Source organism: Ochotona princeps, chromosome 9, assembly GCF_030435755.1.
Source record: "Ochotona princeps isolate mOchPri1 chromosome 9, mOchPri1.hap1, whole genome shotgun sequence".
In the NCBI taxonomy this organism is placed as follows: Eukaryota; Metazoa; Chordata; class Mammalia; order Lagomorpha; family Ochotonidae; genus Ochotona; species Ochotona princeps.
This window is the reverse complement of record NC_080840.1, coordinates 32,383,044-32,626,836: the sequence shown is the minus strand read 5'-3', so window position 1 is coordinate 32,626,836 and position 243,793 is coordinate 32,383,044. Positions and strand designations below refer to the sequence as shown.

Sequence of the window (243,793 nt, the reverse complement as noted above, 5' to 3'; positions counted from 1 at the left end):
ATGTGCACACACACACGTCCATCTCGCCCAGGGTAAATTGTAGAAAATGAGCGGTGAAGGGAGCATGTGTGTGGCTTAGTCACTGAGACACCCGTGTCTCTCAGTGCAATGCCTGTGTCCTTTCTCGGCCTCCTGACTAGCTGGTGCTAACGTACATCCTACCAAGCAGCAGTGATAGCTCACCAAATTGGGTTTCTGTCACTCCCCTGGGAGACCTGCACTTTTTTCCCCCAAGTTCTGGGCTACAACCCCTCCCAGTCCCATCTGTGGCAGGCATTTAGGGAATAAACCAGTGGATAAGAGCTCTTTATTTTTCTGTCTCTCTGCCTCTCAAACAAGAGTTGTTCTTTGAACAGAGAGGGAAGGATGAGGAGTCAGCCATAAGAAGACAAAGGAATAATTGTTGAAAATGGAGGACACAGTCAGTGTGAAAGCTCTGGGCTGGAAGGTAAGCTTGTCTTAGTTGCAATTCACAATGAAGCCTCGGAATTTTATCCACAGGAGAGTGGGAGGACACTGCCGAGGGGAGCACAGGCCAGCTCCCCTGGAGCCTTGTACTGCAAAGCCATTCAGACAGTAAACAGGGGAGTGACATCACTTAAGGTTCAGTTACTCAGGCTGTGTGAGATAGAACTGTAAAGGGTTGAGTGGGACCAGAGAAGACAGATCATCCATAGTTACTGCAGACAAACCTCTGTACTAGTGGAGATGCTGCGTAGGACCCCCCCCCCCCCCCCAGACCTGAGTCTACTCACGCAACGTACAGAAAGCAAATCACAGATATGGGAGTGGTGGGGGAAAAAGGTGCTCATGACAAAGCAAAGAAGTAGGAAGCTATTACTTAGTTCCCAGGCTCCTGTAAGTTAGGGGTAAAGGTTCTTAAACAGTGAAATTGGGGATGAGCGGTTGTTATTCAGATTTGTGGTTGCTCAGTGGGGCTCCTGAGTCATCTTCCTTGGGTTGGTGATGTCATGCTCTTTGGGGATTTTATCATGGCCAGGTGAACTGTAGTTGGTCTGGGACCATTAGATGTAAGTAGTTGTTACCACCTGAAATCATACAACCTCTTTCCCCATAGAAAATGAGGGTTGCAGGAAATGAAAGAAGAAAGGAATTTATCTTCTATTCACTGTTGTTTAAAGGGGAGAGGGATAAGTAAATTGAGGTTGCAATGCAGGCTCTCAAATTTTAATTTATCTAGCAGGCAGCACCGCAGTTCAGAATAACAACAGTTAACAGAAGCTTTAACTCACCCTCAAACAAATTAGAGGAAGGGAAACGCTCACATTTTCAACTTGGTTCAGCCCAGGTGTTCCTTTGTCCGGAGAAGGGCAAGCAAGCTCGAGGGACGTGGGGGGCGGTGCGGCCAATCAGCGGGCGGGCGGCAGGGTTGGGAGGAGCCTGATGGGACAGCGACCCTGGAGGTCAGGCTCGCCCTGGGTTCCCCGTAGCCGCGGGCCGCAAGTCAGAGGGTCAGGTAAGTGTTCGCGAGTGTAGCTGTCACCCGGGAATCAAGTCTGTAGCTTCCCTCTGGGGACAGAAATGAAGCTACAGGCAGAGAAGCCCCCGTCGGATCGGAGTGGGAGGGAGCCTGCTGATCGGGCTGGCCGGCCGCCGCCGCGGGTAGTGCAGGTGAGACGACCCCACGCGAGATTGTGGGTGTCTGCCAGCTGTATCCTCCGTAGAGACTAGAGGGTGTTAGCTTTGGAGCCCGCAGGGATCCGAGCCTGTCCCTAGCCCGGCCGCCTCGCCTCTCCGGTGGCGCTGTACATAGAAACCGTTGCTAGGGCCGCAGGATGCCATTTGCTTGGACCTCGGTCCTGTGGATACCACAAAGATGCGCCTTTGGGCCTTTCCTCGGGTTTTCGCATCATTGAAGCCCATAGCGGTTGGCTCTTCAGGTGTTGCTAACAAGCTACTTTACGGGGAATGGCCGGTGAAGAGAAGAAATCCGACCGAAGCAGAAACTTTTGGCAACCAGGTGTGAAACAGTTTTAAGGAGAACAAAAAGTGTGTAATTCATGTGCATGTATGTGTTTCTTGGAACTTGAAAATTAACATTAGGTAGTCTTTATAAATATCCTACAAGGAAAAAAAAGGAGTATGGAGGTTTTCAAAAAGGACTCTCAGAAGGGTTAAGACACTATCTAGAATGAAATCCTTTGGTTAGATGAAAGACAGTTCTTTCATGTTTTTTTTTTTTACTGAATCTTATTTAAATTATGAAACATCGAGGATTGCAAGAGCCCTTCCATTCAGGCAATCTATTTTAATTCTGTGAGATGCTGAAGTCCTTTTCATCAATGACCTCCCTGTCCTAAACAGTTCTCCTGATGCAACCTATTCTACTCTGGGCAGCGTCATCTTCTAGGTTTTTCTTACTTTCCTTTGATTTCCACCCCCTTAAGTTACCCTTGTAATGGGAACCCTACACGTTGGAGGGCAGGCTGTTAATAATCTCTCCCTGTGTAACTATGACTTTCAAATAAATAAGTGCATCTTAAATATATTTCTAAAATAGATGCATTATTATTATTTTTAAAGTAATCACTCAGTGGGTCCTGATGCAATAGTTTCTTACAAATATGACACTGTGGGACTGGTGCAGTGGTATAGCAAGCTAATCCCCACTTGCAGCACCAGCATCCGATATGCACAGTGGTTCATGTCCCAGCTGCTCCACTTCTGATCCAGCTCTCTGCTAATGGTCTGGGAAAGCGGCACAGGATAGCATGGGTCCTTTGGCCACTGCAGCCACGTGGGAGACCCAGAGGAAGTTGCAGGATCCTGGCTTTGGATCAGCTTAGTGCCAGCCTCTTCAGCCATTTCAAGGGTGAACCAGTGAAGGGAAGATCTCTTTCCTTCTATCTCAGAATCTGCCTGTCAAATAAAATCTTTAAATACTCCAAATATTGACATTGATCCATAAGAATTATATTTTACTTTGCAGTCATGCGCATTTACATACACATAGTTCCCAATTAATAGACCCTAAATAAATGTTTTGAAGTAAAAGATTTACTTAATGTTCTATGCCAGGTAGTCAACTTTGGAATTGTCATAAAGTATGGCTGATTGTAATTCAGTAAACTAGTTTCTTAGAGTGCTATCTGTAGTCTGAAAAGCACCGGTATGGGAGTGAAGTAGGAGGGCTCAGTAGTTACCCTACTGAGCTCCATATATTCTGTTCATTCATCAACTTGCGCATCTGTAAAGCAGTAGCAACATTTTTGTTGACAGTGATTTTCAAGTTTTCTTTTTCAGAAATGCTGATATTACTCCTTTTTATTTAAAACCTTTGTATTACCAGAAAAGCTTGGTGGGTTTTTTCCTCAGCTTAATGTAGAAATAAGCTGGGAACCTGTTGCAGACGGAGAAGTTTATTTGTGAAGGGACCAGGTGAGCGGGGAAAGAGGAGGAAGGGGAAAGTATTTCCCAAGAGAGAGTTAGGAGGTGGGGTGCCTCTCAGAAGGAGAGAGGGAGAGACACCGAAGGCTTGAGGAAGGGTCTTGGGATTTTAAGCCTTCCTTGACCTCTCCTTGTTGGGTGGGAACCTACAGATAAAAGGTTCCCCATTGGTGGTCTCACTTGAAGGTGTGGCCAAGACTTCAGCAGGTCTAAATGGTCTCAGGAACCACCCCCCCTTGGAATCTCACATCCTACTTCTGTGGGGGTAAAGGATGAAGATCTCTTCTAGCAGCTTCCTGCTGAAATGGGGCATCATTGAAATAAAGGGGCCCTTAGAGATGAGGGATCCACGGAGCAGTGATCTGGGTCATCCAAGTTGCTGTGGCAGAAGTTGGTCGTCATACAAGGTTGCATGTTTGGGGCCATCTGGTGTCTGAAGACCCCTCATCAGGAAACAACACAAGACCATTGAGAGTACGGATCCAACTACAGCAGACTTACAAATACCATCCCCACTAAGCACTTACACAAGACACTAAGGCAGCTTCTCGGGCCAGCCAATGCTGTCCTCAGGTGTGAGTGATATTTTTGACTGTAGCCCTGTGATATGGAATTCCTGGAGCCAATATTTTGGTTGCTAAACTGATCTGGTAGGTGCCTTTCTGAAAAGCAGTTTCAAATCCTCCAGCAGTTCACAGGTTGGTTCTGGAGAATATGGTTAATTGGGAGTGTTGACATCAGGCTGTAGAGTCAATATCTACCTCAGAGGGGAAAACAACCTTGGACATTAGGGGGTGAGACTAAGCCCATCATGGCCTTTACCAATATATCTCAACCCACTGAAAGGGAATGTGTCTCAGGAATAACAAGAAAGGAACGGTGGAAGTAGAGATTTCCCAAGTGCAAACCAATGGTTGGATCAAATATTGTCCAAGAAGCTGGCCAGAGATACCTTGAGCAGTTACTTTTTGAGAGGATCTGGGCGTCACAGAAGGCCGAATTTTTAAGAATACAACCAAGAGGGGTCCTGGAGTCACTTGAGAATTCTGAGATCCCATCTAAGCAGCAAAGCAGAGACAATGAACAGACCAGAGAGAGAGACAGAAATTGCTCCCTGCTGGCCTTGTCTAGCCTAGGCCCAAAGTTTATGTCAAAACTGGGGGCAAGTCCAGTCTGACCCCATGCTTGGTCATTGCAGGAGTGGCCCTGCTGTCAGCCCAGGCAGGATCCACAAGCATGGGGACTACCATGATTACCTCTGCCTCGCCCCACCCGCTCCGACCATTGTCTTCATCCTACATGGAGGTTCCAAACCCCTTGATAACCCTCTCTTCAGTATGATCTTTTTCCCTGAAAATTGAAAATAGCCCCCGAAGCTAAAGAGAATGATTGCTACTGCTTGGATTTTTGCTTTGACCTGATCAAAATAAAAGGCCCACATATGTTCGTGTGACTTTAATGCAATTCAAAATTAATGAGACATCTCCAAGATGGAATCATGGGAGTGTGCCCTGTAGCAGGCTTGAGGGTTCTCTATTCCAAGGAAAGGCAAGTTGCTCCCCAAAATGAACTAGGAAGTGGAAAAGTCTTAATTCCTCCCCCAGCTGATTTGGAAAGCACCCCCTCCCAACATCAGGCAGATAAGAATCACAGTGTGAGTAAGGACCAGCCAGAGTCCTAGACTGCTCCAAGACTCCCTGTGGCTATGGTTTGGGCTTCTGAGGGCTCCTACTGTTGTGGCTGTATGGGAGGTGAACTAGTGGTTGGAAGATCTTTGTGTCTGAGGAGTGACTGGAACATCAGTCCTGATGATTGATTAGACCCCCACCGTTATGGACTTGGCACCATTTTAAATATCTGCTTCCCCTAGGTTCATGCCCGTTAGGTTTGAATTTTCTTACCTGCCTATCTGCTGCAAGCTTGCAACCCTGTTCTTTACCAATCTGCTGTAACCTCATGGCACCATACCTGATGGCCCTATCCACCAATCCCCTGTGCACCTCCTCCAGTACCTGCCTACTCCCACATATCCCAATCCCCTGTGTGTGCTGCCCCTTCGCTCGCTCTCTCCCTCAGTCTCTGTCTCTCTCATGTCTTGGGTTAATGGTGAAAATTCCAAACACTATGTCCTTCAAAGGTGTCTTGCCTCTTTATTCATCTGTTATGGATAAAGTAGGATCTCACAATCTGGAAGGAAGACAGATATTTTATACGCTGAGTGCTGTGGAAGAGATGTACAGAGTGCTGTTAGAACACAGATCTGGAGGTCGGTGTTGTGGTGTAGGGGGTAAAGCTGCATCCTATGACTCATATGGGTTCTGTTTCTTGTCCTGGCTACTCCACACCTCATCCAGCTTCTTACTGATGGCCTGGGAAAAGCAGCAATAAATGGCCTAAGTCGTTGGGCCCCTGCCACTTCCAGGGGAGACCTGGATGAAGCTCCTGGTTTCTAAATGGCACAGGCCTGGCTATTGTGGCTATCTGGGAAGTAAATCTGCAAATGGAAAATCTCTGTCTCTCCCTTTCTCTCTTTGTGCCCCTTCCCCATGTGATTTTCAAATGAATAAGTTTTGTTGTTGTTTTAAGAATACAGTACTAGCAGCTGTTCATTGATGGGGGTGAGTGGAAACGAATGGAAGATGGTGAATAAAAAACTGTCATGGAAAGAATCAGAGAGGATGTTGTTTATACTTGTGCTGAGCCCCAAAGATGTTTAGCAAGCAGCAAAAGCAGAAAAACGTCATTCCCAACCAATTTTGAAAGATATTTTAAATCGCTTGAACATCCACACCTGCCATGCCATTGAAGTCCAGCTTTGTTTAGTTTTGATGGAGCTAATCCAGGTGTGACCTATAGTAATTTAACACTGCATGTTAATTGATCAGAGGGAATAGGGTTCTTCTGCCTCCTAGAGAAGGGCCTAGAAAGTTGCTACCATCCAAACTGGGCATTCTGTACGCATGTTTGGTTCATAACTACCTTCCTCTGCTGTGTTTCAGCCATGACTACCAAAGAGTGTCCACCCTTGTGGGGCTTTGGAACGACAAAAACATATAAAATTCCCATTGAGCATCTGGATTTCAAGTACATTGAGAAATGTTCAGATGTGAAACACCTGGAGAAAATCCTGTGTGTGCTCAGGTAAGTCTCAAAGGCACTTCATGTTTCAAATGCCAAGTTCAAATGTGTTGCCCTTCTCAAAGTCGGAGTGGCAGAGGTGTGTATGAGAAACGTGGGAGACATTTCTCAACCCTGAGATTGCTTGTTCATTTTGATTCCATGTGAGTTTGGAGGGTTCTGGTTAAGTGGTTCTCAAGAGAGCATTTTGTTTGCTTGCTTGTTTCCTTTGGTTTTGCTTCTTCCAGATTTTTCTAGTAGAAGGGACGGGAGCTGTGGAGGCGGCGATCAGGAGGTAAAGCTGACCGGCCAGCCTCATGCTGTAAGCTTGGTGGACAGAGAGGGCAGGTGACTGATGGCCTGAGGGTAAGGTGGGGAGTTAGGGCCCTCTGGTAGAGACTCATGGCAGCCACATCCAACCTTAACGTCCATCAAATGTGGTTGTTTAAAATGCACACTTGAGAACCCAGCATGGTAGCCTAGAGGCTAAAGTCCTTACCTTGCATATGCCAGGATCCCATATGAATGCTGGTCTGTATCCCAGCTGCTCCACTTCCCACCCAGCTCTCTGTTTGTGGCTTGGGAAAGCAGTGGAGGATGTCTCAAGTCCTTGGGATCCTGCACATGGGAGACCCAGAAGTTCTTAGCTCCTGGCTTCGGATCGGCTCAGTTCCAGCTGTTGTGGCCACTTGGGGAGTGAACCAGTGGATGAAAGATCTTTCAGTCTCTCCTCTCTGTAAATCTGCTTTTCCAATAAAAATAAATAAATCTCTTTAAAAAGTGCACACTTAAGGGCTTCACTTTTAGAGATGCTGCTGCAGAAAATTTGGGGAAGCGTGAGAGTGTGAGAAATGTGGGAGACATTTCTCAAACCTGAGATTGCTTGTTCATTTTGATTCCATGTGAGCTTGGAGGGTTCTGGTTAAGTGGTTCTCAAGAGAGCATTTAGTTTGCTTGCTTGGGAGTGTGAGAGAGAGAGAGCAAGCATGAGATTTTTCCCCCCTGGACTCCTAGTGGAATGCTTGTTTTTATTCTTTAAATTTTTTATGAATTTTATTTTTTATAATGATTATATGGTTGATTAGGTTGGGAAGGATTAAGGCTTAGGGAAAATTGGGTGAATTCATTGCTTCCAAATTTGCTAATTTTGTTGTTTCTGGGGGAAGGAGAGAGACAAAGAGGAAACCACTCATGACTTTCCACACCTCCCAGTACTCAGGGATGATGAACCGCCACCTCATATCAACCAAGCATCTCAGTGTGTACATATTCCAAGGGTTCTGTCCAAGTTGTTTGGATAAGTCTGAAATGCTGCTGATTTCACCAATCTGTCACCCTCCCAATGTCCATTGGCTCCCTCACTGAGGTTTTTTGCTGTCATCATTTGACTGGGGTAGTTGTCCAGTTAGTTCTGTTCTCCTTCTTCTGCTATGGCACCAAAGGAGCTGCCATATTTTTTTTACAACAGGGCCTGTGTCTACCACTCTGCCTTTTTCATTAAGTTGCCGGAGTCCAGCTCCAGCCGAGAGTTCGGAGCTCGGGAAGGGTGCGTGGCGTCGGCGATAAAGAAAGACACAGACACTGACACTTGGTGCGTTCTTGCTATATGCCTTTTTTCTCCAAAAAAAGCTGTCCTTTTTATTTACTTAGACACATCACTAGCCTCTGCACAAACGTTTGATTTTTTTATCTTTAACTTTAGAACTAAGACAGCATACACAGATGTTCAATTAATTTTTACTTCATGGTCAACCAGGTGCTCTTAAAGATAATTCTGTAAGTTACTATAATCAGTTTTTTTAAAGTAAACCATTATTCATTCTTCAGAAGTAGCCATTAGGTGACAGCCAGAACTCCAAGGCCGAGGCACAGATGGTTACCTACTAATCAGTAAAACATTCCTACCTACTACATTTTATTTTCACAACTTATCTATCACATAATGGGAAAGTACATCAAAAGAAAAGAACATAAGGATCTAAGGCAAAAAGTTTCAAACATTAAATCCCCCTACAACTGCAAACCCTACAACCCCATAAACAATTAAACAATAATCAAAAGCACTTTTCTTTAATAGAAGCATCCTTAATTCCTCTAGCTAAAAATTATAAAAGCGGCTAAGACAGCTACATTTTCTATGCTCCAAAAAATTGCAAAAACAGGCTAGCCTATAAAATAACAATAACTATACTTATTGCCATAGCAATTTCAGCTCTCACTCCCATCACTTGCATTCCCGTGGGTCCACTGGGTGCTACCTGACTGGCCAGGCCCTGGAAAGGAGGCAGATCCGCCTCACCTGTGACCTCCTGTCTTCCTGCTGCCTCCTTGCCTTGAACCAGTCATTATTTTAGAGCAGGGCACTCGTGCAGTGCTCCCAACATCTCCCCCTTTTTGTTTTAATAAGCAAGAGACCGTGCCTGTCTTAGGTGTTCCGAGTTAGGGCTCTCCTTACCCGTCATGGGCTAATCGCGTAGCTGTGAACGCGGCGCCTGTCTTAGGTTGGTAAAGCCTTATCGGATACTTACCCGTCTTTGACTACCAGTCTAGCATGCTTAACCATACCTGGGGGGAGGCCCCTGCTCCCAGGGCCATCAGGTCCTGTCGCATAATGGCATTATCTTGCCGAATGTCTCAGGCACATAAACCAGACATGCAGGAAGATCACGAGGCACAATAACCCTCCAAGGGACAGAAACCCAAGTCCATGTGTGCCCCAGCGGACCACAGATTGTAAACCCGGGTGACATAGATGGTTACAATCTTTCCCAAGCAATCAGTGTATAAATTATCAAACAGAACATTTCAAGTCCCATACAAATAAACCAAAAAGCTTCTCCATAAATTAGCTGCAAATTGGAAACTGAGAGTTCCTCAGATAACATGTCCACCTGTTCTTAGATCAAGTTCACTCATCAGTTCATAATTAGCAAGTCAGTCCAAACATGTTGGTTAAACTGCTCCTGTGTCTGAAGAACCACAGAGGGCTGCCTAGTCATAGTTGCCAATACAGCAGTCACTAGGGCCACAATGGCCATGGCGTCAGTAGCGGCAGCTGTAGCTATTGCTGTCACAATGGCAGCGGTAACCCCGAAGTCGTGCTCTGGTCATAGGAGGACTGACAGGTCTTCTTTAACCGCCGTTGGTCTGGGAAATAGGTGGGCACGCACATCACCACAGCCAGCGGGTACTCGATTGTATTCCAATTTTCTGAAAAAGAGCAATCTGTTCCACAAGTTAAGTGAATCCCTACCTAACCAACATTGTTAACAAGAAAGATAAAACTCCATGGTGCTTTTGTTACCATGATCAAAAACCAAGTGGGACATTCTGAAGGCTTTTAAACTGAAAATAAACTATGGCAGCTGGGTAAGATCAGCAATTGGGCTATCCTATCCCTGGGGGAAGAGGCCATTGGTTATTGGCTCTCCTTAAGTCTTCTCCCAAGTGTTCCCACTGTGGCACATTAAGGAGGCCCTCTTCTAAGGTGGTGAGAGAGATTTTCACCGGGCCTTGCCACACAGGAGAGCTGTTTTCTTCACACCTTCGTGCCATCCACACCCACTGCACAGACCCCGGCATCTCCCCTTTTTATATTATTGAGTAGAAGGATGCGCAGTTCTCTGCGAGTGGCTCGAATCATGGAGCTCAAACGTCGGAAGATGACTGTTTTTGTAGCAACATGAGTTTGCCATGGTTGTTCAGATGGTTTACAAGTATAGATACAAAATGGATTATGATTAAGATCTTACCAAGATGACAAGGGAATATCCCAGTCATGTACATCTGCTTTTTCAAATAATATTTCTGTAACAAAAACTTCAAAAATCAAATAAAAGTATAGCATTTCCTAACCGATAAACACAAACAATATGATAACAACTAAAAAAAAATTTTTTTATAAAAACTCTAGCTGCAAAAAAAAAAAAAAAACCAGCATAAAACTAAGATCTACTGTATATCTATATTTCATGTAATATCAAGGAACATTGAAGCCAAACAGCAAACACACACACACACACACACACACACACATTTTTTTACATACTATAGAGGACTATAAGTAAAATTTCAAACAATTTTGACAAAAGACGTACAGAAAGACAGACATAGGTGGCCACCACACTCACTCAATTTTAAAAATCTAACGGGCCATAACGATGTCTTGTATGGACCCTGACTCAAGAAGTCATGTTATATCCAACCCTCTTGAGTCCCAGATGAGTACTCAAAACAAGCAAATTTGGATGATGAGATACCTGTTTATTGGCAGAGGTCAGTGTAGATCCTGTAAGCCAGGAAGCCAGGACTGGCAGTGGGGCCGTGTTAATCATCACGGTGGCCACCCCAGACTACCGAGCCAGGCTCTAAAACACAGGATGGCTACTATCCTCTGACTGAGGCCTCCAAAATGTTGCAAAGTGCATGAGAGATCATGTCAGACAAATTTAGGATTTACTAAGGCGCCTTTATAAACCAAGCTTGGTGATAGCAGTACCCATTCAAAATTAATAAGTGAAGAGTCAACAATGATAATTTAGTCTGAATAGAAACCCTGAGAGAAAAAAAAAATTGGTCATTATTGAAGACATTGATATTAGTTATCCCAACAATATAAATTAGCAAAAGAGACATGCAGTTAATAGCCTGGACATATTTACAAAACTGTAAACATTTATCCTTTCTTGGCTTTTTGGCCTGCATTCTATTATTATTAAGCACTACTTGTCCTGGAACATAGGAAAACACACAAATTTGAATTAGACGTCTGTAAAAAAAAATTAGTAGTATTTTGATATGACAAAATTTTGCCCCCTTTGCATCTAACAGTATCTTTAATATAATCCAAAAGCCTATTCAGTCTTTATATCTAGTAAAACAAACTTTTGAATTCTTGGATGCATATCAAGGATATTAAGACTTATATCTAGTTGAAATAGAATCTCTATATAAAATAATATAGATTAGATTCAATTATTGGCATTAAGTGATCACTTAAATAACTATAAAATAAGTACATAACTTCTATCAATCTTAAGCCGTGTGAACACAAAGGTCACTTTAATATAGAATCTTATATTCTGAGACACTTCAGCAAAGTCACGTCTGGAGTTCACTGGAGCTAACCAGAAAAATTTAATCATTAATTAAATAAAAACAATTAAGAGGAGATGTTATAATATTTGGTTTTAAAATTTTGTTGTTATAACAGAGGATCAGATTTTAATTCCATGAATCAATGATGAATGTTTTAGGAAATGTTGGAAATAGTATTTTAAATACTATATATCTAAATTAAAGACTAGCAGATAAATGTACATGGATGCATCCCATACCTGGAAAAATTTTTAACAGTGAATTAAATGTTACTTTTATACCAGTTTATATTTGGTGTAAATGTTACACTTTTAAAGCAATGCCTTAAACAATAGCTTAAGAGTCATATTCTTAAGATTCAAAAATTCAAGATAAAAATTCAATAGAGTTATGAGATGTTAATTTTGTACAAACATTATTTATAAAGGACAAGACGCTAGATATTTTTCTGTGGGCCCAGTTAGTTTATCTCCTATCCTGCCGCTTTGTGCTAAAAACGGTTGGGTGTGTGAGGCTTGACAGAGGGGAAAAAAGTAAAAGGTCCTGGAGAAACGGCACTTGTGGGATGAGTATCCTAACAAAGAGCAGCAGGAGGGGGTCGGGAGCGAGTGTACCTGCTGGGGAGAAGAGAATTTAACCCTGAAGTTGCTGGGCAGGAGGAGGAACTTCTGTAGAGGATGCTTGCTGCTGCGAAATGACAGAGGGGTAGAAATGTAAAATGGACAAAATTGTCTAGTTAGTCGATCGGGAATCCGAGTCAGCAAGTCCAAGCCCTGTGAAAACAATGAAAGCATTCTCTCCTCAAAAAGTTAAGAGCAAATCAGCTCCTTTCCATTGGCCAGTAAGGACGTTTTCAAAATCTATGATTAGAGAAGCCATTCTGTCAGATGACCATCTGTAAAGAGTAAAGAAGTTGGTTAAGGAAACAAAAAAAAAAGGTTAAAAACAAAGGGGTTAAGGAACAAATCTTTTGAAATATAACTGTATGACTTAACAAAATGTAAATATGACTTAAAAGTAAGCTGTTTAGAGCTATAAAGAATAATTATTTTATTTACATCTTTGAAAAAAGGCTTCTTATTCTTATAACATCTCTTTATAATTAAAGTGGAGACTAAAGCACAATAAGGAGTAATAACCTTTTCATACATGGAGAGGAGATGTAGCCACTCTAAACGCCCTTGTTGCCACAAGCATCCAGTTGGAATATGAACAGTAGGTAGTATAATTAATTGCCAAGGAAAATGCAAACTTTAAATTATCATTTTCACAATTAATATCAGGTTTTAAGTCTGTTACTCTTCTATAGGCACAGCTTGGGTAAGATATTGCTGTCTTTTAAACCTCTGGTTGTTCAAGGCCCGAGACTGGCCCCGCCAGGAGTTTCCTGACCACAGGCATTGGCCATCATGATCAATTTTAGATTTACATTTACATACTTTTGTCCAATGTATACCTCTGTGACATTTAGGACTTATCTTAAGGCATTGATCCTTAGCAGTATTGGTGCCACATTTTTGAGCTAAAGGAGATGCTGTTCGGCATTGTTTTGGAAGGTGGCTGGGTTTCCCACAATTAAAACTTTTAGCATTCATTTGCTTCTGAATAACAGTGGTTTGAAACCCTGCAAGGTGAGCAGGATGTTTGAAACTCCCTATGTTACCACAAGCCTTTAGATAACTCATAACTTGTTCACCAAATTTTTGGGTATTACGTTTTCTACAGTCTTTCCACATATGTCCCAATTTGCCACAATTATGACATTTAAGTCTGTTTTGCTTTAACCCATTGCTTAATGCAGCACTCAACATCTGGGTTTTGTACCTTTCAGAGACAATATCCATACATGACCCCATTACTTGGGGGGCCCAGGACAGGGGCTGCTTCCCGTTTCCCTGCTTCTGACCCTGTACAGACTGATGACTCAATTTAGATCGACTGCGAGGCAATAGAACTGTCCCATTCTTGTGGAATTTAGACTGACAAGCCCTCTGCCAATGAAACCCCTTCTCACACCGCGGACAGACAGTGCTAGGAATATTTAAATTGGGTTTAGCAATGTCCATATAAGTTTTTTCCTGTTTGAAATTTTGGGATGAGTTTCTGGCAGGACAGCTGTGACTGAAATGCCCTACTCCACCACAAGAATAGCAATTGGTTCTTTTCTTATTTCTTTGATTACCTCTTATGTTCTTTAAAATCTGAGTGGCAGTTTGGCCCTGAAGAGCTGCAGCAATAGTTAACCCTTGCATGTAAGTTGGAGTTACCTCGGCACAAGCTCTAACATAGTCAGACAAGTCTCCTGTCCTTCTTATTGGTTGAAGTAAAGTTTGGCAAGTTGGAGTAGCATTTTCAAAAGCTAGCTGTCTAACTATAAGATCTGTAGCTGTACTGCTCATTACTGTCCGGCTCACTGCTTCTGTGAGTCGAGCTACAAAATCTTCAAAAGGCTCCTCAGCTTTCTGTTTAACATTTACAAAACCTGAAGACTTTTGATCTGGAGATGGCAGGCGTTTCCATGCTCCTAATGCCAGGGAGGAGATAAGCTGTACTGTCTCCTTAGGCAGAGTAAGTTGTTCTGAAACGCCAAGATGAGTGCCCTGTCCTAGAAGCATGTCTAAGGTAAGAAACTTGCCATGCCTCACAGATCCCTGAGACTTTACTTCTGCCTTAGCTAGTTCCTCATATTCCATTTTCCACAAAAGGAAGCTTCCTCCTGTGAGGCAAGTCTTAGCAACCTGAAACCAATCATATGGAGTCATCCACTTTGCTGCTAGTCCCTCCACCATAGTCATAGTGTACGGGGAGTTTGGCCCATAGTCAGAGACAGCATGCTTTAGCTCTTTAATAAGCTTATAAGGCAACGGTTCCCATTCAGGTTCATCCCATTCATAGACAACAGGAAAACAGAAAAAATCACCTTCCTTATGTGCTTGCTGCATTGCCCCTCTAAAGCCAATCTTTGCTGGATCTGGTCTAGCTAGAAAGGACTCACAAGGCTTAGCAGAATACCTTGAAGGCTTATCATTAACAGCAGGAGTCCTTTTATCATGTAATTCAGCCATTTGTCCCTTTTCACAGTCTCTAACTACTAATTTAAATATTTCTGGCTTTAAAAAATCTTCTTCTTCATCTGTTAAACTTTCATGATCATTGTTACAAAATTTTACGTTATTTTCAGGATGAACACTTTCCACTGAGCCATAACTAAAGCTTAAGCCTCCCTTCTCGGGATCAATAAGGGGAGTATGTTCTCTCTGCTGAGCTGAAGGAGCAGGATAAGGCTCAGGTCCCACATCTAGTGCCTGCCGTAAAACATTCCAGATGGCATATGCAGAGGATGGCATGCCCACTCTTCCATTATTCCGATACCACCTTTTCATATCATTCCCTACCTGATCCCATGTGTGTAAGTCTAAAGTGCCCTGCTCAATAAACCACGGGCTAACTTTTTGTACAAATTGTAAAAATTCTAATACTTGTTTCTTGCTAACTTTAATGTACTTCCTCTGTAAGGTATGTTTAATAATATCAGCATATAGACTTCTTTCACTAGAATCACTCTGGCCCATTTTTACAGCACAGAGGGTACACGACTTCTCAATATAAGTTCTGACTATTCACCCCTCCTAGCCTGACCTTCTGTCAGGGGGCCTGCAGCACCCTGGGTGAAGTCCTATCCACGCCGTAAAGAGAAAGAAAAGACCTACCTTCATCGAGCCCTCACGTTGGGCGCCACTTGCCGGAGTCCAGCTCCAGCCGAGAGTTCGGAGCTCGGGAAGGGTGCGTGGCGTCGGCGATAAAGAAAGACACAGACACTGACACTTGGTGCGTTCTTGCTATATGCCTTTTTTCTCCAAAAAAAGCTGTCCTTTTTATTTACTTAGACACATCACTAGCCTCTGCACAAACGTTTGATTTTTTTATCTTTAACTTTAGAACTAAGACAGCATACACAGATGTTCAATTAATTTTTACTTCATGGTCAACCAGGTGCTCTTAAAGATAATTCTGTAAGTTACTATAATCAGTTTTTTTAAAGTAAACCATTATTCATTCTTCAGAAGTAGCCATTAGGTGACAGCCAGAACTCCAAGGCCGAGGCACAGATGGTTACCTACTAATCAGTAAAACATTCCTACCTACTACATTTTATTTTCACAACTTATCTATCACATAATGGGAAAGTACATCAAAAGAAAAGAACATAAGGATCTAAGGCAAAAAGTTTCAAACATTAAATCCCCCTACAACTGCAAACCCTACAACCCCATAAACAATTAAACAATAATCAAAAGCACTTTTCTTTAATAGAAGCATCCTTAATTCCTCTAGCTAAAAATTATAAAAGCGGCTAAGACAGCTACATTTTCTATGCTCCAAAAAATTGCAAAAACAGGCTAGCCTATAAAATAACAATAACTATACTTATTGCCATAGCAATTTCAGCTCTCACTCCCATCACTTGCATTCCCGTGGGTCCACTGGGTGCTACCTGACTGGCCAGGCCCTGGAAAGGAGGCAGATCCGCCTCACCTGTGACCTCCTGTCTTCCTGCTGCCTCCTTGCCTTGAACCAGTCATTATTTTAGAGCAGGGCACTCCTGCAGTGCTCCCAACATTAAGTAGAATATATTCTTGCAGGTGAGTCCAAGGACCCAGACCAGGCATCCCAAGCATTGCCAGATTTCCTACCCCTGGGTCTCACAAACCCAACACCCACCTACTAATGAGTGAGAGATTTTTTTTTTTAAGATTTATTTATTTTTATTGGAAAGGTAGATATACAGAGAGGAGGAGAGTCTCCCACGTGGGTGCAGGGTCCCAAAGCTTTGGGCTGTCCTGAGCAAGAGATTTTTTTTTAAGATTTATTTATTTTTATTACAAAGTCAGATATACAGAGAGGAAGATCTTCCATCCGATGATTCACTCCCCAAGTGACTGCAACTGCCGGTCCTGCACCGATCCAAAGCCGGGAACCAGGAACCTCTTCCAGGTCTCCCATGCGGGTGCAGGGTCCCAAGTGTTTTTTGGGTCATCCTCGACTGCTTTCCCAGGCCACAAGCAGGGAGCTGGATGGGAAGTGGAGCACCAGGATTAGAACCGGCGTCTATATGGGATCCCGGGGCACGTTCAAGGTGAGGACTTTAGCCACTAGGCCACACCACTGGGCCCCTGAGCAAGAGGTTTTTAAAACATATTTTATTTGAGAACATTAGAGGGGAAACATAGAGTTCTACATCTGTTGGTTCACTCCCCAGATGGCCTTAACAATCCGGGCAGGGCAATGCCAGAGCCAAGAGCTTCTTTTAGTGTTTCCACATACAAACACTTGGGCCGTCTTCCGCTGCTTTTCCTGGGCTCTTGGTGGGATGCTGGATCGGAGCAGGGTTGCCCCTACTGGAGCAGCACAGGCCCCAGGAACCAGTTGTGAAGGAGTCAGTTGGCTGGTGGAAATGTAGGTGGTCAGGGAGCTTGCCTTGTGGGCTAACAACCTGGAGCAGCTGCTGGAAGTTTCCAGAGCTGTTTGTATTTGGAGACGCAGATTCTGCTGCAAGAAGGCACCCACGGTACGCAGACTCCTCCTCCTTCGCGGGGCCTGCATAGGATGCTGGTGCTCTGCCATCCTGCCTTTGTTTCCCCTCTCGTCCCCTTGTCACCGTCTTCTCCCCTTGTCTTTGCTCATCATCCTGGACTCTCATCCTCCCTTCTGGTCCCCAGCTGGGATTCATAGAATAACCTCATTGTTTCTGAAATTTAAAAAAAATCGCATTAGTTTTTTTTTTCTTGCTTTTTTTCTCAGCACAATATTGTTTCTATTTCATTAAGAAAGGACAAGAGTTCAAAAGAAACAATTATAATGCAGGCTATAAGACAGTCTTTGAGTATCCTGAATAAATTACATCACGTTTACTTTTTAAAAATATTTAATTTGGAAATAGGATTTTGTTTACCAGACATGTGAGAATTGAGAGACCTACAAGAGAAGGAGAAAGGATGAGTTTTCTTAGAAATGAAAGTCTCTAAGGAAGAGATTCTGTTCCTTGAGTGGTTAAATTTAATAGTCTTGTTTTTAAAAGATTGGTTTTATTTACTTGAAAGGCAGAGTGATAGGGAAGGAAACAGAAGGGAAAGAGGGCCCTTGTATCCGCTGGTTCACTCTCCACAGGGCTGCAGCACAGGGCACACACACAACTGGGCCATCTGCTGCTGCTTTCCCAGGTGCATTAGCAAGGAGCTGGATGGGAAGTAGAGCAGGCAGGGCTCAAACTGGTGCTCTTCTATGGGATGCTTAATCCACTGTGCCACAGTACCATGCCCGTTAGGGGTGTTGTGTGTTCTCATTTCTCTGCTATTTTCTTCCTTTCTGTTTGAAACGAAACAAAACAAAACAAAAATCCCTGAACTGTGAACAGAAATTTCTCCTTGCAAAGGAATTCCAAATTCTCTTGCTGCCTGTTTCTAATACACAATTTTACGTTTACAGTTTTGAAATGAGCTCATGCACAAAATGAATATTCACCTGTGAGGTGACAGAACGTTGTCTTCCACTTTTCCAAGTGTGTGTGGACTGATGGACTCATGACTCCTTATGAAGGACTATACTATTGTCATATGGGGAAAATCAGTCAGGAGGTGGGAATTTGGGGGTGGGGAATCCCAGACCTTATGGAATTGTACCATAAAAATCAAAATAAAAAAAAAAGGAACAAAGTAGATGATGGTTTCTTTGGAGTTCATTATTTTCTTCATGGTTTGCCCCTTAGCTGCTGGGGAATTCAAAATATTTGTGAAAAATGGGGTTTAAAAGTAAGTTCATTTTGATACATAATATGCTTGAGATCTGTGCAGAGAAGGGGTCATAAAAACATGAATTAGGTTAAAATTCCTAGGTTTCAAATTTTGAAGGCAGCAGCCCACCTTGTCGCTTTGAGATCGTCATGGGAACCCCAGGCTCCCAGCTGGCCTGGCCTGCCCTGCCCAGCCCTACCCCCCTTGGGAGCACTGTTCTAAGTCAGGTGCTGGACTCTGAGGTTTTTGTTTTTCAAGGTCTGGCGAGGAAGGATATTATCCTGAACTTACAGAATTTTGTGAAAAGCGTCTTCAAGGCTTGGCTCCTGAAAGCAGAGCTCTGCGGAAAGACAAACCTGCAGCCACAGCAGCCAGCTTTACAGCAGAAGAATGGGACCAGATTGACCGTGACATGAAGGTATAGAGAGAATTTGAGGTTGATGGGTGTGGTCATGACATTTGCATGTTTGCACCTCTGCTCACTGCAACACTAGACTTCCTGTTTGGCGGTCAAGGGCTGTTAGTGTTATTTACTTAGTATTGGCTATTCTTGTTGCTTTTTTTTTTTTTTTTTTTAAGATATATTCATTTACTTGAAAGGCAGAATTACAGAGAGAAAGAGAGTGGGACAGACAGAGAGAGATCCTCCACCCACTGGCTTGTTCCCCAAATGGCTGCAGCACCTCGTGCTGGGCTGATCCAAAACCAGGAACTTCTTTCAGGTCTCCACGTGGGTGTGAGAACCCAAACATTCGGGTTAGCCTCTGCTGCTTTCCCAGGTGTCCTAGCAAAGAGCTGGGGTGAAAGTGGAGCACCTGGGACTAGAGTTGGCATCGATATGGTTTACTGGCATTGTGAGATAGTGGCTTAACCAGATGTGCCACAGCGTCAGCCCCTTGCTTGTTCCTTACACCAGAGAGAATATTGAGAATTTGTGGGTGTGTGCATGTGTAGCATGTGCTTTTACATGGCTGAATAATCTTCCTTCCTGTAAACAGCAATGTCGGCAGCTTCTATAAATAGAAGAATGACTTATAAACGTATTTATAATTTGTTTTTGCATATTTCTGATTATTTCCTTGGGATAAAGTATTAGAACTGCAAGAGCCTCATAAAAGGATTTGGGCATTTTAGGCTTTGGAAGTGTATTTTTATATTCTCAGAGAAACTATACCATCATAGTTGCCAGCGGCAGTGTCTCAGAATGCCCGTTCGGGAGTGCTGCTCACTGCATATTGTAATTATGGTCACCAGGTAGTTGATCAAATTATACACAGTATTTCTTAAAATGTGTTTCTTTATTCAGTTTGTAAAGATTTGTTTTATTTTGCTTGGAAAGGCAGACTTACAGAGAGGAGAGATAGGCGGAAAGATTGTTCATTTATTGTTTTCCTCTCCAAGTGGCTGCAACGGCCAGAACTGAGCTGGTTTGAAGTCAGGATCCAGGAGCCTCTTCAGGGGCTTCAATGTGGATGCAGAAAGTCAATGACTTGGGCTGTCCTCTACAGCTTTCCCAGGCCACAAGCAGGGAGCTGGATGGGAAGTAGAGCAGCTGTGACTTGAACCAGTGCCCATGTGGGATCCTGGCACTTCTGAGAAGAGTATTACCATTGTGTTGTCACCGACTGCCTCCCAGCATGCATCTGAATAGGAACTAGAAGTGAAGCAAAGCTGAGATTCAAACCCGGGCCCTCTGATATTAGATGCCGGAGCCAGGTACCACAGTTCCTGCCTGGGTTTGAGCCTCTGCTTCACCTCCTGTTTCCAGTTCCCTGCTCATGTGCATCCTGGGTGGCAGAGAGAGAGAGGTCTTCCATCTGCTGGTTCACTCCCAAATGGCCACAAAAGCTAAAGCTGAGCTGATCTGAAGCCAGGAGCCAGGAGCCCCTATTGGGCCTGCCACATGAGTGCTGGTGCCCAAGGACTTGAACCATTCTTTCCTGCTGGCCAAACTATTAGTAGATAGCTAGATGGGAAGTGGAGCGGCCAAGACAAGAACCAGTGCCCATATGGGATGTTGGTGCTGCAGGTAGAGGATTAGTGTGCTATGCCACTGTGCCATTTAACATATAACTTACTATTTTATTTTATTTTATTTATTTATTTTTTTTTTATATAATCCATTTTATTGTATTGTTGTTGACAATCTTTACATAGTTAACTATAGTTGAAGGAAAATCAAGAAAGAGAAGGAAAAAAAAAAAAAAGGTTCAGGGGGATAGGGAGGTGGGCAATGCTATTATGTCCATATTGTTTCCATCATGTATCTGAGGTAAAAGGGGGTATTGAGGGAGAAGCCCCACCCGGTTTCCCGCCCACCCCAAGTCCCGGATGTGGGGCATGCTCTGAGATATGTGCTCAAGTGGAGTTAATAGTTCTCCAGTTATGAGTCACTGCCAGTTTCGCTCGATGAGGTGGTCCACTGATTGATATGGTCCATCATGAAGTCTCCATTTGTCCCATATTTCGCTGCCAACATGTAGCTGAGATGAATGATTGTCCTATTCTGTCTTCTGTCTTTTCTTGGTTAGAATTCTGAGTCCAGCAGTTCAAGTGGGGAGATCTCCAAAGATACTTTGAGGTATTCCCAGACCAGATTCTTGTATGTTCTAGCAAGCACAGGGCCCGGCACAGTCCATCACCCTGATCAGCTGGTGGTTGCAATTGCTGTGTTGGTTCTGTTTTCAGTCCCGAGTTGCACTGGAACCAATGGGTGTTGCAGTCCAGTCTGGTTCGGCCCTTACATCAACCAGTGGGAGCTGCAGCCTAGTCGGGGCGACCCACAATAACCCCCACCAAGCCTGCCCCCTACCCTGGTTTGCCAATTTGTGTAGCAGAAGACCAGTCTGTCCCCCATCCCATTTGGCTCTGGTACTTGTCAATGGGTATTAAAGCTTAGTTCTATCTAATCGACTCAACCATCCAGCCCTCACAGATGTTGTTGAGTGCCTCTGTCTAGCCATCCCAGCCCCCGTCCTAGTTTTCATGCCCTCCCACGGGAATAGTGACCCAAGAAGGGGGAACCCACTTTTTCCCTCCCAGGTCTCTCTGTCCCGGTTTATGCACTCTTTAGGTGGTCCTGTGATTTGACTCGACAGAATTAGTCCCCAGTGCCAGCTTCTGCCAGCTGATGCTGTGGCCCTGATCTTGTCCACATGCAGCGCACAGGTGTTGTAGCCTTGCTTAGTCGTGTCTGTCTCTATCCCAGCCAACACTCTCCAGTGGGAGTGGTTGTCCAGCGAGGGGACCAGCCCCTTAACCCCCCCGCCAGCTCTGCCCCTCCCTTCCTGGATCTCACGTGTGCTGGATGGGTGTTGCATTCATATCCAGTACAGGCAACCACGCCCTGGCGTTCCAGAATGTGTACTGGTTTTGTCGCAACCAAACCCGGCCCATTCCACACTCTGTTCTGGTGATCGGATTTGCCAGAGGATGACATGAACTGATTCAGCCTGGCCTGCTCCTGACCCATGCCGAATGCATGCCAGTGGGAAACTTTCCATGGCCTATTCTGGGCTGTTTCCAATCATGCTTCTCGCGCTTACCTGCAGGGACTGTGTCCTGCCAGAGGAGTTGCCCAGGCTCCTCCATCAGAACCCCTCCCAATGCCAGATTTTGCGCTTGCCAGGGGGTTCTTGAGCCAACCCTACTCAGTTCACCTCCTGTCCTAGCAGGAACAGTGGCTTTTCCTGGCTGGCTTTCACCCCATTCTGACTCTTGTTGTTGGATGTTTCAGCCCAGCCATGGCTCGTCCATACCCACATACAGCTCACACATGGCTCAGAAGGGGATTGAGACCCAGCCTAGTCAGTCCCACATCTACCCTGTTTCTCCATAACACCAGATGGTGCTGGGATCTGAACCGGCCTGGTGCATCCAATCCCAGCCCACACTAGTGCCTCGGGTGACTGCAACTGTTTCCTAGATAGAACGCAGCCCCCATTCCAGCACATACACCCCTTGGTGGGAACCTCATCCCAGCTGTGGCTTCCCAGATTGGGACCGTTCCTAGCTGTAAATCACGCACCTGCACGTGGTTGCTCCGAGGACCATTAGGTGCCAGCCTGCTACACAAGCCGGAGCTTATCTTTTACTTGATAGGTGTTCAAAGCTCAGCATTATTAAGGGATTGGAAGTTCTTCAAAGGAAGAGTTACTGGCATTGGGGAATCTTTAGGATTGACTCAGATCCCAGAAACAGTGGGGTCACTCTAGAGCTATCTCAGCAGCGATTCAGATGTCCAATACCCCAGAGCTCCCCGGCCGGGCGGCCAGTAGGCACAGCCTGGCGCCAAATGGCGCACTGGCCGCCCTGGCCCAGCCCGCCATGAGCCATGGGCACATGGCGGACTGGGTTCGGGATCCGAGCTAGACGTCCTCTCCCGCAGCCCTCGGCTCGCCTCTGGCAGCCGGAAGTTAAATCCTGCAGGCCCGAGGTTGCGCCCCTCCCCAATCCCGTTCACCCACCACCCAATGAGGGTGTTGGGTGGGTCCCGGACATGCCCAGTCACGGAGGCCTCCCCCCTCGGCGTACTCACCCCAGAAGGAAGCAGGCCGCACCCAGGCATGTCCGGGCCCAGCCCGCCATGAGCCATGGGCACATGGCGGACTGGGTTCGGGATCCGAGCTAGACGTCCTCTCCCGCAGCCCTCGGCTCGCCTCTGGCAGCCGGAAGTTAAATCCTGCAGGCCCGAGGTTGCGCCCCTCCCCAATCCCGTTCACCCACCACCCAATGAGGGTGTTGGGTGGGTCCCGGACATGCCCAGTCACGGAGGCCTCCCCCCTCGGCGTACTCACCCCAGAAGGAAGCAGGCCGCACCCAGGCATGTCCGGGCCCAGCCCGCCATGAGCCATGGGCACATGGCGGACTGGGTTCGGGATCCGAGCTAGACGTCCTCTCCCGCAGCCCTCGGCTCGCCTCTGGCAGCCGGAAGTTAAATCCTGCAGGCCCGAGGTTGCGCCCCTCCCCAATCCCGTTCACCCACCACCCAATGAGGGTGTTGGGTGGGTCCCGGACATGCCCAGTCACGGAGGCCTCCCCCCTCGGCGTACTCACCCCAGAAGGAAGCAGGCCGCACCCAGGCATGTCCGGGCCCAGCCCGCCATGAGCCATGGGCACATGGCGGACTGGGTTCGGGATCCGAGCTAGACGTCCTCTCCCGCAGCCCTCGGCTCGCCTCTGGCAGCCGGAAGTTAAATCCTGCAGGCCCGAGGTTGCGCCCCTCCCCAATCCCGTTCACCCACCACCCAATGAGGGTGTTGGGTGGGTCCCGGACATGCCCAGTCACGGAGGCCTCCCCCCTCGGCGTACTCACCCCAGAAGGAAGCAGGCCGCACCCAGGCATGTCCGGGCCCAGCCCGCCATGAGCCATGGGCACATGGCGGACTGGGTTCGGGATCCGAGCTAGACGTCCTCTCCCGCAGCCCTCGGCTCGCCTCTGGCAGCCGGAAGTTAAATCCTGCAGGCCCGAGGTTGCGCCCCTCCCCAATCCCGTTCACCCACCACCCAATGAGGGTGTTGGGTGGGTCCCGGACATGCCCAGTCACGGAGGCCTCCCCCCTCGGCGTACTCACCCCAGAAGGAAGCAGGCCGCACCCAGGCATGTCCGGGCCCAGCCCGCCATGAGCCATGGGCACATGGCGGACTGGGTTCGGGATCCGAGCTAGACGTCCTCTCCCGCAGCCCTCGGCTCGCCTCTGGCAGCCGGAAGTTAAATCCTGCAGGCCCGAGGTTGCGCCCCTCCCCAATCCCGTTCACCCACCACCCAATGAGGGTGTTGGGTGGGTCCCGGACATGCCCAGTCACGGAGGCCTCCCCCCTCGGCGTACTCACCCCAGAAGGAAGCAGGCCGCACCCAGGCATGTCCGGGCCCAGCCCGCCATGAGCCATGGGCACATGGCGGACTGGGTTCGGGATCCGAGCTAGACGTCCTCTCCCGCAGCCCTCGGCTCGCCTCTGGCAGCCGGAAGTTAAATCCTGCAGGCCCGAGGTTGCGCCCCTCCCCAATCCCGTTCACCCACCACCCAATGAGGGTGTTGGGTGGGTCCCGGACATGCCCAGTCACGGAGGCCTCCCCCCTCGGCGTACTCACCCCAGAAGGAAGCAGGCCGCACCCAGGCATGTCCGGGCCCAGCCCGCCATGAGCCATGGGCACATGGCGGACTGGGTTCGGGATCCGAGCTAGACGTCCTCTCCCGCAGCCCTCGGCTCGCCTCTATAACTTACTATTTTAAAGTATGCAGTTCTGTAATGTGAAGTATAGTCACATTGTTCCACAACTAATCTCCAAAACTTTCTCACCTTGAAGATTTATTCCCAAACAACAGCTCCTCTTGAAAACCCATTGTTCTGCTTTCTGTTTCCGTAGGTTTGATTGTATCAGTGGAATTTCAATCTTATATTACATGGTTTTAGTTATTTGGTTACTTAATAATTTTAGCCATCCATCCATGTTTATTGCAGCTCAATTCGTAATAGCTATTAACCCAGTTGTCTATCAGCTGATGACCGGATAAAGAAAAAGTGACATACATTGGTTACTTCATTATCGGCCTTGTTTCTTACAATCTAATTAGATTCATCTTTTAATTCTAGGAGATTTTTAAAAGTTAGATTTATGCTATTTTCCACTTACAGGATCGTGGCTGTAAATGAGATTTACTTGTAGGGCAGGCATTTGAGCTGGCAGTTGGGATGCTGTTTGGGACATGCGTGCCATTGACAGGGCCTGGGTTCTAGTCCCCGCTCTGCTGCTGATTCAGTGTCCTACAATGTGCGCTGTGGGAGGCAACAGTGACAGTGACATGAGAGGCCTGGGCTGACCTGGCCTAACCCTGGGTTGCTGTGGACAGTAGAGGAGTGAACAGAGGAATGAGGTTGGTGTTTCCCTTTCTCGTTTCTGCCTCTCAAATAAATACATGAATAATTAAATAAAAGATAGAAATCTGCTGTATTGCCAATCTGACTGCCCCCCCTTCCCCCCTTAATTTTGACTTGCCTGTTGAACTGGTTAGAACCTCCAGTGGAACATTGACTAGAAATAGAGCAGATAATCTTTGCCTACTTCCAGGTCTTACAGAGAAATCATCCAGCCTTTACCATTAAGTACCAATCAACTTTAGATTGTTAATTATTAGATTGTTAACTTTTCAATGTTGTGAAATGCTTTCCCAGTGTTTCTTGGTGTGACCATGACTTTCTTTGTAGACTGTACATTATGATTAACTATATAGACTGTTTTCAAATGTATTACTAACCTTTCATTCTGGGATACACCCTGTGGATCATATCTTGCTGGATTTGATTGGCCAACATTCTATGAAGGACTTTTATGTCTGTCTTCATAAGAGATACTGGTTTTTAAATTATTATTATTAAGATTTATTTTTAATTGGAAATCAGTTATACAGAGAGAAGGAGAGACAGAGAGGAAGATCTTCCATCTGCTGGTTTACTCCTCAAATAACTATAACGGTTGGAGCTGAGTCGATCTGAAGCCAGGAGCCAGGAGATTCCTCTGGGTCTCCCACGTGGATGCAGGGTCCCAAGGCTTTGGACTGCTTTCCCAGACCACAGGCAGGGAGCTGGATGGGAAGCGGGGCTGCTGCGATTAGAACTGGTACCCATATGGGATCCTAGCGTGTACAAGGTGAGGACTTTAGCTGCTAGGCTACTATGTTGAGCCCTATTATTATTATTTTTTTCATGCATGAAAAGTATGTCCTTTATTGAGAGATGAAATCACCACCCACCACCTCTTTGCAGGTGCACACCCTCCCCCTGAGGCTGTGCACTACCCTCCCACCGAGCAAAGCATGTGAAAGACTCATGCAAGGAAATAACTAGAAATGCAGGACAGGCCTCTTTGCTTGTTTGTTCTTCCTGTTGGAAGCTCTGGCTCTGCCTCTGCTCGTCAGACCAGGGAGCTGGCAAGAGTTCTCGGGCAGCTGACGTGCTGGGTGACCAGCTGAGCTACACTGCAGGGAGCTTTCGTGTTGCGGTGGATGGCTCCTCAGCTGGATTGTGCCCGATGAATCAAGACTGCTGTGTGCCAGGCTGGGCTCCACTCTCCTGAGGCTGAAGGCGCTCCTGAGCGCTGCTGCTCCTGCGGGGATGTCCACTGAGTTCCTGAGTTCTCTACGCCAAGTCCTGCCGGGCTTCTTTGCGCCCTATTATTATTTTTAAATGTCTACCTTTGGAGGTAGGGTAATGCTAGCTTCATAGCAGGAATTGCATGCTCCTCTTTGATTTCCTAGAAAAGTTGGTGTGTCATTGGCATTATTTCCTGCTCAGATGTTTGATGAAATGGACTACTGACAGCAGCTGGACCCAGGTTTTCTTGGTAGGGAAGGCTCTGAGTTCAATGTCTTTAATAGGATGTGGAGCTAGGCAGAACCTATCTTGATAGCTTTCTGTCTAGCTGCCGCCTCCTCAGGACTTTGCCTGCAGCATCCTTTCAGACTTGGCCTCCAAGATCCCAAACTCTGTCTCTAGGATTTGGTGAGAGTTTTGTGCTGTAACCCTCAAGTCCCCCTGGCAATAACTTGGAGTCCTGTAGGGCCTACCTTGCTTTGGTTGTGTTTTGTCAAAGAACACGGCTGAGGACTACCTATCATCCGGTGTCTGGAAATTGTGCTTGCAGATCTTTCACCCAGCTTCCCGGAGTGCAGGCGAGAGGGTAAATACAGTTCCTGACTGTCAAGTCAGGCGTCCCTTTTTCTGATTTTCTATTGATGTATGTATCTTTTATTTCTTAAAATAAAATTCATTTTTATTGGAAAGTCAGATTTGCAGAGAGAAGGAGAGACAAAGATCTTCAATCCACTGGTTCACTCCCCAAGTGGCCACAACAGCCAGAGCTGAGCTGAGCCAAAGCCAGGAGCCAGGAGCTGCTTCCAGGTCTCCCATGCAGGTGCAGGGTCCCAAGGCTTTGGCTGTCCTCTACTGCTTCCCAGGCCACAAGCAGGGAGGTAGATGGGAAGTAGGGCAGCTGGGATACAAACCAATGACCACATGGAATCCTGGTGCATGCAAGGCGAGGACTTCAGCCACTAGGCTGCTGCACCGGACCCTGATGAATTTCTTCTTGTTGCTGTGTTAGAACCTTGAGTGTCCCAACGTTCCACTCAACTTGTTGTTTGCTCTTTGGACATTATAAATGATGTTCTTAACATTTAGATTTTTACATTATTTTGTATGTATAATCACACTCTAGATTTTTAGCATATTTGATCTTGTTTGCTTTATTGTTAGGAAAACTTTTCTCTGCATCATGGATATTGACCTGTGCTGCTTCGGCATTCCCGTGAAGTTTTGTTTTTGATGGATGACTTGATTGATTAGCTTTGATGGGTCGATTGATTGTTATCTCTTCTCTTGCACATTCGTTCTTAGGGTAGCAAAGAATTTTGCAATAGTAGGGCTCATCCCCAGGGAGAACTGAGCCAGTAAGGTGTGTTCAGGAGCACGGAGTGCGCTCTCCCCATTGGCTGGGGTTGTTTGTACCGCCATCGGGAGGGCAGGTAAGCTGCCAGCAGTGTGCTCACCTTGGTGATGCGCCTGGAGGTACTTGTTGTAATATCGGTAGTAGCCTCCATGAAACACTCCACCCATTAACATGTAAGAGTGAAATCCCAGTCAGTAGCCAGCTGGGCAGTCCCTGTAGTCTAAATCCCTAAGCTGCTTTTCCCTCAGTGGCTCTGCCATTGCTGACTTGGGGTCCTGGTGTCCCCTGTGCCAGCAGTGGAAGTAAAATTGTTTTTAAATGGACTGGAGAAGCAATGTACTGTTTTACCTTCTATTCTTCAGCATACTATATCTGGGATTGAATGCATGTAAAATTTTTTATTTATTTGAAAGGCAGAATTACAAAGAGAGAGGGAGAAACAGAGACAGAGCTATTTCATCCACTGGTTCACTCCCCAACATGGCCACAGTGGTCAGAGCTGGCCTGGTCCAAAGCCAGGAGCCAGGAGTTTCTTCTGTGTCTCCCACATGGGTGCAGGGGCCTAAGCATTTGGGCCATCATCTGTTGTTTTGCCAAGCCTTCAACAGGGAGCTGGATGGGAAATGAAGCAGCTGGGAATCACACCAGTGCACGTATGGGATGTTAACACTGCAAGTGACAGCTCTACCTGCTATGTCACAGCACAGGCCCCAAAATAATACCTTTTAGAAACAACTTTAAGGTCTGTGTGTTTTCATTCAGAATGTTATTTTAAAAAATCTTCCTGTTTTCTCAGGTTACCGTTTTATTGTCTTGTGTTTGATAACCTAGTAGCTAATCCACAAGTGGTGTGGTGGCATAATAGGCTGACCTTCTGCCTACAGCATGGAATTCCCATATGGTTGTTGGTTCGTGTTCTGATTGCTCCACTTCTCATCCAGCTCCCTGTTTATGACATGGGAAAGCAGTGGAAGATGGCCCAAGCACGTACTTGGGCTGCTGCATCCACATAGGAGATCTGGAAGAAACTACTAGATTCAGATCGGTTAAGCTCCATCTGTTGCAGCTATCTGGGGAGTGAACCAGAAGAAGGAACATCTCTTTTTCTCTCCTTCTCTCTCTAAAATCCTTCTCTTTCTAAAAATAGGCTTTTCAAACTGAAAGAAAAAGAATAAAAGAAAATTGCATTTTATGTCCAGAGTTTATGTTCTTATTTTCAAGACACAAGAAGCTGGTTTTGGTTTCCAAGTCCTCTTTCTTCCTCTCTGGGTATCCTTTCTCTTAACCACTTCCTTCTCCTCCCCTGTCTCCAGTCTCTCAGTCCTGTGTCCCTTCTCCCTCTTTCCTTATTCTCTCTGACTCACTTCTTACTTTGTCATTCTTTCTCTTGACTTTTAGCTTTCTCTGCTTACTTTACATCCTCCCTGTCTTTTTTTTTTTTTTAAAGATTTTATTATTATTGGAAAGCCGGATATACAGAGAGGAGGAGAGATAAAAAGGAAGATCTTCCATCCGATGATTCACTCCCCAAGTGAGCCACAACGGGTCAGTGCGCGCCGATCTGATGCCGGGAACCAGGAGCCTCCTCCGGATCTCCCACGAGGGTGCAGGGTCCCAAAGCTTTGGGCCATCCTCGACTGCTTTCCCAAGCCACAAGCAGAGAGCTGGATGGGAAGTGGAGCTGCCGGGATTAGAACCGGCACCCATATGGGATCCCGGGGCTTTCAAGGTGAGGATTTTAGCCACTAGGCCACGCCGCCGGGCCCCTCCCTGTCTTTTTACAGAAAGGAAAGATGATATTGCTTGTTGCTTATAAAGGCATCTGATGTATACTCATCTCTCAATATCATTTGTTGAATAATAAATAATAGCACTTCCAAGATAACCTTACTAAATATTTTCTCTGCTAGTTGTGTCAACTCAGTTTATTATTTTTAATAGTTCAGAGGTCTTTTATTTCTTAAGATTTGTTTATTGGAAAGGTATATCAGATTTATGGAGAAAAGGAGAGACAGAGAGAAACATATTCAATCCACTGGTTCACTCCTCATGTGGTTGCAACAGCCAGAGCTGAGCTGAGCCAAAGCCAGGAGCCAGGAGCTTCATCCAGGTCTCCCACATGGGTTCAGGGTCCCAAGTTGTTGGGCCATTCTCTGCTGCTTTCCTAGGCCACAAGAAGGGAGCTGGATTGGCAGTAGAGTGGCCAGAATATGAACCAGCATCCATGTGGTATCCTGGCACTTATAAGGTGAGGATTTAGCCATTGAGCCACCACCCTGGGCCCTGTCTTATATGTATTTTTTACACCTGTTTTCCCTCTCATTTATGGTGAGTTGATCCTAGCAGCTTCAGCCCTTTTCCCTGGATTTTGACAAAATAGGTTGCTCTGGGTAGAACAGACTGGCCTCTCAATTGAACCCCAAACCCTTTATCTCTGTTTTCTTGTTTTTTCTGATCACTTTCCTTCATCTGTTGCAGGAGGCTATCTCTGCTCTTAGAGTGTTTTAATATGCTCAATATACACATTAATTCTCTTGGTAAGAATTTTGCCCTGAATTTGTCTGTTTATAGCAATGCCAGCATTTGTAATGTTGGCACTTCATAGGCACTTGCAGTTGATGCTGTAACATGCTTAGGGCATGTGAATAGCACACCTTCCTTTCACGTCTGCGGTATGACCTTTTGTGTGGCTGTGAATGTGCATGTATGTGGCCAAAGTGACAACACTGTCCTTCTAAAAGGTCTGAGAACATGCATCTGGTGCCTTTCCTCTTTTCTTTTGTGAACATCATCTTGGCAAGTTACTGGGAGATGACAATCCCATCAGCAAGGCCAGTTATTGATTTTTACAGATGGACTGATTTAAAGGTAAGGTGACAGAGAGCAGGATAGGAAGAGATGGAGGGAGGGAGGGATGGAGAGAGACAGGAAGAAAGCACAGAAGGAAGGAAGGAAGGAAGGAAGGAAGGAAGGGCTCTTCCATCTGCTGCTTTACTCCCCAAATGGCTGCAGTAGACATGCCTTGGCCAGGCCATAGCCTGGAGCCCAGACCTCCATCTGCTTCTCCCGCATGGGTAGCAAGAACACAAGTACTTGGGCCATATCCTACTGCTTTCCTAGGGGCACTAGCAAGGACTGGATCAGAAGCAGAGCAGGACTGGGTCGGATGCTCTGACATGGGATGCTAGCATTACCAATGATAGCCCAACCTGTTGTACCGTAGATACTGCATCTCACAGGTAAGATAAAGACATGGGCCCTGGCCTCAAGATGTTTCTGAAGTGAAGAGGATCAACAATAAATTATTGATTCAAAATCTGTATGCTAATGTGTGGGGGCGGTGCTAATACATTTTTTCCTTTTTAAAAAATTTAAAAACTTTTTTACTTTTACTTTTGTTGATTTTTACATAGTTGATCAGGGTGCGAAGGACTGAGGGCCAGGGAAATGTGGGTAAAATAATTGTTTCTGAATTTTCTATTTCTTCCTATTTCTGTGGGGAGGGGGAAGATAAAGGGAGAAGCCACATCCAGCCTCCCAAATACCCCAATACCCGGGGACAAGGAACTGCCACTCAATATCAACCAAGGTCCCAATGTGGTGCATGCTCTGAGGGTTCTGCCCAAGTGGTTTGGATAGTTCTGAGATGCCAAGGATGAGGAAGCCCTCCCAATGTCCATTGGCTGACATAGTCGACCTTAATTCTCCATTCACCCAGATTTTTATTGTCATTGTTTGGCTGGGTGATTTGTTCCATTCTCTTTCTTCTGCTATTGTACCAGATGTATTCTGCAGGCTCCAGTGGGCTGCCATGTTTTCCATGTGCATCAGGGCCTGCCATCCATTGCACTGTCTTTTATATTGGGGAAGATGCGTTCTTGCAGGTGAGCCTAAGGACCCAGGCCAAGCAACCTGGGTGCCGCTGGACCCCCGACCCCAGGACTTATGGATCTGGACCCACTGCTCTGTTAGGCCCAAGGACCTGGATTCTGTTGGATCTCCTGCCCCCAGGGCTCACAGACCTGGTACCCTCTTTGCCCAGACTGGCATGGTTCGCCTTACCTCAGCATCCCTAATGTGAACTGGCTGGTGTTGCAGCCGAGCTAGCTCAACCTGCAACCCATCCTGGTTCTCAGATCTGTCAATAGATGTTATGAACGGGCCCATCCTAGCCCACATCCTGATCTGACCCTTATGTGTGCCAGCGGGTACTGTAACCTGGTCTGGTCTGGGCTGCTGTTTGGTACTTGCACCCGCCTGCAGGGACTGTGTCCTGACAAAGGAGTTCTCCAAGCCTCTCTATCAGATCTCCTCCCAATGCAGTGCCAATACTTTTAACCCAATTGGGAAGCTTGCTGAAAGAGATCATGAATATGATCTCACAAGATAAAAATGGGAAGAGAAGCATCGATATGCTTAACAGTGAGGATGTGCTTAAAGGTGGTTAAGATGATCAATTTTATGTCATGGGAATTCATTACAGCCTTGGAAAAGGTAGAAAGGGTGTTCCAGCAAGCACACACTGCCACCTAAAATGGACTCAACAGGAAGCCACAATGTCAAGTACTTCCTCATCCCTGCTTCAGAGTAGGTGTTTATCTTCTTTTTTTCTCTTTTCTTCTCAGAGTTGGGTATCAGAAATTAAAAAAGAAGAAGATAGAATGCACTTTCATGAGACTGAACAGTCTGCACCCATGGAAGGTAATCTGCCCCCGGTTCGTGGTTCAAGCAGCTGTCTGCAGGTGGGCAAGGTAGGCCTCTTGTGGCTGAAGATGGGACAGGGCTGTTGCGCCGGTTGGCTGGGGTTATCACACTTTGCTCAGAACAACCAATGAGATTGTCTCACTTTAACCAGAGGAGCCAACCAGTGGAGCAGCCAGGGGATGTTTTGTGTGGGCCTTGCGGCACCATCACCTTCTTTGGTCAGTTGTGTGCAGCACTTGGAGGTGAAAGTAAACAATGCTTTCCTTTGAAGAGGTGTACCCTGGGTTGGCTGCCTTTTCTCTTTTTTTCTGTTGTTGTTCTATCCTTTATATTCCAATTGGTTTTTACAAGCATATAAGGTCTCCTTCCCTTCTCTCCTCTCCCCTTCACTCCCTCTCCTCCCCTAAAGGTCTATTTAGGAGAGGAGACAGGCAAATATCTTCCATCTGCTGGCTTACCCCCCTAAATGCTTGCAAGAACCAGAGCTGAGCCTATCCAAAGCCAAGAGCCAAAAGCTTCTTCCAGATCCGCCATGAGGATGCAGGGGCCCAAGGACTTAAGCTGTCCTCTACTGCTTTCCCAGGCCACAAGCATGGAGCTGGAGGGAAGTGGAGCAGCTGGGACACAAATTAATGCCCATATTGGATCCTGGCACTTGAGGGGGAGGATTAGCCAATTCAGCCACCACGCTAGTAGTCCCTTTGGTTTTCTTTCTTTTTTATTTGAAGGAAGGAGAGGGAAAAAGTAAGAGGATTTTATATCTAATGGTTCATTCTCCAAATACCTGCAACAGCCAGGCTGTTGAAGTGAGCACCCTGGAGCTTTATCCAGATTTCCTGTGTGTGTGGCAAGAGCCAAGTAACCGAACCATTACCTTGCTGTCTCCCAATGTTACAGATTAGCAGGAAGCTAAAATTGGAAGTGGAGCGTGGACTCCAATCCCAGCACTCTGAGATGGGATGTGATCATCCCAAGTGGCCTCTTAATCACTATACAGAATGTGTATCCCCTCCAATTTATTTAAAAATACTCATAATCCTCCTTCATTCTGATCTCTGTTAGTTATCTTCCTGGACCCCATTAGGAATAGCAATACCTGAGTACAGGTCATTTGAGCTGCATAACAACATTGAAGTACCACTATCGGAAACCTCTGGATTTGTCTTTATGGATTTCCCCCATGTGCTAAGTCAGTGCTCTGACAGGTGAACAGTGAATAATACTGGGTCGTTGCCCTCAAGAAGTATATAGTCCAGTGAAGTTGACTAGTATTACCAGGTTTTCAAGTGATGGGTCTGGAGACCCTTAAGGTTCCAGAGATCTTCCACAGAGTCCAGAAGTCAGTGCTATTTTAAAAAATAATAATAATGCTGTGTCTTTTTCACTATATCAGCATTTGAACTGCTGGTTAAGATGTATAAATCATGACAATGTCATCCAACTGTGCCAGGGCACACCCACAGCGAGACATTTCTGTGTAATTTAAAAGGACTTTGAAACAGAAACTTGCCTTGTTAAGTCTTGGACCTTGAGGACATATCTATTATTTTGTTTTGGATTCAAATATAGGAAGTGGAAAGTATGTGGAAAGCTCCTCACCATGTTGTGAATATCTTTTAACTTCAAGAAAAGCTGGGTGTTGAGGGCTGGTTGTTGGGCACAGAAGTTAAGTTGCTGCCTGGGTTGCCTACATTCCATATTGCACTGACTACCCCTGCTCACAATCCCAGCCTAGCAGGGGAGTTCCCCAAGCTCCCCTACTAGGCCCACCCCCTAACAATGGATCTGGCATGTGCCTGTGGGTGTTGTTGCCCAGACTGACATGGCAAGCCACCAGTCCTGGCACTCATTGATGGTACTGCAGCCTAGCCTGACTGGCCCACACCCATTCTGGCTTTCACCAATGGATGCTACAGCCTAACCCAACCTCTCCACCACCAGACCTAGCTCTCATGAGACCTGGCAGGTACCGTGGCCTAGCCCAGCCCAACATTCTGACTCTCAGGAGTACCAGAGCGTGCTGGAACCTAACCTAGTCTGACCTGCCCCCAGTCCCAGCCTGAATGCATGATAATGTCCAATGTGGTCTGCCCACAGAATTGGTTCTTACACTCACCAGTGAGAGCTGTAACCCAGCAGGGGAGTCCCCAGAATTCCCCTACGAAGCCCATTTTCAGCCTCAGGTCTTACATGCTGGTGGGTGCTTCAACCCAGCATGCCCACCTGCAGTCTCAGCTCTTGCTGGCAGGTGTTGCAGCCTAGCCTAACCAGGCATGGCCTGCACCCTGTCCTGGCTTTCATGCATGCCAGAGGGTGCTGTGGCTTGGTCTTGCCCAGCCTGGCTCCAGATCCAGTCCATACAAATGATGCGAGTGTTGCAACCTTGCCTGGCCTGGTCCACCTCTAACCCAACTCTGATGCTTTCCAATGGGAACTACAGCCCAGTAGGTGAGTGTCCCAAGTTCCCCTACTAGACCTGCTTTCAGCCCTGGATCTCAACATGTGCTAGTGGAGCAGCTATCCTGCTTGGCCTGGTCTGCCCTCAGCCCTAGGTTTTGCATGTGCCAGTGGGTACTGCAACCTGGCCTTGTCTGGCCTCCTCCTGGTCCCAGCTCCTGGGAGTATTAGATGAGTTCTGTGGTCCATTCAGGTTTGGGCTGTTACTGCCTCCAGCTCTCTGTACAGACCAGTGAGTACAGCCCCACAGAGGAGCTCACAAATGCCTAACAGAATCTGCCCCCCAGATCAGGTTTCTCTTGCATTTTGCTGGGTACTACGGCCCAGCTTGACATGGCTTACCCACTGCTCTAACGCTCATCAGTAGATACTGTAGCCTAACCCAGCCACACATGTCCTTCAGCCTCAGCTTTTGTGTAGGCCAGTGGGTGATGGATGATGTTATTTAGCCCAGCCCATGACTCCCATGTGGGTGGGTGCCTTGACCTGACCTAGCGGCAGCGACACTGCAACACTGAGTACTCTTGAGGGTCTGGGAAAAGCCGGAACCGGACCTCTCGCTGCCAAAAGTGGCTGCGTTTAAAACCTTCTCTCCGCTGCTCCTGTCCCCGTTGGTCTAAGCTTTCCTCCCCGCTTCTTTTCTCCGGCACCCTTCCTCCCGTACTTTCTGCTGCATTTCTCCGTTCTTGTTTACTGCTTCTGTCTGCAACCCTCTTTTCTACTTTCTCTCCGGCACCCTTCCTCCCACCCGTTCTTCTCCCTCCTCCCCGTTTTTCTCCGTCCGCCGTAATCCGTCTGTTGCTTTTGTCCGCCCGTCCTTCGTCATATCCTGTTGTCCGCGCCTAGCTTTTACCGGCTACTTTTATATAGTTCTCCACCAATCACTTCTCCCCGTGGGTCCACTTGTCGCTGCGTGATAGGCCAGTAATCACAGCGAGGGCATTAGCCTATCCCTGTGACTTCCTGTTTACCTGCTGGCAAGACCAGCTCTTCCTCCTGGCCCTGGGCCAACCGCCATCTTGTGACGGCCTCTATCAATCCCAGAGCGGCTTCAGCACCCCGCTCCCTGCATCCTCTGGTTCCCCTCCTCTAAGCCACTCTGTCTCAGCTCCCTTACCCACCTGTGAGTGCAGTGGCCAGGTCCGTGGAAGCTCCCAGTCGTTCCTCCCCTGTCAAATATGCCCTCAGTTGCTCCTACTCCAGTATATACTCAAATCCCCCTTCCCGGGAAAACTGCAGCACCCTCACCTGACATATGGGGTGGTGTGTTCTGGCCTGTCTTTCCCTGCCTTTCCACATATCTTAAAAAAAAAAAAAGGATAGGAAACTTTGCTGGCATACTGATATAGTTTAACACAAATTTAGCATTAGGCTCAGAATGCCTGCTAGCTAATAGCTGCTTTTCTCCCAGCAGTGTAACACTTGCCTAGATATAAGGCAAGTTAAGCAGTTGCCTACAGTTGGGGACTTGTTTTTCTTATAATAATAAAATAAGCAATCATGTTTCACACCTGTGAGTTTTTACATTTAATGTAGAAGTGTAAAAGCCTATAGATTATTCCTATATATAATTAACTATACATTTTAAATTCTTTCTCTTACCTGCTATCTATTAGGCTTGTTGTAATATTGAAGTTGTTACACTGCAAAGATACCTTTTTATTTAATCCATTCCATTTAATCCAGTGCACTGCATTTAAAGAAAAAACACTGAATCTTCAATTAAATAAATGGCTTTATTCTTACAGGAAAAATCTTCTAAAAGTAAACCAACTAAAAAGAAAATCCCAAGGGATTATGCAGAGTGGGATAAGTATGTTTTATATTTCTTTGTATAAAATTTGCCACTGAAAAATTCTGTCTCATAAAATATTCATAACTTCTTTAATAATAATATAAACCTGAACATATTTATACCAGATTGAGTGCTGAGTATCTTGTCTAAGTCATTGACCTTGTTTCTTCATGAAATAAGCTACATTCTTTTGGTAATATAAATAACTAATGAAATACTCATTCATCTATTATAAAAGAGTACACAATTTTTTTTCTCTTTTAAAGATTTATTTATTTTATTACAAAGTCAGATATACAGAGAGGAGGAGAGACAGAGAGGAAGATTTTCCATCCGATGATTCATTCCCCAAGTTAGCCGCAACGGCTGGTACTGCGCTGATCCAAAGCCGGGAACCTGGAACCTCTTCCAGGTCTCCCACGTGGGTGCAGGGTCCCAAGCGTTTTTTGGGCCGTCCTCGACTGCCTTCCCAGGTCACAAGCAGGGAGCTGGATGGGAAGCGGGGCTGCAGGGATTAGAACCGGCATCTGTATGGGATCCTGGCACATTCAAGGTGAGGACTTTAGCCATTAGACCACACCACTGGGCCCCACAATTTTTAAATTGAAGAAATTAGTCATCATTTTAATTACAAAACTTGGAACAGGGTAGAGCTGATCAATATCTTAGTCCTCACTAGATTTCATATATATATATATTTGTGATGACAGTGACTTTTCAAATTTGAAAAGCCAAGCTACAGAGAGACATGTAGGGTGAATGAGTAATGGAGAAAAAAAGAGTGAGATCTTGCATACATTGGGTCACTTTCCTAATGGCCTTGTTGGCCAGAGCTGAGCCACATTAAAGCCAGGAGCCAGGAACTCCATCCAGATCTCCCAACTGGATGGCAGGGCCCCTTAAGCAGGACCATCATTCACTGTTTGCCCAAGCAGATTAGCAGGGGGGTGGGTGGTGCTCAGATGAGATGTCGCAGTTGGTGGCTTAACCCCATGTACTCCGTTCTGGACCCAGATTGCATGTTTTCTTAAGAAGGAAGGCAGATAAATTGAAAAAAAAAATCTGTGTGTTTCTGAAAAATGTGTCCCAAGGCATAGTACATGTGGAACATCCCTTTTCTGAAAAATCTAAATTTTTTAAGCATGGGCGTGATACTGCAAATGGAATATTCCACACCCTACAACTTTGGTATGCAACTTCCCTTAGGCTGTATGATTAGATTAGGAAACAACAAATTTCATGTTTAGACTCAGTTCTATGTATAGATGGATATTATAAAATCTGGAACAATCTGAAACTCTCTGGTGCGAGCCATTTCAGATAAGGGGTATCCCAGCTGTGATAGAAATGTGAAACTGTTAGTAGGAAGTTTTCAATCCTCTTTTGTATTATACTTCTCCCCACTTTTTGTTGTTCTTTCTTTAAGATTTGACGTGGAAAAGGAATGTGCAAAAGTTGATGACAATTACAAAGAACAGACTGTTGTTGACAACAAATTACATTTGTCTCAAATCGAGACAAGAATAGACACAACAGGTAACTGGGGGAAACAGAGGTAATGTAGTCTTTACATGTTTTGAGTTAGAACAAGAACTGTCAACCCAGAAGACATTCTCTTGAAGTGCTACAGGTTCCCATTAGAAGTCTTGTGGATTTTTCTAGAATTTTCTCCTTGAGTTGACTACCCCTAACAAACTCATTTCTTTTTAGCTGCCTAGTTTAATGCAGTATTTAAAATACTTAAATTTAATGACTTCCAAATATAAACCCACTTATAAGTTTACATTTTAAAAAAAATAAGCCTGTGTTATCTATTTGTGTTTCATTTGTTTTCATTCCTTTTTCTTCCAATATTCCTTTTCCTCCAAATTCCCCATTTTTTTTGTCCCCAAAGGAAGAGAGTTTCATATTTATTTCAAATTCATAGAGGATCTTTCAAATAAAACAGAACCAACCACAACAAATTATAAATCCTCAAAGTTGTGAGCAACTAACCAAAGAAACATATCCTTCAATGTAGGAAACTTTACCTTCTTTATTTTATGATTTTCTACTTTTGTCATGATATATACTCTTGGGTTTAATTTTTTTAAGGATGTTTTTATTGGAAAGTCAGATTTTACGGTGAGAAGTAGAGACAGAGAAAAGGATCTTCTATCTGCTGGTTCATTCCCCAAGAAGCTGTAATAGTCAGAGCTGAGATGGTCTGAAGCCAGGTGTCAGGAGCCTGTTCTGGGTCTCCTACACAGGTGCAGGATCCCAAAGCATTGGGCCGTCCTCAACTGCTTTCGCAGGTCACAAGCAGGGAGTTGGGTAGGAAGCGGAGCAGCTGGGACATGAACTAGCACCTGAGTGGGATCCTGGTGCATGCAAGGCGAGGACTTTAGCCACTAGACTACTGCACCAGGCCCGGATTTAAATCTTTTTAAATTGTTTTTTTCATATGTAACAAGTATAAGACTTAAATTTAGTAACTCTTATTAATGTAAACCTACTTACTTATGTCTAAGTCTGTAATATATATTTTCAGGTCTAACTGAGAAGGAAAAGTGTCTCCTCGCTGCACGTGAAAAGGAAAAAGGAAATGAAGCTTTTAACTCAGGCGATTTTGAAGAGGCAGTAATGTATTACACCAGGTGAGCAGGTGTTTGCTGTGCATTGAATGCGCTTGGGTTTTACAAGATGATGAGGTTTGAACTGCGGAAACTGTAAAGAAGCCAAGCAGGCCAGCAGCAAGGAGGGTCCTGCACAGGTGAGGTATCACCAGTGCATGTGTGTTCGGCTCATTTTCCCAACAACTTTCACAAACTTCCAAGTTCCCCACCACCCTAATTTGTAACAAAAGATGTAACTTTGCTAGACAAACTGGAACAGCATGGCCACCTAGCACACAGGTTAAAAGCTCGGGTTCTACACTCCTGAATCTAATCTGGTTTCTTGGGATGCCCTCTCTCAGCACAGGGCCTTTGCACAAGGCTCTGACTGTGTTATCTGCTTACTTCCAACTTTCCCTTTAGATCTTCACCCATGCATCACCTCTTTGAGGAAGTCTTCCCTGACTTTTTAGAACAAGCTGACTCTCCACCCCACCCCCCGCCCGCTGCCGCCCCGCTCCACTCCAATCCCACAATTCACAAGCACTTAGAGCAGTCTTACCTCTATTTTGTAACACTTGGGAGAGGCACTTGAAATTTGTAGAGTTTGATGCTAACTGGATTGTAGGCTCTGCAACACAGACTGAGTGAACCGGAAGGTAAAGCAAGGCTCTGCTGCGTGTTTCATTCAGCACAGCCTCCCAGCTGACAATTAAGGCTGTTGGACACCAACATTCTCTTTTTGTCAGTCTCCCCCAATGGAATTCTCCTGTCCATTATGGGAGAAGAAAATCTTTGTTTTTCATTTTTAATTATATTTTTTACAATCTTTGCATAGTTAATTCAGTTAAAAAAATGTTCAAGGGCTACAGGAAGGTGGGTATGGAGAAGAAAATCTTATCTTCTTTTGAGGCATCCTGTAGCGGAAGCATTGTAGCCGGCTGCTGTGATGGTTCAGGAAGCTCGCACGGCCACTCTGTGACCTCGGCTGATTCTTGATGGAGTGAGATGAGGCTGAGACAGAACAGTATGCTGAGAGGGAGAACTCCCTAGAGAGAGCAGACTGCCTTTGGAGCTGGACTCAGTGCTTTGTTATTTGTGGCTGTGGGCATGTTGCTTGATCTGCTTTTTCCTTTAAAAATTTTTTGTTTGTGTAGCTTTTAAAATGTGATGTCACAGAGGGAAAGAGAGAGAGATAGACAGACAGAAAGAGACAAAGATCTTCCATCAACTCTTCACACACCCATAGCAGCCAGGACGGAGCCAGGCCAAACTGTGAGCTCTGAGTTCCATTCAGGTCTCCCAAATGGATGACAAGAACCCAAGTGCTTGGGCCATCATTGGCTGCCTCCCATTGCAGTAGCAGAAAGACAGGTCAACAGTGAAAAAGGGTTGGGGGCTGGCACAGTGGCATAGCAAACTAATTATCTACTTGAAGGCCAGCATTCCATATGGTTGCCAGTTCGTGTCCCAGCTGCTCCACTTCCTGTGCAGATTTCTGCCTATGGACTGGGAAAACAGTGAAGGATGGCCCAAGGCATTTGGCCCCTGCCCCCGTGTGAGAGACTTGGAGGAAGCTCCTGGATCCCAACTTTGGATCAGTTCAGCTCTGGCCATTGTGACTATTTGGGGAGTGAAACAGGAGGTGGAAACCTCTCTCATTCTCTCACTCTGTAGAATCTGCTTTTATAAATAAATCTTCAAAATGGATGGAACTGTGATGTGACTTGGACTGGCATTCCGAAATGGACTGTGGCCATTGCAAGTAGTGGCTTAGCCCTCTGCACTACAACACCTGCCTCTATTTATTTTTTTAGTAATTGAAAGGCAGAGGAACAGAGACTCCTCAGATGCCCACAGCAGATTCAGAGCTGGGCCAGGCTGATGCCCGGAGCTTGGGAAGTCATTTGTATCTCCTACTCCTCCCAGGGTGTGTATTAACAGGAAGCTAGGAGTGGAAGTGGAGCCAGGACTCAAACCCAGGCACTCAGATATGACGGGTGAGCATCCTGGGTGGTGCCATTGTGCCAAATGCCTGCCTTTCATTGCCTGGCCTGTCTGTCACCTCGATTTTCTCTGCAATAAACTTAGAAGAACACTAATATCCCCTCCATGGACTCTGGTGAGATTTAGATGAACTGATTGTGAGCTACTTAGCACTTGGTCTGTGGGAATTACTCGGTGTTAAGTCCTCTTACTGTTGACTCTTACACATTCCTGCCATATCTAGTATTGTTACTAAACCATGTCATTGCTTTATATTCATCTTCAATTTGGTAAGTCAACCCTTTTAGTGACTTTCCCACTTATATCATCTATTCCTCTTCTAGGTTTAGGTAAACTCAAGGTACTAATACCCTGTAGGTTCTCATTATTCCACAGCATTCCAAATCAACTTTTAAAGTAACAGCAGATAGATAATAAGAGTATATATAAATATCATGTTTGTAATAAAAGATTTATGTATTTGGAAGGCCGAGATACGGAGAGATGTGTTGTTAGAGACTTCTGGTTCACGTCCCAACTGGTCACAGTGGCTGGGACTGGGGAAGATAGAAGCTAGGAGCTGGAACTCCATTCAGGTTTCCTACATGTGTAACAAGGACCCAAATATTTGGAGCACTTTGCATGGCTTTCTCAGGTGCATTAGCAGGGAACTGGATCAGAAGTAGGGCTACCAGGACACAATGTCTGCACTGTATGCAGCAGCTTAACTTGTGCTGTGTCACAATGCCAGTCCCCAGTCAGATTTTAGACTCTCATTTTTCATTAATTATGTTGCTTTTGTAATCTTCATCTAGCAAAATTTGCTGCCTTACCGTTTTTATTCCTCGTCCTGTTGAGTGTTCTCTGTTTTCAGTCAAGTTGTGTCAACTAGATTATTTTGATCGTTTCCTCAGATTAACTTGTGGCAGCACGTAACAGCCGCATAAAGGACACTGGTTGTGATTGACTGACTTCTTATGTGCTAAGAAATTGTTCCCAAGAGATCAGAAAATGTGTTTAATATCTTGTATTAGTGAAATGCTTTTTTCAGTAGATCTGGGCATCTTTATATTTTCCATGTCCCCACTGAAGCCCACTTTAGGCATAGTAACCAGACATTTAGGGTTGCATAGAAATGTTGAATTTGTTGTGGAGCTGAATGCGGCTGCCTCTGATGGTGCAGCTGGGTTGGTTTTCTAGGGCAACCACACCAAGCACCAGGAGCCGAGTGGCTTACATAGGGGAAAGTTACTTTCTGCTAGCAGTGGAAGCTGCAAGTAGGATAGCATCATGCTGGTAAGGTGGTTTTTTTTGCTTTTTTCTACAACTTCTTTGCTTGGTTGGTCTCTGGCCTTGTCTCCCTGTGCCTTCTTCACACGTTCTGTTCAGATCTGTGCCCTCAAATCCTCTTAAAAAAAGAAATCTACCAGATTTTTTATTTGAAAGGCAAAATTACACAGAGAGGAGAGGCAGACAGCGACATCTTGACATCTTCACTCCCTGAGTGGCCCCAACAGCTGGAGCTGGGCCAGTCTGATGCTTCTTTCAGGTCTCCCACATGGGCGCAGGTGCCCAAGCACTTGGACCTTCCTTTGCTGCTTTCACAGGCCATTAGCAGGCAGCTGGATTGGAAATAGAATTCTGGGACACAAATTGGTGCCCATATGGGATATTGGTGCCACAGGTAGAGGTTCAGCTTGCTATGCCATGGTACCTTCCCACACCCCTGCCTTGAATCCTCTGTTAACAATAACTCTGGTTGTATCAGTTCTGTTCCTATTCACATAACCTAGTTTTACCCAGTGGCTAGTACAATGGCTCAATGGCCAATCCTCCCCCTTCCATCGCCAGGATCTCACATGGACACCAGTTCTTGTCTCAACTGCTCCACTTCCCATCCAGCTCCCTATTTGTGGCCTGGGAAAGCAGTGGAGGATGACCTAGTTTTACCCCATTAACCTCCTTGGGAACCTCCCACCTCCCGAGACACCTGTTGTCTGATAGAGTGAGGGGTTAGCACTTTAACACAGCAATTTTTTAGAGGTCCCAGTTCATCCCATCCACAGGTGATATTGTTCCATTGACAACTTCTGCTGAATTCCTCTGTATTCTGTATTCATCACCAACCCACATTGCTCTAACAGGAGCATATCAGCGCTTCCCACCGTGGCTGCCTATAACAACCGGGCACAAGCAGGGATCAAGCTGCAGAACTGGACAAGTGCTTTCCAGGATTGTGAGAGGGTCCTGGAGTTGGAGCCCGGAAATGTAAAGGGTAAGACGATCGCAGAATGTTTTCTCACATCCAACAGGCTCCATCAAAGACCATCTGCCTGACTTGCACGATGTCTCGGAGAAACGTGAGCTCCCAGATGTGAATCACCACCTTCATAAAGTTACTTTTGATTTTACCCCTAACTTAAGAGTTTCAGCTGCTAAGTATTTGTACTGGGATACCTAGCAACCCGCTCCTCCAATTAAGTAAAATCTACAAACATATTTTCAAAGAGAAATAGTTCATTCTCTCATTTGTATTTTTTTTTAATACAAAAAACCCCTGAAGGATAGTTTAATATAGGTTTTCTGATGTTTCTGATTTTTACTAATATATTAAAATAACAAGTCCACTCTAGAACCCTAGGATGTTTTCATAGCTTCTTTGTTGACATTGTCATCTATGTGCCACAGATATAACTTCAGATGTATTTTGAAGTAATGAGAACTTAAGTCATTCAGTCTTTTTAAATTTACTTTATTCGAAAGGCAGATTTACAGAGAGAAGGAGGCACAGAGGGAAAGATCTTCCATCTGCTGGTTCATTCCCCAAGCAGCCATAATGGCCGTTGCTGAGCAGATCCAAAGCTAGGAGCCAGGAGCTTCTTCCGGGTCTCCCACAAAGGTGCAGGGTCCCAAGGTTTTGGTCCGTCCTCTACTACTTTCCACTGGAGAGTACACCAGTGGATGGAAAACCCTCCTCCTTCTCTCTTAGTAAAAAAAAAAATCTGCCTTTCATATAAATTTGAACAGAGGAAGAAGTAAGGTGTTCTAGTTCAGTGACTGTCTTCTGGATACCGCAGTGCAATGGGGTCTGTGATGTGTTAAGCTGAGAAACTCGCAGGCCTTCTGGGAGGGGGCACAGCCCAGGGCTGCTGGAGGGCCAGCTTGTTAGAAGGGACAGCTAGGGGCCCGGCGCGGTGGGCTAGTGGCTTAAGTTCTCGCCTTGAATGTGCCAGGATCCCATATGGGCGCCGGTTCTAATTCCTGCAGCCCCACTTCCCATCCAGCTCCCTGCTTGTGACCTGGGGAAGCAGTCAAGGACGGCCCAAAGTCTTTGCCCTGCACCTGCGTGGGAGACCTGGAAGAGCTCCTGGCTCCTGGCTTTGGATCAGCTTAGCACTGGCCATTGTGGTCACTTTGGAAGTGAATCATCAGACGGAAGATCTTCCTCTCTGTCTCTCCTCCTCTATATATATCTGACTTTGCAATAAAAAAAAAAAGAAGGGACAGTTAGCTGAGGCAGCCTCTTCTATTTTAGTGTCATTTTCTGTGTGTGCTGCAGTAAGAAATTGGGTGCCTAATAGTCTATATCACTTATATTCTCTCTATGTAAAATATGTGACAGCCATAATGCTATGTATTACAACGTATAATGTTCACTTTGATAAATTTTCAGCTCTCCTACGCCGTGCCACTACCTACAAACATCAAAACAAGCTCCAGGAAGCCATAGATGACTTGAGAAAAGTATTGGAAGTTGAGCCTGACAATGATTTGGCCAAGGTAAGTACAGACAGTGACTCTTCACTTCATGCTATAGTTGGCTATTTTATATTTAGGCTAAAGTCATATCAATTTTTAAAATAAAATTATTTGTTTATGTATTTGAAAGGCAGAGGGATATAAAGGAGAGATGGAGACAGAGAGATCTTCTATCTCCTGGTTCACTCCTTTAATAGTTGCAATGGCTGGCATGGGATCAGGCTGGAGCCAGGAGCCAGGAACTTCATGCAGGTCTCCAGTGGGAATGGATACCCAAGTACTTGGCCCTCTTTCTCTGCTCTCTCTGGCTCATCAGCAGGGAGCTGGATTGGAAGAGGAGCAACTGGTACTCAAACCAGCTTTCTAATATGGGATGCCAGCATTGCCTTTGGTGGCTTGACCTGCTGCACCCCCAGGCCAGTCCCAAAATGTTTTTGCTCTTGCTGAATCAGTTATGTTGAGGATTAGTTCACAGTATGTAAAATCCCAGATGTTTCCCCAAAATGTGCATTATCTATTTGAAGTGGAAAAAAGCAGGCCCTTAAAAATTGTCCAGAACAAGAAACCTCCCTCCGAAGGACAGATAGTTCATTTTACTGGTAGCCTTGTAGATAAAGCTTTCCTCTGAGCCCATCACAGTTCATTCAGCAGCATGGATGGCTCTGTGGCCCTGGCTGAATTGCTGTCTGCTGCCAGCGTGGTCAGTGTAGTGTCCTGGGTGGATGTGCTTCCTTGTAGATCAGAGTGCACAGGTATGCACTGGAAAGGACTAGCAGAGCCACGCCTGAGGAGCTAGGTGTTAAGAACTATGGAGAGCCTGACAGGGTCCCCCATTGGGAAGTGAACAAGTCGGCTTGGCACGGGTTGCAGGCTGCCCCCCCCCCCAAGCAGACACACAAGACTTTCTTGGGGGAGCACCAGGCTGTGCACTTCATGTCCTTGCAGGGCTTCTCATCTCTAAGCCCCTGTGAGCTGGCACACTGGGTGATGGCATGCTCACTGGGTCTGAGGGACAGCTGAGGAATTGGAAGTGGGGCAACTTCCACCTTTTTATGATGGGCTATAAGGAAATCCACCGCACCTGTACTCCACAGGAAACCATCTTTACTGTATGACGAGCATATAGCCTTAAAGGGAAGTGCAATTTCTGCTGCGCAAGGCTGTATTCAAAACAAACACCCTCAAAAACAGATGTGAGCAAGGAATTTTGATAAATAGTGGGAGACCTGCCTTCCCCATGCACCTGTTGCATTACTCATGGCCTTCTCTCTGGGTGGCAGCTGACATCACCAGAGCAGCAGCAGCATTTGCTGAGCCAACATTTCAGCGGATTAAGCTTAGAGACTGGCTTTGGAGCACATCTTTCCCCCAGAGTATTTTATTTCCATAATTCTGTTTATTAAGAGGTTAGAGTAACACTGGTTTCCTCCCCCAAGTGGCTATCCCAGTTGAGGTTGGGCCAGACTGAAGCCTGGAGCCTGAAGCTCCATTCTCGTCTTTCACGTGAGTGGCAGGAAGTGAAGCACTCCAGCTGTCATCACTGCTTCCCATGCACTTTAGCAGGAAAGTGGATGGAAACTAAGATAGTAGAGACTTGACCCAAACTCTCATATGACATGTGGCTTTACTAAGCGGTGGCTTAACCCACTGTGACAGGACATGGGCCCCTGTTACAAGGTCCTAAAAGAAGAAAAAAATCACCTTTGATTTTACTACCCAACACAATTTCATTTTGTTTATATATTAACTTTTAGGCCTTCTCCACATATATTTTTATCTTAACTATATGCAAAGATTAACTCAAAATGGAGTCATATATTTTAATGTAAAATCTGAAACAAAACAGAAGAAAACATAGCATAAAATCCTGTGGCCTCCATCTGGAAAGTGAACCAGTAGACTGAAGATCGTTCTGTCTCTCCTTTTTGCAATAAAAATAAATACATCTTTTAAAAAAAAATCCTGTGACCTGGATTTCCTGCATAGGATATGAAAAAGTACAGTCCATTGGAGTTGACAAGTTGTGCTTCACCAAATTTAAAATCTCTCTCTGTGAAAGACACTGTTGAAGAATGTAGGTAAATCACATTTTCCTTTTGTAGTCTGTATATTAGTTATCATAAATTAGAGAAAATATATGAGAATTGTCTTTTTGGACTGGCTTATTTCACTAAGCATAATGATTTGTAGTTTCATCCATTTTGTTGCAAAGGACAGGATTTTACTCTTTTTTTTTCTGGCTGTGTTCTATAGTATTTATGTACCACAGTTTGTTTATTCAGTCATCCATTGATGGACTTCTGGGTTGATTCTGTATCTCTTACCTGTTGTGAATTACAGTCCTTGTCTGTACCCTGGAGGAACAGTGGTTTTTCTACCTACTACTTGTTGAATTCTTTATTTAGTAGAGAATTAAACTTGTGATAGTATGAGGTAAATGGAATGATTGTCATGGGGAATATTAGAAGAAAAAGAAGAAGAATGAATACAGGAAGGAATATGCTTTTGAAATTATATATATGAAATATATGAAATTGTCTCATTAATTTGAAATGAAACATGTACATATCTATATGCCATATAATATTGAAGAGCTTTCACCATTAAGCAGCATGTGCAGCACAATTACATCTGTATATAATGACTGCCGTGTATACCAATAAAACACATCTGGGAAAATGATGTTCAGAATGTTGATAGTATTAGCTGAGTGGCAGAATTTTAAGTGATTTAATTTAATTTTATTTTAATTTTTTCATAGTGGACACATATGATTATAATAGAGAAATCAGTGAAGTTGTTTTGAAAAGAAAGATTCCGGAAGAAGCCTTATTATAGTTATCTTTATTCATTTTAAAGTGATTATTTCTTACTTAAAGGAACGTATTTTCCTTAATGGGATGATTATATTGCAGAAAACTTTGTCAGAGGTTGAAAGAGATCTGAAAAATTCTGCACCTGCGCTTAAGCCCCAAACCAAAGGGAAAAGGATGGTCATCCAGGAAGTAGAACACTCGGATGAGGAAGGCGGCAAGGACAGCGCAGGGAGGCGCGAGGCTGGCAGTGCAGGTGAGAGCAAGACGTCCTCCCTGTCCGGGCTGTGCAGAGGGCTGCCCCTGAGTAGGATGAGCTCTCCCAAGGGGTCTATTTGCGCAGAAGTTGTTGGTCTAGAAGCTTTTTCTAGCTTTGTCTTATAAATCCATAAAGAAGTTCAGCTCATCTATTGATGAACACAATCCCCCAAGCCCATTTTTCTTCTTAATCTAGCATTCCTCAATTTAATTCCCAAAAATCACCCTTCTCCCTTCAATGGCTTTTGTTGATAACACCCAAGTTTGTTTATCTCCTCACCTGTTCAAGGGCCTTCTGATTGTTGCCAGAGCTTATAATTATGACCATAGCTGCTATAAACATTTGTGTGCAGGGTGGTTTTGTGTAGGTGTGTATGAGTGAACCTATACTTTCTTTCCCTGTGGTCAGTGTCTTACAACAGAATTTCTGAGTCATATAGCAAGTGTATGTTGAACTTTATTTGAAGCCACCAAACATTTCCAGGCTGCCTGCAGGATTTTGTTTTGCTGATAATTAGGTATGCGTAAGAGATGTTGTTGCTTTCCATCCTCACATTTTTTTTTCAGTTTTTATCTTTTCAATCCATTTTATTAGCTATGCAAAGTGGATTCTTACTATGGCTTTAATTTGTATTTTCCTAATGGTGTTGAACTTTCCACGTTCCCATTTGCCATCTCCATATAATTTTTAGGGGGAGCACCTGTTCACATCATTCTCCCAATGTGGAAAATGGCATTGTTCTAATCTTACTGTTGAGTTTGGGGATTCTTATTATACTCCAAACAGGTCTTCTGTTGGATTTGTAAAAATGTTTTTCCTTGCTTCCTTCATTTTTTTAACAATGTCTTTCACAGAACAAAGATTTTTGATTTTCTGGGAGTCAAATTGATACATTTTAAAAATTAAGGCATTTTTTTAGTTTTCAGCCATATTGTCACATTTTGTTATGTCAGTCTTTTTTTTCATGTGTTGGGAGGCTCTGTTGAAATATGCTTGCAAATTCAGGATTGTGGTATTGTGCTGGTCAATGAATCGTTTTATCATTGTTGTCCATGTTTATCTTGGATAATTTTATGTTTTACGTCTACTCTGATATTAATACAGTCATTTTTGCTGTCTTTGGATTAATATGTGCATACTATATATTTTCTATATTTTAACCTACATATATTTTTTAATGTGAATTTATTTAGACAGAAATAGTTTGGTTCTCATTTCTATCCATTCTTACTATTAGAATTGGCATAAATACCTTTACATACTTAGTTAAGAATTGTTATGTTTACATTTAGATGTAAGTATTGGTAGGGTTGTATTTATATATTTCTCTTTCTACCCTATGTTTTTCTCACAGTTGCTCCTTTCCTACCTCCTTTTCGATTACTTGAATATTTTAATTTGACATTTTGGTTTATTGATTGACTTTTTTTAATTGGAAGCCAGGTTTGCAAATAGGAGATAACAGAAAGCTCTCCCATCTGCTGATTCACTCTCCAAATAGCTGCAACAGCTGAAGCTGAGCTGATCTGAAGTCAGGAGCTAGGAGCTTCCTCCAGATCTTCCATGTGGGTGCAGGGTCCCAAGACTTTGGACCATTCTCCACTGCTTTTCGAGGTCACAAGCAGGGTGCTAGAAGGGAAGTGGAGCAGCTGGGACACGAACTGGTGCCCAATTGGGATCCCAGTGTGTGCAAGGCGAGGATTTAGAACCTGAGCCATTGTGCCAGGCCCAATGTTCAGCATTTTGATCATGACATGTCTGGATGTGAATGTCTTTGAATTTATCTCCTTGGGATATACTGAAGTTCTTAATTTTTTTAAATTAAGTTTGGTTTGTTTTCTTTTTTTTTTTTTTAAAGATTTATTCATTTTATTACAGCCAGATATACACAGAGGAGGAGAGACAGAGAGGAAGATCTTCCGTCCAATGATTTACTCCCCAAGTGAGCCGCAACGGGCCGATGCGTGCCAATCCGATCTGAAGCCGGGAACCTGGAACCTCTTCCGGGTCTCCCACGCGGGTGCAGGGTCCTAATGCATTGGGCCGTCCTCGACTGCTTTCCCAGGCCACAAGCAGGGAGCTGGATGGGAAGTGGAGCTGCCGGGATTAGAACCGGCGCCCATATGGGATCCTGGGGCTTTCAAGGTGAGGACTTTAGCCGCTAGGCCACGCCGCCGGGCCCAAGTTTGGTTTGTTTTCAATGGAAAGGCAGATTTAGAGAGAAGGAGAGAGAGAGAAAGATCTTCCCTCTACTGATGCATTCTCAAACGACTGCCAATTCCTGGAGCTGAGCTGATCTGAAGCCAGGAGCTACAAGCTTCCAGGTCTCCCATTTGGGCATAGGGTCCCAAGGCTTTGGGCCATCCTCTACTGCTTTCCCAGGTCACAAGCAGGGAGCAAGTTGGATAGTGAAGCTGTTGGAGACATGAGTGAGCTCCCATATGGGATGCTGGTACTTTGCAAGGAGAGGATTAGCCAACTGAGCCATATGCAGGGCCCAGCTTCTTATGTAGTACAGTTTGTATCTAAACAAATTTTAGAATTTGTTGGCTGTTATTTCTTCAAATTTTTTCCCAAGGCAATAGTATTTATATTTTCCTCCTGGCTTTGTTATGACACAATTTTTAGCCTATTTGGTATTTTATACAAGTTTTTCCTCATTTCTTTCAATTTTCCTCTCTGATGGTCAGAACAAATACTTTCTATTGCTATATGATTTTCTGGATTTTTTGTATGTGCACTTTAACTTACTTATTGAGTGTGTTTGAGCGAAAACAATACAGAAAGACACAAAGAAAGCTTCCTTCTGCTGGTTCATTTCCAGAATGCCCACAAAAACCAGGGCTGGCTTCAGGAACTAGGAACTCAATTCAGGTTTCCATACTGCAGAGATCCAAGAACCTGAGCCGTTATATGCTGCCTCCCGGGGTCTGCATAGCTGCCAAGTAGGATTGGGAGCCAGAGTAAGAATCAAATCAAGGCACTCCAGTGTGGGACAAGAGCATCTTCACTGCTAGGCCAAGTGTGTGTCCCTTTACTATCTTTTTTGTTTTGGATAAACACATGGAGAACTTCTTATGCTTCAGTCTGAGTTTTGCACTGCTTTGAATTTTGCCAGAAGTTATCAGTGTGAAGGAAAGTGAGAAACCCATTGTTGGTTTGGCAGTGTATTGAGTTCTGGTTTCTTTTGCCAATCTGTTTTGCTGGGGTCCGTGCAGTGGGTGTGGAGGACACAAAGGTGTGAAGAGAACTGTTTCATTGCAGGCAAGGCCGCAAGGAATTTCCCGCTGCCTGGCAAAGCCTGGCGGATGTCTGCATCGATCTGAAGGCATTTCCACCTCTCTTTGCATGGGCACCGAACTACCCTGCTGAGAATCCTGTAATCTATTTAGGCATTGTCTGCCACTGCAGAGTTGGTTTTTACTATCAATCTGAGCCTGGAAGTTGATGTTGCGGATAACGTTTTGCAAAAGGGCCTTTTACAATTCATGCTGTCTCTGTCTCTGCTGCCCCCATTGACCCTCCTGTGTTGCGTTTTCTCCTTTAACTCACTCAAGATTGAGTTGTAGAATGAGGATTGTAGTAGGAATGTGTTACTGATTGATATGCACTGTCTACTGAGAACTTCCTGACCACAGGGTCAGGATGGATAACATCCTGCTTTAAGGTCAAACAAACAGCAGAATTATCCTTGGATACACCCACTTGACCATGGCATAAAAAGTCTGTGCCAGAGTTTGTGACCACTTCTGTATGAATAAAAAGGACAGCTTTCTTGCATTGTTCATTATGATCATGAAATCATATGGTCCATTTCTTTTCTCTTTACGCCTACGCCACGCACCCTTCGTGAGCTCTGAACTCGGCTGGAGCTGGACTCCAGTACTGTCTGCCTACATGGCCTTGTTAGTGTCCTTATGTGGCTCCTTCATGAATTCTGTTCTAAGAGTACAGATCAATTCTGGAGGAAGGGTAGGGAGTGGAAAAAAAAAAGCAGAGTATACTTAGTTCATTTTGATTGGAACTATGCTTCTTATTACTATTTTTAATTTTTGCATGATTAGCATATGTGAAGAATTATGGAAGTATTTTATTTAGATTATTGTATTTAATCCTCAAGGGAACTGTACTGGTATAGATTAGGCAATGTCTGGAAGACAGTCCCAAAAGAAAGCAGAAACTTTCTTTTTTATCACCACGAACCACACTTATCTTACAAGAAATGGCCAAAAGGAGTTCTTAAAACATGAAAGAAAGTTGAGGGTGGAGTGGTAGCTCAATTGTCTAATCCTCAGGCTGCAAGTGCTGGCATCCCATATGGTTGCCAGTTCATGTCCCAACTGCTCCACTTGTCATCCTGCTGACTGCTTATGAGCTGGGAAAGCAGCAGGGAATGATCCAAAGCCTTCTCCCTGAACTTGCATGGGAGACCTGGAGGAAACTCCTGGCTTTGGGTCAGCTCGCCTCTAGCCCTTGTGGCCATTTGGGGAATGAACCATTGGGCTGAAGATCTTTTTATGTCTCTCCTTCTCTCTGCAACCTGCCTTTCCAATAAAAAATAAATAAATCTTTAAAAATTTTCATATGGAGTTGTGCAACTCTGAATAGCCAAAGCAATAGCAAAAGTAACAAAACAAGGGGGATTACAATACCTGACTTCAAAATACATTACAATGCTGTCACATATACAAAGCTATAGCAGTTAAAACAGCCTGGCATTGACAGAGAAGCAGAAACATAGACTAAAGGAACAGAAGAGAGTGTAGAAGTAAATCCATGTATCTATAGACAATTGGCTGGAGAAACGCCGGCCTCTTCAATAAATAATACTGCAAAATTTGAATATCCATGTGCATAAGAATGAAATTGAACCCCGCTCCCCGCTATGTCCCTCTCATATTGCACAAAAATCAATTCAGAATGGATTAAAGGCTTAAATATTAGACCAGAAACTATAAAACTCCTAGAAAAAAATAGAGAGGAAATGCTTCAGGATTTGGAGGTGGGCACGGCTATTTGTGGATAAGACCCAGAAAAGCACAGGAAGCAAGAGCAACACACACACACACACACACACTCTCTCTCTCTCTCTCTCTCTCTCTCTCTCTCTCTCTCTCTCTCTCTTTTATAATGACTAATGAGCTTCTACACAATGAAGGCTGCAGGGTGAAGGAATGACAGACAGAATGGGAATAAATATTTCCAGGTGAGACATCTGCTGGGGGTTGAGGAACTCCAACATCTCAGCAGCAAAAGGGAAAAGAAACCCACATCATCCAATTAAAATGGATGCTGGCTTAATGCATACGATAAAAATCACCTGCCAGATAGACACTTTTCAAAGAAATACAAATTTGTCCATGGGTACATGAAAGGAATGTTCAACATCACTAAAAATCAGGAAAACCCATATATAATACAGATAACATACAAACTGTATGTTGACCAGACTAGTAGCAGTTAAAAAAATCTTTTTCAAGTTTGTTTTTGTTTGAAAGAGTGATGGGAGAAGGGGCGAGAGAGGGGGAAAAAAAAGGAGGAGAGCAGGAGAGCTATCTTCCACCTGCTGGTTCACTCCGCAAAGGCCCTCAACAGCTCAGGGTAGAAGCCAAGAGTTCAGGACCCAATCTTGGTCTCCCAAGCACTTAAGCCATCATCTGCCACCTGCCAGCGTGCACAATGCCAGGAATGGAGGAGATACTGCATCCCCGTTCATGCTCACCTCTGCCAAGTTCCGTTGTTGGATGACATGGAGAGAGAGAGGTCCTACACCCTTGGCTATGAGAGAAGTGATCCAAGTTGTGTGTAGAAATATTAAAGCTCAGAGTGCAGTTATCAAGTTGGAATCTTTGCATGTCATCTCCCGTCTCCCCACATTCCAAGAAAGAATTCTAAGTCATTGTGGGATGTGTTCCAGTCACGCTTGAGGACCAGGAAGAACCACTACCTTCAAGGGCGTTGGTAACCCTGGCTGAAACTGCTGCTCCTTTGTGGGCTGTGCCCCAGACAAGCAGACCCAGGTCATCCACCTAACTAATGGATTTAATACCTGCCAGCTCCTGAGTGCCAGCCTGGTTTCAGGTACAGAGATATGACCACCAGTAACTTTCATGCCCCATCTCCTGAAGGCCAGTGCTGAGACATGCTAGTGAAGTGCCAAGATAGATTGCGGGGGCTCAAGTTCAGGGGCCATATCCCTACAAAGCTGCCTCTTTGTATCTTCTCTCCCTAAGAGGGAACACCTAGAATGGTCCTCATCATGCAGCTGTGGCTGGCGGAGACTTTGGGATTTATTCTGTCTCTGTCTTCTCAGCCAGGAACGTGAACATGCCACTTCCCTTGTAGCGCTGGTGCTTATTCCTGATTTAACAATGAACTAGAAGAAAATGCAGATAAATCCTTCTGTGGCAGGATTGGGAGGGGGGAAGGCAATGCTTTTTAAGAGTTATAATAGTAGACAGACAAGGCCAGTGCTGTGGCCTGTGATGCTGTCATTCTGTGTGGGCACCTGTTTGTGTCCCAACTGCTCCACCTCTGCTCTAACTTCCTGCTGTTGGTTTGGGAGAATCAGTGGAAGTTGGCCCAAATGTTTGGGCTCCTAACTTATGTGGGAGACCTGAACAGAGCTCTGTTTTCAGTCTAGCTCAGCCCTGGCCATTGTGGCCATTTGGGGAGTGGGCCAACAGTTGGACAATCTCTGTCTCTAACTCTTCTTTTCAAATTAAAAAAAATTTTTTTAAGCTGGCTTGGCACAGTGCCACCTAGGTTTGCACTACACGTACTTTTTAAAAAAAAATTTAAGATTTGTCTATTTTTATTGGAAAGTCAAATTTTTTAAAAGGTTTATTTATTTTTATTGGAAGATCTTTCGTCAGATGATTTCACTCCCCAAGTGACCGCAACTGCCGGTGCTGCACTGATCCAAAGCCGGGAGCCTCTTCCAGGTCTCCCACACGGGTACAGGGTCCCAAGGCTTTGGGCTGTCCTTGACTGCTTTCCCAGGCCACAAGCAGGGAGCTAGATGGGAAGTGGAGCTGCCGGGATTAGAACCAGTGCCCATATGGGATCCTGGCGCTCTCAAGGCAAGGAATTTAGCCACTAGCCATAGCACCAGGCCCTGGAAAGTCAAATTTACAGAGAGAAGGAGAGACAAATATTTTTCATTTGCTGGTTTACTCTCCAAGTGGCTGCAATGGCTGGAACTGAGCTGATTTGAAGCCAGGAGTTTCTTCAAGGTCTCCCAGGCAGGTGCAGGGTCCCAAGGCTTTAGGCTGTCCTTGACTGCTTCCCCAGGCCACAAGCAGGGAGCTGGTTGGGAAGTGGAGCAGCCTGGACATGAACTGCTGCCTTTTTAGGTTCCCAGCACATGCGACATGAGGACTTTAGCCATGAGGCCCCTGTGCCAGGCCCTCAAATGAATGCATTTTGTAATAGAAAAAAATCATGGAATGATTAATGTTTTTGTGTATTAAAAACGGAAAAACCCAGGGGCCGGTGTCTACCAGGCAGAGCTGCATCTGTGACTCTGGCATCCCTTGTAGGCACTGGGTTGAGTCCAGCTGCTCCACTTCCAGTCAGGTTCCCTGCATATGTGAATGTAAAAGCAATAGAAGCTGGCCCAAGTACTTTGGCCCCTGCACCCATGTGGGAGACCCCCAAGAATCTCCAGGCTGCTGCCTTCAGTCTGACGCAGCTCTAGTGGTTACAGCCATTTGGGGAGTAAACTCAGATTGAAGATCTCTCTTTAAGCTTTCAAATGAATAAATGAATCTTTAAAAAAAATACAAAACTTTCATGTTGTAGACACCTTGAGAAAAGCACCAATAAGCAAGTAGCAAGCTAAAAAAAAACAGGGTTGAAAACTTACAATAAGTTTTTACAGAGGAATGAGGAAGAGATGAAGAGACAGTACAAAATGGGTAAATCCTGTGAACAGGCATGTTACTGATGAGGAACTGCTAGAAAAAAATCAATGCATTTTATTGCTAATAACAGACATGTATTTGGGGCCCGGCGCAGTAGCCTAGCGGCTAAAGTCCTCGCCTGGAATGTGCCAGGATCTCATATGGGCACCAGTTCTAATCCCTGCAGCCCCGCTTCCCATCCAGCTCCCTGCTGGTGGCCTGGGAAAGCAGTAGAGGACAGCCCAAAACCTTGGAATCCTGTTCTCGCACCCACATGGGGGACCCAGAAGAGGTTCCGGGCTCCTTGCTCTGAATCAGCTCAGCACCGGCCGTTGGAGACACTTGGGGAGTGAATCATCAGATGGAAGATCATCTTCTCTGTCTGTCCTCTCTGTATATCTGCCTTTGCAATAAAAATAAATCTTAAAAAAAAAAAAACCACTTATTTCAAATGTAGAGTTAGCAGAGAGGAAGAGATCTTCTACCTGTTGATTTACTGCCCAAATGACTTCTCCCCAAACTAACTTGTGCAGTAATCAGAACTGGCAGACAGAGAAAGCTCTTTATTGGTTCACTCAGGTAGTGGCTGTAATACCTTGGGCCTTGGCTGGGCCGGGGCCAGCGCCACAACCCAGGTCTCCCATGTTGGAGGCAGGAACTCATCCCACTATTGGTGCCATCTCTGCTGTCTCCCAGAGTGCGTTGGCAGGAAGTGAGAATCAGAGAAGTGGAGCTGGGAATTGAACCCAGGCTTCCTAATGAGTCTTAACTATTAGGCAAAATGCCTGCGTCCATTAAATTCACCCCTGTCAACAAATCACTGAATGTCAGGATGTTCACAATGCTCTGTCTCTCCTTCCAGGGCATTTTTGTCATCTCAAAAATGAACCCTCTATGCATTAGCACTTTCGTGCCCTTTTCTCCTTTCCTGGGCTCCAGGCTACTTTTGGCAAAACCCATCCCTGTGGATTTCCTGTTCTCGGTATTATATATGGGGACTGGTGTTGTGATGCAGTGGGGTAAGCATCTGCCTGCAATGCTGCTCATCCCATGTGAGCACCAGTTTGAATCCTGACTGCTGCACTTCTGGTCCAGCGTCTTAATAATGCAGCCAGGAAACAAGCATAAAATGGTCCCAGTGCTTGGACCCTTCTACTCAACAAGGACACCCCCATGGAGTTCCCACCTCCTGACTTTGATCTGGACTAGCCCCGGCCATTTCAGACACTTGGCAGTTGAACCAGTGCTTGGAAGAGCTCTCTCTCAGTAACTCTGCCCTTGAAACAAATCTTCAAAACTAAATATTTTGCGCAGAATCATGCAACAGGTAGCCTTTATGTTTGTCTTAACATGTGACATCTATGCTGTAGCGTGCATCCAGGCTTTAGTTCTTCTGTAAATATAATCTGCTTTATGGATAATAGCACATTTTCTTTATTTTTCAACCAATGAGTGTTTGGTCTGGTTTCTGGTTTTTTTTGTGTGTGTGTACAAATAATGCTTTATTCAACATGTATGTGTAGAATGTTGCATGAAGAGATGTTTTAAATGCAGTATTGCTGCTGCATTGTGAGGCCACTCTGCTTAACTTCTTGGTGGACTGCAGGCTGCTTTCCAAAGTGATTAGGCCATTTTACATTTCAACCAGCACAGCGCAGAGCTCCGCCCCGTCTCCATCTCTGCTAACACTGTGGCTGCCTTTGGATTTTTCTGTGTGATGGTGAAACCCCCCTTAGCGCCGTGATCTGCAGCTTTTCATCATGTCAGCTGTTTCTTCGTGTGTTTATTAGCCATTTACATCTCTTCTTTGGAGGGTTATCTACTTAAGACCTTGGCCCGTTTTAAAAATCAGGTTATATGCCTTTTTGTTGATTTGTAAGTCTTCTTTTTTTATGTTCTGGATACTGAAGTCTTACTAGATACATGACTTGCAGATATTTTCTGCATTTCCGTAGGTTGTCTTGTTACTTTTTTTAACTCAAATATATACATATATGTACATTTAAGAAATCTTTAGATGCATATTTATTTGCATTTCAATATTTAAATGCATATATGTACTTTTAAGATTTCTTAAGAAACCTTTAAAAATATATATTTGGGTAAAGAAAAAGTAACAAGACAACCTACAGAATTGCAGAAACTATCTGCAAGTCATGTATCTAGAAAGACTTTAGTATCCAGAACACACAAAAGGCCGTGTTTGGGTGGCAAAATGAGTGAGTCGCTTTCTGTGTGGTTTGACAGCGACCTCCGGGTCTTCCTCCTGCTCCTGCCACAGGGTCAGATACCCTGACGGTGTCCAGTTGTGCCCCATCCAGCCTGGTCGGTGCTCCCTGTCTCTGCAAAGCCTTCAGGAAACAGGCTCAGGCCAGGGGCAGCAAAACGGCAGAACAGAAGAAGCACAAGATTTTTGAGGACAACACTTTTGGTCTAAAGAATAACAAAGGAGCAAAGCAACAAAAGGTTATTAAAGCTGTCACTCACCAGGTTAAATTTGGTCAACTAAATCCACGACAGGTAGCACAAAGTGAAGCTGAGAAGAAATTGAAGAAAGATGACAAGAAGAATTACAATAATTAAATGAGCTCTTCAAGCAGGTCCCAGGTCTGTGATATGTGTATTTTTCAAGCAAGGGCAGTGTTCTAAAGTAAATAAGTATAAGTTCTCTCATGACTTGACTCTGGAGAGAAAATGTGAAAAGCAAAGAAAAAGATATTGTGGACAATTGGGATGAGAAGAAACCGGAAGAAGTAATGGACGAGAAGCATGGTGAGGTGGAAAACAAAAAACCAGAAACTCAAATAGTGTCCAAACATTTCCCTGAAGCCATTGAAAACAAGTATGGCTGGTTTGGGGTTTGCCCTGGAGGGGGTGATAATTGCATGGTTGGCATGCACTTGCTCCTGGATTTGTGTCAAAAAAAGACAAAGAGGAGAAAGAAGATGAAATTGCAGTTAAGGATCTAATTGAAAGAGAATGTCCTGCCCTAGGCCCAAATGTTACCAAATCACTCTAGAATCTTTTCTTGCATGGCAAAAAAAGGGAAAAGACAAGGAAAGATTGATAAACTCGGACAAGATATGGAAGGAAGAAAAGCCAGTTTCAAAGCAGGCGAAGCACTAGTGATCAGTGGTTGTGATTTGTTTGAATTTCATCCTGAGTTGGTCACCGATGAGGAGGAAGCAGATGATACCCGTCACAGCCAGGGAACAGGTGGTGACGAGGCTGATGATTCAATGAATGTAAATGACATAGATTTTAGTTTGTGCATCCCGAGAGGTGTAGATGAGACAGGTATTCCTGTAGCCAGTCTTGCAAGGTTCAGCACATATACTTCAGATAAAGAAAACAAGTTAAGTGAAGTTTCTGGTGGTAGGGCTGAAAATGGTGGAAGAAGTGATCTGGAAGATGACACTGAAGGGAAAGCTCAGGAAAATGGAGCTATTGATGCCATCCCTGTTGATGAATGTTTTATTATTGGGGAAGATTTAGATGAACTAGAAGAAGAATTAAACACACCTGATTTAGAAGGATGACACCAAGCAAGTCCGTGAAAAAACTGAGTCAGCTCAGTACGAGTTGAAACTGATTACATTAATTTTTTCCAGCTAGAATCAGCAGAATGTTTGTTTGCTGTGCTGATTCTGGAGGGTTAATTCTCCTTCAACAAAGGAATGTTCTCCCTACGTCTTCTCTTCTGGCTTTGACTATGTCTCATAGTAAGTTCAGAGTAACTCATAACAAATTGAAAGTATAATAGTCATTGCAGAAAGTGATTAATTGTTGTAACTGTCCACTCATCTAGGAACTGTAACCACTTTTTCAGCTTTTGGTTTTCATTGGGCATGTGTTATCACCAGGAACTACATAAATTTTCATCTAAAATACACTTCATTTGATGCCGTTGTTAATGAATGATTTCATTTCCTTTGTATTGAAGTTTAAAAGATTGCCTAAGATGAACACTGTACATCATAAAGGGAACTGCATATGCAGATTCAATATTGTACATATTTGGACAAACAGAATGGACATTTAAAATGGGATTTCTTTAACAGGATCTGCTATAATGCTCTTCGTTAAACTTTCAAAGTTCTCCCTCTTTTTTGCCAATAAAGTTGTAAATAAGGACATACATTAAAAAAGATTTTATTTATTTTCATCGGAAAGTTAAATTTAAAGGAGACAGAAAGATCTTCCATCTGTTGGTTCATTCCCCAAGTGGCCACAACAGCCCGAGCAGAGACAATCTGAGCCAGGAGCCAGGAGCTTCTTCCAGGTCTCCATGCGGATACAGGGTCCCAAGGCTTTGGATCGTGCTCCACTGCTTTCCCAGGCTACAAGGGGGGAACTGGATGGGAAGTGGAGCAGCGGGGTTACGAACTAATGCCCATACAGGACAGGCGTGCAAGGTGAGGACTTCAGCTCCTAGGCTACCATGCTGCGTCCCATCCAAAACATTTGTATTGGTAAAGGACACACGGTTAGTTTTTGTTAGGGATGGCTGGCCCAGCTGCCTCTGGCACACTCGAACTTCTGGCCCTTGGAGAGACGTGGGCTTTGGTGTGGCTGTGTGGGGTGCCTGGGGCCTTGCTGAAATGCTGTTACACCTCTCTGCGCTTTTTGGAAGGTGAGGAGCTTGATCTCCCACCTTGAGGTGCGACTGCGGGCATGGATGGTCACACGCAGGGCACACACCTTCAGCTTGGGCACCTCCTGCGTGCACACGTCTTGCGTGACAGTCCCCGCAACCACCACTGTCTTGTTTTCCCCGCCTGGAAGCTTCATCTTTGGGATCATCCTGGACAGTGAGGGGGCGGCCGGTTGGTGCTGCTCATGAACAGCTTTTTGAAAATCACTTGGTTGAAGGTTGAGTTGGCCTGGCCAGAAACTGGTAAAGCTTGACCAGCAGCTACAGGTATTTGACCTGGTTCTTGGGCAACTTGCACCTGACTTCCTGTCCTTGTTGTGGCAGATGTCCACTCCCATGATGGCGCCTCCTTCCTGGCCACTTCCAGAAAAAGTATTGTTAGTTCTTTAATAATTTGCTTTAATGTACAAATCTTTGAGTTTTCAAAAATAATTAATTATACTAACTATACGTATTTGTGCATCAGAATGTAATGTCAAAACAGATGCATATATTGTATACCAATCAAAATAGGGTAATCAGCATTTCTCTTCAACATAATTGGAAACTTGGAGCTTCTTTCTATTCTTTGTTCATACAACATGTGTTAGATTACCACAAACTCTAGCCTTCCCCGTCCCCGCCCCGTGCTGTGTGACCCTAGGAACTCTTGCTTTGCTTTAGCTCTGAGTTGGTCTGCCATTGTCTTCATTCCTCCTCTCCCCTCCTCCCAGGCTCCAATGATCACACTGTGTTCAGATGGAAGGTTTTGTGTTGTTTCTTTTTAGGCTCCTCCACATAAGGGAGAACACGTGGCATTTGTCTTTCTATGTGTGTCTTCTTTTAGTAGGATGTACTCAAGTTCCAACCATTTTGCCACCAACGGCAGGGTTTTTCTTTTGGATGGCTGAATAATTCCCCATTGTTTATGTGTATCACATTGTCTTTATTGGTTCATCGGATTGGAACACCTTTGTTGGTTCTGAATCTTGGTTATTGCGAACCATGCAGCAATCACCAGGGTGCAGCAGTAAACTCTCTGATACACACACACACACACACACTGCTTATACATACATGTACGTATATATCAGGTCTGAAATCATATGAAAGGCATGAAATCATCATATTAAAGAGCTGACTGCTAAGCCCCATGGCCACTCTGTTTGTAACTTTTCAGGAATCTCTGCACTGCTTTCCATAGTGGCTGCTCTCATTCACATTCTGAGTCACAGTGTAGAAGAGTTCCCCCTTCTCTCCCTTCTTGCTGGCACTATATATTTTTTTTTTAGTGCTTTCTGTGGTGATGGTAGTGATGTGCTAACTCATTGCAATTTTAGAAAAGTTTAAATTAAAAACGAGAGATTTACATTATTTACTTGAAAGTCAGACCTGTATAGAGAGAGGGCAGACAGCTGTTCCCCAAAGCCGGGACTGGGCCAAGCCAAAACCAGGAGCCAGCAGCTTCATTCTGAGTGTCCCATGTGGATAGCAAGTACCCAAACACTTGGGCCTCCCTCTGCTGCTTTTCCCAAGCCTCCGGGGGCTGGATAGAAGATGGAGCAGCACAAGTGAACAACTACCCATTGGGAATGTTGCTGTCTTAGTCCGTGGCTTTACTCACTCAACAGCTCTGGACCCCTGAAAATGATCAATTTCTGAAGTACACTTTTTTCCCTTTGGTCGCTTATGCCTTGGATATCATACGTAGGAATCCATTATCAAATACAAAGGTCATGAAATTTTACCCCCATGTTGTCTAAGATTTTATCTTATTTAAATTGATTCATTTTGATTCTTTTTTAAAATAAAGATTTATATCTTTATCATTTGAAAGGTACAGCTACAGGAGAGATAGAAAAACTTTCTATCCACTGGTTCACTCCCCAAATAGTTGCAATGGCCAGGGTTGGACTGGTCCAAAGCTGGGAGCCATGCGTTTCCCATGCAACTCCCACATGGGTGCAGGGGCCCAGGGTCTTGGGCCAACTTGCATTGCTTTCCCAGGTACATTAGCAGAGAGCTGGGTTGGAAGTGGAATAGCTGTGACTTGAACTTGCACCCATATGGGATGCCAGCACCATAGGTAGAGGTTTAGCGTGCTATGTCATGGCACTAGCCCCTCACTTTGATTTTCAGTTGTGGTGTGATGTAGAATTCAACTTAGTTCTTTTTGTCATCCCCCTTTTCTTTTGCATATGGAAAACTAGTTGTCTACACATTTGTTTAAAAAGTGTCCTTTTCCTATTGAGTGAGTTTGACACCCTGTCAAGAATCAGTTGGCCCTAGATAGATACATAAGTTTCTTTTGAACTCTCAGTTCTGCGCTATTGGTGTATGCGTACCCTTCTGCTACCACCACTGTTCTCTTGATCACTGTAGTTAGTAGTACTTTGATTTTTCCTTTACTTTAAAGATCATTTTGACTATTCTGAAGCTCTTAGAATGTTCTATGAATTTGAGGGTTGACTTCTTCATTTCCACAGAAAAAGTGTGTATAGGGTTCATTTTGATTTTTAAATGGCTTTCTTTCAGCCAAATTTTGCAGTTTTAAGTATAGAAGTCTTTTATCTCTCTGCTTAAATTTATTCCCTGATATTTTATTCTTTTGGAGGCTATTATGAATGTAATGGTTTGCTTAAATCCCCTTTTGGGTTGTTTGCTGCCAGTTGTATAGAAATGAACCGTTTTTTTTTGTGTGTTTCGACCTTATACGTTGAATCTTGGCTAAATTTTATGAGATTTAGATTTTTTTCCTTAAAAAGGAACATTATTTGGGATTTTATTTATATATAGGGTCGCAACACTTATGAATATAATTTTTAGTTAATTTCAGCTTAGATTCCTTTTATTTCATATTCTCGCCTAATTGATTAAGCTTTAACTTTTAGTAACAATAGTGGTGAAGGCTGGAGTCCTTGTCTTTGAAAGCTTTCCTTCTTTCGCCACTGAGTGTGATGTTAGCTGTGTGGTTCTGATGAATGCAGCTCATCATGTGGGAGAGTTTTACCTCCGTTCCTGTTTTTCTAAGTTGCCTCTTTTTATTTTTTTAAATCAAGAAAGGGTGGTGTCAAATGCCTTTCAGCACCAACCATGATAATCACATAACATTTTCCCCTCTGTTGTTTTCCTGTGATGTGTGGGCTGTCACTAATGGTCTAATGTCCAACTACCTTGGCATTTCCAAGATAAACCCCACTTGGTTGTCATGTATATAAGCCTTTCTTTAAAAAAAATTGATAAAAAGACTTACTCATTGGAAAGACAGAGAAAAGGAGAGACAAAGATCTTCTATGTGCTGGTTTACTCCTCAAATGGCTGCAACAGCCAAAGCTCAGCTGATATGAAGCAAGGGACTTAGAGTTTCTTTAAGATTTCCCATAAGAGTACAGGCCTTGGGCCATCCTCTACTGCTTTCCCAGACCACCAGCAGGAAGCTAGATGGGAAGTGGAACAGCCAGGACATGAACTGGTGCCCAAATGGGATCCCAGTGCTTAGGGAATGGCTAAAAATGAATGGGTAAATGGGTGTCCCTCCAGGGTACAGGGCAATTCAGTCATCCACTTTGGGTAAGATGACTGGCTGTCAGTACCCATGACTGAGACCCTTGATGGGAAGAGAGGTCCAGCATAGGCAGGAAGAACAGACTAGGTATCCACCAGAAAGGTGGTGGATTTACCTGCTACCTGGAGTGTTACCCTTGGCTTGGCAAGAATGATGAGTGTCTTTGAGTCCAGGTACCTCTAATTGTCGTTGGCCAGTCCTAAAAGTTCAAGGGTTGGGACCGCACAGTCAGCTGAGCTCCTGCACTGAGGCACTGGGGCCAAGCCGGCTGCAGGGCAGTCACTTTTCCAGTGTCCTTGGGCACGATTTAGCCTAGTGGCTCTCTGTTCCACATTTGAAGCAGGTGCCATGTGGAACAGACCGTTGGACTTCCCTCTGGCCCGCTGGCCACAGGGCAACTACCAGGGTTTGAGATTGAAGGATAACCAGTTTCTGTAATTGAGCCTGCCAGGCCTCCTTCTCCATCTTCTTAAGTGTTATAGACCTCGAAGACCATTTTATTAGGTCCCAGATGAGTGTTTGAGGGCTATCCTCAACCTGCTTAAAAAAATTTTTTTTAATATTGAGAGCTGACAGTGTGATAAAATGGGAGGCCAGTACCATGGCCCCCAGAGAGAGACTCAGGGTCAAGTTTGGTATATTTAATTAAAGACTCTGTGAGGCAATTAAGGAAAAGGGTAGGATTTTCATCTGCCTTTTGTATGACTTCATGGAGTTTATCAAAGTTGACCACCTTATTAGAAACTGACTGCATGCCCACCAGGAGATGTTGAATCATGTGGGCCTCATGGTGGTGGCCTTGCTGCCCATCCTGATATTCCCAGTCATGGGGCACTTCTTGGATCCCCTGTGCCCCCAGTAGGAGGGTTTGGTCAGTAGGCACTGTTGGTCCAAGTGGTCTCTGGCTGCCTGTAATAAACGAGTTTGTTCCTCAGAAATTGAAGGAGGTGACGATAATGTGAATATCCTGTCAAGTTAAATCATAAGCCTGAGCTAGATATCTAAATTCTTTAATGTGAACCTCCAAGTCAACAGAAGATGAGCCCAAACATTTTTCAATCTGAGAGAGGTCCTGGATGGAGAAAGGGACATGAACTCAAACTCTTCCTTCCACCCTGGCAGCTTCCCAAAGAGGGCACATACATTCTGGTGCAGTGGAGAGGGTATGTGAGTGAGTATGAGAGCTTACTGGGGAAGGAGGGAAGAAGGGGAGGGTAGAAAAGGAGGAGTTTGAGTAGATGACATCAGCGCAGGAAGTGGAGGGGAGGGAACCTGGGAAGATGGTGTTGGCACAGGAAGTGGAGGGGAGGGAACCTGGGAAGATGGTGTTGGCACAGGAAATGGAGGGAGGGGACCTGGGAAGATGGTGTTGGCACAGGAAGTGGAGGGGAGGGGACCTGGAAGGTGATGTTGGCATAGGAAATGGGGGAGACCTGGGAAGATGGTGCCAGTGCAGGAAATGGAGAGGAGGGGACCTGGGAAGATGGTATTGGTGCGGGAGGTGTCGAAGGCTATGGAGGATTAAGGTTCCAAGTAGGAGAGACACTGAGTAGTTCAGGGGGCTTGGAAAATGTGGAGGTAGAGGGTCAGAAAAATTAGGCAGATTCTTAGGTAAGGACAAGGACTCCATGTGACAGCAGTGAGGATCCTCCATGTGGCGGGGTGTCCTTCGCCAAGAAGCCTTGGGCAGTGGAGCAAGAAGAATAAAGGAACGGGCAGGAGCAGATACCCAAGGCCTGGATATAAGAAACGTTGGACCACTTCTTTTCTCGGTAACAAAAATTATCCAAATCCATGAGTATTTAGAAATCAAACATCCCCCCCGCCGGGCCATTTGGAGCCATTGTCAAGCGAATACTGAGGCTAAGCCTCAGTACATTAGAAAATTAGTTACTTGCAGCATAAATCCTGTGCCAGTCCTAATTTGGACAGATTAGTAAGGAGGAAACTTAAGGGACTCGAGGAGTCCAGGGAATGAGACTGTTGCCCATTTGTCTCGCAAGTACACCTGAGATTGAATAAGAGTCAAGGAGAGGCGTCCCCCAGCCTAGCTCAAATCGATCAACAAAACCTGGTCTCAAACTAGTGAGGGCAGGCCAGTGAAGGGATGTGGCCACAGTCAGTGGGGGCCCAGAAATGATAGAGGTCGGCATGCACGTGACTCGGGAATGACCCCGCACGAGGGGCATGTTTGAGAGGTGAAGGGAACAGGGAGGGAACTAACCCCACGTTTGTCAATGTGAGTGAAGAGGGTCTGGGTGGTTGGCCAACAGTGACTGGATTGTTGAGAGTGGAAAGGGGGGAGCTTCACCCACAACGGGGGAGGTCAACAACCGCTCCCCGGGTTTTAGCACCAACTGTAAGAATAGAACAGCACCAAAGCAGTGAGACTACCGAGACCAAAACAAAGATAAAATCAGGCTTTATTGGGTCTGCTCCTGGGGGAGGTTCACCAGTCCACAAGGGAGTGGGTCAGGGAAGTCACACCCAGACCGAGGCAAGCATGGTTTAAATAGCAGTGTTGACAGGGCTTGAGGTAGAGGTATGTGTTGCTTTCTGATTGGTAGGCTCTATTTGAATATGTTTCTGGGCAGTTATCTCTGGTGGGAACTTTTTTTTTAATTGTTACCATACTGCCTGTGTTTACTGGTTAGGAAATGCTATACTTTTTCTTTTTAAGATGTATTTTTATTTTTATTATTATTATCATTATTTGCAAAGTCAGATATATAGAGAGGAGGAAAGACGGAGAAGAAGAACTTCCGCCAGATGATTCACTCCCCAGGTGAGCTCAATGGCTGGTGCTGAGCCAGGAGCCAGGAACTCTTCCACATCTCCCACGCAGGTGCAAGGGTCCCAAGGCTTTCCATCCTCGACTGCTTTCCCAGGCCACAAGCAGGGAGCTGGATGGGAAGCGGGGCTGCAGGGATTAGAACCGGCACCCATATGGGATCCTGGCACATTCAAGATGAGGACTTTAGCAGCTAGGCCACCGCACCAGGCCCTATCTCTGGTGGGAACTTTTGGTGCGGCTCAGGAAGTTTCTATTGCCAGAAATCCCTTGGGGGCAGTTCCTCCTCAGCCCACTAGGGACTCTGCCTGGCCCCTTTTCTTCCATCAATAAGGTCCTCCAGACTAACAAAAGCAAACACCAGCTTTGGGTGCAGTGATTGTATTCATCATGTTCCAGTAATTCCAGTCATTCATTCATTCTGAAGTTGTGAATGGGTCCTGATGCGGTAGCCTAGTGGCTAAGGGCCTCATCTTGTGCATCCTGGGATTCCATATGGGTGCCAGTTCATGTCCCGGCAGCCCTAGTTCCCACCCAGCTCCCTGCTTGTGGCCTGAGAAAGCAGTCGAGGATGGCCCAAAGCCTTGGGATACCAAGGTGTGGATACCAGGAAAAGGCTCCTGGCTTCAGATTGGCGCAGCACCAGCCATTGTGACCATTTGGGGAGTGAATCATCAGACGGAAGATCTTCCTCTCTGTCTTTCCTCCTCTCTGCATATCTGATTTTCCAATAAAAATAAATAAATCTTTAAAAAGAAAAGTTGTGAATGGTAGGGGACAGTACCCATTCATAAGGTATACCTAGACTGCCACGGCTGGATGAACGGAAAAGTTGGAAAGGCTGGCTTTGTGCCTCCATCTCCCTCCAAGCCCTTCTGTGCTGTAGCAGTTAAAGAGCAGCCCCGGCATCAGTGAGGGGAGCCCGGGGACAGAACCCCATCCTCTGGAAGTGACGGGCGCGGGAGGGTGGACACTCCGGGGCTGGGCGGGGCCTCCAGCTGCCTGCCCCGCCCAAGGGGCGGCACCCGGGCACGGCTTTCCCGCGAGCCCGCCTCCTCGGCACAGCGCCGGCTTCACTGGCAGCTCCTGGTTGTTGCCAATACTTACTCCCCGCATCTGATTCCCCACAGACGCCGCTGCCTCTCAGCTGCATGCCATGGGCAACATCCAGAAGAAGCTGACGGGCAGGAGTGACGGCGGCAGCAAGCGGTCGCGGCAAAACCGAGCTCCTTCGGCGGCCAACAGGCAGGGCAGCCCTCCGCGAACTCCGGCCCGGGCTCGGGCGGCTGGCGCCCACGAGCACCCCACCACGGCCGACCTCAGGGGGGTCCACACGTTCCCAAAGCCCGCCGACCTCAAGAACCAGGGCAACGAGCTCTTCAAGAACGGCCAATTCGGTCAAGCGGCCGCTAAGTACTCCGCAGCGATAAAGCAGCTGAACCCCACAGGTGAGCCAGCGAGTGGCCGGCGGTCCTGGGTGCACGGGGCTCGGGCTGCGGGTCCCCCGCGCGCAGTGGCTCGGGGTGGAGGCCGAGCCGGGGGTGTCCCCGCGGGCGTGGCAAGGCCGCCTCCTGAATGACAAGGCACTGGGTCCCCGCGTTCCTTCCTGGTGACTAACAGCGCCAGCGACCTGGCCTCTGAGCAATACCTTGGAATGCAGCGCGTACCCCCGGGACTGGCCGGGGCTTCCCTGGGGACCCGCCGCTGCGGAGGTGGGCGGCTCTCCGAGGGTGCAGAATGGAGCCCCCGGAGTGCCACTGCAGTACCACCGCCAGACCCCCAGTCCTGTAAACTCAGTTGTGGCTTTCTTTCTTCTTTTTTCTTTTTCTTTCTTTCTTTCTTTTTTTTTTTTTTTTTTGCTAATGAATTTTAACTGCTTAATTGAATGCGATTTTTTTTTTAGAAAGTACAAATGCCGATGATCTGAGTATCTTATATTCAAATAGAGCAGCGTGTTTCCTGAAAGAAGGCAACTGCAGTAACTGCATTCAAGACTGTAACAGGTAAAACTTGTCCGTGTTTTCAGGTGTGTGCCCAGACTGCTGTCATGTCAATGTGATGAATGCCATGTGTCCTAAAATTTTGGCAATAGTAGCCTACTTTGTTAAGATTTTTATTGGAAAAGTCAGATATACAGAGAGGATGAAAGACAGAGAGGAAGATCTTCTGTCCACTGATTCACTCCCCAAGTGGCCGCAATAGCTGGAGTTAAGCCAGTCTGACGCCAGGAGCCGGGAACCTCCTCCGGCACTTGGGTACAGAGTCCCAAAGCTTTGGGCCATCCTCTACTGCTTTCCCAGGCCACAAGCAGGGAGCTGGATGGGAAGCGGGGTCGCTGGGATTAGAACCATTGTCCCTTTGTGCAAGGCAAGGACTTTAGCCACTAGGCTACCATGCCGAGATATTTTTTTAAATGACCTTTTTTATTAGCATTCTCCGTGTATAGCTTTGTGTGTATAGGAATTCTCCCCCTTTTCTTCACTTTCTCCCTCCTCACTCCTCTCTTACCATTTTCCTCTGTATTATCACAATAATATAGTTACAAGTTTAACATTGTGCTGTTTGAGTGAATCTTAGCATTTTAGATTTAGGCAGTGGTGGAAAAATCTAGTACCGAATTGTGAAGATATGTCCAACAGCTTTGCAGGGAGTCCTGCTCTTCCTGGGAGTGGAGACGCACGCTGCAAGTAAACGTCCTCTCCTGCTTTGCTAGTCATTTTCTTACGGGTGTTAAACCCTCCTCTCACACGTGTGAAGACAGCACCAAGGACTGAGCAAACTGGTCTTTGTTTCCACCACCACACTCATTAATTCACACTGCTGTACTGGCTCCCCTGGACTCCTGGAAAAGCCTAATGGCTAGTTCCCATCACAGTGAAAGCAGATTAGCTTTTGCCTGTAGTGTTATTTTGCTCAGATAGCTTCCAACCGACCTTCCAGGTGATTCTCGGTGGCTACATGGTTTCCCCAGACAAGCTTTCTGCTGTTCTGCACACCTCTGTCCCCACACAGTGGCCCTCAAAGTTGGCTGTGCCTCTGAAATCCCTGCTCATCTGCCCCTGGCTCTGCCTTCCCCAGGGCGCCCCCCCCCCGCCCCCGCCCAGCTCCCAGGGCCTGGGTGGGTCTGCAGTTCTTGCACTGACTGGGCCCCACACTTGGAGGTCCCCGGGTCATCTGCTGTAGTGCATGTAAAAGTCCCTCAGGTTAGGACCCTGCCTGAGCCAGGTCTGCACTGCTTTGAAATATAGTCATCCCTGGGGTACTCCATAAGTTGCCTCCATGACAGGTGAATGTATTTATGTGAATGAAACAGGTGCCATTTTTTCAGCTGTTGAGTGGTAAGCCCACCTCAGGCACCCTTCGGCAGTAAGTTGCATTTAGGGTTTTTAAAATCTCAAGTCCCAGGTTGTCTTCATGGGGTTGTGGATAACCCTTGTCTGGACCATCTAGTATGTGGACACTGTGTGTGTGCTTTTTTCCCATTGGCAGTATCTGCTTATTGGTATGGCGAAGCTTGGTGATGTCTGTGATTCAGTTTAAAGGGATGGCCTAGAGGCACTTGGATTTTTTATTTTTGGTTCATTTTATGTATTCTGATTTAAGGTAACATTCATGTTCCCTTTCAGCCAGACCCTAGGTCCCAGTGGCAGCTCTGCCAGCTTGTCTTTGATGGCCAACAATCCTTTCAGCTCTCGTATCTGTTTCTAGAACATTCCCTTTCAGGCTTATCTGGGTTAGGGCTCTGGGGTGAGAACACAAGACCCCTAAAGTTAGGACTGTGATCCTAGGAGGAGGCACCCGTGCACTGGCTAAAATGTGTTGTGTTTCAGGGTAGAGTCAGATGGAAGTCAAGATGGGTTCCCTGTCGTGGTGTCTAGGGAGGCCCTGGTGGGAGCTAGTCAGTGTGGGGGCCAAGCCGGGGCTGGCCGGCTGAGGAGGGAGGTGGGCAGGTGTCCCCGGATAAGAGCTGGGTTCTTGGCCAAGGAATCCAGCCCTGCTGGTCAGCGCTGACCTCCACAGTGACCGACCTAGTTAGATGAGTTCTCTGATAGCAGCCCTGTGAGTCAGGGGCCAGCAGAGGAGGCCATTTGACTCCACGACAGAGATTCTTGTATCTGCTTGGATCCCAGAGAGGAGCCTGTGAACATACCTTTGTGAAGGTGTGTAAATAGGGACAGACAGAAATCTGGATGAACTGGGAATAACTTGACTAGCAGAAAATATGACCCTTTCCATCGCAGAAATATCGCCTGCATTTTTAAGTTGTTTTGGTTTCCTTTGAAGGTTGTTATCACAGTTCTTTGAACAGTCGCACAACTTCTTATGACCAGACAAGTCAGACATTGAAACGGAAGAACTCAAGGGGGGAGGGTTGGGGAATTTAGGATAAGAGGAAGCTGAGATTGGTCTTCTGCAGTGGGGGCTGTCATGATTTATGTCCTTCAGGTGAATGTCTGGACACCGGCTATGTGTGGGCATGCTGCTGGGCGTTTGGGGGCGCCTGGGATCCTGGAGTTCAGGCCCTGCCCCACTCCTCAGCACGGCATTCCCAGGTGTCCATTTCCAACCTTCAGATGAAAGATGAAGGCTTGTTAGAAAGCCATTATGCTAGGAATTTTTATTAGCATAATTATCAGCCGCAAATGAAAAGCTCTTCACTTTCCATCTGCCAGGGAACCTTTTTGTGTGTGTGTTTTCTGCCCACTCCAGAAGCCTTCACATCCTTCCACTGGTGGTCCCACAGGCTCGGTCTGGACGAGTGGGGCCTCGTGGGTCTCTTCCCTTGGCTCTCTTCCCCTGCTCACAAACAGACACGAAGGCTGAAGATCCTGTGGGGTCTGGCCTCTGCTGGCTTTGGGAGGCAGCGTGCGTTTCGTGAGCTCGGCTTGGCAAGTCTGCTGTTCTCGTTCGGGTTCAGGAACGAGTGCTTCCTTTTCCCCAGAGGGCTTTCTCTTTGCACGCTGGTGGTTCATCTTACGGACTGCAGGCAAGCGAAAGAACACCTTGCGTTCGCTGGGCTGGCGTGTGCTGCAGTTCCAGTACATCACCAACACTTGGCTTGGGGCCACCTCAGTTGGGCAAAGGATGTCCCAGGTGTTGGAAGTCCTTGTGAAGCAGAGAGAAAGAGAGAGAGAGAGAAAGAGAGAGAGCGGCGTGCTTGGGTGAGGGGCTTGTGGATGATCCGTGTGGTTAGCACAGGGGGCTTCAAAAAGTTTGTGGAGAGTGTTATCTTATTTAAAAAAAAAACCCATTTATCTGATTTAAAAAAAAAAAACTATGCCTGGATTTCAGATATTTTGATGCCAGAATATGTGTATCTTTTCTTTTTAAGATTTTTTTTTTTTTTTGGAAGGTCAGATATACAGAGAAGAGGAGAGACAGAAAGATCTTCTGTCCACTGATTCATTCCCCAAGTGGCCGCCAGGAGCTAGGGGCCTCTTCCTGGTCTCCCACATGGGTGCAGGGTCCCAAAGTTTTGGGACTTGACTGTTTTCCCAGGCCACAAGCGGGGAGCTGGATAGGAAGTGAGGCTGCTGGGATACAAACTGGTGCCCATATGGGGTCCCAGAGCAAGCAAGGCGAGGACTTTAGCCATTAGGCTACCATGCTGGGCCCATCTTTTTTTTTTTTTTTTGTAATTTATTTATTTTTATTGGAAAGGTAGATTTTACAGAGAGAAAGATTGTCCATCTGCTGATTTACTCCTCAAATGACTGCAATGGCCATAGCTGAGCTGAGCTGAAGCCAGGACACAGAAACCTCTTCCAGATCTCGCACACAGGGGCAGGTTCTCAAGGTTTAGAGCTAGCCTCCACTACTTTCTCAGGCCATAAGCAAGGAGCTGGATGGGAAGTGGAGAGCCAGGACATGAACTGATATGTGTATGGATTGCCAGCACTTTCAGCAGGATGATGAGCCAGTTGAGCCATCACGCCTCCTCCACCCTACCTGTACTTTGCCATGTATCTTTTAATTCCATTTTTCTGTAGACTTCTAAATGCCCTTTGTATTATCTCAAAATGGCATGCATCTAAGTTTAAGACAGCGGTACGGGGCTGGCGTTGTGTTGTGAATGGCATCTCCCATAGCAGCACCAGTCCTGGCTGCACTACTTCCAGCCCAGCTCTCTGCTGTGATGTGCCTGGGAGGGCAGCAGAAGTACCAGGGCTCCTTGCAGCCATGGGAGAGACCCAGATGAAGCCCCTGGCTCCAGCCTGTCCCTGTCCTTGTGCCCATCTGGAGAGTGAAACAGCAGATGGAAGAGCTCTACCCTCCCCGTGCCCCACAGACCCTCGCTGTGCCACCTGGTGCCTGAGGATCTACTGTCTGGTATTTAAAATATTTTTTCCTTAACTTGATTGATATTTTTCAAGCAACCTTTAAATAGATATCATGAACCTACTATAGAAAATGCCAGAAAAGTAGCATAGCAGAAAGATTATTAAAATCACTCATGGTGCTAATACCTGGGCAGAGCAATAGCTGTTACCATCTGCCGCCTCTCCCCTGCAGTAGCAGGAAGCTAGATCTGAAGCTGAGCCAGGACTCAAGCCTAGGCGCTCTGACACGGGGTGCGGATGTCCAAACAGGATCTCAACTACTGCCCCCAAACCCGTACCTGCAGGGTTTCCGGACTAACTTCTGTGGCAGATTCCAGGAGGCTGGCAACCCTGTGGCTGCGTGAAGGTGGATGAGGGGCGAGTGACTTGGGAGTGCCTTACTGGGCAGGGGTGGATGCAGGATATGGGTGGGGGGGAATGGGGAGGGGTGCTCTGCCCTTGGGGGTCGTGCTCAAGACAGAAAGTGCACTTTTCCTTCCCGGCTTATGTTTTAGAGAGCTGACATGTGGGCACGTTGCTCCACGTGTTTCTCAACTTCCTCCCTGACCCCATGAACATCTGAATGTTTTCCATGCAGGCTTGTTGTGACATGAGATGAGCAAAGGCAATGACTGGCACTCAGGAGCCTCTCCTTCAATGCTCCCTCCAGGCGCAGTGTAGACAAACAGCGTGCTTCTGTTTTGTTTGTTTTTTTCTACAGAAGAGAGAGAGAGTGGAAAAAAAAAAATCTTCCATCTACTGGTTCATTCCCCCAAATGGCCATAGTGGCTGGGACTGGGCCTGTGTGGATGCCAGGAGCCTGGAGCTGTGCAGGTCTCCCTTGTGGGAGGGAGACTCAAGTGCTTTAGCCATCGCCCGTGATTTCCCGGGATGCATTAGCAGGAAACTGGGTCAGAAGTGTAGCAGGTGTTCCAAGCTGTGGCTTTTTACCTTGCTGTGCCACAACATTTACCCCAAGACAGCAAAAGTTTAGGACAGTTGGGAAGAAAAAAAAAAAAAAAAACTCTGCCAACTAAACAGAATGACCCTGTTACCATGGTTTCCCCAGGCCAAATGAAATACTTGGTGTATGAACTATATAAATTTGTTATAGCCAGAGAGTTAGCAGAAGAAACAGGCCCGCAGGTTGTGTGGGAGGCAGGCTGTTCCTAGGCTCCCTCTGCAGCTTTTAGCTGAATTTGTTAAAGCAAGAGGACAGTTATTTCCATCCACAGGTGGGCTTCTGGTCACATGTTTCATTTCAGAATCTAATAAAGTACATCAAGGACTGAAGTATCTTCACAGGGTTGCTCCAGGGGCTGGTCCTGTGGTGCAGAGGGGTTAAGCCTCTGTCCGCAGCACTGGCATTCTGTATGGGTGTTGGTTCTTGTCCCAGCTGCTTCACCTCCAATCCAGCTCCCTACCGATGATGGGCCTGGGAAAAGCAGCGGAAGAGGCTCCAGTGTTGGGGCCCGTGCCACCCATATGAGGGACACCTGGATGAAGGTTCTGGCTCTTGGTTTTGGTTTTGCTCAGCCCTGACCATTGTGTCCATTTGGGGGAGTGAACCAGCAGATGGAAGATCTCTTCCTCTCCTACCTCTCCCTCTGACTTTCAACTAAATAAATACATAAATCCTTAAATAAAATCAACAGTGGCTCCAAACAAAACACTGGAATGTGAGGGTATTTTGAAAAGTTTATGGAAAAGTGGAATTAAAGGTAAATTGATTTGGATGCAGTATAATTGACTTTGAAATCCTTCCCCCATTTACAGTGTATTCTGTGGACCCCTTGGACCCTTACCCCCTTGCTGTAGGCATAGATTTCAGAATTTTTGTCCCTAGATAAGCTTTAATTCCACCCTTCCATGAACTTTGTAGTATCCTTATACATCTTTGGTGTTATTAGAAATGCTTCACAAAATCAAAAGCCCAAAATGAAAATAGTGACTTGTTGGAAATTGCTTCTGCTGCTTTCCTTCTCTGGTGGCTTGTTGAAGCCCGCCGAGCACAGAGGAGCCCATGAGCTGTCAGCTGCCCTTGAAGCGCAGTGTGGTTCTAAGCCACGGTGCTGCCTCTGTGCACAGGGCGAGTATGCATTCTCGCTCTCTTTTTAGTCCAGTGTGAGATTCTGTCGGAACCCTGTTCTATGCCAAGTGCCATGCTTAGCTCTGGGACACTGGAGGAAGCTAAGACATGCTGCTGGGCAGCCCATGCATGACTCGGGAGGAGGAGATGCCAGGGTGGCTTTAGTTCTGGTTTAAAAGAATCAAGTGGTGACACCTGAGAGCGTGCTTGAGTCCCCAGGATGCACTGGGAGGAAGATGCACACGGCAGGGGCCAGGAGTGTACGGCATCATGTGTTCCCTGCTGTGTATACCACAGAGCGCTTTCCAGACCACTGACAGGGATGTCTTGCTGCCTTCCTCAGGGCCCTGGAGCATCGTCCCTTCTCTTTGAAGCCTCTCCTGAGACGTGCGATGGCCTACGAGATGTTAGAGCAGTACCGGCCGGCCTACGTGGACTACAAGACTGCCTTGCAGATAGATTGCACAATCCAGCTAGCCAACGACAGCGTCAACAGGTAACCAGAGCCCAAGACCAATCCTCCCCACCCCAAGGCCTAGGTGCTGTGTCGCGGGATTAGGTGGTTTCTCTACATAGCTTCAGGGCTGACGTCAGAGCATGGCTACAATCTCAGCCACCTCACTCTGCCGAGGCTTGCCCCACTGTCTTCACTGTCCCCCACTGACTTCATTTCTGACTATTGCTGCATACAGCCCAGCTGTCCTGTGATACCCTTGTGTTTTCCATTTGTAACTGCTCAGTGAATATGTATATATATTTTTTCAAAAGAACAACAAAGTTCAGCTTGCGTGTCCTGCTTAGGGCTCTGGAGTATTAAGCAGGTGCTGAGCTCGGCCCAGAACCAGGTCTGCAAACATAGTGCTGACTGCTGGGGTGAGCTGCCTCCCATGGGTTTGCAGGTGTCCTGCCCGCCAGCATCACGTCTGTCAACAGAAGCAGACTGTCTCTGCCGAGGAGAGCAGATCCCTGCATGCGTCTTGCAGACATATGTGTCCCATGCCTTCCTAGATAGATGGCGATCCAGGGTGACATCTCTTGGTGATGCAACAAGAACTGGCATCGCTGTTTTTGTTAGAACCCACCTGTGCCTTGGAGCGAGCCTGGCAAGTCCAGTCTTTCTAGACTCCATGGGCTGCTCTCGGGTGAACTGTGGAAGTCACCAGCTGTGTGCAGTGTGCCCAAGGTATCATCTCTCCACTAGCTACCTGGTCTAAGGGGCATTGCCCTACTCCCGCCAACAAGTCACCTGGTGGAGAGAACACTGTGGTCTTGGATTTTCAACCATCTAGAACATGGCTTGGAGGGAAGACAGGATGTAAGAGGATTCCTGACAGGAAAACGTGGCAGTAGGCTGCAGGGCTCACCTGGCCACCAGGGCCACCTGGTCTGTGGGGCTGTGTGCCAAGAGGGCACCCAAGAGGGCTCCTAATGGCCCCGCAGGAGTGGGAGCCAGGTTGTCACGAAGGTGAATGGTGGGTATTGCCTCAGTTCACCTTTCAAATTACCTACTGCCTTTCCCCAGGACCCCAGCCCACTTTGGAGAAGGCCACTGGGAGGATCTGAATGTAAGCCATCCTCGGTGGTGTGGTCGCCCACGGCCCATGCCACCCCTGGGCTGATGAGAAGAAAAGGCCACACTGTGTGCAATGGTGGCGTGTGGCATAGTGGGTGAGACTAGGCCTTAGGCATCTGTGAGCTCCCTAACAGGGAGCTGGTCAGAGGGGCAGCCACACTGCTGGCTTGCTACGTGCCCTGCTCCTGCGTCTGCTGTGGCCAAGGCCCCTCTCCCTGTCATCTTTCAAGGTCACCGTCCCTGAGCCGCCCTCTCTACCATCCTACCCTGGTTCCCTTTTTCAGTGTCCCCAGGGCTTTGTTTTGAAGTTAAGGAAAAAAAAAACTTTATTTATTTGCATTTGAAGTTAAGGAAAAAAATTTATTTATTGGGAGGCAAGGCAGATGCATACAGAAAGAAAGAATATATTTCTGTCTCATTTCCCAAATATTGGAGACAGTTAGAGTTGGGGCAGGGCAGGGCAGGGCTAAGAGCTGGGAACACAGTCCAGTGAGATTACCAGGGACCCAAGTACTTGAGCCATCACTGTGACTCCTGGGGTCAGCATGGGCAGGGGGCTGCACTTAGAAGCTGGGGTCGGGGAGCCAGACCCAGGCTCTTGGTTCTGGGAAATGGGTTTCCTCACAGTGAGGTCCAACCCCTGCCCATGGGGCTGTGGGCTTGATTTGCCCCTTCCCCTGCCTGCCTGGTGGATTGCAGGATAAAGTAGGTCTTCTGAGAGGCGGAGGTTCTTATGAAACAGAAAGTAGGAACATAGCCCAGGGCAGGGTGCCTGCTACAAAAGCATTTTCATGGCTGGCTGAGTGATCTAGAGCGGTAGGTGTCTGACAGCATTTGGGATGCCTCGCATTTCTGAGCCTTTTGCTTCGCACTTAAAAAAAAAAAACAAAAACAAACATTTTGAGGTTAAATCTCGCCAAGCTTGAGGTGGCGAGTGTGCCCAAGGCGCACCGAGCCTCCCAGCGCCTGGTGTGGCGGCCCTCAGCTCTGGAAGGAAACCGGGACCACACGCAGCAGTCGCTCCCTGTTATCCCCTCCCCAGGCGGCTCCGTGTCTTTCGGGATGTCTCTAGTCTGGGTATTTCACGTGCTTGGGGCCGTGGACTCCGTGGCTTTTTGTGCCTGTCTCCCGTGGCTTCTCCTGCTGCGTGGATCCATGCTTCTGCCGCTCCTGAAGATGACTGGGTGAAGATTCAACGGGACGTCTGCGTGGGTCCCCTCCAGGTTGTGCTCTCCTCGGGGCGGCCCTCGGGGTCGTGTCCACCTCTTGGCTTCTGTGGGCCGTGCTGCCGGGAACACTCAGACGGGGCTTCGTTTGCCCTTGGCATATACCTGGGAGGAGAATGCCTGGGTCCTTCGGTCATTCTGTCTGTAAGTTTCTGACAGCTGTGTTCTATCCTTGTATGTGTTCATGAAGGGCTTTTTCATACCGATCAATCATTTTAAAATTGCCAATGGTTGTTGATTTTTCAAGGTGGGGAGGCATTATCTGGCTTCTTGTGTAAAATAACCATTTAAGAATGTTCACACTTTTTTGTGTGTGAGTCCCTCATCTTTTCCCTTCCATCTATTCTGGTTCATTATGGATAAGTAAACAATTGCAATTTTTTAAAAATTAAACACCTGTGCTAATTTTGCTTCTGTCTTCCGTTAACCATATTCCTCTCTTCTCCCTCCAGGAGAATTAACATGTTAAGTTTCCCTGCATAAACTTATTTACTCCCTGGCAACATCACCTCTTTTCAGCTGCTTCTTCCTTCCTCTCTGCTGGTAATACAAGTTTTGCTTGAAAATTCTTTATTCTAAAGCATCTTTTTCTCTTACCATAATGGATAATTATTCATTCATTACAAAAAAATTTTTTTTTTACCCTGAAACATGAGGTTTAGCTAGAACTGAAGGTCACCATTGAAATTTCAGTTTTAAGAAGTTGTAGGGAAAGTGTGTACAAAAATGTGAACATATTTTGCACCAAGAATACATGAGACAGCAGGGGTGACCCACAAGGATGTATTTGCTCATTACCAGTAAACCCTCAATTCTGGGAAGCATATTTATATTTGGTTTGCTCCCCAACTATCCATAGTGGATGGAGTTTGGTTGGAAGTCAGGAGCCAGGAACTTTTTGGGGTGCGGGGTCTCCCACCTGGGTATAGGAGCTGAATCACGTGGGTCATTCTCCACTGCTTTCCCAGATCATTAGCAGGGAACTGGATGGAAAGTGAAGCAGTTAGGACTGAAACTAAGTGCCCGTGTGAGATGCCAGCTCAGTAGGCAGTGCCTGTATCCACTAGGCCACGGCTGTTGCCCCGGAGGGTATCTCTTTGATAATCAGATTCATTCCAATGGCATAACTGAAGTTTGTTAAGTCTTCATGTGACATTTTTGTGATCCAAATCAAGGCTGTTAATCTTAAGATAGTTAATAAATGTGATTCATTTGAAGGCCCTTAGAGAAGATGCCTGCTTCCTATTTTTTATCTCTCTCCATATGAAAACAAGTGAGTAATCTTAGAGATGTAAAAAAATATGAAGTGAGAAAGAGTATTTGAGCCACATGTAAGTGTTGTAAGTGAAGGTGGGATCCTGCCTGAAGCCAGCCCTCATGCATATTAGCAGTCCTGTCGCTTGAGGCACAGAAATTACAGAGCTGCCGTCAGAAGCCCTCCATGATGGACGGAGTTGTATTAAATACTACCAGGGACCTCTCCTCTCTAGACTTCCTAATGTCTGGGGTTCTATTTCCCTTGCTCAGACGTTGAAATTCATGTTCTCCCTGAAAACTTTAACAAATTAAAAATGTCTTTATTTGGCTGAAATACGGTCTAAAGTTAACGTCGATTATGGCAACTTTGGAAGGTGCTTTTGAAAGCGTTCTTGAGTGCATGGAAAGCAGGCGTGTGAGTTCTCTGTGGAGGTAGGTGGACGCACGTGTGGACAGCACGCTGAACAGGGAAAACACATGCTCTCTTTAGAATCACAAGAATCCTAATGCAGCTGGATGGACCCACTTGGCGGGAGAAGCTATCGCCCATCCCTGTGGTGCCCGTGTCTCTGACAGTGCCAGGCTGGTGTTCTGCTGCAAAGATGACCCCCGACCAAAAGGGAGACTTAAGCAGCCTCCACCGGCCAGGCGTCACAGGTATGGCAAACTTCTGTTCATTTCCTTTGGGTTGTCATGAGTGCAGGGGTGGGGGTGTGTGTGTGTGTGTGTGTGTGTGTGTATGTATCCGCAGTGACATAGGGACAAGAGTGCTCTCGTGCAGACCTGGGCATAACTTGAGTCCCTGTTTTCCCTGTTTAACCACAGGGCCTTTGGAGCTTGCTTCACACTCCCCATGTCCCAGTGTGCATGAGAGGGAAAAATGTTAGGCTTTAAAAAAAAAAAAGATTTATTTATTTCTATTGGAAAGTCAGATTAACAGAGAGTGGGAAAAGCAGAGAGAAAGATCTTCTGTCTGTTGGTTCACTCCCCAAGTGGCTGCAACAGCCAGAGATGAGCTGATCTGAAGCCAGAGCCAAGAGCTTCTTCCCTGCAGATGCAGGGTTCCAAGTGCTTTACGAGGCCACAAGCGGGGAACTGGAGCAGCTGGGACACGAGCCAGTGCCCATATGGGATCGCAGCACTTGCAAGGCAGGGATTTAGCCACTAGGCTACCGTACCAGACCTGAGAATATTAGGCTTCTTAGGAATAAAGTGAAGCTGTGAGGCATCCCACAAAGTTCATGGGTAATGAATTTTGTGGAAAACACAGTGTATGCATTTTTTTTGTGTTCACTGAAATAATCTTTCAGTTCCATTGTCCACAAACTTTTTGAAGTGTAACATGGATGCATAAAATATTAGTGTACCTGCTGACTATAATGGCCTACAGCCGCCTCTTAATAGGTCAGCTTAGTAGTAGTATGAATAACAGCTAGAATTGAGTAGCAGATGCTTCTCCAAGTAGCTTGTGTATGTGATGAGGCTAATGGAGAGACTGATGTGTTGAATAAAAGGAAATCCCATAGCAGGTGTACAGCAGGTGCTGCCTTCTGCCTTCTTTCATGGTCCGTATCTCGCTGTGTCTCTATGACTGCTCCCAATATGGCAAGTACGTATTGAATAGATGGAGCTAAAGCCCTTGTAATTTGGGGAATGCACTGTGTGTCCCCAGCCAGAGCTTGCCTGGGCAGGGACCAGGAAGTTCCCAAGAGCCATGGAACCCTCAGCTCCCTCATGCCCATAGAGGGCAGCAGAGGATGTCGACTGTTGCTTCTAGAGGGTCCAACAATCCTGGCAACGTCCCAGGAGGCTGAAGCCCATGAAACAGGGGGCCTGACACCGGGCACGTGCTCAGAGAGAGGGTGGCCCATGTCCTATGTCCTCTCCCAGCATTTGTTCCCATCCCCAGAATCCTGGTGGAGAAGAGAGGGGGTGTGCTAGTGTGGGTGGCATGACAGAACTGGTGCATTCTGTTGTCAGAAGGTAATAGTGTTACCATGATGGCAGTTTTTTACTTGTAACCAGTTTTATGCAAATAGCTTGATCTAAATGCTCCTTGAGCGCCTTTGCAGCAGAAGGTGTACCTGCAACTGTTCCTTAGACTGTGTAGATGTACTCATGGTTTTATTTGTTTGTTTGTTTGTTTGTTTTGGTAACTTTCTGGTCCCCTAGATGAAAAGTTTAAAGCCCTTAAAGAGGAAGGGAATCAATGCGTAAAGAACAAGAACTACACTGATGCTCTCAGTAAATACAGCGAATGCTTAAAGATCAACAACCAGGAGTGTACCATATATACAAACAGGTGAGTTCTGTGGAGCGGCTGTGTACTTATTTCTTAATATCAGTTTTGTTTATTAAAATGTTCTTATGAGTTATTTGTGAAATGATTCATTGCCCAAGTGTCTTTTCTTGGTTCCAGGAGTTTGTCCAGCAGGTGGTCTTTAGGGTTTCTGAGAGCAATGGGGTGGGAGGGAGGGGGCTGCGTCCAGCCAGACCTGGACATTAGCCAGTGCAGGAAGAGCAGGACGCAGTAGCCTTTCAAGATGATCTCTGCAGAGCTACATCCTTGTCCTCCTCCATGGGTGGACCGAGCCAGCATCTTTCATGGTGTGCAGTGGGAATGAGCTGATTCCTTCTCCAGTGCCCTGCACATGCCATCACTTTGTTATGACTCATCATTGATTTGTTTGAAAGGCAGAGCCTCACTGATCTTCCATGCACTGGTTCACTCCCCAAATGGCTACAACAGCTGGCCCAAGGTCAAAGCCAGGAGCCAAGTCTCCCATATGCTTTAGCAGTCAGGACTTGAACCCATGCACCCTTCAATGGGAAAGCAGCATCTGAACTGCTGTGCTGCTCTTCTCCCAGCCCACCAAGGGCACCATGCTCCCTCCCACATAGTTCTGGGCACATGCTGTGCCTTTGTCCTCCACTCCCCTCTCCCTCCCTCTGCCTCAGCTCGCCCAACCCATTGCCTTTGCACTGGAGAATTCTTAAAGTGGTGCTCTGAGTGTCACTTCTGGGAAACCTGCCCCGTCCGCTCCTCCGACCCACCGCTGCCCAGAGCCACCCACGCACCCTGGGACCTTTCCTGATGGTGTCCTTGCTGTCCCACAGAGCCCTGTGCTACCTGAAGCTGTGCCAGTTTGAAGAGGCCAAGCAGGAATGCGACCAGGCGCTGCGGATGGACGGCAGCAATGTCAAGGCGCACTACCGCCGCGCGCTGGCCCACAAAGGCCTCCAGGTGAGGGCGCCACAAGCTCCGTGTCTGCACACTCAATGACCTGCACATACACACGCAGTGGCTCGGCCATGGGTTCCCAGAGTTGGGCCGGGGAGGGCTGGGATGCCGTGTTGGTGCTGTGGCTACAGGTGCCACGCTCTGTTCCCACCTCTAACTGCAGAGCCAGGCTTGGTGATCTCTGAGACCCCTCTGGCCCGGCAAGTTGGGATTTGCAGTTGCAAGTGTTATTCTGGCAAATGACGCATGCCACATTGGTGCTTCCACAGAAGAGATGGAACAGACTATCCTATACCTAGGCTATAGGGTGACCTTCCAGGACCCTGCTGGCACACGCTGGCCAGCCTTGACCAGGGCGTCTCAGGGCACCTGAGAATAGCATTACTGTTTACAGTAGGCTGACCTGAGGAGACACAGGGCACTTTGTTATCGAGTTCCGGCAAACCACCAGCATTGCCACTGACTCTTACAGCAAGCACTGGGCAGGGTGGTGGCTGGGGAGGGCATGCTCATGGAAGCTGGGTCACCCAGCCCACCACGGCAGGGGCAGCATGTCACAGGTTTGGAGGCTGCTGTGACTGGACAGTGGTATCCTCCTTTGGAAAAGTGCATCAGGAGTCCAGAGATGGTAGCGTCAAGTTTCTCTATTCATGCGGATTCCTGCATGTGACTACTGCAGAGTGGTCACCCATGAAGAAAAGATCACCACCATGAAAAACCACGACATGCTGACAAACAACATTCCCCAGAAGGCTTTAAAAATTGTTTTTTTTTACATTTACTTGAAAGGCAGAGTTAATAGAGAGAGAGAGGGAGAAAGAGATCTTCCAGCTGCTGATTCACTCCCCAAATGGCTGCTGTGACTGGGGCTGGGCCACATTGAAGCCAGGAGCCAGGAGCTTCTTCCAGGTCTCCCATGTGGATGCAGGGGCCCAAGCACATACTTGGGGACCATCTTCCACTGCTTTCTCAGGTGTGGTAGCAGGAACCTGGATGGGAACTGGAGCTCCAGACCAGCCTCAGTGCTATTTTTTTTAAACAGTTTTATTAAGAACTGATTTGCACATTGTGGGTGTGAAGGTCATTGACTTTTTTGCTCAGTATATATCCCCTTAGCCATCGTGCCAGTCATGATGAACAACACTGCATCTCTCTGCCCCCTAAGCTGCCCCTGGGCACCCATTTGTTGATTCCAGCCCTGCAGACCAGCTTTGTCTCCTTTGGGCAGTAGCCTCATCCCACTGTGTGCGCTCTTTGGTTTGACTTGGAACAATTTGAATTCACCCTTACTGTGTGAGTTGATTCATCGCAGAGTGTTATGACTCTGCGCCAGGTTTGTACACACTCCCCAGATGATGACACGGAGGTGGCTTTCAGTGTGGGGGAGAGTGGGGTACGGGAAAAGCTGCTGTGGTATTCCTGTGCACATGTCTCATGGGGCCATTCCCAAAGCACACAGCCCGAGGCCAGGTTGCAGGCTGGGATGGAGATGAAGAAGATCCCGAGGGGCCTGGTAGACTGTGCTGGGGAGGTTGGACTTGATGCTAAAAGTGATGGGGACCACAAAGTAGGGTAGGCGGTGGTATGATGGAACTGATTTGGGGACAGCATGGAAGGTGGGCCAGAGAGGGGCCTGCTTGGAGTGGGAAAGTAGCAGGGCACCAAGGTGAAACACAGGACAGAGAGAATGTGCAAACTGGCAAGGGGCGCTGAAGAGACACATGGCTCAGACATCTGGAATTGATTTTCTCAAAGTCATGGAGTCTGGGAGCCTGAGGCCTGCATGCCTCGGAGGTCTCTGTCCTTGGCATGCAGATGGCCAAAATGGCTTCACATGGGCTTTCTTGTGTGTGTGTGTGTGTGTGTGTGTGTCTCCAGGGCCACCGGTGGTATCAGCTCAGGGTCCATCCTTACAAACTCATTGTAACTCAGCTGGTGGCGATCTGAGGTCCTAGGGCCTAGAACTTCTATATGCAGAAGTCACACCAGAAGCGGGGGTGGGTCACAGACTCATAGTCAAGTCAACGGTAAAAGCTGATGTGATGCAGGGAATGGGGGCGGCAACAGAATGGGGTGAAGGTGTCACCCCAGGGCTCAGGCCGGGGCACAGGTGACAGGGGGCACTGAAGAGGGGGAACAGCTTTGTGAAAAGGGTAAGGCAGAGGTCAGAGTTTGAGATAATGTTCTTAAATTGTAGGCCCATGGCCGAAGGGGAATGCCTAGGTTTGCTGGGCGGGCAGGTGGTGGGGTATTGTATTCACATGCATTTCAAAGGACGGTGTATGTCACACACCCAGCCAGGCTACAGAGCCGCAGGTGGGCCATGTGACCCAGGGCTGGGGGAGCCCCCTATGTACACACAGGGCCTGAGGGCCCTGGGTTAGCAACACACTGGTGGAGAAGCTTTGGATGAAGAGTTTCTGGATGGTTTGTGGCGCCAGGTGAGGCTTCCGGTTTTCTCCACTCTGAGCGGCGCCGACTTGGGCCCATGCGGGCAGAGCTGCAGGCTGCTTTAATTGTACGTAAGTCCAAACCGGTTTGCCTCATGCTGGCTGTCTCTTTGAACCGGTTGAGCCAGCTCAAAAAGATTGGAAGCTGCACCTGATCAAAGATCGGAATTTCATCTTTCCTGGGAAAGAATTTTAGAAATTGAATTACGATGCAGAAAGATAACCCCAGACATGAGGAGCCTGATGAGCTGATGACACTGATGGCTTGTTATGGCTTGATCTAATATCTCCAGTAGTCTGAGGCGTGTGCCAAGTGAATTCAGTTTTAGGATCCTGGAAGGCTACAGCTATTTTTACAATGGGAGAGGCTGCACGCTGCCTGCCCCCTGACCAGGCTCCCTGGCAGTTGGCAAAGGCATTGCCTGTGGGACCCAGCTAAGCACTGTCTTGGATCTTCTCTCTCCTAGCGGCTGTACTAGGTGGTGTGTGTGTGTGTGCTGTAGGCTGGGATTTGTTGTTGGTGTCTTAAACAAGGCTTTCCTGCATGCAGAGCTGTTACAAGGAAATATAACTTGAGTTTGCCTTTATTTACAAATTATCGAATGTCATTTGTGTGCTAGGCATTGGGTATATGGAGGTAAGATATGGTGCCACCTCAGGATTCTTTCCAGCCAATAAAGGATGCTTGGAGGACAAAACTGTCAAAAGTATTATTGCGGTTATGAGTTTTGCATATCTACTGCTAATAAATATCGTCACAAATGTGTGGTTGATTATATTGTTATCTTTGTACACAGTGGGTCTTCATCCACTGGTTCATTCCCCAGACAGCCACAATGGCCAGAGCTGGGGCTGGTTCCAAGCAAGGAGGCAGCACCTTCTTACAGGTCTCCTGTGTAAGTGCAGGGGACCCAAGGCCTTGAGCCATCTTCTGCTGCTTTCCCCTGCCATAAGCATGGAGCTGGATGGGAAGTGGAGTGGCCGGGACATGAACCAGTGCCCCTATGGGATGCTAGTTCTTTCACTGTATCTTTCTAAGAAGACCTCCTGAGGTGGTCATCACCCTGTCAGGTCCACACTGGTTTTTTAAACGCTGCCTGCTCCAGCTGTAGGCCTGACAGCTCCAGCAAAAGCCAACTCTTCCTTGTTAGTGTCCATCTGAGCCCATGCCTTTCATAACTGTGCCCAGCCCAGGATTTATTTATTTATTTAAAGATTTTTAAAATTTTTAAAAGATTTATTTTTATTGCAAAGTCATATATATATACATATATATATATATATATACACACACACACACAGAGGAGGAGAGACACAGAGAAATTTCTTCTTCCTTCCAATGATTCACTCCCCAAGTAACCACAATGGCCGATGCTGCTCCGATCCGAAGCCAGGAGCCCAGATCCTCTTCTGGGTCTCCCACACAGGTGCAGTGTCCCAAAGCCTTGGGCTGTTCTTTACTGCTTTCCCAGGCTACAAGCAGGGAGCTGGATGGGAAACAGGGCTGCCGGGATTAGAACCGGCGCCCATGTGGGATCCCGGTGCGTTCAAGGCGAGGTCTTTAGCTGTTGGGCTACTTGTTAAGATTGTTCCCCTTAGGACATAAACTTGTGCTGGAGCATGGTAACTCTGCCATGGTGCTCGTGGCCACTAGCCCAGAGATGGAGCGCAGTGACCATCTGTGAATGCACCCGTCCCCTCCTCTCAGGCTACCTGCTTGTTGCACGCTGCCGCCGCCTCAACCTTGCCAGCCTCTGTCCCTCACCAATCAGGCCAACTTAGAGGAACAGGAATGAAGAGGACAGCAGCTCCTATGGAATTGGACTTGCGTTTCAGGTTGGGAGTCCACAGGCCTGTTTCCAGGACTTCAGGTCACATGTATTAGCTACCCTCCACTGTCTGTGATCATCCCAACAGACCATTCATGCCTAAGTTTCCTCATTTTAGAAATAGGGGATGGGGCCTCGTGCCATAGCCTAGTGGCTAAAGGCCTAGCCTTGCATGTGCCGGGATCCCATATGGGCACTGGTTCTAATACCTGCGGCCCCACTTCCCAACCAGCTCCCTGCTTGTAGCTTGGGAAAGCAGTCGAGGACGGCCCAGAGTCTTGGGACCTTGTACCTGTGTGGGAGACCCAGCAGAAGCTCTTGGCTCTTGGCTCCTGGCTTTGGATTGGCTCAGCTCCAGCCATTGCAGCCACCTGGGGAGTGAACCAGTGAATGGAAGATCTTTGTCTCTCTCCTCCTCTCTGTACATCTGACTTTCCAATAAAAATAAATAAATATTAAAAAAATAAATTTAAAAAATTAGGGGATGATAAAAGTTAATATTCACAAGGCTATTATAAGAGTGGAGCATAGACTGGTAACAGCTGTAATGATGGCTTCAGCATATCCTCCTGCCACAACTCACACACCTTGGGTCGTGAGCCTACCCTAGTGTGCTCAGCTGAGTGGCTTTGGCACACATGTGCTGTCATGTATAATTTATCTTTTTTTAAAATATAAATTATGACACAATTAAGGCTCTCCCTTCAAAGAGTCACTCTTGCTGGAGGAATGGGGAAAGATGTGGAGTGGTCCCTCAGGAATGTCACCACCACTGGCTGATCCAGTGTGTGCTGTCAGTAATGTGTCAGCAACACACAAAGAGGTTGTATGTTATTGCGGTTCTTTGCCACCTCCCCAGTTGGTGTAATCAAAAGATAGGTCTAGCTAGTATTTCTGGGACATAAGCTATCTGTGGCATCTCTCGCCAGCAGGTGCAGTGGCCATGTTTCAGGGACCTTAGGTTTCCGTGCTTTGCTCTTTACCCCTGCAAATTATGTTCTGATGCCTGTGAATATTAATCTTTGACTCAAGGCTTGGGAGGGCCCAAGGGAATCTGAGCTCACAGCGACAGCCCCCTGTGGAATAGCCACTTACAGGTTTGAGCCACTTGTTGCTGCATTCCTCGGGACAGTCCTGCCAACAGCAGAGTTTTTGTTCTCTTCATCTTACGGATGAGAAAAATGAAGCTCCACAAGGTTAGGTAGGATCTTCCATCTCAGCATCCAGGTATATAGCAGGTGCTACCGTGAGGATGGGTTGTTCCTTCACTTATCCACTCAGCAGACAGGTGCCTGCCAAGTGGTAAGGCACAGTGCTACAGATGGAACTTTCTGCCCTTACATTCTGCCCTGGGTGTTCCTGTGTCATGGGTGGGGTAACTTCAGCCACACTCCACTTCATCTCTCAACCCCACTTAAGTTCACATCAAGTCCCTTTCCTGGATTTATGGAAATTATTTTCTGTCTTTCCCACTTTCAGAATTACCAGAAGAGCTTAACTGATCTTAATAAAGTTCTCCAACTAAACCCAAATATTGTTGAGGCAAAGATGGAACTGGAAGAGGTAACCAGATTCCTTAACCCTAAGGAAAATGCAGCCTCATTCAATAAAGAAAAGGAGAGGAAGAAAATTGAAATTCAAGAGGTATTTGTATTTGACTTTTATTGACAGTATCTTTGGGGGCTCCTATAGAAGATTCTAAGTTCCTATTCCTGTCAACTGTATAAACATTTTAAAATTGTGTTTTTATCAGATCATCAGAACAATTCTAACCAGTTCTGTAGACAGTACTTCCGGCCGTGACAGAGTTGCTGTTTCCTCCCACGGGTCCATAGCTGGTCCTGGCAGTCTTTGCTCACCCCTAGGGCCCATGATTTGCTCTGCTTCCACTCCAGAGGGAGCCTGTGCCTGGTATTTTTTGCTCCCAAGTTGACAGGGAGAATCCTGACAGACTTGATTCTGTTCCAGGTGCCCTGCAGGTCACACCCATGGAGATTTTGCATACTGTCTCAGACGTTAACCCTCTGAAGACCTTGTCAGCCAGCTGGGACTGCCTTGGGATCAAACCTGCCTTTATGATCTCAGCTAGCTCCTGTATTTGCCACTGCCATTAGGGAAGACAGGCAGGCCCTGGATCCCTGTGCCTCTTGAGTGCTAGTATCTCACTCATGGTCTGGTATTGCCCCCGCAAGGCCACTAGGAGAGATGCAGGAAGTTTTTTTCCTTCAAAGGAGCAAAAGTTTCTAAGATGTAGGATATGTAACTTTGCTTTTGTGTTCAATTACAAGGAAATAGGTGTAAAGCAGTATTTTCAAAGGTCTTTATTTCATGTAATAGTTTCATATGAAAAGTTCCAAGGATAAAATTATGTCGATGTCTGTTTTAAAAAAACTTTACAGAGGAAAACATTTATGAACTGGGTTCTTACACCCAAATACATGTCCTCAAGAAATTAGTTTTTACAATTAGGGCAGATTTCAGTTTTTTCACCTACAAACTGGCTGAAATAGCCTCCTGGGGTGTGTGTGGTGACTGGTGTTGTGACACTGTGTTCCTTGTTTCTGGAGGTGGATGAGCGCAGTGACAAGGAGCCGCCGGGAACGGTGGAGGACGTCTGTGCTGACGGCCTGGCTGCCGAGCCCGGGAAGGAGAGCAGGGGGGCCCTGGAAGATGCAGCAACACTTCAGGTCTCCAGGCCTACCAATGCCTACGAATTTGGCCAGGTGATGAATGCCATCAGCATGAAGAAAGATCAAGAAGCATGTGCAGGCCTGTTAGCCCTCACCGCACCGCAGGACCTGCCCATGCTGCTGAGTAACAAACTTGAAGGGGATACGTTCCTCCTCCTCATTCAGGCTCTGAAAAACCATCTTCTTGATAAAGATCCCTCGCTGGTGTATCAGCATCTTTTATATCTGAGTCAAGCAAACAGGTTTAAGGTAAGGTGCAAATTGTTTCATGAACAGAGGTACTTTGTGAGGGAGGGGGCGGCATGTGTGAGAAGTTTAAAATGCAGATTTAGGCTAATGTAACTTCTCCTTGTTTCAGATGATGTTGACGCTGATTAGCCAGGGCCAGAAGGAGCAAATCCAGGCGCTCTTTGTTGTCCTGGCAGACACACCACCCAACAGCCATTTCACTCTGGAAGATGTGCAGGCCCTGAAGAGGCAGTACGAGCTATGAAGCCAGGGAGCTGGCTTCCCCGCGGGAGTGTGCAGTCCCGCTCATGACACAGTATTGTAACAGGGATGCAAAGATAAAGCCTGGCCTACTGGACTGTACAACATTTTGCTTTATTTTTATATACAGAATGTGTAGATTCTATGATCTACTTTTTATTAGCAGTAAATATTTCTTATGTACCAGAGCCAACATCTTTATATTTAATACATATATTTGGAACTTTTTAAAAATACATTTTTATTTTTTAGCACACATTTTAGTAACTCATCTGTTGCAAGTCTGAGCTCAGTTCTTTGCACTGAAGTCTGATGGAACTGAGTTTGAGCCAAGCCACGTCATTCACAGCTGTCATGTCTCCTGCCGTGGCAGGCATTCTGGTTTACACTTATGGATTACAGTCAGGCCCCACCACGCAAGTCTATTACATGAAATGATGACTAAATAGTGTTTTTAGTTTAGAACTGTAAGAAGTCCTTGTTTTTTTCTAATCTAGAAGTATTGCCTAATTCACAAAAATTGCCAAAATCTTATGCCACTTTTTTGCTAAATTTTAAAGCTACTTTCTCTTTTCATTATTTATCTTGCTTATACAGACAAAAACAGTGTCAATATCTGTGTTGGTCATTTTCTCCGTATATTAAACGTTCCCCCCGCCCGCCTTCAGGACTGCATTGTTTATTCCTTGATTGAAGTGCTCAGGTTGCAAGCTCCTCTGCTAACTGAGTCACACTAAAAGGGTATTTCTTAAACTGCTCAGGTCTCTGTCACTCATCCCCTAGTCTATAGTCAGTTCCCCCTTTCTGCAACATTTTTTCTTATTCATTAGTACATAATTAGCATTTTAATTATTTCTGTATTCCCTTTATCTTATAATTAAGGAATATTTTTAAAGTCATATAGAACCTCTTGACAAGTGCAATTTTTCTTCTAAGCTGTTCCCTTGTTTTAAATGAAAAATCAGTAAAGGGTATTTTATATTTTGAATTAAAAAGTTTCTTTTATAGTGTTATTACATTTTCATGAAAAGTAAATTAATACATTCTTTTACAAACATATCTCTATATGGAGTTTACTTATAGAAATGATCCACTATTTTCCTTTATGAAGGTATTTCAGAATTCATGGAAAATGTAATTAGAAGATGTAGAGTGGTAGGTGGAGTGAACCTGGAGTTTGTTCCATGTGCTTGGTCCTGGGCGAGGAGAGGGGGAGGAGAGAGCCCCAGGTCAGCATGCTGCCCTGTTATGCTGGAGGACCAGGCCTGGAGAACTTCAGTGGGTCTGGATCTTGGGTGTGTGGAGGGGTGAGGCACCAGGCCAGCACATGTGCCAGGAGCCCAGGATTCTGGTGGGTGGGAAGAGCTTTGCATCAGCACACCACCCATTGGGCTCCTGAAAACCTGGCGGAAAACCCATGTACTCCTGGGCACAAGGACTGTGGATTGAATGGGGGAAAGAAACAAGGGGACCAGGGGAAGGGAGGACTGCCATGGGAGTACCTTGCAGGTGAGGAAAGACTCCTGAGGGACTCCCAGCAACAAGGCCACTGTACTTGCAGGTAAACGAGGGGACTGAGCTAGTGTTTTGGAGGGGAGAGACCGGAAGACCTTTATGGATCAGAACGACGGACCAACCCACATGGGAGACCTGAGCTGGGCTTGTTAGCATGGATCATTGCTGACCACGACATGCCAACCCACATGAAAGCTAGGGCTGGGGGCCTGTCTGGCAGGGCTAGATCCCAGGACCTGACAGTGAGTGTGGGAACATGAGACAGGTCACATTAGGCTGGACCATGATACAAACCAGCACGCAAGAGAATCAAGTCTGGGGGTAGATTCTGTCAGGAATAACTAGGCCTAACCCTGTGGAATTACAAGTCCCACTGAATAGCTTCAGAGTTGGAGTGGTGATGGGCCAAGTTAGGCATGACCAGGGAACCCGCCACTCATGGGTACCTAGTTGGGAACAGTTAGGGTGCATGCATACCCTAAAATAGGGTGTGGAGTAGGCTGGGCCACAATATCCACCAGTTCACAAAAAGACCAGGACAGAGGGGGAAGGCTATGTCAGGCAAGGGCCCAAGCACCTGCTGGCATTCATGAGATCTGGGTCTGGGAGTGGACTGAGTAGGGGAACTTGGGCCACTCCCCTGGGGGGCCACAACTCCCACTGGTGAGCACATGGCCCAGGCCTGGGTGTTGGACAGAATGGGCAAGGTAGCTCCATCCACTGGCAAGTGTGTGGGTTGGTTTTGGAAGGGGGCGGACCAGGCAGAGCCGAGCAAACCTGGCCCACTGGTGAGTGCAGAAACCAGGCTGGAATGCAGGTCATGCTGGGATAAGCTATCAAATCTACTGGTTTACATGAGCCAGGAATGGGAGCAGACTGAGCAGGACCAGGTTGCAGCACCCACCAGCAAGAGTTGGAACTGGGGGCTGGCCGGGTCAGGCCAGGCTGTAGCATCTGAGGGCAAAGGCCAAGACAGATGAAGGACTATGCCAAGCTTGGTCAGAGCAACCACTGGCACGTGCAAGATCTGTGGCTGGGATCAGGCCTGGTTGGGGAACTAAGGAGACACCCTGGCTGCTTTGTGGGTCCCACTGGTGAATGCAAGGGCCAGAGGGGGGCTGTGGTCTGGTCTGGATATGGCTGCAGTGTCCCTCAGCACAGATGTGGAGTGGATCTGGGATGTGGCAGTCAGGGCTAGACTAGCACCCACTGATGCTTGTGAGAACCAGATAGGTATAGGACAGACTGGGCTAGGTCTCTGCCCCTGCGGAACCACATATGAGCTGTGTTTGGGTGTTGACCAGGCTTGGTTGGGTTGTAGCACCCAACAAGAACTGGAATGAGTGAGGGCCTGTCAGGAAAGGCCACTCACTGTTCCTGCTAGGACAGGAGGTGGATTAAGTAGGGCTGGGCCATGGACCTATCAGTGTGCTTGAGATCTGGCATTTGGAGAGGTTCTGATGGAGGAGTTTGGGGAACTCCTTTGTCAAAATACATTCCCTGCAGATGAAAACAAGAACCAAGACAGGGAGCAGCCCAGACCAGGCCAGGGAATGGTACCCACCAGCATATATTTAGCTTAGGTTGGAGGCAAACCAGGCTGGGACAGTTCATATTACCCACTGTCAAATCTGAGAACCAGAATGGGGTATGGGTCATGCCAGGCTGGGTTACAGGACTAGCCAGTCCACATTAGGGTTGGGGTTGGGGGCTAGCTGGGATGAGCTAGGCTATAGCCCTCACCAGTGTGAACTGGAATTGGGGGTGGACCAGAGTGGACCAGAGTGGGCCAGGGTGAGCCAGGCGATAGCATCCAACTGGAAAATGCAGAGGTGAAACGGCCATGCCAGACTGGGCCACAGCACCCAACCAGCACACATGACACTCGGGGGACCAGGGGGAACTCAGTAGGGGGGTTGTAGGAGGTCTCCCTGCTGGGTCATTACTCCCACTGGTGAGTGTGAGAGCTGGGATTGGGGGCAGACCAGGCTGGGCTGGGCAGAGCTACAACACCTGTTGGCCTGTATGTGAGCTGAATCGGGAAAACCAGTCTGGGCTAACTATCAGTGAGGAGCTGTGTGAACCTGCAGCCAGCCTGCAGGTGCCTCATCTGCAGAGTGGGGACCTCGTCCTCCTATTCAGGCCGTTAGAGGGCTCATGGGAAGTGCCTGGTGGTGCTTAACAAGCACCTTATGTTTTTCTTCCTTGGATCTAACTGCCTTCTTCCCGTAAGTATAATGAATGAATCTATTGTTAACACAAAAAGGAGGGGAAGAGAAGGGACAACAGGGCTGGTATCCCATATGGGCACTGGTTCATGTCCTGGCTACACCACTTCTAAAAAACAAAACAAACAAAAAACAGGTTTAAGGGCTGGTGCTGTGGCATAGCGCGATAACCCTTGCCTGTAGTGCTGGCATTCCATGTGAGGAAGAGTTTGAATCCTGGCTGTTTCATCTCCAGTTTAGCTCCCTGCTGATAGTCTGCAAGAGCAGTAGAGGATGGTCCAAGACCTTGAGACCTTGCACATATGTGGGAGACTTGGAAGAATTTCTTGGCTCTAGGTCAGTTCAGCTCCCAGCTCTGGCTGTTGTAGCCATTTGCTGAAAGACTGGGCATGGAAGACATGGAAGATCTGTCTCTCCCTCTCTCTTCGTAATTCTGACTTTCAAGTAAAAGAAGCAAAAACATTTTATTGGAAAGGCAGATTAGTGGAGAGAAGAGACAGAGAAAGATCTTCAATCCCTTGGTTCACTAACTAAGAGGCCACAATAGCCGGAGCTGATCTGATCTTAAGCCAGGAGCCAGGAGCTTCTTCTGGATCTCCCATGTGGGCACAGGATCCCCAGGCTTTGGGGGAAGTGGAGCAGCCAGGGTATGAACTGGTGCATAAATGCAATGCCAGCACTTCAAGGTGGAACACTGGTCTGTTGAGCCACAACTGGCCCCCAAAATAAGCAAATCTTTAAAATCTTATTTAAAAAATAAAGGAGATAGTAACTGCTTTTCAAGCAACGTAAGTATCTTCATCCAACTATTCAGTGAGACACACTGAAATCCTTCTGATGAAAATACTATACCTGAAGAGGCAGCCACCTTCTGGAAATCAGTCCTGTTCCTACAGCTGAGGGACTCCGCGGGCCAGGCTGCACAGAACATCCTTACGATCGACAGGGACCCCTTTATCACCTGTCACTGGTTAGCAGGTGAATCCGCAGAGGCTGGGGGTGCTCAGTGAGTGCTATGTGAAGGAACGTAGCCTCAAAGGTGCTCCTGTCTCAGGTGAGAGCCGTTCCTATCACTGAGAAACTCAAGAGCGGCACTCTAAATTTCAGTCCTTCCTGGAAGCTTCACCTACAGTCACCTGAGAATGTCACGGTCCAGAGGAGTGGGACTTTAAAAGGAACTCTTTGTGACTCTTAGGAAGTGGAGTGTGACTAAGAGCTGAACTGCACACATACTGTGAGTGAACTGTGTATGGCTCTCCAAGTAAAATACTTGTGGAGGATAAATAAAAAAATATACTCATTTAAGTGAGTTTAATGCCTAATTTGGGGGAAAAAAACTGGCATTAAAACTAAGCAAAGGCAAGAAAAAAAAGCACAAAATGTTCTAGATTTACTCATGTAGAATAAATCTGGAATGTCTTCAAGAAGAAATGAAATTGAAGCCAGACCCGGGTCAATGAGAAGGAGAGCTCAGTGGTACGGGTGGGATGGTCTCTTCTCTGTTACTGTCCACAGCTACTGCCTGTGTTCCCACTAAGCTACTTCTTAGAAACTTGTTATTTGGTGAAGAAGTAAACTTTTGCACTGTAATGCAAACTTTAAATGTGATCACAAAAAAAAGAGGAAGCAGGTTGGGAAGGCAAGAGTAGGGAAAAGTAGGGAGTCTCATTATGCTCTTAGAATTATATCTATAGGGCTTGGCAGCGTGGCCTGGTGGCTAAGTTCCTCGCCTTGATCCCATATGGCCGCTGGTTCTAATCCCGGCAGCTCCACTTCCTCTCTATCTCTCCTCCTCTCAGTATATCTGACTTTGTAATAAAAATAAAATTAAAAAAAAAAAAAACATCTTTGCTTTAAAAAAAAAAAAAAAAAAAAAAAAAGAATTATATCTATAAATCACACTAAATGTTAAATTAAAATATTTTAAAAAGTTCTAAAAGGTATCCACTTTGGGAAGGAAGAAGTATAAAACTTCTACAAGGGTACTTCAGAAAGTACATGCAAATATGGAATTAAAAGCTTTATTTGGTCTAAAAATTTGTTTAAGCCACACAGTCTGTTTATAATACGAATTGTCATGAATCCTTAGAGTAAACTTCAGATCAGGAAAGACCTTAACTATGAACAGAAGGTCTGCAATATTACAATCAGACATACTGAAAATATAGCTCATAGTGCCAAAAAAAAAAAAAAGAATATGTAACATGTGGCTGATCCTGGCAATTTTTCTGAAAACCTATATACTCCAAAATAAATTATTTAGGAATGAACACAAAAGTACTAGTCAAGAAATTTGGATAAAAACTGCTGACAATATACAAAGATCTCTTTTAAATGACTGCCACCCCTTCCCTTTCCCTCAACCAGCCCTGCTCCACCCCGCACCCCCACAAAAACATTAAACGATGTGCAGATTTACTAGCCCTGAAAATGTGAAATCAGATTATTACTTTATACAAAAACAGACTTGCAAAAATTCTAAACTACCACCTGGGGAAATGGAGGGAAGGTAGGCTCTTGTCCTGCCTGCAGACTGTAAGCTGTGACAGCCTTGCCTGGAAGGCAGCCTTCCTATCATCAAATGTTAACTTCCCCGTTTGATTTCCACCATCCATATCCTGTCATTAAAAAAATCCATAAAATAGGACTTAGGTGTAAGTATTTTGCAGTGAGGAAGAAACAGAACACAGTGAATGCTCATCAGCTGGAGTAACTATCACCTGTGTATCCCATAGACTTGTAATGCAGTTATTTAAAAGGAGAGCTACACGATTGACTTAGATTTTCTTAAGGTATTATTGAGAACCATCCAGAAAATAATCAATGAAATCAAAGTGACTATATGTCAAAAACTATAATATATATATCTGATGGTTTCCATTTGTTATGGGAGAAGATAATGTAGGCAGAAGGGACTAGAAAGGGGAATAAAGCAAAAAGGAAAGAAAAGGAAGAGGGAGGAAATAGGGAAATAAATTCTTGTATACCTGACTTTCAACAGTAGCTGTCTTTACATCATCAATTTATTAGTTATCTCTGAAGCAACCTTTATCTAGCTGAAAACATTTCATTTTCCTTAAACAAACAAGAAAAGGCCCACAAAAGCAAAAGTGTCTTGGCTATACTAACTGAAAAAAATGTTACAGTGGCTGTCATACCTTTGAGAATATTTAAGAAAATATCCGGATTTCATGAGCCTGTTTTATTTACTTATGATTATTTTAAATTCTGGTTTCCTAATATTTTTTCAGTTCAGAATTAAGGATCAAGGTACCTGGTAGACAGTATGTTGTGTAATATTTAAGTTGTAATGGCCTCGTGCAATGAATACAGAAATAGCTGCTTCAGGGAGCTGCAGGCAAAAGGCTAGAAGGCAAAAAGAAAAAAAAAAGTTAAAGCAGGAGTATATTGTCAAAAGGTAGCCCAAACATTCTAAAATAAACTCTTAGAGATGAATGTGCTTGTCATTCCTTACTGCTCAAATTACATAGATCCAAATGCGGTATTCACTAGCCCTAAAAACCTGGCTGTACATCAACCCAGACAGCCTTGGCCACAGCTTTTACCAGGTGTTCAAGGAAGGCATAATTCCAGTTCTACACACTCTGATAATGAAGTTTATCCCACATTAATACTTGAAAACGACAATTCATTATAGGAAATAAATCATGATTATATGACAGATGCCCCCTCCCTCCAATTAAGAGTAGCCAATAAAATTTAACATTTTCCAGGGAAGGAGTCTTTGGGCAAATTAAAAATGTAAGACAGTTTACTTCATTTAGTAACACTCCAAGAAGTTAATGGAAATAGTTTATTTCAGCATAAAATGTTAAGTCCATGCACTTTTTCATAATATGCATTTCCCATGAACTTTTGGAAAACTATATATATATATGCACCAAATGTTGCAGTTAAAAGCCGACATACTAAAACATGTCCCTTTGAGAGTGATCTATCAACAATACCCACCCCGCTTCAGTCACTGCTATTCTGCACCATACACTTAGAAGACCTAGCCAGGGCTAATGACCCAGAAGACAACACTATTTCATAATCCAGAGAAATGAAACACTCTGAATCCTAACTTTGTGGCTTAGCAGCTGTTCAACTCTAGGCCAAGCAATGCACCTCATGTTGAACATGGGGCTAAGTGCACCCCCTTCACAGGGCCATTCAGTTAGTGTATTCAGATTACAAAGTGGCATCATTTCAAGGCACTGGTTCTTCAATAGATGACTGGGTATTTCACAGAAAAGGCATGTTCTTTTTAAATGTTTATTTTGTTCTATTAAGGGCAGAGTGAAAGAATCCTAATCACTAGCTCACTCCCCAGATCCCCTCAAGCAGTTGGTACTCCTAGCCTTCCATGGGGGGTGGCAGAAACTCCAGCAGGGTGGCGCGTGTGGGTGGCAAGGATCCAAGCACTTGAGCCATCATTTGCTGCCTCCCAGAACACATCAGTAGGAAGATGGGTGAGAAGCACAAGAGCAGGACTCAAACCAGCCCTGGGATGGGATATGAGCTGCGGGCAGCCCAAGCAGCAGCGTAGCCTACTGCACCACAATGCTGACCCCAGACAGAGATCATTAATGCTAAAATTAATGGTACACTACTAGTAACAACTAAAAAAATGACATTTTAAAAAGAAACCATTCCAACAGCATTTAAAAAATCAAGTATCAAAATAATGTGAAAGACTTTAACAGGGATAATTGCAGATTTTATATAATTTCAAAATTGGCAGAAAGCCTTAAGATTGTTATGGAAATGTGAAGTGCCAAGAACAGACAAGACATTCTCTAAGAAAAACAAGGTGGCAGACTTGACCTACTAGATATCAAACTCAAACTTCAAGACCATCCATTAACCCAATCAGCAGACCAGTTTCTGAAAAGCACATTGAGCAGATAGGTCTACATGGTTCCTTCTTTACTCCTTCGTGCCTTTGCTCAAGGGCCCTCTAAGCAGACTTTCCTGTCTGTCCTGTTTAAAACAGCAGCTCTTTCCACTACTCCGGCCACTCATTGCCATTACACCCATGATACTTTTTTAACCTAGTTGTTTGCTTTTTATTTGTGTCTTTCTCCTTACAATGACAAAAGCTCCTTGAAGCCAGAGTGTTTATCTGGTACTAAGTTGTATCTTCAGCTTCAACTTTGTAACTCTACTGAGCGAGCAAGCTGGTAGAACTCACAAAATCGACCAAAAGGCATAGTGATTCCATCTGGAACTAAAACCACAAACTTCCTTTCACTCTTCACTTGTTAAAGGATTGTTATACAAGTGGAGAACACCACTTCAGACACTCAAAATTACCTGCTACATAGAGTCAGTGGCTTTTAGCAATGTTATTCTGTAATGAATAAGCAAGACAACCCATTTAAAGGAACCATTTGAAATGCAGCTTTGAGGGTTTCTGAATGGGAAGACAAAATCATTTGTGAATCAGGAGTTATCTGATCGTGCCAAATAGGAATCAATAGCTCTGACAGTTATAACATACCTAATATGCTCTAAAAACGGTTTCATATTTTTATAATCTAACCCAATTTCCAACAAAAATAATGAGTGATGGATCATGTACATTTGAATATATCAAGAAGTTAACTGAAATTCTGTGTTCTCAAGCTGTTGTGTTGTACACTTAAGAGAAGCCAGTAAACTGGTGGTATGTGTAATCAGTAGTGCAATATATTGTTCTGTGTATTTTTTTTCTTTCACTACCATGTGATTTTTTTTTTCTGTAGACCTTAAAGAAAAATAAAGTACCACAGGTCTGAAAAAGATTTCAGTGAGTCTAGGTGGGTTTTGATACCCTGGGGTATTCCTTATTTTAGTCTAGCCCAGAGTGGAGCTCCAGGGTAATAATCTGGCCTGGTTCTACATTAAGTCAAGGTTAACAAATCTCGGGTGACAAGCAACTTTCAGAGTCAACTGAAAGGCCTAGAACTTTAAGGTGAGACTGAGGAGGTACTGGTTAGGGAAAAAAGAGGGGCTACAGCGAAGCGGATGCACTGGCTACACATGACACCACTTCCTCTGTATTCCTACCACTTTCCGTTTTATCTTTAGACATCACAGAAATGTCAGGGCACTCAACATTATTTTCATGAGACACAGTAACAAGGTCTTTTTTTTTTTTTTTTAAATGCATGGAAAAGGCATTTATGAAAAACTGCCTGGCTTTCAAAAAAACATCTGCACCAAAATATGTCTTGATTCTTTTCCCACATACTTTCTAAAGTTTCCTTATATCAAACAAGTACCAGGAAAACAGAAAAATCATCTACTATTCATTTTATAAAGGTTACAATGGAAAGCATTTATTACTAACTTGATTTCAGATGGTTCCATTTTTACCATCTCGTGTTGCCAGAATAGTATCCTTGTAATAATCCTTTCCATCTTTTTACTTTTCTAAGATGACAATTTATACTATAGATCTCACTTCACAATGTAATGATTTACTTACTGTGGTTAAATTCAACCAGCTTACTGAAAAATGAAAATCTGATGAATAGAAGAATCATGGGAAGGAAAAGGCATGACTTGAAAGTGCAATCAGAAGGCAGGATCATTTCAATGTCTTCTTGTATCTACAAATACTACCATGTATCAGATGGACATTCTTGTTCTTAAAAACACATCATGCACAGCATCAGTACATTAGTATTTACATTTATTTTTCATAGGCATTTTACACACTCATTATTGAACCAGATTGGGATGCAAACAAATATACAAATACATAATAAGTTTTATCAAATAAAATAACTGGCACTAGTGTTATAAGCATATTATTGGACCTGGTGAAGAGAAGTGAAGAAAGACTGCAGCCCATGACATTTTTCTTTTTATCAAAAGCAAATGCTCCATAGCACCATAATGGTAATACTTAAACATGTGAGATGGGACATTGTAAACTGCTATAGTTGAGTTTCACCTGCTTTAAGAGACTCTATACCAGGAAATTAATAGAATAACTTCTGCTTATGTCAACTGAGCATCTTCCAGCAACAAAAGCAAAAGAAAACTGAGCCAATCAAACGGGTCTTTTGGGCCTTGGTATAGGCTCGGCTCCAAGTTTTGCTTCCAGGGTTGGCAAAGATACACATGTGTTCAAAACTGAGGTTATGTGGCATAATGTTATTCACTAGAAGCTGAGCATGTCTTTGGTAGGCTAATACTGTTTCAGCATTTTTATTAATCACACTTATGTTCATCTATTTCTTGTATTTTTCGATATAATCCAAGGTGATAGGACATTATGGAAAACAAAACAGCAAAATCCTCAGACCAGGCCCTCAAAGCCCACTCTATTCCAAAGGCATTAGCACTCAATAAAAAGGTGGCTTTTTTGTAATACTTAGAGCCTACTGGGGTGTTATTTTTGCAGTTTTAATACATCTTATTTGCTGCTGTCAGTATACTTAATTACCTACCTTTATATTTTTCTTCTAAGATGACATCGTCAAGATGCGAGATATATAGGGTACCAAGTATTTCTATTTCAAAGTTGTGCAAAGGCTGCCACAATCTTGCTCAAAGTATCTAAGTATCCAAATGGTTGCGAATGGGCTGCATTAAGCTCTCTCTATATATCCACATTGCAGATGAAGGGGAAAACCGGTTTTTGACCAGTTACTTTTTTGACCAGTTATGAACAGAAATCTTACTAAGAATATCACATACCAGAGCAACCTGCAAAGTTCTTTTACATAGTATCCCTTAGTGGTTTCAATAAAATGTCACTAACCACTGATCTGCAATCCTCAACTCTTCTTCGTAAGAATGCTGTAGAACTCCATTAGTATTTTATATTGATTATAAATAAAGCCAAACTTCTATCTAAAGACACAAATATGTGCTTCAAGCAATGTTCTGTGTTAAACACACAGAACATTCTTTGCTGTTGCAGATTAATTATCTTTACAATAATGCACTTTTAAAGCCTTTCGTTTCATAGTTTGGTAATAATGACCCACACAAAACACAATGCTTTTGCTGAACATAGAAAATGCATCTGCATTAGGATTGTGAAACCTGGATTTTGCTGGTAACTGTAAAGTAGTCACACGTAATTCAACCAGCTCCAAACAATGTTGTTCAGTGATATTTATTTTGCAGCATTTATGGGACTAAATTTCAGTTTGGATTGCAACTTTCAAGTCCATTGTCTGAAGTGAGTGGTTGTTATTTGTTTCTTTTGGTGCATCACCAAAGTACAAATCAACATTAGGTTTTATTCCACTGTTGCCATGTTCTTCAGCAATATGACCCAACTGTGGAACTTCGGAACATGAAGCAGTGTTTGGAAGAACAGAAATGCTACACTGATGTGGGGAATTTTCCAGACGGTCATTTTCCACCTCAGGAAGAATGTTTACAGTAGCGAAGCGGGCATGATAATCACTGGAACCATGACTACATGAAGTTTTCATGCTTTCTAGATCAGAACAACTAAATTCAGAGAAATGACTTGAGTGGGAATCAGCTACAGATGGCATACTGTCACTGAGGGAGGGAGCTTCGAATTCGCTCGAGTTCGTGCTCTGCTGTTCTAACAACTGGGCATCCATGTCCTCTCGGGTTTCATTTATCTTCATATTGCCCTTTTTCCTCACTTTACCACTTTTTGATTTTTTCCCTGCTGTTGCTTCTTTGGACCACTTGGTGGCACTGGATTTCCCTTCCGGCAAGCCACTGGATGAACCAGCAGCGTGACTTCGGGCAGCACTGCCATCATCCACGCTGCTGCTTCCACTGTTGTGCCTGAATTTAGATGGCTTTGACTCAATATCGACTTGCACTTCCATACTGTTGCCTTCTCTGGAACACAAGAGGAGCAGTATAAGGTGACTTCCTTGCAATCTTTATTCAGATAACAGCTAAGGGAGAGGAGTTTCTGTGTGAAAAATGCAAAGCTTATATAAAAGCTCTCAGAACACATTAAACGACATGTCCTAGCAAAAACTCATAATGCTGCTGCTTCTTTTTTTTTTAACTAATACATGCATTTGCTGCTTGTGTTGTTTCAGGTCCCATGTTTCTTTCTTACCCTTAAGAACAGTTTCATTGTGATGTAATTTATATATCATAAAATTGCCCTGTTTAAACAGTATAGTTAAGTGAGGGTTTTTTTTGGCCTATGTAATTTGTTAATCATCATCAACATCTAGCTTTAGAACACTTCCACCAACCCAAAGGAAAAACTTCCTATCTGTAACAGTCAGTGCCTATTCTTCCCTTCCTTCAGTTCCTGGCAACCATGAACCTACTTCCTGTTTGCTTATTGTAGACATCTCACCATTTTCTTCTCCCAAAGGACTTGATAGTCAGTAACTGTTATTCACCATCTAATTTGAACAGAATAATCCCTTTAAATTAACTCAAAAGCATTTCTGGTTTTATGACAGCTTTTTTCCTTACTTGTCCAACGGGATGTAGGAATTCAGGATGGATCCTGCCATTGCTTTGGTGCTGGCGTTGTCGCTGACTGTCCCCAAGCTGACGGTGCCAGATTCTCCACTTAGACTGCATCGTTCCTTCTGAACATCTGCTTGTACTTCCAGCCTTCAAGGAGGGATGGCAGATAAAACCAAGCTTATGTAATGTCAGCATTTGGAAAATATGCAAACCCAGTTATGCAAAGCTATCTTAGAAACCATTACTGTTCGTTTCTTCTTGCTTTAATTTGTTTAATTTTTTTAAATTGCAGCCACACTGAATAGTAACACCCATCCAAATGAAATGGGAAAAATTACCCATCTGACAAAGTATGAGGAGAATAATAAAAAAGACACAAAAGATTTTAAACTAAATACGCCATATTACTCTCATCTGGGATGCAGAGCTTTGTCACACTTCAGTATAAAGCATAAAAGTCAGAGGGGCTGGCACCATTAGTTCAACTCCTGAACCTCTAAGTGCAGCAGTCCATATTGGTGCTGGTTCACACATTGTGTTCAGAATTCTCCTCACCTAATTTGTAACTTCTAGGTAAGAGAAGGCAGAGCCCAACCCAACCCAAACGGCCTCCTTCTTACCTGTTGAAGCAGTTCACCATGGCACTTCCTGACAGACTGCCTGTTATGCTGGCGCCTGCCAGCGCCATGGTGCTGGCGGTCTCACTCAGGTTGTCTCGGATGGCTCCTATTCGATCCATGTGGCTTCCACTTGCACTCAAACTGCCAGTCAGACCACCGACACTTCCCTCCCCTATGCTGGGATTATGTCTTGCTTCTGCTACTGATGTTGTGTCTAAATGCAAATGTTTCAAAGAAATTTAGTAAACAGATATGGTTACTACTATCCTCGTTAAATTCCCCCATGACTTCAGGTAGGACACTAACCATTATAAACTATATAACTACACAGGAACAGAAAACATACCTAAAGTAAAGGATACATAAATATGAGAGTTGACAAGTACCTCAGAAAGGTTGTACAGACAACAGTGCAACCTCAGCACGACAGCAGAGGAGGTGGAGACTGGTGAGCCAGGAGCTGGGGCTACGGAGACCATGGTGAAATCTAACATAAGAACCCAGACCTCGGGGCCCGGCGGCGTGGCCTAGCAGCTAAGTCCTCGCCTTGAACGCCCTGGGATCCCATATGGGTGCCGGTTCTAATCCCGGCAGCTCCACTTCCCATGCAGCTCCCTGCTTGTGGCCTGGGAAAGCAGTCAAGGACGGCCCAGAGCACTGGGACTCTGCACCTATGTGGGAGACCAGGAGGAGGTTCCCGGTTCCCGGCATCGGATTGGCACAGCACAGGCCGTTGCGCTCACTTGGGGAGTGAATCATCGGACAGAAGATCTTCCTCTGTCTCTCCTCCTCTGTGTATATCTGACTTTGTAATAAAAGTAAATAAATCTTAAAAAAAAAATTAAAAAAAAAAAAGAACCCAGACCTGGAACTTGCTGGAGGGAATAGCATAATTGGCTGCAAACAAAGAGCTGTGTGCCAATTGCAATAAGTAAAATCAAACTGTAGACCTGTGGGTGACACAGCTTAGAAACCTGCCCCAAGGAGAAAAATCTGATAACCAGAAGTACAATGATCAAGAGCAAAAGAAGACACAAAGGCAAAATGAATATTACTGAAGACTCCCTTGCAAAGGAGCAAAAGCCTGTGCCAACATCAGAGTTAACTGAGGAAAATATCGAGAAAATGGGGAATACAGAATTCAGAAAACTCATTATAAAGCTTCTGCTCAACAATGAGGAGCACATACAAAAGTTCAAAGAATTTAAGGAATATCTTACACAAGCAATAGCAGCAATAAAGCAAATCAAGGCTGGGCCCGGTGGCGTGGCCTAGTGGCTAAAGTCCTCGCCTTGAAAGCCCCGGATCACATATGGGCACCGGTTCTAGTCCCGGCAGCTCCACTTCCCATGCAGCTCCCTGCTTGTGCCCTGGGAAAGCAGTCGAGGACAGCCCAATGCATTGGGACCCTGCACCCACATGGTAGACCTGGAAGAGGTTCCTGGTTCCCGGCATCGGATCGGCACAGCACCGGCCCGTTGCGGCTCACTTGGGGAGTGAATCATCGGACGGAAGATCTTCCTCTGTCTCTCCTCCTCTGTGTATATCTGACTTTGTAACAAAATAAATAAATCGTTAAAAAAAAAAAAAACAAATCAAGGTTGATATCAGAAATTAAGAACACAGTAGAGCAAATTAAAAGTGCAGTGGAGAGTCTCCAAAATAGAATGAAGCAAGCAGAAAAAAGAATCTCAGAATTGTAAGATATTTCCTGTCACCAGGGGGAAGCTAACAAAAAGCTGGAAGCAGAGCTGGATCAGGCAAAAAAAAGTATTCAAGAATGGAAAGACATTATTAAGAGGCCAAATATAAGAGTTATGGGAGTCCCAGAAGGTGCAGAAAGAGAATCTGGTTTTACAAATATATTTAATGAAATAATAAGAGAAAATCTCCCTAATTTAGAGAAAGAATTGGGAAACAAGATCCAGGAGGGGCACAGAACTCCCAACAGGCTTGACCAAAAGTGATCTTCACCACCACACATGATCATCAAGCTCTCTTCAATCGAACATAAGGAAAAGATCCTTAAATGTGCACGTGAAAAAAATCAACTGACATATAAAGGGATGCCAATTAAACTCACAGAAGATCTCTCACAGGAAACTCTACAGGCAAGAAGAGAATGCAGTGACATATTCCAGAGTCTAAAAATTGTCGGCCCAGGATAACATATCCAGCAAAGCTTTCTTTTGTCTTTGAAAATGAAATAAAATTGTTCCACAGTAAAGAAAAGTTAAAAGATTTTGCCTTTTCCAATCCTGCCCTACAAATGATACTTCAAGATGTTCTCTTGACAGAGAAGAGGAATAGCATCCAACAAAACCAAAGGCAAATGGGAAGAACATCCCAGAAAAATGACAATGCAGGTCCTGGTCTCCCAAGGGTTAACTCCACAGCTTAGCTTGTTTCTAAGGGGTAACAGAATGGGCAATCTTGGCCTAATGCATTTTAGCCCCTGGCTTGACCACAAGTTCCTCTTCCCTGCTTCCCTTTTTTAAGATGCCCCCAGGGGAGCTTAGGAGTTGCCTGAGCATTGGAATAATACTGGGAGGAACTAGGAAGACTATAAAAGAGGCCTGCTTACCCCAAATAAATGGCATTCTGTTTACAAGAGTGACCCACTGCGTGTTGTCTTTTGTCGTCTAGTGTGTTGTCTTTTTGTAACCCTAGACCCTCCGCTTGGCTTGGGGTACACGGCGACGGGGACGTTGCCGACATGACAACAGAAGACTAAATCAATGAACAACCCATTGCTAAAATGACAGGAACAAATTGCCACCCAGACATATTAACCCTGAAAGTAATTGGCTTAAGCTCAATCAAACGTCATAGATTAGTAGACTGGATTAAAAACAAAACCCATTAATTTGCTGCGAGAAGACACACACATCTCATCAACAAAAATCAGTGGAAGCTATATCTCATGAATTTTGATGTTTTTCTTTTTGTTAGTTTCATCTCTTCAAAACAGTAGATCATACAGTAGCATCATTTTCTTCAAGAAGGTTCTTGATTTTCATTTCTTCAGTTACATGTTAGTCATTTAGTAGCATGTTATTAAGCTTCTTGGTGTTGTTAATTTCTTTTTTCTTCCTGATGTTGATTTTTGTGGCTTTTCATTTAAGGGGATGTATAGTAGCTGTGTAATGGAGACTGTCATATCTAGTAACATGTTATTTAACTTTATAGCATTGTAAATTTCTATTTTTCTTCCTATTGTTGATTTTGTACTGTGACTTTTCATTTAAGGGGATGTACAGTAACTATGAAAGGGAGACTAACATATCCAGATGTGAGGATACAATGCAGTATGCATTTCTACTTCCAGACAAAGATGGAGTTACAATGAAGTTTACTATATGACAATAGGATGCTGCACTCTCTGCCATTGTCCATGTCCACAATGATGGACTTACGATTTTGTATGAAGAACTATATGTTAGTAATGATATAGAGGAACTAGGTGGGAGGGAATTGGTAGGGAGATAAGGGAAATGCCAGAAGCGTATGGAACTATATCATAAAATATTAATAATAATGATAATAATAATAATAATAAAATAAGAAAAAACGTTTAAAAAAAGATTTACCCTATTTTTATTGTAAAGTCAGATATGCAAAGAGGAGGAGAGACAGAATGGAAGATCTTCCATCCACTGACTTTATCACCAAGTGGCTGCAACGGCCACAGTGGAGCTGAACTGATCCGAAGCCAGGAGCCTTGCGCCTCTTCCAGGTCTCTCATGCAGGTGCAGGGTCCCAAGGCCTTGTGCAATCCGTCATTGCCTTCCCAGGCCACAAACAGAGACCTAGATGGGAAGCGAGGCCGCTAGAATTAGAACCGGCACTCACATGGGATCCTGGCACGTGCAAGGAGAGGACTTTAGCCACTAGGCTACCGTGCCAGACTGTCTGGTATGTGACTGTTTTCCATATAGGTACTATTTAAAGAGTTTATTATTCCATAGACCAGTAAGTGTGGGCTAAAAGTTGATTTTTCTATTCCATTTCTAATCTACAAGTTAATTATAAAATTTTCTAACATTATATTCTGATCTTATAATATTTTTCACAACATACATAGTGTTATTTTATCCATACTAATATTTAATACTAATATTTTAATTCCTATTACATATTCCACAGTGCTAAATGCTAGGAGGAAGAAAATAAAGCAGAGCACAAAGGAGTCCGGGTAATAAGACACACTAGTATATACATGCCTGTGTGTCATTTTATGTACTGTGATCAGGCAAAGCGTCTTTGACTATGCAGCTCTTTTAGAAATAAAAGTAAAGGAGTAAGCCATGAAAGCATCTGGGGCCCGGTGCCATAGCCTAGCGATTAAAATCCTCACCTTGAACATGCTGCCGGGATCCCATATAGGCTCCAGTTCTAATCCCTGCAGCCCCACTTCCCATTCAGCTCCCTGCCTGTGGCCTGGGAAAGCAGTCAAGGATGGCCCAATGCCTTGGGACCTTGCATCCATGTGGGAGGCCTGGAAGAAGTTCCTGGCTCCTGGCTTTGGTTCAAGACAGCCTCAGCCGTTGCAGCCGCTTGGGGAGTGAACCAGTGAATAGAAGATTTTCCTCTCTGTCTCTCCTCTTCTCTGTACATCTGACTTTGCAATAAAAATATAATAAATTAAAAAGAGAAAGTGTCTAAGGAAAGTTTTTCAGGCAAGTTTAAAAGGAATAGAAGCATGCTTTAATATCCTCAAAAATCAAGAAAGAGTACTAAAAAACAGGAGGGTGCTGAGCTATAAGCTCAGGAAAGAACATGCAGGGCCTCTTGGACACACAGACTCTGGATTTTCAGCCCCACTGCAGTTTAAAGTCACTCAATGTTCTGAGCACCAGAGAAACATCACCTGCTTTCTGCTTCAGAGATGAGATGATGGGTGCACTGTGGCCCGGGGAATGTCATTCCATGGGAAAAGCAATGGTTTGGACCAATGAAAAAAAAATCAGTGGAGACAGTAAGAAGTGGTTAAGATTATGGCTAAATATTAAAGGGAACATATTGCTGATAAATGTGGGGTATGACGGGGAATGAGAGGCATCACTGTGCGTGAGGATTCTTCAGCTCTGGAACCGAGTCAGATTAGGGACAAGCTAAGCAGACAAAAGGGCTGAGACACAGAGCTGGCGAAGAGTTTTTGCTAGATGCTAACTTTACAGAGGCTACTTCAAAAACCTTGTGGAATACGTAACTGAAAGATGTCTGGTGGGAAAACATGCCGAAATCTACATACAGGTTTTTCATAATACACATTTCTAGGAACTTTTTTCTCAGGATGCCTCTCATAGTATGACAGGTGAGATTATCTGCAGTGAGTGCCCTGGGAACCTTAAACATTCAGAGGTTGAGAAGAAAATAAAGCAGCAGAGACAACTCAGGAGCAGCCAGGAGACATGGTAAGTGCTTCCCCAGAAAACAAGGGAAAAAGTGTCTCAAGAGGGACAGCACTGTCCACCACATCAGGCAGCCTTACTATAACACTGGGGACTGAGAATGAACCACTGTATATAGGAACACACTGGCCACGGGCAACTCTGCCTCAGTGGAATGATAGCGAGAAAATTCTAGGGAGTGAGACAGAAATCTGACTAAAGCAAGTTCAGGAAAGAACAGGAGGTAAGAAAGTGAGCATTAGTTGTACACAACTGCCAAATGATTTTCTTACAACATGTTTCTTTTAGTAAGGCTGCTAGAATATAGAATGTACATACTTTCATAAAAGGTCCATTAACTTACACTTCTACTGTAAGATTCAAGGGCATTTTTGTACTTCTTCCAGTTACTATTCTAATACATTTCTCTGCACAAGGTTGGGCTGAAGAACTTCTAAAATTATTAGCCAATTAGGTATGCTCTTTTATGAACTATATCTCTCTTCATATCCTTTTCTTACCGATCTATACTGTTTCCCTTGAAAAGGTTATGATGTCTAACACATTTTCCTTTTGGAGGTTAGGTGCTCAGAACATTTCCAACATCCTGTATCCATACACCCTGCCTTGCCGGTTCCTTTCACTGGCATGCTTCTGGGTGAACATTAGCACACCTAATCAAAGGAGGGCAGGACAAAGTCTGACCGTGTTATCTATGGCCTCCTCCCACTTGCGCTATCTGTTAAGCTTACTTTCTTCTTTCACTTAAAGGACTTACCTACAGCTGTGCTCGTTCCACCAACATTTATATCATTTTCATCATCAAATTCAATCCTGACACCTTTTCCATTTCCTGCTGAGACTCCACATCCTCCGCTTCGACAGAGAGAAATTGGAACAACACCATAGACATAAGCTAACATAATAGGAACACCAATACCTAAAAGAAGAATTAAGTTAGTTATAAACCAAAAATTAAATCACACAAATAGGAGCTTTCAAAGTGTGAGGGTTCTAAAGATTTGACTGGGACATATACCACAACTGGATTTACCCACAGCCAATAGGGGACATAAGTAAATCAAAGGGCCCAACTTTCCAGCTGACATCCATAAAGCACAGGGACAAAGGAAAGGCAAAATTTTTTTCTGGTGTCAGTTCTCTGAACTGTATTTGCTGGATGGAAATGTGGAGGGAAAGAATTATCTGCCACAAACAATTTATCAATTACCCTAGAACTAGGTTCTTGAGTAATAATCCTTTTAATCAAACCAGTTGCTGAAGGAGACATTTTTTTTTCTGTAGGCTTTTGTTAATAAGTAAGCAACCCTCCTATCTTCAACAAAACACGTCACTATACATATAAAAAAAACTCATTCGACAAAATTTCAGTATTAAATATGTTCTTACCTACAGTTACTGCAGCTACTACTGGAGATACAATTACAGACAATGTTACTCCACCAGCTATGGCCAAATTCCGTTTGTGCTTGGAAACATCTTTGCCTTCATATCGACTGTGAATCTTAAATTAAACATCAAAATAGTGGAAAAGGATTAGAGCAAATGACTTCTTTCACAATTTCAAAGCTGAGAGTCCTAATTCAAGGTAAACTTAATACTGCTCTCACCATATTCTCACATTTTGCTTCTTAATAACCTGCATATATAAGATAGATTTCACCTTTAAGAAATTTGAGTGACAGATTTTACAATTTGATTCAAGAGTAGTATGAGCATAATTATTTATTTATTCACAAAAATTGAGATTATATTCAACAGTTATGAGTTAGATACTTTACTAACAGGATTTTTTTTTTTTAAAAAAAGGATTTATTTGAAATGTAGACTTACAGAAAGAGAAAGAGAGAGAGAAGGACAGACAGACATAAGAAGTCTCTCATCTGCTGGTTTGCTCCCCAAATGGCCACGATGGCCAGAACTGGGCCAGGCTGAAGCCAGGAGCCAGGTCGCCCATGTGCCTGCAAGGGTTCAAGCACTTGTGTCCTCAGCCTTTCCCAGGTATGTTTGCAGGGTACTGGATTGGAAGTGGAGCAGCTGGGATTTGAACATGTGCCCACATGGGATGCTGTCACAGGTAGTAGCTTTACCCACAATGTTGGCTCCACTAATAGGATATTTCAAAGAACCTTCCCATTGCACAGGTTTCTTTTTCAGCAAGATACTCTCAATGGAGAAACTTAGCTGTAGGGAAAGTTTTCTAACTTGTTAAAAAACTGACCCTAAAAAGCAGTTCTAATAAACAAGCATCACCATAGACTTATTTTCTCATGGGAACACCACAATGGTTCAATGGTTAAAACCTTGCCTTGCACACTCTGGGATCCCCTACAGGCACTGTCCCAGCTGCGCCACTTCCCATCCAGCTCCCTGCTTGTGGCCTGGGAAAGCAGTAGGGGATAGTCCTAAATTGTGGAATCCTGCATCCATGTGGGAGTCCTGGAAAAAACTTCTGGCTGCCAATCAGCTCTGCTCCAGCTTTTGCAGCTACTTGGGGAGTGAAACAGCAGACCAAAGATCTTCCTCTCTCTCCCTTCTGCAAATTTCCTTTCCAATAAAAAATAAATTTAAAAAACTTTTTTTAAGGAATTATTTTTCCCAGATTACTAAAAATATCTTCAAAAATATACAGGTAGTTTCTGAAACAAAATATCTGACTTGTAAGCAATACTACGGTTAGGCATAATAAAATATATGGTTGTTTTGAAGGTTATAAAGTATAGCGAGTCTTGTGGGATAAACAGTGAAAAGGCTGCAGGTGGGAAGGTAGTACAGTATGGGTGGGACAAGGAGCACTCCCGCTTCTTAAAAAATTCCTGTTGTCCAGCCTGACCACATTGCCAGGGACTGCATCTCTGCATCTGCCTAGAGTCAATGTAGGCAGAGACGACAGGCCTGCCCCCTGTACCTTTAGGGACGACAGCTGATTTCTGCTCCTTCCCACTTCCATTCCTTGGAAAACTAGCACCCAAGTACAGAAAAGCCAAAAGCCAATGCTACAAACTGAGATTTGCAATAGCAGGTTGCCAAGAGAAAGAAATCTTTCAGGAAATTTTGCATCCCCAAACATCACATTACAGAGACCAACTGATCTTTCTATTTTTGGTTCAACTTTTGTTTTGCCACATTTTCTACTTTATTAAAATTGTAAATGAAGCCTCAATTTTTGTACACTTTATCTACTTATACTTAATAGGTTTTCCTGTCCACCACAGAACGATATTTCAATGGAAAGTTAACTCATCAATGTGCAACCCTTTCAGTATGTTTGAAGAAATGACACAAACACACATACACTTGATAGGAGCTTGCTCTGTGCGTATGCGTTACTACTTTATACTCCAAGTTAGATGTTACCGCAATAAAAATGTACTGAAGTTTCCAGATTCAGATAATTCTGAAGCAAATCTGTTTTTCCCGTACATAAGCTTGCCAAACACTGAGAATGTATTATGAAAAAGCAATAACTGACCTATATTGAAGAAACTACAATAATCTTTGTCTAAAAACAAACAAATGAAAACTAAAGCAAGGGACACAATGGAGTAACAAGGAAGTATGCCTTTACCTTACGGCCCACATACACGGGAATGCCAATAATCATTGCAGGGATAGCAATGCCAGCTATTAAAGCAATTCCTACAGGAGCACCAACAAGTGTTCCCAGTTGCCACAATATTTTCTTCTTTCGGCTCCAGGGTTTCTTTCCCCAAAACGTACATCCTGATGGACTAATGAAAAAATTACATAAAGGAACTGGTACAAATCTTCACAAATTAGTGCATTAAAGAAATAACTGGAAAGTTTTGTACTATTTTTATCCCTTTCAAATTCTGAGTTCAATAAAAGCCAAAATTAAATGAAGAACCACAAAAACTGTGTAACAGAATAATGGTAAGTGGGATTCAGGTTAAAAAGCTTCATTCCTTATCCTTCTTTACCTTCAAAACAACAGATTGCTTTTTAAAGGATAAATTAATGAAACATGTTTATTTTACTCCTGCTACAGGCATGCAATAATTTGACTATATCAGAAAGATATTTTGTGGCCTACTTTTGAGAATTTTCAAGAATATTAAATATTAGCATTCAAGTTTAACAAAAGAGAAAAAGGAAGCCTCTATTTCCTATTTTGACTAGTTATTGATTCCAAAGGACCGGCATAATGATTGAGTTCCTGTTAAGTTTACAGTATAAGTTTCTGACTATCCCAAAGTGTAAAATCATATTTATTTATAAATAGCTCCTTTTATAGACTTACCTTAGATAATGTAAATCTGAGATTTCTTTCATACATAACCAACAAAATTCACAACCACAGACAGCACACGTCATGTGGTTGCAGCTCCCATCATTCATCTTTATTATGTAAGCAGCACATCGTGGACATGGCTTTATATCATCAGCTATGAAGAACAAAGAGGTTCATTACATAAAACCTATCTAAAAATTAGAAGCCGAGATTATCAACTGTATCACAAATTACTACATTAAATAAAGATCATTTATCTGTAAATAATGACTGTTACGTCCATGAGACTCTCTTAGACAACTTCTAGGAGATTTATATGTTTGGAGCGACATTTTAAATGAACCACACCTGATACACATTTAGTTCATCAAATTAAAGAAATAAGCCTTTTGGTTTAAGCTGCACAGTAATTGATAAACTTCTTTATTCAAAAATATATTTAAGTAGTTGATAATCTCTAGGTGGAGGGTAAAAAAGACACAAGCTTTGATTCCGACCCACACCATCTTTGGAATTTAAAGGCATCACTCTCACTTATCCTTACACTTCTAAAATCACATAGCAGTGGTATGTTAGAAAATTAACATAAGTGAGGATTTTTTATAGGTCTCTTTATGTAACTGTACCACCCATGTTTTCATCTTCTGTATATTCATCTGTGAAAGGCTGTTTTGTTTGCACTGCCTCTTTCTTCAACAGATTAGAAACAAAACAAAACCAAACACTTTAGGGTGCATACCGTGTATTTCTCACAAAACAGTCTCATAATGCAAAATCCTAAAGAAAAGTGCTTTACTGATTAGATGATCAATTGACCCAAGCCCCTGTATTCCAAGCATCAAATAAAACTGTTTCTTGGTATTAAAAAAAAAAAAAGAAAAAGCTGCCCATTCTCATTTAAAATGCTCACACTTTTGTCTTCCTTGATTACTATATTTCTGTTTACTGTTAAAATATGTGCCACTGTCATGGTAAGAAAAAACAACAGGTTACAAAACACTACATTTCCATACAGTGGATCACTTAGGATGGAGATGGTGAGGGACAGAAGGGAAGCAGGGAGCCAACAAAACATCACATTTTTATAAAAGGGCAAAATATAGTAACAAACACAAACTACGTAGTTCATTTAAAATGTCACTCCAAACGTATAAATCTCCTAGAATTGTCTAAGAGAGTCTCTTGGACATGACAGTCAATGTTCACAGATATAAATAGTACAGATTTCTTAATGTACCTTACAATCATAACCATACATTTCTCTCCAGTGTCTAGTTAGAAAGTCAACCAGTTCTTGCAGTAATAATAAAAGTGAAACATATTTTTCAACGTATCATAATGAGAAACGAAGGAAATCAGGATATCTAATTTTACATCTAAAATAATTCATTTAACCTTCTCTCTTTATATAAGTCTGTGAGAAGTCTTGCTCAAAATTTTAATTTTTGTTATGTGCTTCTGGACTAACATCTTTGACACACACCCAAGTCTTCAGAAGAAGACACAGAAGCAAGGCAATCAGCATTTGGTGAGAAAATCCACATACAGGAAATGAAATATTAAATGTTGGCTCTTCTATGTTAAAGCTTAACAAGACTATTTTAGTAACGAAATATCTAACTACCTTAACACAATACTGCTATGAATGCAAATTATTTTAATAACTTTTTTCCTGATTTTTTTTCCATTCATCAATGAGAAAACCCTTTTAAATAGTATTGAAATTGTAATAAAAAATGAAAATTTTGTCAACACAAAATGATTACTTGTTGAATTTTCAAAGGACATTAGAATATCCACATTTTTTAAATTCTGAGAGTTATGAGATGTTAACTTTGCATACGCACAGACTGCAGGAACTTTGAAAATTCCTGACCAAAGAAAGTTGAAGTTTTCAGTGTCCTTCTAAGGTATTATTTTTATATGTTTGCTCCTAGTATTGAATAAGACATTTGTAAATTAAAAAAAAATGTATTTCATAAAATATTTAAAAGGATTCCAAGAAACACTGCTAAAAACTCATTTTACAATTTTGTGACATTTATTAAGTTAGGAATAACCTAAAGATAATATATGCTCATACTTTCACTTTATTAGAAAATATTTCCTATGTTTTGCATAAAACACATTTATAAGCAACAATTTCAGATAATCTGTTGATACAAAATATGTAATCATCATGACATTTCCTTTCTTTGGACAGTAAAATATTTCCAGTTTTAGTATATGTGCTGCTGAAGCCAGCACAGTAAAATATTTCCAATCTCAAAATCATCATTGTTGTCCACAGGAAAGAATGAGAATTCTTTGAGAACAGAAATGCACTTAAAGCATAAAACACTTCGGAAAAGTGTAGTGAGAACAGATGAAACTGTTCAAAGTTAAAGGGATTATTGTTGTGTGGTTTTAAATGCTGTACTAGAATAAATTAGGCTTCAATACCTGCTGCTCCAGACTCTTGACTGTAACTAACAGATGAAGAACGTATCGTTCTCAAACGTAAACTCTGGGCTCTTTCTTGTCGGGCAGCATCACAGGTCTGGTTGGGATGCCAGATCTGCTTACAGTGGTAGCAAAACTCTGTTCCACAGCCTTCCCGTCCACAAGTTAATTTTGGACAGCTGGCACATCCAAAAGCTATCACGGCATATCTTAAAAGAACAAGAAAAGCGATTTAAAATATTACACAGAACAGGACATATTCAATTTAAAATTTATCCAACCAAAATGAATTCCTGAAGAAAAACTTCTATTTTTGTATTAGCAAAAAGTTACAAACCCTCATACTAGCTCACCACTATAAAAATGGGGGGTGGATGCAGAGCTCACAAATGAAGACATAAAAAATATTTCAGAAGCACAATTTTTTTAAAAGATTTATTTATTTTTATTGCTAAGTCAAATATACAGAGAGGAGGACAAAAAGAGAGGAAGATCTTCCATCCGATGATTCACTCCCCAAGCGGCCACAACGGCTGGAGAGCTGAGCCAATCTGAAGCCAGGAGCCAGGAACTTCTTCCAGGTCTTCCACACGGGTGCAGGGTCCCAAGGCATTGGGTCATCTTCGAATGCTTTTCCAGGCCACAAGCAGGGAGCTGGATGGGAAGTGGAGCTGCCAGGACTAGAACCGGCGCCCATATGGGATCCCAGGCGTGCAAGGCGAGGACTTTAACCACTACACTATTGTGCCGGGCCCAAAAGTACAATTTTTTTTTTTTTTAAAGATTTATTCATTTTATTACAGCCAGATATACACAGAGGAGGAGAGACAGAGAGGAAGATCTTCCGTCCGATGATTCACTCCCCAAGTGAGCCGCAACGGGCCGATGCGCGCCGATCCGATGCCGGGAACCTGGAACCTCTTCCGGGTCTCCCACGCAGGTGCAGTGTCCCAAAGCATTGGGCCGTCCTCAACTGCTTTCCCAGGCCACAAGCAGGGAGCTGGATGGGAAGTGGAGCTGCCGGGATTAGAACCGGCGCCCATATGGGATCCCGGGGCTTTCAAGGCGAGGACTTTAGCCGCTAGACCACGCCGCCGGGCCCCAAAAGTACAATTTTTAACTGAAATTTTAAGCAGGGTCCTAAGTGTACTGAGCTTAATTCCCATTTCATAAAACTGTAATAAATTATTATGCACACATAGAAAAAAAACAATTTGCCAAAAGCTTAATGATTTTCTTGGTTCTAGGGTTTTCATTTTCTCCCTTATATATTTACAATTTACTACAACTACTTTTTAAAATCAAGACTCACTTATTTATTTGAAAGTCAAAGTTACAGAGAAGGAGCAAGGAAGAAAGGGAGAGAGAGGAAAGAGAAAGCAAAGAGAGAGGGGAGAAGCCAAGATCGTCCCTCTGCCGCCTCAGATGGCTGCACCAACCAATGGCTGGGCCGGGCTGAAGGCAGGAACCAGGATCCAAAGCTTCCAGGTCTCTTACATGGGTAGAAGGAACCCAGGCACTTGGGCCAGCTTCTGCTACTTCCCAGGAAATTAGGAGGGATGCTAGCATTTCATGCAGCAATTTTACTCGCTATACAATGCTGGCTCCATACAATTACTTGTTACTCAGAAAAAAAATTATATGTGAAAGGCAGATTTACAGAAAGGAGAGCATGAGAGAATCTTCCATCCACTGTTTCATTCCCTAAATTACTTCAAAGGTCAGGAGCCCAAGGAGTTGGGTCATCCTCCGCTGCCTTCCTAAGTCATTAGCAAGGAGCTAGACCACAAGTGGAGCCGTCTGAGCCGTCAAATCTCAAACCGGCACCCATATGGCATGCTGGTGTCGCACCTGGAGGCCCAGCTTGCCAAACCACAGCAGTGGCCCCCATTTGTAACTTTTAAAATAAGAATGATTCAAATAAGAGTACCAGTTTAACAAAGTAATGACTGAATATTCCAAATACACTGTGCCAATTTACACTTCTGTGATTTTCTCCTATTCACAAATTTACATTTTTCCTAAGATGTATGATAAAAATTGGTTCTTTTATGCCAGTCTCTTCCCAAAAAGTGCACAAAACTAGAATTTGTCAATCAAAAATTGTGGATTTTTTGCTTTATATGAACAAATGACTGAAAATAGATTAGTGACTTGTCAATATTTATTCCCTTAGTATTTCTTGCAGCTTAAAATCTGACTCAAAAACCTGGGCACTATGGCCTGGTGTGATGACTCAGTGGCTCATCTCTGCCTCGTATGCACTGGGATCCCACACAGGCACGGGCTGCTGCACGTCCCAGTTAGCTCCCTGTGTGTGGCCTGGGAAAGCAGTGTAGGATGGCCTGAAGCCTTGTGACCTGCACCTGCATAGAAGACATGGAAGATGCTCCTAGCTCCTGGTTCAGCTCTAGACACTGAGGTCATTTGTGGAGCGAACTAGCAGATGGAAGATCTTTCTCTTTGTCTCTCTTTCTCTCCATAAACTCTGTCTTTCCAATAAAAATAACTAAATCTTAAAAAAGAAAATTTGAGCACTCTTGGATATTTATTCCAGAGAAATGCAAATTTATATTCACAAGAAAATCTGCACATGAATGAAATGTCCACAGCAACTTAATTTACAGCAGATAAAATCTGGACAGACCTAAGAAGTCCTTCAACATGTAAAAGATAAAACACACAAACATGGAATACTACCTCACACACACAAAACTGATACAGACAACAACTTGGATGAATCTTGGGAGAATTATTGCTGAGAGAAAAGAGTGAATTTTTTAAAAAAAGTTACACAGGCTTCCATTTATATAATGTGTGTGAAATGACAATGTTTAGAAATGGCAAAGATTGGTGGCAGCCAGGGCTTGGGGAGGGGAAAGCATGGGAAAGAGGCAGACACAGCAGGAAGAGTGCTGTGAGGGAACCGTTCAGTATCTAAATGTGGTGGTGGTGAATATAGGACCTGACATGCGATAAAATGCTAAATACACATGACAAGTAATAAACACATGTGAAAGTTTGGGCAAGATGAGTAAATCCTGTCTATGTCCATATCTAGGTTATGATTCTGATCTATATAGCCTTGCAAAGTGACACCACGGAGGCTCAGCGTGTAAAGATTACAATGGGATCTCACTGATATTCTAAAAACAGATCAGGCATCTATACTTAACAACACCTTCAAATATAGAATTTTCAGAGGATCTGGTTATTTTTTAAATCAGTATCAAACAAGGCCTATCTAAGAATAAAGGGCTTTGATAAATACTACTTCCTTTTACTTGGAAACTTAGGGCATTTTTGCGACTTCTGGTGTTACTGGTAACAAAATGTAAATGACAATGGTAACTGAGTATTTTACCAAATCTCGAGATAATCTATAATGCAAGATGATACGGTATGCACAACTTTAAGATATCAGGGCATTTCTCCATTTTTGGACCTCTTTTTTTTTTTTTTTTTTTTTTTAAGATTTTTATTGGAAAGGCAGATACACAGAGAGGAGGAGAGACAGAGAAGAAGATCTTCTATCCACTGGTTCACTTCCCAAGGGGTTGCAATGGCCAGACCTGAGCCAATCTGAAGCTAGGAGCCAGGAACTTCCTCCAGATCTTCCACGCGGGTGCAGGGTCCCAAGGTTTTGGGCCATCCTTGACTGCTTTCCCAGGCCACAGACAGGGAGCTGGATGGGAGGCGGGGTTGCTGGGATTAGAACCAGTGTCCATATGGGATTCCAGTGGCGTGTTCAAGGCAAGGACTTTAACTTTAGTCTACCTTGCCAGGCCTGGACCTCTTGTTCCCTCAGTACCTCAACATTTAAACTTTATATCTTAAATTTCATATCATTTTTGACAGACCAATGCTCTAATCACCACAGTCTATCACAGATATGTTCACACAGGACTGAATTAAGCGCATTTAAATCAATAGGGCAATAATTTAGCATCACTTCATTGCATCAAGCTTATGGATTTCCAACAGTTTATCCACTGCAGTCCCAGAAAAAGATTTTCTATTTTCTATCAGGCTCCACATGATCAATGCTTTAGGGTCAAGTGTTTGTTTAAATAGTGCTATCAGTGAAAAGAAAGTGACATTCATTTCTAAATCTCTTCTCTAACCTGGCTTTTATTAAAGAAGAATGAAGGGAAGAGGGCAAAACAGAGAAATTGCATTTATTCAGAGAACAATGTCACAACGTGAAACAACTTTTTTTTAAGTCTTCACAATTTACAAAGACAAAAGAGAGGTTTAGGCTAGCTGTTCTAAAAATCTATTGTAGTAATCAGTGAAATGTTATGTAAATTACCTCATCTCTAACAATTAATATTTCTAAACAAAAAAATATGGAATAATTGAAATTTATTACATTTAGTATTCAACTAACATTATCTTCAGCTTTGGTCTTGGCCTTCAGAAGGTCACACAGTATGTCTACACATATGCCTGAATGATGACCATATGATCATATAAATTACTTTCATTTATATACCAGTAATATAAATAATACATATCACCTGGATTAAATGCATATTAACACCTGAATACTCATTTTATATATATTCTAAAAGATCTATTTATTTTTATTGGAAAGTGAGCTATACAGAGAGAAAGATCTTCCATCTGCTGAGCCAATCAGAGCCTCTTACGAGTCTCCCACGCAGTGCAGGGTTCCAAGACTTTTTGGGCCATCCTCAACTACTTTCCCAGGCCACAAATGGGGAGCTGGACGGGAAGTGGTGCCATCAGGATAGAACCAGCGCCCATGTGGGATCCTGGCATGTGCATGGCGAGGAATTTAGCCACTAAGCTACCGTACCAGGCCCTTAATACTCATTTTAATAACTACTTTTAGACATTCTAGGCATGACTTAGGTTATAAATCTTGCATACAGTGATATTTTACTGAATGACTTAAGGATAAATTAACATGTTACAAGAATTAAACTGTTCCCTAGCTGAGGGTAATAGCCTAGGTTGCAATGTACCTAGGCAAGTGTTATACTGCTGGGAAAAAAGCAGCTAATAGCTGGTGGGCACCCTGGGCCTGGTTAATGCCAAATCTGTGTTAACCACACCACTGTGCCAGCATAGCTGCTTAGCCTCTTCTATTATTTTTTTTCTAAAGATGTGTGGGGGGTGCTGGGTCTATGAGCCTCAGGGGAGGCTGTGGGGAAGCTGGAGGTCTGGCAGGGCCTGGATTCTCCGGCCTGGGTCCTTAGGCCTGCTGTGTGGTAGGTGCTGAGTCTGTGAGCCCTGGGGGCAGGGGTCCAGTGGTTTACCTGGCCTGGGTTCTTAGGCCCACCTGCATGGTGGGTGCTGAAGTGGTGCCAGATTTGAGTCCCAGGTATGGGGGTCCTCACTGGCTGCCCAGTGGCATGCTTGTGGAGGCTTGCTGTGTGGAGTTCCAGGAGGTCTTGAAGATGGCACAGGTGGGAACTCCAGGGACATGAGAGCCCAAATCCAGGATTGGTGGTCTGATCGTAAAGCACATGTGTCACAACTGGGCCTCCTCAGTGGAAAAAACAGAGCAGTGGATGGCAGGCCCAGATGCACATGGAGGATATGGCAGCCCACTGGGGCCTGCAGAGGACATCTGGTACCATAGCAGAGGAAGGAGTCCAGGGCCCGGCGGCGTGGCCTAGTGGCTAAAGTCCTCGCCTTCCACGCCCCGGGATCCCATATGGGCGCCGGTTCTAATGCCGGCAGCTCCACTTCCCATCTAGCTCCCTGCTTGTGGCCTGGGAAAGCAGTCGAGGACGGCCCAATGCATTGGGACCCTGCACCCGCATGGGAGACCCGGAAGAGATTCCAGGTTCCCGGCTTCGGATCTGCGCGCATCGGCCCGTTGCGGCTCACTTGGGGAGTGAATCATCGGACGGAAGATCTTCCTCTCTGTCTCTCCTCCTCTGTGTAACTGCTGTAATAAATCTTTAAAAAAAAAAAAAAAAAAAACTCAGTACAGAACAAATTGGACAGCTACCCCAAGCAAGCAATGATAGCAAAAATCTGGGCGAATGGAGAATCGAAGGTCGACTATGTCAGTCAACGGACATTGGAAGGATTTCCTCCAATGGAAATTGGAAATTGACAGCATTTCAGAATATTGAAACTACTTAAATGGAGCCCTCAGAACATGTTCCACACTGGGGACTCTGGGTTGATATCAGATGGCCATTCTCCATCCCCTGGTACTGGAGCAGCTGGGAGGCTGGGTGTGACTTCTTCCCTTATCTCTGCCCTTCCTCCAGTACAGAAAAAAGAAAACAAAATTTGGAAACAATGGTCTCACCCACTTTCCCCAACCCTCAAATTACTCTGATAAACTACGTAAACATCATCAAAAATAAACATTTTTTTAAAAATGTAAAAAGAATATAAAATGCTGTAATCTTCAGTGAGGCTTGTGAAAACCAAACTTTAGTGCAACCCCAAGTTTTAAAAAATTAAATAGGAAAACAGACTTGCACACAGTTAATAAGAACACATAATGCTTTAACTAAAGAAGTTTAGAAAGAAAAAGTCCTTTTTGAAACTGCTTCACTCTCCAAATGATTGCAATAGCTGGGGCAGATCCAGGCTGCAGCTGGGAACCAGGAACTTAATCTAAGTCTCCCACATAGGTGCCAGGGATCCAATTTACGAGTTATCACATGCTACCTCCCAGAAAGCTGGAGTTAGGAGTGGAGTTGGGGTTTGAGCCAGGTTCTCTGACACACAAATGCAGGAGTCCAATGTGATCTCTGTTAACAGTTAGCCAAATGCCCACCCTTATGATTTTCAGCCTAGAGACTTAAGCTTGTTGAAAAGGACTGTTTACAAAGACTAAGACCTTTAGGATTTACCTAAACTTTGTATCCTAAATACAATGCTCCTCCTACAGAATAACTATAAAATTTTATTAGGAATCATGGACCTGCTATGAGCAAGGCAATAAAATTAAAGTGAATAAATATGTAGACTTTTTTTAATCAATACTCAGTATAATTATCAGGTGCAAAATAACTTAAACTGTCACTGTAGGGAAATTACCAATCCCTCACTGATGTCAAATACACAACTGCTAAATTAAAAAAAGTAAACGTCATCCTTGGATTCCAAAGTATCATCCTACCATGTTAGCAATATTTAACTTGGCCTTGTAAAAATACTGCTTTAACATCCGGCCATTTGGCACTGGATCAAAATGTGGATTTGATACATCTTTTATTTTTTAATGATTCAGTTCCATAGGCTCTGGGATTTTCCCTTCCCCCTCTCCAAAGCCTCTCCTCCTCCACTTATTCCCCCCACATTATTACACTAGTACTGTCCTTCACAAACCATCCTAAGTTCATCATTCTGCTATTTAAGTATATCCTGACATTGCAGGCATGGACAATGGCAGAGTTCAGCATCCTATTGTCAAGATATATTTAACAGTTTCATTGGGAGTCTATCTTTGATTTGGAAGTAGAGATGCATATTGCATTGTATTTTCACAGCTGGATTTGATATATTTTAAAACTTAGGATTGTGAGATTTAAATGAGACAATACATATATAGCTGTTTGAGGGCAGGAAGGAAGGGGAGAGGAATAAGGTAAGAAAGAATTCAAGTTCACCACAGATATGTACTTAAGTACTAAGAGTACAATGAACTTGTTTTATGTTACAGTAATTTTTTAATAGCTAAAATGTTCGATCTCAGAATTGAACACTTAAGTCTAGTAAGTTGATGTGAAATCCAAAGAAAATGAACATTATTTTGAATCACATGGAGCAGGGGTGGACATCTGACCTAGTGAAAGGTTCAGACACTCACATCCCCTAACAGTATGCTTGGGTTGGCTTCCTGATTCCAGCTTCCTGTTAGTGTGTGTCCTGGGAGAAAGCAGATCCGGGCTGCAGCTTTTGGTTCCTGCTCCCCCAAGTGGGAGACCCAAACTGGCTTCCACATTCCTGGCTTCAGTCTGGCCCAGTTCTGGCATATGTGAGCATTTGGTGAGTGAATGAGTGAATGAAGGCTCTGTCTGCCTCAGAAATAAATAAATAGTATTAAAAATACTGAGCAAGTATTTTCATAAATATGTATTTTTAAAATTTATTATTTTTATTGAAAAGGCAGATACACAGAGAAGAGGAAGATCTTCTATCCATTGGTTCACTCCCCCAACCAGCTGCAACGGTCAGAGCTGAGCCGATCCGAAGCCAGGAGCCAGGAGCTTATTCCAGATCTCTCTCATAGGTGTAGGGTTCCAAGGCTTTGGGCCGTCCTCGACTGCTTTTCCAGGCCACAAGCAGGGAACTAGATGGGAAGCAGGGCAACTGGGACTAGAACCAGTACCCTTATGGGGTCCAGATGCATGCAAAGTGAGAACTTTAGCCGCTAAGCTACCGCGCCAGGTCTGATAAATATGTATTTTGATGATAATACAGTTAGATGGTTTGTCTAGCAGAACTTTCTTAAACTAGTAATTACTGAGTGCTTACTACGTGTTTCATGTTCATTGGCAGTCACTCTAATTGTAACTGTAATAGATACATTCTGTAATATGTCAAGGAATTAGATGTACCCAGAAAAACACAACACTGGGTCTCCTGAAGATGATTTTCATTGTTTGGGAGGTAATATGATAAAGGGAACAGATACACTAGATTAATATAAAACACTTGCTTTACAGAAAGCCTCAAGAGTTGGTACTCTGGTGCAAGAAGCAACATTTTGAAACAGAACAGGCTTAGCAGGTCATAAAAATAACTGAATAATACTGGTCAACTAAGTATTTGGCTTAAACATCACTCTTTTCTTGCTTTAGGAGATTTTCTTCTATGGCCCATTATTTAACTGAAACCTTACTTTCCTTCTCTATGCTTTGGATGAAGGTCTCTAGCTACTTGTAATCCTTTCCTGCTCAGCAAGAGTGGACAGACAGGAAGGAACTGAAATAGGGCGGTCTTGCAAAACTGGATTGTCAACAGGTGATCCACATTAGGAAAGGGCTCAGAAGTCAAGTCAGAAAATGCTAGGTAAAGCACTTTGCTTGCTTTTTAAGACAGGATTTGCTAAAAGAACAAAAATGTTTTACCATACCGATGTTTAGCATTTAGTGCGCAGTATTTTCTAAATTTATTTGACCATGGCACCTATTCTCTGGGAGAATTTCACAAAATGCTGAGAAATCAGGGATACCTGTCAGGGTTGTACAATCAGCCTGAATTGAATTTTTTATAAAGTTGCAAGCAAACAAAAAATAAAATGCAAAACAAAAACCTCCAACCCCCTATAACTACATGAAATATAATTCCAAGAATGATAAGCTGTACCTGTCCCAATAAGGACTTTTATTCAAAAATGAGATGAATGATAACATCCAAGATTTCAAGATTTTTTTTTTCCTTAGCATAAAGCTTTCAAATACCTCTTAAGCCAACACAAAGAATGTAACGATATATGGGGAAAGTTAAGTCTTGTATGAGAATACAGTTCCACCAACAGTGAAAGGAGGGTTTCGCTTCCTGAGGTCTGATTACTGGGGACAGCCTCTGTTCATACACCTGAGGAATAGCAGGATGTTTTCTGATTCTTTGTTTCTTGATATTCACCTGTTCTTTGTTATTATTTTTTTCTACTTGACATTTGTTGTTATGGATACCTAATGGAGTTTTAGCATGTGCATATATAACAAAAAATTATTTAAATATTCTTTTGATAAGAATGAATAGGCAGGCTCACATTCCCTCCTTCAAGAACTTAATAATCAAACCCAAGGAAAGGCAGCCACCTGCTTGATGAATTATTTGGAGGTCTAGACAAGGTGAGCCTCATCGCTGGCACTGGCTCTTAGGGTCACCATCTCACTGAGAAGCTGCATTCTGCTCCCCTTCCCACCACCTGCTGCAGGGGACACCTAGAGCTGTTGAACACTGCGGGAGACTATTTGGGGAAGTCTAATTTTGGGTGGGGTGTTAGCAAGCCATCCTGGCTGCAATGTTTAAGGCAATTATTCTGTAGTCAACTAATTAGGCAAAGGTAACATGTATCCTGTGTCTCATTTATTAACCAAGTTCTGAATGGTGCTGTGGGAAAACAATGTTATATTTATTAGTTCCTTAAAATTCTACCAAAATCTTACATGAACTAAAAATAGTTGATATAAGAATAATATACATTTATTGGTATTAAAATATATCTAGGTAAATTTTATGATCAGGAATTAGAAATTGAAAACAGCAAACTTCATTTTAGCTATTCTTAAAATTTCTTAAAAGTTCTGTTGAACCTTTTTTTATTCCTTATAGCTTCCTTTTTGCAAAATATACTTCTCAAGTCACATGTATTAACTTCCTCTGAAGAAATTAAAATTGAATCTGTGATTTATGTAAAATTTCAAAAAGGTCACTGACAAAAGCATTTCCAAGCATGTCAAAGGATGGTCAAGATATGGCTAAAATCTTTGTGGGAGGGAAGTCAAAGCAATATGGACATTAACCAAAATTCTAAAACTATATGATCTTAGTTCATAAGCCTATGGTCCCATTTTTTCCCCATTAACAATATTCTTGGGGCCAGTGCCATGGCTCAACTGGCTAATCCTACACATTTTAGTGCAAGCATCCCAAACGGGTACAGGTTCAGTCCCAGCCGCTCCACGTCCCACATGGCTCCCTGCTTATGACCTGGGAAGGCAGCACAGGATAGCCTAAGTCTTTGGGACCCTGCACCTGCATAGGAAACTGAGAGAAAGCTCGTGGCTCCTGGCTTTGTGATCAGCTCAGCTCTGGCCATCGTGGCCATTTGGGGAGTGATCCAATAGATGGAAGACCTTTTTCTCCTTCTCTCCGTAAATCTGAATTTTAAATAAAAGCAAATAAATCTTTAAAACAACACAATATTCTCTAGCAGGGTCAGCAAACCAGCCTGAAGCTACACAAACCTGGCTAAGGTCCATGAAATTACCCTAAAATATAACTTCTGTTAGTGGCATATAGTCAGGCTGATTCAGTCAGTAAGGTTTTTGCTGTTGGTTGTTCTACTGAATATGGGTGAATCTGCGGTTATAAAGAAAAAGGAAAAATAACTTTTTTTTTTTTGCCTTCTAGGGATTCAGACATTAAATCAGTAATCAAATTCTAGTTTAATAAATATTCCTGAATATTCAAAGCTCCCCCAGTGAGGTCTGAAGCACTCACACAAGCATGAAGTGTGTTGGGTGACCTTAACCAATAACACAACAGGTGAAACGAAAACACCAATTTTTAAATCCCTGTCTAAACAATGTAAATTAGGTTTCCTAAGCAGAAGGTCATTAGATATTTTTTTTATTCAGGACACAGGTCTATGCTTTCCTTGTTCTTACATGGCCTTCTAATTTTTCTCTCCATTCATGTCTCAACTGTTCTACACTCGATTTTAGCAAAAAGGCAGAGAAGTGATATGGCTCAACTTTTCTTTGATTCCAAGGATTGGCATGTTCTAGCAGGAAAATAGCTAACCTCACTCTGGCTAAATCAAAGCACTCAGATGTGGTTCACCTGGCTCCTTCTCAAGAGCAGTTTTAGAAACATCATCCTTCAAGCAAGTTTACGTTAACCTGATCCTCAAATGATTATAAAGAATATTAGGTCAGAAATCTCAAGAGATCTGAAATAGAAACTAGGTCAGGTAGTACTTTTACACTCTAAAGTAAAGAGAAATTTTTTCTCAAGGTATGTTAAACTACATATTTAAGGTAAAACATGTCAGTTACAGAATGTGGCCATATTGGTAAGCAAATATGAAAAATGCTTAATTTCAGATTTAGCATTTCTCAAAAAAATTTTTAACATATCATACAATGAAAGGGGTTAAATGCTACACACACACACACACACACACACACACAATCTTGATACTGTGACTAGGCAGTGCTATAAATAAATGCTACTAATGCTACTAATATTCCATATTTAAATAATAAAAGGAGTTTGTGGGGGAAGGTCCCTTTTAATAACTCCAAATGGCAGAGATTTTTGTCTTTTATTCATTATTAAATTTTCAGTATCTAACACATAGGTGCACTGAACATACAAATGACTATATGATTAAAAAAACAAAATTCAAAACTGGAGCTGAAGAATATAGTAGGAGATGTGACAAATACCTTATGCAAAAGGAAGTTAGCTAGTAACAACGTGAAACATCTATCCCGTCATCCTAACAGCATGACAGGGCAGGTCTGCATAGGACCACGCCAAGTACAAATATACATATAATCTGAGGTCACGGCTGATGCTTTTGACATGATACTACCATAAACCTGTACCATCACTGAGAATATTGTAGCTACTCTTAACTAGAGGGCAGCGTAAGTCAAATATTAATGAAAATACATAAATAAAACCAATTAATATGTGACAGTTCTTTCTGTCTTTTGTGGACAAGATAACTAACAATCATCAACACCAAAAATTATTGCATAGCCAAATTAAAGAAAATCCCTTATTAAATTTATTATTCACTTTATAATAATAGAATCTATTAAAGTAGGTATTTTAATTACTTTACATTGTACTTGCACTAACATTTATCTTCTCTAAATTTTTTATAAACTGAAGTTATTATTTTATTTTTTAACAAATACATCTGAATAGGAAAACTATCCTCAAATCATCCCCAAATATGAGCCTTTGGAAAATGTCTTAATTTTACTAATATCATATATACATAAGGTATATAAAGAATAATAAAAATGAATACTCCTGTATCTATCATATAAATTAAGAAAACTATCAGTGATTATCATATAATTCACAAAGTAAACTCGCCTACTTATAACTGTAGAAATGAGCAAAGGATCCATAGGGGCAAGGGTAATACAATCATATTCTTCTTTCACTGTCTCCTGCTCAAGTCATCTTTTTCTTACAGGTTAACTCTTTACATGTCCCAGAGCTTACTTCTGAGACTACACCTGAAAGCACAATTAACTGTGGCATTGCTTAGAGAATATGCTTAACATATGGTTGTTAATGTTACAAATTCCCTGTAGTATAGGGAAGTGTAATTCAAATCTGATATCAAACAGTAACTTTGAGTTCTATATGCAACTAATGGAATCATAAAATATTAATTAAAAATTTCTCCGTGCTGTATATGATGTGAAAATCCCCGATAAAGTGTTAATGATACCTGGTAAAACTAAGATTTGTGCAGGCTAACAACACCACTTTTCTTATTTAAAATTGTGGAATACAGAGTTAGTACAATCTTAAAATTTACAAGTTTTTATAATACATGTGATTCTCATAAATTCTGAAATTATAATCTGACAAACCAAATTTATCTTTTAACCTTACCTGAGATTATATCTAAGTAACCTTGAAAATTTTAGGTTTCCCCAAATTTTGTTTTAAAAGTTTTTTATTTGAAAGACAAATTTAGAGGTGGGGGAGATGGAACAACAGAGACAGGGAGAGAAAGGGAGTGACAAAGGGTGTGTGTGAGGGGGTAAGAATCTTCACTCCCCAAATGGCCACAATGGTTTGCATCCAGGAGCTTCTTCTGGGCCTCCCCAAGCAGATGCAGGGCCATCCAAGTACTTGGGCCATCCATCCTCCCCTGCAACTCCAGATCACTGGAGGGAGCCAGACCAGAGGAGGATCAACCAGGACTGGAACCAGTGCCCATAATGGAGGCTGGAGACCTCGCACTTACTTATTCTTGGAGACCATATTACTTCTTTTCCTAGTTCTGACAAATATATAAAAGATAGGCTATTTCAATGTGAATTGCTGTTAACATAAACAGATGTAAAAGCAAACAGCTTATCTAAAACATTTTAAAAAATGAATTTAAAAGACAGGCAGAAACAGGGAGCGCGAGCTTGCATCCACTCCCCAGCACTTGCAAAAGCCAGGTATAATCCAGGCTAAAGCCAGAAGCCTGCAACTCCACCTGAGCTCCTCTCCAGGAGGCAGGGAGTCAAGCACTTGAGCCAACACTGGCTGCCTCCACGGGACGCACACTGGCAGGAAGCTGGCTGTAACTGCAGTAGCTGGCACTCCCACACAGGATGCAGGCATCCCAAGAAGCAACTTAAAGCCATTGCACCAAAAGTCCCTATTTTATTTTAAATACCGGGAAATGGCATTAATTCTAAAACTTTAGACAACTGAAGTATTACATAACCCCCAGATTGAGAGATCAGCGAAAGTTTTACGTACACCAACACGAGCCCATCATACTGTGGCACATGCTAAAGTTAATCATCATAAATTACCCCTTTATAAGAAACAAACCTAATTATTCAACACATTATTTTGATATAAGAAAATGTCTAAGAAGACAGAGAAAATCAATTTTGCATACCTTTTTTCCCCAAAACTACTGTTAAATGAATAGTAAGTGCAGATAATATGAACAAAACAGGATTTCTACCTTTAACAACACTGTGACTGAACATGATACACACTCAAAATGTTTGTTAAATGGATGAATTCTCTGGTGTAAGATTTTTATTTTGAGCAACAGTCAGCAAGTTTTTGCTTTACCAAAACAGAAAACTTAACGGAAGAAAAGTCATATCTTCTTACCCACAATCTGGAGCAGGACACCATCTACAATCAGGATCTGCAACAAGCCATCGTCTAAGCATAAACTCTTCATATTTTTCCATCAGGACATCATCACTTAATATCAAGCGAATATCATGGGGATTAAAGCGTTCAGTACATTCTGGGCAGCTGATATTGACTCTACTTTCAGAGATTTCTATCCTCAGATATTGTCGTAAGCAATCCACACAAGATCTATGATGACAAGTCATTATATCAGGAAATCTGTCTTTAGAATGCCGCAAAAGGCACAAAGGGCATTCTATAAAGTCTCCCACTTGTTTGCTGATAGAAGTTAATCCATTGTCAGAAGAGGTATTTGTAGAGAAAATGGAGTTTTTATCAGTACACATTTCAGAATGAATACTTTCAATACTCGCAATTCCGTCCACTCCGCCATTTAGTTCCCTGGATTTGCGTTTGTTATCCTTTTTCCTCCGAAACAGAGCGCCTATTGAAATTCTCCTTTTTTTGGGTGCCTTTTTGACTGAAGGTAAGCTCACAGACGAAGCAGAAGACTGAAGGTCTCGATCCGAACCCATTTGCCGATGTAAACTCATGTCTAAAATGTTCATTAGATTTGAGTCAGGGCCAGTGTTCACACACAGCCCTTCATTATACTTAAAAATGCAACTTGTTTCTTGTATTCAAATTAAGTCATGATGTAAGAAAATCCCACTTGATTTCTTCACAGAATTCTTAAAAATGTTGAATTCACAGAATATTGTTAACATAGATGTCCTAAGGAGTAGAGGAGACAAAATTGCAAAATCATTTAATTGAATTTTTTGCATGCTTATATAAATGTACAATCTATAAAACCTCAAGTAAGTATGTTCTTTAGTCATTAGTTGTCTCTTGTTCTTAAAGAAAAATAAGGCCAATTAAAGTTGTCTATACAGGAATACAAGATGAATATATTGAAAGATGAAATAAACAAAGATGAAACAGTAATGAGGACATCACTTAGTTTTAATAAAACTTTCTAGAATTAAGCTGACCTAATCATCACCAAACTCTTACATAAAACTTCTTCTCATTATCACTCTGGCCTCAATGATTCCTCGCTGTCTATATTTTTGGTTCTTAATTGACAACAAAATATGTATGTAAAATGCTAAGAACAAATTTTCATAACTTGTGTAGTATATTCAATAATCTTCACTTTGTGATAAATCACTGACCTACAAACCCACGGTTAATGCTATTTTTTGGATGACTGTCACAATTTACAAACTTAAAAAAAATCCTCTTAAGCAACTAATGACACATCCTTGAGACAATCGTAACGGTTTCCTAAGACAAAATCTCAAAAACATTTCACTCAGCTAAACTTTACGCATGCTCTTTATACTATATTTTCCTATTATCTGCAGCACTCTTATTCAAGCTTGAGGGAAATATACAGTATAATGACAGATTTTATTAAAATCGTGTCTTTTTTCCTTTGCATGTTTTTTACTTAATCTTGCATTTCAAAATATGTGTCATGGTAGGAGTAGCAAGTCATCTTGGGTCTTGTTCTCTAATAAAAAAAAAAATTCTTTACTTTTTGTATCTTTTTTTTCCTTTTAAAGATTTACTTATGTTAAGAAGTTAGACCCACACCTTTCACCATACACAAAAATTAAATCTAAATGGATAAAACATCTAAACCTACATCCAGAAACCATCAAACTTTTGGAAGAAAAAATTGGAAACACTCTGCAAGATATAGGTGCAGGCTCTGTCTTCCTAGAAAAATCATCAGAAGCAAAGGCAATCAAGACCAAAATAAACAAATGGGACTATATCAAACTGAGAAGCTTCTGCACAGCAAAGGAAACAATCAAAAAAGTAAAAAAGCACCCAACGGAATTACAGAAGATCTTTCCACACTACATAGGAGACAAGGGGCTAATATCCAGAATATATAAAGAACTCCAGAACAACCAAAACAACAAAACAAACAAACCACTCAAGAAATGGGCACTGGAAATGGGCACTTTACAAAGGAATAAATCCAAATGGTTAACAGGCACGTGAAAAAATGCTCAAGCTCCCTGGTAATAAGGAAAATCCAAATAAAAACATCACTGAGGTACACCTAATGCCAGTCAGAATGGCTCATATATGGAAAAACACCAACAACACTTGCTGGTGAGGATGCGGGGAAAACGGAACTCTACTCCACTGCTGGTGAGACTGCAGGCTGGTGCAGCCTCTATGGAAACCAGTATGGAGAATATTCAGACAACTGAAAATCTGCATACCATATGACCCAGCACTACCACTCCTAGGAATATATCCAAAAGACCTTACACGAGAAAGTAACATACACCACTATGTTCACAGCAGCACAATCAATAATCGCAAAAACATGGAAGCAACCAAAATGTCCATCAACAGAAGACTGGATAAGGAAACTGTAGTTCATCTAGTCTATGGAATACTATCCAGTTACTTTAAAAAAATGAAATGCATTTCTTTGTGGCCAAATGGGCCCAACTGGAAACTATTATTGCTAAGGGAAATGAGCCAGTCCCAAAAGGTTAGACATCATGTTTACCTTGATATAAGATAATATGATGTCAAATCTAAAAACAATACCTGTAAATTGTATATTATCACACCTCCAAACTGTCTGTACTACATGCAATAAGATATTGTGATGTAACCTATGAATCAATAATTCATGAGAGATGGATTGCATATGATCACCTGAAATTGTTAACATCCCTCATATCATTGTTAGTACTACTACCCAGGGCTAATGATGATCTATCTAGTCCATACTGTACTCCCATTTGAACCACACGGGTCATACACTGGCATTAATTTCTACAGGAAGATATTGGACACTCTTTCGTGCCACCCTACCGTCACACTGATACTCTTGCTACGAGTTCGACAACACCCTGGAGATGATGGCTCACTATTTCATTTTACTTATTTTTTTTTTCCTTCTTTTTTCCTTCTCAACCCGAGGGGGACTGTACCTAAGGGAAGGTATAATGGAAGAGCAGTGGGAATCAATATGTCCATAGGCAGAAACAGAGAGAAGTATATCCCTGTACTTGCAATACAAGGATGGACTCACAGTGAGAAACGGATAAGGCCCTACCATTGTTGGAAGACACCTCAATGGCAGTATGATGCACTTCTGAGGTACTGGGAAGACACCTAGTGAAAGACTGGAGAGAACAATGGGGGAGGGCGAAGGAGGGGAAACCCCAAAGCCTATTAAACCATGTCATAAAATAAAGAATCTTAAAAAAAGATTTTCTTGAGAGTTACATAAAGGGGTAGAGGGAAGAGAAAGTGAGAAAGAATTTTCCATCTGCTGCTCCACTCTCCAGATGGTCACAATGTCAGGGCTGGCAAGGTTGGAGACAGGAGCTTCATCTGGGTCTACATGTAGGTGTCAGGAGCCAAACACCTGGGCCATCCTCTGTTGCTTTTTCCAAACCATTATTAGGGAGCTGGATCAGAAATGAAGCAGTTGGGGTTTGGTGTGATGGATCAGTGGCTACAGTCCTTGCTTTGCAAAATTCGTAATCCCAGATGGGCACCAGTTCATGACTCGGCTGCTCCAATTCCCATCCAGCTCCCTACTTGTGGCCTGGGAAAGCAGTCAAGGACGCGCCAAAGCCTTGGGACCCTGCAGCCCTATGGGAGACTCAGAAGCAGCTTCTAGCTCCTGGGTTCAGACTGGCTCCACTCCAGCCATTGTGGCTACTTGGGGAGTGAACCAGCAGATGGAAGATCTTTCTGTATCTCCTCCTCTTTGTAAATCTGCCTTTCCAATAAAGATAAATAAATCTTAAAAAAAAAAAAAGTAAAGCAGCTAGGACATGAAACAGTGCCTATTTGGGATGATTATGTTGAAAGTAGCAGCTTTACATGCTATGCTACAATGTTGAGTCCCTTGTCATATGACTTTATGATTTTAAACATTAAATCAGTGGTAATCAAATCAATATCACCTGTGGGATTTTAAAAATATTTTCAGAAATTCAACACCTGCATAAATTATTAGCTAAGTAGAAACCATGTAATAATAAACAGAGGTATTACTAACATTAAAATTAAGATGAAAGGGACAAATTAGAATATCCTTTCTAGAAGGCCCTAACAATTGCAAATGTACAAATAGGATTCAACAAAAAAGAAGTACATTGGAGGTAGCACTGTAGCTTCAACCTTTGGCTCTGGCACCACATATGAGTGCTGGTTTGAGTCCTAGCTGCTCCATTTCTGATCCTGTTTGTGGCCTGAGGAAAGAGAGGAGGGCTAAAGTGCTCAGGCCCCTGCACCCATGAAGGAGACCTTAGAAGAGGTTCCTGGTGCTGCAGCCATTTGGGGAATGAACTAGCAGATACAGACCTGTCTTGTCTCTCTTTCAAATAAAAAGAATAAAACAAATCTTTAGAAAAAGAAACCAAAAACCTGTAATATTAAAAATATAGTATTCTTGTAAGATGAAAATACCACAGAACCAGTGTGGTGGCTCAGCCGCCTAAGCTTCCATCTTTGCTGCCAGTACCCCAGTTCCAGTTCTTGTTCTGGCTGCTCTACTTTGATCCTGCTTCCTGTTTACGATCTGGGAAGGCAACTGAGGACGGCCCAAGTCCTTGTACTACCATACACATGTGGGAGACCCGGAACAACTCCTGGCTCCTGGCTTCAGACCAGCTCCGGTTGTTGTAGCCATTTGGGGAGTGAATCACTGGCTGGAAGATCTTGTGCTCTGTCCCTCTCACTCCCTGTAAATCTGCCTTTTAAACAAAATAAATGAATCTTTAAAAACATATACCACAAATAAAGAGAAGACAAGTGAAAGCCTAATCTTTGGCTTATCTTGGGCCACCCTCCTTCACTTTTCCCAGGCCATTGGTAGGGAGCTGGATTAGAAATGAAGCAGCCAGGACACCACCTGCTGCCCATATGGGACGCCAGCACCACAAGCGGCAGCATTATCCGCTAGGCCACATCGCTGCCCCAAAAGTACAGATAACTTTTACGCAGTAAGACATATAAGCTAAAAGTAAAATGAACTATGATAAAAAGGGGGAAAAAAGGCTTGAAGAAAAGAATTAGAAAAATTTAAAGATAGGAAATAGTATTCAAAAATTACAACCAAAAAGTGAAAAATTCAAACAATCAGTGCATATTAGACCCTGCGCATATTAGACTGACAAAAGTTGTAAAGGTTTTGACTGTGTATTGAAAGAATTATCTATATGCTGCTGGAAAGAGAGTACAAGTCCCCAAAATTTGAGCGGTCAATATGGAATTACCTATTGAACTTTAAAATGACCTAGAAATTTTACATGCAAAAATGTATCCTTCAACATACAAAATACAAGTGTACATACTATGCAAGGAAATCTTGATAGAAGCAAACAAAAACCACAAAAAGAAACCCCACATAAAACCTAGAAATAAAGCTTAATTGCCCAAATGGGGCACTTAAAGGTACCAAACACAACTTAAAAGTAATGAAATGAGGGTTCAGGGCTGGAGCCAGAGGACAGTGGTTTAAGCTGTGGTTTGCCAACCCCACGTCCCCACATGAGGCCTGTTTTAACACCCAGCTGATTCACTTCCAATCCATCTTTACTAAAGGGTCTGGGGAAGGATTCGTGCAAGAAGGCCTAAGTGCCTGTACCTCTGCCACCCACATGGGAGACAAGCATGGAGTGCCAGGCTCCCAGCTTAAGCCTGGCCCAGCCAAAGTCACTGAGGTCATTTAGGCAGTAAACCAGCCAATGGCAGATTTGTGTCTCTTCCTCTCTTTGTAACTCGGCCTTCCAAATCAATCAATCAACTGATCGGTCAATCAATCTTTAATATAAAAAAAAAACTGGTCTATAGTAAATAAATACTCTATCAGTTTTTACAAAATGAACATTCTTAAATAGAGTACTGACCGAACGATGAAAATGGTGAAATACTAAGTACAGCATGAATCCTTGTGAGAAAAACACAATCTCACAAGCTTACGTATGCATATACAATTTCTGGAAAAACAGAATTTCTGGAAAATGTTTAAGAAGCCAGTAACAGATGTGGACATTCAGCCACACAGGACATCTATGTCTCCTGTTTGTGGCTTCGGTTCCTGACTAGCTTCCTATGAATTCGACCCTGGAAGGTAGTAGTGATGGCTCAAGTCACTGGATTCCTGACACCCAAACAGGTAACAGGGACTACAGTCCCAGCTCCTGCCTTAGGCATAACCCAGCTATAGCTATCACTGGGATTTAGGAAGGGAATTGGGCAATGGGAGCTTTCTTCCCTCTCTTTTCTCAAAAACAGAAAGAAACCATGAATGATGACTACAGGGCACACATGTGATCTTTAGTCTTTACTTTCTGCCTTCTACATAGCTTAAATCTGCATGTTGAACATATTATCTAGAATCCTATATACATCAAAAATGAATTAATCAAAATTTCAGAGCCTGTATATTTTTAAAAATATTCCCCCCAAATCTGGTAAGACCCCCACCATTAAGAAATACTGATATAAAAAACTTTAAACTCTGTCAATTAGAAACCAAATCCTACAGAGCTAGCACAAAAACAAGGCTCCTTGGTTTTCATTGCTTTCAGGACCAGTGAGGTAACCCTAAGCAAACTATGGCATGGAGATGATTTTTTTTTCTTACATAATTTAATGACTAGCCTCTGTAGTACTATTCCAAAGGAAGTACCTCTATGTGTGGCCTGACTGTGGAACTGAGCCTATATCTGCTTAACAATGAGGTCATCATCATTAAAGGGTAGATACAGTCCCTTATTCCCAATGTGACTATCCAAAGAAAAAAACATACTAACCTAAAAGCAGTAATCATAAACCTGTGTCCAGAAAATACTGTCACAATTAGTACCTCCAAAAGCAACCCTGTCAGCTTTCTTCCAAGTTAGAGGTGGTCTTTGAGACATCACAATAAACTACAGATTAACATAGGATTCACCCCTCTTTTCTCTCTTTGTGGAATTATTTGTATGTTAACTTAATTTTGTCTCCGTGGCAAATAAGACTGCTCATTTTTTGTAATCCTTCATCTTCACTTTTTAGATTGGCAAATTTTTATTAATTTTCAAATTCACTAACTTTTTCCTCTGCTGTTTTCAATGTGCTGTTAAAATCCACTTGGTAAAAGTTTCATTTGAGGGCCTGGCTTGGTAACCTAGTGGCTAAAGTCCTCTCCTTGCATGCGTGAGTATCCTATATGGGTGCTGGTTCTAATCCTGGTAACCACACTTCCCATGCAGCTCCCTGCTTGTGGCCATGGGAAGGCAGTCAAGGATGGCCCAAAGCCTTGGGACCCCGCACCCTGTGGGAGGCCCAGAAAAGGCTCCTGACTCCTGGTTTCAGATTAGCTCAGCTCTGGCCACTGCAGCTACCTAGGGAGTGAATCAACAGACGGAAGACCTTCCTCTCTATCTCTCCTCCTCTCTGTATATCTGACTTTGCAATAAAAAAATACATATTTTTGAATTACTAAATATACCTCCAATCCATCTAGGATTAACTAGTGTTATTTATTAGCTAGTTTATTCTTTTAAAAAACTAAGCCCAGTAACTATCATGTGTCAAATAGTTTTTACGTGTTAGACATACAGAAGTGAACAAAGCCCCTGTTGTGGAACTTTCACTCCAGTGTATATATATTAAACATATACTTAACTGAAATCAAGTCGGATTCAGGGTTATTTAAATGTTTAAAGTTATCAAGTATATGTCATCCAAAACCTAAACATGTCTATAAGACTTTAACCTATCAATCTCAAATTTGAAAATGCTATATTTTCCTCTAATAAACTGATTCCCCAACAAATTTAGATACCCAGCAGCAATGTATTTCTCTGGGTCTAATTCCTGCTATCCAAATAATAGTGAAGAGGTAAGATCTGATTCAGAAGCTGACTTACTGAGCAGCCAATGTCATGATACAGCATGGTTTTATCCTTTTTCTTTTCAAGATTCATTCACTTGAAAGGCCGAGTTACAGAGAAAGGGAGAGACAAAGACAGAAATTTTCCATCCAATGGTTCACTTCCCAAATGGAAGTAACAGCCAGGGGTGGAGCTTCTTCCAGGTCTTCCACATGGGTGCAGGAGCCCAAGCACTTGGGCCATCTTCTGATTGGTTTGTAATGTTGGCATCTCATATGATTACTGTTTTGAGTCCTTGCTGTTCCACTTCTGGCCCAGCTACCCACTAACCTGCCTGGGAGTTCAATGGAAGATGGTTCAAGTGCTTGGGAGAGCCAGATGATGCTCCTGGCTGCTACTGGGCCCAGTGCCCTGCTGCTGTGATTATCTGAGGCATAAGCCAGCAAATAGGGAGATCTGTCTCTCCCCTTTATCTCTGCCTTTCAAAGAAACAAATCTTAAAGAAGAAAACTGATGCATTCAGCATCTCTTTATACAGCACAATAAAGTAGAAACATAATAGGGACAATACATTTTTTAAAAACATCAACAATGTCTGAAATGAATAGCTAGCAAATGGATTGCCATAATAAAAACTAATGAAATCTCACACTGCATACTAACTTATGAATACATTATATATGCTCTAGTGATAGAATGTATCCTGTACTTACATTTTCCAAAAAGTTTAGTCTAAATGGCTATTACTGAGATATCAGAATTTAACATGTCAATAAGTTAATAAATTTCTAAAAAATTTTTAACACATTAGTACAATACTCATATCTGTATCAATTATAAGCTCAGAATATATTTCCACACCATTAAAATTCTAAGTTGCCGCTCTTTCTACAAAAGTTTTTAAAAAGGTGAAAATGCCCCTAAGCAAACGTCTCCACTTTGTCATGTAAGAATCCTGTAGGTGGATAGATGGCCTATATTCTGCTTACAGGTACTGAAAGTGAGCCCGTTGCGGCTCACTTGGGGAGTGAATCATCGGACGGAAGATCTTCCTCTCTGTCTCTCCTCCTCTCTGTATATCTGACTTTGTAATAAAAAAAATAAATCTTTAAAAAAAAAAAAGGCAATGACAAATAAGTTTACAAAGAAATTTTAGTCCTATTATGTCATCTTCACTTAAAATGGCAATTACAACTGAAAACTGTTCATTATTCCATCAATAAGTTAATAATGTCTATGTAAAATGTAACCAAAAAAGGAAAATACTTCATATTAAATTGGAAATGCAGCAATAGTGCTAGAAATAAGACCTAAATGTTGTGGGCCCGGCGGCATGGCCTAGCAGTTAAAGTCCTCGCCTTGAAAGCCCCGGGATCCCATATGGGCACCGGTTCTAATCCCGGCAGCTCCACTTCCCATCCAGCTCCCTGCTTGTGGCCTGGGAAAGCAGTCGAGGACGGCCCAAAGCTTTGGGACCCTGCACCCGCATGGGAGACCCGGAGGAGGTTCCTGGTTCCCGGCATCGGATTGGCACGCACTTGCCCGTTGCGGCTCACTTGGGGAGTGAATCATCGGATGGAAGATCTTCCTCTCTGTCTCTCCTCCTCTCTGTATATCTGGCTGTAATAAAATGAATAAATCTTTAAAAAAAAAAAAGACCTAAATGTTGTTCAATTATTTTGCTGTCTCTTAAGAACATGAGCATATTATATGACGACATTAGTTCTGTGGATCTATGGTTTTGTCAGTTTAGTTTAGTTGTAACCTGCTGAGATCATCTGGGAAAGAGGGAAAACAAATCGGGCAGATACAACCTGTCTGTCTGATTTTCCTTCTGTGCACAAAGGAGGACTGTATTTTGCACTCCATTGATAACAGCAAGGTGCAGTCATGCAACTAGTCTTAGCTAATACGGTTTAAGTATAAGGATGAATGCCTGCTCCTTAAATCATTTCTTTAACCATCCTTCACACTATCTTTCTTCACTCAGTGCCTGGCTAAATGCAGTAATGCCAGTGGGTGACTCTGAATAGAGCTGAGAGAAGAGCTGAGTTAGAAGATTGAAGAAATATAGCCATGTGAGTAAGCCAAATAGTTATTTGCTTGAGAAACAAATTTTTATGGTGTCCTACAATGATATCTTTTTTTTTAAAAGATTTATTCATTTTATTATAGCAGTTACACAGAGGAGGAGAGACAGAGAGGAAGATCTTCCATCCGATGACTCACTCCCCAAGTGAGCCGCAACGGGCCGATGCGCACCAATCCGAAGCCGGGAACCAGGAACCTCTTCCGGGTCTCCCATGCGGGTGCAGTGTCCCAATGCATTGGGCCGTCCTCAACTGCTTTCCCAGGCCACAAGCAGGGAGCTGGATGGGAAGTGGAGCTGCCAGGATTAGAACCGGCGCCCATATGGGATCCCGGGGCGTTCAAGGCAAGGACTTTAGCTGCTAGGCCACGCCGCCGGACCCCCTACAATGATATCTTGAGATTGTTTCAACCATAAAATGTCTCTTACCTATCTTAAAGCTGGGAGATAATGTATCATTAGAATAGTATCATTTAGAATAGTTGGGGAGAAAAATTTATAAATGTTATACAAATATGTTAAGAAATTAAAACAGTGTATCTTTGCTCAAGTTCAGCTGCCAAGATTAATTTAAATAGTGGTGTAACACTAGGTTAAATTACTAACACTAGGGCCCGGCAACATGGCCTAGTGGCTAAAGTCCTCGCCTTCCACGCCCCGGGATCCCATATGGGCGCCGGTTCTAATGCCGGCAGCTCCACTTCCCATCCAGCTCCCTGCTTGTGGCCTGGGAAAGCAGTCGAGGATGGCCCAAGGATTTGGGACCCTGCACCCGTGTGGGAGACCCGAAAGAGGTTCCTGGTTCCCGGCATCGGATCGGTGCGCACTGGCCCGTTGCGGCTCACTTGGGGAGTGAATCATTGGACGGAAGATCTTCCTCTCTGTCTCTCCTTCTCTCTGTATATCTGACTTTGTAATAAAAATAAATCTTTAAAAAATATATATATATTACTAACACTAGATTTCAGCTGTGGAAGTAGGAATAACCACAGTACCCAAAGTCCAGATCATTAAGATAAAACAAAACATACAAAGAATTCAGGACACAGTATGCACATATTGCTTAATAACTGTTAGCTATGACTACCATAAATATCTGATAAGCTGGCATCAACATATTTTTGTAATCTGAGAAACCCCCAAAGAATGAGAATTAATTGATTAATTGTGAAGAATTAAGAGGCCAGAAATTTAATCCAGTCATGGTGTTTAGAGCGCGCCTTTAGGAAATGATCAGGATTAGATTTGGTCATTAACAAGCCTCTATGACTGCGGCCTAGTGTGTTATGGAAAAAGAGAAAGATACCATACAGACACACATGATTCCTGCCTCTGCCTTGGAACTCCACCAGCTGGAAGGCTATCACCAGACCAAGCCCCTAGGCCTTGCACCCCCAGGACCATAAGTCAAAAGAAATCCCCACCCCTCTGGAATAAAGTAGTCTGTTTCAGCTGTTTGTTACAGTACTGTAAAACTAATGCATGCATAGAAGACATTTACCAGGTAAAACTGGCAAAAGGATTATTACATGAGCTTAGAAATAAAATGAAACACAATAGTAATCACTTAGAAATTTGCAAAGTGTTATAGGTACATACATTTCTTAAGGGTAAATAGAAATGCTTTCAGTTATATTTATACAGCTGTAAACCAATTCAAGTTATCTAATAATAAAACTCAATCAACTATATACAAACAATGAAACTCAACAAATCATTAGCACAGGTAAGTACAAGTTTCTGGGTATGTTTCTACTTCGGCAAAGTAAATGCTTACAAAGACCCAGAAAAACCCTGAGGTGGTTTCAGTCAAATTTCATTTTATGCTTTTGTCAAAACTAATGGTTAAGATTGTTACACGACTGTAGTCTTTTAATGATCTATGACTACTTAAAATGTAGTACATATAGGTGAAATGATGTCTGTAGTTCTTGCTCCTATTCCCACTAAACTACAGTCTTTTTACTTTAACTCTATTTTGTGAAGCATTAAGCCCTTGATTATAATGTAAATTAAAAATGCTACCTTACGGCCTAGCAAGGTAGGCTGCTGCCTGGGATGCAGGCATCCTATACCAGTACAGATCTGAGTCCTACTATTCCACCTGCACCCCAGCTAGCTCCCCGCCAGCATGCCTTAGAAAGCAACAGCAGATGGCCCAGCTGGGCCCTTGCAGCCAGGTGGGAGACCAGATGACTTCACTGCTGAATTATGCCACATTCTAAAGAACTAATCCCAGTTCTTTTTAAATTATTCAAAACTGAAAGGGAGAAAATCCTTCTAAATCCCTTCATGAGGCCAACATTAATTTTAAAACTGGAAAAGATAAAAAAAAAAAACTATAGACCAATATCATGATGAACACACATGTGAAGACTGTGTACAAAATAATACCTAATTAAATCCACCAAAACATCAAAAAGATCATCTAACTGAAACAAGGGGGATTCATCCTGGGGTGCAGGAATGATTTAACATATACAAATCAATAAAAATAATATATCACATTAACATACTGAAGAATAAAGACTTCTATATTATCTCAATAGATGCAAGTATTTAATAAAATCCAACATCCTTTCATGATCTAACAAAACAAAAAACCTTAAGCAAAATGTGCATAGAAGGAATGTATCTCAATGCATCAAGGCATATATAACAAACTGTAGCCAGCATCATACTGAAGGGGGAAAAGTGGGAAGCATTTCCACTAAGATCTGGAACTAGACAAGGAGACCCACTTTTTCTAAAAGATTTATTTTTATTGCTAAGTCAGATATACAGAGAGGAGGAGAGACAGAAAGGAAGATCTTCCATCCAATGATTCACTCCCCAAGTGACTGCAACAGCTAGTGCTACGCCGATCCAAAGCCAGGAGCCAGAAACTTCCTCCAGGTCTCCCATGCAGGTGCAGGGACCCAAGGCATTGGGCCGTCCTTGATTGCCTTCCCATGGGCACAAGCAGGGAGCTGGATGGGAAGTGGAGCTGCCGGGATTAGAACCAGTGCCCATATGGGACCCATGTGCATTCAAGGGGAGGATTTTAGCCACTAAGCCACGCCGCTGGGCTGACTTTTACAAATGCTACTCAATATAGTCTGGAAGTTTTAGCTTATAGCCATTAGAAAAAAAAAATCAAAGAGATGCAAACTGGAAAGGAAGAAGCCAAATTATTCCTTTCTGCAGATAATACACACACAAAGAGAGAGATACAGATATAGACAGAAACAAAAAAACTCCACTAAGGCAGTACTGGAATTCATAAGAGAGTATGGCTAAGTTGCAGGTTATAAAAAAAAGCAACAGAACTTGTATACTCAAACAATGCCATGGCTGAGAAAGAACTTATATTCACAACAGCAACAACAAAAGAATAAATATCTTGGAATAAATTTAATGAAGGATGTGAAAAATTTGTGATGTATATTACAAAAAAGTAAGAACTAAAGAAGACACACAAAAATGGGAAAATCACCCATGTTTGTGGATGGGAAGAATTAGTATCAAAATGTTTATACTACCTAAGATCCACTCCTAGGAATTTACCTAAAGGAAATGAAGGATTATTTGTAACCACAATGTTAACTGCAGCTCAATTCATAATACCTAAGATATGAAATCAACCCTAATTTTGATAGATTAAAAAGATGGTATTAATATACAACAGAATATTACTCAACCATACAAAACAAGGAACTCTTGTGTTTTACAACAAAATGGATGCAACTGGGGACAGTTATGCTTAGTGAAATAAGCCAGCCCCCAAAAGACAAATAGTTCATATTTCCTCTGATATGTGGCAGTTACAATAAATTCAAAAAAGGGAATAAAAAAGAAAATGCCATCTTAGGAACTGACTATTGTTTTTAGGCCCCATCTATGCTCCTGTGGTACCATGTTCTTCCTCCTTTTACCTGCTGAACATTATGGTTAGTGGCACTTTAATCCTCTGATTATAAAGTAAATTGAAATTATGTTATCACAAAAATTAAAGAGAATTAAAAGAAAGGAAGGAGGGGGAATTGAGAGAGGGAAAAACAAGGGAATAGAAGGAAATATGGTTATCTGCTAGGAAATCTATGAAACATATGAAATCTGCTCTCCTTAATAAAAAAGTTTTTAAAATTCCACATGCAGAACTGACCCGGCAACTGCAACTACCAGTGTGTGCGTAGGCTGATTTGGGTGGCAGACTGTGCCAGACCCTGTACTGGCAAACACAAGAATCAGGTCTGGGGTGGCCTCAGATGAGATTTCTTGGGTGATTCTCTACCAACTGAACTGCTGGACCCAGAATCCTAACCATGGAGAGAATTGCAGGTCCCATGGGCTGACTGTGGGAGTGGATGTGTCAGAGCTCCTCCGTGGCTCAGACGGAGCAGAGGACAGCATATCCAAATGTACATGGAGGATATGGTAGTACATCGGACCCTGCAGACACCTGGTACCATGGCAGAGGACAGAACAAATTGATCAACTACCCCAGACAATCATTGGCTGTGAAGATTTGGGCAGACAGAGACACTCAGGTGGACTACAGCAGCCAGTGGATTCGGGAGAGATTTCATCATGACTGGAGTGGTAGGATCACCAGCAATTCAAGACTTTTGAATTATCAAAACCTCTTGAGAAATACATGGCGTTGTAAATTTCTATTTTTCTTCCTGTTGATTTTATATTGTGGCTTTTCACTAAAGAGGGATGTGTGGTGACTGTGTAATGGAGACTATCAAGTCCAGATGTGTGCAGTGCAGTGTGCATCTCCATTTCCAGATCAAAGATGGACTACTAATGAAACTATTAGCTGATCTTGACAATGGGAGGCTGGACACTCTGTCATTGTCCATGCCCGCAATAATGAACATGTGACTGATTATGAAGAGCTATGCTATAGTAATAATATAGGGGAATTCGGTGGGAGGGAAGGGATTTGGGAAGGGGGCACAGGAAATATAATTAAATGCATATATACATACATACATACATACAAAAAAAGCAAAAATTGAAACAAACAAACAAAAAAACCTCAAATGTTACTGAGGCTGGTGCAATGACTCAACTAGCTAATCTGTCACCTGCAAGGACTGGCATCCCTTCCCATACTGCTCCCTGCTTGTGGCCGGTAAAAATTGCTGAGGAAGGCCCAAGTGCTTGGGACCTTGCACCCACATGGGAAACCCAGAGGAAGCTCCTGGCTTCAGATCAGTTCAGCTCTAGCTGTTGTGGTCATCTGGGGAGTGAACCACTGGATGGAAGATCTTTCCCTCTGTGTGTCTTTTTGTAAATCTGTCTTTCTTATAAAAATAAGTCTTTTAAAAATGTTATCTCAAAAGTTAAAAGAGGCAGGGATAGTAGGAGGGAATATCATAACCTTTGAAGTTTATTTATGAACTACACTGAATATTAAAAAAATTTTTTAAAAGATAGTTTCTGTGATTTTCGAAATAGAAACTAAAAGTTCAGGATACACAATTGGTCTCATGGTTGGGACACTGAGATACTCACATTGTGTATCAAGTACCTAGGTGTCAGTGTCACTCTGCTTGAACTGTGGTTTCCCATTACTTAGTATCCTGGGAGGCACCAGACATTGGCTTAAGAGGCTGGGTCTCTGCCATCGAAACAGAAGTTCCCAACTTTCCTTGGTTCAATTTTGGAGATTGGGCAAACGACCCAGCAGATGGGAGCCCTCTCTGCCATCTTAAATAAACAGACGAAATAAACACTATTCCAGTATGCTACAAAGCCTCCCTAAAGACACAACTCTTCTTAAACAGTTTCACAAATATGCACCTTCCATATTTTCCTATTTAAAGTCTATTCTTGCTTGGCAGGTACCACTTCATGGTTTTAGTAAAGCTCATTACCCAATTTATTACAAAATGCAGTTGTTCTAGAGAAGCAGAATTATTATTCACTCGGTTTCTCCAATTAAATAATTAAAAACATTTTGGCTTGCCTATTCCAGGTCCTCATTTATAAGAAGGGCAAACAATACACTAATAGGGAAATGGTAGGGAAAGCAGTGTGCAAAATGCCAGACATAATCAAATATTCAGAGACGCACAAGTTTCCACAGGCTTATAAAAGACACTTAGCTGTCAACTTTCTCAACTAGCTAAAAATACACCCTGCAGCACATCAATGGAAGATAATGCCAACCTAATTTTCATGAGACTGTATCCGTATCTGTCCACGTTTTCTGAATTTGTTTGATTATTTGAAAACTAAGGTAGTAGGATCAGATATCTAAGGTATCTGAAGTCTAGAGCCACTTTGGCTTAATATATCATTAGCTAAATGAGGCTATTCAAATTGTATTTGCTTCATTTTATTTGAGGAGGGGGAGGGAGGAAGAGAGGGAAGGAACGTGTGTACACACATTGGCAGGGGGAGGGGATCTTTCATATCCTGGTTTTGTTGTCAAATGCTTTCAATAGCCGGGGTGAGGGCCTGGTACCATGGCTCAATGACTAAATTCTCACCTTGCATACACTAAGCCCCCATCCTGTTGAAAGAGTGGATGGAAGAACTTTCTCTCTGTATCTCCTCTCTGTAAAAAATCTGACTCTCCAATACAAATAGATCTTTAAAAAAGGAAAACAGCCTGGGATGGGCCAGGAGCCAGGAACTCCATCCAAATCTTCCATATGGGTGGCAGGGATCCTAGTACTGAACTTACGCCATCATCTGTCGTCTCCCAGGGAGTGTATTAGCAGGAAGCTAGACTGAAGTCTAATGGCTGGGACCTGAACCACATACTCTGATATGGGATATAGGCACTCCAAACAGTGACTTAAATAATTGCATCAAACACCTACGCATACATGCAGCCATTTAAATTTAGTTCATTTCAGCCCCTCAATTGCACTACAACATTTCAAAAGCTCTAGAGCTATATGTAGCTACCTGGCTACCATCCTGGACAGCACAGGTCTAGAATATTTCCTTCATCACAGAAAGTTCTATTGGAAACCACTGGTCTACAAATGAGGTGATCTATCCATACAGCTGATGAAGTAGAGGTAACATCTCAGTACTCTACCACTCTGCTCCACAGACCAAGCATCCTTTGGCCAGCTGGTGTCGGATGTAGCACATCATCCTCACTGCTTACAAATTTCCACTGGCATTCATCTCAAACTGCACAATGACTTCAAATCCCTCTCATCATTCTCTTACACAAAAAGCCCATACTCTAGCCAACTGAACCATTTGCTAAGTATCATAACAAAGCATTTGTAATCTCACCTCCATGACCATTATGCTTCTGCTACCTGGAATATTTTTTCAATTTTTGCTAATCAAACATCCTACTCTTCTTTCAAACTCCAATCCTATCTTACAATCATTCTAGCTCAGTAACTATAAACAAACACTTAAAACTTCATTAAAACTTAATTTTTGCATAGAACTTTAAAATTTTCTATATTTTTCATCTAAATAATTTAATATATCTCTTTTACTTAATGTGCTAGAAGGTAGGGAAAAAGTGAAGCAGAGTGAAAAAACATCAGGAATGACTTACTTTTTTTAAAGATTTGTTTATTTTTGTTTGAAGACAGATTTTTACAGAGAAAGAGACTGAGAAAAGGATCTTTCATCCGCTGGTTTACTCCCCAAATGGCCACAACTGAGCTGATCTGAAGCCAGGAGCCAGGAGCTTCTTTCACGTTTCCCAAATGGGTGCAGGGGCCCAAGGCTTTGGGCCATCCTCTGCTGCTTTCCCATGCATAGGCAGGGAGCTGGATAGGAAGTACAACAGCTGGGACCTGAACTAGTGTCCACATAGGATGCCAGCCCTAACAAGCAGAGAATTTGCCTAATATGCTGTTGTGCCAGCCACTAATATAATTTTGAGCATGTTGATCAGTCTCACTAAAAGGTCACATTTAAACAAAGGTGTGCAGGAGGTAAGGAAGTTAGCCCTGAGGAAATCCAGGAAAAAAACATCCAAAGTAAGTGATGTCAGGTAGCAGGAATGTGGCCGAAGGGGATGAGCAAAGCAAAAAATATGAGATGGGAGCCAGTGCTGTGGCCTAGTTGCTTAAGCCTCTGCCTGAGGTGCTGGCATCCCATATGGGTGCTGCAGCTGTTTGCGGAGTGAACCAGCAGGTACAAGCTCTCCATTTCTTCTTCTCTCTGTAAATCTGTCTTTCAAATTAAAAAAAAAAAAAAAAAAAAAAAACTTGAGAAAAAAATATGCTTAAAAAGAAAGAGATGAGAGGCTTCAAATTTGGTGCTCAAACCATCCTCTATTGAGTCTATAAATTACAAGACCATGTATTGATTTCTTCATTGTAACTGATTGCAATGTGGTAGGTAATGGGACACTCCCATGCACAGTTTTCTCAATGGGATTTCCTTTTCACACTGAGCTTTGCTAAGTTACTAATAATAAAAGAGATCTCTTTCATAACAGTCTTGGCCAGGTAGTTCAGAATGTTTCAAATGGATAATTAATTCATACTAACCCAATGAAACAGACAATAGCATACACTCACTCCTTTTATAAAGGGAACAAGTGAGGCAAAGTCGCTTTGGGAGCACTATAAAACATGGACAGGTAGCCTGACTTTCAATTCAACTCTGTAATTCTAGTTCAATGACACAGACAATGCTGTATTTGGCCTCTTAAAAAAAAAAAAAAAATTAGGAAAAGGACTGTCAAAAACGCAAAGATTTTCTGTGCAAATATGTCACATAAAATGTGCCTATAGCTACACTGTTCAGTATATGAATAAACAACGTAGTTATTCATTAGTGTGTTGAAATAATGTTAATGTGAGTTAAATACAACATATTAGAAAAATTAATTTTATTTTCATTTTATTCTTACTGTGGTACAGAACACCTTACATTTGTGTCTCACGTTGCATTTCTATTGGACAGCACTGCTTTAGAAAGTTATGAAATAGGTATCAGACAGCATAGGTTCTTTAGTCAATCAGCTAATACTTACTCAACACCTACTGTTGTCAGGCTTTTGGCTAACTGCTAAGACCTTTAGAGTGAGCCAAACAATGGGTCCTGCTATCACTGAGCCTGCACCATTTCTGCATTTTTACATATCTCATTTTTAGGCATGCATAATAATTTACGGGGTCAAATGTCAATACTATGAACTCTCAAGCAGATTCATATTAACGATCATCTACTCTACAATTTATACTAGGATTTACATTAATCTTGACATCTACCACTAACACATTCCCAAGTTTCCACTGTTTCCCTGTTTCTTCTAACTAGTTTGCTCCTTCCTTCTAGCTCACCTTTATTAAAGTGTCTGTTCAAGGGACAACCTGCTGTAATTCACTTTGTGACAGGGCTATGTCTAACTCCTGGGGTCCCCAGAGAAGGGCAGAGGTTGCAAATGGTAAGTGCACCACAGTTTTAAGGGACCAATCACAGTGTTTTGGAGCAAAGGTTCAATTTTGAAGTTTCTTTTGGGGTAAAAAAAAAGGGAGGGAGAGGATTTTTGAACAGAATTCTGCTTCATAATTTAATGCACAGATAAGATTAAGGCAATTCTTCATCAGTTCTTTCTGAAATTTTCACATAATGGAACCTTCCTGAACAGGACTTCTAATATATTAGCTAGTATCAATGGAATAAAACTATCTAATGGTTTTAGGGGTAATAGCATGGCTTAAAAATATATATTACTTATACAAAGTCAACAGGTATTACTGACAACCTCAGAGTAATACAAATAAAAATGACTATCAGAAAGTGCTTATTTTCCCCATTTTAATTGAAAAGCATCACTGACATATGATAGCTGTTGAGAAATAAAAGCGGTATGCAAGTTTAGGACCCTCAAATGACTTCACTGTCTTTTCCCCTACAACTGCCAGCTGAAACACAGATGTGTTTAGCAAACCTCACCCTCAGTCTGCAGCCGTGCAGGTGTGGCTACGCACACACTATTTTATGTCATGCATCTGCTGTCAGTTAACAAAGAACTGACATCTTCAGAGTTTAAAATACTTTAAAAGATCAATAAAAAATAGTTACTCCTGGAGAAGAAAACTGCTCAGGTAAGGAAAATTCAGCTATTCTCCACTAGTAATCGCATTAACACTTTACTAAACAGGAGTCAAAACAGAGACTTCATTTACTCTAGAGCACTTTATCTATGATCCTGGTTCCTTCCACTCACCAAACTGCTACTTTGGGTTGTGCCAAACACAACCCAACATGCAATCAAATATACATTTAGAAATTCAGCTTTACTTTGGTCTTCAGCCCAAAAAGCTAGTATTTTGGGACCTCAATGATTTTAAAAAAGGGAGCCTAGATAAAAGAGCATAAGCTTAGAGTGAAGCCACCTGCAACTGACAATCAACTGTCACTTGTTACCGCCATCAGAAAAAAACAGTTTTCTAAGATTCACTGCACAACCTGAGTAAGGCAGACAGAAGCGAGCAATCCACATGTAAATGCTCCATATTTATTCACAGCTTCCTCGCTTGCCCAGCACCTATTCAGGGACTTTTGTGACATTGCAGATATTCTGCCTTTTTCTCTTCCCCTTGGAAATTTCAGAAAACTACATTTCTCAATCAGTATCCTCTAGGTTAAACTAGAAAAGGAATGAGAAGTGATTGAAAATAAAAGAATTTCTGTGATCAACTTAAGTGCTTAAAATTAAAATAGAACAGTTCCATAATTCCCTCTTCCAAATATTCAAAACAAGAAAAAACAAAAACTATGCCTCTCCTTACCTATGTTGAATTCCACGACCAACTCTGCAGCAACTCTGTAGCAGGTTCCAATCTGAACCTGCTAGGCAGGGAAGACCTTAAGGGTCTAGTCAGAACTGCAGGAATCACTGCTTTAGGACTCCCCCAGTGCTCAAATCTGGGCAGAGCATTTCTCACTAAAGCACTGAAGTATTGCAGAACACAAATCTTTGTGTCCCTCACGCTACGTACAAAACAATACAGCAGCACTAAGTCACGTAAAAAGTGAACAAATCACAAAAAGCTCCAACAATGACTGAATAAATGGAATTTTTTTGCATTAATGCAAATGATCAACTGAAACATAAGGGAATAATTTCAAGTAGCTACTGTTTGTACAGTGAAAGCTGGATATGTTGCAGTTTTTAAAAACTAATCTTTTTATTTTCTCCTAGAAGACTAAGATACTGAAAAATATGTTTTTCATGAATGAACACTGGAAATTTGAAACTTCAGTTATACCTATATGGTAAAGTTAACAAGCAGAATAAAAAAATTGTTACAGAGGGATTTATTCTTTTCTGCATGTTTTTAATTCCCAATAATTTTAATTCTAAATCCTTACCAAGGAATCACATATAGCAAGGAAAAAGAACATTTAAACATAAGATCATCGCCATTTTCTACATGGAGAAAAATATTTGCATTTATCGTAATTCAGCAGGCTCAGTGTTAAGACGCGGTAACAGCTTGAATTATAAAGAGAAGTGATTAACGTGTGTACTGACATGGTTGAAACAAAGCTGAAAACTTGGGCATAGCGTTAAGTTCCATACTGCCGAAACGGTCCATGAATCTAGGTTAAAAAAGAAAACCAGCAAAGAAAACAAAAGACAGACAGCCATGTTCTTACAAAAGAAAAAAAAAAAAGGAAAAGAAAGATCACGAACATTTTAAAGCAGTCGATGAGGGCAGAGACCGGTTCCTAGCACTTAAGGCCTACATTACCAGCCAGCACCTGGGTTTGCAAATTGCAGTAAGCTCTTAAAAACCGTCCTTTCGAAACAACGTCAGCCTCACAGAACACGCCACATTTTGAACAGTCAATATTAAGTAGGAAAGCATCGTTCGTATATTTCCACCCAATGGCAAAACACCCCACCGTCCTCTTTCCCGCACACCTCGCCCTGACCAGCCCTCTTCCCTTCCTTAACTTACTGCCCTTCACTCGAGGTGAACGAACCCTAAACTGCTTTTTCCTGTGTCCATGAATGGAAAGAGGGGTGGAGGGGTGGGGCGAGAGCAGAGTAGAATCCAGATGATTAAACACGGGAAATGCAAAACAGTGGCATTGCTTGGCTGGGCGAGGGCTTGGGAACACCCTGAAGAGAACGTTCACGGGGTGTATAAACAACCCCAAAAGACTCCCCCAAAGCCACACCATGTTTTGTGGGTGGGTAATTTTGTATTTTTGAAGGCGGGGATGGGTGGTAAATGTAGTTTGCTCGAACGAACCCATCTTCCCTGGTACAAGGCTGCCCTTCCCAACAGCCAGGCATTGGGGAAGGGTGGAGAGGGATGGGGGTGACCCGGCCCCCCGAATCTGCAGCGAGGCCCGAAAACCGGTCCCGTTAGAGCCGATATCACCCGTCAGGAATGCGCTCCGCCCCCGCCGCCTCGCCGGGCAGCCGCCCTCGGGTCTCGCCAGCTACGGGGACTTTGCGGGGGGAGGGGGGAGCGCCGCCCCGGCAGTCACAACATAGCCCGGCCGGGCGCCGGCTCCTGCAGCTTTAACCGAGGGGGGCTCCGCCCCGGCCCGAGCGGCGAACCCAGGGCCAGTCCGGAGGCCTCGACCGGCACCCCAACCCGAGGCCCGGGCCACCCCAAACCCGGGCCAGGGGGCCCCCGCCGCGCTCCGGGAAGTCGCACGGTACCCCGTAAACCGCTGCCTCCCCCCAGCACACACACCACTAACCCCCTCACCCCAGAATTCAGAATCCATTTTTCGTCCCCGGGAGGAGGCGGGAGGCAGGAGCTCTTCGAGTCGGAAACAGGAGCCGCCCTGCCCTTTTCTGGGGTGCCCTGCTCCCGGGTGCCCCGCCGTACCTTCAACTCCTCAGAGCCGCGGCGGCGCAGGGCTGCAGGCGAGCAGGCCCATCTTCCCCAGAGCTGCGGCAGGAACCCGAGGAAATGCCGTGTGTGTGTGTGTGGTGTGTGGTGTGTGGCGGGGGTGGGGTGGGATCCGTTCCTCAGACCCCAAAGCGGCGCCCCTCCGCTGGGGCGGTGGCGGCGGGGAGTGGGGTGGTGAACAGAGGGACTAGGTCTCGGCGGCCGCTTCCCAGACCTCTTCGGCCGCTTCCCAGACCTCTTCGGCAGTTCTGTCTCGAAGGCTGCCGGGGCAAACCAGCACCACAACTGCCATTCCCCCTCCCTCAGCCCCCGCTTTCCCCGCCTCCTTCCCCCCACTCCTTCCTCTCTCGCCGCCGCCGCCCCCAGCCGCTCGACCCCACCCCGCCTCGGCGCGCCACCCACGTGCCGTGCGTCATGGCGTCACGCCCACCTCCCTGCCCGCCGCGGGCGGCTCTGGGACACGGGCGCACCCTCGGGCTGCCCGCACCCTGGCGGCCCGGTCCTCCACAGCCCTTCTTAGCTCCCAGCCACGCTCCTCGGCGGCACGGGGCAGTCGTCGTCCCTGCAGCGTGCGGGACTTGGCCCCGAGCTGGGCTGGGCTGGGCTGTGGGGCGGTGTCTTCCCCTGCCCTTCTGCGTGGCCGCGTCCCTCTCAGGGACAGGTGGGGGCTGGGGCTGTGTGTGTGGAGCATGCTGACCGGGCTTTTCGCAGGGCGTAATTTATTCTTTTGTGCCCTTGCGGTTTACCTGCTTGTTTGGCAGCACGGGGAGAGCCGGGCAGCGCCCAGTGCGTCTACAGGTGTAATGGAGCTTAGCCTGCGCCGCCGCTGCAGCCGGGGGCAGCCGGGGGCAGCCGGGGGCAGCACTGGACCAAGTGACAGCCTGCGGAGAGAGTGTGGAGCCTCTCCCACTCAGCTCTTTCATACCAGATTGTGGTACTTCACCAAGTCGTGTGCAGGTTCAGAATTTGTATTTGTATTCCTTTTTGATATCTGATTTATTTTACTTTAGCTGTTCCATCACCTCTCTTTTAAGCCACTTACGCTCACACAAGACTTGGTATAAATCCTTCAGAGCTGAATAAGTAAAAGTCAGGGCCTGACCCCATTTCCTCCTAGCTTATTTGTCTTCAAAATTTAGATCTCTTTTTGCAAAGGATTGAGAAGTGAATGCAATAGATGCTGGACGGACTGTGCGTTTGCCATCTGTTACTTAGCTAAATATACCAGCCGTTGGATTCTTGTTTTAGTATGTCTAATTGAAATTAGAAACAAACCAGGGAGCCATGGTCTTTCCGACTGTACTTGGTATCTTTGGTAACCCAGTAATGTTTACCAATTAAAAACTGAACAGGCTAAGCGACTGAGCTTTAAGTATTTTGGAACATTAATTTTAAAGGAAGTAATTATGGGTGTGTTTATTTTCAACCATCAAATATTTTCAAACTGATATCTATATGTGTGTATATATACAAACACACATGCATATATCTATAAATGCTATTTGAAGGCAGGCATCAGTTTAAGGGATACTTTAAGCTTACAGGCAGTGTAACAATAATGCGTTAATGGCTCAGTAGTCATAATATATTGGTGTGTGAAACAACACTTCAGCACAGAAGTGTTTTTGAGAATGCTGCAGAATGAGGATGGTCTTGCACCCTATACAAGTGTGTGGTATTTTTGCAGAGCTGCCTTTTCCAACCTTTCTTCCTGAAAAATCAAGAGACCCTTCCTACTCTGGAATAGGCCAACATCCATCTGTGAGGAAACACATGCGTGCAGGACATCCCCACCCACACCCCAGGGCTACCCCGAACTCAGCCTCGCCTGGAGTTTACCCTGACACTTACCTCTTTCATTCCCTGAGACCCACGCTGGAAATCTAGCCTGCTTCCCATGCAGTCCCTGTTACTTCAAAATCTTCATTAGATACTGTTTGGGAGAGCTCTTTGTTACTATCATACATTTCTACATGTATTGTAATAAATATCTAACCCAGGCTATTTAGGAAAGAAAGAAGTTCATTTTAGTGCAGGGTTTCGGAGGTGCGTAGTCCAAGAATGGGTGGACCCACTGATTGGTTCATCTGCCTGGCCAGATGAGAACAGTGGGCAAGCCTGTGCAAGAAATGATAACATTATAGTCCCAGAAGCAGAGAGGGTGGCTAGGCCCAAGGGAGGCTTTACTTTGCTCACAAGAACTATCTTCCACAGGCCCACACCACACCCACCTCCTAAAACAATTGGATTCAATATCCCCCCATCGCCTTAGTATCATCAGTTTATGACTTGGGGATTTAGAATGTACTTGAATTTTGGAGCCATATCCAATTCAAACTACAGCAACCACTAAGTGCCTTTTATATACCCCCTAAATATCTGTGTTCTCCTCTGTGAGATCATTCTTTTAAAAAAAAATTAATGAGATAAAAATAAAATACATGGAAAATGTACATTGTCTTTCAATTCCATCTCCCACCAACTTTTGAAGTGCCCTTTTGTACCCCCTCTGAGGAGGCACCGTTTTCAACCTTAGCTGCAAATTGAGACCCCTGGAAAGTTAATTAATCTGATGTCATACTGCACCTGCCATTTAAATCAGAATCACTGAGGGTGCTAATGCTCAGACATCAGTATTAAAAACAAGAACAATAACAAAACAATGAACAGTTGATTCCAATAAATAGCAAAACATTGAAAACAACTGCCAGGGCCCAATCATTTCTAACTGGATTACTGCAAAATGAATGGGCCAAAGTGCCTTCAGCTTTAGCAAGCTTCTCATCTTTAGTATACATCTTGTATTTCCTTCAGCATCAGTTAAATATTGGGGTACCTACTATGTTGAGAAATAGTTTTGCTGTTATAGGCAGTGGGAATATAGCAATGAAAAAGGCAGGCCATCTATCTGTTCTGATTGCGTGTTCCTTGGAGGAGGAAAGGCATGAAGGAAAACAAAAGGAAATAAATTTGTCAAAGCAACATAATAGAAACCACGGAGGCCATTATTCATCTGATTTCTAAAAATAAAATCAACTCCTCTCACGATTCCTCTGGGCTGGACAAGTCAGGGAAGAGGCAAACAAGTTAAGGGATGGATGACATAGAGTGAATGACAGGTACAAAGTTCCTAGCCAGCAAAATTTGTTAAGTTCATGACAACTAGCTTTGGAAACATAGAGGAGACAGGCCTGTTGTGTAAACAGGTATGAAGGAGCCACATTATTTAAAATCTTTTGGGTCATGGGAAAGATCATTCTAAATGATTGATAAGATATACTTTGCGATGACAGATACATGTTAAGCAGAGTAACTTCTGAAATAGCTTGAAAATGATCACTCTGGCTGCTCTGTATATCAGAATGTGGCAGAGCAAGAATGGCAGTCGAGAGAACAGTTGGGAAATTATACCAAGAATCCAACAAAGAAGCTGTAGTTCCCTGAACCAGGGTGGACCTTGTACAGATACAAGCGATGACTTAGGTATTTACTTCAGTGGTAGAGTTGAAAAGACTTGTGCGGAGTGTAATGAAAGCACAAAGTGAGGGCAAGTGACTGAGGGTTATAATTAACAGCTGTCTTTATTGAGTAACTACTACATGACAGGCACTGACCTAAGTGCTTTGCAAGTATTAAGTCATTTAATTATCATAGGAGTCCCCAAAGCTAAGTGCTATTGTTATCCTATTAGCAAATGAGGATGTAATAAAGCTCTAGGGATGAAGTGGTTTCCCTGTTGGATAGGTGGCAAATGGCAGAGGTGAGATTTGGATCTTCCATAGCTCCAGACTCCTGCTCCCACCAAAGCCCTCCCCCTCACCTCCATTGGTTAGCACTGAAAATTTCTTTAGTTACACTAAACTGCTTTTGGTACTACAAATTCTTCCTCCTTTATTCGCTCGCTCTCTCTGTCTCTCACACACACACATCCCTCTGGCTTTTTTGTTTGTTTGTTTTTTTGCAGTTACCACTAACTGTGTTGCTCTGCCTAGCAGACTCCTTCCCCTTTTTGTCTGGCTTATTCTATCCACCATCCATGATTCTTATGGGCAAAGTCAAGTCCACCTTTGGTTCTGCTGCAGTCTATGCTGACCTCTGTATGTTTATGTAGAAAGCACTGCATTCCCACTAAACTAAAGTCTGTCATATCAAGCAGAGAAGAGAAGCAAGCAAAGAAGCCTAGCTCTGCACACATGACCTGCCTGCCCTAGGCACTGGGACACCTCAATATGCTGGAAACTAATTTCCCTGCCCTCAAGCAGCTTATAAACTTGGCAGGAAAGCAGACACATAGAAAAGCATTCTATCCCCAGCTATAGGCAATGGCCTAGGTTGCCTTGTATCTAGGCAAGTGTTACATTGCTGGGAGAAAAGCAGCCAATAGCTGGCGGGCATCCTGGACCTGGTTAATGCCCAATTTGTGTTAACTGTATCACTGTGCCAGCATAGTCACCTAATCATCCCCTCATCATCATCATCATCACCATCATCTTCTTCCTTCTCCGTCTCCTTCCTTTTTCTCCTCCTCCCCTTCCTCCTTCTCCTTCTTCATGTGGGGGGATTTGGAGCCAAGGGCTCCATGCACTCTCAGGTGCAGGCACTATGGATTGATCAGGGAAAGGTGCAAGGAATGTGTGGGAGGGAGAACCGCAGAGGGAGTATGTTGCAGGTGAGGAATGATTTCAGAGGGACTTCCATCAACAAGGCTGCGGTACTGGCTGACCACAGGGTGCATCTGTCAGAACTGGGCTTCCTCAGTGGCTAAGATAGAGCAGTAGGTGGCATGCCCAGATGCACAGGAGGATATGGTGTCTGTTGGGGCTTGCAGAGGACATCTGGTATCATAGCAGAGGAAGGAGGGCAGAATGAATTGGTCAACTACCCCAGCCAGGTGTTGACAGCAAATAACCGGGCGAATAAAGGTAAACTATCAACCAGTGACCTTGGAAGGATTTCCTCATCCTTGGATCTGCGAGACTGGCAGCATTTCACGCCTATTGAAACCATTCAAGCAGAACGCTTGGAGCTCCACATCAGGGACCCTGGGCCATTCCCCATCCCTGGGTACTGAGGCGAATGGGAAGCTGGGTGCAGCTTCTCCCCTTATCTCCCTCCTTCCCCCAGATAGAGGAGGAAGAAAAAGAAAACTTGGAAACAATGGTCTCACCCACTTTCCCCTAACCCTCGATCCTTCCCACCCTAACCAACCATGTAAACATCATTAAAAGTAAAATTAAATAATATTAACAAAGAAAATCACTCTAATATAAGAGTCACAAGTGTGATAGAAATAACAGATTACAGAAGTATTACACAGGATGCCATGAGTTCTGTGCAAGGACCTGGGAGGCAAGAAGCTTGGCCTTTCGGCTGTTTCACTGGAAAAAAAGGATGCAGCTAGGAATAGGGGCATAATTTCTTACATATTTTCCTTCTGTCTCACCTATGTTAACATCTTCTGTTCTGGTTTTGAGAGCCTGAGAAAGTTGCTGAATCTCTGAGTTCCTCACCTGCCTGCTAGGATGAATGTGTAAGGCTGGGGAAGTTGTATTCTACATTCCTGGAGGGCGTGCCATGGACATTGACTGTGCTGTGTTTAGTCACCCATGGCTGTGCACCACAGTATTCCTATTCAGTGTGCTCAGCCATAAAATGAGGGTGAGAACAGAACCTGCCCCATGGGGTTGTTCTCAGGACTAAATGAATGAGCTGTAGGGATAGCATTAAGACTTGGCACATAGGAAATCATCACTAAATGCTGTGCCTGCTTCTGGGGAGAGGAAAGCTTCCTTTGACCTGGGAAGAGAGATCATTCCAATCAGGATTTTAAAACTAGGGTCATCTGTGTCCCAGCTTAGGTAGTTCCTTCCCTTGGTGGTCAGGACCATAGGGAACATAAGGAGGAGAGACCGTTTGTCTTAAAAGTTGAGAACCTACTCCGCTTGATGGAAAAGTCCTTCAGGTGGCTAAGCCTGAAGGATATCTACCTACCCCAGCCTGTCTCACATCACCCACCTTCCACAGGAAAGCCCGAAATTATACTACCCACCAAGTTTGACTCTCAGGTGCGCTTTGTTGTGGGAAGGCTAGATTTTGCTGAAGGACTATTTAAGCAATGTTTAGAGAGGTGCATTTGTCTAAGTATAGGACTGTCATCACCAAAATCACCTGGAGTGCTTTGTTAAAATAGATTCCCGGGTTGCATCCTGGATGGATGGCATCATGAGGCATTCTTCTGGGGTCCTGGAATTTCATTTCAAATTTCATTTCTTCAGCCTATTCACACAGATAAGAATCACAACATTCACCCTTCAGCCATTACGGTAGCATTCCACTCTCCAGAATTTTTTCCCCCTGATGTATCCCTCTTTGGCTCCTTCAGAATGCAGGACCTTCAGGCAGTTATCTGCAACCTCATTCCCAGTATCATCGATCCTCTGGACATCCCTCTGATATTTACTTGATGCAGCCTGGATACTCAGGCCACTATTTGCGCATGCTCCACCCTGTGCTTGCAACCCTGGGCCCTCTAGGTCTAGCAGGTTGGGTTCACTTCTTGTTGTGTAGGATGAGTTTTGCTCACTAAGTTCACAGTGGGAAGTTGCACTGGGTGCAGGATCTCCAAATAGGTCGTTAAGAATGACAGAATGGCCATGTGTCCTGAGTCACTCAGGGCAGTGCAAGTACTCCCTTTATGGAAGGGTCCTAGGTTAGACAATATATTTCATTGTTATCCTGGTCATGTGCCTCATGTCCAGACCAACTATTTAAATGTTTTAGCTTCTTGGTTGTGTGTAGACTACCCCTTTCTTGCCTGGTCCAACTTCCCAAGCTGCTACCAGTGCTCCATCCTTCCTTCAGATTTTTTTTAATAACTTCAGTTTTGTAAATATGTAATTTTTTAAAATCTTCTGGATCCCTAATTTTGAAGCTGACAATATTTTCCTTGATTGTAAGAAAACTTATAGCCATATATGTCAGCTCCTTGCAGCCTGTGTGTAAGATTTAACCAGATGCATTTTACCTGTGCACACTGAACTCTCTCCTGGCTTAAATTCTTAAATTCTCTGAAGTTCTTTTTTCTTTACATACTTCAGATTGAATTTTTCTGGTGCAATATTTTATACAAATATATAACTCATTCTTTATTATTTTTGAAAGAGGCAGTTGTTTTGAAAAACATGTGAACACGTGTGTGCAAACTGGACCTATTTACTTATTATAAACAGAAAGGGATTATGTCTAAATGCCTTCAAAGAATAATTTCCTCATATCTAAAATATAATCTCAATCTTAAATGCCTAACATTTTAAATAATGTCGGCTTTAGCCTTCTTCACTTAAATAATTACCTGAAGAGTGAAAAGACTCCAAACTAAACCAAACAAGAGAAGAAGATAAATTTTCAAGCTGGAATGTTTTTAGATGCAACTTAGGACCTTGAAAACAAATCATGGAATGAAGCATGCTCAGTGCTGGAATTGCAAAGCCTCATTAGTAGGCATTCAGGGGTGTTAGCTTTCACGGTGAAATCCTGTTCTGTTGGAGATAAAGACAGGGAGTGGTGGAAGGATGGTTGTGGTCATCAGATCTGAGAATGTACAGACCAGATGATAATGGTGACCCACGATGAGGAGTGTTTGCAGAAGCCTGTGGCTTCTAGCAGGCCCTGGCCCAACTTGTTCTTCCCAGTGCCTTTGCTTAGGTTGTAGTGGTGCTGGTAGTGGTAGTGGCAGGGGTGTGGGAGTTGAGAGGGGTTGTGGGCAACAGCTAATGTAAAATACACTAACACAAAGCCAGATAAAGAAACTTATCATCAGATGACTGATGAACATGTTTTAGTGTAGGCCCCGGTCTCCCAAGGGTTAACTCCACGGCTTAGCTTAAACAAGGGATAACAGAATGGGCAATCTTGGCCTGATACATTTAGCCCCTGGCTTGAATGCAAGTTCCTCTTCCTTGCTTCCCCTTTGTTAAGATGCCCCCAGGGGGGCTTAGGAGTTGCTTGAACATTGAGATAATACTGGGAGGGACTAGGCAGACTATAAAAGATGCAGGCTGACCCCAAATAAATGGCATTCTGTTTACAAGAGTGACCCACTGCGTGTTGTCTTGTGTTGTCTTTTTGAACCCTAGTCCCTCCGCTCGGGCGCTCGGGGTAAGCGGTGGCAGTGACGCGGGCGTTGCCGACATTTTAGAACTTGTTTATTTTGAGGACACCAAATTTACATAAGACTCACAGATAGTTTCGGTTTGGGTTACTAAGTGATGGGATAAACGAGGCATCTAGGTAAATGTTTAATGTTTTTAAAATTTATTTTCACTTATTTGGAAAGGAGAGAACTAGAGAAAGATCTTCCATTTGCTGATTCACTCCCCAAATACTGCAAATGTTAAGGCTCAATCAGACTGAAGCCAACTGCCAGGAGTGCAATCTAAGTGTTCCAAATAAGTGGCCATACGGATACTTACCAAGCACTGGAGCCATCACCTGCTGCTTCCCAGGCTATGTATTAGCAGGAAGCTGGAATCAGAAGCCAGCTGAGATTCAAAGCCAGGTACTCTGATAGAGTTTGCAGGCATCTTAATTTCCATACCACATGACAGCTCAGCTTCAAACACAGTTTAACCTAAAATTATTAAGGTCATCTCTACACAGTCATGCCTATTCTTCTGTAGAATGAATACAGTTGTTAATTTTTTTGGATGGAAGTATTTTTAAGATACAGAAATCTTCAAGGAATAAGGCAACAAAACCAAATTGATGCCGTAAGCATTTGAATTGTTTTTGAAAGTAATACTATGTCAGCCAATGGACATTGGGAGGGCTGACATCATCCTTGGATTGATGAACTCGCCAGCATTTCAGAACTATCCAAACCACTTGGGCAGAACCTTCAGAATATGTACACATTGGGACCTGAGTTGATAGGAGGTGGCAGTCTCTCATCCCTGGGTACTGGGATGTGTGGAAAGTTGTGTGTGGCTTCCCCTTTTGTCTCTCCCCATCCTCCAGAAACAACAGGAAGAAATAGTAAATTTGGAAACAATGAGTTCACCCAATTTTCTCTAAACCTCGATCCTTCCCACCCTAATCAACCGTGAAATTATTATCTTTTTTTTTTTAAAGATTTTTATTATTATTGGAAAGCCAGATATACAGAGAGGAGGAGAGACAGAGAGGAAGATCTTCCATCCGATGTTTCACTCCCCAAGTGAGCCACAATGGGCCAGTGCGCGCCGATCCGATGCCGGGAACCAGGAACCTCTTCCAGGTCTCCCACGCGGGTGCAGGGTCCCAAAGCTTTGGGCCGTCCTCAACTGCTTTCCCAGGCCACAAGCAGGGAGCTGGATGGGAAGTGGAGTTGCCAGGACTAGAACCGGCGCCCATATGGGATCCCGGGGCTTTCAAGGCGAGGACTTTAGCCACTAGCCACGCCGCTGGGCCCCAAACCATGTAATTATTATAAAAAAATAAATCAAAAGCAATGAGAAATTATAGACTTAAAGCCTACTTTGTGCCTTGACCTTTGCCCTGGTTCCTTTACCCCTGAAATAACTGTTATCCTTGCCTACCTGATTCACCTTTTTAGGTTTTGTGCTACGTTAGTATGTATTCACAAAGAACATTATCTATTGCTCTGTGTGTGTGTTTACCCTTGAAGATTTATTTATTTTGAAAGATAGAGAGACAGAGGAAGGGAGAGACAGAGAAAAATTCTTCCTCCAGTGGTTCATTCCCCGAAATGGCTGCAATAGTCAGAGCTGGGCCAATTTGAAGATGGGAGGCTGGAGTTTTTTCATGGTCTCCAACATCAGTGCAGGGACCCAAGGACCTGTGCCATCCTCCCCTGCCCTCCCAGGAAGGCCTTTTTGGAAGGAAATTCACTGTGAATTCAGGCTTCTATTCATTAGGCTTAAGATTAAAAGGCTATATAGTAGGCTACTTTAAAAATTTAGAATGCATTAGCTTTCTGGTTAGAAAGCTAGAAATCATTGACATATATCAAGGCCTTTTGGGCCTGCTTCCTCACAATAGAATGAAGGTAAAAAAAAAGTACCCTCTTCATAGAGTTTCTGTGAGGATTTGATCATGTAACAAGTGTAAGCATTTAGTATGGTACGTGGCACTTACTACTACTAACTCAATAAATATCAGTTACTACCAGTAGTACTATTTTAAGATGAGTGGATAGTGGATTCAATTATTTGAAAATATTTGAAAAATAGCATATCATCGAAGCTTTCTAAAGAAGAAATAAAACTATTTCCCCATGTGAAGTCAGTTTTTTTAGGTTTCTTTTCCTTTCAAATTGTGTTTAATATTTGTTGGCAGAATCCCAGCATTGAAACACTTAGATGATAGAAAGGGTTTAAGTAGGAGAAGGCAGCCAGGTACAAAGTTGCCCCTGCTGGTTCCAGATAAGCCATTCTGCAGAATCACCATTTTTCTCTCATCTTTTCTGTTCATGGGAATTCTGAGTTTAGTTCCATGTATGCTAGCCAGGAAACTCATCAGCAATTACCAAAAACAATTCTGTTTCTAGTATGGTTCCAAATTAAAAAAAAAAAATCCCATTTGCCTTTGCCAGGGGAATCCCATTAAAAATGTGTTAGAGGAAGAAATTTAAAAAGTTATTTCCTAGCAAATGGGGTCAGGATCCAGAGTGGCTGGCTGCAAATCCGGGTAGTACAAAAAGAGAGGCTACAGACGACATGCAATGCCTTGAATACACCAGCTGAGAGAGATTTATGGGTTCAGGGGAAAATGGAGACCTTTGCTAACTTATTGAAGTTTGTACTTGGAAGTTTTCAACAACAACAACAAAAAAGATTGCAAGTCTGGAGCTCAAATGAGGGTGCCAAGCCAACATTCCTATCAATGATCAAAGAAAATAAGATTTTAAAATAGTTGGGTAACCAAGCAAGGGAGTCTCAGGTTTAAAGATCTGTATTCAATTTCAAATTGTTTCTAGGGCGGTTTAATATCCTGGGATGAAAGCAGAGCTTTGTACAATATATCCCAAGGATGTGAAGGGAAAATGACAGAGCTGTGATTTTGAGATGATTTTGTTCATATAAAATTTCCTCACACTGAAGTTGCTCTTGTAATTTCTTTCTTTTTTTTTTTTTAACCAAGAAAGGATGCTCAATCTAGATTTTTTTGTGAAATGTTAGTTCCATATATCACAAGTGTGCTTGCAAATTATCTCCTCTGTGCTTCAGAATGGAAGAGGAATAATTTAGTCGCAAGCATCTTGGGATTTAGAAACAATACTTGAGATAATCTATTTTCAGAAGTAAATTTTGCAACACAATCAAATTCAAGGGTTTGGATGACTAAAGTACATGATTAAGCACAAAGAAATATTTCTTTTGTTTCCACCTTAATACTGGCTGATTTGTAGCCCCAACAGGAAGACATGTACAGAATTTTTGTTTTCCTTTAAGACGAACAATAGATTTCCCTTGAAATACTACATTTTGAAAACTTAGGAAATCCGGAGAGTACAAGTTCCTTTCCTTCTTTTTCCCCTCCGACCCCTACTACCCATTCACTTCCAGTTAACAATGAGTTGTTGTTTTGTCCTAATTAATAAGCTTAATATACTTTTTCATTGCTTTTTCACAACTCAAGATTTTCCAACCTGAAAAATCAAGATGTATGAGTCTAAGTATATGCATAAAAACAATTGAAAACAAAAAGAATCTCATAAGAAGACATTTCAACAGAAGTAATACGGACATTAAAACTAACAACTTGATTTCTAATTAAACAAAAAAAATCCTGAATGGGACACAGGTTTCATACTGAAGGCAGAAAATATGAAATGCTGAAGAGTCTTAGCAGAGAGTTTGATTTTAGGGGTCTTTCTTTTTTTTTATTATTATTATTATTAATTTCATTGCATAATGTGACACATTTGTTTTTATGCACTGGAATTCCCCCCACCCCTCCCCAAGCCCTCCCCCCACCCCCATGGTGGATTGCTCCACCTTGTTGCATTTCCATAGTTCAAATTCAGTTGAGATTCTTTCATTGGAGGTTTTGACCAATCATGAAGTCCAGCATCTTATTGTCCTGATAAGTTTTCTTGGTGAGACCATCTCTGGTCTGAAGGTAGAACCAGCAGAGTATCATCCCAATCAAGTAAAAAACCCAACATAATATTTACAACCATTTACAACATTATGGCATTAATTGACATGGTATTGATTAACCAATATGTTACTAGAGAAATGCATGTTCTCGGCCACAACCTGTGACTTCTTCATGGACATTTCAATTTTGGTTTATATTTAACCATGTTCTATATACCTTAAAATGGCTATATATTGCTATTCAGCTGTCTCTTGTCTATTTCAATGTTAGTATTTAGCATTTTATAGCATTGAAGCATGATTTTGCTGAACCTGGTTGTTTTTCGGGTAGTCTAACTCTGTAACTTTAACAGGACAAATGTCAATAGTTTAGGTGAACGTTTTTGGGAGGGGTGTGCAGAGAAATCTTCAACACCCCAGAGAGGAGTAACTGATCTTTGTGTCCCACCCAGTGAGGTATAAGTGCATCCCAGCTGGCTGCTTCCTGTCTATTTCTAAACTTTCCTAGTTGTTCTCTGTCTATCTATTCTAATTTGTTTGTTCATGTTTGTTGTGAGGGGTTTCTGGAGCAATCCTGATGGTCCTTACAAAAGAGGGTGGGGACCCAAAGTTGGAAGCAGGCAAGGGCCAGAGAAAGTTCCTCTCCCTAGTTCCGAAGGAAGTTTACTGTTCTTCTGTTTCTGCGGACTGCTCAGGGATCCTGGTTGTGGTTCTGATGACCCTGGATCTTTCAAGGCAGGAATTAGGCTTCTTCCATCCCACATTGTAGGTCCAAATGGGGGTGGGTGACCTCAGAGTTCTTGGCCTCTGAAGGCACTCCTTTTCCCCCATAGTCTCCTTGGCAGTAGGGATGTAGTCCTCGGTGGTCGTACTGATAGTCCTTGGTGAGGCTTTGGGAGTCCTGAGGGTTGGGATACAAGCCTCCTCCTGTCGATTTTAGGGGTCTTTCTAAGAGGCAAATACACAGCAATTTGGATCTTCATGTATGGCATCTGTTAATTTGTTCTTCCTTTTGACCTGGCCAGGTATCTAATTTTGGCCAGATGATGTCATTCCAAGGTCCTTTCTTTTCAGTAGTTAATTGCTGTATAAAGTGCTTCTGTTCTGTCAATACCAATGTATTGGGTTCCACTTCTTTACTCTCAGTAGCTCAGATCTCTGGGGCACACATGGGTCCTCAAGTTCTGGGTCCTCCATCCCCATCCCACAAGACAGAACACCACTCAATCAATGAACTCTCCAATCACTGACATCATTGCAATATTGCAGAAAATACATATGGATACTTACAAATGATAAATGTATCTGTACTATGTACATATGTATGCATTGAACACATATCCACATATTTATAGAGAGAGGTACTTCAAGAACTTTGTGGAAAATGGAATGCAAAAAACAATTGAAATGGCTTTTTCATAACACTGGTTGTTTTCCCCTTATATATTTTAACACATAAAAATCCAAATAGCTTGAAATTTTAATAGACGTAACACACATCAAGCATCTCTTTCACCATTTCCTTCTTTCTTTTTCTTTTTTAAATCCATCTAACAAACTGGGCCACAAAAGAGAACAAATAAGACCCAATCCATGTCTGAGCACCCGCAGAATTTAGAGTGAACATTGGATTTGGATGCTTAGCTTGACAAATCTATAAGTTCCAAAGCTATCATAAGCACTTTGCCTAACAGACTAACAATCTCAGAAGCACCTGTGATCTCACAATGTTGCTAGGACTGCTCTTCATCTCCATCCTTGACCTTACCTTCCAGCTGGCCTCCTTCATCCTCCCATGCGTACCAGACTCGGATTCTTATTGTTGCCACTCATCTGGGCATGCTGATTCCCATCTGTCTACTTTTTCTGTTCTAGTTTCTGAACTCCAGAGAAAAAATGCTGATTCAATTCTCTTTAAGTGCATATCACCAAACCTTAGCTTAGCAACCTCATTATTCATTTCTCATTGATTGTTGAACACAGTTGGTAGCATAGCTATTCCAGCATGTTCCGCCTGTCTTAGGACCTGATGCCTATACTGTCGCATGCATTTTATTTAGCAAATATACTATGCCATATACTGTGCTAGGCAGTGGGTATAATGATAGAGAACAAAATAGACCTACTCCCTGTCCTCACAACTCTCAAAGTCTACCAAGGGAAATGGAGGGAGACCCTCTCTCCTTCTTCCCTGCCTGCGATCACCCAGTAAAGAGAAAACATCTGCCCCTCCAACTTTCCTTTCTTCTTGCTGCATCTCTCTGCTTCTTCAAGTACCTTAACTGTCCCTATTTTCATAGAAGAGCTGGTCTCGTTTCCTTCCCTTGGGCCATTGAAGTCATTCATTCTCTTCTTCCCTCATTCTTATGACTTTCAATATTTTGTATTCTGAAATAAATGGTGTTTATATTAAATTTCTATTTTTAAAGAGATTTATTTATTTTTATTGGAAAGGCAGATACACAAAGAGAAGGAGAGACAGAGAGAAAGATCTTTTGTCTGCTTGTTCACTCCCCAAGTGACCACAATGGACTGAGCTGAGCTGATCCAAAGCCAGGAGCCAACAGCCTCCTCTGGGTCTCCCTCGTGGGTTCAGGGTTCCAAGGCTTTGGGCCATCTTCCACCGCTTTCTCAGGCCACAAGCAGCGAACTGGATGGGAAGTGGAGCATCCAGGATATGAACCGGTGCCTAAATGGAATCCTGGTGCACGCAAGGTAAGGATTTAGGTACTGAGTTATAGTGCTGGGCCTCATCTTAAAGTTCTTTAAATAGTATGTATTAAAAGCAAAGCTGTATTGGGACTCTCCTTGATGAAAAAAAAATCCTGCGTATCTTTTCTGATATCTTTAAATTCAGATTTAGAGGAGTTTGAGTGTCATCTTACTTTTCTTTTTCTTTTTGTAACATGTATTTTGCCCCTAATAATCAGCCTAGGAGCCAATAGTTTAATATCTGGGATCTGGCCCAAACATTCCATGGAACAGTTTCCCTACAGAGATATCAACATGACTTCTTTCAAAATGATTCTGTTTGGATTGCCTTCCAGGTACTTTGCACTTTGCTATGGAAAGTCTCCAAATAACTGGGCTTGGTTTCCCACTTTTTCATCTGAACTTATGAATGTAAAGAAGCACTAATTTCTGGCCTACACATCTGGGGCTATTCTTATCAAATGTCTTGCTCGACTTAGCAGTTAACTGCTTAGAAGCTACTTAATTGCATTTGTCCCTACAAGTTCTCTTCCATCTGATGTCATCCATGCCTATGTGGACAGCCTAAGCACTGGCACATCCTGAGCAGACGATTCCTCCCTTCCAGTGTCTTCCTTTTTCAGGAAGAGGGTTTTGGAAATTTCCCCTTGAGAAAACATCTGTTTCCTCTTTTGAGAAGGAGCTAAAAAGAGGATATCTTACAAGTCTGGAGAGGTGATGAGAGCAATCTTGGTGATTCCGCTTCTCCCTCAGTTCTCATTCAGGAAATCAGAAATGTGAGCAAGAAGCACACAGTGATCATTTCCTCGTTGCTATCGGAACAGTCTGACTCTGACAAGAAGTTTACTGTAGAGATATGCGAGAAGACAGAGATGAGTTCCAGCAAAAGACCAGCACTTCAGTGTGTGAAGTGTGAGTCCCATGGCGCGGGGAGAGGCTGAGTCCTTGGTTCTTTCCTACTAGGTGGCTGTCTGCTCTTGAATGCAAGTGCTGTAGGACGCAGGCTACTCCCCCAGGTATAATGCACCTTCCTTTCTGGGGCCAGGGAAACGACTCCACTTTTGACCCTACCTTCTGCCAAATTCCCAGTGTCCCAGTCACACTTCCTTTTTAACGATCAAAATGTGCTTTTCCTGAGCTTCCAGATGGGTCCTTTGGATCTCCTGATGAGCAAAGAGGCTCCCATATACAGAAGGGCAGTGATGGACCATGTGAACACTGGCGACTAACTGAAGCAAAGCAGCTAGCCTCTGTCAGGAAGAGGTAAGCAGTGAAAATCAGCAAGCCCAAGCTACAGAGTGATTGTTAGTTCATTTTGTGATGTGTCTAGGTGCAAAAGGGTTTACTGAATCCTGAAACAGTGAGAAGGAAAGGGCTGAAAGGCTATAGCATCCCAAGATGGCAAAAGATTATACAGGGGCTGGCACTGTGGCATAGTTGATTAAGCCGCCGCCTGTGGCACTGGCATCCCACATGGGCACCAGTTCCGGTTGTTCCACCTCTGACCTAGTTCCACACTAATGAACCTGGGAAACTGGTGGATGATGGTCCAAGTCCTTGGGCTCTTGCACCCACATGGGAGATATGGAAGAAACTCTAGGTTCCTGGCTTCAGATCTGCCCAACTCTGGCCTCTGTGGTCATTTGGGAAGTTAATCAGTGGACAGATCTATCTCCTTGTCTTTCCTTCTCTTTCTGTAAATATGCTTTTAAATTAAAAACAACACATCTTTTTAAACATTGTACAAGTGTTAGGTCCTGGAGGCCCTTCCAAATTTTGGAAGAAGTGTTTAGCCCCATGAAAAGGGTCTTCTATGAACTAAGTGAGGGAATCATAAGGGTCTTAAGAGTCCTAGAAGACATGGGAGCAGGAAGAGGAGGCTTCACATCAGACTTGGGTGGCACACTCATCAGACAGGTTGGCTAATTCAGACAGATGTGACTAATTCCAAATCCCTCCAGAGCTGTCCTGGCTGCTACCCTTTCATCGACTATGGGAAAGGGTGGAACCACTTTCAGAGACCAAAGTGTCTGTTCATCTGGGACAACGGGCACAATACAACAGTCAGGGTCAAGGTTGGCAGTGGCTGATGTGAAACCACAGGTCAAAGCTCATCATCACCTTCACATGCTTCAACACATGACCAAGGCATGAGCAAGAAACAGAAACCACATTATTCCAGAATCAGGCAGGAAGGTGGTTGGTATAAAAGCCAGAAAGACCAGTTGTGCTAATGGAATGTTAGAAGTTCCCTTCCTTTTGCAGAAAGAGCCACAGGCCTTATAATATCTGATTTTAAGCAGTCACATTTTGACGGGAGAAGTAACAGGATGGAGTCAGATAGAAATAGAGATTTTGAAGGAAGTTTTATTCTCTTGGCTAAAAAACAAACAAACAACAACAAAAAACACTTGCATAATTACAAAATCCTGACTTGGCAGCCAGCTGTGAGAAAAGACCTGGAGATTTTGTTGGTCAGAAGCCCAAAATGAATGAGTGTAATATAGCTTTGGGGGAAACACAAGGCCACTGAAATCTGAAATTGCATTAGCAAAGTGTTCAGATAAGCAGAGCCAAGGTCCCAGTCAGCTCTTATCTAGAGGCTGATATTTAAGCACATGTCAAAGAAATACACACCAGCATGAATACGGCGACACAAGATTAGGAGGCTGAGGCCCAGCACGTAGCCTAGCAGCGAAAGTCCTCGCCTGGCACATGCTGGGATCCCTTATGGGTGCCAGTTTTAATTCCAGTGGTCTGCTTTCCATCCAGCTTCCTGCTTGTGGCCTGGGAAAGCAGTAGAGGATAGCCCAAAGCCTTGGGACCCTGCACCTGTGTGGAAGACCTTTCCCAGGCCACAAGCAGGGAGCTTGATGGGAAGTGGAGAAGCTGGGATATGAACTGGTGCCAGTATAGGATTCCAGAGCATGCACGGTGAGAACGTTAGCCACTAGGCCCTTAAATTGTGATTTTAGCACCTCCCATATCTTGGCTACTGATGATACTTTGGGGAAAAACAACATTCACAGCCCTAACACATGGTTCCCGGAAAGACTGGTGCAGTGTTATGTAAATCACTGAGTATCCAAATGATTGCCCTTTTGAACCCTGACTTCCACATTTTGTGGAGAAACTAACATCTTCATCATCCTAACAGTTGCTTTTTCCCATTGCAATATCTTTCAAAACATCTTATTTAGAATAGAAAGAAGAGGGGCTAGACTGGTGATATAAAAAACTAATACCCCCCCCCCGCCCCCGGCATCCATATGGATGCTGGTTTGTGTTTTGGCTGTTCCACTTCAAATCAAGCTCACTGCTAATGACCTGAGAAAGCAGGAGAGGGTGGATCAAGTCCTTGGGCCCTGCACCCACATGAGAGACCAGGAAGAGAAGCTCCAGGCTCTTGGCTTGGCATTGGCTCAGTTCTGGCCATTGTGGCCACTTGGGGAGTGAACCACATGGGGAAGATTTCTCTCTGTGTTTCTGTCTCTTCTTCTGTCTGTAAATTTGGCTTTGAAAGAAAAATAAATAATTTTTTTTTTTAAAAAAAAAGCAAGAATAGGGCCCGGCGGCATGGCCTAGCAGCTAAAGTCCTCGCCTTGAACGCCCCGGGATCCCATATGGGCGCCGGTTCTAATCCCAGCAGCTCCACTTCCCATCCAGCTCCCTGCTTGTGGCCTGGGAAAGCAGTCGAGGACGGCCCAATGCATTGGGACCTTGTACCCGCGTGGGAGACCTGGAGGAGATTCCTGGTTCCTGGCTTTGGATCAGCGCAGCACCAGCCATTGGGGCTCACTTGGGGAGTGAATCATTGGGCGGAAGATCTTCCCCTCTGTCTCTCCTCCTCTCTGTATGTCTGACTTTGTAATAAAATAAATAAATCTTTTTTTTTTTTTTAAAGCAATAATAGAATGAAGATATATGGCACACAATCTGAAAGGGATAAAAGGATAGAATGAAACATCTCCTCTCTCCCATTCCTCAGTTTAAATACATTTAAATAAATAATAAGCTTATTTTTTCTTTTTATTTATTTAATTATATTTTTGACAATCTTTACATAGTTAATTAGGGTAAAAAAGGTTCAAGGGCTATTGGGAAGTGGGTAAGACTATTATTATCTCCATATTGTTTCCTTCATATTTAAAGGGGTGTATTTAGAGAATAATAAACTTATTTTGATCACTGCCTTGCATACAGATCCAAAGTGAGCCTGTGCATCTATAAGCAGGTGTATATGAACTCTTCCCAGGGGTACCTACCCCTGTTACATGTGCTAACCTTTATGCTTTGCTTTTTCTCCAATGACTACATCTTGGAGAAAACACTATAACATATCCATGAAAGCTTTGCTTCTTTTTAATGCCTACATAATATTTAACTCTACAGATACACTATGTATTACTTTAATAAGTTCCTAATGGTATGTCTCAGCCTGTTTATCAATTCAGGCTCCTCTAAAAGGCATTCGTAAGGAGTATCTAGGTTATATATTATTTCATGCACCCTGTGAATTATTTGTAAATTCCTAGAAGTGGTATTGTTGGGTCAAAGGTGATGTCCATTACCCACCTTCACTTCAACAACAATATTTTTCAAAATGTGTGAGCCTCTGCTTTTCAAGATTGTTAATAAAGCGTATCATTAAACACTTAGATCTTTGCAAATCTAAATGAAATCTAGATGAAAATGTTCTCATTTTCATTCTAACTTGTACCTTTTTTGTGAATGATGTTGACATCTATTTGTCTTTAAAGTTCACTTCTATTTGCTATTCTAGAACTATGTGTTCATGTTCTTTGCCTACTTTTCAATTAGATTTTTGACCTTTATTGATTGATATAAGCTGCTTATACTTTATGAACGTTAGTCTCTCTTTTGCTCAGTGTTGCAATTTTTTTTTCTAGATGTATATTCAATTTTTCATTTTGTGTCTGGAATCCTTTATTGCTTTATTTTATTTATATTTCCCAAGGACAGGACAACTTCAGTCTTTTTCATCTTCATTATGTTAAGTCCTAAAATGTATCCCTTCTTACTATTTCTAGAAGAAGAAAAGAAAATGAACAAACCATTCATAAATGAAGACTCACAAGTGGCTAATAAACACACAAAAAACTTCAATCTTGCAAAAAATTAAAAAATCTCAACTTGATTTCTTCAGCAAATTAACAAATATTAATAAAATGAAATGAGGATTATTATACTGTGTTGGCAGGAGCACAAATTGATTCAATACTTGTGGAAAGCTGTTTCTCAGTAAGTAGCAACAGCTCTGAATTATTTTTTCTTTATAATAGTAGCATGTCTAGGAATCTATTCTAAGGATACCACCACCTTTTTTTTTTTTTTGAGGTCTCATGTAATTTTTTTTTATTATTCATTGATTACATTGTATTATGTGATACAGTTTCATAGGTTCTGGGATTCTCCCCACCCCTTCCCGCACCCTCCCCCCCATGGTGGATTCCTCCACCTTGTTGCATAACCGCAGTTCAAGTTCAGTTGAGATTCCCTCTTTGAAAGCATAAACTAAACAGAGTCCAACATCTTATAGTCCAGTCAAGTTCCTCGGCTTCTTGGGGAGACCCTGTCTGGTCCGAGGGCAGAACCAGCAGAGAGGATACCACCTTCTTAAGATGGATGACGATTAATACACAGAGATGTTTTTCTACTCTGTGCTGTTTCTAGTAGAGAAAAGTTGAAATCAATTTGAAAACTGTTTTCCATAAGTAAACCACAGTGCATCCAAGGCAGTTTACACAGCTACCAAAACAAAATTTACAGCTCGTAATAACATGGGAAAATAGTCACACTACTCTTTTATTTATTTATTTTTAAAGATTTATTCATTTTTTATTACAAAGTCAGACATACAGAGAGAAGGAGAGACAGAGAGGAAGATCTTCGGTCCAATGATTCACTCCCCAAGCGAGCCCCAACTGCTGGTGCTGCGCTGATCCAAAGCCGGGAACCAGGAATCTCTTCTGGGTCTCCCACACGGGTGCAGGGTCCCAATGCACTGGGCCGTCCTCGACTGCCTTCCCAGGCCACAAGCAGGGAGCTGGATGGGAAGTGGAGCTGCCGGGATTAGAACTGGCGCCCATATGGGATCCCGGGGCTTTCAAGGTGAGGACTTTTAGCTGCTAGGCCATGCCGCCGGGCCCACAACACACTACTCTTTTAAAGACAGAACACAAAATTACTTATAGGGTAAGATCACTACTATTTAAAACTATACTAAAAACTGGAAATGAATATGTCAAAGCAGTGGTTAATGGTGTTTAATGAGACTGTGTTTTCCTATTTCCTTTTACTTCTGTGCCATTTCTCAAATTTTATAATGAGCATGGTTAAGATGCTAAAATTAAAATAACAACAACCAGAAAGCTATTCTAAGAGTCTATCCTTTTTCATCTTAAAAGCTATTTTAAGGTCCCGGAGGCATGGCCTAGCAGCTAAAGTCCTCACTTTGAACACGCCCGGGATCCCATATGGGCGCCAGTTCTAATCCTGGCAACTCCACTTCCCATCCAGCTCCCTGTTTGTGCCCTGGGAAAGCAGTCAAAGATTGCCCAGTGCATTGGGACCCTGCACGCGCGTGGGAGACCCGGAAGAGGTTCTAGGTTCCCGGCTTTGGATCGGCGCAGCACCGGCGGTTGGGGCTCACTTGGGGAGTGAATCATTGGATGGAAGATCTTCCTCTCTGTCTTTCCTCTCTGTATATCTGACTCTGTAATAAAAATAAACAAATCTTTTTTTTAAAAAAAGCTATTTTAAGAGTTCATCCTTTTTTCCCTATTTCTACTGTGATCAGATAGGCTTTCCACATTGGAATCCTTGTAATAATCAATTATAATGATTATTTTATTACAATCTATTACTATTATTACAATAATAGATTGTTACATGATCTGCTCAGTCTGGGTTCCCAAGGTTGATTACACAGAAACATCGCCTATGTTTACTTAAGACCCAACACTCACTTCCTATTCCATAGTACAGGCTGGCTGAATTGCTCAGTTGAAGAGAGTGACAGCAGTTGAGTAAAGCTGAGGATGTGAGGATGTCCATATCTTGTATCATGGAGTGCTTGATTTGAGTCCCAGCTGCTCCCCTTTGATCCAACTTCCTGCTAAGTTGCACACTTGCAGGAATCCAGTGATAACTCAAATCCCTGGGTCCCTGCCACTTACATGGAAGATCTAAATTAAGTCCCAGGCTCCTGGCTTTGGCTGAACCCAGCCCTGAATGTTGTGAGCATTTGTGGAGTAAACCAGTGAATGGAACATCTGTTTTCATATGTCTCCTTGCCTTTCAAATAAAAATAATTAAATAAATAAATAGAACTTTCAATTTCTCAGTCTAGTACACCAGCCCTCTATCGGTGCATCCTTAGCTACTGAACTTATCCAACTGTTTTTTCTACTACTGCCTAGCAAATATCCTCCACTGTAGCCGGAGTGTTCTCGGCGCTGTGCCTACACCAGACCTTTTCTGTCACTTTGCTCACTGAGTTCCATGTGCTTGAAATGCCCTTCCTCATACTCCCTGTGTGCCCCAATCCTACTTTTCTTCAGGAGATTCCACCTACTTTGTGTAGACTTTCATCTTGCCCTTGGCTGGACACCGAGTATTTCTCCTTCATCACAGCCACAGAATTAAGCTTCAGTGGTTCCGCCACTATTTCTTGTGTGCTAATTTTGACTTTTGAAAGCTCTGTGAATGAGGTCAGGTTCATCATAGTCTTTCTTTTTTTTTAACATATATTTTTATTGCATTTCCTTTTTTTTAAAACTAATTACATTGCATTATGTGATACATTTTTTTATGCACTGGGATTCCCCCCACCCCTCCCAAAACCCTCCCCCCACGGTGGATTGCTCCACCTTGTTGCATTTCCATAGTTCAAATTCAGTTGACATTCTTTCATTGGAGGTATTTACCAAGCATAAAGTCCAGCATCTTATTGTCCTGGTAAGTTCAATGGTTTCTTGGTGAGACCATCTCTGGTCTGAAGGTAGAGCCGGCAGAGTATCATTCCAATCAATTAAAAGTCCCAACATAATATTTCCAACCATTTACAACATTATGGCATTAATTGACATGGTATTGATTAACCAATATGTTAATAGGAAAATGCAGGTTCTCAACCACAACCTGTGACTTCTTCATAGACATTTCAATTTTGGTTTACATTCAACCGTATTCTATACACCTTAAAATGGCTTAGATTGCTATTCAGCTGTCTCATGCCTATTTTAATTTTAGTCTTTAGCAGTTTATAGCATTGAAGCATGATTTCGCTGAACCTGGCTGTTTTTCAGGTGGTCTAACTCTATAATTCTAACAGGATATATGTCAACAGTTTAGGTGAGCATGTTTAGGAGGGGTGTGCAGAGAAATCTTCCATACCCAGTTAGGAGAAACTAATCTTTGTGTCCCACCCAGTGAGGTATAAGTGCATCCCCGCTGACCGTTTCCTGTCTGGTTCTAAGCTTTCCTTGTTGTTCTCTGTCTATCTATTCTAGTTTTGTTTGTTTGTTTGTTTTGAGGGGTTTCTGGAGCAATCCTGATGGTTATTACAAGAGAGGGTGGGGACCCAAAGTTGGAAGCAGGCAAGGACCAGAGAAAGCTCCTCTCCCTAGTCCTGAAGCATCATAGTCTTTCATTTCCTGTCCTGTGTCTGCCCATTGCTGAGCAGAAGGCAAGAGCTGGCAAAGCCTCAGCTGCTGTGATGGGCAGGATCCTGGGCAACGGTGTCTTTGGTCCCCTCTGCTCTGCTCCTGCCTGGCAACCTCCCTCTTGAGTAGAGTTCACTGGCAGAAGTTATTCAGTAAAGCCCTGGAAGAGTGAGGTTCTCCACCCTGGCTGTCCATTGTAAGGTTTGGGGGGCGTGTTTAAAAATACCGTTATTTGCCTTCTCTCTTTCCCTGTTCCACCCTGGGTTTGGAATGAAATTGATCTAAGAAAGGCCAGCCGTGGTATGTTTTCTGAAGCTCCCTAGGTGGTTCTAATGGCTTCACTGAGTTCTAGTCCTTCCAGGCCCTAGCTCTTTTGGCACACACCCATTCAGCATTTTCCTGTGTTGCTTCCAGGCAGGAAGATATCCTAGGACTGGCCAGAGACTCCAAACAGACTGTCTTGTGATACATGCTTTGGCATCAGTTACAGTCTTTGCTGTTTTTCAAAGGTGTTTACCTTCAAACTGACAACTGTCTGCACTGGAGCTTGCTCTGAAGGCTGCCTTTCACTCCAGGCATCAAGATAAGCTCATGCAGACATTGGTCAACACTGCAGTGGAGACATGCTCAGACTTAGTAAATAAGATGCTGGTATCTCCATCAAAGCCATCTGATGACAGCAATGTGTTAGGTTTTGAAAGGCGATATAGGAGTCACAGGAAAGGACATATTGTCAAAGCAAGGAAAAGATGTAACTGGACCCCTGTTTAAATTTTCTAATGTACAAACAGGAAAGTCTCAACTGCTATCAACTATTATAACAACAACAGCACAAGAGCAGTAGCAGTAATGCTAGCCGCTAGTAATTTTCAGCATCCACTGACAGCAAGGTGCCTGTTCTGAATGTTTCATTTGGATTTTCTCATTTAAACTGACAATGCTGGGAGACAGGTCAAATTGCTATTACCCTCGTGTTACAGAAAAGGAAACTGAGGAACAGAGTTACCAAAGAATTTTCTAGTTGGTAAGTGGCAGAGCTAAGATTAGGAACATTCAGAGTTTACATTCCTAACAATTTTCCAGAATTAATTCACATTTCATAGGAAAAGAATTGTAAAACTCTCTCAAATATCTGAGTACAGACTGAAAATCTCTCCCCACAGTTATTTTAATAGTTTTTGATCGAAATGATTCCAAAGTGTATATAGATCTCCCTCTCTCTCTCTGCTTCCTTAAACAGCCGAAACTAAGTACAATTTTAAGCTTTTCTGGAAGATGACAGATGAATGAATTGAGGTGTCTACAGGCACCTGGTTCTTCCGAAGGTGACTGCACTGCCCACGGTCCTGACTGAGACATCTCCTGATTGGGCATAAGACAGACACGACTGCAAGCAGCTCTACCATAGGCTGGCCCACTGCTACCATAGCTCTACCATGGTCTGGCCCACTTTGTACTATGTGAATGAGTGTGAAGAGTTTAAGCCCCTAATAGGTGGTAGGGTCTAGATACTCTCTTTGGGAAATCTGAATTGGGAAGTATTGGTTAGCAGTAGGAGCTAAAAATATACATTTGTGAGAGGGAATGAAGTAGAACAAGTTATGAGAAGCCAAATACTATAATCATTAGAAGCAGTGAAGCAGAGATGACAGAGTTCAGGGGTTCCATCTTCAGCCAGGAGAGTGTCAACGAAAGGAGGGCATATGACTTAGGGAATGGGGTATGGGTGAGACTGGAGACTGCCAAGTGTGTGTTACACCCAGAGTCTTTGGAATTCCAAACAATGATTTGGCACTAGGCAAGCCCAGCAAAAACGCATTTGCAGGCTGAAATAGGTCATGAGCTGCCAGTTGGCAGAGTCTCAAGTAAGGATGAGCAAGCCAGTTAGGGGCAGGCAGAGAAAACGAAAGACACTGACAAGCACAGAGGGTGGGGCGAGCTGAGTCACAAAAATAACTCCTCCCTGAGGTGGCCGGCTTGGTGCTGAAGTCCTGGGCTAACCTCGGACTCTCCATGACGCCTGGGTTCTAGTCTTCCTGAGGTCTGGCTCACGAAGCTCCTGTTCTTCCAGGGGCTTGGAGATCTGGCTGTTCCTGGGTTCCCAGGGGGACTTGCTGGGCGGTCTTGTTTTCTCTTTTCTTTGTAATTCCTTTCCCTAATATTAGATGCAACTTGAGCTGTTTCTCAGAACCCAGACAGCGTTAGGAAAACATGCTAAATGGCCCATGATTGCTTTTTTGCCTCCCTTTGGAATTGCTGGGCTCCTATTTATAGTTACTTCTGTTTCCTTGTTGGCCGCTGGGCTGTCTGTCGCCGTCACATGCTCACATCTCCTGGTCATTCTGTCTGCTACCAAAGCTACTCATACATTTGAACATGGGATCTGGAAGCCGGGTGGAATTAAAAAAAAGAAAGTTAAACAGGGGCTCCCACAAGGTAGACTAGCTGCTAAAGTCCTCACCTTGCGCATGCCGGGATCCCATAAGGGTGCTGATTCGTGTCCTGGCAGCCCCACTTCCCAAGCAACGCCCTGCTTGTGTCCTGGGGAAGCAGTCGAGGACAGCCCAGGGCCTTGGGACTCTGCACCCGTGTGGGAGACCCAGAAGAAGCTCCTGGACCCTGGCTACAGATTGGCTTCAGCTTCCACCGTGGAGACCACTTGGGAATGAACTAGCGGACAGAAGATCTTCCTCTCCATCTCTTCTCCTCTCTGTATATCTGACTTTCCAATGAAAATAAATAAATCTTCAAAAAAATTAAACAGCCCATGGATGGGAAATGAGTTTTATAGTAAGTAAATTGTATCTTGAAGTAGCTGTTCCAATAAAATATTAAATGAGTGACAAAAGCTTTTTTGATGTCATCTGAACATTAGTATAAGGTACTTTGGAAATAGAGCCTGATGTTCTTTCTTGTTTACAGTTTTACTTTGGGATCTAGTCCAACTGATGAATGTCTGACTAAAGTATCCTTCCATTCTGAGGAACACACGGAACCCAGCACACATAAGGAGAAAGACATCTAAGACATATAGAGCTCACTAGAAGGATACATGTTCAGACAGGCAGCTGGTCTCATTCTTGCCTCTTACTCCGTTTCTCTGGTTTCCCTAATCCCTTTCTGTTCATGTTCTACATCCGTTCTATTTTCTATCTGCAGACTAGTTATTCTGCCTCTGTGCAGGGTTTTTTTTTTTAGTCTCTTTTCCCTCTTAACACTGGTTTGCTCATTGTGGTGGGCCACCATGCTGTCTGTTCTGGCAACAACTAGTGATGACCTTGCATCTTCATTGCCAAGACAAATTGGTCTCCGAGTCTCCAAGACCCTCCAAGTCTCTGCGAATATGATTACCCAGTTTGAGTCAAGAATTCTGGCCAAATCAACTGGTCAGAGAGGAGGACAGGGACCCCTAGTAGCTAGAGAAATGTTCTTCCCATTTGTAGGTTGGAAGATTCTCCTTGAAGATTTTGGCAGAGGTGAAATGATTGGCACTTCAGCCAAAGTACATGTCCTACATTTCCAAGCAGCGGTAGATGAGGTTTTAGGACATTTTATTTTTTCTCTTCTTTGTCATTCTTCATTCATCATTTTGAGTCCTGACAACTATAAAGAAATTGTGAATGATGTTGCCTATCACCATCTGGACTTGCTATCTTTGTTTCCATGCATGTAAAAACACAAAACTTGTTAAAAGTGATTATTCCCTTCATTTTTTTCTTTATTTCTCAAGACTCTATTACTCAATTATCTCTGTAAAACTTTAGTTCTTGTGAAAACAAAGCATGGTTAAGATTCACGATTGATGTTTCAGTGAAAAACCATTGTAAACTTTATATTGTATCTACCCAATAGCGCTTTCCTGAATCTTCATGATTCAACAATTTGTCTGAAAATCACCACTTTCTCTCAAGCTTCCTTCCCTTCACAGAACTATGATGTAACGACAGGTCAACCACAGGTACAAGAGTTTATTCTTTCATTTTTCAAAAGATTGCAAGTGTTAGACAAAACTTTTCTGCTAGGACAAGAACAGTTCTATTTTAAAACGTTATAATACAAATAATTATCACTCTTTCCTTTTAGTCTAGTGTTTGAAAGGTGCTAAATAGCTTACAAAACGTTTTCTGGGGCATGAGTGAACTTAATACTCAAAAGAATGTTCTGGAGCTGTGATACCATTTTGTAGCCTGTTTCCCAGACTCAAAGAGATTGCATGTCTTGTCCAGACCCCATAGTACTGTGTGTCAGCCTACATTAAACCACGTGGGTTTTGCCTAGCATTTACTCATCTAGTATGTTAACCCTGAGATTTGGGAAGTGGAAAGAGGGCATCAATTAAGTGCTGCACTTAAATGTTTCAAAATCCACAAATTCCCGGCATAAGCTTTTGGGATAATCCTGATTTGTTCTTCTAACCCCAAGGCCCATACATATGCATTATGATATCACCAACAGCTGCCCAATTATTCATGATAAATTAGCAGTGATAGATTGAGGGTTACCGCAGCCTGGAACACTGTTTGACTCTATCCCTCACAGCTGAAATCACCTACTATTTTAATTCAGTGGATCCCTTTCTAACCCTTTCTAAATTTGTCAGACTTGTAACTCTAATTATAGAGATTAAAATAACTCAAAATGTAAATCTCTAACAAAACCATTCCTGGAAGGAATAACTCCCACTGCCACCCTAAAGAGTAAATTAGTCTCTTAAGTGAGGGCTCGGAGTATGTGGTTGTGGTGGTTAGGATGTTAGTTTTCTAAAGGACGAAACTGCTTTTAAGGAGATAACTACATTTGTTGTTTATACAAATAGAGCATACTAACTACCCAAAGTGTTATTTGATCATTCAAATAGGCAATGAAGGCTTCTACTTACAACCCTCTCTTTAAGTTGTTCAAGATCCTACAGGCATCGGAAAGTAACAATTGTGTTGCTTTTGAAATAATCCATAACAGAGACCGTTCATGATTGTAGATTCACATTTACTCTAACATAAGCAAGATAGTGCAGTGTTTTTAACAAAGGGAAAACGTTAGGTTGAAACATAGGTCTTCCATGCATACTCTACAGTAAATTTTGTTAATGTGATCTTTGGTGCTTATAGGAGGACACACAGGACTATGCCAAGCTGAAAACTTCTTGTTCTTACAGTCTAGACAGTCAGAGCAAGAAATAGTCCACATATAATAAAATATAAAGCAACAGAGAGCATTTGCCAATTTGAGTTATTTTGAGTTCAGGCTTCTTTTTGTTGAGGACATTTCTAATCCCTGTGCTTGAAGATGTGTAGGATTGCTTTGAGCAGAAAAATGATCCAAAAATTTGGCTAGTATTTTACAAGAATAGGAAGATGGTACCCCTGCTGGGAGAGGCTGGACGGGGAGAGCTGCAGGCATGGCTGAGAGGCTGGAGGGAAACGAGATAGGAACAGCAGCGTGAAGTGTCTGTGTAAGAGGATCAGCTGGATGCTGGGTAGACATGGAAGCTGGTTGGATAAGAACACAGGATTTTGAGAATAAAGAGAAGTAGAAGGTCCCTTTTCTGTGTGCAAGTTTGTGAAAATGTGCACTTCAATCAAATGTGTAATATGGAACAATAGAATTTTGTGTTATAAGAGAGGATTTGATCACAAAGGATAGATAACTACATATAATGATAACATATTAAACAACATCCTAGGTATAATCTTTGACAATGCAATTCTAGCATTACACACATCTTCACTGTTTCCTAAGCATAAACAAAGCAAAAATTAACCAGATCATATTTTAAATGTATCTGAGGAGGCCGAAGATTTGCTTCTTTCTCTCACAGTTGTGCTGTTTTATGACAACAGCTTCAAAGACCCACTATGAACATTTCCATTTTGCATTTTATTCTTCTTAGTACATTAAAAAAATTATCTGAGAGAGGGTGAGGCAAGAAGAGAGAGAGTTTTTCTATCTGCTGGCTCACTCCCCCAATGCCAACAGTGGTTGGCCCTGGGCTGGGAACAAAGCTACCAGCTTGGAATTCTATCCAGATCTCCAGCTTGGGTGGTGGGGAGCCAACACTTGAGCCTGCACCACTGCCTCCTCAGGTCTGCATGAACAAGAACCTGGAGTCAGGATGCACACCCAGGAACCTAATCCAAGTGTTCCTAGATGGGATGAGGGCACTCTCACTGCTAGCCTGAATGCCTACACTTTGAAAAGCCTTTAATGAAATAAAACCAAAATGCAATAAACTGTTGAAATGACTAAGAACTGTGAGGCACAGAAAGATGGAAATACATTTGATACCAATCTATTGCTTACCAGATGGTTGTCCCCCCTTTTGACCTCTAATTGTCCATTGTTAGCTAGAACACAAAAGATCCAAGTTCAGCAGGGGATGCAATTTTTGAGGCATCCTTAAACAGGTACTATGAACTAAATTCAAGGGTTGGGGTGGGCTAAGGTTGAAATTATTTTTGTTCAGCAATATTTTTCACCCTATGTGGCTATATATTAGTAATAAAATAAAGCAGATAAAAGGAATATATATTTTAAAATAATTTCTATTTTACTTGAAAGGTTGAGAGATAGAAGGAGACAGATACACAGGACACATAGATCTTCCATCTGCCCGCAATAGCTGGGGCTGGTCCAGGTAGAAGCCAGGAGCTCAGAACACACTCTGAGTCTCCCAGGTGGATGGCAGGGACTCAAATACTTGAGCCCTTATCTGCTGCCTCCCAGATCTCAGTCAACAGGAAGTGGAGTTAGCACTCAGACCAGGCCCTTCAACATAGGATACGGTGTCTCAACTCCTGACCTGGAGTCTTACGTGCCATACCAGATACCCATGCTGAGGCATACAGCTATAGGTAGACATTTAACCATCTCGAAAGGCAAATATTTTAGCTACTGCTAAGATGGGATATTTTATATGTTTATTACTATTATTATTACTATTATCTATTGGAAAGCTTTACACAGAGAAGGAGAGACAGAAAGATCTTCCATCCACTGAGTCACTCTCCAAGTGGCTGCAATGACCAGGGTCGAGCCAAACCAAAGCTAGGAGTCAGGAGTTCCTTCTGGGTCTCCTATGGGTGCAGGGTTTTAAGGCTTTGGGCCATCCTATATTGCTTTCCCAGGCCACAAGCAGGGAGCTAGAGGGGAAATGGAGCAGCCGGGACATCAATTGGTGCCCATATGGGGTTTCAGCACATGCAAGGTGAGGACTTTTAGCCACTAGGCTACTGTGCCGGGCCCTATATGTTTATTATAATCTCCATCTTATTAAGTGCCTTGGGCAAAAGAAGACCTGCACCCTTTTTTATTAGTCCCCTGACCTATAGGCGCCTTCCGCACATGCCCATTGTTTTTTTTCATGCCTCGAGCAGCAAGCACCCCTCACCAGAAACTGAGAACTTGGCCAAGATCTCCCAAGACTAAAACAAAGGGATGCTTTGGTCATAGATCCAGAACACTCTCCTTTCATCATTCATTGTTTTTGGTTTCAGTAACAGAATACTTGAGGTGAGGTAATTTGCAAAGAAAAGAGCTCTGTTGAGCATCAGTTGGCAGAAGCTGGCACTGGGGTCTAATTCTATCAAGTCAAACCACAGAACTACCTGGAGAGTGCATAATCCGGGAGTGGGAGAGGCCTGGGAGGGAAATAGTGGGCTCCTCCTCTTGGGTTACCACTCCCATGGGAGGGCACGAAAACTAGGACAGGGGCTGGGGTGGCTAGACAGATACCCAACAGCATCTGTGTGGGCTGCATAGTGGAGCTGGTGAGATGGAACAAAGCTTTAATACCCATTGACATGTATGAGAGCCGAACGAGGTGTGGGACAGACTGGACTACTGCTACACATACTGGCAAACCAGGGTAGGGGGGCGGGCCTGGTGGGGGTTATTGTGGGTCGCTCTGACTAGGCTGCAGCTCCCACTGGTTTATGCGAGGGCTAAGTATGTGCTGGGCAGAACCAGGCTGGACTGCAACACCCATTGGTTCCAGTAGAAGTCAGGGCTGAAAACAGAACCAACCCAGCAGTTGCAACCACCAGCTGATTAGGGCGATGGACTGTGCCGAGCCCTGTGCTTGCTAGTACATACAAGAATCTGGTCTGGGAACACTTCAGACAAAGTTTCTTTGGAGATCTCCCCAATCGAAATGACGTACTCAGAACCCTAACCAAGAAAAGACAGAAGACAAAACAGGTCAATCAACCATCTCAGCTATATGTTGGCAGCGAAATATGGGGCAAACGGAGACTCTATGATGAACTATGTCAATCAGTGGATTTTTCAAAGACCTCATCGTGCTTGGAGTGGCAAGATTGGCAGCAATTCATAATTGGTGAACCATCAAAACCACTTGAGCAAGAACCTTGGAGCATGCCCTACATCCGGGACCTGGGGAGGGTGGGAAATTGGGTGGGACTTCTCCCTTAATACCCCCCTTTAAACATGAAGGAAACAATATGGAAATAATAGACTTACCCACTTCCCTATAGCCCTTGAACCTTTTTTATCCTAATTAACTATGTAAAGATTGTAAAAAATATAATAATAATAAAAAAGAGCTCTGTTGAGCTCCATAGTTCTGGAGCAATGCGCAGTGGAACCGGCTTATCTCAGCTTCAGAGACCAAGGGGAACGGCCACGCCCACTTGGAACACCCTGCTTTCTTGAGACCTAATCCAGTTCTGAGAGAATTAATTCATCCTTTAGTGAGGATAGTTTTCATGATCTAATTACCTCTTAAAGGCCCTTGCTCTCAATACTGCCACATGATGACTCACATTTCAATCTGAGTTTTGGTAGGAACAAACTTTATCCAAACTGCAACAATAACCTTCTGAAATGGCTCCCAAATGGATGCTCTTTTTCTACCTACTGCTGTTGCCCCTATGTACATACTCCAGCCATAACTTAAAAAATGCTCCAGTTTATCTCTAATATCATCCCTCTATAGATGGCCTCTGGTCAGAGCCCATAAAACTGACATGTTTGTCATTTTCCCTTACGAACCTGCAAAAACTCCCTCATTGCCTATAGTGTGAAGACCCTTCTGCTTGCTGTTTTGTTCAGCACTCCACATTGAAGCATCAGTCCACTTCTGCAGCCCTATTGCTCATATCCATATCTCTAAAATCCTATCTCATCAACACCTTAAAAATAGGTATTTCAAGAATAAATCTGTGGGCCCGGCGGCATGGCCTAGCGGCTAAAGTCCTCGCCTTCAACGCCCCGGGATCCCATGTGGGCGCCGGTTCTAATCCTGGCAGCTCCACTTCCCATCCAGCTCCCTGCTTGTGGCCTGGGGAAGCAGTCGAGGACAGCCCAATGCTTTGGGACCCTGCACCCGCGTGGGAGACCCGGAGGAGGTTCCTGGTTCCCAGCTTCGGATCAGTGCAGCACCGGCCCTTGCGGCTCACTTGGGGAGTGAATCATTGGACGGAAGATTTTCCTCTCTGTCTCTCCTCTCTGTATATCTGACTTTGTAATAAAGTAAATAAATCTTTAAAAAAAAAAGAATAAATCTGTGCTTGATAGCTTTTGAATTTTAACTTGTTCTGTTTTCTGGTTTCTTGGTCTGGATTTTTTTTTAAAAAAAGTATATTTTTATTGGAAAGACAGATTTACAGAGAGAGATGGAGATACAGAGAAAAAGATCTTCCATCTGCTGGTTTACCCCTAAATGGCTGCAACAGCAGGAGCTGAACAGATCCTAGGCCAGGAGCCAGTAGCTTCTTCTGGGTCTGCTGTGCAGGTGCAGGGTCCAAGGCTCGGGGTCATCCTCTACTGTTTACCCAGGCCACAAGCGAGGAGCTAGATAGGAAGTGGAGCAGCCAGACATGAGGTAGTACCCATGTAAGATCCCAGCACGTGCAAGGCAAGGATGTTAGCTGCTGAGCCATCACTTTGGGTCCTGAAATTTCCTTTCTCTGGGGAAAATTGTAATCATCTTTCAAGGTTTAACTCAAATGTTAGATTTGCCAGTGGGCATGTCAAGCTGAAATTTATGGCTGTCTCCACTCCTCCTCTCATGTGCTTCTTTGAGGTCTTCATTTATTGTGAATTTCCATTTCCTTTCTAGATTGTAAATTCCTGAAGAGCTGGGTGTTTTCTCATTCTGTTTTGTAAAATTTTTCTCCTGGAAACCATTGAAAGGGGATGGAATGACCTCTGTGTTAGGTGATTGAAGTTCAACTTTCCCTGGAGGCTAGAAACAACACCACAGGTTCCTTTTCTTTGTGTGTGAGGTGTGGGGTGTTTGTTGCTGTTGTTGTTTGTTTGTTTTTGTTTTGGGTCACACTAAGACACTTTCCTAAAAGCATGATGTGACTGACATTTCTTAGGGCCTATTCATTCCCCTTTGTTCTCTGGCAAAACCATCACCTACTCCAGAAATGCGTGTCTTCCCTGCATCATGCTATGGTCCTGTGACTCAGTCCTGACAAATGAGAACTGAAGGAAAACCATTGATGAGAGCAGCAAGAGGACTTCTGGGAAGATCTGCCTTCATGCGAAAGGAAAGATAAAGGAGGTTAAACCCTTTTCTTCCTCCTTTCTTTTCGAAGATGACCACGAAAACATAGGATCTTTGGAAACTTGGTGGCCATTTTATAATGGTGAGCTTAACTAAGACAATAGCAGAGACTTTGTCACAATGTCTTGATACTGTGTTGCCAATTTTTGACCATTTCCAGGGTTAAAAATGTTAACCATTCCTACTTCCATGATTTTATTATGGAAGAAGAATAAAATGGAGAAAAACTAAAGCCCAAACAGATTTCTGTTAGAACAGTTAGTTTTATTTGGTTAGACCTTTTTTTTTCTGGCCACTAACTGCATTCCAGTTGGTACATAGAAAAGTGTAATCCGATTCCACAAACAAAGAGCACAGAGGAATAATCATTGGATTTAGGGTTTGCTTTTCAACCTGTTCCAGACCTCTAGCTTCCACAGCCTGTTCTTGTCTCATTCTATCAATCCTTCCTGAACTTCATTTCTTTTCTGCCTGATCATGACTAAGTCTCATCAACCTCTCAGTGACTTCACTCTCTTTCCATCTACCACGTCCCTCCTTGAGTTGGCCTTTCTCATTCCTTTGCTGATGAGGTTGAACAATTTAACTAACAAAAATGACCAGTCTGTGAAATGGTAATACACAATTTACAGGTACCCAGATTCACCCAGACCCTTAACATCATGTAACATCCCTTGTGTCTGTAACTGATGCCCTTTCTTCCCCTTCTCCACAGCACCTATTCCAGATCCTGTTGTTATTCTCCAAATCTACTTCCAAGCCTTGTCTCCCTTCTTCTATCAAATGGTTTTGTTTCCTTATTCCAGAGAAAACTGAAGCCAGGATGTGAGGCCCCATTTAATTTCCCACTCTTCCACTTACAAATTTCACTTAAGTTCTTTTTTTTTATTTTGTATTAGTGAGAGGAGTGATTAGTTAATTCCTGTTCCAATCTTCATCTGCCTATTTGCATTGGAAATCTTCAAATATTCTCTTTCTGACTATAAATATGTTTTAATTCCTGTCTCCAAATATAGACCTAGCTCAAAATAAACCACAGACCTAAATGCAAAATCTTAAACTGTAAACTTTTTGGAAGAAAACAGAATCCTGAGTGGGGAAAAGATTTTTGAGATAGGATAGCAAAGTATGAGCCATAAAAAAAATGGGTAAATTGGATTCTATCTAAAATTTAAAACGTCAACTCTTCAAAGGATGCTTAAGAAAATTAAAAGAAAAGGTATATACTTTAAAAAGTCTGTTAAAGAATTTGAATGTACGGTATGTAAAACTTTTATAGCTCAGCAACAACAAAAAATATGTGCTCTAACTAGTTAAAACCACAAGAATTGAACATTTTTACCAAAAAGAAGTACAAATAGCATATAGATACTAGAAAAGATGCTGAACATAATTAGTAGATTACAAGTGCGGTGGGAAATATATTAATATGATATAATTAATATAATATAATAAGCCACATCTACAGAAATTGCTATGGATGCTCTTGACTTATAGCAAGATATGTCCTATTAAAACCATTTTAAGTTAAAATACATTTGATATACCTTATCTAGCTAATATCATAGCTTAACAACAAAATACCGAGTAGAATGTCTGTTGTTTTGTCCCTGATCTCATGGCTGCCTTGGATTTGTGGTTGCCTGTCACTACCCAAAATTGAGAGAGAAAGTGAAACAAAGAGAGCTGAAAACAGAGAGAGGAAGAATTGTATTTTGTGCTTGAGTCCTAGGGAAAAAATAGAACTTCAAAATTTGAAGTATGTTTTTCTGTATTGTTTTGCACCACTGTGAATCTGAAAAATCTTGAGTTGGGGACCATGTATACACATATCAGGAGAATCAACTTTTTTAAAACTGACAATATCAATTCTTGGGGAATATGCAAAACTACAGAATTTCTCATATGCTTTCGGTATGCAAAATGCTTTCACCACTTGAGAAGTTTGGCAGTTTTCTTGTGAAGCTAATCTTATACCTAACAGTCCTGCTCCCAAGGACTTGCCAACAGAGAGCAAAATGTAGGTCTACACAAGATCTGGGGGCAAAGGTTTATAACATTTTTATTTTTAACTGCTCATATCAGAAGCAACCTAAATATCCACTGAGAAACAGACAAGTTGTGGTATAGCTGCAAAATGCAATACTCTTTACAAAGTGAATGAACTGTGACATTCAAAGACCTGGATAAACCTAGTAAGCATAATTCTAAATAGAATAAACCAGATATACAAGGTTCTAGTTTGATTGTCAAATGAGCAAGTTCCTATCAGGATGCCATTTACTTTACAGCCCCTCAAGGTCAAAGCTACTGGGACAGAAATCAGGTCAGTGGATACCAGGAGAGGCGGGTAGGGAAAGAAGCCACCAGAGCGGTTTTTGTGGTGATTAGAACACTCCTTGATTGGGTGTGATTTCTATGTGACTGTTTTTGTTCATCAAAACACAAAGGACTATATGTCTAAATAATGAGCTTGAAAAATTGTATTCTTTTTCCTAAAATAAGCACTTCTCAACTCTGTATGTTACTCTTCATTTACTTACTTGAATGCGAGAAATCCAAGGCAGAAAATTTTTTTCTATCTAGTTTGCATTCAGTTCATGTTTATACGCCGTTTACCATGGGTGTAGCATGCAGTAATGGCTCGAGATTCAAGCTGAATAAGATAGTTTGCCTTTGCCCTCCAGAGAGAGTCTGAGGGTTAATTACAACTCAATCGTATGCCTTTTCTTTTCTAGAAAGTTTAGAGTCATCTAAACCTAATGTTTATATTTTATCCTCTGTTTTGTCATTGTTGCAGTGCAGGCTTCCCCTCCACTTTAACAAAATTTCTCTTGAAACTCCAATTCCTGGCCAATTCGATGGAGGCTTTTCGGTTATTTCACTTAGAGTTTACCTCCTTAGGATACTTGGACTGCACATTCCATTCTCCTTAAACTCCTTCCTCTCCTTAACTTTGAACGCTTCACTGTGTGTTCATGTTTGATTTTTCAGACTCTGAACTGGTAGCTGCTTTGTATACCTAGCAGTTTTCAGTGTCTCTCAGGTCATCTCTCTGTCACTCTTTTTTTATACCACATTCTTTCCAGGAGAGTAAGGGAAGAGCAGCTGCTCTCCCAACCCCATGGATCCCTAGGCTTTTATTTTATTTATTTTTTTTAAAGATTTAAAAAAAATTTTTTATTGTAAAGTCAGATATACAGAGGAGGAGAGACAGATAGGAAGATCTTCCGTCCGATGATTCACTCCCCAAGAAGCTGCAATGGCTGGAGCTGAGCTGATCTGAAGCTAGGAGCCAGGAGCTTCTTCTGGGTCTTCCACATGGGTTCAGGGTCCCTAGGCTTTGGGCTGTCCTCAACTGCTTTCCCAGGCCACAAGCAGGGAGCAGGATGGGAAGTGGGGCTACTGGGATTAGAACCGATGCCCATATGGGGTCCTGGTGCATGTAAGGCGAGGACTTGAGCTGCTAAGCTTTAGCGCCAGGCCTGATCCCTATGCTTTTTAGATCATTAGAAGCCTCAACTGAACACTTCTAGGAGAATTTATTCACTAACTATAACTGGATTGGGATACGTATTTTCCCTCAAGTTCATATGTTGGAATCTTAATTTTTAATGCAACAACGTTGAGGGGTGAGGCCTTTAAGAGGGGATTAAATCATGTGCACAGAACCTTCATGATTAATGCCATTATTATGGAGGTGGGTTAGTTAACCACAGGAGTGGGCTCCTGAGAAAAGGATGAGATTTCTCCCTATCCTCCACCCTCCTGATTCTCTCTCTCATTCACTCTCTCACCCTTCTTCCCACATTGGAATGACCCTGCCATAAGAACCTTGTGAGACACAGTTTCCTTAATACTGGGCACCCCAACCTTTACAGTTGTGAAAAATACCCAGTTTTAGGTATTTTGCTACAGCAGCACAAAACTGGGTCAAGAAGTAAAATACTTAGTTGAAAACAAAGATTCTGATAGATGGTAAATTTGGGAAAGGACTGTTTGGCAAAGATCATGGTAAAAATCAATCTAGACAAGAATCATCAGAGAATACTAAATCAAGGGATGGTCTTAAAATATTTCCCAACAGTGCTTCTTGGTAACAAGGAATGGAGATGGGGGTAATTATACTGTGGAGACACCAACAACAGCCTGACTGAATAATTAAGATTGACATAGAGGTGATCGTCCAGCCAAGCAGTGAAGATGCTGCTGGGAGATGCCTGTGTCCCGTATCAGAGGGCCTGGACTGCTGCCCAGCTCTGGCTCCTGACTCAGGCTTCCTGCTACTGTAGATGCTGAGAGGCAGTAAGGATAGCTCAAGTAGTTTGGTTCCTGCCACTCCCATGGAAGACATGGGTTGAGTTCCTGGATCCTGCCTTTGACCCAGCCCAGTCCCTACTTTTGAAGGCATCTGGAAAGTGAACCAGTGAATTTTCTGATTTTTCTCTGTGTATCTGTCTCTACATGTTGCTGCTTCTCAAATAATAAAAGACTGGAGAATCAAGATGGCAGAATAGGGTAAAGGCACATTTAAACAGACAAAGAAATAATTAGCCAGTGTGCAGCAGAGAGGGCACATGCCACGAAGTAGAAGAGGACAGAACAGCAGCAGAGGGGCACCTGGAGACTGACAAATACAGGAAAATAGCGGACACAACTGTGTGGTGTTGCAGTGACTGATACCCCAGTGGCTTTCAGCGAACGGCGACCTAAACTTCACTAGCAACCAGAACTCCACCAGGAAAAAGGTGGGAAGGGATGTTTACTGGGAGCTCTGGAGGTGAACTGCTCGTTCTGATGGTTTGTTTGATTTGACCAAGAGCAGAGACAGAGTGGCAGGGCTCAGATAGGTGTGCGGGAACAGGGTGGATTTCACAGCCCAGTCAGCCTCCTAGAGCCATATCGGGTGCCATTTTGTTTGAGGAGGCAAGGGTTATGGGGCAGCACTGTGCATACAATAAGCTGGGAGTGAACTCATTTCTGACTCAGTGAACTGCATCAACGTGGCATCTGGCAGGTTCCACCCAAGACAGGTCCAGGTAGCCCTCAGACCTGACGGCCAGCAGATCAAGAACTCTAGTAGGGGCATGTCAGGCACCATTTCTTACAGTGTGGCAGAGAATTTTAAGACTGTAGTAACAACAGTGAGCTGTGTATGCGCTGAGCTCCGTGGATTGCACTGGTTCCACAGGAAAATAATACCGACTGTGGTATTGTATGGGTCAACATAGGTCCATGTGGCACCCAAACCTAACAGACAACAGGTTCCAGCATGATCAGCACCACCAACAACCTAGCTATATAGGATGCCTGGTATCTCCCTAATCCTGGGACCTACTCCAACTGGAAGTGGGAGAAAGATCGTACAGACAACAGTGCAGCCTCAGCACAGTATCACAGGAGGTGGAGACTGGTGAGTCAGGAGTTGGAGCTACGAAGACCATGGTGGAAATCTAACATAAGAACCCAAACCTGGAACTCGCTAGAAGGAGTGACACAAGTGACTGCAAACAAAGAGCTGTATGCCAATTGAAATAAGTAAAATCAAACTGTAGACCTGTGGGTGACACAGCTTAGAAACCTGCCCCAGGGAGAAAAATCTGATAACCAGAAGTACAATGACCAAGAGCAAAAAAAGAGACAGAGGCAAATGCATATTACTGAAGACTCCCCTGCAAAGGAGCAAAAGCCTATGCCAACATCAGAGTTAACTGAGGAAGACATCGAGAAAATGGGGGATACAGAATTCAGAAAACTCATTATAAAGTTTCTGATCAACAACAAGAAGAATGTAAAGCAGGCATTCCAGGGACTCAAGGAATATGTCACACAGGAAATGAATCAAATGAAAGCTGATATATCAGAAACGAAGAATACAGTGGAACAAACTAATAAAAGTGCAGTGGAGAGTCTCCAAAATAGAATGAAGCAAGCAGAAAAAAGAATCTCAGAATTGTAAGATATTTCCTGTCACCAGGGGGAAGCTAACAAAAAGCTGGAAGCAGAGCTGGATCAGGCAAAAAAAGCATTCAAGAATGGAAAGACACTATTAAGAGGCCATATGTAAGAATTATGGGAGTCCCAGAAGGTGCAGAAAGAGAATCTGGTTTTACAAATATATTTAATGAAATAATAAGAGAAAATTTCCCTCATCTAGAGAAAGAATTGGGAAACAAGATCCAGGAGGGGCACAGAACTCCCAATAGGCTTGACCAAAAGTGATCTTCACCACCACACATGATCATCAAGTTCTCTTCAATTGAACATAAGAAAAAGATCCTTAAATATGTACATGCAAAAATCAACTGACACATAAAGGGATGCCAAGTAAACTCACAGGCGATCTCTCACGGGAAACTCTACAGGCCAGAAGAGAATGGAGTGACATATTCCACAGTCTGAAAGAAAAAAATTGTCGGCCTAGGATAACATATCCAGCAAAGCTTTCTTTTGTCTTTGAAAATGATAAAATTGTTCCACAGTAAAGAAAAGTTAAAAGATTTTGCCTTTTCCAAACCTGCCCTACAAATGATACTTCAAGATGTTCTCTTGATAGAGAAGAGGAATAGTGCCCACCAAAACCAAAGCAAATGTGAAGAACATCCCAGTAAAATGACAACAGAAAACTAAACCAATGAACAATTCATTCCTAAAATGACAGGACCGAAGTACCACCCATACATACATATTAAACTCTGAATGTAAATGGCTTAAGCTCAATCAAACGTCATAGATTAGTAGACTGGATTAAAAAACAAACCCCGAGAGGCGACTGGAGGGCTGCGGGAGAGGACGTCTAGCTCGAATCCCAACCCCAGCCCGCCATGAGCTCTTGGCTCATGGCGGCCTGGGCCGGACATGCCTGGGTGCGGGGCCTGCTTCCTTCCAAGGTGAGTACGCTGAGGGGGGGAGGCCTCCATGACTGGGTATGTTCGGGGCCCAGCCACCGCCCTCATTGGGCAGTGAACGGGAATGGGGAGGGGCGCAACCTTGGGCCTGCGGGTTTAAACCTCCAGCTGCCAGAGGCGACTGGAGGGCTGTGGGAGAGGACGTCTAGCTCGAATCCCGACCCCAGCCCGCCATGAGCTCTTGGCTCATGGCTGGCTGGGCCGGGTGGCCAGTGCGCCATTTGGCGCCAGGCTGTGCCTGCTGGCCGCCCAGCCAGGGAGCTCTGGGGTAATGGATGTCTGAATCGCTGCTCAGATAGCTCTAGGCTGACCCCACTGTATCTGGGATCTGAGTCAATCCTAAAGATTCCCAATGCCAGTAACTCTTCCTTTGAAGAACTTCCAATCCCTTAATAATGCTGAGCTCTGAACACCTATGAAGTAAAAGATAAGCTCCGGCTTGTCTAGCAGGCTAGCACCTAATGGTCCCCAGAGCAACCACGGGCAGGTGTGTGATTTACGGCTAGGAATAGGCCCAATATGGGAGGTAAGGGGACACCACAACTGGGATGAGTTTCCCACCAAGGGGTGTATGTGCTGGAATGGGGGCTGCATTCTATCTAAGAAACAGTTGTAGTCACCCGAGGCACTAGTGTGGGCTGGGATTGGATGCACCAGGCCGGTTCAGATCGCAACACCATCTAGTGTTATGGAGAACCAGGACAGGTGTGGGACTGACTAGGCTGGGTCTCAACCCCCTTCTGAGCCATGTGTGAGCTGTATGTGGGTATGGACGAGCCATGGCTGGGCTGAAACATCCAACAACAAGAACCAGAATGGGGTGAAAGCCAGCCAGGAAAAGCCACTGTTCCTGCTAGGACAGGAGGTGAACCGAGTAGGGTTGGCTCAAGAACCCCCTGGCAAACGCAAAATCTGGCACTGGGAGGGGTTCTGATGGAGGAGCCTGGGCAACTCCTCTGGCAGGACACAGTCCCTGCAGGTAAGCGCAAGAAGCATGATAGGAAACAGCCCAGAATAGGCCATGGAAAGTTTCCCACTGGCATGCATTCGGCATGGGTCAGGAGTAGACCAGGCTGAATCAGTTCATGTCATCCACTGGCAAATCCGATCACCAGAACAGAGTGTGGGATGAGCCGGGTTTGGTCGCGACAAAACCAGCACACATTATGGAATGCCACGGCATGGTTGCCTGTACTGGATATGAATGCAGCACCCAACCAGCACACGTGAGATCCAGGAAGGGAAGGGGCAGAACTGGCCGGGGGATTAAGGGGCTGGTCCCTTCGCTGGACAGCTACTCCCACTGGAAAGCGTGGGCTGGGATAGAGACAGACCCGACTAAGCAAGGCTACAACACCTGTGCGCTGCATGTGGACTAGATCAGGGCCGCAGCATCAGCTGGCAGAAGCTGGCACTGGGGACTAATTCTGTCGAGTCAAATCACAGGACCACCTAAAGAGTGCATAAACCGGGACAGAGAGACCTGGGAGGGAAAAGTGGGTTCCCCCCTCTTGGGTCACTACTCCTGTGGGAGGGCATGAAAACTAGGACGGGGGCTGGGATGGCTAGATAGAGAGGCACTCAACAACACCCGTGAGGGCTGGATGGTTGAGTTGGTTAGATAGAACTAAGCTTTAATACCCATTGACAAGTACCAGAGCCAAATGGGATATGGGACAGACTGGACTAGTCTGCTACACATACTGGCAAACCAGAGTAGGGGGCGGGCTTGGTGGGGGTTATTGTGGGTCGCCCCGACTAGGCTGCAGCTCCCACTGGTTGATGTAAGGGCCGAACCAGACTGGACTGCAACACCCATTGGTTCCAGTGCAACTCGGGACTGAAAACAGAACTAACCCAGCAATTGCAACCACCAGCTGATCGGGGTGATGGACTGTGCCGGGCCCTGTGCTTGCTAGAACATACAAGAAACTAATCTGGGAATACCTCAAAGTATCTTTGGAGATCTCCCCAATCGAACTGCTGGACTCAGAACTCTAACCAAGAAAAGACAGAAGACAGAACAGGACAATCATCTCAGCTATATGTTGGCAGCGAAATATGGGGCAAACGGAGACTTTATGATGGACCATATCAATCAGTGGACGACCTCATCGAGCGAAACTGGCAGCGATTCATAACTGGAGAACTATTAACACCACTTGAACACATATCTCAGAGCATGCCCCACATCCGGGACTTGGGGTGGGCAGGAAACCAGGTGGGGCTTCTCCCTCAACATCCCCCTTTACCTCAGATACATGATGGAAACAATATTGACATAATAGCATTACCCACTTCCCTACCCCCCTGAACCTTTTTTCCTTCTCTTTCCTTTAAGTGTAATTAACTATGTAAAGATTGTCAACAATACAATAAAATAGATTAAAAAAAAAAACCCATCTATTTGTTGCCAGGAGACATATCTCACCAGCAAAGATCAGTGGAAACTATGCCTCATAGATTTTGATTTTTTTTGTTAGTTTGAGCTCTTCAAAACACTTTCTTCTGATTAAATGATTCAATGACTCATAGAACATACAGTAGCATTATTTTCTGCAAGAAGGTTCTTGATTTTCTTTTACATTTCTTCAGCGACACATTACTCTTTCAGAAGCATGTTATTTAATTTCATAGTGTTGTTAATTTCTATTTTTTCTTTCTTCCTGTTGTTGATTTTGTTTTGTGGCTTTTCATTTAAGGGGATATATAGTAACTGTGTAATGGAGACTATCATATCCAGATGTGAGGATACAATGCAGTATGCATCTCTACTTCCAGACAAAGACGGACTCCCAATGAAACTGTTTACTATATCTTGACAATAGGATGCTGGACTCTCTGCCGTTGTCCATGCCCACAATGATGGACGTATGATTGTTTATGAAGAACTACATATACTATAATAATGATGTAGGGGAACTCAGGGAGGAGGGAGGAAATTGGAGAGGGGATAAGGGAAATCCCAGGATCTATGGAATTGTATCATAAAATGATAATAATAAAAATGAGTAAAAGTAAGAAAAAACAAATAATAAAAGATTTGCAGATTAATGATGATCATGAGGAGCAGATGGATGTCAGGCGGCCTCCAGCTGTGACCCTAAGAAGACTACACCATCGCTTCTGTGGTATTCCAGCTGGGAATGCACAATCTGGGTTTAATCATGAGGAAATACCAAAAGAACCAAAATTAAGAAATGGTCTATAAAATGACTGACTTATGCTTTCTAAAAATGTCAGAGTTGTGAAAGATAATGAAAAGCTGATGAACTATTCCAGATTAAAAGAGACATGGTGATAAAATGCAATATCTGTTCCTGGAAAAGATCCCAGACTGAAAGAAAATGAAATGCTATAAAGGACATTATTGAAACATTTGCCTAAATGGGTAAAAAAATTATCAGAGAGAGAAGGAAGAAGACCTGGTAACTAAATGTTGAATCTGTCTTCTTTGTAATCCTACCACCACTGTCCTAGTTCAGGTTCTCAGCATGTCTCCTCTCAACTTATTTCTAGAATGTTCCAAGTGGTATTTCAAAGTTTATTGCCTCTCGTTTCCAATCTGTCCTCCATGTTGTCAACAGAGTGACTTCTGGAAGTACAGATCTGAACACACCCTACTGCAAATTAGAAAACATCTTTGGCCTGCTATTGCATGTTCCTCATCTGGCATGCCAGACCATCTTCCACAGAAACCCGGATGCTTCTTCCCTCACATAGCAAGTGACTCTAGTTACTGACCCCTACCCCTCAGTGGTCCTGACATAATGCTGAGTGGGAATAACAAAGACCATGACAGAATGGCATAAATCAATAAGAAAGATGGCCATTTTAAAGCTTTTTGCCTGGTTTGGAATACAGGCTAGCTATTATGTGACATCATCCCATTACATTTCTTTAAAAAACATTTTTTTTGAGAAATAAATAAATGTCTACTGTTTGGACCAACTAAAAGGAAAGAACAAATGAAGATGGGTTTGTTGGCTGACTTCCATCTTAAAATTTCCTGTGAAGCCATTAGATTCATCCAGCTAAGGGTCTCATTATCTGAGTCAAAATTATTCTATCAACAGCCCCTTTTCCCTGTCACAGCTGGTGCTGAGAGCCATATGTCATAAAACTCCCTCTAGCCCCAAAGTTTAGAACCCTTGCTGAATGGAAAATAAATCACTGTTGTTGAATCAAGTGACCCCACGGGGTCCCCGAGAGAGTTTTCTTTTATATTTTTGTTATGTGCTGAAAACTCATGGTTTTTCTTATCCATGTGGCTTTTCTCTCATTTCCCATCTGTGTAGTCCCCATAGCTTTTGCCAAAATGCAATTCCATCATTCTGTTAGAGTGCTTCCTGATTTGTTGTCAGGCATGAGAAAGCCTCACAGAAATTGCATTTAGTGACGAATGGATAGAATTCTTTTACTCTTACCAAACGAGGTGACCAGCAAGCAAATTCTTGTCTAGAATCTAATAAAGAAGCCCCAGCTGTCATGTATTTATTCTGTGAATCCATATCTATATTCAGATGTACATTTCAATGCATCAGTTTTAACTGTTGTCAAACATTCCCTTTAAAGTTAAGGCTGTATGAGCACAATGAACAACAAAAGATTCTGAATATCCTTTGAGAGTACACTTGTGAATTGCCGAAGTAAAGCTCGTTCCTTCTGCACCACGTAGTCTGCGAAGTTAAGTGGAATCCCAATTTATGGTCAAACAATCATGGTTATTTCCAATTAGGCGATATGACCTGTTTACCATGTTACAGCTTTGTGTGAGAGGGACATCGCTGTATCTTCTACGTTGTCTCTGTGTTTGGTATGCCTCTAGTCCTGCTTTGCTCTGTGAATTATAGAAGTCAGCTATCTTAGCGATTTAAAATAAATGAAGCAAAATATTCTTTGTGACAACAGCAATTTCTACAGACCCAGTTAGTATAAGTTATTAAGGTTAGACGTTAAAAGCTCTATAATTTACAATTAGACAACAGGAAAACGAGAAAATCTGAGTGACCCTCTTGCCTACTGCTTCATTAATAAACATGTGTGAGTTTCCTGAGAATTGCCAAATTTCCAGGCACTGGATAGTCCTCAGTGAAGCAAGACGGTGACTGCTCTTTTAGTGGAGCAGATGCTATCTGCTCTATCTATTTCTCAGGCTTCTGTAAATCTCAGGAAATCATTTATTGGAAAAAGAAGCATTACTCTAATGTCAGTTACAGATACCATCAGAAAAATACAAATCTTGGGAAACCATCAATTATCATTACTTTCTGAAAACAAGGTGAAATATATTCTGTTTACAAACCAGAATGAGTAAATTCCAAAACTGATCTCATTGCTTATATTTTATAGTCCAAGTCTGCCAAGCTCAGTAACTTACATTGAGCTGAGCCTTCTAGGACTCAGACTTTACTCTGCGAATGACATCCCACACCCCTTGCCTCAATTGAAATATCTTCTCCTAAGTCCTTTTCTATCCAGTTTCAAAACCAAGTCAACACAGCCTCTTAACAGGAGGTGATATGCACAGAGCAGGAGGGGATCCCAAAGCAGAGCAGGAGGATAAGACCAGGCCTGTATCCTAGTCCCAAGAGACCTCCCAAGTGCTTCTGACACACAGGCAGTGGACACATCATCAAAGATTGTCAGTATGAGCACCAAGGACCATATCCTGACTGCCAAGGAGATTACAAGGAATTTGAATGCCCTCATAGGCCGAGAACTCTGAGGTCAGTCATTTCCTATCAGATTTCCCAGACAGGATTGAAGAAACCCAGAGTCCTCCTCATGGTAAAATCAGAACAATGGCCAGGAACCCCAGGTGGTCCTCAGAGATAAATGATTTATAAATTTCCCTCTGGACTCAGGAGAGGATCTTTCTCTGGTCCTTTTCCAGCTTTGGCTCCTCATCCTCTCTTACACTGACCATCAGGGTCGCTCAGGAACCCTAAAATTAGCTCAGACTGACTGAGAGAGAATAATATACAGACAGGAAGAAGTCAGCTGGCCTATAATTGCTCAGCCTGTGCCTTACTGGGCAGGCTCGCAATCTGGCTTTTCCCAGTCCTCACTAGGTAGGATGTAGAGTTCAGTCATTCCTCACTGCTAAGTTACTGGGGATTTCTTTGTTTACCCACCTAAGACTGTTCTACTCTTCAATTGTTACAATATGGCTTTCTAGAGTTATAAGACTGTTTTGATTGCCTTAGAATGCACAAAGTTCTGTAAAATCTTGCTTGAATACTTAAACTGCTAACTTTAAATTAAAAAAAAAAAAAAAAAAAAAACTAACTCAACAACTGCAGCAGGCTCCTCCCTGGAAGATGGAGCACAGGCAGGGTCTCCTGCCCACCAGAACCCATGCTAATTGTTGCAGGTTAGAAATCATTCTCACCAATCACACCCTATTAGACCCTCTTATGAGATGGTGTTGTTACTATGATCACCTCTCTTTTAAAATTAGGAAATTGAGAGGTTGAATAACATATGCAAGGTCACATAACAAATAAAGGCTAGAGCCAGCATTTGAACTCAGACATTCTGTCTCCAGACTCTGGGCTCTTAACCTTGACGCTGTTGACAAGCAGCTGAGTGTGAGGTTCTATGGGAGAGTCATATCCAAGGTATGCAGGGTAATCAGATGAGTGGAAGCAGCACAAAGGGTAGATGGCAGATCTCCCAAGAGAGCTCTGGCTGCCCTAACTGTGAACGCGGCCTGGATGAAATATCTGTAGTATTACCCACTTCCCTATACCCCCTGAACCTTTTTTTTTCTTTTTTTTTTTTACCGCAATTAACTATGTAAAGATTGTCAACAACAATACAATAAAATTTTTAAAAATAAATAAATAAATAAAAAGAAATATCTGTAACCAAAGAGCTCACATCCAAGGAGCACTGCAGCTGCAAAGGACCTTAAAAAAGCAGACTGAAGCTGTGATGATAAATTTCATGTGTCAACTTGATTAGGCTAAGGAATGCCTAGATGGCTGGTAAAATATTAATTCTAAGTGTGCCTGTGAGAGTGTCCTGGGAGAGGTTAGTATTTGAATGAGTGGATTGAGAAAGAACATCACTCTCACCAACGAAAGTGGGCATGAGCCAATCCACTGAGGGCCTGGATGGGACAAACAGGCAGAGGCAGGGTGAACAGTCTTTCTGTTACTGAGCTGAGCTATCTTCCTCCTTCTTATCATCAGACAATGCACCCCAATTGATTCCATCTGTTTTTGTGTGGCTTCCTACTTGGGATTCATTTACTCTTTCTTCCTTCCATTTTTGAGATAGTAAGGGGGGCAGTGAGCTGTTTGTCTCTTAGATACCACATGGTGCAGAGGAGTTGATAAAACTAGAGATAGGTATCTCTAGGGGCTGCTCTGGTGAGACTGTGATGTAGGCGTCTGCACTCTAGATACATCTATGACTCCTGCAGTCCCCTCAATATCTCAGACCTCTGTATGCTTTCTTTCCTTTCCCCAAGCTTTTCCTATAGAACTCAGAGATATGAGCAACTGATTTTTAATCAACATTGATAAAACGGATGAGATTTACTGTGACCCTCTATTCATGATATTTTTGTTTCCATTTAATACAAAACCCATTTGATTGTTCCTGAAGGTAAGGAAGTGATAGAATTCCAGGTCAGCAAGCAGGTAGGGGCTGAGGGCTCTGTGGGAAGGGGTTGGAGGAAGAGAACGGAAGGGAATAGAAGAAATGTCATTCCATTGCTCCTGGTTCTTACTTAGGAGTAGTCCCAGAAAGTCCATTTCTGCCCAGAATGAGATGGAATTGCTGTGAAGCTGTGAAGCTGTAGGCCCGATTGAAAAGGTAAACCAAAAAGCCAGGCCACAGACTTCAAAACTCCCCCAATCAGAAAGTGTTTCAAATGATAACTAGGGCATAAACATCTGTGTGAATTAGCGTGGAAGGCGACTCACCCTGTAAATGTCCCAGTTCCACCCCTGCGATTGTTCCAACTCATATGAGTCTTGAAAGTGGGGGCAATGGCTCCACTGGCCATTCTTATCCTTGATTGTTCATCTTCTCTTCCTGTAAGCCCTTTTTGTTGCTGGCTAATAAATTACCTATTCCTGTTGCTGTGGACCTTTGGGCAATGATGGCTGCCATTTCACATAAAAAGCAGAGCTAATAGTCTAAGAATATGCATCACAGAGAGGCCCCTTTAGTTAATTCAACAAAGACAGCCTTCTGAGAAAAATGCCTGCAGGAAAAGGAATTGGTGGGTAGTGACTTGTTTCTCCTCACCACTACCCCATAATTTTGTTATGAGTTTGGACAAAGTGCAATATTAATGAGACTCTCAAAGGGGAAGGGGAAGGCATGAAATTCAAGAGGCTCAATTTGGTCACTGACCTTGGGAAGATCCTCTGGGGGTGGGGAATAGAGGAAGACAGCTGGAAGGATGGAAGAAGCAGTAGATGACAGAGTCACAGACTTGACTAAGCAGGACAACCTTCCCCCTTCAAGTAAAATGAAGCCGGGTGCACGGGACCAAATGACATGGTCGTGAGAAGAAACCCTACCCCAGTTCAGATAGGACTGTAAGGTGTGACCTTCTTATAGAGAATGGTCTGGCTCCCTGCAGACTTGGTGGGACAATAGGAGTGAGTGGCAATGACATCACCTGGAAGACACATTATTTAGTAATAAAAAAGAGATGGAAAGTCACATGATTCACCTTTAGGCATCACAAGAGAGTTGAAATAAGGCATGGCATAAAAAAAGACAGATTCAAATGCTTGTGCCAAACTATTATGTATTCCTCAAGGGCAACCTGGGTCACACAGTCCTTGGGTGGAACTGCAGGCACATTGCTTTTCACTAGAGCAGACGGTGTGTGTGTGTGGGGGGGTTGTGGCAGTGGGGATAACCAAGAACAACAAGAGAAAATGACCAGGTTGTATATGGCACAGAAATGCTCTGCTGGGGCTGGTCTCAGTGGGCAGGGGCTGCAGAGGCGAGGCATGGGAGACACAGCCGGGCACCAGTTGTGAAGGGAGGTACAAAGTCCCTACGTACTTTGAGTGACATAAACCACCCCGCCCGAACAGACTTTGGACTGCATTGAGTTGGCAAAATGGGTGGACCTGCACTGTTCGTACTTTTTGGGAAGCTGTGTCATCTCCAGTTTGTTGAGCTGAGAAAAGCCTGTTATATAATTTTTTTTTAACTACCAAATGAGAATAACAAACTCAAACCTCCTAAGGCCAAGTAAAAAAGAGTGCTTAGCAGAAATTGGTTACTTAAAAAAATGTTCTATAAAAAGCTAAAAGCTATTGCATAATTAAATCAAAATCAAAACTTGCATGCCCCTTTGATCAACTAGAAAAGCCTAGACAGATACAGAAAGGTGATGGTGCAGTGGCCTAGAACACTAATTCTCACCAAGCAGTGCCAGCATCCCAGAGGGGCACTGATCCAGTTCCCTATATACAGCCTGGGAAAAAGCTGAAGATGGCGCAATGCTAGGCTCCTGCACCTATATGGGAGATTCAGAAGCAGCTCTGGCCATTGTGGCCATTTGGGGAGTCAGTCAGCAGATGGATGGCTTCTCTGTCTCTTTCTCTCTGTAAAATCTGCCTTTCAAATAAAATCAAATAAATATTTTTTTAAGATAGACACTGAGGGCCCAGAGCTGTGGCCTAGTGGCTAAAGTCCTCGCCTTGAACGCGTCAGGATCCCATATGGATGCTGGTTCTAATCCCGGCAGCTCCACTTCCCATCCTGCTCCCTGCTTGTGGCCTGGGAAAGCAGTCCAGGATGGCCCAAAGCCTTGGGACCCTGCACCTGTGTGAGAGACCTGGAGGAAGTTCCTGGCTCCTGGCTTCAGATCAGCACAGCACCAGCCGTTGCACTCACTTGGGAGTGAATCATCGGACGGAAGATTTTCCTCTCTGTCTCTCCCTCTCTCTGTATATCTGACTTTGTAATAAAAATATAAATAAATCTTTAAAAAAAAAAGACACTGAGCTATAGATTGGGTATCCCTTATCTGAAATGCTTAGAATCAGAACTATTTACAGAAAAGGAAAGGCAAAAGCAAGAGAGAGAGAGAGAGACAGAGAGAGAGATACCTTCCTTCTGCTGGTTTACTCCCTAAATGGCTACAATGGCAAGGGGTAAGCCAGGTCAAAGCCCTGAGCTTCATATGGGTCTCCCATGCGGGATCTTTTGTTGTTTTCCCAGGCACATTAGCGGGAAGCTGGATTGGAAGTGGGAAGCTGGATTGGAAGTGGGAAGTTGGGGCATGAAATGGCATTGCACATAGTGGCTTAACCATATGCCTGTCCTGTCCCCGCCCCCCCGAAATAGCCCCCAAGAATTTCAGAGTTTGGAATTTTTGCATACATAATGAGATAGTTTGGGGACTGGACCCAAGTCTAAATAGGAAATTTATTTATGTTTCATAGACACCCTATGTACATAGTCTGAATTTCATAGAGTTTTTTTTAAAAATTGAGCAGCAAACATTTATTACATGGCATGGAATTTTCTACTTGTGCTATGATGACTGAACTCAGAAAATTTTAAATTCTATAATATTTTTGATATTAATTTTCCAGTGATGGATGTTCATGCTGGATTGCCATACCTCTCCATAAAGCAAGCAGGACATGGGCAAGACATTGCAAAAGAGAACTGCCAGAATTTGGAAAGAAACTACTTAGGGAGGATTATGGAGAGAGAGAGGAAACAGAAGGACTAGCCAGTTAAGGGAGCATTGGAAGGCTCTGTGGGCTTTTAAAATGTTTTTAAATATTTATCTGAGGAGAGAGTACAAGGGACAGGGAGAAGGTGAGGGAGGTTAAGAAGGAGAGAAAGATTCAGTTCCCCAAATACTTGCAACAACCAGGAGCCAGGAGCAGAGAATGCAACTCCAGGTCTCCAGGTGCAGAGGACAACAGGAAATCAACTACTTGAGTCAACATTGCTGCCTCCTAGGGTCTTCTGGAACAGGAAGTTGGAATCAGGAGTGAGAGCCAACATTCAGAAGTGGGATGCAGGTGTCCTGATCACCAGGCTGGACTCCTCTGTGTGCTGTATTGAAAACATTCCCATAAACCTGAGAAGGACAGAAGAAAGTTCTAAGTTTTCAAAGAGCTCTCGCATAGTCCCTTATGTCATCCTCACAAGAAGCTTCCAGAGGCAAGGACAGGTATTTCTAGCTCACAGATGAGGACTATCTGTGTTGGTGAAAGAGATGAGGAGGCAGGAGAATGAGTTGAAAACCAACCAGGTTGGGCCAGGCATGATGGCTCAATTGGCTAATCCCCCACCCCAAGTGCGGGATCCCATATGGGCACTGTGATTCATGTACCTGCTGCTCCACTTCCCGTCCAGCTTCCTGCGTGTGGCTTAGGAAAGTAGCAAAGGATGGCCCAAAGCCTTGGGCCCCTGTTCCTATGTGGGAGACCCAGAAGAAACTCCTAGCTCCTGGCTTCGGTTTGGCTCAGCTCCAACTATTGTGACCATTTAGGGAGTGAACCAGCAGATGACTGCTGGGCACATAGTTTTTCTTCTGAATAAGTGGATATGAGTTAGTTAGCACAAGAGTAAAAAACAGTTACAGAACATTTCCCGGGATGAAATGTGGTCAGTGGAGAATTATGAAGGCTAAGTTTGGGACATGTATGCTGTGTTGACGATGAGGAGACGGGCTTCTGCAGAAAGAGCAAAGTACGGCCAGGGATGTGGGTGGCATGGATGGAAACTCGGAGAGGGCACGTGCAGAACAGATGTTAGAAGGACAGCATGGTGGAGAAGAGGCCAGACGCTGTGCTGGAGACTCAGAGGGAAGCAGTGACCGAGGACTGGCTGCTACCTGTTCTTCCTTTCTACATCTCTGAAGGAAACTTACAGGTTGCACCTCATGCAAGACTCTGCTGGTGAAGAATGCTGTTTGCGGTTGGAATTCTAGTTCAGGCATACCTTCAAGCCAATCAGCCTGGTTCCTTGGGTGTAGTTTTTCATTCCACTTCCCTGGCCTGGCATCCAGTGAAAAACCTTGCTGGGGGGGTGGGGGGTGAGGCGCGGTGTGGGGAGAGAATACATCCTTGTATGGGAGAACATCTTAGAGTAAACATCGCATCATTTTGTGAAAAGATGGTACTTGATGCAGCTAATAGGGCACAACACATAAGATATTTGAATGTTGGTTAAGCAAGACTCTGTAGCTTGAAAGGGCAAGGAAATATCACCCTTATTATAAAGCATGAACTGTGACCACCAGATCCTCTTTTATACCTTGGCACAGGGAGCTCTTGCTTTTATCTTGTGAAGATAAAACAATGCTTTTGCAAATCTTTCCTAATCTCATGCACTTCAGTTTTCCTCTTTGGATTAGCTTCATGGAACAAAACAACAAGATTCATTTTTTTTTTTCAATCATACAGGAATTCTAAGAGCAACATCATGTCCAAGTTGATGTGGAAGATCTAATTATTGCATCTTGCTATCAAATCTACTACATAAGGGCAATGTTTGTGGGATATGTGTTATCTCGCCTTCTCTGATTGCGTTGTTTTTCTTACTGATAACATTTTAAAAGGGCATACCACAGACTAACAAATGTCTAAGGGACTTGAGTGGGAAGAGGTGTTGGTCTACGCTACCTTGCTCTGCTTCACACTTCAGATATTTTGGCGTAGAAGGTTTCCACTGCAGGCTGACTCTCCTTCACAAAACTGCTTAGAATGATTAAAATATATAAGCTCTTAGAGTGAAAACCAAATGTATTTTTCACCATAGTTCTGTGCTTGGAATATCCAGTAGTATTTTCATTGTGTTTCCAGGTAATGTCCCAGGATGTTTTCTATTTTCAAGGACTCAGTGTGTGCAGTATGGTAGTTAATAGAAAAAGCAGTGAGTGCTTAGGAGGTACAAGCTCTTGGGTCCAGCACAATGGCTTAATTGGCAAATCCTCCACCTTGCAAGCAATGGGATCACATATGGTGCCAGTTGCTGTCCCAGCTGCTCCACTTCCCATCCAGCTCCCTGCTTGTGACCTGGGAAAGCAATAGAGAATGGCTCAAAGCCTTGACCCTGTACCCACATGAGAGACTCAGCAGCTCCTAGCTCCTGACTTCAAATCAGCCCAGCTCCAGCCACTGTGGCCATTTAGAGAGTGAACCAGTGGATGGAAGATCTTTTTCTCTGTCTCTCTATCAATAAATCTGCCTTTCCAATGAAAATAAATAAATTTTTAAAAGAGAGAGAGATGCTCTGTAGTAAGAGGGCCCAAGTATAACTGCCACTTATGTGATCATGGACAAATCATGCTTTTTCTTTAATCTGTGGGGAAAGCAATGCTTACCTTATGGTATTTTTGTAAAGATAAAACAGTACATAAAATGCTTAGGAAAAATATACCCTTTAAAAAGTACTCAGTAAACATAAAAAACTCATTTTAAATAAAAGGACTTGGTTTTACTTGATAAACCAGATGCAGATCCACTGTATGTAATACTTTGAATTCTGTTTTCATATGGCATTTTTTATATAATTCACACAATAAAATTCACCCCTCCAAGGTGTATCATCAGCGGTATTTAGTGTCTGCAAAGTTCTGCCCCCATAATTGCTAATTTTTAAAACATCTTCATTGCTCCCTGCCCCTCCCCAAGAAACTTGAAGACCTGACTCTAGTAACTATATCTCTTGTTTTTGGTTTTTTGTTTGTTTGTTTGTTTTGTTACATCAGAAAAGTAAAGTGCCGACATTGTAACAAGGTTCAGAGGGCAGCACATGTCACACAATTGTGTGTCAACCCAATCATCATGCTTATGAACCACAGAAGGATCTGACCATATCTTTTTACATTCCCATTAGCAATTATTATGGATTCAGTATAATTTGCTTCCCAAACTCATGCAGCTATTTCAAAGCTAAAGTCACATATTAAATCATTTCAGATGAAGTTTCTTTGGGGATCCCTCCAATTGAATCACTGGACTCAGGATTTCAACCATGGGGAGAATTGCACGATCTGTGGTCTGACCATGGAGTACATGTGTCAGAAATGGGCCTTCCTAGTGGCTATGATGGAGCAGTGGATGGATACCCAGATGCACATGGAAGATATGGCAGACTGTTGGGACCTGCAGAGGAAATCTGGTACTAGTGCAGAGGAAGGACGACAGAACAAATCAATCAACTACCCCAGCCAAGCTTTGACAGCAAATATCTGGGCAAATAGATTCTGAAGTCAACCATGTCAGCCAATGGACCTTGGAAGGATTTCCTCATCCTTGTAGAGGCAAAATTGACAGCATTTCAGAACTATCAAAACTGCTCGAACAGAACCCTTGGAGCATGTTCCACATTGGGGACCCTAGGATGACATCGGGTGGCCATTCTCCATCCCTGGGTACTGAGGCAGTTGTAAATCTGGGTGTGGTTTCCCTCTCACGCCCCCCTCCCTGAGACACAGGAAGAAGACCCTAATCAACTTTGTAAACATCAAGAAAAATAAAATTTATATAAAACGAAAAAAGAGAGAGAGGATGGAAATATAATCCAATGATGGCTTTGGGGAGGTATGTTGGAGTGTTCGTCCACTTCTCAAGACTTTCACCACGATATCTGAGAGGAACGTCTGTGGAAAAAGAAAAGGCTTAATTCAGTTTGGAGGTTACAGGACTGGGCAGCGTCTGAGGGAGGCTGGCCATGCAGGTGGGCAGGTACAGAGATGTGATTGCACTGTGAGGCAGGCAAGGAGATGGAGGCTAGGGTGAATTAGAAGAGAGCACATCCAACATTTAATCACGATGAAGCAGAGAGGTCACATTCCAGGAGATAGAAGAGAACAGAACAACAGCAGAGGGGAACCTGGAGACTGACAGACACAGAAAAGCCACGGACACAACCGTGTAGTGTTGCAGTGACTGATAATCCAGCAGCATTCAGCTAACGGCAATCTGAACTCCACCAGCAGCCAGAACTCCACCAGTAACAAGGTGGGAAGGGAGTTTCACTGGGAGCTCCGAAGGTGAACCCAGACAAAGAACTGTCTGTCCTGCTGGCTTGTTTGATTTGACCAGGAGCAGAGACAGAGCAGCAGATCCCAGATGGGCAGTGCGAGAACAGGGTGGATTTCACAGCCCAGTCAGTCCCCTAGAGCCAAATTGGGTGCCATTTTGTTTGAGAAGGCAAGGGCAAGGGAAAGGACTGAGCATACGCTGAGCTGGGCGAGAACTCATTTCTGACTCAGTGAACTGCATCAATGTGGCATTCTACAGATCAATGTGGCATTCTACAGGTTCCACCCAAGACAGGTCCAGGTAGCCCTCAGACCTGACGGCCAGCAGATCAAGAACTCTAGTAGTGGTACATCAGGCACCATTTTGTACACTGTGCCAAAGGTTAAGGACTGCAGAATAACAGTGAGCTGCGCATATGCTAAGCTTGTGAGAACTCACTGAGTTCCGTGGATTGCACTGGTTCCACAGGAAAATAATACCGACTGTGGCATTGTATGGGTCAACATAGGTCCATGTGGCACCCAGACCTAACAGACAACAGGTTCTAGCATGATCAACACCACCAACAACCTAGCTATATAGGACACCTGCTATCTCTCTAATCCTGGGACCTACTCCAACCGGAAGTGGGAGAAAGATCGTACAGACAACAGTGCAGCCTTAGCATGGTATCACAGGAGGTGGAGACTGGTGAGTCAGGAGTTGGGGATATGGAGTTCTTTGTGGAAAACTAACATAAAAACCCAGACCTGGAACTTGCTGGAGGGAGTGACATAATTGGCTGCAAACAAAGAGCTGTATGCCAATTGAAATAAGTAAAAGCAAACTATAGAGCTGTGGGTGACACAGCTTAGAAGCCTGCCCCAGTACAATGACCAAGAGCAAAGGAAGACACAAAAGCAAAATGCATATTACTGAAGACTCCCTTGCAAAGGAGCAAAAGCCTATGCCAGCATCAGAGTTAACTGAGGAAGACATCGAGAAAATGGGGGATACAGAATTCAGAAAACTCATTATAAAGCTTCTGATCAACAATGAGAAGCTATACAAAAGTTCGAAGAATTTAACAAATATCTTACATAAGAAATAGCAGCAATAAAGCAAATCAAGGCTCATATATCAGAAATTAAGAACACAGTACAGCAAGTTAAAAGTGCAGTGGAGAGTCTCCAAAATAGAATGAAGCAAGCAGAAAAAAGAATCTCAGAATTCTAAGATATTTCCTGTCACCAGGGGGAAGCTAACAAAAAGCTGGAAGTAGAGCTGGATCAGGCAAAAAAAGTATTCAAGAATGGAAAGACACTATTAAGAGGCCATATGTAAGAATTATGGGAGTCCCAGAAGGTGCAGAAAGAGAATCTGGTTTTACAAATATATTTAATGAAATAATAAGAGAAAATTTCCCTCATCTAGAGAAAGAATTGGGAAACAAGATCCAGGAGGGGCACAGAACTCCCAATAGGCTTGACCAAAAGTGATCTTCACCACCACACATGATCATCAAGTTCTCTTCAATTGAACATAAGAAAAAGATCCTTAAATATGTACATGCAAAAATCAACTGACACATAAAGGGATGCCAAGTAAACTCACAGGCGATCTCTCACGGGAAACTCTACAGGCCAGAAGAGAATGGAGTGACATATTCCACAGTCTGAAAGAAAAAAATTGTCGGCCTAGGATAACATATCCAGCAAAGCTTTCTTTTGTCTTTGAAAATGATAAAATTGTTCCACAGTAAAGAAAAGTTAAAAGATTTTGCCTTTTCCAAACCTGCCCTACAAATGATACTTCAAGATGTTCTCTTGATAGAGAAGAGGAATAGTGCCCACCAAAACCAAAGCAAATGTGAAGAACATCCCAGTAAAATGACAACAGAAAACTAAACCAATGAACAATTCATTCCTAAAATGACAGGACCAAAGTACCACCCATACATACATATTAAACTCTGAATGTAAATGGCTTAAGCTCAATCAAACGTCATAGATTAGTACACTGGGTTAAAAAACAAACCCCATCTATTTGTTGCCAGGAGACATATCTCACCAGCAAAGATCAGTGGAAACTATGCCTCATAGATTTTGATTTTTTTTGTTAGTTTGAGCTCTTCAAAACACTTTCTTCTGATTAAATGATTCAATGACTCATAGATCATACAGTAGCATTATTTTCTGCAAGAAGGTTCTTGATTTTCATTTCTTCAGCTACACGTTAGTCATTTAGTAGCACCTGTAATAAGTAAGTGCAAATGTAAGCAATACTGTTTAAATCAATTAGACTGCCATTTTTTTTTTAAAGTGTGTCTTATAGTAGAGTACGATAGGAGGCCTGGGAATTTGTTTACATCGCTGAAGGCAGTATAAGTTGCTATATTGCCTTTGAAGGATAACTAACAACATTTATGAAAGATAAAAAATGCACAGATATTCTACTCATAGAATTTGTAAAATTTCCTTTCAGGCTGCTTTTCTAGTAAAAGATTTTAAATGATCCTTGACAACGAATATTGTACTGATGACATGATCAATCATAATATCCATATAATGGAATATATGTGGTCATTAAAAATGGCCTCCATCTAATTGAGGATATTTCAATGGTTGCATTGTTATTGTTGTTGTGGGAGAATGCCTTGTGTATGTAGCATTTTAACAGTATCCCTAGAGTCAGCTCACCCTTTGCCAGTAGCATCCTTATTGCTACTCTCCCAGGTATGGCAATTTAAAGTACCTGTAGTGACAGGTGTAGTGTACAGCAGTTAGGTCACTGTTTGGGACACCTCTATCGCATGTCAGACTGCAACAGCTTCCAGTCAGCTTCCTGTTAATGCATCCTGGGAAGGCAGCAGAAGATAGCCCAAGTGCTTGGGCCCCTGCCACCCATGTGGGAGACCTGGAAGAAGCACTTGACTCCTGCTTCCTGGTTTTGGACCAGCCCAGTCTTGGCTCTCTGTAGGCGTTTGGGGAATGAGCTAGTTGTTGGATCTCTTTCTTTCTCTGTCACCCTGCCTTGCAAGTAAATGAAAATAATTAAAAATAAAACACCTAAAATGCCTCTAGACTAATCATCCCCAGTTGAGAATCGCTGATTTAAATGAACTTTTATTTTCCTAAGGTGTATGAAGTCAACGACAAAAGATGCACAAGTATATATACTGTGAATGTATGTAGTATTTTGATGAGCTAAAGTGCTTACTTAGGTGTGCAGTGATTCTGCAAAGCCACACAACAATCTAGTAACAATACTTGCTGTGGAGAACAGGAAGATAGAAGGTGAATTGAGAAGAAATTTTCTTTTCATCTTGTGCACTTCTCTACTGTCTGAATTTGATCATGTACATTTGTGAGTTGCTGAATGACAGTGTACATTCTGAGAAATAATGATTTCATTATTATGTAAACATCAAAGAATGTAATGACATTAAGACCTGTACAATGTCACCGGGCCCTGTAATCACCAGGGACCAATGTCCAATACCCCATCTATCATTGGCTCTTATGTGGTGCATGGTTGTATAGGCATCATTTTAGGAAAAAGCCTAGAAATTGGTTTAATTCTGTTGAACCCAACATCTTTTAAACTATACAATTTTGTAATCCTTTTTCCTAAGTAATAGCCAGAATACACTCTAAGAAGTATTTCTTTGGTTCAGTTTCCTTGTATCCTTTTTGATGATCCAATGGTTTACTTGCTTGAGTCTAGGAATGCCTTGGGTTTTAGCAGACTAGGATCTGAGGATTACAGGGTAGTTCATCTTGCAAATTTCATTTAAGCAGAAACAGTGTAACTGTCAAAAGGCTGAGTTTATTAGTCTTGCCTCCCTTCCAAAAAATTCTGCTAATGTGAATAGTAAATTTATCTTTCCATATAGCATTCCATTTGAGCTGACTTAAATTATTTCCTTCCTCCATTGCCTATAAATCCAGCTTCCAGGAGTTCTGTGTTGCTTCACCAGCAATTGCATACACCCTTGCTAAATTACTGGTGATGCCATTTTCTTATTACAATCACTGTGTCCTGAGAACAGCCAGTCTCCATTAGCACCAGGACCACTGGATGTGCCCAACACTGTTAGGTGCGTACATTGCAAGCTTTATCTCTTTCCTTACAGCAACCTTGCCAAGGAGATGATACTATCCAACTTCCACTGACAGAGAAACCTGAGTTTCTATAAGTGATGTCCTACAGTTATTCCGCTTGAAAGGGTTGGAGCCAAGATTCAAACCCACATCCATCAACTTCCGAAAGCCCGTGTTCTTTCTGCTGAATCCTCTGTTCTGCTCCCTCAGGTGTCCTGTGTCTCCAACAATGAGCTTTCTGCCCCTTGAAACACATCCCAAGTGAGATTTTTGTAATTCTTCAAGGACTGTGCAAAAAGCAGTCAAAGGTTGATTAAAAAAAAATGCTACTAATGTGTCCTATAACAAAGCCATGTTGTGAAGATTCAAGACATATCCCTTATCATCTGTTATAGTATGAAACAAATCTGAAAGAAAACCCTGCCCGGTCTGAATCCATTATTGTAATCTGAGTTGAGAAGAGGCGACTGCCCGAATTGATTAAATTAAAATACATTTCTTTTTCTTTTGTTTAAGGCTTGAAAGAGTGGCATGTCGAAAGCTATAAAACATGCCGTTTCTCATCCATAAGTTCTCCATATTCCAGCTGTCCAGGATGCATTGAGCTGTCTGCAGCTATTTGCAAACTGAATTGTCTTTGTTCCCAAGGATAAGAAGGATTTGTTCATCTCTGCATGAACTCATCTCAACTAAATATTCATTGTCCACAATTCCCTCCACCCCCAATTTGTGTAACTTTTCAAAAGGGTGAGACACAAATGCCTTTTGTTTGGCACCGGAAGACGCCGAGCAAGCCTTGTATTAATAGTTTCCTCATCCAGTTACATTTAACAAGATATCCACAGTCCATTAGGCTCTTATGGAAGGCTTTGGGCGTCAAAGAAACATTTTTGCAGTAATTAGTTGGACAGAATTTCTCGCCATTGAATACCCTGGAGCAACCAGCTAGAAGTCAGTAACAGCTCATTAGATTGCTTTCATTGTATTTCTTTTAACTTGACTGGATCAGGCCCTTTCTCTAGGGCTTTTTTTTCAGCTAGTCTCATCCTCATTTTAGATTACATAAATCAGATTTTCAAAATGTCTCCAGGGAGGCTGGATTCAAGTATTTGATGATGTAAGTCTCATAATCAAGTAAATCAGGGAAATGCTACATTTTAAATAGAGCTGTTTTGGGTAGTAGCTATGTGTGCAATACAATAAGAGCAATGAGAAGTTCAATAGTAAATAAATATGTTTGATTTGTTATAATCCAATTTCTCTGGAAATTGTTTTTAAAAAGATTTATTTATCTGACAGGCAAAGCATGAGAGAGAGAGAATCTTGCATCTGCAGTTTCACTTCCTGTGTGGCTGTAATAGTCAGGGTTTAGCCCGGTGGAAGCCAGGAACCTGAAACTCCATCCAGGTCTCCCACGTGGGTGCAGGGCCCCACGCGCTTGGGCCATCTTCTGCTGCTGTCCTAGGTGCATTAGTCCCCTGCTAACAGTTGCTAGAGTGCGAGCACAGTGCCATCACCCTGATAGGAGAGGCCAGCCAAGGGAGCAGCTTGACATCCTGTACCACCATTTTGGCCCCCTCAAAAAAATTTTTTTTTTCTGTAAGACTTACTTATTTTTATTGGAAAGTCAGATATATAAAGAGAAGGAGAGACAAAGAGAAAGATCTATAGTCTGCCAGCTCACTCCCCAAGTGGCTGCAGTAGCTAGAGCTGAGCCAACCTGATGCCAGGAGCCAGGAGTTTCTTCCAGGCCTCCCCCGCATGGGTACAGGGTCCCAAGGCATTGGGCCATCCTCAGCTGCTTTCCCAGGCCACAAGCAGGGAGCTGGATGGGAAGTGGGGCTGCTGGGATTAGAACTGGTGCCCATATGGGATTCCAGCATGTGCAAGGAGAAGACTTCAGCTGCTAGGTTACTATGACGGGACCCATGTCATCGGTTCTTACGTAGTATCCCTTTTCCATTCCACAATCCCACCCAGGGCACCACACACCATGTAATCTCCTTCTCTCCTTAGGCTCCTCTGGGTGACTGTTTCAGATTTGCTCTGTTGACTTCACGGTTTGTGTGTAATCTTGTGAGTACATCCCCCCAGCCTCCCTCTCCCTCCACCAACTGGGAAGTGTGGAACCGGTGGACTAGGAGAGCCAGGAGCAACAATGCTAAATGAACTGGAATAGCGATTGCAGGTGTTCTGCACATCTTTGTGTGTGTGTTGCTTTGTTGTTTAGCCTTTGGGATTTTTCTTTATCTTAGAAATGAGATTTTTTTCTGTTTTTCACGTTTCAGAATTCTCCTGAGAATAAAGTTCTCCTGTGTTTCAAGGGCATATCCCAAGAAACAAAGCTCAGTGGGACTTGACTTTGGCGAACACTTTCCCTCTCGTGCTCTTAATCTCTGGTCTTTGTCTTAACAAAGAGAATGCTCTCCTAGGCTCACTCAGGCATTTTTTATCTAACTATTCCTGAGCACAGGAGTCTTGTTTTGAGGTCTCCAAATACTGGAGTTTTATGGCATTTTCTCTGCTGTCTGCTGTTATGACTAGGGGTTTCAGTAAAATAAGGCTTACATTAATCAAGGGACAGTGCAGTATTTTTACTGTATTTGTACTGTATTGAATGCATGTATGTATTATAGAGGGAAGGAGGAAAGGAGAAGAGAGAGAGAGAAAGCAGAGAGGTCTTTCACCTGTTGTTAACTCCTGCAATGCAGCAAATGGACCAGACCAAAACCAGGAGCCCAGAGCTGAGTTCGGGTTTCCTAGCTGGGGGGTAAGAATCCAAGCACTTGGGTCATCATCCACTGCCTCCTAGGGTGTGCATGAGCGGGAATTTGGAATTAAAAGCATAGTCTGGGAAGCCAGCATCAGAGCACAGCATGTTAAGCTACTACTTGTAATATCAGCATCCCATATTGGATCAGGACCCGGACAGAGTTTTGGATTCCTGGCCCTAGCCTGGCCTCGCTTTGGCTGTTGTGGCCATTTGGGAAGTGAACCAGTAGATGGAAGATATTTCTCTCTCACTCCCTTTCAAATAAATAAATAAAACTTTCAAGAAAGAACAATACCTGTTGCTGCAGTAGAGATAGGACTCAAACCCAAGTACCCTACTATGTGACGTAGGTGTCCCCAGTGTTGAGCCAAATGCTTGCTCTAGGGTTTTAAATTTCTATTTTAAAAATAATGTTCTTCCCCTCCCCCCCCAAGGATTTTCCTTGTGGATTATTATAGTTTTTCCACATTATGATTTTCATGCTAAAATTGCTACTTTCTTTCTTCATGGAGCCAGTCACTCTTCCTGTAGGAGTTCTAACTGCTTAGCTCTGCTTACCCAGACAGCCAAACATTGCCAAGAGTTCCATGTCCATCTCTGTCAGCTGGTCACTTCCTAAACTGAGTGAATACTAAACTTCTCCAAAAACACTTGCTTGTTGCCATGTTGCCAAAGCTAGTAAGCTTTTTTGGGGGAAGCAATGATCTGATTATGTCAATCACAGAAATTAAACAGTAGCATTTGCAAACTTCTGTTAAACTGTCCCTTTTCCTGGCTCTTTGTGAACATATTTGCTTGGAATAAACTTCTTTGCCATGTTGCTTATCTTTTTTATTGCCTCTCTCTTTTCTCTGGCTGTCTACCCCTTGTCTAATTCTGCCTTCTCCTTCCTTCCTTTTTTGTGCAGGACTGAAGGATGATTAAACAAGATGGAAGTGGGAGTGACGCGTCCTTGTAAACTTCCCAGGGAGTATCTGTAGTTTGTCAATCCAAAAAATTTTCTGACATCAGTCTACATTTGCAGATGGGATGAAAACAGGGAATAGGGAAGAGAACTAGTTGGGTAATTTTGCATGACGATTCTCCTGCTATGTACTGTATCAGGGTTGGCCAACTTTTCCTGTGAAAGGCCATAGAGGAACTAGTGTAAGCCTCTCTGTCTATATGTTCTGTGGGAACTACTCAACTCCTCGCTGCAATACCAAAGTGGCTGAAGACATGTGAATGGATTGTCATGGCTATGTCCCAGTAAAGCTTCTGAAATGGCCACTGAAGTGAGAACTTCATCTAATCTACCTGTCGTGAAATAATATTCTTTTCATTTTTTTTCAACTCTCTAAAAATGCAAAAAAAAAAAAATGCTGCCTCATGGGTCATATGAAAAACATTTGCAGAAGGGTAGATGTAGTCTGAGAAGCCTAGTTTCCGGATCCCTGGTTTTGCTCTAAGGGTTCAAGAGTTGCCCTTATCCCAACTAACCAACCGCCAAACAAACGAATCACAAAAGAACCATGCCACAGAGTTAAGAGAGTTCAGGGCAGGAGTTTGTGGCTGCTTTTTTTTTTCACCCAGGGGACAGAGCTGCGCCTGATGCCTTACACAGGCTGAAGTTTGAAGACAAAGTCAGCCAGCCAGGGTTGCTGGTGCAGTAACAGCCCCTTCCAGGGATCCTTACACTGAAAATACCGACTCTTAAGCCAAGCACTCCTTGGGTGTCAACTCCTCCCCTGAAAATTTCTGATAGACTCCTTGCTGACCTGTGTAATAAGTGTGGCTGTCCACAGAGCTGTTGAACAACTTGCCAGAGTCTCACAGCTGCTCAGTGTCAAACCAGGATTTGAACCACGGCCTAGCTGACTCCCCAGAATCCTTCCTTCCCCTAGTCCATGCCTGCCTCTTCAAGAAAAGATGGTGGAAAATTCAAGGCCATTAACTGACTCCAAACTTCATCCTGTGGTGAACCAAAGAGCGAGCCTTACTATGCCAGACAGGAGACAACTTTTAATAATGGACCATGACCTGTAAGGGTGAGAAACAGGTGTGACTGTACAGGAGAATCACGAAGGAGGCACCTGATCAGGGCTAACACTCTGCAACCAATCATTGCTTGCTCATTCTCTGGGTACCTATGAGTGGCTGCTATGTGCCAGGCACCAGGAAAGCCCTGGGATAAACCAAGAAGTCACACAGTTCCTGCCTCGCAGGAGCTGCCAGTCTAATAGACTGACAAGTGAGTCATAACCACACCTGACCAGGTTGCACAGGACCATGTGTGAGGGCCAGTGTGAGGGCTCAGGGAGAAGTGGGTATGTCTGCATGGATGGGTGAGGGGTTCAATTGCACTTCTGAAGTTTATATCCGGGTAACTTGAGCCAGTCTGGTATAGTTCTTGCGAGCTGATTGCTCACCAGCATAAGTCTCTCCTCTCACGGAAAAGTAGCAAAACACGACAAAGAAAAAAAAGTTTCCTAAAGGCACTTATAAAAACATCTATGCAAATTTTAGAAAGCCAAACAGGAAAGTCAGTTACCGGCAAGGCGAGCACGCCTTCCTTCAAGATGCTTGTGCTTGCTGCAGGCAGCATAGGCAGTTTCCTGCCAGGATGTTGACCAGAGGGAGAACAAATAGCCTGACCAAGAACCATTTGTTCCCCCCCCACACCCCGAGTTTCTTGTAAAGGCAACTGATTTCATTTCTTGGTGGCCTTGGGAAATACTTCCTATAAAAATAGACACTTCCAAAGAGATTCAGGGAGAAGTGATTTCTGCCAGATCTGAACTTATCCATACGTGACACTGGCTCACTGCTTTGAAGGTTGCGCACTGAATTGTTAAGCCTAACACATGACAACAAGACAGTACTGGGGTTGGATCCTTGGGTTTGAGTCTCATTTGCAGAACTCACAAGGCATGTGACCTTGTGCTTGTTGGGCTGTGGAGAGAAATGAGATGACACCTGCCAAGTGACTGCTGTGACATCTGGTCCAAGAAAGATGAACATTCTCCTGCTGATTCTCAGCCTAGGGGGAAATGCTTCCTCAGTTGCTGGAGGGAGGCCATGGGGAAGGTCTCAGGCATGGTACCACCAAGGGCTAAGCTCCCAGAAGGAGGCTTTGTGTCACTCACAGTCAGGAAGAAGTAGTGCAGCGAAACAAAGTCCCAAAGTTAGGTTAACAAGAAGGACAGATGATTTGGGAGGGGGGGATATGAGTGACAGAAGGTTGACCAGAAAGACGGTATCTTCAGTGAAAGTCACCAGTGGATAGGTGAAGATGAAAATGGCCTATTTAGGGTCTCTCTGCTAACACTGACCCTACTGTGGATGTCCAACTCCCACTTCAAGAGGTACAGATGCCTTTTCTGCAGCAAACAAGGGAATGAGACTAGGAGGTGAGGATGGAGAGAGAAAAGCAAAGCAACACAACCTGTCACAGATTCGCATTTCCTTGGCATTTTTAAAAGGATTTATTTATTTTTATTGGAAAGGCAGATTTACAGAGAGCGAAGGAAAGACAGAGAGAGAAATCTTCCATCTGCTGGTTCATTCTTCAAATGACCACAACAGCCAGAACTGAGCTAGTCTGAAGCCAGGAGCCTCTTCTAGGTCTCCCACCTGGGTGCAGGGGCCCTGGAACCTGTGCCATCCTCTGCTACTTTCCCAGGTCATGAGCAGGGAGCTGGATCAGAAGTGGAATAGCCAGGACAGAACTTACACCCATGTAGAATGCTGGCACTTGCAGGTGAAAGGTTAGCCTGTCGAACCACCATGCCAGGTCCCATGGCTTCTTTTTTATCTTCTAGAATTCCTTGGGACAACTGCCAACTCTGCCCTTGTGTTCCTGGTGGTGAACCTTTTATTTATCAGCTACTAGTTAAGGTAACTGGATAATCCTGCTGGAATGAAATAAGGGGTAACCACTGAGTGGCTTCACTGCTCTAGATCCATGTTCTATTTTTTCCCCCCAAAGCAACAGCATAGTCCCTGCTCTCAGATCTCTCCCTCAGTAGACAATATCCATTGAGGCCACCTGTTGGCGAGGCAGACATTCACATGAACATCTTTGCCTGCTCTAATAGTGGGATCACGTGGCATAATACTCATCCCTGAGAAATGCATTACTTCCCAGGAAATGTTCTGTCCCTGAGACCCAAGAACTGGCAGAATGTAAAGTTTATTAATGAAGATGGGAAGCAATGAACTTCTCCTTTTGGAGAGCAGGAGTCATGCCTTGGTCCTTTTCTTGCCAGAACCGAGCTTGACCTTAGCATTGGATGGTCAGTCTAGAAGTTCAGTGGGACTGAGCACAGAACTCTGGCCAGGAGGATTACTGACAGCCCAGCAGTTGGGTGCAGGGCAGATGACTTCTGAGAGTAGCATTTGAAGCTGTCTAGACAGAAGAGGAGGAAGGACAGAGCTGGGATGCTGATGGCAGGCTCACATAAGGGAAGTGAGTTGGGGGAGATTCATGTGTGCAGGAAACTGAAGGAGGAACACCACTTCAGACACCCCAGGCCATGGGAAGTGTGGTGTGACCGGCAGTGTGGGTGTGACCCACAGACTCAGTGGTAGAAGGCCATCCCTCAGTGACAGAACAAATGAGCCAGAGGACTCTTGGTTGGGCTAAATGCATTAGAAGTAAGTCTGGTATCCCTCACAACATGTGAACTGAGGAAACTTCTATCAGCATAGTTTGAATAATGAGACTATGGTGCTGTGAGCTAAGCTTCAACTTGCAAAGAAGTTTCTCCTCTGTCAGAGCTCTGGTTCAAGTCCTGGCTGCTCTGCTTCCCACCCATCCCCCAGCAAATGTGCCTGTCATGTAGCAACAGGTGGCCCAAGTGCTTGGATTCCTGCCAACCATGCAGGAGACAAGAATGGAACTCCAGGCTCCTGGGGCCTTGGCTTGGCCTAGCCAGTCCAGCCAGATGGCTGTGCTGACCATCTTAGAAGAAAACCAGCAGATGGAAGAGCTCTCTGTTTTTTCCTCTTCAACTTCTGTTTTTGATGTTCTGCTTTTCAAATAAAATATATATACATCTTTAAAAAGCAAGACCATGTGCTTCTGGGATGCTCATCTCTGAGTGTGCTTTAATCAGACAAGACCTCACTTGGGAGGAATATCAGGGAGGGGAGATGGATAAAGTAGTATTGGGAAACAGTGTGACCTTTGAAAGACCTTTGTGCTCAGTGGACAGTCCACTAAGCTATTAAAATCTTAGCTGGGGAGTTCACTGGCTATTAGAACCTTCCATTGGAAGTGTTGTCTGGAGTAGCATCTCCAACTTCAACTTCCCCGGAGACCATTTTCAAGTTTAAAATCAACAAAGTGGCAGCTCTTAACCTGCATTCATTCCAATGTGGACAGTGAAAAGGTACAAGAATGGACCTTAACTGGCTATGGGAACTTTACCTTGAAATACTGGCTTCAAAGCATCTGATTTGTTGAGCTTCCAGCAGTTCTTTGTCATCAACATGTCCATGTAGATATTCGAAAACTCTGTGGAGGACTGATCATACCCTTTAGGAATTCAGCAATACAATGAATGAACTCTTTGGTATCGCACCATCTTTTCATCATATAGAGACTAACGGAAGCTGGGTTACCCTTGGATGTGGTAGGTGGGAATCTGGGAGCTGTAGGAAGATCTGGGAGGAGCTCCTGGTGGGTGACCCACGAACCACTGGGGGCAACTGAGTTGAAGAAAGCAAGAGCAGACAAATCGGTGGTCATTTCCAAAAGGAAAGAAACAAATGAAGCTTTTGGAAGAGAAAACACGAATGACATCAAGGAAAAGGTGCCCTGACTTCACTCATTCCTTAAGACAATAAAGATCTTGAAATCACTCTGTGAGCTGAGGGAAAAACTCTTGGTGGTGAGGTGTTGGGTGCGGCAGGCGAGGAAGCAGAAATTCAGTCTCACACACAGTCCCTGGTAGCAAGGGGCCACAATTTAATAAGAGATGACAAATCAACAAGACACTATCCCACTGTCTTCACCATCACTAAGGGTGCTGTTTCAGAAAGAACTAGATGGTACGAGAGGGTGTGAACCGTCAAATCTAAACAAAACCAATTGGGAATGAGCTACATCAGTTTCTATCTGTGCCAAGAAGTGTCCTTCAATCAGTTTCAGAAATAACTATTTGACATTTACCCTAAAGGAGAATTGTGTAACGACAGGAGAGCTTGCACAGATTAAATAAGCCTCATTCTGACTTCATCCGACATGCATAGTAAGTGGGGGAGAAAGTAGGTCAGAATAATGAAAAGGTACCACAAGGGATCATGGGTAGGTGAACAAGACTCAGTGCCCATACAGGGAGCCCATCTTATTGAGAGGCATCTGCAAGAGAAAGGTGACATTTTAAAACTGTGTTAAAGTTTATTTAAAAATATGTATTTAAGATGCACTCCCAATTACTAAGATGTATTTCAAAGATGGACTCCCAATGAAACTGTTAAATATATATTGATAATAAGATGCTGGACTCTGCCATTGTCCATATCTACAATGTCAGGACATACTTAAATAGCAGAATTATGGACTTAATGACTCTTTTTGAAGGACTACATTATTGTTATAACATAGGGGAAAGCAGCAGGGGGTAGGGATTTTGGGATACAGGGAAGGAAAATTCCAGAACCTATGGAACTGTGTCATAAAATTTAAAAAAGAAAAAAGAATTTTTAAAAAGATGTGTTTAGTTATTTATTTGAAAGGCAGCAGTACAGAGAGGAAGAACAGCGAGGCAGAAAGAGAGGTTTTCTATAATTGGTTCACTCCCCAAGTGGCCACAATAGCCAGAGCTGATCCAAAGCTAGGAGCCAGCAGCTGCTTCCTGGTCTCCCACTTAGGTGGCAGGGGTCTAAACACTTGGGCCATTTTCTGCTACTCTCCCAAGTGCATTGGTAGGGAACTGGGTTGGAAGTAGAGAATACTACAGTGCCAGCTCTAATAAAGATGACATTTGAGTTGGGTCTTCAAAGATGTGGAGGGGGGACCAGCTCTGTGGTGCAGCAAGTTAAGCTGTCACAACCTGAGATGCTGGCATCCTGTACATCCCATATTGGAGTGATGAGTTCAAGTCCAGGCTACTCTGCTTCCAATCCAACTCCCTGCTAACGCACCTGGTGGGAAACTCAAGGATAGTTCAAGTACTTGAGCCCTTGCCCATCCAAATGGGAGACCCAGTTGAAGCTTCTGGTTCCTGATAATTCAGCCTGATTCAGCCCTAGCCACTGAGGCCATTTGGGCCACTTGGGGAGAGAACTAGTAGATGGAAAATCTCTTGCTCTCTCTCTCTCTTTTCTCTCCCCCTTTCTCTCTATAACTCTGATTTTTAGAAAACCAGAAGATGTGGAGAACTTTGATAGACTGAGAGGGGATGATCAGTCATCTGAGCCAATCAGAAGGAGCAGAGGGGCAGACAGCTGGAAAGGAAGGATGGAGGAGGATTGAAGACACATCCCGGGCCAAGGAGATGTCCCTTGGCTGAGGGAAAGGAGAGGGCTGGGCAGTTTCTCCAACATGGGTGACAGGGAGTAAGAAGTGAGATGACTTGGCTAGAACACTCAGAGATCATTTCTCAATGGTCCTTGGAACAAACTGTGAAGAAGAGAGCAAGTGAGGAAAATCCTTGTAATAGGGTGGTTACAGCTAGTAAAATACAGTTTTATGTATTTTATTTTTGTCTTTTTGAGGATTGATTTGACTCTTAAAGTTAGCAAAAACCTTCCCCCAAAGATGCTCACACAAAATATAGGGTTATTTCTGCTTTATGGTAAAGTCTAAGCCAGTGTGGTAGCTTGCAGAAAAGAGAAGGCAAAGGGCAAATGCACAGTGTTCTGAAAGAAGGTTCCAGAACCTTCCACATCATCTTTTGCCCTCATCTCACCAGTGACAACCTGGTGGCAGGGTTACAACAAGCAAAGGATGCTGGGAAATGAGTAACTCATATTCCCAACCAAACAGCCAAGGATCTGTTACTGAGGGAAAATGGAGGTAGGGGATCCACTAGGTTTCTCTGTGATCATACATACCAAAATGGCAAGGACACCAGCCTTCAGCTCCATAACAGCTGATGAAAAGGCTCTCTGGATCTTCATGAAAAGAAATCTGAAAATGAAGTTTCTTAGAAACTAGAGAACCCTTGAGACAAAAATATCTTCCCTACATGCAACATTGTACTTAATTCAAGGGTTAACACTCAAGGTGTTGAGATGGTTGGTTTGTCCAGGTCTTCATGACCAAGCTTTAGGAATCATCTTTCACAGTTGTTTTTGAAAGGAAAATAAATTTCACTGTTGTCATAACACTGGTAAAGTTTGGTGAATCGTAAGCCACCGAGGTGTGAGCATTACAAAAACTCAGTCCTTACTCAACAGAAATATGGCATTGCAGCATTTTCCACTCTCTGTTCCTTGAACTAGGAGGTCAAAACTTGTCAATTCCCTTGCTACAATTCCACCCTAGCAGTAAGCACATCTGTCACCTCCACAGTCAGCACTGCCTGAAGAATCTTCTTAAGATTTATTTACTTGAGGGAGAGAGAGTATGAGAGTGTGTGTGTGTTTCCACTTGTTTATTCACTTCCCAAATGCCAGCAGCAACTGGGGCTGGGCCAGGCTGAAGCTGGGAGTTCATTCAGGTGTCCCATGTGGGTGGGTGGGTGGCAGGAACCCAATTATGTTGAACCACCACCACTGCCTCCCACGGTCTGTGTTGGCAAGAAGCTGGAGTCAAGAGCTTGAGATTTGAATTGAACTTGGGCACTCTGATATGGGATGTGGGTGTTTTAACTACTGGGTCAAATGACTATCCCTGGAGCATCTTCTTAAGGCACTGGTGATGACCTGTAACTGGCTTGGCAAGTGGCTTGAGGTTATCCAGTGCTCATGACCTTGAACAACTCCTTGGTCTGACCTCCCTTGTCTTCCAAAATCTTACTCATCCTACCAGTTTAACTGGACTTGGCTCTGAGCTATTGCCATTGCCTTCTCATAGTGTGAGGGACCCATGAGAAGTATTCTGCACACTCCTCTCTCACTCTGTGACCCTTTCTCTGGAGGCTGGCACCAAGACCAAGGATGTATTCCCTCAAGTCATACAATGGAATTTTATCATGGAAACAGAAGGCAGGTTTCCAATTGGAAACATAGGCACCCCAGAGCAGGAGCATTTTTGTGTTTAAATTTATTAAGACATTTTTCTAAAGTTGAATATATATTCACTATTAGTTTGAGTAAATAAGCCAAGCAATGGAACAGCCAGAAAAAAATCATTTAGAAATGGAAATACAAATTAACTATGATTTAGTTCTTTACTTTGTTAGGACAAATCTATGTTGGCCCTCTCATTCAATCCACTTACATTTGTTTTAAACCAGGAAGACTTCAGCATACTATCAATACTTTTCTACTGCTATTGGTGCCCAGAAACCATTCATTCATTCATTCAACAAACATCTGTGCCACTCGTGTGTTGGGGAATTCATCACAATAAAGTATCAGCTGTTCTGGCACTTACATTCTCGAGTAGCGGTCGGGGGTGACTTCAGCCTCGGAAGAGTTCATCTACCTAGGAGCCACTTTGGTGGTTGTGACTTGGAGGCTCAGAGGGTAGAGTCCGAGGTAATATCAGCACAGTGCTTGCTTCCTTCTGTCCCACACGGGATGCTGCTCCGTCCTTCCTCACTGTGAAGATGATGATAATTATTAATGTTCCGGCCTTGGGACAGTGAGTATCAGATCCTGCACCTACCCCTCTGTGTTCCTTCCTGCCCTTGGTGCCAGGACGCTGGCTCTACTTGATGTCCACTCCGCTCCATATCTCAGAGCCAAGCACTCCCTCATACTCCCTGTGGGCTTCTGGAGTTGCTCTGGCAGCAGCAGGTTCTAATACCCAAGCTTGAGTCTCAGCAGCCCCACTTCCTGTGGTGGCGTCTGCCCAGGCTTCTCTATGTCTTGCTCTGGGAGAATGCCTAGAGTCAGCCAGAGTCTCTCCTAATGCCTGGATCTCAACATGGTGCCCTACCCTTTCAGGAAGTGGGCTTCAGAGATTCAGCAGGAACCTCCCGCCTTCTGTGGGCCAAACATAGCAACACGCATGCTTTGGTCAGTCAGGGTCATTTGGGCAAAGTCACGACTGGGGTCTTGTGACAGTCTTAAATCAAACCTGCCCCAAATCTTTAGGAGGTCTGAGGAGACTCCCCAGCCCCTTAAAGTTAAGCTTCATGGTCTCAATCAAGTTCTCACAGTTGACTTTGGGGAGCTTGATGTGGATCTAAGTCCAACCACTTCACTGTTCCTTCTGATGGCGTGGCGATGTGTACAGAATTCCTTTCTTAGAAGGAATTCTTAAGAATTCCTAGCTTTACACCACAGCTTGTAGGGAACCGGTATATTTATGGATGCTATCCTTGCCTTTTTATGAAACGACTATAGCTCTTCCTCTTTCTCCTTCCTGATTCCTGTCAATCAGGTGTTTAATTGTGAGAGATCTGTGAATAAAAACGAATTACCTGCAGCTACTTCAGTTGATATTCAATTTATTAAGATCTCAGTTTTTTTTAAAAAGATTTATTCATTTTATTACAGCCAGATATACAGAGAGGAGGAGAGACAGAGAGGAAGATCTTCCGTCCGATGATTCACTCCCCAAGTGAGCCGCAACGGGCTGATGCGAGCCGATCCGAAGCCAGGAACCTGGAACCTCTTCCGGGTCTCCCACGCGGGTGCAGTGTCCCAAAGGTTTGGGCCGTCCTCAACTGCTTTCCCAGACCACAAGCAGGGAGCTGGATGGGAAGTGGAGCTGCCGGGATTAGAACCGGCGCCCATATGGGATCCTGGGGCGTTCAAGGCGAGGACTTTTAGCTGCTAGTCCACGCGCCGGGCCCTATTTTAACTACTTTTAAATATTTGATAAATTTGATTTTCTGAAACTTCAAATGCCTTATAGGACACCACTTACAAACCAACCAATAAAAATCTTTACACATCTCAGTTGAAACAAACCAATTGGGTTGACGCAATGGCTCAATTGGCTGATTACCCCTTGCAAGCAGCATCCCATATGGATGTTGGCTCATCTCCCACCTGCTCCACTTCCCATTCACTCCCCTGCTTGTGACCTTTGAGAAAGCAGTAGAGGATGGTCCAAGTCCCTGGGACCCTGCACCCCATATGGGAGACCCGGAAGAAGGTCCAGACTCTTGATTTCAGATTGTCTCGCTCCAGCCATTGCAGACACTTGGTAAGTGAACCAATGGATGGAAGATCTTTCTCTTTGTCTCTCCCTATTTTTGTAAATTTGCCTTTCCAAAATAAATAAATAAATAAAAACCTTTTAAAACACAAAGTCCAGCTTAAAATGTAGTAATTGAAGTTCTCTTGAACATTCAAATCCTATTTAAGAACATACTCAATTATTTTATAATTCACAAGAGAGAAATCACCAATTGGGTATCGATTCGTCATCCCCGAGTACAATCACAAGGCTAACATATTAGGATTCTCTTGAACAATTCATGTTTCTTAAATAAGAGATGCAAACTGATCACAATGACTAGAAGGCTTCCTACCAAAACCTACAGGAAGGTAGCCAAGCTGTGAATGGGCCTGGCTTCCCCATCTGTTTCCTACACCTTTCTGTAGAGTCATTTTGTACCAGCCAATGGGAGCAGGAAGTCACTGCAAGCAGCCTGGAGTTAACTTGGAACTGGGTCACCAAGGATCAGTCAGATATGTCAAGTTGGAAATTTTTCCAGATGGTTCCATCTGAGCAACAGGTTACCGCTGAGCTGCTTTTTATAGTCAATTCTCTGCCTTTCTGTCCCTAGGGTGTCTTTCAAACTTCACCTTTATCCTATTTTTATCATGGCCTCTTTCACTTCTTAACACATGATTTGGTCAGATAGAATTCTCCCTTGGGGTGTAGCCTATCTTTTTGTTAATTGAATTTTCCATTCCTCTTTGGTCTGTAAAACTCCTTGTCTTTTTTTTTAATCATCAGTTTCATTGCTGAGCTTGACCAGGTCTTCAATAAGAGTGTTTTCCCTAGCTTGTTGGGCACAAAGACTTCATTTCCCAGCTTCCTTTGCAGGTGTGGCCATGTGACTGAGGTTGGGCCAATCAAAGGTGAGTATTCTGGATGCCCCCCACCCTATGGTCTTCCTTTTCTTTTTTTCCCCTCAGTTTCCAGGCAGAGTAGTATACAGTCTTGGAAGCTGCCATTAACAGTGGAGGAGCCACAGTCTCGAAGGGAGCCTGTGTTAGCGGACTGTAGATCAGGAACATCCATTTTGGACTTGAGTGATAAACTTCAATTATGATACAAAAGCAATTGTATATTTTGGGGATTAATAATCTTCATTAAAAATGATCATGAACTTCCATTTTTTTTTTCATGGCAACAAAAATCCTGTAAGCTGGTGAAAACAACATAAACTTTGGAACATTCAGAGATGCTGCTTAGCGTTGCATAGCCTGAGTCAGCGGGAGCAAACTTAGGGTGGAGGCGGACAGTCACCGTTGGCCCGCTGGCCTAATCAACTCAGGCTTTTCTGATAAAAAATCATGATAGGAGAGGGCCTCATGTGGCGTCTGAGCCTTTTTAGACAAGTTTTCATAAAAATCTTTTACTTACATAGAAATCCACAACCCTTTGACAAGTAAATCACCCACAATAGGTGCAAGATGAAAATAATTGTATTTGCTTAGGTACAAATATTTGTTCTTCCAGGGTCAGATAGAAAAATTTCCTAAGGGGTCCTGGTAAACAGGAAGCTACATAATACAATGGCCCATATCCTTACCAAACAATATCAGCTACCTTGAGCCCAAAAGAGACCTCAGAAATCTTAAACATTTTTCCTTAAAAAAAAGAAAAAGCTATTTTCAAAAAGTCTAAAGATCTATCTATGTCAGGAAGATCAATAATAAGACATGCATTTGCCCCCATACTTATTTCACACTCTGCTTCTGGCATTTGCCATTGCTAAAGGTTATGGGTTTTCAATAGTTTTGCCTGGTTCACAAACAAGTTAATCACCCGAGTCTGTACTTGGAGCTATACTCACAGTTTCCCCTTCTTTCTCCCACACAGACTTGATCTGCCACGCGTGGGTTGCTGCCGCCCCAGGAAACATGTTTATCTCAACAGAGCAACACTTGTTTGCTTTTGAAAATGAAACTCGCACATGTATCGCTTTCAAAATGAATTTTGTCAATCTCCTTCCTCACATTTAAAACTGAAGCCTTCATTCTGTTTCCCTGAATGGGATCTGCGGGGGATAATGGAGGCAGGCTGTGGATGGCACACAGGAGATGGGAAAGGATTGATGTGGAGCTAGAAGCATGCAACACTGGGAAATCAGAGAAAGGATGTGTGATAAAGTTCTTTGCATAAATGATTTCTATCAGCAATAGCAAACACCTAGCTTGAAGGGCATTTAACAAATAGGAATTTGGGCCCGGTGCAATAGCCTAGTGGGTAAAGTCCTAGCCTGGAATGCATTGGGATCCCATATGGGGGGCCAGTTCAAATTCCGGCAACTCCACTTCCCATCCAACTACCTGCTTGTAGCCTGGGAAAGCAGTGGAGGACGGCCCAAAGCCTTGGGATCCTGCACCCGCATGGGAGACTCAGAAGAGCTCCTGGCTCCTGGCTTCAGATCGGCACAGCACCGGCCATTGCAGTCACTTGGGGAGTGAATCATCGGACAGAAGATATTTCTGTCTCTCTTCCTCACTATATATACATCTACCTTTCCAATAAAAATAAATAAATCTTTAAAAAAATAGGAGTTTGTATTTTGCAAACAACCTGAAGGATAGAAACAGGCAATGATGTTGATTTGTCAGACCGTGTGATATGAGGACTGACGCCTCTATCATTCTCTTGGCCACCTCTTGCCACAGCAAGATCATTTGCTCCAAAAAGGCTGCTGTGGCTCCAGGCATCACATCATTTTCTAAGCAGACAGAGGAGAAGACAGTGTATGCAGTGACAATATTTTCCTTACTAGAAGTCTTCTAAGCATAATGGTGCCATGTGTCTTTTCCGTGTGACAAGAAAAACTGAGAAAGAGAGCCTCAAGATTGGAGACAGACCAGTGAGAAGGGGGAAACGGTGGCTAGAGTGTTAGCCCAAATGCTGCAGGTGATCATGAGTGGCTGGCCGGCAGGACCCGTGCCTCTGGCTCTCCCCTAGCAAATTCCTGAAGCCAGAGAACACCACCTGGCATGATTTTCTTAGGGCACGTTCACATATGAATCCCAGCTAGACCTTCAGTTTTCAGAGAGAAGCAGAGCTAGGCTTTCCCACAGGTTGTCCTGCCATCAGGGGACATTCCCTTTCAGCTCACCTCCTTTCTCTGTAGTTCAAACATTTAAGTCCTCACAGTAAAATCCTACCTGATATACTCTCTGAGAAAAGGAAACCACGGTTACACACCTTTATAACATGACAGAGAAAAGCACTGTGTAGACAACGGAACCACCGCTTTCTCGGCTATGAATTCTCCATGGTCTTTTACAGGGAAAGGCAGTGGGAAGGTCCTGTTGCTACCGGTGGGGAGGGAGGGCTGGTCTACCTGCAATCCCAGGTTGCTGCAGGGCACCACTGACAGACACAGGTGGCATTCAGTTACAGCAAGCAGAACGCCCTGCAGATTTTTCCCCCTCTGCTGCTATCTGCTCATATTTCATCAAACGAATGAATCACACAACATGGTGGTAGCCCTGAGTTACGGCACGAGACCTGGCAAGGGGCCGTAATATCTGGGGTTGAAAATGGAAGAAAGAAGAGCATTGAAAATGAGGCCCGTGGGGTAGGGGCTGTACACACTGAAGCTTTGGGGGAGCAGAAGGGGTGGAGGAAGGCAGTTGCTCCCCTGCTGGGATCTGCCAGAGTTGCACTGCTGGGGTGGGAAATGCTTCAAGCAAAGATTCTTACCTGTCAGGCTGGAATCTACTTAAACAACAACGAAAGAAAGCCCATGGACATAGCCATAAAAAAGGAGGAACCAGTGCACGCTACATTACAGAAGAACTTTAAACATGTTGTACCAAGTGAAGGGAGACAGATACACAAGGCCATGGATCCTATGATTCTGTTTCTATGAAATGCTCCCAATAGGCAAATCCAAAGACAAAATGGATTAGCAATTGCTGGGGGCAGGAGGAAGGGGAGGATGGGGAGCAACAGCCTGGGTCTCCCTCCCTTTGACCTCCCCTTGCATTTTCATCTAAATATTTCATGTATTTCTATTGCTTCCACTGCACACATGAGAACTAGTGGGCCCGGTGCAATAGCCTAGCGGGTAAAGTCCTAGCCTTGCATGTACTGGGATTCCATGCAGGCGCCAGTTCATGTCTCTGCAGCCCTACTTCCCTTCCAGCTCCCTGCTGTGGCCTGGTAAAGCAGTGGAGGACGGCCCAAGGCCTTGGGACCCTGCACCCATGTGGGAGACCAGTAATAGGCTCCTGGCTCCTGGCTTTGGATAGGTGCAGCTCCAGCTGTTGTGGTCACTTGGGGAGTGAATCAACAGATAGAAGATCTTCCTCTCAGTCTCTTCATCTCTCTGCATTCTGACTTTCCAATTAAAAAAAAAAATCTTGAGCCCGGTGGCATGGCCTAGCAGCTAAAGTCCTCGCCTTGAAAGTGCCCCAGGATCCCATATGGGTGCCGGTTCTAATCCCGGCAGCTCCACTTCCCATCCAGCTCCCTGCTTGTGGTCTGGGAAAGCAGTTGAGGACGGCCCAAAGCTTTGGGACCCTGCACCCGTGTGGGAGACCCAGAAGAGGTTCCAGGTTCCCAGCATCAGATTGGCGCGCACCGGCCCATTGCGGCTCACTTGGGGAGTGAATCATCGGATGGAAGATCTTCCTCTCTGTCTCTCCTCCTCTCTGTATATCCAGCTTTCCAATAATAATAATAAAATCTTTAAAAAACAACCAATGAGGGCTCGGCAGCGTGACCTGGTGGCTAAGGTCCTTGCCTTGATCCCATATGGCCGCTGGTTCTAGTCCCAGCAGCTCCACTTCCTCTCTATCTCTCCTCCTCTCAGTATATCTGACTTTGTAATAAAAATAAAATAAATCTTTAAAAAAAAAAACCAACCAATGAGAACTAGTAGCACAAGCAGTGCAATTCCAGATTTCTATCTGCAATATACCCATAGGAACTTGCCTTTTCCCTGCCCCAGTTGTAGTGGAACACTCCTAGCATAGAAGGTACAATGGTCACCAATGTAAAATACACCTATAAATTGTACCAATGTACCAATGTAAAGTACAGCTATAAAACCTTCCACAATATCCTACAGCTATCACGTGTCTCCAGCCCCGGAACTCCCTGAGGCTTAAGAAACTTGACACTCCATGCCCATTAAACGCTAACTGCCCCATTCTCTTCTCCCCACAGCCCTTGGCCATTCAACTTTCCCTCTTTAGCTTGGAGCACCCTGAGTAATTCACATAAGAGGCCCTGTATAGGGGCCCAGCGGCTGCGGCTAAAGTCCTCGCCTTGAAAGCCCCGGGATCGCCGGTTCTAATCCCGGCAGCTCCACTTCCCATCCAGCTCCCTGCTTGTGGCCTGGGAAAGCAGTTGAGGATGGCCCAATGCATTGGGACACTGCATCTGCGTGGGAGACCAGGAAGAGGTTCCAGGTTCCTGGCTCACTTGGGGAGTGAATCATCGGACGGAAGATCTTCCTCTCTGTCTCTCCTTCTCTCTGTATATCTGACTTTGTAATAAATAAATAAATCTTAAAAAAAAAAAAAAGAGGCCCTGTATAGTATTTGTCTTTTTGTGTCTGGCTTATTTCACTCAGCATTCAAGGGATTTTTTTTTGGGGGGGGGGCGTTTACAGTAATGGGAATATTCTGGAATTATGGAGTGATGGTACTCTTGCTACATAGTAGGGAACAAGTCCAGCTATGGGAGGATGATAATGGAAACCTAACTAATGATATACAAATCACAATCACAAGAGCACACAGCAGGTTGAATTGTGTGACCAAAGTGACGTGGCACTGGAAATTGGAGGCCAGGATATTTGAAGTCTACTTTAAGGCAGCATGTCTCAGTTTCCTTTACTGTCAATAAGACATGTGAATAGGACAGAACCCCATGTACCTTTTGCCTTTCATTTTTCATATATGATGATTCCCTGCCTCCCCTAACATTCTGCAAACTAGAATTGGACTTGGTCTCACTTCATCCGATCATGATGAAATATCACCATGCAGGCTGGCGAGCCCTCTCCTGAATGAATCTCCCACTTCGGAATGGACACTTGTGAAGTCTTCACTGGGGTTGGGAGCGTGCTCTGGACCCAGCAAGATCAAGGTCACTGTTTCTAAGGATACTCACATTGGATTAGCATTGGAAAAATGGTATTGTGCTTCACAATGAGACACATGGAAATAACAGAATTTGATTGGCTTTGTTATCTTATAATCTCAAACTTATTTGGGTAAACTAGCAAGGCTGAATGTCTCAAAAACAAGCCAACGAGCACAGTTACAAATGGGAGTTGAGAGGACTCCACGCCCCTCATTGGAGTTTTGCTTCCTCCGTGCCCTACCACTCTTGCAGGCATACACAGGGTCTTTCCTACCTCAGATTTTCCTTATGCATCAATGTTCTTCTTATTCTCTACCAAATATTCTCTCATCTCTGAAGCTTTTTCTGGCTGTCCCTGTCTTCAGCAACACCTCTCCACTCCGCCACCACCAGCCGTGTAGATTTATCCTGTGTTCCAAAGGTCATAATCCGGCCTGTGTTGTAAGCTGATGTTGGCACATATTTCTTGCCTGCTACCTGATTCAGTTGGTGGTTTCAGGATTTACATTGGATGCACAGCTCTCATGCTTACAAAGCCTAACAGGAGGCCACCCTCCCCACCCTTGGCTCCTGCTCCTGCTTCATGTCTGATCACTAAATAGAAACTAGGAGATAATAGACTATTTCAAGACCAATCACAAAGAGCTAAGCAAATCTAAGACTTCCCTATTATGCTGTCTAGGCAGGTGTTCTGGGCCACGAGGGCTGAGATTTCACACCCATAATTCCAACATCTGCTGCTTCCTAGAATGCCTAGAACCAGGAGCAGGGCCAGGGCTTGAACCCAGGCACTTTGCTATGAGATATATGGGAGTCCCAAGAGGCATTTTAACCATTGTACCAAACTCTGAGCCCTGTTGGTATTATTAATGTCACATGCCTTATTTCTTAGAGAGAAGGGGAAATGAAATATTTCTTAGATCTGTATCAAAGATTTTCCATCTAAGACAGATGCCAATACTCTGTGTTAGTCTGAGTCCTGGCTTTGCTGCTTCTGACCAGCACCTGCTAATGTGCCTGAGAAGACAGCAGAAGATGGCCCAAGTACTTGGGCCCCTGACACCCATATGGGAGATCTGGATGGAGTTTTAGGCTCCTGGTTTCCGTCTGGCCCAGCTCTGACCATCATAACCATTCGGAGAAGGTCTTTCTTTACCTCCTTCAACTCCTCACTCTGCCTTTAAAATAAAAGCAATAATAAAATGTTATGCCTGATCCACCCCACTCCCATGAATGAGTTGTCTGCTCCTGGAAGCATGCAATTTGAAATCTTTGATCTAGACTTTGAAAGTAAACCAGAAAGACTAAAGAGGAGAACAAGGGGGGGAGGGAAACCCCAATACCTATTAACCTGTGTCATAAAAAAAAAAAAAAAGGAAAAAAACAAAACTCAAGTGAAACTCAAAGCCAGGACAGAAATATATGGAGGATGGTCGTTCTCTAACAGGGGTGGTTTTGTTCTCCAGAGCCCATTTGGGACTTTGCGGAAGCACTATGGATTGAAATACCTAGGGGCTTGGGACTGGCTTCAGGTGGGTATCAGTGAGGAAAGAGAATAAACATCCTACAACACACAGGGCAGTCCTAATAGCACAGGATTATCCAGCCCCGATATCAGCCATGAAGAGGTTTAACAACTACATTCCAGGGGATGTGTTGAGAGGGGGAGGCAGTGTTGTGGGCCAGGGGCCTCACCTGGGCTTATTCCAGGCCTTTCCCTCCACACATGGAAAGCATTCACAGTGGAGGTGTGTAAGTGTACAGGGAAGTGGGACTTATTTAAGGCAAAGCAAAAGCACACACTCAAGGGCAGACAGGCTGGAGACTGGGAGAAAAACCAAAAATGACCCCCTCCATAGAGCTCAGGCCAGCCTTCATATCATCAGAAGGCATAGGGGCTGGTGTCTGCGGTGGGGCTTACCTGAGCATTCAAAAATGGTGGAGTTTGGAGAGGGACTTGAGTACGGCCCATTTCTGTTCCCTTGTTTGGAACTATTAGAAATATCGCTGCATCAGGTAGGGGTGTCCCCAAGGTTATTTTATTATGATGGTGAATGTAAGGACATTTCCTACAACTATGCTGGATGTTTTCAGCTGGCACTGCCTCTGTGTTTGCCACATTGGAGAATTTGTGGTTTCTGCTTTGTGAAAAAGGGAGGAGGCTTGGTGGTGCACAACCATCAGGGCTGGATGGCGCCAAGGGAGGGAGTTTCCTGACAACTGGGCTGATCCAGCGACCTGTGGCAGCTGCTGCACGGGATGGCTGGAACTGTCATGACAGGAGATTGGCTGGTTGGCTGCAACTGCCAAACAGTGGCCTAGGCTGCTGTGTGGAACAGCTGGGGCTGTCAGACCTCAGTTCCTTTCTCAAACGTTCACAACCTTGCCTGTATTAAGGAAAGCAAGACTACAGTGTTTTCTCAGATCACAAGTAGCTCACTGTTCAGGCTGGATATGACTTTGCAGAAGAGTTCTCATTGGAACACATAAGTTCTGACAGTTTAATGAAAGAAAAAGAACAACTGCCTAGCAACAACAGTTCAGTCTCAAAAAACCAAAAGTATTATCTGGATTGATCATGGCCTTCAGAGAGCTGGTAGACTTGGCTCCACATGACTTCTGATGTTTCCAAGAAAGCAATTTGCTTTCAAATACAACGATTTGCAATGATTTGCCATCATGGAGGATTTTCAAAATAATGTGATCCTACACTGTAATGAAATCTTCTACTTTAATGGGATTTTAAGTATGAATGGCTAACATAAAATTATAAGAACTTTGATTCACAGAGATTGGCTGGGTCAGGAAAGCATTTATATTGTTACAAGGTCAGAATTACACAATTATGGCAATAGTGTCTTGTTCTCCAAGTCTTGATCCATAAATTTGGTTCTTATACAGGACATTCTTGTTTTGATTAATATTAAAACATGCACCTGCATGCAATTGAAGAATTAGTATAGCAACAAGGAAAAATGAAACAACAGCTGAACAATATGTCAAGCAAATGCAGGATTATCAGAATAAACGTATATTCTCTCAAGATAATCAGCTGAAAAGAGACAAGAAAGTATTCAGTGGAATGTACGCATTCTGAGTCACTGGTTGATAACCTTAGCATACAAGTTCCAACAAAACTTTAGTTGAGAGGCAAAGGTTTAGCCTAACGGTTAAGACACTGGTTAAGAATCTTACATTGCCTATTGGAGTGCCTGGGTTTGGTCACCCCCTTCGGGTCCTCACTCCAGCTTCCTGTTAAAGTGGACCCTGGCAGGTGGCAAGGATGGCTTCACTAATTGAGTTTCCGTCATCTGCATGGGAGAAATGCCAAGACCCAGCTGTCATGGTGTGTAGGAAGTGAATCACAGATGAGAGCTTTCTCCCTCTTTCTCTAAAAAATAAGTACAAAATAACTTCCTACAGAAGCACATTTAATGATACCTCTAATTTTTGTAATATTTTATATCTTTCATAGTGCTGTCATAGTATAGGTTAGGTCAATTATTAGTAAGTATTATTATTTTTTCATTAAAAGATGAGAGCTGGACTCGAGTTGGCCTGAAACCATGTTGACTGGAAAGTGGCAGAGCTTGGGCATACTACCAATTTGCTAAGTTAAGAACATATTTTCAATACTGCCAGACTGATCTACAGGTTCAGTGCAACCCCTGCCAAAATTATAGATGCTTCTTGGCAGATATGGGTGGGATGATTCTAAAAGTCACATGACAATTCAAGAGACCCAGAGTTGCCAAAATGTTAGAACATAAGAACAAAGTAAAGACTTACTACTGAGGTTTGGTGTTTTTTTTTTTTTTTTTTTTTAAGTTTTAACATTCATTTTAAAGACAGAATTACACACACACAGGGAGAGAGATCCCATCCACTGATTCATTCCTTAAATGTTTACATCTTTGGTCAGAGCAAAGTCAAGAGGTGGAAACCCAGTTCAGCTCTCCAGTGAAGGTGGCATGATCACAACTTCTTGAGCCATCACCCCTGCCTCCTAGGGTCTACACGAGCAGGAAGCTGGATTCAGGAGCCAGAGGCTGGAACTGAACCCTGAGTACTCTGACATGGCAAGAGACCTTGTTAATCAGCATCTTCAGCTATCTGCCTCTCACCCTCTTGTGTGACCCAGAAGGTAAGCAGAGCAGCCTGAAGGAGGGCCTATATTCTGCCTCAAGGGCTTCTGGTAAGAGAAGCTCTTGCTAAATTCCCGAGGGTTCTGAGCCTGGGTAAGAATGGCCACAAGGTCATGGATGCTCCTGCAGCTCAGAGAAGGTGACTGCCCTGGGCCTCCTCTGTCCCTTTGTTGAGAAACAGCTGCACGCTGGCTGGCCCTTCCTGACTGGTGAGAAGAAAGGCAGGCAAGAAGGGGCCAACAGTTCCTCTTTCCTCCAACTGCATTCACACCTGTGATATATGGGGATTTCTTGCAAGGTCGATTGCAGGCATCAAATGTATTTCTCTAGTGCTGTTTATTTTGAATGGAATGAATGGTGCTGGAGAAAGGAACACTTTTTTTTTTGCATGAATCATATTGATCAGAAACATGACAGCCTAAATGATAACACCATTCATTGTTTATAAGACACAGGAAGGGGGTCATACAACAGCTCAACTAATCCCTCACCTGCAAATGCCAGCATCCCATATGGGTATTTGGGTGCCTCTTGTGGCATAGGAAGGTGGTGGAGGATGGCTTAAAGCCTTGGGTCCCTGGACGCACATGCGGAGGAAGTTCCTAGCTCCAGGCTTCAGACTGGCTCAGTTCTGGCCTTTGATGCCGTTTAGAAGATTTTTCTGTCTCTCCTTCTCTCTGTAAATCTGCTTGCCAATAAAAATAAATAAGTCTTTAAAAAATTGAGATGTCAAGCCTAGGGCTTGATATGTATCAGTTTATTTCATTTTCATGAGAACTCAGGGATACAAGTGGTGTTATGATCTCCGTTGTACACATGAGGAAGCCAAGGCTCAGAAAGGTGAAATCCACTCGAGCTTATCTAGCCCACAACAGCAGTTGGGATTACAATCTCAGTCTAGTGGCCTGGTTTTGTATTCTCAACCATTTGTACCAAGCTTTCTTCTAACACAGGAATGTTTTCTAATTTTTATCTCTGCTCAAATGGCTGCCAAGTGCAATCTTCCAGGCCCTTTGAAGACCCAAAAAGCAGTTCATTGCTTGGAGAACATGATCTACCTCTCACAGATTCTGGGAATCCCAATACCTTGTCACAGGGTCTATTGGCAACTGTGAAGTCACTGGGATAAACAGTTATTCTGGTGGGTACAGAGTGGCTTAGGGCTGACGGCCAAGTTCAAGACAGTAAGTGCCTCTTGGTTTCCTGCTCCAGGGCTACAGGCTCCGCTCCCTTCTCCTTCCCTCTTCCGCTCTGGTTTCAGACAGCTAATTTTGCAAAAATACATCTCTTCAGAGCACCTAGATACATCCATTCAGATTTAGCAGTCCTAGTACCATGTTTATGGGACAAAGCCTACCATTGTGACCATAATGAATGGGCCTTCCACCTCTGCTCCTGTCCTGGGCTTACAAAGAAGAATTTCAGGAAAATCTATGTAGCCCCAATCTTCCAATTCCTCCAGGATGTGTGTGTGTATATGTGTGTATGTGTCTGTGCACGTGCAGGTGTGTGTTCTGTACCCTCCCATCTGTCACAGCTTTTGTTTAGGGGATTTGGCACTTGTGTCTGTAATTTATAAGCTAAAGGAAACTCTGGCAATCCTTCAAAGTTACCTAACTAGGAGACTCGGTGGAATTAAAATAAGAAAAGGTTTAGGAACTCTGCACATTGGACAGAGTCTCTTCCCCTGTGTGCAAAACTCAGTTTTGTGAAAAATGACTTCCTTTATAACATGTCAAATTATCTTCCTGAGAGATTTCTGTAAGGAGCAGGCCAGTGCCGACACAAGACATGTACTAAATACTGGCAAGGCTGGATTTTCATGAAGCAACTATAAACTTTGAAAACTGCCTTGTAAAAAAAACCATCTTATAGCCTGAAATGTTACAGCATAAAATTATAGCACGTACCAACTCTGTTAACTGCTGGTAAAATGCCTAAACATCTTAAATTCACACAGTAAAGAAAATGACTTTAATGAAAACTTCTGATTATACCAATTTAGTTTCTAATCGAGTATGTTTGCTCGTTATTAGAAACTTAAATTCAACTTTGGGACCTCTGGCTTTGAAATTTTCTTTTCCTCTTTGTACTCATTTGAGGGCATTACAAAAAGGCTTATTTTCAATTGCTGCATTTTGGAAGCTTCTAACTCTTCCAAGTTGTGGTTTTCTAGGCTGTACCCTCTGTGGCTGTTTTTTCTCAAGCACATTATCGGTTGCTGTACTGCAGTTTGTCTCACCCTTCACCATTATAATGGGATGGCATTTCCCAAAGTGCCCAAATCCATCTTCCCTAATGGATTTGATGGGGAATAACTGCACTTTGTTTTTTAAAACACTTTAACAAGCATTTGTAGAACCCAGAACTCCTCATGATGGTGTCCCAGTGGATTGTAATTGATGGGTCGGTAAGACAAGTTGAGCCTTTAGTGACTTATCTGCAGAGTTACCTAGGGCCCTGGGAGAGCAGGGGGGCACTAAAGGGAAACAGCATATTTTGATGTTTAAGAATTTTTCATATTCCACTGATCTCACTCTAAAAAGGAGTTACCCTAAGTTCTTCCAGGAATGAGAAGCAAAGGAATGCATTTGGAGTTTTTTTTTTTTAAGATTTATTTTTATTGGAAAGCCAGATATACAGAAAGGAAAAGAGACAGAGAGGAAGATCTTCCATCTGTTGATTCACTTCCCAAGTGGTTGCAACGGCTGGAGCTGAGCTGATCTGAAGCCAGCAGTCTGGAGACATTTCCGGGTCTCCCACATGGGTGCAGGGTCCCAAGGCTTTGGGCCATCCTCGACTGCTTTCCCAGGCCACTAGCAGGGAGCTGGATGGCACCCACATGGGATCCCGGAACATGCAAGGCAAGGATTTTAGCCACTAGGCTGCTGTGTTGGGACCCACATTCAGAGTTTTTAATCATGTTTGTAGATTTCTCTAAGCACTTGCTTTCAAGAAGTTATTGCGTGAACTCACTCATGAAGGAATTTTCTATGCAAATGCAAATACAAGTCAGGCCTGTTTTGCCTTCCATTTGAGTTCATAAACCTATCCCTCATTTCTGGTTCTGGGAATCTTCTATTCTTAAACTGAAAACTTTTCCTCTAAGAGCTGGACCCTGCTGACTTGGTAGGATGGTGGAGGTTAGTGCACAGATGGGGAAAGAGGGTCCAAGCGATGTCTAACTGAACTGATACTATTGGGAGGCCTCTTTGGGAGTGCATGGAATTAAAACAACCTCTGGCCTCCCCCTTTCCCTTTCTACCAGAACAAATTAAGGCATGGTATGTTTGGAACCCAGAGCCGACGACGCAGAGCAGCCATGCTCGATGCTCTTGGCAAGGCCACAGGAGACCAAAGCCAGCATACGCAGTGGGGCAGCCACTGTTCAAAGCTGCCATCCTCTCCGCTTCCATGTGTCTCCCCATCAGGCTGAAGCAGCCTGTCTCCTTCACTCTTGACCTTACTCACCAGAGTGCCCGTGTCGGGTTGCTGAAGGAGCCGCCCTCTTCCCTTACCAAATTTTCTTCCCCTGGGAGTTAAGATAGGGCACTTCAGGTTCCCTGCTGGAGGCTGGTGGGATGGGACTGCAGAAAGGGGGGTCGGGTGGGCAGTCCACAGATGCCCAGGCATGTACACAGTATGCCACACACTGTGGTCACGCCTGGCTGGCTCTCCCAGGAGCCCTGTGAAGCAGGGAATCACAGCCTCTGGAGCCCACAGAGCTGTGGTCACTTTTTGTCACTGTATATAGCAAGGCAGACTGATGGCAGGAGGCCACTCTCCTCTCTGTGATTGTAGCTGTTTCGGGGGGCCACATGAAAGGCTTCTCAGGTTTTCTCCTCTGCTATATGCCATACATATATATTTTCCTTTTCTTCCCCACCACTCTATTCTTGGCTGTATTCGAGTCCCAACTTGCATCTATCAAAATAGCCGGCATGCTGTTTTCGTTATTATCTGTTCGTATTATGTTTTCAAGCCATCTTATTGATCTTTACACAATCAGAATCCAGGCATGATGTCAGAGTTATTTGGACAGCTTACATAAACAGACTGTTTCCTTGAAGTTCAAAAGAGCTAGTCTGGAGAACAAAACCATGCAGTTGCCTCAACAGCCCCCAATGAGGTACCGTAACAGATGTTACAGGTCCTGCCCAGACAACTGGCAAGGAAATCTCTTAGACCCAGTGTTTAAGGGTCCCAGTCCGAGCAGTTCCTATTTCCCACCTTGCACATGGATGGCAACACACTAACTTTTCAAACAGCTCAGTGGGAGAAGAAAGCTACAGCAGTCATGGGTAGCTCTTTGATCATAAGCAAATCTCATAACCAATTAAGCATAAGCATTTATAAAATGCAGAAGACTAAATTATTGGTTTGGGAACGGTGAGCTTCATCTGCTTCCATTAATTAGTGGGGACATTTGAGCACTTGCAAATGTGCCCCAAATTCTTTAAGTTATTTCCACAATTGAAGTTGGAAGCTGCCAGCATTTTTTGTGTGGTAGGAACACAGTGGAAGTCTTCCCCAAAATACAGTAAACCATCTAGGTTTTGGAGTTTCGGAGTCTGGGTTGTCAGAGAACAAACACTGTGTTGGCTAATGGCATTACAGCCACATCATAACACACACACACACACACACATACACACACATACTCTTTATGTTTTTTTTCCTACTCTAAGAGCAGTTTCAATTCATCAAAGAGATTTTATAAAACAGATAGGAAATAAGAATAAAATTCAGATTTTTCACTATCTCAAGGAAGGCATATAGCAAATCAGTAAATTTCCTTTCAAGCCTTGTTCACATACTCAAGTAAAACATGAACCACATCACATGACACAATAGTTATTAGATGTTACACTCAATTTGAGTAGCCATAATACATGTGTCACTGCGCCAGTTGGTGAGCTGATCCTTGGGATTCTGGACAAAGAAGGGGTATCTAGGACCTGGTATGATGGCTCAACTGGCTAAGCCTTCCCTTGTACGTGCAAGGTTCCACATGGGTGCTGGTTCTTGTTCCAGCTGCTCCACTCCCCATCCAGCTCCCTGCTTGTCCCCTGGGAAAGCAATAGACAGCCCAAAGCCTTGGGTTCCTACAGCTGAAAGGGACACCCAGAAGCTCCTTGCTCTGGCTTCGGATCAGCTCAGTTCTGGCCATTGTAGCCATTTGAACTAGCAGATGAAAGATCTTTGTCTCTCCGTAAACCTGGCTTTCCAATAAAAATAAATAAATCTTTAGAGAGAGAGAGAATATCTAACCAAGGATTTCCATTTCAGTCTGAAAATTAATCCTTGACCCTTAGGTATCACTCAAGCCCTCCTCTATGATTCCAGGCCGTCACCAGGAAGAGCAAACTTTGACCTAACGAAGATGGAGAATTCTAGGGAATGTCTCCCAACATGCATTTCGCAAAGATGGAGCCATTGGAAAATCAGTTCTTCACTGCCAGACACACAGAGGACAAATTCTCTGATAGACTGAGTCTTTCAGTCCTGAGGGCTGTGTTGAGAAAACATTCCATCTCATGTGGTTTGGAACTTGTGCTGAGAAAACACACACTGTTGACAATGATTTCTTCCCATAGTCATCCCAAGAAGTAGCTGGCCTCGTTTTATTAAGTCTAAGATTGGAAGCCTGAAACTCAGGCCTCTGACTGAATGTAACCCTCGCCTCATTCTTTTTCATCTCTTTTCCAAGGAAACTATTAGGGATTGAGAAAATGATCAGCTGTAGGTGGCTTGGCTTCGGGAAGCGAAAGTTCAGGGGCTCTGTCTCTTCTGCCCTGAGCTCCTCAAGGCTATTTCCAGATGTCATTGTGGTTTTGCGCTAACACAAGGTCTTGATGGCTGAAGTTCATGGCTGAGTGGTACGGAGGTGGTTTTGGCCCAGGCTTCAGTCATAAGACTGTGAAGCTGCAGCTCAGCCATGCTCAGCCTTCCGGAGTCT

The 243,793-nt window shown here is 43.6% G+C and overlaps 2 protein-coding genes, 1 long non-coding RNA gene, 1 other non-coding gene and 2 pseudogenes across 5 annotated transcripts; 2 read left to right on the top strand and 4 right to left on the bottom strand.

The window, feature by feature from the left end:
* The first annotated feature begins 1,464 nt into the window (after positions 1-1,464).
* Positions 1,465-90,379, top strand: SPAG1 (sperm associated antigen 1). Of its 2 annotated transcripts, none has more exons than XM_058668584.1 (19): positions 1,465-1,477; positions 6,408-6,549; positions 18,672-18,831; positions 32,484-32,609; positions 36,768-36,832; positions 38,241-38,350; positions 39,345-39,450; positions 43,539-43,669; positions 45,068-45,174; positions 48,069-48,222; positions 68,249-68,566; positions 69,022-69,121; positions 75,871-76,023; positions 80,074-80,240; positions 81,756-81,885; positions 82,701-82,827; positions 88,583-88,747; positions 89,671-90,042; positions 90,152-90,379. In XM_058668584.1, the coding sequence occupies exons 2-19, from the start codon at positions 6,410-6,412 to the stop codon at positions 90,284-90,286; spliced, it is 2,766 nt and encodes a 921-aa protein (XP_058524567.1). In that variant the 5' UTR covers positions 1,465-1,477; positions 6,408-6,409; the 3' UTR covers positions 90,287-90,379. The 2 variants fall into 2 exon arrangements, with proteins under 2 accessions (XP_058524567.1, XP_058524565.1); XM_058668582.1 differs by lacking the exon at positions 1,465-1,477 and adding an exon at positions 1,993-2,029.
* On the top strand, positions 56,911-59,668 carry LOC131481179 (zinc finger CCCH domain-containing protein 15-like; annotated as a pseudogene).
* Positions 60,553-61,121, bottom strand: LOC131481138 (large ribosomal subunit protein eL18-like; annotated as a pseudogene).
* Positions 90,380-100,690: 10,311 nt separating the features above from the next.
* Positions 100,691-153,763, bottom strand: RNF19A (ring finger protein 19A, RBR E3 ubiquitin protein ligase). Its single transcript, XM_004580633.3, has 10 exons — positions 153,526-153,763; positions 130,739-131,500; positions 116,183-116,391; positions 113,750-113,894; positions 113,057-113,219; positions 110,878-110,992; positions 110,246-110,407; positions 104,075-104,288; positions 103,458-103,601; positions 100,691-102,857 (listed from the first exon to the last, which is right to left on the bottom strand). Exons 2-10 carry the CDS (start codon positions 131,332-131,334, stop codon positions 102,167-102,169), a joined length of 2,439 nt encoding a protein of 812 aa, XP_004580690.1. The 5' UTR covers positions 131,335-131,500; positions 153,526-153,763; the 3' UTR covers positions 100,691-102,166.
* Positions 153,764-198,449: 44,686 nt separating this feature from the next.
* LOC131481137 (uncharacterized) lies at positions 198,450-221,910 on the bottom strand. Its single transcript, XR_009246064.1, has 3 exons — positions 221,753-221,910; positions 206,376-206,516; positions 198,450-199,328 (listed from the first exon to the last, which is right to left on the bottom strand). It is a non-coding gene; the product is annotated as an uncharacterized LOC131481137 (long non-coding RNA).
* Positions 208,203-208,307, bottom strand: LOC118757563 (small nucleolar RNA U13). Its single transcript, XR_004995268.2, has one exon. It is a non-coding gene; the product is annotated as a small nucleolar RNA U13 (small nucleolar RNA).
* Positions 221,911-243,793: the final 21,883 nt, after the last annotated feature.

Bases quoted from the DNA above. Each gene is read 5' to 3' on its own strand.
- SPAG1 (XM_058668584.1), top strand. From the start codon at position 6,410: ATGACTACCAAAGAGTGTCCACCCTTGTGGGGCTTTGGAACGACAAAA. The intron at 43,670-45,067 runs GTAAGACGATCG...ATAAATTTTCAG, and splicing joins GGAGCCCGGAAATGTAAAGG to CTCTCCTACGCCGTGCCACT. The intron at 80,241-81,755 runs GTATGGCAAACT...CTGGTCCCCTAG, and splicing joins CCACCGGCCAGGCGTCACAG to ATGAAAAGTTTAAAGCCCTT.
- RNF19A (XM_004580633.3), bottom strand. From the start codon at position 131,334: ATGAACATTTTAGACATGAGTTTACATCGGCAAATGGGTTCGGATCGA. The intron at 104,289-110,245 runs GTAAGTCCTTTA...ATTTGCATTTAG, and splicing joins TGGAACGAGCACAGCTGTAG to ACACAACATCAGTAGCAGAA. The intron at 102,858-103,457 runs GTAAGGAAAAAA...CTTGTGTTCCAG, and splicing joins TCCTACATCCCGTTGGACAA to AGAAGGCAACAGTATGGAAG.